Source organism: Pezoporus occidentalis, unplaced genomic scaffold (assembly GCF_034315485.1).
Source record: "Pezoporus occidentalis ecotype Australia unplaced genomic scaffold, CSIRO_AGI_Poc_V1 ctg55, whole genome shotgun sequence".
Classification (NCBI taxonomy): domain Eukaryota; kingdom Metazoa; phylum Chordata; class Aves; order Psittaciformes; family Psittacidae; genus Pezoporus; species Pezoporus occidentalis.
Genome location: NW_026915888.1, coordinates 3,728,610 through 4,006,889, shown reverse-complemented (window position 1 = coordinate 4,006,889; position 278,280 = coordinate 3,728,610). Strand labels below are relative to the sequence as shown.

Below are 278,280 nucleotides of genomic sequence, written 5' to 3'. Positions count from 1 at the left end.
TACCACATATAATACCCCAGTTCCCAGAAAATCCCACCTCTTTGTATGAGGAAGGTTACCCAGGAGCCATTTTCAGCAGTTATCTCATGAATTTGTAGTGAAGTAAATAGTGAAAACATGAATTTCCCTCTATTCTGGTTCCATAGCTTTCCCTCAAAGTTGAACTACAATTAGACTTCATGTGTTTGTGAATTAAGCCATCACAGCTACTGAAGTACCAGAGCTGGAGAATTGCCCAGCAAATAAAACCCAACCCAACCAACTGAAAATATCCCACAGAAACACAACAAAAGCAAATGATAAAAGCAAAGGAAAAAGGAGAAAAACCAGAAAACATCATTGGCAAGTGATGGGCACTAAAGCACCAAATGTGTAATCTAAGGAATATATAAATGCTTCCTGAAACAAGTATGTGCTTCTGGGTGTTGGGTATTACACAGACATCACAGTTGTATAATCAAGGCTATATGTTTATGTTTAAACCATACTTTGGCATGTGCTTACTGAGTAGCACTGGAAGTCAGGGCCCCAGGGCAGCCTGCCCTCATGAATGGGTTTTAAACATACAAGCCCCTGCTTTCTCCATCCAGACTATTCACAAACCTCCCAGAAGTCACAGTGTGATGTGCACACACATTTGGTGCAGGTGACAGCCTTTCCCTCTCATAGGATCCCAGCCTGGTTTGGGCTGGAAGGGACCTTAAGGCTCATCCAGTTCAAGCCCCCTGCCACGGGCAGGGACACCTTCCACTAGAGCAGGTTTGGGTTGGGACTGTCCCCCCCCCAACCAGCCATCAGCCCTGGCCCCTCTGCCTGCTGCTGCGGCTCCTTTGTACCCGAGGGTCTGCTGGCTGCGTGCCCGAGGAGGGGAAAAGGCCTGAATTAGCAATAAATCAGGTTAATGCATTCCAGTGCCGTGTTGAATGATGTAAGGTGCCGCAAACCGCACACGCGGCTGACGTCCCCGCTACGTTGACGTGCTTCACGCTCCATTGGGGCTCTGTTGACACACAGATCCTCAGCATTCCCTGACATGTGAGCTGCGGAGCTAAAAATAGGGCAGAGTTTTCTAGGCTGGAGCAGGAACAGTCACCCAGCAGGCACTCACTGAGGTGTAGGTAGACTAACAACACCCCGGCCCCATAGCAACGCTGCACCAAGGCTACCCCCTCTAGGGAAAGGGTGCTCATCTCATCTTCACAGATAATAAATTAAGTTCATTTAAATGTATTTTAATAACAACGCTTGTTTTTCACTTTCTATTTCAATGGGAACTGTTACAGACTTTAGGGATGCCCTATCCCTTTCGATGTATTTTTACAACAGCTGCCCTACTGAAGACTGATCTGATTTGAGGCTCAGGTTTGGGGTCCCTTCACATCAATGTCAAGTAACAGTTCAAACTGGCTGCACTATCCTCTAATGGTCTGTTTAAATGGAGGATACCAAAGGAGACGGGTACTATGCAAGCCTGGAAATCTACTACATAGAGCCAGAGTCTGCTCTTAGTTACATAAATATTGAGTATCTGCATCGATTTCACAAGAACAGACCTACATCTGTATTCGCATTAAATTATATATATTTAGACACTTATTTTTGCCAGATCTTCTATTGCCTTCACATAGTTGAAACAAATACTTTTTGTGACTCTGCCAGAAGACCCTTTTCACCACGGAAATATCGTATGTTCAGCAATTTATACTGCAGGGAAAGTGTACAGAAGAGGGAATGAGGGAACCCATCTTTGTTTGGGAAGTTGTGAACAGAACTGAACTATTCTGAGTTTCTGCTGCTTTATTTTGTGCCATATTTCTGCTTCTCACAAGCAACTCATCTGAAACACCACAACAGATGGGATCTCACCTGGAGCTCCCTACCTTGATGTGCTAAAATATGCTCTGATGAGGCTGCTCACTGAAATGCTCCCGATAGCACAGTGTGAGGAAACCATCACATCAGTGCATGGACAATGCTCTGGTGGGAAATAGGAGCTTTGCTCTTTACAGCACTTAAAAGGGACCAGCAGCAGGGTACCAGCTGCTTGCTTGGGGTTCACTGCAGCGGGTGCTCGTCTCACTTGGCTTTTCTGGTTTTGCTGTTGTGATGAAGAGAAACACTGGGAACTTTTTCATTGTAGGTTGGCTGTGTTTTAAGGAAAGCTCTGTAGGTAGAGGCAGCATCTTCCATTAGGCCAGCCAGTGTTCGGAAATGGTAGAAAAAACCCTCCTAAATATTGGCTTCAGTAAGTGCAGGTGGATTCAGAGCCAGCCGAGGCACGCAGCATCCCAGCACCGACCCAGACTTCCCGATAAACCACTTTCTGTTGTGTCCTGACATAAAGCTCAGCTGCCCTCCTCTTGGATTTCAGTCTGGAGCTGCACTACAGGTGTGGCATTGTTTCTTGGGAAGAGTTAGGCTGTTATCTGGAAATTCAAACTCCAGGTGCCCTGGCAAAGAAATCACATCAGGAAAGGCTTTAATTAGAGAAATAAAACCTGCTTTGGGGAGATCGCTGCATTTCTTACAGACATTTTATTTCACAGGGTGTGTCAAAGCTTTTCCTTTTTGTTCTGAATCAGGAAACACTGAAAACAGAACAGCACACTCCCCGGGACCTGACACTGTGTCTGTACTGCTCAGAGATACCTGAGCCAAATTTAAAAGCCAAATTTCTGTGCCCAAAAGTAGTGACAAGGAATTTCATGTGAGCTTGTTTCCTCCACAGAGAAGCAAATCAACCTGGCCAACTTTAATGTGTTACCTTAATGTACCACTGTGTGTAAACTTGGAGTTACAGAAGGTACAACTGCGTGGAAGCAAGAAATCCCAGACAGGGAATGATTTAAATCTTTTTACTGCATTCCTTATCACTGAGACTTTTTTCCCAGCCTACAGTTTCACTGGAACAAGGGTCTTCTGTGTTTCTGTCTCTCCCTTTTAGTTTGATGCTGAAAATGACAGCAGCTTTACACACAGGACGTCGGTATCCAGTGTGGTTGGTTATTTGGGTGGGGGTTGTGTTTCGGTTTGGGTTTTAACTGATTACTGTTATTTCTATGTTCAATTTGAATTGGGTTTTAATTCATCGTTTTCTCAGCACAGAGCGCACAATGTGATCAGTAACTGGAGTTACCCCGGCAGTGGGGTTTTAACCATTTTTCCATGGACTCGGTTCTTCCTAAGTCATGGAGGCAAAGCTCTGACAACGTTTTCCAGCCTCACATACAGACCCTTAACAAATAGTGTGATGCCTTCATTTCATGAGCAATGTTTGCATAGAGAAGTGCTGGGGTTGGGAGCAGAGAACGGTCTCTGAGGAGCTGAGCCAGGCACCTCAGCCTTGGGCCACTGAACCTTCAGTATTTGCCCCGTTTTCATCTCCTGTGTGTCCCCAGACTTCCTCCCTGCCCTGCCTAGAGACGGGCACACTTTGGGCAGCAATCTCCCTGCCCAGCATATTTAGAAACAGGTCAATGACGCTGCACCTTTAAATAGCACCCAGCGGGCAGAGGCAGATTTATGGGCACAGGCAGTTCATTGAGCAGCTCCCTGGACGCGTCCCCCCGCCAGCCAAGCCAGTGCCGTGCAATGACTCTGCACATTCAGCCCACAGAGTCTGGAGGTCGCATCCTGCTGCGTGATCACCAGTGCTGTGCAGAATGGCCTCGGAGTGAAAGAACAGAGATTTCAGGCTGTAGGAGCCCATGGAGTCTGAACTCACACCACCACCTTCAAACTCCGCACGGAGAAGGATTTTAAGTGGGTTGTTCTACTAAAAGATGCATCTTTAAAGCCTCTGTGTAAGGAAAAGCCCCTCCACTGCATGGTGTACACCAGCAGTCTTGCTATACTGGCCAATTTAGGCAACTGGAGTTCTGCTGCATTAGCCTTAGCAGAGTTGCACAGGGGTTGGAGGCACCAGATGTTAAGTGAAGTGCAGATATTACCATCAGGAAGTAATTTACTCCAAGATTTTAAGTGATAAATGGATCAGCAGGCAGGAATTTCATACAAAGCACAGATTATTATAAACAGCTGTGCTTGGCTATTTTGTGTTATAAGGAAAATTTCTCAGTCCATCCTAAAATAGGGAATTCTTCTGTTTGATCTTCTCCATTAAAAGTGAGATGCCAGGCATCAAAATCCAAGCATTGAGGCCAAACTCTGCTGTGTCTGTAACACCAGACACCACACAGCAGAATTCAGCTGAGGTGCCAGAGATCATTAATCACAGGTTATTGTGGAGCATCATCCAAAGCATGACAATGATCAGGTACTGCAGAAAGAGACAGATATAAAGGAAACCATGTGTATGGGAACAGCCACTAGCCTTAGATGTTACAATTACAGACTCTGGAGACAGAAGCCACCACCATATTCAACAATTAGTCACCTAGTAATTAATCCTGGTGAGTTGGCGTGTTTACGTCTAAGAGAATCTCTCTTTCTCTTATCTTCCCAGCGTGGCACCTAATTGGTGCCGTTGTACCTGGCAGATGCTGTTACCACCCCTGTTGTTACAAATACTGGGTGACTCGCAGCAGCAAGTGCTGGCTCTGGTACCTCCTGGCTGTGATCCAGTAGAGCACCACCAGGGGTGAACCACCTCTGCCACACACCGGCTAATTCATGACCTGGATACTCGCTGCCTGAAAGCATCAGATTTTTAGGTGATATATAAATACAGTTTTGTTCCCTGTGAGGGTGCTGAGGCGCTGGCACAGGGTGCCCGGAGAAGCTGTGGCTGCCCCATCCCTGGCAGTGTTCAAGGCCAGGTTGGACACAGGGGCTTGGGGCAAGCTGCTCTATGGAAGGGGTTGGAACTGGATGAGCTTTAAGGTCCCTTCAGCCCCAACCAGTCTGGGATTGTAGAAGTTTATACACCTATGAACTGCTTAAAAGATAAAACCTGTTCTCACTCCTGTTACATTCCTCTTCTTTCTCCCCACAAATTCTGTCAGACCGTGCTCCCACCTTGTGTCTTGTCTCAAGCGCGAGTGTCTCTCAGCACGGGCTGTCTTTTACCCTATTCCTACAGTTCCTCACACAGCAATGATCCAACTGGTACAGTTGGGGTCTATTGAACTTGTAATTGTGTAATTGAATAATACCAAGCCAAGAAGCGCATTCTAAAGAGCTACCTTGGTGATACTACAAGTTGGTAGCAGTTCCTCTATTTCACTAAATGTAAATGTTCGGTGGAATGCCCATTTATTGCCAATAAACTGTCTCTGTGAGAGGACAGTTCTGAATTAATGCTGGAAATGGTTGCTTATAAAGTATTCCCAGCATACTAGCAGCAGGAGTAATTGCAATTCAGTGCTAAGAAATGTTTTGCTGAGGATTTTTGACATGAAATGTAAGACCCCATTTTAAGCCTGATCCCATGAGATAACAATGAGCGCTGATAAAGCCACATTCCTCGCTTCCCTGGATCCAGGATACTGGCTACTCTGCTTGTGCCAGCTGGCAAAGCTTCCCAAGGGGCTGCCTGCCAGGTATGTGCCAGCAGAAAGCTCCAGCCGCTGCTGCTCTCCTGTGCCCAGACCTCTCCTCCCACGTCAGAGACTACAAGGAGATGATGTAGGAGCCAGAAATACTCGCTGCTGTTGGCAGAGCTGGGGGACTACAGCCTCTTGGGCTGAATGGAGCAGCAGAAAGAATCTGCCTTACGATTCCTAGATGGAGCTGAGCTGTATTTCCTTACAATCAAGCACAGAACACATCGGGCCAGCATGAGCACAGCGTATTGGTGTCCTCAGGTCCTGAGACTGTTAAATGGATGATTGAGCCACGGTTACATGGTACCAGTAGAGAATTCATCTTCTCAATTAAATTGAGATGTCTTTTTCTGTCAGTGTGAGGTACACAAAAATCTGACCTGCTAAAAAGTAACCTCAGTAAATGCCTGCAGCCTTTTAGGAGTGGAGTGCTCATGAGTTGCATTATCCTTTCCGAAATCTACCTCCTTCTATCACTGTTTTGGAGCCCTCATGTTAGACCAGAGCGCTCTCAGGCTGCCCGCAGCGCTCTTGAATTATTCGTGTGGACTCATGAAGGTGACAGGACCCCAGTGTCCCTGCAGCCCGGGCTGCTCCGTGGCTGAAGCAGCTTGGAGGTGGTGCCCTGTGGCGGGAGAGACCTGGATCCTCCTTCCCCACCCTCCCTGCACGCTACCCTTCTGCCGGCTGCCCTGAGCGCTCTGCTATCCCCTGCCATAGGCAGGTGGAGATCCCATCCTGGTTTGGGTTGAAGGGACCTTAAAGCTCCTCCAGCCCCAACCCCTGCCACGGGCAGGGACCCCTTCCATAGAGCAGCTTGCTCCAAGCCCCTGTGTCCAACCTGGCCTTGAGCACTGCCAGGGATGGGGCAGCCACAGCTTCTCTGGGCACCCTGTGCCAGCGCCTCAGCACCCTCACAGGGAAGAGCTTCTGCCTGAGAGCTCATCTCAGTCTCCCCTCGGGCAGGTTAAAGCCATTCAAAGGGCTGCTCTCCATCCGAATCTAGACACGGGTTGTCTCAGTCACAGCCCGTTCTGCTGCTGGTTTCGGCTGTTTAAGACAAATCCAGGCTAACAAAACTTAACGTTTATAAAGCGAGGGGCCGGTTGCTGCCAGCCCGTGACTGACGGGAGGGAGAAGCAGAGCAGCAGCCAGAGCCCGTGGCTGGGCGACAAGAGGCTGAGGCGGGACGGGGCCCAGCGAGGGCCGAGCGCCCTGAGGAGACACTGGTCACTGAGCCATAGCGGCCGGGAGCTGCGGGGCTGACGGAGGGGACAGCGGGGAGCCGGCTGCTGGGGAGGAGACCGCAGGGAGGCGGCAGCAGGTACCGGGGCCGGGGCCGGGGCCATGAGGGACCGCCCAGCGCGGCCCGCCGCTGCCATGGCAACGCGGGAGGAGGCGAGGCGAGACGCGCTGGAAAGCGCGGTCCCAGCGGCGCGTCCTCCCTGGCCGCAAGCAGCTCCGCTCTGTGGCAGCCGCTCCGTCCCCCCACGGGGAGGAGACGGTAACGCCATATCCTGGCATGCACCGCGGTCGCGCCTCTCTTTCCGGTGTGGCCGCTAAGATGGCGACTCCCATGCACCGCCTCATCGCGCGGAGACAGGCGTGAGTGCGGCGGGCGGGGGTCCGCGGGGAGCCGGGGCGGGGGTACCGGGCAGTGCTTGGCTTGCGGGGAGGGGGCGGCGAGTGAGAGCCCCGGAGGAGCGGGCCCGGGGGACGCCCCGGTGAGGGATCCGAGCGCTTTCGGGGACGCTCCGCACCCGCGGGCGAGTGCGGCTGGTCCGCGGGGAGCCGGAGGTGAGAGGGCGGCGGTGAAAGGAGGGCATAGGAGCGCGGTTGGGAAGAGGCTTTGCGCTCTCGGTGCTAACGGCCCTCGGCAGCGGTGCGGGAAGGGGCTGCGGGCAGCAGGGCCGCGCCGCGCTGTCAGTAGTGGGTAACGGGTTCTGGGGCGTGCGGGCGCTGGTCTTGCTCCGGCGTTCGGGAGTCAGGTGGAAACAGGAGCTGTCAGCTCGTGTTACGGTGTGTTTATAGGACTTCAGAAGATAGTGAAGGCATAGACAAGGGAGCAAGTGTCCTGTACTCAGATACGCGTATTGCACGCGAGTAATTCGCTCAGTACTAAAGGGATCTGATTGCAGAACACTGCATGAGGAAAAGCCAACGTTTTTGCTTGCTTATGTTGAGTACAGCAAACGCCTGCGTTCCGCTGCCATGTAGTGCTGGCGCTGGTCTTTCCTTTGTTCCTTTGCTGTTTGGTTTGGGTTTGGGTTTCTGTTTTCTTCTTCGGTCGTGTCTCAGTTTTCAGAGTGTGTTTGGGTGGTTTGGTCTGATCACAGGCGCTGGCTGGAGCATGGAGAGCTCCTGCATTCTCTTGCCTTTTTCAGGGTTCAGTGTAATCTCTTTCCTACTTTTTGCTATGGAAAGTGACAGGATTCAATGGCCTTGTGGAATGCTTGCTCTTTTAACTTGCTATTTTATGAGTCAAGGAATTATTTCTTCTCTGGTTATGTCTCTTCTTGTTGGGTATGTGCTGAGTTCTTAACGTGCCAGCCTTTGCCTCTAGGTCATGGTCGTGGATCCTGTTGAAAGTTTACTTCAGTCTCTGGTTTCCCTTACTGTTAGAACTTGTCAGTGCGGATGTCAGTGTTGAGTCTGTTGGGTGTTTTCCTGGTAACTATTTTGAGGCTTGATCCTTATCTTTGTAGCTTGCCCAGAGTTGTCTGCCCTGGCCCTGTGAGTGGTGCTAAAACCCTGGCAATAGTGAGCTATGTTATTGCTGCCTTAAAATTCCATTCTGTCCCTGTGGAGACCCGTCTGGGCTGGTCTGAGATGGAAAAATCAGCGCTTTTGGGGGTTTGTGTGTTGTTGAAGAGGGCTTTGTCATTCTACCGATGTGTAACTCTTGTGGCAGGGCCAGAAGTCCAAGGTAAAACAAAGCAAACCATTTAAAGACTTGGGTTTTTGTTCATTGCCAGACATCTGCTTCCTGTTCAAGTCTGAGCTCATTGTGCAGTGCGGGTTGTGAGTTTAATTAGTTTTGTAGTGCTGATTTAGGTCAGTATTCCTAAGGCAAGACTATGAAGCCAGATATTCCTTGCATTGAAAGTGATGTGTGCTCAGAACAAGATTCCCTTACAGATGCAGTAGAACTGTCATGAAAGCTGATGGTAGAGCTGAATGAGCAGTTCACACCTTGCCTTGAAAAGCAGCATTCCTGTTGAGAGGAGAATACTACTGCTCTGTAACTCGGTTCTCTCTAAATACTAAATGTGAGTCCAGGAGCCTCCTCCCAGCTAAGCCAGGGCTGTGACCTGCAGAGAGTTGAGGTGGGCTGGCCTTGGAAAGCTGGTGTTCTCTTTCTGGAAGAAATGATACAGGTGGAAATAAGCTCCAGCAGTTGCAGTGGATGCTTGTGAGGGCTGCAGGGTCCTGATGTCAGTGCTGCCTCTGGAGCTGCTTTGTGGTTCTGACCTTGGGCCGGGTCGCTTGACCCATGTGCGAGTTTCCTTGTCTGTGAAGGAGGGGGCTGGCTGTGAGAAGATGGCAAAGCAGCTTCCACAAAGCTTCAGAGTAGTGGTGTAAGAGCTGGAACATGGAAATACGAGTTTTCTGCCTTAGCTGGCTTTGAAAAATGGTCAAAGGAGTTTACTGCAGTGTGAGAGCTGAAATTTGGATGTAAAATGCTCACTAATCCTTCAGGTGTTGGGGTGGTACAGAGCAGTATGTGAAGTCTTGCTTGCTTTACATTGCACAAAGTCAGCATGAATCCGATTGGGTTTATGATAAACCTTCTGCCGGGCTTGGATCAATCCCAGTAAGTTCAAATAAGTTACAGCTAGGAGCAGCTCCGAGTCCTGGGCTCTCTGTGAGGATTTGGCAGTTTGGTACTTGGCTGTGAAGCAGTTTCATTGCCAAATCCTAGAACTTGCTTTTTGCTAGCAGGGTTCTAAAACAGAGCTTTGGTTATGTATCTGAACCACATGCAAGTACACTGCAGACAGTTTGCTGTTATCCAGTAATCCTTCCCAATAGCTGGTGTACAATTATATCCCGTAATGCTAAAAACTGCCAATTGAGTTGATCAAATAGAGGCTGCCAGTTAGCTGAGCAGCAGCTAATGTAAAGCTAAAAGTGAAGTTCCGGTGCAGTAGAGGAGTGTGTTGGCAGCTGATGTCTGTAGCTCAGCATTCACTACTTTAGCAGAAGACTTGAGCTGAAAGTTTGGAATAGAGGAAAAGTATCTCTTTGTTTGCTTTCATAAACTGTTGTATGAAAATGCTTTAATAAATGGGAATGTGTTTGCCCAAATTCTATATATATCTGGTGTTACTGTTCTTGTCCAGATTTAACCAAAAAGCTGAAGTACCATGAATGTCTGCTTTAATCGTAACTACATATGCTGGTAAGAATCTGCATGATGTTTTCTCAGTAGGCAGAACAAACTTGGAATCAGTCACTTAAGCAATTCTGCCTTTTCTAGGGAGGCAAACAAGCAGCATGTAAGATGTCAGAAATGTTTAGAGTTTGGACATTGGACATATGAATGTACAGGGAAGAGAAAATACCTGCACAGACCTTCGAGGACAGCTCAGTTGGCAAAAATCCTTAAAGAAAAAGAAAAGCAACTATTGCTGCAGCAAAGGTAAGTCCTCTCCTGAAAGGAAGACTAAGGGATGCTTAGGTTGGAGCAGTTTTTAATCCTGGTTAAGTTGGGCTGGGTTCACAGTGGTCATATAATCCTAAACTCTCTTGAACTCCTTAACTGCGCCATGAGGGAGCCACTTTCAAGGATGAGGCTTGTTCTTCACAGAAAGAACAATTTCTTAGGGCACACTTTCACTCTTTGCATAGCTTGCTTTGGAGGGTTATTTCTTGTCTGCAGAGAACTTGGGTCTGCTTCAGAGTACTCATGTCATCATCTTTAAAGATCTAATAGTGAATCATTAACCAGAAAGCAAACAGAGCCTAATAAGGTTAATATTTACTTTTTGACAAGCACATACGTGACTTTTCAGCATTAACTCATTTCAGCAGTTGTTCCAGGATCCTCCTGTTTGCCCAGTGTTGATCCCAGGATTGTGATGGATATTATGGAGGTCTCATTTCCAGTAAAGCACATTGCACACCCACCATAAAGTGGGAGTTGGGAAGGGAGGAGAGGTGAGAAAATGCTTGTTCTTCAGCGATGTTACTGCACCCAGCCCAAGGCAGGGCACCCGACTCTTGAGTACGGTTCTGGAGACAGCCACAGGGAAAGCAACCGAGTGCTGTGACTCAGGTCTGATGTGCAGGGGGCGACTGACCACACCCTTGTGTAACCCCAGAGTAGTGAACTCCCGTACTTACACAAGCGTTAAACGCTAGAGGGAGGCATTGCCCTGAGCCACGCCAGCCCGGGTTACTCATCCTGAATGAGGTCGTCTCATCAAAGGTGCTTTGCCATCTAATGCAGTGGCTCCTCTGACCTGTGAAACACCTGGTTACCTATAGTAAGGGCCTTGATCATACAAGTCTTATAGTGTTTTCATACCGTATGTGTGAAAATAAAAAATTGGGGAAAAAATCTAGTATTTTCTGGCATACAAAAGGCATTGGGTACTTTTACTGAACTACAGCAGAGTTTACACTGTTTCTTCTTTCTTCCCTTTTCTGGAGTCTTTATCAACACACTCTGCTGTCTGATCTCTAAATGAAACCTATTTGCATGTTTTACTTCTGTTCTTGTATATTTAAGGGGGCTTCTAATAATAGGTTTCAGTTGAGGAAAAAGTATCCTGGTTCACAAGAGAACATACAACTTCCTCCTCGTATGTCAGGGGCATATAAAGTTTGTTGTAAGGGTATGGTGAAGGGCTACTTGAATCCCACATGTTCCAGGTTGATTGATGTGCTGTGTATCTGCAGCGGATTGAGAGGAGCATGGGCCTGGTGGGTTTGACTGAAGGAATGTTATAAAAAAAACCTTAAAAATGCAGAAGTGACGACTGGTTTTAAACCCAAATCCCAGGTGTTTTGTTAAAAGAAACTTTCTTCTGGGCCATTTAGCACCAACGCTTGCTGTGAGTGTATGGATACTTGGGAGTCTGAGAGATGCTGAGAAGCATCAATGCAGATAGATAGTTCTGTGTCTTTTTGTACTTGAAAGTAATGAACGGGGAAAGCTACAGGCTAAGGCAGGGTTTTACCCTTTGTTTCAGTCCATTCAGTTACTGTTAAATATGGGCATACAGAACTTTTTTTGCATCCCGTCCCCAAATGGTGTCCATATAATATGAAGAGTAAAGAAAAGCACAAACTTAACATGGAAAATGAGAGGTGAATTGCTGCTTTTTGTTGTGTTTTTTCCTTCCTGAGCTGTAGCTGCTGTTGTTTTCTGGTTTGAGCAGTGACTGAACCAGCTGCCAGATGAATTTCAGGCAGTGGGGCTCTGCCAGTGAGATGCGAGTTTCCAAGAGTTTAAATTCAACTCCACTGTGCTGCTATGGATTCAATTTTCCTGCTGTATTAACAAAAACCATTGTTTTCCCCCCTTACCTAGCACTGGAGAAAGTACTGCGGAAAAGAAGGCCAAGAAGAAAAGGTATGTGGGGGCCGGGGGCAGAGGGTGCAGTGTCTGTGTGTGACCTTGCTCTGGTGTTGCAGCAGGAGCCAACAAGGGCTGTGTGGGGAAAGTCCACATTGCAAATCCAGTTTAGATTCCCTTGCTTCGGGCCTGTGGCAGAGGTTTGCACAGACATTTGCTCCTCCCTGCCCAAAAACTTTGTCCTCTGCTTCTCTTCCTACTGATTGTCCTGTCTCTACGTGATCCTGCTTTAATAGTAAAGATCTTCCCATTGCTGCCTCAGAGTTCATCACGTGTGTGCTAAATGCCTGTGTGAGAGTGGCACACTGTCTGCTAGCCTGTAATCACTCCACCTGCCCAGCTTGCTCTTCCTTTGGTGTTGCTTCCCTCCTCATAGCAGCTGTCCTGCTCTGAAGCTTTGCCCAGAGGATGAAATAAACCATCAAATACTCCATCCCTAACCCCAAACAACGCCCTCAATCCCAGAGCAACCCAAAAGCCAGGAAATAAACCTCCCCCCAGCCCCAGGTATTCATTTGAGCTGAGAACTTACTGACATTATTTCTACTTCCCTTTGCTTTAATGCTTCCTTGGGAAGTTGCTGCTGCCCTTGATAGGAGAGCTGTTTGGGGCCAGCTGAAACCTGGCTGTAATACACGTGCTGATTGTGTTAGGGGGTTACTTGTGGGGGATGCCTCTTTGCATTGAGCTGATTGTTCTGTGTCTGTAAATGTGATTTAAACCCAGTTTTTGGCAGATATTTAAAGACCAGGCCTCTTGCTTTGTGGGGCAGCCATTAAAGAAGCTGCAGCAGCTATTTTAAACACGCCTTTATTTTAGGCTCTCAGGTGGAATGTGGCTTCATTGGAATGCTTCTTGGTGAGTGCTGTGGTGCAGCTGTCAGAGGCCGTTTCACCAAAGGCTCCTTTCTCAGTAGTGTCCATTTATTGTTGGAGTTACTCAGGACTGGGGAGGTCAGAAATTAACTGATTTCTAACCAGTGTAGCTTGGACCTCTTCCTACCTCAGCCTTCTCACAGGCTGCATTGGCATAAGGATTTTCAGAGTATTGAAGCTCTAAACCAATGCAGGAATGAAAAAAGCAAAAGGATTTATGGGTGAGGGGGTGGTTTAGTCACTGTTTCCTTTAAATTTTAACACTCTTCTGTTTGCATTGTTCCCCTGATCTTATGCAAGCACCAAACCCATCAATATAAACTCCTTTCCAGAGAGTTTGCTCTTTATATATTTATGATGATACACGAAGAATTAAATATGGAAAACTCAGCAAAGGGTCACCACTGAGTGTGGAAGTTTCAGATTTAAAATGAAGAAGCAGAAGCTGGGGCTCTGGCAGCACTGGTGAGCACTAACCTTTTCCATAGTGTCTGTTTTGATATAAACAGTAATAAGTAAGCTACAGGCTTAACCAGAAAAACAGGATCTGCAAAAGAGCTCTTGTACAATCTTGTGACCTCAGGTGACGTGGAGCTGTCTCCTGCATGCCTGTTGAATCCAAGCTTTCCATACTTTTTGGTTACTAACTGGAAGCCCACTTTATGCTTGGACCGCAGAGAAATGTGCCTGTCATGCCTTAATTCATTCCTTTCTTCAGGCACCCCGCTGTGATTGTCCCCAAAATGGTGGATGTGATTTATGTTTAAAATCACAGTCTCAGAAGGCTGATAGTGTCTGTTACAAGAGGCAGCAGTTCCGCAGTTGGTGCACGGGATCATAGGAGATGTTAACATTCAGAAACTTGTTTTGAAGAGGATGAGTCCCTGTCTGCTGGACTTCTAAAGTGGTGTAATAGATGCCCAAATCTCAGATGTACCAATCTACAGCATCTGGAATGTTACATTACCTGTCTGGGACAAGGGCAAGTAGGTGAATTTTACTTGCTCCCATCTCCATCCTCTTTCTACCAACAAGCCACATATGCATCACCTGAAAACAAGTATCTGCTTGTTTCTTCCCTCATAGCTCCAGCTCCTGCTTTCCTCCATGAGAGGCAGTATTAAGTGTTAAATCCTAATGTTTCAGATTCCAACCTAAATGTTGGGGGTGTATGGGCTGCTGCTATGGATTCTGTGGAAGGTGCTCAGGAAAAGAAAGAGGATTCCCTGAATGATTCTTGCCCATATAGGCTGGTCTCCACATCTAATGGAACTCTTTGGATTGAAGCTACTGGTCCCACTTTTTTTCTTTGTTTCCTCATCTTCAGACTGTTTTCACAAACCGTAAGCCTGTATTTAACCAAATTATGGCTTTATCTTTCATAAACAGCCATGGTGTCTGCACACACAGAGATAACAGTGCGGATGTATTGTAAAGACTCCAGTGGTTCACAGCGTAACGCATGTGTCTGGATTTGTCAGCTGATGCGATGAAAACAACATTACTCTTTCTCTAACAGCCTTAGCAGAGGCATTTCCTGAGTTGTAATATTTATCTAAACCCTCTGATAAAAACTACCCCATTAATTTTCTAATGGAGATGTTGATCTTGAGAACAGCAGCCTCAGTAAGGGCTAAGCTTGGAAAAGAAATACAGAGGATACAGAAATCCTGTTGCAGTGTTCATAATTCTGTGTATCTTGGATTGTTTCCACCCCTTCTCCTCCACCTTAAACACAAGCATCCTGTAGTGGCAGGTACTTTGGGTTCTTTTGCCAGGAGTAATCTAAGAATGGTTTCTGTTGAGTACAGTTCTGACGTTTGAGAAATCGCTGACAAAACTTCCACTGACTTTCACACTGGCAAAGTCTCCTTCTGCTGTGGGGTGCTCGGAATGGATTTGTTAGCTTTTCCCTGAGGCTTCAGTAGCTGAGGACTTCCATACTTCCCCTGCAGCCTCTGCCTTCTCTAGTCAAGCCTGTAAAGACACTCCTGAGTACTATCAACAAGATCCTTGCCAGCTTTCAAACCTTGCCTTTTTGTGCAGTCCTGTTGTGGCTTAATTCATGCATGTGGTGTCATGGAGAAAGCGGAGGGGGAGGCACGGGAATTTGTCATAGATTGTCAGGCCTGGAAATTTTCAGACCACGTAATTGGTCTTTGGGTTACAACCAAGTCTAAAGAACCCTGTGTAACGATGCTGTCTCCAGCAGGCCTGTTCTCATCTGTGTTTGCTTGCTTTCAGATCTAAAAGCGTGACCAGCTCCAGCAGCAGCAGCAGCGCCAGCTCAGCTAGCGATTCCTCATCAGACAGTGAAGATTCTTCTACCTCCTCTTCTGATGATGATAGTGACAGTGACGAGAGCTCCTCTACTTCCTCATCTTCTCCATCCTCGAGTAGTTCCTCCTCCTCATCAGAGTTCGAATCGGATTCTAGTTCCTCCAGCAGTAGCAGCAGCAGCACAGACAGTAGCTCTGAAGACGAGCCACCAAAGAAAAGGAAGAAGAAATAGCGTGGTGCAGGGTGGACCTGATGGTTAGTGAGTGGGAACACTCTGCCAAGACGTCTTCAGCACACAGCTGCCAAACAGTTTAACCTGTCAACATTTCTACTGCTGAACCTTTTTAAGTGTTTTGCGTAGCTGTTCATAGGCTATGGGAGGTGTTAGATGGCACGTGAGACTTCCTGAAAGAGTATTTTTGTGGTTTATCCTTTTATGGAAGATTTTACTTTTTTAGTTGAAAAATCTATCATCAGATTTGTTTATATGAGCTAAGGTCCAGTCACCTGGATGTTTACATGCTGGAAAGCAAAAGCTTTTAACTGCACATCATGCTGTGCATAATCCACTACTACTCTGTTCATGACAGCTTCACTGACAGGTAGAAAACCCTCCAGACTATTCAGAGCAGGAGTTTCATGCTGCTGGCTGTAGAGCACTGTTGTTGTGGAAATCTGAGTGTTGCACACAGAGGGCTTTCATCTCGCTGGTAACAAACGTGTTAGACACCACTGAGCTTTTCCTGAGGCTTCCAGGTCGAGTCTTAACTGCAACATAAAACTAGTGTTCATGTGTTAATGATCAGTATGCTACTCACTGTACAGAGCTTTTAGTCTTTTCAACTCTCCTCTTTCCTTAGCTCATGTGTTTGTAGTAATTTGTGAGACCCAAAGTGTCTATTGCAGCAGGGGGTGTGTGAGGAAAGGAGCAGTGCATAGTGGGAGAGTTAGGACTGATGCTGCTTAGGAGTTTCATCTTTGTGCCTTTTTTTGTAAACTAAATGTATCCCAGTGAGAGAAGGGCTTCAGTGGGTGTTTTTCACAACTCCACTGGCTTTCTATATGGAAATAGGGTCAGTAAAACCAGAGAAACAGTAGTGGCAAACAAAAACAGGCACTATTTTCAAGGAGGTAAGAAAAAGGCTGTTTTCACTGGATGCTCAGTAAGAAGCAGTCGCCTTTAAACAGAGTTTCCCAAAGGAATGTGTTTCCCTTTTGATAGTTTTACAAAAACCTGTTGTGTGATGCAAGATGACCGGTCGTGTTGTTGGGCACGTGGTGACTGGTGTTAGTCTGCGGTGTCATCAGTCCATTATCTTCATGTGATAGTGTGCACGTGTCTGTGAAAATCTGGCGTGGGAGAAGCAAGTTAGTGCAAAACCAAACAAAAGCAAGCCCCAAACATCCTGTACTGCGGAACAAGTAGTGCTGGTTGCACAGTGGGAGCTATTTGTTCTTGTGGTGGTTTGAAGCAGTTGGCGTTCAGCGTTTGTGATGCAGTCTCCTGAATTTCTTATTGTTGCAGTGCCCTTTTTTGGGGAGGGGGCGTCACATGTGGAAGAATTCTTAAATCTCTTGTTTCGGTAAAATATAGTAACTAAAGTATTTTTTATATTTTTATGGACTAAGTAGTGTGTAGAGTTCCTTTGGAATAAAGCGTGCTTATTTAAATGTTTGATATGTATGTTGTGTTCGTCTGTAATCGTTTCTGTTTCACAGAGCACTCTGCAGACTGTAAATAAAATTAGCAGAAAATTGTTTGTTGTCTTGAGTGAATGTACCATTTAATGGGAAAAGTTAATAAATTATTAAACAGCAGTTGCTAAGTTCATGCTTACTGCAGAGCCAAAAGTGAGTGATACCATAGTAAAGTGTGTGTGTGTAAGCCCTCTGGAGCGCTGGACTGTGTATAGTGCAGGTTTAGGGCCATCTCCCAGTAAGCCATGCGTGGTGACTGACACTGGCATGGTGGCAAGCTCACTGGTGGTGACCTCTTCGTTGTATAGGGACATGGTATCAAGAGCATGGGCTGTAGTTGGGTTGACGCTGTGCTGGATGGCAGCAGCGTGGGTATGCAGGAGGACTGCAGTGAGGAACAGGCAGTGGGTTGGGGAAGGAGAGGATGAGGTCAAGGCTCCCTTGACCGCCGTGTTAAGTCCATGCTGTATTTCATTTCTTTAGTGCTGCTGCTGTTCTCATGTAGATGGTTTTGTTGGAAATGCATCACTTCACACAGTGTAGCATTTCTCCGTGTTGAGTCCTCTGCCAAGGGAAGTTAGAAGCTCCCAGGTCCTAAAGCCAGTCACTAAATTTGGAGGGTTGGGCTCTTCATGCATCTGTTTGTTTGTGTCTCCCTTGGACAAATTGGGTCCATTCACAAAGACAAAAGGAAGTGCTTGTGTGTGTTAGGTCCTGTCAGCGGGAGCCAGGCTAAGGTCACCTAATTACAGCTGAGGCTATGGAGAGCTTAATTTAACCTCTGGTCTGCTGTTGGGTCACAAATGGAGATTCAAAGACATGGCTTACTGCTTTCACTGGCTCTCCCACACCACCAACTGTGGATTGAGTCCAAGGCCATCAGTCCCGCTGTACTCGGATCTTTCAAACATTCCTTTAAAATTGCCTTTTCTGGTTGCTTTGCCTCTACATACTCTTACTTTAACAGAGTAACCCCCCCAGCCTATCAAGAGCCTTACCCCATCATCTTCCCCATGATCGCACCCTGATAGCTTGCTGGATGCTTTGATTCAGTTTTTATCTTTCAGTGGGAAAGGTATTTCTTTAATTACTGTCTTCCAGAGCTCTAGGCCAAGTACAAAAGATCATTAGTTTTGATTTAAAACCCACTTACTAGAAATTGTTATATTTACTAAGCAGTTACATGAGACCTGGATAGCTCTGAAGAGCCTCCGTTTAATCCCTCCAATTACAAGCAAAGCTGCCCTTGCTAATTGAAGGGAAGCAATTGATGGGAGTCTGGCAGAAAAACAGCCTCGGGAAAAGGCATCACATTTCAAGGAGAAACGCTGTGAACTGGAGCAAGGGAGGGAGGCAACCTGATGATCTAGTCCAGGTCTGTGTAACATCAAACATCCGTCAGTCCGAAACAGGTTTTAGGACCCTCAGTGTTACACCGTCTCTTGTGGATTGATTATTTTCTTAGGGAGGACTCTAACAAATTGGACTTTTGCTATCGAGTGGATTTGATTTATAAAGAAATGATTCCACCTATTTTAACCCCATGGGCTTAATTTGCTGTATGAAATTGTATTTGCTCGAGCTCTGTCTTTAACCAGAGCCTGAGACATCAGCTGTCAGAGGCAGATCTTCATTAACTGAGATGTGTGTGTCTGTGATACAAACCACGACCACAGATTCACAGACGGGTTTGGGTTGGAAGGGACCTTCAAGGCCATCTGGTTCCAAACCTGTCATGGGCAAGGGACACCTTCCAGTGGAGCAGGTTAAATAACAGCAGAGTACGCTTGGCTGCTGAGACGCGGTGTGCCAGAAACGTCGCTGCCAGAACATGACCTTACCGACACCGCTGAAGCCGATGGGAAGGATGCGTCGTTGCTTTCTGTTCTGTTCCGCGCAGCTGTGTTACTCCCTCAGAGGAGCTGCCTCTGCCCCCCCTGCCCCTGTGAAGCAGGGGAGCCAGAGCTGTGTTTGGTTCCCAGGTAGGCCGGGTTGATCACTCTTTGTTGTGGTGCCGGTTGTATTTCAGGATCACAACAAACGTGATTTCACCGCCAGTAAACCAGTTACGAGCCGTGTCAGACTGGCTCTGGGTTTCCACTGGTACTGTGTCATTTTACAGCGCTTTTTGCATGAAGGGTCTCCGCAGCCATAGCATCAGAGGCTGTATTTTGGTTCTGGAGTTTGTTGTGCCAAAGGAAAAGTGCCTTTTGGGTTGTTTCCCACCATTCTGTTGCACTTGCCTTATGTATTCCAAACAAATGATGAACTATTTCCAACAAATGAACTATTTCCACCGAGTAATGACCTCTTTTGAAAGCACAATCCCAATGTTCCCGTGCATTTCAAACCAGTTTATGTGGAAGAAGTAGGTTTTGTTTGGATTTTAATCGAATCGAAATGTTTATAGAGTGTAGCCGTATGTTTATTTTTAAAGGAGCCTCTCCTGGACATGACTTTAAAGCCCGTTCCTGAAGCTCGGTACCGCTGCAGGTGTACTGCGGGTGCGGGATCCCCAGTGACCCGGGTCCGCTCGCATTCAGGCACCCATCGGTTCCTCTCCCTGGGCTCGGGTGTCGGACGCTCGCTGCAGCCGCAGCGGGGATACCGGGTAACAACACGGGCTGTGACTTTCGGCCCCGAGCACCGCGGGTCCGCTCCCCTCACAGCGTTCCCGCCCCGCCCGCCCCCGCCGCCAAGTGACGCCCGCCGCGGAGGCGTGGCTTCGGCACGCCCCGCCCCTCACCGCGGGGGTCAGCGTTGGAGCCGCCGTCGCCTCCCGCCTGTGAGCCGCTCCCCCTCCCCCGAGCCTCATTCCCCGCCGGGGCCGGGCCTGCCCCTGCGCTCCCCGGGCTGTCGGTGACTCGGCGGCGGCGCCCCCGTTCCCTCGGGCCTCTGCGCTTCCATAAGCCCCCCCCCCCCCCCCCCCCCCCCCCTTCTCCCCGCCCGGCGGGCCGGTGGCGGCAGCCAGGAAATGGTCCGGGCCTAGCGGAGCGGCGAACGGAGGTGAGACGCGGCCGGGGGTGGGGACGCGCGGGGACAGGCCCGCCCGCCAAGACCGGCACCCCGCCGGCGGGGGGGATGGAGGGCGGGATCCCGGAGCGGAGCGGCCGCCGTCCGACCCCGCGCTTCCCCCCCACCCCCGGGCTCGGAGCTCTCCCAGCCGCAGCCCGGCTCCCAAAGCACCGCCCCCCCCCCCCCGCCCCGCCGGGCTGCGGCTCCGGGCGGGCGGGAGCGCCCGTTCCGCGGCGCATCTCCCCCGCTTCACATCGTGGCTTCTCCGCACGCTGCGAGTGAGACGCTGGAGGAGTTACAGACCCGGCGGGCACGGGGGGGGCCGTGCCGGTCCCGCCGCGTCCCTCCCGCTGGGGAGCAAAACCCGAGGAAAGGGACGTGCGGGGCGGTTCGTGGAGCCGGTGCGTTCCCTTCTCCCGGCCTTTGGGTTCGGTCCTTTTCCAGTAATTGACGTCAGGGCTTTGTTCCTTCCCCTTTGCTCCCTGCGTTTTAGGCCTTGAGCTACTCTGGGGAGATGGAGCGGGGCAGGATGGGTGCTGCGGTGGCCATAGGAAATGGCCCTGGGTAGGTGAAGGGAGACTCCCGGGGTTCCTGACACACCGTCATCGCATCCTCCTTGTGAGTGACGAGATGTAGTTACGTAAAGCACCGGCCCTGGTGAGGACCGTGTGGTGCTGTGTAGTCAGAGAAGCCGTCACGTAACGTTTCTGGAGCCGGGGCTGACGTGTGCTTTGGGGTTTCCAGCTTTCCAATGAACAGAACAAAGCAGGAGAGCGTCGAGAGGGGTGATGCAGGTGTTGGTGATTTCACTTGCTGTGTCTTTCATTCACCTCTTGAAATGAGAAAGTGGTTAACTTTGTTTCGGGGGGGGAGGGGGGGGGAACTGAATGCTTGTACCTGTATCTCAAATACAACCTGAAAAGGTGTGGGTCCCTCTGTTTCACAAGGTTTATTATGGTCTTGTTTGATTGTTTGCTCATGAAGACAGAGGGTTTTAACCGTTCCTGTGTTCCCACTGCTGTCAGTCTTTTGCCTCCGTGCGAGCTGAGCGGGCGCTTCCTCAGCATCCATAGTCTGAAATCAACTTGTTCTGCTCAAGTCTGTGCTGTTGTCACCTTATTGCCAGCTCCCTTCCGGCTGCTGAGCTTCCCAGGGGTGAGCTTCTGGTTCCTGGTGTTTCTTTGAAACTCGTGGGAATTTCTGTGAAGAGGCTGGAACACGGAGCTCTGGGCCCCGGGGGCAGGATTGCGACATTCAGAGCACTGGTTGTACCCTGGGTTTGACATTTTGTTATCACCTCCAAATGAGAGAAACATTATTAAATCCATAGTGCTACTGTTGTGTCCTCTGCCTCGGCGCAGCGGGATGTGTGCAGCCCTATAGGGGTGTTATACTGGAGTTAGAGAATGGTTTGTAATGGTAATAGTGCAGCTCTTGTTGAAAAGAAGGAAAGAAAGAAAATGTTACCCTTTGGCATTATTAGTATCTTGGCTTTATTAATGTGTTGCTGTTAATTGTAAAGACTTCCTAACTGCTCTGCAATGGATTTGCAGCTTTGGGCACAAGCAAGCTCTCCCCTGTTGAACACTTTTGACAGTGATGAAAGAAAACTGTACATTTCCACTCTAATCTCAAAAGCAGGTTCAGGTCCCTGCTATTTCCTTTCAACATCTCTGCAGTTCTTGTTTGCTGACTTCTCTCCTGTGTCTCAAACATAGACTGAGCCCCTGGGGTAGGTTTTGTGCAGGAAGGCACAGAACAGCCAGAAAAAAAAAGGAGCTCATATTTGAGTGTTTTACTTCCCAGTTACAATGATCTGAACTTGATAAAGCATGATAAAACCTCAGTGGAATATTACTTGGATGCTTAGGTTGTCTTTTTAGTGAGCTGGAAGATACAGATGCTTTTGTGTGCTTATGACCCAGCTATCTAATGGGAAGATGCCACGTGTTTTTATCTGCAGAAGCCATCCACTTTGTGTAGCTTGGGTTTTGTAGATAAATAGTTGCAGCAGAAATCTGTCCTGACTTCACAGTTGGTAGATAATAAGTTGGCACTAGTTCCTTCTTCCTTTTCTAGCTCATGGCTGCTGGCAAGGATGTGCTGCTGCACTTTATTTTCCACCGTGGTTGCTCCTGGATGTCGGATATGACTAAAGGCAGACATGACTTGTGCGTTACTGTCTGAGAGCATGGTTCACAGTGTCTTCTGAAGCAGACGGGACTCTGTGAACAAGTGAGGGTCTGTCCATGACCCCCCTTGTATTTTCAGTGCTTCTGGAAGTTGCTCTAACTGCTCATAACCACTTCTGACGCTTTCCTTCCTCCTCATCCTCTCATTCTGTGGGTTTTGTAACCATTGCTGCCCTTACCCTTTGCTCCAGATCAGCAGCAAGGTGTGTGTAGAGCTGGGAGGAAGGTTAGTCCTGCTTGGGGTCTACCTGGGTGAGGGTGTAAGAACAGTCTGGAGACTACTGACTGAGGTTTCTTTTCTGCTGCAGGAGCTGTTCATGGCCACATCATTTCAGATTGTTACTCGTGTGTGGTTTGTTCTACAGGCATGTTTCCTTTCTGCCATGTTACTAGAATCTCACAGTTACCTTCAGCAGAGGCTAAGAAATAACTGAACTTAAGCCCACCTCCCTTTGTCATGCAATGTTAATGTCTGTCTTGGAGTTTGTATCAAGAAAGAAGCAATGTTGGTGTCATCTTTGCTAAGCAGTGAGGAATGAGCACCTCAAATTGGGGAAGATGGAGAGGCTGGAGGATGAAGAGGGTCTCTTTGGAGATGAGTCAGGAAACTTAACAGGTTACATTTAGATGTAACTGTTGCAGAGCAGGGTTGGGTGTATGTAACATTATCTCGCTAAAATGTGTTAAAATAAGGAATCAGGTTCATAGGGTTGCAAAACGGAAGATGGAAGAACTTACCTGGCCATTATTCTTCTCTGCAGCTACTAATGACTAATGAGATGCTCTCCAGCTTGGGAAATTATAGGGTCTCTGTCCCTGCTTAGGAAGTATAACTGCACAGGCTCGTGCTCCTTCCTGTCATGAAGCTGCTCTCCTCAGGTTAGTCAGCCTGAGTGTTTAAGGTAGCTCTGCTCTCTTACTGCGTGTTTTCTCCTCTGGGAATGCAGGTTTATTCCAGAGCTCCCTGAAATGAAAGGCTGAAGCTGTCCCCGAGTCCTGCAGAGGTGCCCAGCACAGTGCTGCAGCACAGCGCTCGCCTCCTCCTCTGGGGCTGTGCCAGCTTCGGACGTGCTGTCCAGAATTCCATTTCCCTGGAGCTGTGATGTTGCTTCATGCACTTGTGTGTCTGATCTGGTGCCTGCCATCTCCCTGCGCTCCCACATCCTGACTACTTCCCAGGTTTCTTTCTCCAGCTTTGTGTTTCAAACCTCCCTTTTCCCTAATGGAATGATCTGTATTTTCTCCCCAGGTGCATTATCTTCAAGTTGTCGTGTCTCTTGGCCTTCCTTGAGTCCTTAGTTCTTGCAGGTGAATGTAAAACCTGGTTTATTAACAGGCAGCAGCACCAGGTACCAGCAGGCAGAAAAGTGTCTCCTTGTGCTCTGTCCTGTGCAAACACTGAACAAGAGAAGTTCTGCCCTCAAGTCCTGAACTAATTTTCTTCTGTTAACAGCTCATTAGCAAAAGCTTTCCTGCACTTCTCAGTTGAGCTGCCCGGTCCCAGCAATACCTCCCTGCACCTCTCATAGCCCCCTTTTACTTCTTTTACAGCTCATCTTAGCGTTTGTGTCATAGCATTTACTGATTATTTACTTGTTGTTTGCCATCTTTTGGAATGACACAAATAGAGAGTGTACTTTCAGTGTAATCCTGTCACGGCCCTGTTTTCAGGAGAGACTGTTCCATCATCCCATTCTCTCCCTGTGGATAGGTGTAGTCCCCTGCAGCCTCACCGGGCTTTCTGGCTGTTCATTTCCAGTACTCCACCGGGGCCAGAGGACTAGACAGAGAGACAACAGGCCAGAACAATGGTGAGGTTCTTGTCAGCGTGAGCCCTGTGTTTATTTGCCTGCAGAGGGCTGGTGCGTCCCCTGCTCTTGGCAGTTCCCAAGAGCAGCTTCAAGCTGTTTGGCTTTTGGACTGGACTCAAAACTTCCCTCAGGTTTTAGTGGCTTGCTCATGGAGGGGCAGAAGCAAACCCTGGGAACGTGTGTGCCCTTCTGGAGCTCTCAGGGGTGACTGCTGGGGTTGGGAAGAGCGGTGGAGAATGTGTCAAACCAATGCGGATCGCTGAGCTCACTGCTCTGAGAACCCTAACTCCCACTGCGTGTGGTGGTGAAGTGAAGGCACCAAGGGTTGGTTTGCTGTAACTTTGTTATCTCCAGGAAACCAAGCTGGGTCCTTGCTATCTCACTGTGGTGGAATCACACATGGATTTATTTACAAACACTTCCCAGCTTTACAAAAGCCGTAACAGAATGTTTAAGTTTTAGAAGCGAACATTGGGAACGTGGTGTTTCTAAGCAGCGGTTTGCTGGAAAGCACACTTCAGAGAGGAGGAATTGTTTAAACCTGTCCTTAGCTCCCATTCTGAGGTTTCTCCAAGGTAAATTGCCCCGTATTAGATAACCCCTCAACAGTTTTGGTTCCTGCTGATGTTTCACACCACCAAAGGGCCTCTCTTCTCCTTTCTCACTCAAGTGCAGCAGGTCCATGTGAACCTTTGCCTTGAGTCTGTCATCAGGCAGCAAGGTGAGAAATGGGAACGTGCTTCAGACGCAGAAACCAAGTAAATATGAGAGCAGAGCAGATGTTTTGTGGCTGTTCTGGCTGCGCACGGTGTGGAGATAGCGAGGCTGCAGGCACCTCCCCATGGATAGACACGGGCTCACAGATAAACGTGCAACCACCCCGCAGCCATAAAAGGCAATGTTAGTGTAACTGGGCCTCCAGCATCGCGGAACCTGCACACAAGTTGTGGGACTGACCCCACAGGCACTTGTGTTCAGTGCTCTTCCCCTCTTGTGCCTTAGGGCTGTGTGCAGCAGGCACCTGGACTGCACTTCCCTCACTGTGCTCCTGCTGCGAGTGTCTGCTTTTCAGTTAATATTTCATACTTATATTGGTTCTCTGCAATGTTTGGGTATAAATTAAGCTTCAAAATACTAACCGTTTACTCCTGTGTATGTCACCATCCGTGCTGGCATTACTGTGAAGGCTCAGTGGCTGAGCTGGCTTGTACACCTTTGTGACTTCACCTGCATTCTTTGGTTTCTGCATTTCGTTTCATTTCCAAAAGACATTAAAGAGGCTTCAGTGGTGGAAGTGCTTAAATGACTTTTATCAGGCTTTGATGTGCACAAGTTGTGAACGTGAGTGGGATGAGGAGGTAGGAGTCCGCGGTTATCGTCCTATGATTTGGCTGCAGGGGAGCTAATGGCAGTGGGAAGGAAATCTTAAGAAGGAATTTTTCCAGGTGCAGGAGCAGGCTGTGCCCATGTGCTGGGAGACTGGCCTGGCAAACAGAGAACTTTGGCTGGGATTCAGGGACCAAAGGAGAGTTTGTGACCTTTGGAAGAAGGTGGGTAGCAAGGTCAGTAATCCAAGGGGGAATGGTCAGTGACCTGCTGCACCACTGAGATACACACAGGTGTCTGGGGCTGGATGGGATCCACTCTGTGGTGTTGAGGAAGCTGATGGAAGCTCTCACTGAGCCTTCTTCCATCCTCATCACCACTCCTGGCTCACAGGGGAGGTCCCGGTTGCCTGGAGGTCAGCAAATGTGCCTGTGTGCAGGAAGGGTGAGGAGGAGGATCCCGAAGGAGGATCTGTCAGCCTGACGTCGGTGCTGGGAAGCTCATGGAGCAGATCATCCCGAGTGCTGTGTGTGGCACGTACAGGACAACCAGGTGATCAGGTCCAGTCAGCACGGGCTTGTGCAAGGCAGGTCCTGCTTGACTAACCTGATCTCCTTCTATACAAGGTGACCTGCTCGGTGGATAAGCTGGCAGCGTGGCCAAGAAGTCCAAGAGCATCCTGGCTTGTATGGGCACCAGTGTGGCAGCAGGGCCAGGACAGTGACCGTCGCCTGCCCTGGGCACTGGTGAGGGCGCACATCAAATCCTGTGTTCAGCTCTGGCCCCTCACTAGAGGTGCTGGAGCGGGGCCAGAGAAGGGCAATGGAGCTGGTGCAGGGCCTGGAGCCCAAGTGTGATGGGGAACGGCTGAGGACTTGGGGGGTTCAGTCTGGAGAAGGCTCAGGGGGGACTTGATCACTCCCTACAACTGCCTGACAGGAGGATGGAGCCAGGAGGGGCTGGGCTCTGCTCCCAAGGAACAAGGGATGGGACAAGAGGAAATGGCCTCAAGTTGCACCAGGGCAGGTTTAGATGGAGCTGAGGAACAATTCCTTCCCCAGAGGGTGCTCAGGCTGCCCAGGGCAGGGCTGCAGTCAGTGTCCCCAGGGGTATTTAAAAGATGTGTAGATGAGGCCCTCAGTGCCATGGGTTAGTGGTGGCCTTGGCAGTGCTGGGGTAAAGGTTGGATTCAATGATCATAAAGGTCTTTTCCAACCTGAAGGATTCTGTGATTTTATTTTTTTTTTTCCCCTATAAGAGAGAGTAAAAGCAAACCAAAAAAACCACATCAAAATGGGCATGTAGTTTGGGGGTGATGCACTGTAGTTTGTGGTGAGCTGTATCTTGGGGGTGATGCACTGTAGTTTGTGGTGAGCTGTAGTTAGGGGGTGATGTGCTGTAGTTTGTGATGTGCTGTATCTTGGGGGTGATGTACTGTAGTTTGTGATGAGCTGTAGTTTGGGTGTCATGAGCTGTCGTTTGTGATGTGCTGTATCTTGGGGGTGATGTGCTGTAGTTTGGGGGTGATTGCACTGTATTCTGTGGGCAGAGCAGTAACCAGAGTTTCTGGAGAGAAAAAGAAATCCCCAATCTGCCGGTGTAAATTTCCATTGCCATTAGCACAAGCACTTCCTTAGTGAAGGGTAATTAAAAACTGGCTTGGTCAAAGTCCAGCTCTGAAAATGGAACTTCAGGAAAACAGAACATGGAGAAATGGGTTAAAGGACTTCATGGAGCAGCATGTTATAAATGTAACTTAGTGAGTTGTGCTGTATTTGGGCATACATAAGAACAGTAACGTGATGGGAGGAGCTGTGGTTGAAAAAACACTTGATTGGATAAAGTTGTCCTGGTGTTATTTTGTTTGTGTGATTTCAAGGCCCTTAAAGCAGAAAGATTGGCCAAAAAAAGATGAAATGGACTCACGTTCTTCCTCTCTCATGTCTCTTTTTGATGTGCTGGGTGGTCCTGTATGAGAAAGAGCTTACTGATGGCTTTGTTTGTGTGTTTTGAGTAGGTTTCTGTAGATTTGGGTGGGTGGGAGCTGGTGGCTTCTGTTTGGGATTTACCATTAAAACCTTCCAGTTCTCATGTGGTTTGTGTCAGTGGCTCTGGTGTGTAGCACCTGCAAGCCAGGCTGGCTGTGGCCACTGGACCTGCTTTATACAGTGCTCTAAATCGACTGGTGAAGTTTGGGAACCCCTGTATGTAAGTTTGTCCTAATGATGCTGATAGGATAAAGAGCATCGTGTTAAAACATTGATCTGACACGGTGAAAACTCTGCTGTAGATAAAGGGTGGAAGGGTTCTCCTGGAGCAGTGATGACTTCCTCTGAGATATCTGCACCAATTATGTTTAATAAGGGGAAACATTCTGGTAAGAAGTCAGTGCTGTGACACATCCTTGGCCAGTGATGATGTTAGCTGTGTTTTTACCAGGCAAGTGCTTTAACAAGTGCTCTTTTTTTTTTTCCTTGTCATGATTTTCACTGATTTTTCTCTTTGTTTAAGGAAAAAGTTGTGTTCTTTTATGGCCACATGAAGCAAGATCCTCCTGCTGCATCCGTGCTGAGCTGATTTTTTGTTTGTTTTAGTACATTTGGGGTTTTTATTGCTAAATGCAATTCCCATTTGCTCTGCCAATGCTGAGGGAAGCACTGGTGATGACAGGGACTCGTATATTTGCTCCTCCTGCTCTCTCTTCATGGCACATGCCCACATGTGTTTATTCCAGGGATGTTAAAATCCATTCAGCCATGATTTAAAAGTCAAGTTGGCCAAAACCTGGTGTGGTTTCTATTTCAGAGTAGGCAGAACTGGGATCTCGCTGGTTGGTATAATGGGGTTTCTTGCTAGCAGGAACGTCCTCTGTATGCATGCAATTTATTTTAATCCATTATACAACTTAATATACTTTTTTACATTATTATGTATAAGTAAATAGTGAATTATATGCTAAAAAAATTAATCCCTGCTCGTACTTAGCAGAATTCAGTTAATTCAGCCAACAGCATGGAGCTGCCATCCGTGCCAGGTGCCTAAGGCAACAGAGCCCTTTCGCTGAAGCTAGCTTGTCCGCCATACCCCTGGAAGCTTCAGCAATGAGAAGCATTTCGTGTTCTCTAGCAGCTGAAAGCAGCTTTATCTGTTAACAGAGCCATTATCGGGTTTAACTTTGCAACAAACTGACACGCTGACAGCCTCCCTAGGAGCCATTGAGGGTTTTGAAATACAACTGAATCTTGACAAGGCTTTTGCAAGCTTGCTTGTGGTTTTCGTTAAGTTCATCCAGCACAAAGCTCAACGTCTTTCTCTGGTGGCAGGATTCATTGGGTCTCGCTGCCTTTAAAGTACAGACGTTGTTACGGTTCCATGTTTTGTAGTTTCATGTCTGTCAAGTCTTTTAGCTTATAGCTAAAAAGGTGTGAGGACAGCAGTTCAAAACCAGCTGGCACATCACCTTTCCTGGTTATTAAATGCAGAAGTTAAGGTTTTGGTCTGGGTAGGCACCATTTGATTCCCAGCTTCCCTGCCTGGGATACGGGATCCCTGGTAACAGGGAGCACTGTGACGCGTGTTCTGTCTGGGCTGTCTCTGGGGGCTTGGTCTTCTTGTGCTTCAGCCTGACAGACCGGTGAAGAGCACGACTTTAGTTTTAAGGCCGTATCCAGAAAAGAGGAAAAGCTGTAAGAACTTTGGGGGGAAACAAGGAAGATCTTAATGTCTTTAGGGAAAGAAAGGTAACATTCTAATGAAAGGGTTTATATAGTTCAATTAACATTTATCCCGTTTTCCTGGTATTTCACTAAATGTCTTGATAGTCGGTGGTTGCTGGAGTCGTAACGTTTTCCTCAATCTGCTTCCAGGGATTGTAAAACGCAGGTGGTGTTTGATAGGTGGGATGAAAGGTTCAAACTTCCCAGCTGTTTTAACTAGTGTTTGTTTGGAAGCAGTGCACATCAAAGCCGTGGCTTTCCTGCTGCATTTCAGCCTGCCTCTCTGGATAGTTCTGGTCCCTTCCTCTCGCTTCCAAATTCGTTTTGCTTTGTCTGCACATTTTAAATCCTCCTCTGCCCTGTGGGTTTTCCCAGAGTTTAACTCATGGGTGTCTCCTATCTTCACTGTACTTGCATTTAAAAAGAGAGTCTTACGTTATCAGGAAGTTATCCAGGTCTTGGAGCTCTCGTGTCTTTTCAGATCAATAGTGATGCATTTGGTAAAATTCCTGTATACAGGAAGGGCTGAAAACTGGGAATTGGAGTTAAATTCCTTATTCTCTTTTCTGGTACTCAGAATCGTGGATCAGGTGTTTCCCTCTGTTTCTGAACAGGGTTAAATCATCAGATGTAGTTCCTTAACTGCTGACCTGCTCTCCAGCATCCTCCTCCTCTTGTTTCATCAGTTGTAACCACATTGCTTGCTGCAGACAAAGTCTGCCTGTGATACAGCGGTGCAGAACACACAGGCTGTAATTTCGTGAGACTTTTGTGGATTTTGGGTGTTTTCTGTGTATTTGTTTGGATTTTTTTAGTGTTATTTTGCTTTAAGCAGGTCACTTATTTCTGCTCTCTGATGCTGATATGACTGGTTTGGGGACCACGGGGCATTCAGGCTCAGCTGTGCTTAAAAATAACCCTGCCCCCAAAATACCTATTTTGAACCTGCACAGATTTCCCCCATTCAGCTGACCCAGCTCCAGGAAATGCTGTGTCAGCACAACCAGGAGAGTGGTGAGGGGCAGGAGCTGCTTTGGACCAGGGACTTGGAACCACAGCTGAAATACACAGTCCAGTTTTAAAACCTGCCTTTGCTTTAAGTGCCAGGTAGAGCTGGGCACAGGATGTTTCAGAGCCCCAAAATACTTCATTACTGATGATCGCGTGGTGCAGATGCATCAAATAAAAGCTGTATTTAGCAAACAAGCTGTGCTTGAAAGAGCAAGGGGAAGAGGCAGAGATGCTATCGGTGCTTACACAGCTCTGTCATGTGGAAGAGACCTTCCTGCTGCGAGCACTTGCAAAAGACCCAAGTGGTTTATGCAGTGGCAGAATGTATCTCAGCCCCTTATGTTCATTTGAGTACATTATGCAGCAGAATGCCTGCAGCTATGGTGGGATGTCCAAGGTAAATGTCTGGTGGGGCAGTGCAGGCAGGTGATGGTTCAGTAAGGCAGGAAAGGGCAATTAAACCTGGGTAATGCATTTGATAACCTTTCTCTTCTTGCTCTTAATGTAGCTCTGTTAAGATAGAAGAAGGAGGTGAACCTTGAAATGAATGGGATTTTTCCCTTTTGCCTTTTCACTTTGAGTTTATATGGCACCTCATTAGGACAGTCTGCTGCTTTCAGTCTTACACAGAGCATATTTATCCGAGAACTTCTGTGAAGTGAATCCTTTCTTGGTCCTAATGCCACAGAGTTCATAGCACTCAAATGTCATGATGTATTTCATGACAGTAAATTAACGTGAGGAAGTCAGAACTATAATAGCCCGATTAATGTTGGGTGTCTGAATAACTATTGCTTAATAAAACTTAAACACCAATTGTCTTGGCTTCAAAGTTTAAACAGAAGAACAAGTAGGCACAGGAATTCCTTTATTAACTTTCTGCCCAATTAAACTGCAGAATATGGTTGGGCAACAGTATTGGAACCTGCTTTTGTTAGCCTGTGTGGACATGAAGAGATTGCATGTAAAGGTTTTGTGTTTGATGGTCCATCGTTGCACTATAGAAGCTATAGAATCTACCAGTGATGGAGAATGGGAAGGATGAGGAGAATCTTGAGTGTGATATAGAATTGGGCTGAGGTTTGTTGAGTTGAGATTTGAGTGAGAAACACAATTGCATCCCCAGTGGAGGGCAGGGCTCTGTTGAGCCTGTAGGGCTTTTGGTCTTGTCTTCTGAGCTGTAGGATGTCAGGACTTGAGCTTCAGATGATGTCAAAAGGAGTATCATGGCCTTGGTTTTAAGACAGCCTCGTATCCTGACAGCAGTTTTGGCGATGAAGCAAATAGAAATGTAAAAACTGGGAAGGCAATGTTGAAATCTGCTTCTCCTAACAGCACAGATGAGCTTCCCTCTGTGGGCTTGGTCATCGGTAGCAAGAGTATGTGGAGCCTCCTCTGTCTTACCTGACTCGTGGTCCTGACTTGGGGTTGTGATTGGTGCAGAAGAGGACACTTTTAGTAGACTGTGGTTTTGCTGTGTCACAGCTTTCAGTCTTAGGGATGCTTTTGTCCTTTGAGCACCAGTAGTGCCACTGCTGGGTCGTTGCTCTGGGGGATCTGTGCCACCTGCCTCTGCAGTTGCATCAGTGGCAACTGATGGAGGAATGAACCTTGTGTCGACCGAGAGGAGGAAAGAGCAGGGAGTTGTGGCTTCCTGGAGTTCCCCATTGCGCTACTGTTGCTGGAGAGACAGGACAAAAAGGAAGGACTGAAGCTGATGTTCACAGCTGTGCTCTACAAAGAAAAAGAGCTGGGAACATTTCAGTGTGAGGTTATCGGGGGCAGGGGGGAGCAGATGCTTCATTACCATGTAATACTTTTGTACAGAGTTATGACATTTTAAAGAGCGGGTGGTTTGGGGCCTTTTAAGATCTCTTTAGTAAATGACATCAAAGCAAATTCCTCCTGGATGTAAACAGTTTAAGCTATTTTAATAGTATGGTTTAGAAATGGACTTCAGACATGGTTTTAAATGAGCTGGATTGCAACTGCTGAAGTTAGACACTGCCTCCTTAATTTGGCTTCCAAGATCCTGTTGCTGGCTGTTAACATTTACCTTGGCCACAATGCAGCCCTTGCTTCTGTGTGCCCAGTCTCCTGTATGGTGAATAATCCACCCATTTCTCATCTGAACCTGTGTAATGAAACTTTATACTCGCAGAGCCTCTTGAGTTCTAAAGGCTCCCCAAGTCCTTTTTCAGCAGTCAGTGTTGAGTTACCGGTGATGGCCATAGTTCTTTTATCCATCATTGTGGTGCAGTGGCTTCTCACATAGAAGATGCTGGCTGGTATGTGATGACCCGATACAGTTCTGCGGGATGAAGGGGGAGTGTGGCAGTTAAACTGAAGGGCAGGATGTAATCAGTTGCGTCGTCACTCGATGGAGATGCTGGAATTACCAACCTGCTCTCATAGGCAGTTCTGGGGGTTCTTTCCCAGCTAACGGTGGGGAAGGATTTGTGCTCATCTCCGAGCAGCAGCGGCAAGTCCAGGCACATCGCGCTATCCTGGGGATTTCTGCGGTGGTTGGGAGCTGGGTAGGAAGGAGAAGTGCCTGCAGCGAGCTGGGAGCTCTGCCCTCCCTGGGAGAGCTCAGCACACGTTAACCTGACCTAGGCCAACTCACTGCTTTTGGTTTATTTGGTTTAAAGCTCTCCCACGCTCGCAGTCCATACAAAGGTGCTCACATCCAGCTCCTGCAGGACCTTGGGAGCGTGCAGAAGGAATCCCTGGCAGGAAGGGTGGGATAGGAACATTGATGTTTATATTCCAGAAATGAGAAACGTTTATATTAATGTGACTCACAGGCTTGTGTTTGTGTCGTATTCCCAATACAATCTTGTTTGTGTTGTTATTCCCAATAGCTCAGACCTTCTAATGAAACCTCGGAAAGAGGGATAGCTCTCTCCTGGAGATGGAGCTCTGCAAGGCTTCATCCTCATCAAAGTATCGAAACGAGATTATGGCTCAAGCTGCTTTATGTTCACGTACATAATCCTGCTGCACGAGTGTGCCCAGCAGTGAGTTGATTGAGGCTGAGGTATAATTTCAGAGCAGCACTGGTATTCCCAACCTTTTCCTTGGTGGAGCAGATGCCGTTTGCAGCTGGAGCCACCCCAAACTAAACACCCCTCCCTTGGCACACAAAACCTCTGCGGTATTAACCAGAGCTGAGAGCGAACTGCAGCCTCTGTGTCAAAAGGTACGAGGGGGAGAAATAGAACAGAAGAGCTCATCCTCTTGAGGAGTTGTTTTTTCCTGTTTCTTGACACATAGGAGTATTATTTGAATTCTCTGTAAACTCTTGTTCTTGGTTTTGTTCCTTATTTCAGTGTTCTAAAACTCCACAAAAACTACTTTAATGATCGCAGTGCTTCTGTTCCTGCAGCGCTGGGGCTGTCCTTCCGCAGCATCCTGTTTGTACTCCTTTGTGCAAAGCTCTATCACTTTAGGAGGAAATGTTTTATTTCTCTCTGCATTTTGTCTCCCATAACAGAAAGTAAGAAGTTTCCACTACACATTCACTGTTATGTGGGGAGTCTTAACTAGCTCTTGGTGACACCACAGCGTGGTCCTGGGTTGTGTGCTGGTGGCTTTTAATTTTGTTGTTGGGGGGCAGTTGTCTTTTAATTTCTGCTTTTTTAACTGCTCCTGTGTGAGTGCATTTGCAATAGAAGCTGACAGAAGAGCATTCTAGGCTTGTGTATGTGATTTTTAGTGGCAGGATTGGTAATGATGCCATGGTTGATGCACAAGTTGAGAGAGGCAAGCCATGCTCCTTAGCTATAAGGCAGAAGCTCTTCCCTGTGAGGGTGCTGAGGCGCTGGCACAGGGTGCCCAGAGAAGCTGTGGCTGCCCCATCCCTGGCAGTGCTCAAGGCCAGGTTGGACACAGAGGCTTGGAGCAAGCTGCTCTAGTGGAAGGTGTCCCTGGCTGTGGCAGGGGTTGGAGCTGGATGAGTTTTAAGGTCTTCCAACCCAAACCTGTCTGGGGTTCTGTGGTTATGATTCTGTGTTTAGATGCTCCATGATGTTCATGCTAAAAAGTAAGAAAAATACTATGAATAGATGGCAGGTATCTCTGGGAAGGAGCTGGATGCAGCATTGAGCAGTTTCTGGTACATTGAAATGCCTTCTGAAAGCACCATTCCTTGATGCAAGAGGGTTTCCAGCGGTTTTATTCCCTCCTTATAAATAAGTAAATAAATGGTGTGTGTTGCCCATGCCCCTTGCAGCGGGGTGTGCCCTGCACGGAGCTCTAGATACTGGTGTGTTCTCTCTGTGAAGGCTTTATCGTTCATGGCCAAATGCTGTCAAACAGCATTTGTGTTTCATCACAGCCAATGAACCAGCCCTGTGTAGATGATCTGTTTGGTTTCTCTTACTTATGAAACCAATTCAGATAGGAAAAAATCCCTTGAGTTAAATGAGGATGGCTTGAAGGAAGTGAAGGTGTTGCAAGCACGCTTTGAAGACCCACTAATGGCTGTTTGCAAAGTGGTGGGTTTAGGTCCCTTTTTGGTGGGTTGCAAGAGGAGGGTTCCTTGGGCAGACCTTCACCTGTGATGGTTTTGCCTTACGGTGTCTGGGAAGATGAGGGGGAGATGCTGGTGAACTTTGCAAGGAAGTTGTGGTTCAAGAGGCATGAGAAGGAGCTGTGAGTCTTGTGCCTGTACCCAGGGGTTGGCCACGTTCCCCTTTGTGTTGCCAGTAAAGCTTTGGCAATGCGGGAGCATTGGTTGGTTCGGTGTTTTAACTGGAAGCGTGGTCCAACAGACCCGTACCTGGAATGTGCCCCAGAGCCGAGGGAGCGGGAGGTGGGAAGCAGAAGGCAGCAGCAGGCAGGGCAGCGGCAGTGCTGCCATTTCATAACACACGATGCTGATTGCTGTAGGGAACGGCAGCCAAAGCCATGCCCCTTTTTGGCTTAGGGATGAACAGAAATACCAAATGGGATTTAGTGAGATGTTCAACGAGAAAGGAAAGTTGCATTTCTGGTATGGATGACTCGAATGCCGCTCGACTCGTTCATGTGCTCAGCACATCTAGAGCCACAGTTAACAGTGGTTAAGGAATATGCACAAGTGAATTTAGTGCCGGAAGTTTCTGTGAACTTCCTGGTGAAATTCCTGCTTTCTTTCGACTCTTTTGTATTGAGCTGGAGAAGAGGCATGAGGCTGGAGCAGGGTCAGTTGTGTAGTGAAGTCACGTAGTACCAGGGCTGTGCAGAGCACAGTGGGGCCAGCTCTGCACAGATCATGACTCAAACCCTGCAGAAGTACAGACTCGGGCTCTAAAAGGGGAAACGCTGCACTGGGCTTTGGGTTTCTTTCCTGATTTCTGCTAATTTTTGAACTTGTTGTTCCCCACACGTGGAAGTTCAGGTGGCTTTGGCCCTTGCTGCAGGGATGTTGGTCCTGTCTCCCTTAGCCTGGCTTTGCTCTGCAGAGGCAGTCACACTTTCACTAAGGCTTCCTGGGAAGAGGGAAAGGGAAATAACAGGATCCTCTTGATAGGAGCCGGTACAAGGCGACAAATTCATCTTCCCCTCTGAGGCCTGGTGTGCAGGGACTGAGGAGCAGAGATGCTGTTCTCCAGCCAAGAGGGTGGGGTAGGGGCGGCAGGAGCTCGCCTGCACCGAGCTGCTCCCGGCTGGTTTATCTGGTGGGAAAAGCTTCAAATCCGGGGAGTGGGTGTGGATGTGGGAGAGGGAGCAGCAGTTCTGCCTGCGTGCAGCTCCGGCTGGGTCTGCAGCGGGGCTGGGAGCAGCAACAGGGCAGAGCTTCCCATCAGTCAGCATTGAAACCGGGTGAGAGTCATAGAACCCCAGCCTGGTTTGGGTTGAAGGGTCCTTAAAGCTGCTCCAGCTCCAACCCCTGCCACAGCCAGGGACACCTTCCCCTGGAGCAGCTTGCTCCAAGCCCCTGTGTCCAACCTGGCCTTGAGCACTGCCAGGGATGGGGCAGTCACAGGGGAGCTTCCTTTTCATGCCAGTGTGATGCAGGGCTGGGGTCTGCTCTGATTTGGTCATAAAACCTGAGGAGTGGCAAATAGCCCCAGTGACCCCGCAGTCAGAGTCAGACAGTGGATGTGACAGGTTTGTTACCAGTGGTCTGAAGACTTGGTTTTGCAATTTCCTTTATGCTGAAGGTAATCGCCAGCAGTGTTGGTTCAGCAGCTCAGTCGAGTGCTTTTCAGAGTGCCTCTGCTGCTTGCTTCTGAACCCAGGCACATTTGTCCTCTGTTGGGTTTCAAGGATGTGGAAGATACAGGTTTGACCGCGAGCTTGTCTGAAGCATGGAGTAAAGGAAGCCCCAGTAGCTTCATTTATGTGCGCCTTTAGTGCTAGTGTGATTTTAGTAACTTAGTACATGTTGTAGGCACTTAAAGTAGTAATTTAAAAGTGACTTAAAGTAGTGATCTCTGAGGAGGGGTTTAGAAGATTACATACAAACCCCTCTGAGGAGGGGTTTAGAAGATTACATACAAACAAGCCTAACTTGAACACGTTCAAACTGATAAAAAGCCTGAAAGAATTATAGGAAAAATCTAAACCCAATCCCCATACAGTCAAAATGACTGCCCTTAAAGGTATTTATCATTTACTCTGTTACAAAAGAGTGGGGAGGAGTGGTAAAAAGTGATTAACTGGTAGAGCTGATGACTAATTTTACATTGACCTGGCAGGTATAGCCAGATCAGCTCTGGTTTCGCTCCAGCTCCAATCTCAAGGGGATCTTTGCTCCTTTCATGTGACAGTTTTGGCACAAGCAGTTTCTGCCTCAGTCCCAAGCGTTACAGTAAATGTTGATAGAATTTTGGAGGATGATGCTTGGTGTAAGAAACAGTGAAGGTCTTTGTTGATATTTAACCCTCTCTTTGTAAAATGTAGGTGTAAAGTTCTTGGTTCGTGTTGTAGTCTTAGTGTATAGCTGCGTGCAGTTCACAGTGTATAGCTGCTCAAAGACAGGCTACTCCTATTCCTTGCCTCGCATTTTGCCTTTCGTAGTAAAATGGATTGATTCAGGCTGTTCCACTTGGCTTTAACTGGTCAGTATCCGGAATTAAATCAGATCTTTTCTCTTTAAATCCTACACGTATGAGAAACTGGGCTGCAGTGTGAAGAATAAGCTTGTAAAGCCTCCAAGTTCTAGAACAAGCTGGCCTTTAACATCAGAGTGATCTGGGCAGTTTGCTCACCCCATTCCAGCATAGGGTCTCTCTCAGCCTTGATGTTCACTTGCAGTTACATGGGTTATTGTGAGTTTATCCTTTTTTGGCATCCTCTTAGATGCCACTTTATTCAGAGTAATAGACAAAATGAAGCCAAATGAGTAAGGAATTACAGTAAGGGGCTAAAATGTTATTAAGGTGACAAGACTAATGGTTTTGAAACCGGTTGATAGGCTGAAGTGTTGTTCAGGATGGAATAACTGGGTTTGTGCAGCTCTCCAAGGCGTGCTGGAGCAAAGAGATGGATCTTTAAGTAATCAGGCAGCTGCCTAAAACCACAGAGCGGTGCTTTTCTAAAGAGATGATATTTTCCTTGTAGACTGCAAATTCTATGGAAGAACATCTGTCTCTTTCCTGGAAGCACCTACCATAGTGCTTGCAGATCGGTAAAAGGCACACTTGTAAACCTCTCAATACAAAGTGTAGCACATGCTAAAGGAGTCAGTACCACCTGATGTAGCATCGTGTTTACTCCTCTAAGTCCCAGTGCTTTATCAAGCTCAGAGGGAATCCTTTCCAGCTTTCTATTTTTAATGTGGTGCATCCCTTTGACGTGTTTCTGTTAAGCAGCAAGACCAAACTGCAGAGCAAGATTTATAAGAGGGGAGATAAGGAGGCTTTTAATGTGCATTTTTGCAGTAGGAGAGCACTGTATGGTCTAAGGCAGAATGTGCAGTATTGCCAGAGCTGCCCTGAAATTATTGCTTTGGGTGGAAAGGTCTTTAGGGAGGAAGGGAGACCTGGAAACAACATCAAAGCTTGAGGTTAGGAGCTGTGGGTGAATGGGTGCCAATAAATGTATGTCAGCAGCAAAAATAAACTAAATCTACAGCAGAGATCAGGCACTGGATGGGTGGGGAGAGAAGGGAGTAAAATTCAGAACATCTGGGGGATGTGGAGGAGCAGAAGTGCTTTGGAGATGAATGGGAGATGTACAGCGTGGGCTGGAATAGCTAACTGATTCAAGCAGGTGAAATGGCTTCTTGCCTGAGGACTTTGTGAGGTTTTTTCACTCTTTGTATTCCTGCATGAACTTTCCCTGTCCGTTGTGAGCTGCAGGTTGTGGGCTACAGCTCCCCTAAGCGTGAAGTGCCTTAACCTGGACAGGAGTGAGGTCAGTGCGGGGTTCCTCACTGCAGTCAGTCTCTGGGCAGAGCAGGTCCCGGGGCTCACAAGTGCTCTCCCATCCCTCCCCTTCCCTTCAGTGATCAGTGATTCTCTGTTTGTCTGCAGCAACATGAACCGTGAAGACCGGAATGTGCTGCGAATGAAAGAAAGGGAAAGGCGAAATCAAGAGATTCAGCAGGGTGAAGAAGCCTTCCCACCCAACTCTCCTCTCTTTGCTGAACCCTACAAAGTTGTGAGTGTGTGCACAGCTCCTAGAGCAACCTCGTATTCTGAATTTGTTTTTACCTGTTGTCTCCTTAGATCCACAGCTCTTACATACACCAACTGTTTAAGCAGGGCTTGAAAACGAGGATGGACGGTTACTAACCAGCCCTGCTGGCAGATTTAGTATCTAATCTGCGAAGGGGTGGCTGCTTTGTAGGGAGTGAGAAAAGGAATGATAAACCCATAGATTTCTTCCCCTTTCTTCAGCTTTTGCCACAGTGATTCAGAGCAATTAAACTGTCCATTGTGTTCTACCAAATTGCCGCTTTTGGGGTGCGTTAACCTGTTGCTAAACTTTCTAACCTTCAGGCAATGTAACCCAGACCTGGGTAAGTTCAGAAAGAGAATGTTTAAATAGGAGGTTAATTTTAGATGCTGAAATGCCTGGTGTGACAGAGTTATCAGCTGTAACTATAGGCCAGGAGTTTGGATCTGATTTTCCAGTTTGTTTTGAGGGAGTTGACCCTGAGCTTGTACAGCTTTAAGCCTGTGCTGGGTTTCCTCCCAGGCCTGCTTTGCTGAACAGAGCTGGAAAAAATAACCTAAATCTGGGCTAGCTAAAAAAGAACCATTTCAGATTATATTTAGGTATTCTGTGCTTGATAACCAAATCCCACACGTATGAAGTTAACTGGAGCTGGTTGGGATGCATGGGTAGCAGTGCAGTGTACCTCATTTGGAAACCAAACTGCTTATGTAAGAAAGAACCCTTCCAACTGTTGGCAACAAGAATTATGCCAGGATAAATAGCAATTAAAAATGCAATACAGAGCTGAGGTTAAGCCGATTTTATTTTACTGTTAATTAAAAGCTTTTAGGACTGCTGCGTTCTCTGATAGAGAAATAGTCTTTAAGGCGACAGGAGGCACGTACAGCTTCTAAACCTGCATCCAGCTCACCAGTGCAGTATTTGAAGCAGTGACCAGTGCTGTTTCAGCTGCTCCTGCTGCTGAAGTACATATTTTCGTTATGTTTTAGGGAGTTAAATTACTGCTTTAAGAACTAAAATGGGGATTTAGAAAGAATGGCAGAAAAAGGCTGATATTAGCCATGTTCTTAGCCCTGACATTCAGTTTAACTGCAGTAGCTGTCAAATCAATGAACTGAACGTGAAGTTGTGACTTTTTTAAAGCATTGTTTGTTCCAATTCTTTCCGCAGACCAGCAAGGAAGACAAGTTGTCCAGTCGGATTCAGAGCATGCTTGGTAATTATGATGAAATGGATGATCTTATAGGAGACCGCTCAGTACAAAAGCTTGTTGGAATCCCCAAACCGACCGTACCATCGGCACCAGATGACAAAGCAAACCAAAGCTACTTTGGTGATCAGAGACATAATCCCAGCTCCCATCAGAGCAGTAAATGGACTCCTGTAGGACCAGCACCTAGCACTTCCTCACAATCCCAGAAGCGGTCCTCAGGTTTACAGAGTGGGCACAGTGCTCAGCGTGGCAGTGGCAATAACAGCGGCAGCAGCGGCCAGAGGCACGACCGTGACTCCTACAGTAGCAGCAGCAGCCGCAAAAAAAGCCAGCATGGGTCTGAACACTCCAAACCACGTTCTTCCAGCCCTGGAAAACCATCTGCTGTTCCCTCGTTGAGCTCCAGCCATTCGAGATCTCATGGAAGTGATCACCACAGTAAAGAACACCAACGTTCCAAGTCTCCCCGGGATCCTGATGCCAACTGGGACTCTCCCTCTCGTGTACCCTCATTTTCAAGTGGACAACACTCTAATCAGTCTTTTCCACCTTCACTAATGTCCAAGTCCAGTTCAATGTTGCAGAAACCCACAGCGTACGTAAGGCCAATGGATGGGCAGGAATCCATGGAACCAAAGTTATCTTCCGAACACTACAGTAGCCAGACTCACAGCAGCGGGGTGAATGAGCTGAAGCCTAACAGCAAAGCACATCTAACCAAGCTGAAAATCCCTTCTCAGCCTCTAGAGGTAAGTTGCTGTTGGCTTCATGGCTTCTCGAATGTGAGTCCCTTTGGGCTGGGATTTTGCAGCATCTTTAAAATCCCCATCTGCATAACAAAGATTTAGTTTTTAGTAAACTCTGGGTTTGTTGCTACATGAAGCATCTTAAACTTAGGCAGTGAAGAACTGGATTTTAACAGGGGAATGCACAAAAATAATTGCATTTTCTTTGTGCTGCTTCCATGTGGATACTGTGATTTTTATTCAGTAAAGGCTCTGAGACACTGAGAAAGGCTGACTTAGCAGAGAAGCTAATCTTCATGGAGTATTTCTATAGTCAGAAGGTAGGGAAATAGTGGGATATTTATAACTATTTTGCCAGGTTAGATACATATGTTGTTGTTTCTGGGAGCCCCGTTGCTTTAGACTGGTGATGCTGTCTGTGTCTCTCAGGTTTCCTTTTGAAGTGCGTAACAATTACTAGATGCGATCCTTAACCTTCACCTAGGGAAAATAAGCAAACCCTAAAGCACACTGAATTGACCAGGGTTCAGAACGTTTATCAGTTATGCTGGATACAAAATACTATTGGATTGGCAGCTTTTAGCAGCTTGGGAATTCTTGAGTGGTTAAGGCGCAGACTGAGTGCAGCTCACTGACAAGGAAAGTGCCTTTCTTAATAGAAGTGTCATTGCCTCTCCTGTTTAACTGCTTGAATTATGGTAGAGAATTGAGCTAGAGGAGAGCCTTCCTTGGGACTTCAGCAAATAGCCAAGTAAGACCCAGGACATGGGGAAGAGAATGGGAAAAGAAATGAATTTGTTATTTGTGAAGACTTGACATGCTAATGCCGGTGCAGTGAATGGTGTCGTTGCTTTGCTTCCTTCTGCTTGTAGCAGTCAGGGGGCAGGAGGCTTGTAGTGTCATAATTATTGCTGTTTCTAGATTCAGGCTGTGATTCAGTTTGACTTCGTAATGCAGTTCGTCATGACTGTGTGTTCGTGGTCATGCATTTGAGTTCAGATATTACCCCTGGCTTCTTCCAGGAAATGATGGAAAGCTTTGTATGGTTCCCCTTCCTCTCTCTCCACAAGTTTTTAATAGCACTGACAGGCTGTGATCTCTTTAACTGTCAAGTGAAAAGTAAGAGAATATTGTCACAGCTTTCAAGATCTCACGTATTTGATTTTCATAACTGGCTGTGACTCATACCGTGAAAATACGGATCTATCTGAGACTAAAATTAATGTTGATGAAAAGAATTAGCACGGTCTGTTTGTATCTAGGGTCCATATGAATCATGCCAAGCATTGAAGTTTATTTTTAACTGTTTCTAGCCCCTGGGATCTTTTAAGGAAGATTTGTTTTAGGAGATGTTAACCCTGACTTTTGATTTGTAGGCATCAGCATCTGGTGAGGTGAGCTGCGTGGATGAGATTCTAAAAGTAAGTCCTCTGTGCTTTTGTTCCTAACTTACTTGCTCAGAATACAAATGTTCCTAAGGAGGTGGAAAGTACTCAGCAGTTGAATAGTGCCTTTTAAATCGACCTGGCTTCAAGTCATTACAGGAGGGCTCTTCAATTACTCCTCTAACATAGGTTGGCTGGGGGAGACTGAAAGCGAAGCTGGGCTCTGGGCAATGCTGGGTGTGCACATCATCTCCTGGATATCCTCACTGCATTCCTGTTCTTGCAGGCCACCTCCCTGTTAACCAGAATTGCCCATTTCTTCCCCCAAAATAGAGTCCCTCATATCTTTCAGATTATAGTAATTCTTCTGGTACCCATGGCAGAGCTTTACCTTCTCTTCTACCCGGGTTATTTTCTCGAGTCTTCATGTTATGTGTTTACTCCATGGTCCTTGGAGACACCCTGAGAGAACACTTTCCTGCTTCAGGCATTTGATTTTCCCCTTTTCTCCTCAAACTTCATAGGTTTCCCTTTCCTAGGATTCTTCTTTCTACCCCTGCATCCTCCATGTTCTCTTCACAGTCTGAATTGATCAGACTCTGCCTTCTGCTGCAGTTTATGTTCAGGCCAATCCATTTTATTGATTATGCTTTCTGCTTGTTATTATGTCTTGACTCGCTGTTCTCATAGATAGCAATTTAAAATTTAGCTTTACGTGCAGAATCTTTGTTACCTGTTCGGCAAATAAAGCTTAGTGAAGTGTGGACAGTGAGCTGGAATGGAGAGGCAGGGTTACCAATTGAGTCAAGACTGTAACTTGAAATCTTTGCTTTAATTTTTGTTAATAGCTTTCCTTTTTTGTTCTGGTTGTAGGAGATGACCCATTCTTGGCCTCCTCCACTGACTGCTATTCATACACCATGCAAAACTGAACCGTCAAAATTTCCTTTTCCAACAAAGGTCAGTGCTGTAGCCAAACGCTGAATGCTGTTGAAAGAGTAACTCTTGTTAAAGAGCAGGGTTTTGGAACTCTCTTAAGTTCAATTCTTTATAGTTCTGGCTTTGTTTCAGTGCTTTGTATCTCTTTTATCTTGCTTCACAACATCGGTCAGCAGTAGCCTTATGAAGAATGCCATTGGTTTTCCTCTGCTTCACACACCCAGAGCAGTGAGCAGGGATGTCAGTAATAGAACTTTCATTTTACTTTTAGTTTCATAAATTCAAACCTTCTTCAGGATGCTTGTGAAGCTTGAAAATGCCATTGAGCCTTTTTCCCTGTAGGGAATCTTTGCACCATTTTGTGTCGAACCAAGCAAGCATGTTTGTCTCCATCTGGTAGAGTAAATGCTAAGAAATTTCAATGTACTTTTCCACATAAACTGAATTTTCCTCATCATTTTGAAGCCCTTTAATAGTGCTGTTAGGTCTTACATTTTCAGTTACCAAGAATATGACTAGAACAGTTTAAAAATCAGATGTTTTGCTAAAGAAATTTTCAGATGCTTCCAGAAGATCCCTCCCCAACCTCCCATGTACTGAGTAACTACCGATGTGTTTAAGCTATTAATTCTAACGAGAAATCAGTTGTTCTTTGCTGCTGTTGACAGCACAGGGCACGTTTCCAGGAGACCTGCTGGAGCTGACACCTCTGAGGAAGGAGTTCTCTTGCTGGCTGCTTGCTGCCTCCCCTGGGGCCGGGTCAGCAGCCCCAGCTCCAGGGTTTCCCAGCAGACAAGCTCTGGTAATGATTTGCCTTCAGATCCAGCTCTGCTGTCTGCAGCGCCTGGAAGCTGCTGGGTAGGCAGGGCAGATAGCTGGGGGTAGCGACTTCTGCAAGAACAGCTCAGCTTGCACTGGCTGACTCATCCAAGACTTCATGGTTTGTTTCCTGTATTTGCTGATTACCAGAGCAGGATTGAACTCAATAATAGTTTTATTCCAGACTCAACATATCTGAGATGGATTGGGGTACTCCACCCCTAACTTGGCATAACTTCAGAGTGAAGAAATTACACTGTTTGTCTTCAGAATAATTAAGACTACCCTTTTCCTGGGCAGACTGCTGCTCTAGAGCATCGCTTGCTGCTCTCAGCTTCCTCTTGGAAGCAAATTACTCCCCAAAACAGAACAGTTCACTAAGGTACTTTAGGAAGATTCTCTCATTGAGGCCTTTGATGTAATCTGTCTGAACTGATTGTTTTATGTGACTGCTTCGACACCAGCTTCTTTCAGCCAAAGGTTCCAGGTCTCCCATTGTAAGTGCACATCCACAAAACTCCCACAGGCTGGTGCTCAGTTAAACAGTTCAGGTTCCTGTGCTGGGTAATACTCCAGAGCTATGGGCAGTCCTGGAGTCATCACCATTTGCATTGCATGTTCTGTCTTCCTTGCTTCTCTCCAATGAACTGAAAATGGAGAACAAGCCATAGAGTTCTCAGCCTTCCTTTTGAAGGCATATCTAGAAATAAATCTCCTTGTCTGTTTTCTTAACAGTAGATCAATATTAATCTTGCATATATTACCTTCAGTCAGGGTTTAGTTGCTGCGTGACATAAAACTGCACCTGAAATAGTTCTTAACCTTTATTGTAAAAGAAAGAAATGCCACGTCTTTCCTCATCGACAGCGGTACTTCACTGCTTTGGATATTTATTCCTGAACCTTCAGGGAAATGCTCCCCTTCACTCTCTTTAGTCCATTTGCTAGAACTGCTTTTGTCTGCGTTTCTCTGGTATTTGCCTCAGTTTGGGAAGACAGGAGGTGTGCAGCAGTAAACGTGTCTCTGCGATGCAGAGAGAAGCCACGTAAGATTGCACGGTGTCATTAATGTTTGAACAAAAAAGGTAGGTTGTGGGGTTTTGAAGCGATCAGCCCGGGTTGTGCTGCTTCACCCCGTGTGCAAGGCATTCCATTTATGGCTGCTTGGAGTCTTCTGACTTTGCGCCAGCTTTTTCATTTTGTGGCTGCACATCTTAGCCGTGCAGCTCTGTCAGATTCTCTCTCAGCATCCAAAGCCTATAATTTCCTCTGCCTTTCCCCTCTGTCATTCTTGGCAGCAGCATCTTTGCAGGATTCCAGTGAGTTAGCGAGCCATAGGCTTGTGCAGTCTGGACCCAGAGCAGGATTCAGAAAGCAAAACAGGACAGTGGTTTGCTTTAATCAAGCAGTACTGTTCGGGGCAAGCTCATTCTCTGTGATACTGCGCTCACTTCATTGGCAAGTAATGTGCTCAAGTATTTCACAGCATTCCTCTTGTGGGCAGAACTTTGGTGTGTTTTGCCTGCACACAGAATTCAGCTCCCTTTGGTGAAGCAGTCGATTTTCTGCTAAGACTGTTGGAATAGGATCGTTTTCCCTATGTGTAGATAGTGAGTAGCTTGAAGGAACTGACTGGGGCCTCTCTGGTTACTATAAATATATCTAACAGTTGTCAGGAAGTCTTTGAATCAGGAGATAAAACTTCATGAAAATAGGTCAGGGGAGGGTTTATGCAGAAAATGGAGATTCCTGAGTCTTGATAAAAAGTGTTACCGGTGACCCAAGCCTATCATTTTGTCCTGTGCAACTTTATTAAGCCATGGGCTCACAGTGAAAACCTCCAGAGACATGGGCATGTTTGTAAGATAGGTTAAACCCAGCTGCTTGTTAAAGGGTGGAAGTTGTCTGTTTCAAAGCAATGTGAGAGGATTGGCAAGGTTTTGTCCCTGCAGACCCAAGCAGTGACTTGGAGGCATCTCTGGAGATGGGGACCCTGTCTCCAGGTTTATTCAGCGCCTGCTCCTTGTTGGAGTTACTGCAGAGGCCTCAAACTTCTGCAATACAGGAACATCTGAGAAACAGAAATGAGACCTGACCTCAGATTTCGAGCATTAAATGGAAACTGGGGCTCTGGCCAAGCTGGTAACCTGCGAATGAGAGCTCGGTACCCCACGGCCATCCTGTCCCATTGGCCAATGCTTTTCTCTCCACAGTTCTTGTGTCAGTTTTTGTTTCCTGCTTAAGCGTCTTCCCTGTCGAAGTCAAACCTCAGCAGTCTATTATACTTTGGTTAAAAGGGTTTCCTTCCTTTAAGTTGTTTTTAATGTCTTCTTTGTGAAGCAGGCCTTTAGAATGTGCAGCTATAAATAACTGGAGTTGAAAGGAGAGCTTTTGTTTTCTTAAATCTCTGCGTTTCTTAAAGAAATATTTATTCAAAGGCAAAATGGATGGCGAGAGAGTTGGAAAAAGTTGCACATCTCAACATAACACCTCGTTAAAGCTCACTTCACTGAAAGGCTGCTCTGTGCCTTAGAAATGGGAAGTTGACTCCAGCGAGCAATTAGGCAGGTGTTTGCTGCAGGGTTTGTGATACATGTACTGGTAGGAGCAGGGCCCGTTCCTCCTCCTGTGCTCACCCAGTGCAGCTGCTCCATAGATGGGGGGTTTGACCACCGTGTGCTCTTAACCTCTTTTTTGACTTGGAGCGTGTCAACTTCTCGAAGGTGACAGTGGAAAAAGGCAGTCAGGGAGTCGTGCTTGCACTCTTTGTATCTATGTAACGGGTGACAATCAGGTTTTGTTCTGAAGGAAGCGTAGCTGTTGCTTTCCATTGAAGTCCCAAGGCTTCCCTCCAAGCAGCTTCACTTTGCAGGTTGATTTTACTTTCATTGCCCCTTCCTTTCAGTTAGTAAAGATTAGAGGCGTTTGCAACCCCTTATTACAAGGAAAGTTCCCAATCAAGTTCCCTATCAACAAACTACTTGAGTGCATTATTGCAACTGCTGTCACGCTTGAAAGAAAAAGCTGGGGGAAACAAGAAATACCCAAGTGAGCTTTGCTGTGCAGAGAAAGCTTTTGTGTGTTTAAAAAGCCAGATTTTGTAAAGCGTGCCTGTAACTGCTGCATGTCACTGCCTCGGCTGGTTGGGAAAACTGGGTCACAGCTTTACCACAAATCCTGGGATTCATTGTTGAGTTGCAGTTCTGATTTGCCACTGCCAGGGCATTTAAGCAAGAAGTGTGTGTATAACATCATGAATTGAGCCAAAGATTTTCGAGTTAGATTTATGGGGCCAGCATTTGTCCTCATTTTAAAATGAGGTCAGGAAGGTCCTATTTTAAAAGGGCACTCGAGCCTAGAAGTAGGTTTTCAGTAACTCAGTAGCCTCTGCGTATTTGTTTGTTGAAACAGTATTGTAGGGTTTCAGAAAGCAGTTACACAAGTGCTAACGTTCGCAAGGCTTTATCTTCCATGGCTTGATTTACAGGTAATAGATTCATTATATACCAAAGGAAGCTGCATGTCCTTGTTTACTGGCTTCTGTACAAGTGACTTGTCCAGTCACATGAAGACGTGGCCTTTGCAGGGAGGAATGACATGGCAGCCAGCTCTGCTGGGCTGCGTTTGCCAGGACTGGCTTGGAGTTCAGGTGAAAACACGTAAAACCAGCAGCAAAGCTTGTCTGTGTATAAGAAAGATAAAGAAAAAGCCACTGAATTGCTCCTCTCCTTGCAAACATGAAGATGGGGTTTATGGATGTTATGTAGGGGTTCTGGCTTTCGGCTATCATCTAATACAACTGCATGTGGCCCTTCTTAAAGCTAAGCAAGCGGGAAAGCTGTGCTGAGGAAGAGGGGTTGGAAGTGTTCCTTCCCATGAGGGCTGGTGAGAGGTGCTGGGGCCCAGATAGCAAATCCCTCCTGTATCGCTGGGTGTTTTCTGCAGGGGTTGGGTGCCATCCTTTCAGTTGAAAGAGCAGCTTGCTTCCAGCATGGCTTCTGATGTGTTAAAATTCCCAATGAAAACCCACTTGTGATCTTTTATTCCCTTAGGAGTCTCAGCAGCCCAGTTTTGGAGCGGGGGAGCAGAGTAAGTATACGAAACTTCCTGTAATATGTTCAGTGTTTTGGTTGTGATTCACTTTTCTCAGCACCTTCTGCTCTTTAGGGAATGAGACTTCCCAGACTGGTGTCAGGATGGAGTCGAAGTTAAGAGTTTCTTTACTTTCTCAGGTTTTAACCTCTTGAACAATTGCTTGCTTCTGTGTCACGGTTCTGTTGTGATGCAGAAAGCTGTAACTGAGTTGCAAGGTTGTTATCGTCTTCTAGGGAAAAAAATAGTGGTTTTAATTTGTCATTTGTTCTAATTCTGGAGAAAATGCGTCCCTCTGTGCTTCATCGGTCTGAAAATAGCAGGGTCCTGAACCAAAACACCCTGTAAAAAAACCAGCTGCCTGCTTGGAGATACGCTGGAAACCGAGATAGGGCTCGTGCTTACATTGCAGCCTCGCTGTTTGTTTTCACTCTGTTGTTTTAAAAGCAAAAGCAAGGACTGGAGAGGAACTCACACAGTGATAGGCTCAGTAATAACATTGAATTTCATGCCCCAAAATGCACTTTCAGATTTCAGACAAAAGCAGCTTTAAGTTCTCTTTATCATTGTTTCAGATATTACTGGAGTTAATAACAGCACAGGTAACTACCAGCTAAAATTGAATTAGATTTTCACTGTTCCCTTCCAAAGGTCTTCCCACTTCCTCTGGAAGTGATTAAACAGATTAAATAGTAAAAGAGGAATGGTTTATTCTTAGATATTCCCGTGCAGCTTAATCTGAACACCTATTACCGTGGGAAATGAAGGAAATAACTCAAATCCAGAAACCTAAACCACAGGCTTTGTTAGAGGAGCAACTGATCTTTAGGGCTGTGAGTGACGAGGCATGGTTAATCAAAACCCAGCGCCAGTTTTCAACTCCCGTTTGAATTCTCTGGGAAGCTTTTGACAGCCTCAGTTCTGGTTTCTGTTCTACCCTTAGCTATTTGCCAGAACTAAAGAAAAGGGAAGGAAAAAAGCCCCAGCCCAAAAAGCAGATCGCATTCGGGTGTATTGCTGCTTTAAGAACTGCCTTCTGACTTTGATTTCTGGATGTGAAGGCTGGTCATTTACTGACAAGCTGCGTAGGGACAGGCTGATTTACATCCTGTATCCTGCATGTCAAAGGCAAGAAATTAATCTTGATAGAAACAAAACAGCTTTCACACCATCAGTAACAAATTGTGTGTTGGCTCAGGCAACAATGATTTACATCATTTTCTAGAGTTTCTTGATTCATATTTGCTGTATTTAGTATTCTGTCTCTGTATCCACTCATTTCTCTGTTCCTTTTGGTCTGTTGGAGATTGTACCTTGTGTCAGTGAGTTACTACTTTCTCCTGTCTACTCAGCTCTTCCTGGTTTCTCTCTGTCTGTATCCTCTTGGCAGCTTTGGAGTGCCTTGTTTTGCTGGCTGAGTTTTCACGTTGCCTTTCTTCTTTTTCTTCTTCTAGAACGTTACAATCCTTCATCGAAAACATCCAATGGTCACCAGTCCAAAGCGTAAGTGGCTGCTGAGAAAACCTTTCACAAACAATAGTTGGATCTTAAGGGGCTTGGACGATAGCAGTTTCTTTCACTAGGATGTGTCAGCTCTTGCACAGACACTTTCACATACTTCTGCTTGACTGGCACAAAAAGGGGATCATGGTTAAGCAGCCATTTTCTGGGACATTAGACCAAGTATTGCTCACTGGAGTGAGTAACACACATCCTGTGCTGCCTCTCCATTCCCCTGCCTTCTTGTCAGTTGTCAGGGTAAATGTGCGAGAGCATGGACCTTGGAGTCAGCTTGGGAACCGCAGTGGTGTCAGCACATAGGAACGGGCAGGATGGGACAGGACTTCCCAAACGTGTGCATTCAGAGCTGTCAGCTGGAAGCAGCTTGTGGTGACAGCACAGATAGGGTGGGAACTGGTTTGTACTGGAGGAGACAGTAAAGTGCGTTTGGGATCTGGTTGAGTTTGTCCTGCTCAATGTCTGAACTGGCAGACATTTCCATTAGTTACACACAGACCCAATGTTTTACTTTGTCAAGCATGAACTGGAATTAAAAAGGCAGGTGGAATATTCTAGATGGCTGTAGTGCACCTTTCTCACACCTGGAAATCAATACAAGCTGTTAAAAGATTGTTTCCAAACAAATACGGCAAAGAAAGTCAATGATTAGCAGCTGATTGTATGTTTAAGGAGTGTTTGTAGATTCTGAAAACTAAACTAGTACTTGTTGTGATGCAGCCACAGATGAAGTCTAGTTCTGCTTGTCTGTATGCATGTTATGGTGTTAGCAAGACTAAAAAGCCTATGAGAAGGGAATAGAAAAAAAGAACCCCCCTGAGTTACTGTAGACATACAGTCAGTTTGTTTAAGATGCTCACCTGCAACCAGTTCAATGAGTGGTGGAAATACAAGTTCACCATTTGGCTTTGCTTCTGTCACAGCAGTATAGACCAAGAAGGAGTTGTGCTATTCCCGAGCTGGGGGCTATGAGAACAAGAATTGGTCTTGGACTGGGATGTGCAGGAAGAAAGCTGAGATGTTTCCTGTGACAATCCAGTTTTAAATCAATAAACCCTCCTCAGTGGTTGTGATCTGGTCACAAGAACTTTAAAAGGGGGAGAAATGCATCTTTTGTAGAGGGATAGCAATGAAACGTTTCAGAACTAGATGCTAGAGGCTGGTGTTCCTTTTCAGATCACCAGTAGAGCAGCTGGGCTGGGAAACTCGGATGTGTTACACTTCTGATCCTTTCTCCTTTTCTTTTTCCAGATGCGAATCGAACCAGACAGAGTAAGATGTTTCATTTCTGTAATCCGGGGGGGTTTCAATAAGCACAAAAGCCCTGTAGTCTTGCTTGGCGTTTTCAGCGTGTTCACCTATTTTGTGTTGTGAAACAGTGTGTGCATGTATGACTACCATCGATAATGATGGCTTTGAATAATAGTAATTATGGCTTACAACAGTCGCAGTGTTGCCATGAGACAGGAAACAGCCCCTAGTGTTAGCTTTCTTCATTCTATTTAAAACAATATTCCTGGCCATTGTCTGTAAGTTAACTCCTCCTGCATCAGTAAATTGTGTCAAATTTCCTTTCTGAATTGACCAGAATGGACTGAGGAGTCTCAGTCCCAGAATCCTTATTCTTCTCCAAAGAATGACTAAACTCACCGTTCTTGAACGTTAAATGCTAGAATGGTGTCTTGTGGATTTCACCCACGCAGCCTGCTCTGTAGTATAAACAATAGCATGTTGAAATATAGAAGAATGCTTTGAAAGTAATTAAAGTACATGGAAAAACTTGTCTCACTTTCTTCCTTTTACTTAGTATGTTGAAAGATGACTTAAAACTTAGCAGTAGCGAAGACAGCGATGGAGAGCAGGTATGTTCCTTCAGTCAGAGCTTCCGAAGTAGAGCAGTATTCAATATTCCACCAGCAAACTGGGCGGCTTAAGAGGAGGTTTGTGATTAAAAACCAAATGGAATGTTTTTAGACAAACCTCCTAAATGTAAACTTGGGGAAAATTACCTGGTTTGTGGAAACAGTATGCTTGGATTTAGAAAATCTTGTTTTACTGACTTCAGGTGGGCTTTCTCTGAACATAAAATGACAATAGTGTGCTTTAAACATATGGGGTGGCCCACCATTTAAAGGTAGAACCTTTCATGCTCTGCCACTGCAGCTAAAGAGTACATGGTATAAACTTCTCTGCACATTAGTAGCTTGGGATAATAAGGGATGCTTTATCTGTCACCAGGAGTATATGGCAGCACCTTTATTTTGTTGAAAAGTCCCTTTTCTCCTCTTTCTCAATATTAACTTGGTGCAGCTTCTGCCAGAAATGGCATTTAGCTAAATGAAAAGTCCCTGGAGGGTCTGTGCTACCCTGCAGTGAGCCACACTCCTCTCCTGCTCTTTTGCTGCCTGTTCCCAGCTCTAGTACTTGATTTTCTTCATGCGGAAGACCCTGACATAGTACATTCAGTTGGTTAATTCTTGCTACTCTGGCATTTGGGGATATGTTGTAATACATTGAACCAGCTCATTCAAAAAGATGAAAACGTAGTGAGTGGTGGAAATAGGAGCTCTTAGAACTGCAGTCAGAATATATGGGACTCCGAGATGATAGATTTGTGGTGAAAACTTGGAGAAAATAACTCTGGTTTTCTGTATAAGGAAAATGCAGACAAATTTACCCTGCAGTAAGCGCTGAATTAAGATGCTGTGAAGGCTCTAAGTTGATGCTTTGCAACTGAAGTGTATGTACAATCCTAAATAACTTCTGGAAGTTTCATGCTCCTTTTCTTGATTGCAGGACTGTGATAAGACAGTGCCAAGGAGCACACCTGGAAGGTAGGCATTCCTGCTGCATTGCGCAGGGAGAGCAGAGTGGTGATGTTCAGCACTGTCAGCACTCCCGACTTCTGAGATTCATGTCTGGGTTTCATCTTGTGTAAAGCAAAAGGCAATGAGAATTGGATTGGTGATTAAATAGCATAGATGCTGCTAACTATGCTAACCGCTTTGGGAAGGGGAGAAACAAAGACTGGTGTTTGTTCCAGCGTGAGCTGTGCTCAGTTATGTTGAATTTTCTCGTAAATGTTGATTAAAATACTGCATTTTATTGTTTCTAATGCAAGAATTGTGGGATCTGTTTGTGCCTTGGGTGGTGTTTGTTAATTTTCCCTCATTTTTGGTTTCAGTAACTCTGAACCTTCACAGCATAATAGTGAAGGAGCAGATAATTCACGGGATGACTCGAGCAGCCATAGTGGATCTGAAAGCAGTTCAGGATCTGACTCTGAAAGTGAAAGCAGTTCCAGTGACAGTGAAGCTAATGAACCATCCCAGAGCGCATCCCCCGAGGTAGGGTTTGACATGGATTTGGGCTCTCTTCATTGGCTGGGCATTAATCCTGAGTTTTAAAAGCAGAAAAGAGTACTAAAATCATGGGATCATTTCCAAGGTGAACTGTTCTTTTGCTGAAGTACCGGTGGTTGGATATGGTAACAGTTCTCTACACAAGCACACATTTGAGGTTTGAATTCGAGGTGCTTTTTGCCACCAATTAGCTGTTGGGGAGCAGAAGTCAGATATGGTAACAGCACCCTAAGAAGCTGCAGGCCCTTAGTGTGGAAAGCCATGGCAGCAAATACTGCCTGTTGCTAGCAGCTGCTCCAGAGGAGGGGAAAAGAAGAGCTGTTATTTATACCTATATTCATCAACCTCTGTCTCATTCCTTGTTTATCTCTGTTATTCTGGTGTACCTCTTGCTTGGCCTGCAGCATCTTACAGCTGTGCCATGGGAAAGATGGGAGAAATGTGAAATACTTTATTTAACACTGGGGTTTTTGTTTGTTTTTTAGCCAGAGCCACCACCAACGAACAAGTGGCAACTGGATAACTGGTTGAACAAAGTCAATTCACACAAAGTATCACCAGCTTCTTCCGTGGACAGCAATATTCCATCTTCCCAAGGCTATAAAAAGGAGGGACGGGATCAGGGCACAGGGAGCGGATACACTGATCAAAGTGGATCCAAGGATTCTATTTCCTCTACCCCGGGGCGAGATTCCAAACCCACCCAAAAGGGCTCGGAGGGCAGTCGTGGCAGGCAGAAATCACCTGCCCAGAGTGACAGCTCAACACAGAGGAGGACTGTAGGTAAAAAGCAGCCCAAGAAAGCAGAAAAGACATCTGTTGAAGAGCCTAGAGGAGGTCTTAAAATAGAAAGTGAAACCCCAGTAGACATGGCAACAAATATCCCTTCCAACAGGCATAAGGCAGCCACAAAAGGCTCCAGAAAACCCAATATAAAGAAAGAGCCCAAATCTTCCCCTCGGCCTACAACAGAGAAAAAGAAATACAAGGCTTCAAGCAAATCTGCCCAGAAATCCAGGGAATTCATAGAAACAGATACCTCATCCTCTGATTCAGATGAAAACGAGAGCCTGCCTCCTTCCTCACAAACACCCAAATATTCTGAGAGCAATAGGACTCCTGTTAAATCTTCCATGGAGGAGGATGACAGCTTTTTTCGGCAAAGAATGTTCTCTCCTATGGAAGAGAAAGAGCTTCTTTCACCACTCAGTGATCCTGATGAAAGGTACCCACTCATTGTGAAGATTGACCTGAGCCTCTTATCAAGAATACCAGGGAAGCCTTACAAGGATGCTGACGCACCCAAAGTGGAAAAGAAACCCGTGCCAGAGAAGCACACGAGAGAATCCCAGAAGCAGCCGTCTGACAAGAGTTCTACAAAAGGCAAAAGGAAACACAAGCAGGTGATGATTTTGTGGGGAGAGATTTGCCTGTGCCTCAGCCCCTTAGGGCATCGCTGCTGGTGTCACACACACATAGCCTAGTAATGCAGTTTGTACCTCAGTGTGGTGACTGAGCAGTTTAGGAGATGGTCTTGTGTTGTGTAGAACACATGGATCATCCCTGTGGTGGTAGAGACTGTTGGGATTTTCCTTTGGAGTGAAAAGGGGAAGGGAGAAGGTTGCACTTGCAGCTGGAGCTCATGGAGGTAGCACAGCTTCTGTACCTGTGAACGCTGCTGCATCCTGCCCTCTCATGCCTCCACTTGATCTGGCACAGCCCCTGGTGCACTGCAGGCCACCTCAGGCAGCTGATCCAATGGAAAATTCACCTGGCCAAGAAAAAGGTGAAAGCTGGATCAGCTCCGTGAGCCAGTGAATCATGCAGCTGCATAGTGCCAGGACAAGAGATGGTGCAGAAATGGGCCTGGGGCATGGCTGCAGCAGAAACTGTGATCTCAGGGGTGCTGCTCTACTGGGAGCAGAGGGATCTCTCCATAATGATAGTTAATATTTTGCAAAAAAAACATTTCATCTTTTCACCTCTAAATAAATAGCAGGGATGCCTGGGGGCAGTGAATGCACGGGAATCGATGGGGAGCTGAATAGAAGTGATACTCTTGAGAGGGGGGAATGGTGAGAAGAAGTTGGCAGTGTCATCTTAAACTGCTTTTAGAAACCTCAGACAGTCTGTATAAAGAGCAGACCTGTCAGAGGGACTCAGTGATCCAATAAATGTTTATAGGTTCCTGGTTTCCATGCAGTCAGCACTGTGCAGGCCTGGCTCGGGGGGTCAGAAATGGGATTTCATCCTGAGTATTTCATTTTGGCAGGGATTTGTCAGTGGTTGTGAGACTGTTGACGTCTGGAATCAGAGGATTACGTGGTTGTGTTCTTCCCTGTGAGGGTGCTGAGGCGCTGGCACAGGGTGCCCAGAGAAGCTGTGGCTGCCCCATCCCTGGCAGTGCTCAAGGCCAGGCTGGATGCAGGGGCTTGGAGCAAGCTGCTCTAGTGGAAGGGGTCCCTGCCCGTGGCAGGGGCTGGAGCTGGAGGAGCTTTAAGGTCCCTTTCAAGCCCAAACATTTCATGGTTCCATGTTTCTGTGATACCATTCAGAGAGTTGTTTGAGTCTCCAGAGGAGATGGATAATTTCAGTTAAACCAGTTTTCCTACTGAGCAACCTAAGAAAACTTGGCCACTTACTGGGATGTGTGTTTTCAAGGAGACCTTTATTCACTGTGTTGGTACTTCCAGTAGTTCATGGTGATAACATGCCTGTATTAAAATGAACAGCTTGGCTGCTGATTCTTTTATGCAGGTTGGGAATTCAGAATCCAGGCTTTGTTTTCAGTTATGTTCCAGTATTGGGGTCTGGTCTAATATTTGATATGGAGTAGATGCTGTAGGGCATATCCTTGTCATCTGTACCTATCTTGTACACTGCAAAACACCTGCTAAATTAAGTCTCTTTATGCAACATTGCCACTGTCAATGAGGCTGTAACTGTGGACCTTTGCCTGGATCTATTTCTTGTTTGCTTTACTCAGAACGAGGATGAGAACAGAGGCAGTGAAAGCAAGAAAACAAAACTGGAAGAAAAAGCTCCATCAGGACACAAGACTTCCAGCAGCAGGGAGTGAGTATCTCGGCTGTGTTTTCACCACTGAGGGCTCGGGGTGATCAAGGAGACGGGTGCCTGTTTTGTCCCCTCTCCTCCTTGCCTCTTCCCACCATGTGTTTCCACATTCTGAAGCAGTTGGTAACATTTCATTGTTTCTTACCCTTCAGACAGAATTCAGAGTTTCTCCTAGAAGTTGTTGGAAATAAATTTCCATAACCAAAAACATTGACCATAGACAGTTGTTTGACTTACCAGAAGCAAGGTAACTGCTCACGTGAAGGGTTGGTGTCTTATGGAATCAGTGCTTCCTGGTTTTACTCTAATTTACAGCTGGAGGTTGTTTTGTTTTAGAAATCAGCTGTTTCTGCAGATTTCCACCAAAAAACAGCTTTTTGATCATGCAAAATCTGTGCTTTTAAATTACCTCACTCTGATAATTCCCCATTTGGCAAGTGTAAACTGCAAATAAATTACTTAACTGGCTTAAATGTGGTTTAACCCCAGCTGGCAGCTAAGTACCAGGCAGCTGCTGGCTCATTGCAATCTCCCAGTGGGATGGGGAGGAGAATTGAGAAGTTTATTAATTGAAATAAAGTAAAATACTAATAATTGTAATGAAAAGGGAGATAACCAAAAGGGAAGGAGACATAAAACTCAAGGAAAAACAACCAGCCAAGGGATGCACAAGAAGGAGCTCGCCACCCACTGACTGATACCCAGCTCATCCCCAAGCAGTGATTGAGGTCTCTCCGAACAATTCCCCCCGGTTTCTAGACTGGGCATGGTGTGATATGGTCTGGGATGTTCCTTTGGCCTCCTGTCCTGGCTGGATCCCCTCCTGGCCTCTTGTGCCCGCAGCCTCCTCGCTGCTGGGGCGTGAGAAGCTGCAAAGTCCTTGGCTTGGTGTAAACACTACTTAGCAGCTGCTGAAATACCCGTGTGTTATCAGTGTTATTCCCATACTAAATCCAAAGCAGCTAGGAAGAAAAGTAACTTTCCAAGCTAAAACCAGCACACTGCATTGTATGGGAAGCTGATGGCTTTGAGATTTGGATCTGTGGATTTAGCCTCACGTTTGCTTGAGAGATTAGCTGAAGAAAGTGTGAGTTACACAAAAGCAAAGTAACGCAGAATTATCGACTCAATAACGTTGATTAATCCTCCTTCAGTTGTTTGCTATGTCTGTAAATTCCCATGCTTTTTGGACTAGCTGTTAGGCTGGGTATTTCTTGGTCAGTGTTACTCCACAGGAAAAAGCAAGGGTTTTTTCCACTGCCTTTTCAAGCTGCTGTTTCAGATCAAGTGGCTGAAAACTGGTATAATTGTGTCATGGAAAATGTTTCTGTATAGTGAGTAATGGCCAAATTACAAATAATGTGAGAAGCTGCAGCACATCAGATGCTAGGAAGCTTGTTTGCCCATTCTGAATTAAACAGTGTCTTACTATTTGTTAGGAAACAGATGTAGAATAAGTGGATGCATTTCTAGCTTGATTATGCTTTTTTACCTGTTATTTCTGATACTTGTTTGACTGCCAGTGCAGTTATCTTGAAGGACATAGAACAAAATGAAACTCTATGATCTTACAAAGGTAATCGGTAGAAACAGTTATTATGGGAAGCCTGGAATAGCCAACATTAGCCCTCAGCACCCAAGTAAGAGTGTACTGAAAGGCTGCAATGAGAAAGCTTTCCAGGTGCCTGGGTTCCAGAGAACATTTATCTGGACCATCTTTTATCTGAGCTGTTAGATGATGAGTTGGGAACAGACAGCCTGGCGCTAATGCTGGCATCCATTCCTTACATCTCAAGTGTTCAGGGTGGATGTTTTATGGAGAACTCTTGGAGGGGTGTGGTTTTATGGTTAGAACTTGTCTGCTGTGTGTTCAGGTCAGAACAAATGAGATGGGGAAAGCGGGTTAGCTTTGGCTTCATAGGAACCTACTCACCGGGATGATTAGTCTCTTTCTTTCCCTCCATATCTGCTTTGCCAGGTTAAACAATACAAATCTGCTTTGTTTAAAAAAATGTATCAGTTTTAAGTAATAGATGTATTCAAAATAATAAAGAAAAGGTTTTGGGGTGGTGGGGGGGGTGTTTTCAGGGGTTGGTTGGTTTCATTTTGGGTTTTTTTTAAGGAAAGAAACCCCAAAGCTGAATTTATTCCTTTGGTCCAGGTCCTCAAAGCCAAGTGCTATTAAAGAGAAGGATTTGCTGCCGTCTCCTGCTGCCCCAGTCCTGCAGAAAGATGCCAAGCAAGAGCATGGCTCCCGGAAAAGGACGATCAGTCAGTCCTCGTCCCTGAAGTCCAGCAGCAACCTTGGCAAGGAGGGCAGTGGTGGCAGTAAGGGCAGCTCCTCTTCCAAACAGAAGAAAACAGAGGGCAAGGGTTCTAGCAGTGCTAAAGAAACCAAGGTAAAGGGCTTTCCTGTACATGCCTCTTGCTTTGCATTGCAGTTTGAGATGCTCGGTGTGACCTAAACAACAATTTGCAGTCAAGTTAAACGCAGTTGGTTTTGGGTCTGTATTGTGTCGTGTCCTCGTGCTTGAGCACTTTGGAAGTCTATAAATTAGAAGACAATTTGGGAGAGATTGTGGAATAGTAATGTGTATTCCTACCAAATGTGTTTAATCATCTTCTGATTACTGGTGCTGCTTCTGGATTGTTGAATCTGTTCGTAAGAAATATCACCAGGAAGCTGTTTACACAATGGTAAATGGAAGAACTCTTGTTTCATTGGAGCCGATATAGAGCTTGTCCTGATTTTTAAGGAGAGCAGGAGCTCGGTCCACTCTCAGTGCTAGGGTGTGAAGCTGTAGCTCTCATTTCATGGCACTGTGGGACCACAGAAAGATCATTTTAACTCCAGGTCAGGAATATGCAGCGCTGGCTGTGGTTGGAGTGGAGAAAACGTGGTTATGAATAAAGATGGTGCAGAAAGTGGTTTTAAGAGATTTAGGTTAGGGAGATATTTCAGCGTGATGGAATTAAAAAATATTATAGGGAAATTATACTTTTAAGTCACTAAATTTAATGTGCTTGTTGGTCAGTATAGAAATATGTAGAACTGGATAGAATTTAGCCTGTGAAGGCATCTGAGAGCGTATTGTTGAATACCTGTGATGCACAGTTCCCGTTGTATAACCAGTTTTGAGCACAGTGTTTAACTGGGAGGATTTCACCTTTCTGTGTGATTCCAGTGTGTGCTGCAGGTGCTGGTGTGGCTGCCTCCAAGCTCTCTGCAGCAAAGCCCCAGGGCCTCTGACGGGCTGCAGAAACTCCAGCAGCTGAAGGAGCTGCTAAACCTCAGTAGCTCAGAAGCAAAATCTAACAATGCTCAGGAAAGAGAATTGATTTGGGGAGGGGTGAAGCAGCAAATAGACATTAGTGATGGCAGAAAGCAACTTAGTCATCAGGGTGGAGCTCTTGAATATCTCAACTGGGAGATGCTGTGTTAGTGCCAGTGGCAGTGCGGTGGGATCGGAGGAGCCTGGCAGGGCTGTGCACATCAGTGGCTGCATAAGACACTTCCAGGAGCTGCAGATAGTGCCTTTACCTTACAGGCTGAGGCTTTGCCCTTTATTTGTCAGCATAGAAAATGTCCTGAAGCCAGCAGTTAATGTGCGAGATGTTTATCATTTTACTCTTCACGTATGCTTAGTCATGCCTACTTAGTCAAGTAGTAAGTATTCCTCCTGCATTGCACTGCATGTTTCATTGCTGTTTCTACATTGCAATGGCAGATAGCACATCGCTGTGTCTGTCTGGTGCCTTGTAACTCCAGGATCCTCTTGATAAGCAATAATCTGATAAGTGTAAGTTATGAAATACGTCTATATAGATGGCCTTTGGTCATGGTAAATCAAGAGAGCAGAAAACACTTATGAAGCTGGGGAGCTGTTTTGTATCGTTTAGCAAATAAAAATGGGTTCACTTCTGATTCATAACATGCTTCTAGTGTCCAGTCTTTGGCCTGAAATGTCATATTGAGCCATAATTTAGAGGAGCAAGGGCAGTGTGTTGTGAAGACAGCTACTTTTCTCCCTGATGATGATGCTTATTCTTTCAAAGTACTCTTTTTCCAAGGCAAAGACATTCAGCTGAGCGTACTGTTGTTAGGAGAAATCATAAATAATAATCATCAGCTCTTTGCTAGAGTGGAAATCCAGGACTTGGAAACAGAGACATGGGAGATTCAGGCAAGGATTTCCTGGCCTGGGTGTATCTAGAAAGCCTTGGCTGGATTCTTTCTTCTAATGGACATCCCCTGGTGTGTTAGACTGAGGAGCTTGGTTATAGCCTCTGTGCCAGCCGTAGGTGAAAGCCCCGTGGAAGCTGTGTTGCTGTGTGTGGTGAATGGCAGCTGAACCAGCTGCAAGACTGACCTTATTGCATATAATGTATGAAATCATGGGAGGCATGTATGCAACAGATGCTGTTCTTGAAGGCAAAGAAGATGTAACTGATCTTTACATTTATTCCTTGGCACCAATTTTCCTTTCAGGAAAAGATTCTGAACAATTCATCCAGCTGCCCTCCTGTGTCTGCTCAGTCTGCAGAGAGCTCCAAGTCAAGAAGAGCAAAACTTGTTTTTGATGATAGGTAAGAACAGCAGAAGGTGCCTCTCCCTCTGTGGAGTGTGGCCAGCTCCCTGTGGAGAAGAGCTGTCGTCTTGCTTCACAAAAGACCTTAGGTACACACTCCTACCCTGGGGAGCTCTGTGTTGTTCCTGCAGTGCTGTGCTTGTCTGCCTGCTCCCCGGGCCAGTGCCTTGGCAGACAGCACAGTCCTTGAGGAGGAACTGTAGCCTGCCCTGCACATTCCTGCCGAGCATTAGAGGACCATGCAATAGACTTAAATAGCTCAGGGCTCTTCTTGGTTTAAATGCTGATGTGTCCTTTTCACCTTATCAGGACACTGCTGCTACCTCTCTGCTGCTCAGTGGTTTTTTCCTCATAGCTGTTCCTTACAGAAAGTAAAAGAAAGGAGTTAAGTGACTTTGGTGATTTGAGCTGCACTGTCAGTCATTTAGGGCAAAAGAGTTTATGGGTTTTTTTTCAATTATTCCAAGACAAAACAGGGATGAGAAATTGAGAAAACATCAAACTTCTTTAAAAATGAATTCCAAATGTGAATTGAAGTGTAGGAAGAGCTAACGAGAGCATCCTCCGAGGAATGGTCATTGTGCTTTGGAATGGTGACATGGTAGAACCTTATGGTTTTGACTGAGGCATTTTAGGATTTCTTGGGCCTAGAACTATTGGCTAATTTTGTAGGTATAGAATAGGTTTAGTAGTAACTGTAGTAACTGTTGCTTTTTAATTCCCTGAGTTTCCTGTAAGTGGACTGTTAAAAACATTGATTTCAAATATCTTTAATTCTTTGACAAGTAAGATAGTGTGGATGGGAGAATTGATTTCAAACTTAAATCATCTCCTAGGTAATATGCTAATATATTGAAATGTATAATTACACTTTTATGATTGTCTTCTGCTCATCTTGGTGTGGAAGTCATTTAGCTTTGATTGCTTTGGGAGGCTAAGCGGAAGCATTTCACACCTGAGTGCAGCTATTCTGTACTACTGTCATAATTTCACAGCCTCAGTAATGCCAGTCCTGGAGGCACTGGATGCATTTGTCCTCAAGTGTTGTGTTTTTTCCTTCCCTGCCCCTGTTGTTGGTCAGGGGTTTGGTTTGCTTGAATGTCAAATGCAGTAAATTTAACTGTGTCACATTTGTTAACTTGTTTGAAATGCTGTTTTGAATTACCTGAAGCTAGAGAACTGACTTTAAGCTATATTTTACAATACTATAGCTAACTGTGCTGGTTACCTGGCTTATCAGAGTGTAGCTCCTCTAACCTGAGTTAAACACAGAAAATAGGAAACTTGACAACATTAGGAAACTTCAGTCATAAAATGGAACACGATATGGCTGGGGCTGATTCCTTGTGTCCTCTATTGCAGGACTTACTCAGCTGATCATTATTTGCAAGAAGCAAAGAAGCTAAAACATAATGCTGATGCATTGGTAAGTAAATCTCTGATACTCATCCAGGGTTTGCACGTTACACTGGGGTTTGTTTCCTGCTCTTGCCATTTTGCTGCCCTCCTGTACTGCAGCTCTCTTGTACTTCCTCTCTGGCTTTTGTCCTTAAAAGCTTTTCCCATGTGCTCAGTCTGACAGGTTTGAGAAGGCTGTCTACTACCTAGATGCTGTAGTGTCGTTCATTGAGTGTGGGAATGCATTGGAGAAAAATGCTCAGGAATCCAAGTCCCCGTTCCCTATGTATTCAGAAACTGTGGAATTAATCAAGTAAGCATTGCAAAGCAAATACGAAAGTGAAGTGGGTGGGAAAGATGTCTGGAAACCAGAGCTGCTAGATGCACTGAAGTTGTGCCAGCTTTTGAGATCTCTTTCTCCAGTATAAGTGCATCACTTCCCAGTTCGTTCCAGTTACTGAGGCTTAAAGTGTTCTCATGGTGGTTGAGATGTTTTCTGCTAAGGTTCTTGACATCACTCTACAAGGCATGACACAAGAAGCAAAACTGTTGCAGTTGCTGCCTAGTTGGCATTTTGTTTAGGGACTGATAGAAGTTTCTGAACTGGGGAAGACAAAGTAAAACTAGGAATTCATGAAAACACCAATGTTTGGTGATTGATAAATGATAACTGTCGGTTTTATGTTGCTTACTTGCTGTCTTTGTTTGCAGATACACTATGAAGCTGAAGAATTACTTGGCACCTGATGCCACGGCTGCAGATAAAAGGCTAGCAGTGCTTTGGTACGTGTCTTCTGAACTTAGTACAATGCACCGTCTGACCTTAATGCCCTGATTAATATCAAGTGTTTTCCCTACATGAAATGCTGTACGACACTGAGTTCTCAGGTGGTTTTGAACCACATATGAGTTTTCCACTTGGCTGTACACAAAGGTTACTGCTGTATAGGCTGGGGCTGAGGGGATGTTGACAGCGAAGGCCAAGTCTTTGAACTGTTAAGGAGTAACTGCAGAAAGGATGAGGGTCCTTCCTGTGTGCTCACCCAGTGATAAGTCAAACTTGGGAGTGGCTGTAAAGAGTTGGCCTCAGCAGGACCAGTTGGAGTCAAGCAGAAAAGGGAGACCATGGTGGGATGCATTGGACTCTGTATGGCCTGAAAGGAGCAAGAAATAAATGAAACCTTTGTTGGGAAGTAACTGACTGTTGTTTTCTAAGCTCAGCACTGGAAACTGATTATATCAGTAAAATCACTGAATTTTACTGTTTTCAGCTTAAGGCACAGAGCTGGGTTTATGTCCTTGGGAATTAGAAGGGGGTCATGGATTCATGGTTGAGTTGCAACTTAGAGAGCTGCCAGTCAGTTGGTTGAGAAAAATGTCAGAAACACAGCTCTTAGATTTTTGATGTTCATTGATATAGGTTTATTTGATACTCACTGGGTTGTGATAAAGTAGACTTGAACTGTGAGTGTTGTGTTCTTCTGTCTTTGGGCAGTCTGCGGTGCCAATCTCTGCTATACCTAAGGCTTTTCAAGCTGAAGAAGGAAAGTGCATTGAAATATTCTAAAACTCTGACTGAACATCTGAAGGTAATTGTGTGTTCTTAAACCCTAATCCCATTGAAGCTCTGCATCACTTAGAATTCCTGAATCCAGTTTTCAGACTGTGACAACCAAACCCAAATGGGTCTTTCAGGACTGTGGTGTTTGCAGTGGGATGTTTGGTATTTTTGTTATCCCCCCTGCCATGAATTTACCTGAACTCAGGGAAAGGAGATGAAGAGGCACATCCTCCAAGTGCTCATTTAAATCAAGATGTTGCAGATGAGGAAAACCAGTTATGATGCTTCTGTAGCTTTACTCAGTCCTTAATGTAAGGAGCTTTCCCAAAGGAGCACTTGGGGATAGGTGACTCATGTCACTGGGTTTCTCTGAAGCTCCCAGCTGAGAGGAAATGGGATTGTCTCATGCCTGACTTCTCAGATTTTTGAGACATCTTTAATTGTTCAGTGCCAGAAATAACAGATTTCTTCCCATTAATGGGCTGAAAAAAGCAAGATGTTCTCTAACGGGTTGAGCAGGGGACTGCTCCAGTCCTATGTATATTTAGTGGCCTTTGTGTTACTAAAATAATCCCTTAATTTATGCCTTAGTCATCAGTAAAAGAGGATATTTACCCAAAGGTTAATTCACTGGGACCTTAGTTAGAGTGTGGTTATTGCTTAATACAACAAAAATTAATTTGGCCAAAAATAGCCACTTAAATAAGCAGATAAAGTGTGAGTGGTGAAAGTACGGGCATGAATCAGGTGACAAATCTCTTTTTTTCCCCCCAAACAGAATTCCTATAATAATTCTCAAGCGCCGTCACCTGGTATGGGAAGGTGAGTAGGCAAAGCTGTTCCCTGTGCTTCTCAACCTAGAGCTAGTTTTCTACGTTCACTCTGTGCCTGAGGTGCTCAGGAAGTGGCTTTTCACTCTTTAAAGTGTTGGGTGATGGTTCTGAGGGTGTAGGTTTTGATTCAGTTGTTTGTGTGCAGAAAGGCTTGGAAGACTTAAGGGTCGGTGTGTCACTAACACACAAGTCACTTCTCTCAGTGAGTTTTGTTGGTTTATTTAATGCTTTTTCCCCTCCAAACAATGGTTTTGTTAATGCTGCAAGCCCAGAATGTTACAAGAGCTCTCAGTCATCTGTTCCATAGTATAGCAATTTACTTCTGTTCTTTTAAGCCTAATGCTGGATCATTGATCATTACTCTGTGAGCTGTGGGAGGGCATTTCAGATTTGCATTGTGTTATCTGAAGGTCACTATTCTATGGCTGAATAGTTACTGTGTAGTTGTAATGTTTTCATTATTATTCTTTAGGGTTCAATTTGTTTAAACAATGAATTTAAGATTTGATTGGATGAGGAGATGATGAGGTTTGGCAATTAGGTTTTGGCCATGAAGTTAACACACAGGAGTTGGAGGATCCTCAGCAATTGTTCCCAGCTTCATGCACTTCATGCGTTGGAGGGCAAATCCTGCCCTCTTGATGTGCAAGGTGGGGGAGTGCTTTAGATGTGGGAAGAGGGCTCTCGGAGGGCGTCTTACAGTGTGCTGTGCCCAAAGTACATGTGTGTGTATATGTGGTTTACAACTGAATGTTTCCTTTGGCCAAGCAGCAAGCCCGTGGGTATGCCATCTCCAGTCTCCCCAAAGCTGTCTCCAGGGAATTCAGGAAATTACTCTTCCGGGGCAGCCAACCCTTCAGGAAGCGGGTCCTCGGTGACGATCCCCCAGAGGATCCATCAGATGGCTGCCAGCTACGTCCAGGTTACATCCAACTTCCTCTATGCCACTGAAATATGGGACCAAGCCGAACAGCTGTCTAAAGAACAGAAAGGTAAGAGCTGGCAGGGGGGGTTAGGACGCCAGATGTACCAGAGTGTGCTCACAGGCTTTGAACTGGGGCATTGCAGTTAGTGGTGTGCAGGATGCTTACCCAGGTCCTCTGCAGAAGTGAGGTGGAAGGTTGTGCATTGGTCTACAGCGAAACCCCAGGCTGGCTGAGTGTCAGTTGTAAAGCCATTAAAGATGGGGTTGGATGTAATATTTCATATAAAGGTGCATGCATAGCTTTAACTTGTGTTTCTGTTCTTTTAGAGTTCTTTGCTGAACTGGATAAAGTTATGGGCCCTCTGGTTTTTAATTCGAGCATCATGACAGACCTAGTGCGTTACACCCGTCAGGGACTACACTGGTTGCGCCTGGATGCCAAGTGATATTTGGAACTAAAGGAATGGAAACTCAAACACATTTTTCTCGCTGCCTCTGATTTATCTCCACAACACTGTGTCATGTCAATAAGGAAGACTGCCATAATACATTGCTTAGTTGACACTAAGAGCAAAGAATGCTTTCACATGTCTCCCATCCTCATTTGTGTTTTGTGTTTTAACCCCAAATCATTTGGTTATTGGACTGCCTCAGTATTCCCGGTTTAAGTTATTTAAGTATTTTATAATTTGCTACATAGAAAGGAGTAGTTTTGCTGATCTGTCATGGGCAGATCACTGGAATTCCAGTCACAATACAGGAAGAGTCCATTTAAATCCTATTTATTTGAATTTTTTTAATTTTAAGTTTGAACAGCCCGGTTTTGGGGCAGTTCTTAGTTATTCCCTAAATTTATCCTTTCGAGTACTTAGCGGAAATTAAACATAGACACTTTATTTAAGTACTTTGTGAGCTTTGTTACTCTGTAATGTCTTGTGGTGGTAGAGCCTGTAAAGGAAGTAGGGTTGATAGGTTCTAACGTGTAGGGACACCATACTTTCCATGCCTAATGCCTACGAGTCAACTAATAAATGACAACTACAGATTTATTATTGCAGAATTTGTACTAAATAGAAAAGTTCCAGATATTCTTCTATGTATTAAGATACTTCATTTAAATGAATTATAAAGAAATTTATATGGAAAAGTATTTAGCTGGATCTGACTTGGATGGTTTTCCAGGCAGTTTCCAAACATGGATTAACACTATAACAATCACAAAACATTACAGTGATTTGCGTTCAATGTGAGATCGAAGAAATGGTGTAGGAATGAGCTTCAGCCCGGCAGGTGCGATGCAGACAGGAAAGGTTTCTGAAAAGGACAATCTTGTGCTTTTTTGCATCTCTTCATTTGAAATACCTTTTGTTTCCGTGCTTGTCGTTTCCTGACACCTCCGGAGTCGGTGAACTTTGTGGTGGACAAACCCAACAGCAGTTAAGTTCCTACCAGAACTGTCATTTGCATCTTTTCCATTGACTGAGAAACCAGGAAACTTTAGAAACCGAGGTCCATTTTTTCCTTTTAGGGTCTGATAGGTGATGGACACTACAGGATGACAGTGCAAGAGCCGTCGTGGGGTGGGAGCACACCTGCTATTACAGGGAGAGTGACTCTTGTGATGCAGAATGGATTTAAAACTTGTATTTACCCCGTGTTGATGAAGGTCCCGTTAATGTTTGATGGAGCATAATACTCACTTGCGAGGGAGCGACTTGGTGCAACAGAAGTGGTTGATGGAGTTGCAGTTGCCTGCTCTCAAAAAGTGAAAACCAAAGTACCTTTCCGCGTGAGGTGCTTGTCTGAGTTAATGGTTTAAACTGCTACTGCTTTCAGTATCGCTTAGTGCCCCTACCATGTCTGGTGTGCCTTATGCCTTACTTTTAGATGAAGATTTTATGAACTGTTTACAAGATGTTTTACAGCAGGACCAGGTATATACTGTATGCAGTGGTCTTCTGCAGTACTCTGGTAAAATTCCATTTCCTTTCTAAAAGTCCTAGTGTCCGTCACACAAACTGACTTCTCATTGCGGTGGTCTCCTTCTGAAGAGTCCAACTCTGAATCCTTTGGAGTGAGATTGTGGAATGCTGCTTTGTTTTCTCTCCCACTTCACCTTTTCTTCCATACCAGATATGAACGTGCATGTTCAGGAAAATGATTGCACTAAATTTTGTGTGTAGTTGTAGTTAAGTGCCAAACTCACGGCAACCTCGCGAGAAGGAATAGAATTCTACGCTCTCAGTACTGCAGTATGTCCTATGGGCTTTAAGAGTTTAGAAGTTTTGCAATTAGTAACCTACTAAAGGTAGCTGCATATTCGTAGAGCTTCCTTTGCGTTCCAGCGTGTTTTGTACTTCCAGAAAAGCTTTGCTACGTACGAATGGATGGATACATGAGCAACAGACCTGTGACTCTTCCCATGACAGCTGAATTTCCTCTTCAGGTCTGTTGGAACATCCTTTTCCTTGAATCACTGTGCAAGGTCACGTTTCTGTTAGCGTTTGCTGTTTGAGACAGAATCTGTACCCTCAGACTCCACATCTTGGCTAATGGGACACTGTCAACTCTTTTTCCTTTAATACTCTAAAGTGCCTAGCACACTTTTGACGCTATATAAAAGATACCTTCATAGAAGTTGCAGTCATCGTTTCTTTTTTGTGTAGTGCTGCACTAGCCGGCATGGCTGCGTTCTGGCTTGCTCCGTTGTGCACAGGTACCATTCCTGGTAGTGGGAATGGGCTCATCTCTGGGAATTATTTTTCTTTTCCTTAACTAGAGTCCCACAAATACCTTTTGGTGTCACGTTCAATTGGTCTCTGAAAAACATATCGCTTATCCCTAGATCAGTGGATCTTTATGGTCTTTGAACAACCACAAGACGTTATTGTAGGAATCAACCAGGTTGGAAAAGACCTTTAAGACCATCAAGTCCAACTGTCACCCCAGCACTGCCAAGGCCACCACTAAACCGTGTCACTAAGGGCCTCATCTATACGGTTTGGGAACACTTCCAGGGATGGCGAGTCCACCACTGCCCGGGGCAGCCTCTTCCAATGCCTGACCACCCTTTGGGGAAGGAATTGTTCCTAATATCCGGTCTAAACCTCCCCTGGTGCAGCTTGAGGCTGTCTCCTCGTGTTCTATCACTCGTTACTTGGGAGAAGAGACCAGCCCCTGTACATCATGTCAAAATGTGGACCTGACTGGTTGAAAGTGTCCCACCTGGACAGTGGGTTTTCAGGGTGCAATATCCCTGGAGCACTGTCCCAGGCCGCTTGCCATACAGGAGATATTGGTGGCCTCATGAATTGAAAAGAAATGCCTTATGCATCTGTGGCTAGTTCAAACGGATAAACTTCCCCATTCCAAAAGCACACCTAATTTTGGGATGTACTGTTGTTTCCGGGAGGAAAGTGATGTACTCTGTCAGATTCTGTAGCTAAGTGCTCAATAGGCTTCCATCCCTCTGTCCTAGTGCAGGCGATGCGTCTCACCCTGTTCTTCCATAGCAGTGACACACGTCACTGGGGTACCGGTACGCGCTGCACTAGTGACAAACGAGGGAATCCTGAACTCCTGCCTTCCCAGATGGATCCCCCAGACACTTGTCTGTTAAATACATATCAATGCTGTGATTTTAATTCCCTCGCTGACTGTGGTCCTAGTTGGTGAATCTTAATAATGGCTTACTCAGACTAGGCTTGCTCAGCTATCAGTGCTGTCTGAACCCGCTCTCAGACTTCAGGGTCCTGGGTGATAAGGTGCAACCATCAGTAAGTCTAAACAAATATTCAGGACACCAGAGAGAAACAGCCCTAGACTTTTCTTTTGATTTAAAACTATTAGCCATAAAGCAGAGCATCTGGATGGCTCTTCTTGGCTTTCGATGGCAGTATGCAATTTGTATTGTATGTGTCTTTTAATATATATGTATATATATATGAACTCAGTCTGTCCAAAGTATATGTTATACTTGTTTTTAGATTATGGTGCAACTGACTATATTGATATATTATTTATTGAGTGCTGAATCACCATCTTAGTGGTGATAAATATTGCATATTATACAGGAGTGCAATGTATATTCCTTTAGATTGCTGAGGCTTGATTGCTGTGATCACAAAAAGATGCCCTCAACTGTATTTATGAACGGCCCCAACACACTGAGTCAGTACTTCATAGGAATTATGTAGCACTTGCCTGGGGCAAGTAAAACTAACGCCATAGGCACATCAGGAGGTGGTTTGCCAAAGTGGCAAGCTGCTGGAGGAAGAGAGACTACCTTTGCTGTATTTAATAGTTTACCTAACAGGTATTTGCTGTCACTGCAGTGTTTATGTTAAGGGATTGAAAGGGCCTGAGCAAGTCCAGTTTGAATTACCCATTGGGGAGTCAGCAGCTTCCAAATTCTTACATTTCTGACAAATACTGTGGTCAGGGTTTCGGTTTCTCTGTCTGATGAATCAGTGTTATGGAAAACCCTGTGTTTCCAAGCAACAAAGCGAACGCTAGACATCTGTGAGAGTAGCCAAAGCTTTTGCTAGCCAACTCAGACAAATCCAGAGCTGTTCCGGGAGACAAATCCCCTAAATAGGAAAGTTAAACTCAGTCAATCGGGGAATCATGATCTATGTCCAGTTCCCTTGCTTTGCAAGGAGCTGGGCTCTGCTGCCGGGGTGCTGTTTCTTAAGAATCATAGGATAGTTGGGGCTGGAAGGGACCTTCAAGGGTCTTCTAGTCCAGGCCCCCCCTGCAATGAGCAGGGACATCTTCCACTAGATCAGGTTGCCCAGAACCACATCTGGCCTGGCCTGGAATGTCTCCAGGGATGGCTTTTGGAAGCGAGCGGTGCTGGGTGGGAGGTGAGGGCTGGTTGTGCCATCAGGATGTTGTGGTCTCGGTGGAGCAGCAGCTCTGCTCCTGGCCGGTGCTCGGAGGGGTTGTGGATGCGGTGGCACAGTGTGGAGTTTCCCACAGGATGTCTAACGTGAATGCTTCAGTCGGTTTAATTCCGTCTGGAAGCTTGAGGAAAGCATTTCCATTCCTGGTGGAACTCCACACATGCTGATGGAGCCAATACAGGCCGATTGGGACATTCCTGTCTCCAGTTTTTATATGCAAGCCCAGTGGCTGGTGCCGCGTTCCCCCTGGGCTGCGCTGGCATCCCACACCCCAGGACTCAACTCTAAGGACCAGGCATGACTTTTGCAAGCACAGTTCCTGACATTTGTATCTGGTTGTCGTGTCCCCATTCCCCCCCCCCCCCCTTTTAAAATTGTTTTAAGAAATTTTGTATATGGAGGATAAAGTGCTTATATATTTATTAAAACAAATCCTTTATCTTATTTGAAATTATTATTTGGTGAAGAAGGGTTTTTCTTTTGGGGGAGGGCTCGCGGGTGGGGGAAGGTCACTTTGAACCTGTCACTTATAAGTGAAGCCCTTATTAACCACTCGGAAAAGGTACTGTTAGTAACTAATGGGATGTCTCTGTTTTATGCTTTGTACATGACGAGTCCATGTGTTACATTTTGTTTTCTATCAGAGTATTTAGGCATCTGTCTTCAACCAAAACCTAAAAGAAGAAAACACAGACTGTGATTTTATTTGTTGCAATACATTTGAAATTTCAAAGGGTACTTCGGGGCTCAAAATTAGGATTTCTAAGTCAGTATGTGCATTTCACGTAATAAAGCTGTTAATGGTGAGCAAAGTATTATATACTAACTAGATTTTTTTCCACATCTGTATAGTATATTCTATGTATTTTGTGGTATTGAGATTATAGAAAGTTTAGTGTCTGAAACATGCGTTTAATGTGTATTTTTAAACAAATTTATGGCAATTAAAATATTTGGAGAAAAGGGTATCACATTTCAATTTGTAAAGATCTTTTTAACTACTGTGTCATTAAAATGCTTTGTACAATGCAAAACTGTAACTGGAGAAACTAAGTTTAATAAATATCAAATAGATTTTCTGTATTAAACTTCAAAACCGGTGTGCTCGTGTCTGGTGTGTGGCTCTCCTCCTGCCTGGTACTGTGCTTAAGCAAAGGTTTCTGCTCCAAAGGGAAACAGCAGTCGGTGTTTGCATCCTGCACTGGTTGATACTGGTCTTAATCAAAGGTGGTTTTGTTCCTTTCAGCCCTGCGAGTTAACGTGGGACAGATCAAAACTGGATTTTGATCCATTTATTTTAAAACAGGAGCTACTCCAGTGGCAAAAGTCAGTCTAGGACGTGTATTAAAGTAAATTTGATTAGAAGTTATTAAAGGTAAATACTTTTCCTTCCAGTTATCGCTGGATATAGTTGGGATATTAAAATGCTATCAGTATTATCAGTTTGTTTGCTCTCCCTTTCTAACAGGCCTTTATCTGAGGCGCTGATAAGAGTTCAGCTGTTGAGACGGAAAGGAGATAGAAGCGTGCTCTGCTTTGTGCACTTGCCAGCTTGAAGGAGAGGTGTCTAAAGTCCAGTTTGAGCGAAGCGCTCCCGCTCAAAACGCCAGCTGTGCACTCCCTGTACACGTTGCTCGCAGGAGACAAGGAGAACCAACGTAGTTTGCTGAACAGACGTTTTTAATTCGCACCTTAAAAAACAGCAACGAACCATTACAAAAAACCCAAACAAACAGGGGATGCACGGTCCTTTTATTGAGCTTGGCCGGTGTGCTGCAGAGCTACGGCCCCGGGTAGGGAACGCTCTCAAGCTCTTTGAAGTCCTTTGTCAGTTCCTGGGGCAGAAACGTTAACTGCACTGACTGCTGGATCCCCTGTCCTCGTTCTGAAGGGTCAATAAATACTTCACTGTTAGCGATAACAGCGACGGGTGGGCTTCGGGGGGACGGGTCACTCGGCGGCCGTTGTCAGGAAGCAGCGGTTCTTCCTGGAAAAGAAAACCTCGTCACGGCCTTTGCAGGGCTCCTGCTCGGCTCACGGGCTGCACACGTTGCATTTCCCTCTTTATCCAGTTCAGCTCCATTCATTTTATGGTCTCTGCCTTACATTACAGCTCCAACATGTGCGTTTCACAGAGCTGTATGGTCAGGCTGTGGTGTAGAAATCACCCACAGCTGAAGCCCTGTTCTACTGAGATCTTCCAGTAGCTGCTGTTACAGTTAATCAGTAGAACCAAGTATGAGTTGCACTTGGCTGTCCTCTCTTGTACACAGAGCAGAAACTGGCTCTGTTCTACCCGTCTCTAATTGCTTTCTGGTATGTGCAGAGTAGGTGCCATGCAAAATCACCTTTCAGTCACCAAGTAGTAATTGTAACTAATCAATTTAAGTAGACATAGTTGGACAATTCACTCATGTCCAGTGGCTTTTTATATTTAGTTGTCTTAAACTGTGAGCATAAGTCATCAAAGTGATTCATTTTAGGGTAAGATACTGCTTTTGGTTAATATGCTTTACAGTGAACAGAACTGCCTTTAAGAAGGATTAATTTTAAGGTCTCTGATTACCCCAAAGCTGTCTCAAATGCTGTGCTCTTCTTTCAGAAGATGGCTTATCTGGGGTGGCAGTGAAAGGACCAGAGGCACTTGGACTCTGCTCTGTTGGCATTGCTTACAAAGGAGGTCTGAATCTATTGCCCCATCCCTATTCCTGGTATCTGTTTTTAATGCACAGAATTAACTCCATACCTCATTAGGGGAGAATAAGTGGGAACTTTCTCTACCTAATACGATACTAAGTCACACTGAGCCTGATCATGAATGAGGCTGTTACCTGCAGAGCATTGTAATGCATTCACTGTTGTCCCTGCACGAGGCTCCAACGGGTCTCAGTGAGACGCCTCTCCAGAAGGGTGTCATCCTCCTCTCTCTCACCAGCTGAGGCTCTGGTTGGCTCAAGGAAGCGCAGTGTGTCTGGAAGAGAGTCAGGGTGGCTGTCAGAGCAGGCAGCAGCTGGTCATGCTGCTGCTGAGCTCAAGTCTTAAGTGAAGAACTTGAAATCTTTCTCATTTTGAGCTCATAACGTGCTCTGTTGAAGTATAATTGCTTGTATCCTACCCCCACAGAAGTAAGCATAAAAATCAACACTGGTTTTTAACTCCTTGGGAGGAAAGGCGGAACTACTGCAGGTTACATCTCAGAGGAAGGCAGTATTCACTAGGCAGGTTTTTGTGACCGGGAATGCTCCGAAGGAGCTCTGCTGTCACCTCTAACCTCCGCCGGGTATTCTTATTCATGCAAACCCTAACAGGTTTTGGTAAGTCTCTGAGCACTTGAATCAGCGCTGTAAATCCTTGTCTCTATTTACCTGACAGAGCAGCAGGGAGCAGAGCAAGGCGAGCGCCAGCGTTTTCCAACAGTGCATCTTCCCAGTGTGGGCTGTCCCTTGGACCGCGGGACCGGCCTCGCGCGGAGGAGGTAGAAGAGCCCCAAATAGAACTTCCCGAGCCTCAGCTAGATTTTTATAGACTTCATTCTCTTATCGTTGCATCAGCTGTCAGTCATTGCAGGAACAAAGTTCGATTCGGAGCAAGAGGGAATGACTAAATTAGCATCTGCTGCAGTGATCTGGTTCAAGGCCGTCTCTCTGGCTAATGATTTACCCTCCTTCCACTTGTACTTTGTCTGCTCAGCTTACCACTTGTGCCAGCTGTTCCTTCCTTTAAAACCTACCCAGCGCATTACCAGAACCCCTGGGGTGGATTTGAATGCAAAAGGGTGGCTGGCCCAAAGTGTTAGGGTAAAGATCAAAAGCCATGACCTTATTTAACTTCTGTGTGCAGCTTTGAGGTTGTCAGCTGGGGGAAGTTTTGTCTTAGTGAGCTTATTTGGAGCAGAGAATCACGGTTTTCATTCTGCTTCTCAGTCTTGGTATGTGAAAGAATGATGAGGAAGTTACTTAACCTGCCTTGCCCCCCCCAGCACTCAAAAAGCAGAAGGAACACTTGTCAGATAGGTTTTGGAATGTAAAATGTATGTCGTACATGATAAAACAGACCTCTTCTCCCTGGGAGCCTGATGTGCAGGTGAAGATGATAACCTCTAAATGGTGAATCCCAAAAGGAGAGATTGCTGCAAGGGTTTCTGGAGCAGAGTTGCTCCATGTGGCAAGACTGTGGCTTCTTTCAATGGGCTGTCACTGCCACAGTCTGCACCTTACACTGTAACTCACAATCAGTCTCCTAAAGGGTGCCTCAGCTCCCATTGATGTGGGTGAGCAGCTTGTCATTAAGAGGAATGTTAGTTTTTTCCCATTGTGAAATGAGATTGCAACAGCCCGGAGAAAAGAACACTGAAGAACAGCTGTGTGTTACCTCCTGCCTTCAACAGCCCCCTCAGCTCACGAGCACTGGGACAGGTGGGAGAAGAGTATGAGTAAGATCAGCCTGTACCTGGACCTCACTGGTTCCTGCTCCTCATCTCGGATGCTGTGCCTCTGGCTCCCGCAGCTCCCCCTGTACACCCAACCTGCCAGGGACAAGATGTTGGAGGTTGCAGGGTAGCATAAAGGGAATGCCAGCAGTTTATCTGTGTCAGGTGTGGGGGGGTTGGAGCACCCTGTGTTTTAAGCTAAGTCACGATACTGTATAAAATAGTGAAGTGTGCTTTTGCTGAATGGCAAATACACATCTGTGCCTAAGAGGCTGCCATTTTCAGTGATTGCTTAACATGGGGGCAGTAGTGCCAGCGTGGAAGGCAAGTCAGATTAAGATAATGCCATGTTGTCAGGTTCCTGTCTACACATGATTGCCCCTTAGCCCAAACTTCACTGGGATTAAATAAAAACCCTTCCCAGCTTATTGTCTACAACTGATACCGGAGAATTCGTTCTAATCCCTGCTGTTTCCACCAGGCACTAGCACAGAACAGGAAGGACAAGCGGCAGCAGCAAGAGCCTTCATCCATGGAGCACAGGATTTGAGGTGACGGCTCCTTCAGCTCTGACAGAGAGCCCCTCTGTCTGTCATCATTTCTGAGCATTTTTGGCTGGGTAAGACCAGTACGTAGTGCCAGTAGATCAAAATCCTTGTGTGTCCTTCCGGCTTACCGACAGCATCAGCATGTCCCTTTCAGGCAGCAAGCTGGGCAAGAAACTGGGCAAGAAAGGTGAAAACGGAGCCAAGTGTTTCCACACGGACAAGCGCAGGTTGTCAGCAAAAAGCCACAGGTTCTAAGAGGAAAACCCACGCGCTGGCTCCGCTGCCACTTCCAATATTTACCAAAGGGAGGTCAGAAATAAACGAGATGACAGCAGAATGTCCAGACACCTTGTTCAGCCCTGACGTCCCCCTGGCTGCTGTCCCGAATGCCACGTCTCCGGCTCCGTGCCAGGCAGGCCAGGCCCTGCGGCGAGCACGGGGACACCGGCACCGGGGCACGGCCCTGCGGGACCAGAGGACAGCGTTTGGGCAGGGTTGCGACAGGAGCAAAGGGTGAGGAGGCTCAGCCTGCAGCCTGCTCGCTGCTGACACTGCAGCTGAGGGGATGGTGCTGGGAACGTGCTGCAGTGTTTGCGCTTGTCTAGCGGCTGGTTTGGACACGGTTCAGCTCTCTGTGTACAGGGACAGAGGCCGAGCGGAGCTGCTGCCCTTCAGCAGCTGCTGAGGTGCAATGTGGTGAAAAATGAGGGTTTACGGCAGCTACCAACAGAAAAGCTCGCACCAGGGCACCCTTCCAGCCACCCGTCAACTGCTGGGGGTGGCGGATAAGCAGGATGCAGGGGCATTGGAACTAGATGGTGTTTAAGGTCCTGTCCAACCCCAACCATTCTAGGACTTGTATTACTCCTGTTTATGCCAGCATCACACTGTGCTTGGAGTAAGCACAGGAGCAGTAGGAACAGCCCTAACACTAAGCTTAGTCCCATGTGCTAAGAGCCCCAAAAGAATAAAGCATTCAGCTATAAAAACTGCGTAATCCCCATCTTCCTGCAGGAAGAGCCCGAGCATCCTTGTCCTCCAGATAGCCCAGGACTGAGCACACCAAGAAATGGACTCAGGGAAACGTCACTCCCACACTGGATAAGATAAAATTCTTGGTACCAGCTGCAGGAACAGCACAACAGGGAGATAAACGTATTGCTTTGTGTGCTGCAGGAGCCTGAGACAGTCAGCTGCAAGGGAAGAGTAGGATAAGGGAACCAGTCAGGTGTTTGGACTGCGAACAGTGGAGCTTGTTCACTTAAAGCCACAGGGTGAGTTTCTTTGTCCCATACTTCAGTCACTTTACTACAAGCAGTTGTTTTTAAGTCATCCTCAGGTATTACACAGCCTTAGTTTCTATGATTCTGTTAATACTCATCAATAGCAGAGCTACAGTTAATCAATGAATATAACCAGGTAATTTAAGCCACAGGTTGGAAAGGACCTTGAAATATTGTCTGGTGCAGTCTCCCATGGGAAGGGGCAGGGCTGAAGGCATCTGGCACCATGTCCTGTCCCATCCATAAAGCCCCCCAGCTGAGGACACCCCTGGGGAGGCTGCTCCTGTGCCTGCCTGTTCTCATGCAGGAAACATCCCTTCCCTGCATCGTGATGAAACCCCTCTCGGAGCACTGCGTACCCGCTGGGGGTGCAGCGTGTACCCGCTGTCCCTGCATGGGGCTCCTGGTGAAGAACAAGCCTCTGCACTGGGGTCGAGGTCCATGCTCAGCCTGACCACAGCCAGCTCACACAGTGCTGGGCAGTACCGAGTCATGGGCTGTTTGCCTTTCACAGATCTCAAGGCTGGAGGACGAAGCAGCAGCCAGGGATGGAAAGACAAACAGCAGGGAGGTAGGAGGTGTTATTTCAAGTCATCTCCAGCTGAAGGCAGCCCTTGCTGTGTTAGTTATACTGAGAAACGCCGTGAAGAAACAGGCTGGAAATGCTCTGAGATAAAAGCATCTGAGCATACAGAACTTTAGCCCGACTGATTATCTCCCTGGACAGAGCAAACCAGACACAGATCAGATGCTGCTCACCTTAAGCATCCCAAGACTCACAAGATTTCACGCAAAGTCACAGGGCAAAGTTTATTAGACAAGACTTATCTCCTCCTTAATACCCTTCTGGTCATGTGGAGACGCTTAACAACCCCAAAGTGATAACACAGCGAGAGAAGGACATCCGTGTTCACTGAATCACTGGTCGTTTTCATAGTCAGCAGGGTTCTTCCTCTTCAGCCTCTCAAACTCTTGGGTTCCCCAGGAATACAGGAGATAGGCTGCCGCGAAGGCTGGAAAGGAAAGCAAAGGGGCACACTCACAAGCCGCACTGCCATAAGCACAGCCCCTCTGTGACTACACCCAGCGCTACACAAGGCTGCTGCCACACAGAGCCTGCCCCGTCCCCAGAGCGCCGATGCTGAGGGGGAAAAGGATAACGGAAGGAGGGCCCCGGGGCCGCTGTACTCACGGGGCACCACCTTGAAGACCTGGGAGCTGAACCGGCGCCACACGTTGGGCACCCCGTGCGAGAAGACGTTGGGGAAGGCGCGCTGCTCGAACGGGGACAGGCTGTAGGTGATGATGTGCCGGACCCGCGCCAGGTTCCCGAAGTGAAGCCCCATGTTGCTGCCGGGTCACCTTCCCCCGCCGGCCGAGGCACCGCTCCGGGGCCGCAGAGGAAGAGGAAGCGGAGATGCTGCTTCCCTTTCCGGGGCGGGGGATGCTTCTGCGGTCGCTCCGTCGCAGCGTGGTGCGTGCGGCGTGCTGGGGTACCGCAGGGAGGGCATCCCCCGCGCGGGTAAAGGAGCCGTCATCCCAGCGTGCTCAGAGCGTGGAACGACATGGCAGCTGTGGTCCCTGCTGCACGGGAAGGGTGGGGACGGGCTGCAGAGGGTCAGAGAAGGGCCACAAGGATGATCCAAAGGCTGGGACTGTGCAGCCTGGAGAAGAGAAGGCTCCTGAAGGGGAGACCTGAGAGCAGCTCCAGTGCCTGAAGGGGCGGCAGGAAACCTGGGGAGGGGCTTGGGACAAGGGATGCAGGGTCAGGTCAAGGGGAATGGCTTTAACCTGCCCGAGGAGAGACTGAGATGAGCTCTTAGGCAGAAGCTCTTCCCTGTGAGGGTGCTGAGGCGCTGGCACAGGGTGCCCAGAGAAGCTGTGGCTGCCCCATCCCTGGCAGTGCTCAAGGCCAGGTTGGACACAGGGGCTTGGAGCAAGCTGCTCCAGTGGAAGGGGTCCCTGCCCGTGGCAGGGGTTGGAGCTGGAGGAGCTTTGAGGTCCCTTCAGCACAAACCAGGCTGTAATCATCCTTTAAATACTGGAACATAGAACCCCAAAGCAGAGGGGGACTCCCTTTTTACAAGGAATCAGGGAAAGGATGGGCACAAGTTACTCTTGCAGAGATTCTAACTGGACACAAGAGAAAACATCACAATGAGAACAACTTGCCGTTGGAATGATCTCCCCAGGGAAGTGGTGGATTCCCTAACACTGAACATTGTTAAGATCCAGCTGGACAGGGTGCCAGGACATCTAGTCTAAGTCATGTTTGCCTAGAAAGGTTGGGCCTGATGGTCCTTAGGGTTGCTTCCAGCCTGGGATTCTATGAATTCTATGACTCCCCTCAGCGGGGAGGGTTCAAATGAGAGTTCAAAGGCATTGAATGTAAGTGGTATGCAAGATCGGCGTTTATTTCTCTTTTTGAATCTATAAGAAAACAGCTTAAAATAGACATCTGGTAGTTGAAGTCTCTTCCCCATTTTAAATGCAAAATTATTCCAATAAAAAGGTATTATTTACATTTCATTGCACATTCCAGAAAGGCCGAGTGGCTACAAAAATAAGTGCTCTGGTGTAAACACCTTCTACTGACTCCATACTAAATCCTAAGGGATTCTGTAGAGCTACGAGAACTACACAAACGCTATTCGCTTCATTACAGCTGCAACTACTTTGAGAATGCCAAAACACCCAAAACCCGAGTAAAACCAACCGGGGTTCACCCACTACCGACAAGTGCACTTGGTAGCTATCATGTCTTCATACTCTTTGTAGACGATGGAGCCGTCGGGCTCTATGGTTAGGACGCTCAGCGGGCTGTACTCGGCAGGAACGCAGGAGGGCTTCGGGACGGACGGGTCCAGTTTCTCATAGATGATGTTCTGTACCATGGTGTGCACAGGAGAGCCGTAGCGGTGCCCGACCACCCTTGGGCAGTCACCTTTGCAGTACTGGGGGCTGTACCTGTGCGGTGCTATGATCCATTTGTCCCATTTGAGCTGGCTAAAGCTCAGGCGGAAGTTGTGAAGCTCGCACTCGTTCTGAGGGAACAGGAACCGTTTGAAGTACTCGCTCAGATCAGAGGGCGAAGTTGCTGGTGCGTCTTTCCCATTCCCATCTCTCCGCCGGCGAGAGGCCCTTTTGCCCTGTGGGGTCTCTTTTCCTCTGTCACCCGAAGGATCGACAAGCAGACCGTTCCTTCGCCTGGGCCGCACTGGGATTTTCCTTGTGTGCCTCAGTGAGTTCCACCTGTGGTAAGCTTGCTCACTGGTATCATTCAGGTAAAGAAGAAGAGAAGGGGGAACCAGTGCCATGTTCACAGGGTTTTCCAGGTTAGTGCTCTGTTGTGGATCACCCATCAGACAAGTGAAGTTCACAGCCATGTGAATATTCCTCCTGTTAGTAGCGATTAGGGGCTGCAGAAAAGGAGTCACATCAATCTCAACCCACTTGCGCTTTCTGACTTCAAAGTGCAGGCTAAAAGCTACTGCATGTGAGACGCTGGGACAGACTTGGCCAGCAAAATCATGCTCCTTGACAAATAAATGGCACATGCACGTAACTGAAGAGGAGATAGGAACTGAGGTGTCGAAGGAGTAGAGCAGGACAGACTTGAGCAAGTGTTCGAGACCAGTGACGCGATCCAGGTTGAAGAGTAAATCCACCAGGTGAATGTCTCCTGAGAAGGGAAATGGCAATCCTGGGGAGTTAGTGAGTCTTAATATCCACCTAGACACATACTATCATAGAATGGAGAAACAGAAATGATTCAGCAGCAGATTCTTCCCCAGCAAACATGTAAGGCAAGGAGAAAAGTCATCTTGCAAGGAGATGCTGGCACTTGGTTACAGTGCTCTGGTTTTATGGCCTTGAGTAACCCAAAACTGAGATGGGCAGCAGAAGGAGACATGGTGCCCATTATGCCTAACCATATTTCCTACTTTTCTCACTTTAATTAGAACCGATTGTAGTTTTCTGACTCAAAGCAAGAGGAGTCAGCCTGAAACATCGGTATCATCTAGAACAGAGCACCAGTGGTGTGGCATTTCCCAAACTGTCTAATGCCATTCAGCAAGAAGCAGGTTATGAAAAACTCCTGCAGTTTAAGAGCAGAGCCCCCAGACTAAAATACCAACAGCTCTAAAAATGAGACATTTTATGTTATGCTGCAAGCACAGAACACATAGAACCCCCCATTTAAACCTCATCAGCTCCTGTCCCTGCACACCTACCCTTCGTCAGGTCCCTGGGGTGCTGCTTGCATTCAGAACATGGAGTGAAAAGCCGGACAGTGTTATAGAGGTGGCTTTTGTTAGCCTTTGGGATTCCCTCCTTGGTAGCAGACATCTTATACAGCCTCTTCATGTAGCGAAGGGCTCTGGAGTCCGGCTGCAGCCTGGGGACCTCGCTTTCCCAGCCCTGGTGGTCCCGCTCCGACAGCACCTTGAGGAGGGGAGGCAGGAGGGCATAGCCCCGTCTCGCACCTCTGGGCAGCCACAGCAATGGGCTGAGCTCGCTGCTGGTGTCCTCAGAGGCTCCGCGTGCCCGGGAGTGAGGGGAGCCCTGGATGCTAAAAGAAAGCCAGTGAAGGCAGCAGTAGAAGCAAACACAAATTCTCCAGGTACCTGCCATGCTCTTTAGGGTCACAGCCAAAACAGTGCCTCCCCTAAAACGTTCAAGTTAAAAGAGAGCTCCTGAGCCTGATCCCTTATATCTGTTGCAGCTGTAGAATGGGAGGGAGGCTTCTTTCTGATTAGAAACCAAAGACAAAGATCCGCAGCTGGCTACTTAAACCCCGTATTGGCTGCGTTTAGGCTGAAGCCTTTGCCCATGAAAGCATCATTACAATCAAAACGCTTACTGGGAGAGTTAACCTTTTTTACAGGGTGAATTAAAAAGCTACAGTGAATGGCAGCCTCCAGAGGGAGCTGGGCAGACAAGTTAGCATCAGCTGGTCTAACTAAATCCGTGCTTGTTTGGGGATAAGGTATATAACGTTAATCTTACTGGGTTTAGCAGTAATAAGCTAATAGGAGCTGGGTTTCATTTTCTGTTAATGTATTTCTCACATTTCCTTCTCTATAGATCGTGATACCCACTTGAGAGAGAAGTAACTATGAGGCCAGTACCATCGCCCCAGCACTCAGCACATCTTTGCCTCCAGTCTGAGGCGAGGCATCCAGAAAGCAGAGTGCTTTTTCAGTGTCAGTATCTGTGGGGTGTGCTCCAAATGGAGCAATGCTGGTTGCATCAGAAATCCTCACAAACTCCTGTAGCTGAGCAGAACTAAAAGGATGGCTTCAGTTTTATTCCGTTAGGGATGTGTTTTCATGGCAGTTGGTTTTGATTAGAGCTCTGCTTTCAGTGATCTGGTGAAGTGGCACTCACCATCCAGCTTTCACATTCCGAGGCTTCTGAGTACAGATTGCTGGTCTGAGAGTGTTGTGGATTAGTCCCACTTTGTGTTAGTTTCAAACAAGTGTAGTTCTGCTGTTCCACCACAGTTTAAGCTGCCCTCTAACCCTGCCCTTTTCCACACGTGCATTCCTGCTCTCTCCTTCGCACTGATTCTTGATGTCGTTAGATCCCGTGGTGGGTCCAGCCAGGGAGCTGAAATGGTAGGAAAATAATCCAACAAAAAGCAAGTATTTGCTTTACCTTGCTGAAACCACTGGACAAGCTGAGAACAATTAGGCCTATCTTGAACAATTCAGGGCTCAACAGGACAGGAGTGGTACTTGTGGGTGCTAAAGGCATAGCAAATCCTGAACTAGCATTCACATTGAGTGCCAGAACAGCCTTAGATATTTCTGTATACACACTGGATTGAAGAGGCTATTGCTAAACATGTAGCTTTTGAAAACTGAGTAGACTGATAAGTTCATGAGAGGACACAATTTAACTGTAGGCTTAAACCCAGCCCTGACCAAGATATCCCTGCACAGCCTAGTGGCCTGGTCATAAAACTCATCCGCATTCATTAGCCGTCTTGTTGGAAACCTAAGCAGAGAAGTCAAAGTCCAAACACATCCAGCTTGAACCAGTCTTTAGGGCACCTTTCCCAACTGTAATGACAGGGAGAAACCAAAAACAAACTGCTTCATGCTCTGTTGGCCAGGGCTGGGAGCTGCTGTGGTGATGGCAGGGGACCACCAGCACCACTGCTCCTCATCTCATTGTCAGGCATAGTGCTGCTTAGTTTATTTTCCTTCATCCTGGTGTCTGGCTGGGTTAGATGCTGGGGAGGCTTTCAAAGGATGTTATGGGTGAGGTTTAGTTGGTTGGTCTAGACCTGTGGAAGCGGATCTGGTTGATTTGACTCTGGTGTGTGGGCTGCTCGACCCTTTAGAAAATGGGATCATTTTCAGGGCATAAAGAGGAACTGAAATGCTCTGAGAATGGCTGTAGAAATGCAGAGTTAGTAAATCTCAATGTTAGTAGAGGCTTAAAATCTTCCCATGGATGTATTTATATTCCTGAGCAGCTTCTAATAAATCAGACTTCCTTTGCTCTGCAGTAGCCTGTAACAAAGAGGGAGAAGGCTGGAGTTTATGCTGCCATTGACTGTCCTCTTCTGAAGCCCAGTTCTCCTGGACAGATTTCCTGATCCAACACAGCCACAGCAATCCCTGTGCGCAGAATTGAAGCCTTGTGACTTGCAGGGGAGCTGGGGAGGGAATGAAGGAGGAAAGGGAGAGCCCTTTAAGCCACACTCACTGCCAAAGCCAGTTTGTCACCCTAACTGTGACTTCTGAGTGGACTTCAGGTGCTTGGACACATTTGCTGAAGAGTTATAAATAGCAGCTATGTTTGAGTGGGGTTCTGGTATACCCACCCGTGCCAGAGGCATGTGCACAAGCATTTCAGATGTTAAAGACCTGTTTAGTAAAACACAATGTCCAAGGAGATTAGTAGATTCCTTTCATCAACCTCTTCAGAACCCAGACCATTAGGGGATTGTTTGATAGTCTCATGTTTTAGTTCTCTTAAATATTCACTATTAATCATCAGGCTGTTGCAGCAGAAACTGTTTCTTTCCCTGGGGAAACACTGAGTTTCAAACAAACACTGATTTTTACATTGCTCTAAAGCAGAGGTGAAGAATGTGTAGCTTTGCCCTTAGCGAGCTAATGACATCTGTTTGTTTCCACAAGGCAGCGGGAGCATTAATCACAGCTATAGCTGTTATGCCCCGATAAACACAGTGGTTTCATTTTGGCCGCTGAGCTGATTCAGTGGACTTTGAAATGCCAGAAGCATCAGGTGCTCTCTGCAGGGCCCATTAATAATGGGGCAGAAACCTCACTAGCTGCCCCTGCAGAGCACAGCTGAGCTGCGTGTCTGCTCCACACACGTGAGCTGGAGCGGTCCCTAACAGCTTAAGAAGAAGAAATACTTCTAATAGCTTCTTCCTGCCAGGAACCAGAAAGATCACACGCATATATACATATGTCGCTGTTTGACAGGACAGGATCAGAGCTAAAAACCTGCCTACCATTGGGTTTTATGACTGCAGTGTAAAACAGAGATATTTTTTATCACTGACGATAGCAGCCTGTGCTCAAGTCAGCCCGTATTTATCTCCTTGGTGATAACATCATCAATACCTTAAACTGACAGGAGACAGAAGATCAGGCTCCATTTGCACCTCTGTTCCTAACCACTGCCTTCTACCTGTGCTTACAGCAGCCTCCATGGTCTGTGCTGTCCCACTGGCAATTCCAGCTGTTTTCCACAGACCCAGTAGATGAGATTCATTCCCATTTATCACCCTTGTAGTTGTCCCAGGGAAGACTCGCTTTCCAGGCTTAAATGTCAAGAGCTTGGGAAGGAACTGAAATGGCCTAGGCACAGACGTAAGCTGGGGCACCAAGGGATGGTTTGTGAATTCCCCTTTTCCTGCAGACTGCTTCTCCTGCTACCTAGGCAGTTTTGCATGTATCACTTATTTTCCTTATGCTGTAATTTACCATCACTCTATTACCATTATTTATAGAACCTATAAATCCCCCAATGGACCATGAGCCCATTTTCCTGTGTGCTGCATAAACGCAGGCTAAACTGCCCAGAGCGTTTGTAATCGCAGTAGAGGACAAGAGAAGGGACTTGGCACACAAACAGTTATCTTTGACAGCGTGGTAGAAGAGTAGAGTTTTAGGGATTTAAAGAAGATTACAGGAGATCATTGCTGCTGTAGCATTAGGGGCAGCACGGAGATGATGGTTGAAAATGTAACAGGTTAGCAGTGGAAGCTGTGCCCATGGGAGAGGGGAGTGCATTGGTGCTTCTCCTGTTGTGAGAACAACTGATTAACTGACAGGCCCACTTGGCCATGGAAAACAAGCCTGGTTTTCCTTGCTGCCAGGCTGCTGGTGGCCATTGGGTATTGCTGTGGTATCTTCATCAGACCTCTTCAGTGTTCCTATCAGGATGGTGCTTGCTTCTGGAGTGCTTTTTAGAGCTCTCCTGTATCAAGAGTTTAATTGACAACTCATGCATGTGTCACTTCTCATCATCCATGTGAAGACTGGGGAGGAAGGCAGATATTCAGGGCTGAAGTCTGGCACTCAGTTTCACCTCCTAAGCAGATATCACATGGAAAACCAGAAGGGTTCTCCTTGTAATCAGATATTCCTGAAGAACAAATAAAGATAACAAAAAATAACCTCCACTGTGGGTGGCAGAGCAAGCCCCTTCCACAGAGCACCCCTCCATTTATGTTGGTTTAGGTGGTCCAGCATCTAGTAGGTGTATGGGAAACTCTCTGGGTTAAGGTTTCGGTAGGCACTGTCTGCAAATCTGTGCCACTGACTTACTTCATGTAGGTCTTTTAAAAGCCATTAACAGGGCAGGTTTTGTGCAGACTTCCAAATACAATTGCCCACGTGGAAGCTTGATGAAGCAGTCTTAATATAGTTAATATTTTATAGAAATAAACCCACTGAGGTTAGTGAAGAGAGCTGTCGTTTCTTTGCTGTTGCTGTTACAGGGAGGTGCTGTGCGTGTACATCTATGAACCATGGCTTTCAAGTCAAATTTGTGACTGCGTTTAATCCAGGCTGATGGGTGCTGCTGTCAGGGCTGGGCTTTGTCATTCCCTCCTTGCCTTTCGGCCTTCCTCCACGTGTGGGTGAATAGTTTTCACCTGCTCTGTGATGTGATGATCCATTCCCCAGCTGCGTGCTCTATATAAAGTGTGGGGCAGCCTGGTACATGTTCTTTGCTAAGGGGAAAGGCTGGAGGTGGTGATGTGCTGCTTTGAGAGCATCTTATGGTGTGTTTCATTTAGGTGCAAGGTGAAGTTACGCAGTCCTACAGTCAGGTATGTATTGGATGCTGCAGGTATCTAGAAAGTCTCAGTGAGAAAATGGGAGTTGGTGGAAGTTAGGTGGGCTTTTTGTGTTGGTTGGTTTATTCCCTTCACTTCATGACCATGCAGGCAGGATTGCAGTTCTCTCCCTCCTCTTTTACCCAGAAAGGCAGAAAGAAAGTATTTGGAGCAAGCTATATTAAAACCCGGAAACTGGGATCTGGTACTGGATGTCGTGCCTCTTGCTGTGGCGTGCTGCTGGGGAGTGGAGTTTGCTTAGCTGCTTGTTATCCTTTCCAGCTTCCCTGGTGCATTCTCCTGCCTGGCGAGCTCTTGTGTGCAAGCTGGAGAGCAAAGAAAGCCCTGAAGAATCATAGCGGTGAGCAACAGAGCGCCTGCTGCTGTGCCCTCAGCTCAGGTAAGGCGCTGTCTCCTGCCTGCGAGTCCTCATTTTACAGAGATATTCTTATTGCTCCTAAATGAACTACCAGTTCTGGCTGTTGTCACAGTGCCTCTGCTGTGGGGTTCCATTAGGGCTGGGAAATGGTGGCTTTTGGCTTGGGGGTCTTGTTTATTCCATGACTGTCAGCCAGGGTTAAAACGTGAGTCCTTGTGTGACCCTGAGTGAGAGAAACACAAGTACAATTGAGCTGCTTAAAATGGCAGGAAAATAAATCCCAGGGTTATATTCTTTTCCAGTCTCTCTGCTCTTATGCTTCCTATGTGGATGCACTCCTGGTATGTGGCTGTGTTGGGTTAAAGGTGATGCTCTTAAGGGTCTTTTCCAACTGAAGTGGTTCTGTCCTGGGAATAGATCCTGTGCCCTGAAGGCCGTGGCCAGCAGTGAAATCCCATCCAGTCTGTGAGGTGTGGGGAGCTGAGCTGGGATTCCTTTTCCCTGGTCCAACAAAGCCAGTGGAATGGTGGCTTATGTCTACAAGGGCATTGCCAGCAGAGATAAAGATGTCATTGTCAGGCCACAACTGAAATATGTGTGCAGTTGGTCCTTACTGCATGAAAAAGATGTGCATGGGCTGGAGTCATATGGCAGAGATGGGGGTCACGGGCACAAGTTATTCCTGGGGAGATTCCGGTTGGACATAAGAGGAAATTTCTTCCTAATGAGAACAATCAGCCCCTGGGACAATCTCCCTGGGGAACTGGTGGACTCCCCAGCTGGACACTTACGATCTGGCTGGACAGGGTGCTGGGGCATCTCCTCTAGGTCATGCTCCCAGTGGGAAAGTCGGACCAGATGGTCCCTGAGGTCCCTTCCCGTTAACGGAGGGTTCCGGGACCCTTGCGGGGCTTTGCCCCCCTCTCCCCAGCGCTGGGTTCAGCTTCATTATCCTGACCCCTCCTCCGTGCCTCCCCCTGGGCAGGGCCCTGCCCGGCCCCGGCCACCGGCGGGCTCCGTCGTGGCCACGCTCGGGGACGCGGCGGCGGCGGCAGCCGAGCCCCGGGGGATGCGCTCGGTAAGAACGGGGATGAGGGGGATGCTCGGGGCCGGGCTGAGGGAGCCGCAGCCTGGAGCGGTGGGATCGGTTCGTGCCTGGTGCTAATGACGGGAAGCGGGAGCCTGTGGGGGGGTTTGCTCTGAGGTCCCGGGCTTCCAACCGCCTGCACGGCGCGGGAGCGACCGCTGCCTGCCGGGAGCAGGGGAGTTTAAAGTGGTTTTACCAGCCCCGATGCGTGTTTCAGGGGTTCTTTCGTAGTTTACAGCCTGTGGGGCTCCACAGCCAAGCTCTGTGCTGCGGAACAATGCCCCTTATTTCGGCTGCCTTCAGCAGGAGGGGCTTTAATCTGCTCAGCTGCGTAATTATTTCCTGCTAAACATCCCGGGGCAGTAACTGCCCAGACCCCTTTCCCTGCTATGCAGAGACCTGTTAACAGGACTCTTCTCTCACAACGAAAGGTCTCCTTAGCAGCGTTTAACGTCAAGAACTGAGGCAGCGCCAGGTAGGAACCGAGTGTATTTCGATGGAGAAATGTACTCTAACGAATTCCAAACCCGAGTGCTCAGAGGTGTGCACAATATTTGTGATGTGCTTAAAACCCAGAAACATCTCCAATGGTGTGCACGTAAGTGGGGAGGTTAATGAGAAAATAGTAAGGTTACAACTGCAAGCACTCCGAGTGTGTGTTTAGAACATAGAAATCCGGGTTGAATAAAGAGGGGAGGTGACAGAAAGCCAAGTGTTTTCAAGTGTGTGTGGGAGGGAGCCACAAAAGCCTTTCCAGCTGTTTACAAATGGGGCGAGAACATGCAAATGGGTTTGGTTAGGAGTTTGCCAGGGCGGGGTTGTAGTTTTGCACCTCTGCTGCTGTCTCTCTTGCGGCTTTATGCAGCGCTGAGGTGCAGGTCGCGACATGTAAAGGGCCCGATTCGTGTGAGTGGGGCTGGGTATGGACATGGCAAACTGCATCCAGGCATCCCGAGAAAGAGTGGGCTGCCCCATCCCTGGCAGTGCTCAAGGCCAGGTTGGACACAGGGGCTTGGAGCAAGCTGCTCCAGTGGAAGGGGTCCCTGCCCGTGGGAGCAGGGGTTGGAGCTGGAGGAGCTTTAAGGTTCCTTCCAACCCAAACCGTTTCATGATTCTATGACTTATGCTCTGGGACTGGCACAGAGTCAGTCCAGGGACAATTGGGAACTCCTGAAGATTCCAGTTGAAGACAGAATCTTCAAAATCTAAGTTACTTAAAAGAAAAAAAATCAAAGCATTCTCCAGGCTCATTAATTTCCCAGACTTGGGAAGAATTTCAGAGGGAACAACAAAGAGCACATCCTGATGCAAATTCATGCAAACCAGAATGGAGTTCCCTTCTCCGAGGCGTGGGAACCAAAGTCTTTCAGTGCCAGGTCACAAGTATTGAAATGAGGCAAGGCATCAGTTGCTGCTTAGGAATACAGCATTCACTTTGCATTTTCCCCCAAATTCTGGGCAAATGAGAGTGATGCTCCTGCTGACTCAGCAGGTTTCCTGTCCTCTGGTTGTACAATGCACATCAAGCCAGAATGGGAGCCAGGCCCAACTAGTCCTGCCCATCATCACAAGTGATGCAGTTTCCAGTTTGGGCCCTGTGTGTGTGCATGGCTGCGCGCTCTACGGCTCAGAATGGATTTTGAGGCTTTTCTTGTGTGCAAATTACAGGAGGGCCTGAACTTGCAGAGCTGCATCATCCTATAAATGCAGTGGGGTTTGGGTGCTTTTTCTGGTACCTCCCAGTTTCCTTTCCTGGCTCCTATTTCAAGCCTCCTTGCTAGGACAACCTTGCCCCTCATTTCCCCTCTGGCCTATCAGCCCAGCCTCAACACACTTTTACTCTGCTATAGGCACCCAATTCTAACTCTTCACTGAATTTGGTGCTTCCTTTGCTCCACCTGACTGATCTGAGCAGCACAGCAATGAGAGCAGAGCTTGGAGGTTTCCCCAGCTGTGGGTGATGCTGAGCTTCCAAAAGGAATTCCAGGAACAGCCTTGTAAGCTATGGACTGACTGCATGGAAACTTTAATACCCCCCACCTCTACTGAACTTATGCAGGGTGATTGCTCTGGGATTTAAATTCAGCCCCAAATTCAGATTGCTTTGATTTCCCAGTGAATCAAAGCCAAGTGCTTGGTGCAGTGGCTGTTCCCTGCCAGGTTCTCAGTGTGAACTCCAAAGGACAAGCGCTACTGGTTCATAAAGGGTTGTCAGAACCTTTTTGAACTCGACAATAGGATGTGTTGCTCTGAGACTTGCCCTTAAACAGCTGGAACACTGAAAAGAGAGCCCCCAGATCCCATGAGCAGAGCTGCAGCTGGAACGGATGAGCATTTGTTGCAAGAAGTACCTAGAGCAGGAGATGTGAGCACTGCTGATACGTGTGGGGCACAAAACCTGCCTGGTGCTCATCCTGAGTATGGAATGACATCTCTCTTCTGTGGGAGCTTATTCTTGGTGCAGCATTCCATGCATGGAGCTATATGAGATTGTTTCTTGGATCATGGGCTTCCTTGCACCTGTCTCTGTTACTGCAGAGGCTTCTGGCTTCAGGAATGGGGAAGGAATATGACTGGAATCTGAGAAGAATGTCTTTTTGCTATTAATCTGTGCAGGAGTGACTGTGCCTTGGGCTGTCCTGAGCCTGCGTTTAGTGAAACCTCAGGCCTGGTTTGGAAGCTTTTAGAGCTGGAAGGGACCTTAAAGCTCCTCCAGCTCCAACCCCTGCCACGGGCAGGGACTCCTTCCACTAGAGCAGCTAGCTCCAAGCCCCTGTGTCCAACCTGGCCTTGAGCACTGCCAGGGATGGGGCAGCCACAAGGGAGCTTCCTTTTCTTTTTATGGTAATAAACATAAATCAGCAAGAGTTTTGTCTGCTTTTTCTGAGGGAAGTTACTAAAATTACAAATAAGTATTCATTTAATTTATTTAAACTTCCCACAAGTCATAAACCAAATGGTTTAGGTGGTAAGTGTGCTCTTTGAGCTGAGTTTTATGGTAACCTTAGAGCCTTTAAAACATCAAGGTTTGACCCAAGGGTCTGTTGTACTGTGACTGGTCACTGTAAAGCTAATCTAGGTTTTTACTGCTCTTTCTTTTGAGACGCTTCACAGGTTACACTCTGTTCAGTGCCTGCTGACCATGGCCACACTTTGGGGTTCTTCAGTGGCTTTGCGTGGCCCGAGTGCCTTGAAATACATTGTTTAATTCAGGGTGAAACTGGAGCAGTGTATCTGGCACAAAACAACAGCTTTTAAGGTTTTTGTAGACAAGCTGAAGGCGTGATTTTGACACGAACTGAAGCAATTCAGTTGTCAGACTGAAGGTATCTGCGATGGGGCAATGGCAGGAGGCTGCTCCTGGCACATCTCCGTGGCAAGCATCCTGTCTCTGATGCTTCTACCCATGTGAAGCTGAGTTTCCAGCCCCAACCTCATGAGAATTCCCTGCAAACCCTTGGCTGGCATAAGGGAAGGACAGGATTCCCTCTGTAAGCAGCATCTGTTCCTGGGCAAGCTGAGCTCCTGCTCCTGCCATGTGGCGTTCTCCAGCAAGGGCTGCAGAGTCCCGCGTGTCTGGCAGGTGCCAAACCATATCCGAGCTTAGAATTCCATGGGTGAGAGCGACTCTGGGATGTGTCAGTCCCTCCCTGACCTTCCCTTCCCTTCATACCAGCTGCTCTCCTTTTCCCTGTGGCAGCTCTCATGGGCTAATAGAGAGGAGATGCACGAATCCCTGTTAGGGCCCATGGTAAGTGATGCAGTTTGTAGAACTGCTTCTGTGGTGTTCCAGAGGTGGCTGGGTGGTGGTTCAGGAGGGTCAATAGAACCAGTTCTGGTGTATTTATGAGCTTGCACGTGTACTCTTGGGTGCCTTGGGATTAAGGAGCTGAGGCCATCACCTGAGCTCCCCTCTGGAAATGCACCCACAAGGCTTGGCTGATGTGTGGTTATCCAGCATGGGAAACCTGGGCTGGTCAGTGGAGCAAGGCACTGGAAAACAGATTTGTTCTCTTTCCACTTCAGCCATGAACTTACTGCATGAATGTGGCTAAATTCTCTCCATTGAATAGCTTCAGTCAGCTCTGTCTGAGAAGTGTTGAGTTCAGAGCCCCTCTCTCTATATCTATATAGATATGTAGTGCAGTTTTGCCCAGATTACATAAAATGGACTGGTAAAACAAGAAAGATTTGCCCATATTAAAGAATCCCTTTCCAGGTTTGTGGCATTTGTTAGTGAGCTGTCAGGCGTTAGAACAGGTTTTCAGGTTGTGTGTCTGAGGAAATGGCTTCTTTTACTAGTTAAAATCTAATTTAAAAGGGCAAGATAAATTGCAGCATCTTGTCCAACCACTTACAGCAATTTCCACAACAGACACCTTCTGTGCTGCCTGTTCTCTGTTAATAACGCCTTACAGCTTTAGCACATTCAAACACCTTGATGCCTGCTCCTGAGCTTTTTCCATAGTGGAAACTCTTGCGACACATCCATTGTGCACAGCTTGCAGGGTACGGTCCTTACAAGCAGGAATGGCTCATGGAAAGGAAAATGCGTACTGCTTAACACACTAATCTTAAACATAAATGGATTTATATGTTATTCTGACATCCCAATGCCTTCTGAAGTCCAGGGAGGCTCCAAGACTGAAATGATGAACTGGCATTTCCAGGCTATAGGTCAAATGAGTGCTTACCAAATGTGATGACCGAGCCAGGTTTGCTTGGAGGCCTCTGAAACTCTTTTTACTGATTGATTATCAGAATAACACTGCTTTTACTTGTGAAAGTGGGGGTTTTAGACATTTTTTAAATGTCTAAATGTGTTTAATGGGGTTTTAGACATTAGTTCAGTCCTGCTGGGTTTATGCATTTATAAGCTCCATGAGAGCAAACAAAGGCATATAAGAAAGACGTACCTGTTGCCAGTCATTATTCTGACCTGAACTGTACTTAATGCCCAGACCTTCGTGGTCTGTATCTGTTGACCCTGTGTAATTTTTCCCTTGCCCCACACACTGCAGGACCAGGCTGCTGGCAGGGTCCATGGCTTTCCTTGCTGTGCGTTGGTTTATTTGGGAGCATAATAATCCTGCTGTGGGCCTGGAATTTAATCGTGTAATGCTCCTTAGGACACCTAATGGCTGCATCATTTATTTAGCCCCCCCCAGAACAAAGAACCGGCCGTACTCAAGTGTTGTGAGGGGGAGCAGGGAGCCTTTGCCGTGTAACTGGATCGATGCACCAGCAGAAGCGCTCGCTGTGTATGTAAGCGCAGAGAGGGGAGCTCACACTGATGGCAGAGGCAGGCAGCAGCTGGCACTTTGCTCCTCAGCCTGGTCCCGGGGGAACCATCGCATCCCTCTCTTCTTACTTTACTCACATTTTACAGTGCTTAAACAAACAGATCACAGTTTCTTTGGGAGTTGTTTGTTGCCATCCTGTGCTGCTCTTTCTTAGCTACGAGCGTGATTCCTCAATTGAAGTGCAGTGACAAGTGGCATTTAAATTCTATTTTTGTAATTATTTGTGGAAGAAAGCGCAGGAGTGCCCATTCCTGACACAGAGCAACCTGTTTTGTTTTTGAATGCCTTTCATTTAGCCAATGTAGAGTTTTGCCATAGGTACCCATGGAATCAGTGCCAGACTCCAACTTGATGTGTTTGCAGGCTGAGTGATAGGTGCACCTTCATACCTTGGGCCCTAAAGCTGCTTGTGTTCCACACCCAGACTCAGTTTTACATCGCAGGGAGCTTGGCACAGCCCTGCCACTGACCTGGTTTGGGATGAGTTCCTGTGGCACAGCTCGAGCTGTGGTGCTGCTGAGACGTCGTGTCCTGCCCAGCAGCACGCTCCGCTCCCTTGGCATCGACTTGAGGTTCACCCTGTTCCTCTGTGAGCTCTTCCAGCTCAATAACCCCTGACCAGCTTCTGCCACGTTGGCAAACCGAATCAAGTCAGCGGAGTCCAACAGGTACGAGAGTCGCAGCAAGGCAAGGGTTGGGGATGGGAAAGAAGGAAGTGAGAAGGGGGGAGATGGCAATCACTCCCATCAGCAGCAACACTGACTCAGCTGCATTTCCATTTAAATGCTTTGAGCAGATTCCATCCCGAGGCCCAGGGATCACTGATAATCCATGAGAGACACGAAATGAAGTTCAGCTGGTTCAAGAAAGTGTTAAACAGTAAAACTAACCCCACTTATCCAGGCTGGTACAACCCCTTGATCCCAAAGCTAAAATGTCTCAGTATTGTGAGATATGGTATCCCCTAAAGACGCTTCTCTGGGTTTGAAGAGCTCAGACTGTGGTGATCTAGGTTGAAATGTGCTTACAGCATGGCTGCAGCCAGAACCTTGTTTGACTAAATGCTGTTTTACTTGTCTAAAAGAGGCTTTCAGGCAGTATTTGATTGTTCTCACCTATATATAAAGACCATTATATATCTTGCCAGGGACAAATCCTGTAACCTCACTCAATCAAAGCTGGCAGTGAAGCCTCTCAGGACTGACAGCACGGCCGTGCTGCCTGGCAGTGGCACCAGTCTAAGGGAGTTCTTGGCAGCTGAGCTCTCCCCAGCACACAGCACTTGCCACTGCTCCACGCTGCGGAGACAACCCTGCTCCTTGCAGCTTCTGACATGGCTGTGAATGGGAAATCCTCCTCCAGAGGAGCATGAGCAGGGGAAACGGGTGTTAAGTGCCTTTGGGTGCAGAACGTTTTGTACCAAGCAGGGACTGAAGGAACACGGGAACCTGTCTTTGACACCTGGTACCTAGGTATGACTTGGAACAATAGCAGTGGCTTTGTGTTGCCTTTCTTCTAGGAATTACTACCAAACAACTAGTATGAACTGATAAAACCCATCAAGTTTGCTGTAATATCGTGCAGAAGGATTTCCTGCTGTAGGAATCACTGGATCCTAGTGAAAAAGCAGTGAACGTGTGTCTGTGTCAGTGCTCTGCCCTGCTAGCTGGTTTGGTTACTGGGTAGGTCGGCCACACCTGTAAGCCTGGGGTTGATGAGAGGTCTCAGAGATGTTATTTTGTCTGTTAGGCTGCTGTTACTTGGTTTGGGTGGGTAAAACCCAGGGTGTTTGCTTCATATCTGTGCTACCATTGACCTAGTTTTGAAAGCCAGTAACCCCCAGCAGCCATCTGTATCCCAGCCGATGCCAAGGCACGGCAGTAACATCAAAAGGTGACAGCCCACTGGGCGATTGGAGGGTTTTATGGCCAACATTTGCTGTTTGTGTTGCTTCCCCTTTGGGATTTCATTCCCTAACCCCTTGCAGCATTCAGAAACAACAGGGGTATTGATGGTAACTCCTGGCATCTTTATCATGAGATTTTATACATCTCTGAAAGCACTGGCTGTAGAGGTTCAAGGCTTCCCTGGAAGCCTTAGCTCTCAGTTAGGGGGTCTACCGTGTATAGCAATATTTCTGGTTGTGAAGAGCTTGCCAACATGATGTAAATGCACTCAACCATTTAGGAACCCAGGGACAAATGAAATGAGCCTCGGCTCTGTTGTTTTAACAAAGCCCTTTGACTGTTTTCCCTCTTGGCCCTGTTTATTGTTGTTACCACGTGAGTTTATAGCTACCAAACCTAAGCAGCTTTGCCAGGACTTGGCCATCTCCTGAGGATACCCTGGTTATTTCCTAGCGGTGCTGCACTCGTACCTGATACGAGAGTAAGGTTCTGCCTTGGTGCAGTCACGTTCTCTGACTCCAGTGTATTGTGGTGGTTTGAATTGCCACGGGCAGCTGTAAGTTCTCTCCTTTGGGATCTCTCCATCACATCTCATTCAGTCCTTACTAGTCCTCAAGCATATTACTGTGGTTCAGCTGGGACAGGGCTGTGGTTACCCCATCTCCCAGGGGTGACGGTTGTGAGCTTGACTCTGGGGATGGAGCAAAGGGCAGTTACTCAGCCCAAATCCACAGCGCTTCATGCAAAGGGAAGGTTTAGTTGTTGATGTCTGTATAACGTGCATCTCCTGTGGTGGTCAGGACCCCCAGGGAGCTCTACCCTGGCTCCCTGTTGGCTCTGCCAGTGTCTCGCAGGCTTGTGGTCTCCCCGGTGAATGTGGCTGTGGTCCTCCCCCATGGCAGTGCTGCTGGATGCAGCCTTGGACCGATTCACCATGGTGAGGTACAGATCATTAGAGCTGCAGAGCACGTGTACTATGTGGTAACTTCTTTACAAGGCAACTGGTTTGTAGTTTAGGAGTAGCATTCATAGAATGTATACAACCATAGAACCCCAGCCTGGTTTGGGTTGGAAGGGACCTCAAAGCTCCTCCAGCCCCAACCCCTGCCACGGGCAGGGACCCCTTCCACTAGAGCAGCTTGCTCCAAGCCCCTGTGTCCAACCTGGCCTTGAGCACTGCCAGGGATGGGGCAGCCACAGCTTCTCTGGGCACCCTGTGCCAGCGCCTCAGCACCCTCCCAGGGAATGAATGCACGGAGCTCTGGCACAGAGAGGGCACAACCAGCGTTGTGTCACCGGCTCCGTCCCCATGTGGGAGCCTTGCTCATGGCCTGGCAGGAGGAGCTGCTCAGCCCTGTGTTCTTCCTCCCAAGCTGGTATCCATCACGCACTGTGAGGTGTTTTACTTCTCGTTTCTTGGGCCTCTGGGAACGGTCCCTCTGCCTCCTGCTGCAGAGCAGGGCTCCATCAGATACCAAGCTGCTGCTTGGTGAAAGCAGTATTTAATGGGGTGACTAAACACCGAGCTAGTTACTGAGTAACTTCCCAGGAGCCCTTCTCCATCCTCCGGGGGTTACTGGTCACATCATGTACTGGAAAGTAAGTTAGGCTTAGGGATGGCCTGTTTGGGACAGGATAGTGAGGAGGAGCCTGGGTGTTTGCTTGCAGAACCTCAAACATGGGCTGAATGAGTCAGTGAACTGTATTCCAGAGCCTCCCGTGTTCCCCCCACACACAGGGTGTGTGGAGTTGAGCTTTTCCAACAGAATTATCCCTATCCTCTCCTCCTTCAGTGCAGTAAACCAGGGATGGATTTGGAACTCTGATGGCTTCAGTAGTGCCTGGCTGGGGACTGTGGTGAAGCCAGGCAAGAAGCAGAAGCTGAATCCATGCCCCAGCATCCCACCATGTACAAACTGCACGTGCCACGAGTGAGCAGGTTACTTCTGCAGGAAATGTGGGCAGAGTCCCCTTGAGAGATGATGCATGAGAACAGAGCAGGAGCTGTTGCCTGCATGGCGTTATCCAGTTGGGAGCTTAGATTGAGGGGGGGAATATAGTGGCATAAAATCGGCTTACTTTTTTAATCCCAGCTGGAAGCCTGTGGGAATTCATCCCCCCACACGAGGGCCTTGCTATCAGGCTCTGTTGCATAGAGTTGGAGGCAGGACAGAATTTATTGTGGGTGTTTGAGCTGATTTAGAGCGGCACAGGAGAGGTGAAAGCCTCAATCTCTGTGCCTTCTGTGCTGTCTTACGAGCAGAACACTTGATAAAGCCCACCGTGCAGCCTGCAGCACATAAAGCCCAGCTCCAGTGTCTCCTTGGACTGTGCTGACTTTTATGGTACGCTGCTTTTGCTCTCCCTGTCTGAAAGTAGAACTTCGTTTTGTAAGAGACCCAAGCCCAGCTACTTTGTTGGAGTTAATCCACTTTTAGTTGGATTTAATTAGCAGCAGTGCTTCTTGGCTGCGTCAGAGCCAGAGCTGGGGACAGCGAAGGCCGAGGTGCGGCAGAGGGAAGGATGCTGTTGTGGCCGTGCTGTCCTGGTGGGATGCACAGCAGGGAGCGCGTTGGGCACCTCAGCAGCATCTTTGTGGAGTTTCCCTGTTGTGCCAAATGGGAGTCCTGCCCGCTGCCAACAGCCTGGGCACAAAAAGCACCGTTGTTAATAATTGACTGGTGCACCAGCGAAACGGCTGAGCCCGGGGTTTGCTTCCCTCCCTGTGCGCTGCGGCGCTGGGCACGGCACGAGGCAGTTCCCAGCAGCGAGGCAGAGGGGTGTATGTGGAAGTCACTGGTGCAGCTTGATGCTGGCGCTGTGCGTGGAGCTGCTTGGACACATCCCTGTGATGTGATGGAGCAGGTGAGAGACCGGAAAAGCCACCTCTGAATCTATGTGGGTTGCACTGAAAACACTTCAGGTTCTGGTGTTTGGAAGATCTGTTCTGCAGACGTGGCTGGAATGTGGAACCAAAGCATCAGCTTTTGTCTTCTAAAAAGAAAACTGGAGGTAGAAAACTTGCTCCAGCTCTTCTTACCATGGATATGCCTTCAGGTGTTTAGAGGTAACTAATCCAAGCATCATTTCAGAGTGTGTATGTGTGTATTTTAGATGGCTGTATCTGGTCTATATTGTCTCTGTAATTCAGTGGTTGCTATGATGCCTATCTGGATATTTGCTTTATGCAAGAAAAGAGTGCACATTCTGATTACTCAGTGTTGCTTGTATCACACTTGCTGTGTATCTGGTGGGAAGGTGATTCTGCTGGTCCATAGCCGAAGTAACTGCTCCTTCATCTCTGTGTAAGTGTTCCATTCATGTGGACAGTGGCCATGTCCCAGAGCAGCTGGAGGATCACACCAGTCCTCCCAGGGCCACAGAGGAGATGGGACCATTAGAGACGGTGCTAGAGCTCATGCTGACCCAGACATGAGCTAGTGGAGGTGACAGGAGGGAAAGCGTAATGTTGGAAAACAAAGTGTGGAAGTGTCGTGTCTTCTGTTGATCCTTTCTCCCCAGCAAGGGCTCTTGGGTTTCATTCAGAGCATCTGCTGCCAAAGTCCATCTGCTCCCATCCCGTCTGTAAAGTCAGCAGGAAAACAGATGAAGGAGCAGGATATAGCCTGGAAAATATTAAAACCACATTTGAAATGTTTAACCTGGGGTCGAAAGCAGCTTTTAGGCATGGGAGCTCTCTAGGATACAGGATAATGTGTACTGATTCTAAAAGCAGCAGTGTCATCAGGCTTTCTCTTTCTGGAGTTTTGCCTTTTGAAGCCTGTAATTCTTTAATAGTCTTGACTATTTCTGGGTCTGTTCTTGCAGCAATGTGAATGGTAAATTTACAGCATTAAAGGAACTTGATTAGGCTCTAAAAAGGGAGAGAAATTGTGCTGAAGTAAGAGGGGATGAAATGGAAATGATTGGAGAGGAACGTGTGCGCTTGGGCGGAAGCTGTGATTTGGGGCAGAGTGTGTGTTTGAGACGTGCCTTCAGAGATAGAAACCACACCAAGTGCTTGGTGCTCAGCAGATGAGGCAGTGATGACGACAGAAGCCAAGAGCAATTTCTGAGGCTGAATAAGGGAAGTCAGGGAATTCAAGGACAATGGGAAGTATGTGGAGGGTGACTGCTCTCATTAAAAGGTCAGACTCTGCTGGTGCTCAGAAAAGGCCTCTCGCAGGGCTGTGACGAATTGCCAAGCCTCATCTTCCTCATTAAACCCTTGGCCAGAGATGGGACCATGGATCTCTGGTCCAAAACCATTTTATTTGGGCCAGAGCTTTACATTGGCCAAGCTTGCGTGTTACTGAAATGCCAGTGGTCAAGTCCAGCAGTGAGACGTCATCACTGGGTGGGAAGTGACTCTGGGGAAGGTGGAGGTGGACCCGTACTGGCACTGTGGCTCAAGCAAAGCTCCTGCACTCACTAGGAATCTCCTCCTTCTGTGGACAACAAGGCATAGCTGGGTAAGGAAGTTGGGGAAGATTCGTGTCCCCATGCCACCTTCCCCACTAGGAAAAGGGGATATTGAGATGCATTATGGTTATTTTCATCCTCCTTTAAATTACTCAAGACACTTGCATTGCTCCAGAGACCCTCACGTCTGTATCTGTGGCTTTTACTGGAACAGTTTACATTCCTCAAACTGTGCTGAGATTTACTTTGGTGCACGCACGGCTTAACCCTCATCTAAATCCCATTTAGGCTCTGTTTTGAGGATGTCTGATACTGCAACTTTCCCTGGCTCCCAGTAGCAGGGTAAGCTTCCTACTGGGCCTGTATAAGCCGAACTTGAAAGCTTGTCCTTGCGTTTAGATGTTGGCTACTGCATGATAGTGCTGGAAGTAGATGGGAAATCTGGGGGTTGGAGTCCTCTGAAGTCTTTGCGAGGAAAATGCAGAGCAGCAGAATGTGTTTTCCAGTCATCTAAAGGGGATGTCATCCGATATGTTTGCCTGCCTCTTTGAAACCTGAAGCTGGAAGCCCTAGGAGGTAAAATGGTTGATTATAGGCTAGAAAAAATAATAATAAAGGGAAAAAGAGAGAAACAGGCTTTCAGTCCCTGGGCATAAGGATGACCAGCAGCCACGCTTTCCTGCATGTGGTATCCTCGCATTTCAGTCATGTGAAAGTGATGGAATTTAAAGACTTCAGACATTTGTCTGGAATTTCTGGATATTTCATAGTCTGGTCAAAAGAGCAGCTCTTATTTCCAGACATCTCACGTCTCGGAGTCACTGAGAATGCATCCATATGGACGATCAGGGGCTGGAGCACCTCCTGTATGAAGACAGGCTGAGAAAGTTGGGGCTGTTCAGCCTGGAGAAGAGAAGGCTGCGTGGAGGCCTCATAGCAGCTTCCAGTGTCTGAAGGGGGCTAGAAGGATGCTGGGGAGGGACTCTTCATTAGGGACTGCAGTGACAGGACAAGGGGTAACGGGTTCAAACTGAAACAGGGGAAGTTTAGATTGGATATAAGGAGGAAATTCTTTCCTGTGAGGGTGCTGAGGCACTGGAATGGGTTGCCCAGGGAGGTTGTGAATGCTCCATCCCTGGCAGTGTTCAAGGCCAGGTTGGACAGAGCCTTGGGTGAGATGGTTTAGTGTGAGGTGTCCCTGCCCATGGCAGGGGTTGGAACTGGATGATCTTAAGGTCCTTTCCATCCCAAACCATTCTACAATTCTACATTGTGCGTGTGCACAGCTTGATGGTCAGCAGATGACCCGCTGCAGGTGATGCCATTCCATAGGCTCTGCACTTGCTTTCCCAGGATTTCAGGCTCTCGAGGCTTCCCGAGGCTCGCCTGGCTCTCGGAGGTGATGCTTTGGTAGCAGTTACATCTGCGGGGCTGTGAAGCAGGCGGGTCGGGCACTGTGGGCTGTGCAACTGATTGGAATCCGAGGAATTCTGGCTAATATTTACATCAGGTGTTTGCTCGCTGATAACAGACGGGTCACTCGCAAGCATGTACAGGACCTAATGGGGAGGCTGGTCACGGTGCTTGCTTTGCGCTTCCCATGCCGGCCACGCTCATGGCTTGGGGAACGGTTGCACGCTGTAGTGTGATGCGCATGGATAGCTGTGGGCTTCCCCTTTAGTTCCATGGACCCACTTGTTTAAAAGTGGCAGTTGTACAGAAATAGACTAGAAATAGGCAGTGTTGGTAAGGGAAGCTTGGCCTTAGAAACAGGGAACTTGTAACTGCAGCGTGGAGGCACCGAGTTCTCTCTGTGCAGAGTTAATCTGCCAGAGACTCGAGGCTTTGACCCACTGCGTTGGTTGCGAGGAATTCAGGGTTGTGCAATACAAACCACCTTTCCCTGGAGCGGGGAGGCTGCGGTGGTGCCGGCTCTTGTAACAGCACTCTGTGAGGGGCTGGAGGCTTCAGCAGGTCAGAACATTAATGTTTTCCTCTTACAGGACCAAGTTCTCACGTAGCTCTTTAAACACATGGAGATCAACAGTCCTGCTGCCAGAGGTTAGGAAGCATCTTCTCCCAAAGAAATCTATCAGGTTTCCCCTAAGATGTGCTTCAGTACCATTTATTTGCTTCTGGAGGACAGCTGCGCAGTTGCTGACCTCCCTGTGCATCACAAGGAGATAGCTTGGCATAAAGAAGGAAGAGATGTTGGGAAGCAGGGGTGTAGGAAACCAAGAGAGTGCTTTCATTGGCACACATAAACCAAACCACAACTGTTATGTAGGTTCTATACGTAGCTGTGAAAAGTTAGAGCCAAATTCTCATTGTAAATCTCCAGTAACTCAGTGGAACTGTGCCAGCGTATCCCAGACGAAGACTTGGCTCAGTCTATTAATAGCAACAGAGCAATAGGGCTGCCTGGAGTGGTTCCACTGCGAGAAAATTCAGATTTAGAAAGTGGAGATAAGAATGATGGAGGGATCTGCCTCCTGGGGAGCGTGGCTCCCATGGGGTTTGATCCTGTGCGCTCCCAGCACCCTCAAGTACACGATGCTCCCACTCGCTGTGGTGGTCCAGGCTGTTCACTGAGGTAACGTAACAGCGGTGTGATAGCCACTGTGGTACAGCCTGATTCTGCATTTAGTGTCACTGCAGTCATTCTCTCTGCTGCTTTTCTGTCTCTGTAGCTTCAGAAAACCCAAGGTTTCCCTTTCACCTTCACCAAGGTTTTTATTGCTTTAAACTCTTCACTAAAGACCCTGATGAGGAGGATGTGGGATGTCGTCATTGGCCGGTGATGCTTCACGGTCCCTCTGCCACCCTGTTATTCAGGGATAGACAGCGAAATTTCACAGCTGCCTTTTAGATCATCTCTAAAGAGCTTCTGCAGGTGTCCTTGAGTCAGATTCTCACTGAAATGTCCAAAAAAGCCCAGCAGAAATGCCTTCTGTTTTCCTTTCCCAGAAATCAGTTAATTTATTTGCTGGGTCCCACCAGGCCAACTTCCCTTTATAGATTAACTTGTGCGCTTTGGCTCCTGTCCATCTCTTCCTTTGGCTCAACAGGAATCATACCAGGACTGTCTTTGAAACAAGGCAGGAATGTGAGCTTTCTGATTAAACAGCACCATCACCCCTCAAACCTCTCTTTCTGCCAGCTTCGAGGCCCCGCTGCAGAGGTTCGGGTTGGGAATGATGGGTTCAGGTCTGGTGAGATCAACCTTTTTGGGGGAATCAGGCACGTGCTATCCTGTTGGATTTGAATGCAGTTCCGTCTCCTCAGGAGCGTGTTACCAGGTTTGTCACTGAAGGGTTTCAAGGCTTTGCTTTCTTTTGATCACAGAATCACAGCCTTGTTTGGGTTGGGAGGGACCTTAAAGCTCATCCAGTTCCAGCTGTGTTTTGATTCTCTCCCTTGATGTTTGGCAATCGTAATGAGAGGGCATCTTCCAATTGTATGTATAGTCTTTTAGACTTAATAAAGGTCTGGAGAACTCTTGTCATTAAAGGCTTGGTTGCTCCATTAGTGATAGAAGAAATGATCATTCCAAGATCCTAATAATTACTGAAGGCAGAAATTTAACTGCTACTCCAAATGCTATTTCCAGGCTCTCATCTGGAGCACGTGTGTGTGCTGCTCTCTGATGTCCCCAGGTGCAATGAGAATCCTCCCACTCAGGTTTTCACGTGTTTCTCTTTCTTTTTAGGATCCTCTAGGTATTGTTGGAGTGTGAATACAGAGGAAAATGTGCTTTTCTGACAACTGTTGTGGATATTTAACCAGGCTTTGACTTCTGGAAATGCTACAACATGACTTCATCTGGGAATGGGATCGAAAGATGGACTCAGAGGCAGCGTGGCAGAATTGGAGAGCTGGTAGAGCCTCTGTCCTCTCATGAAAGCAGCCATGGCCTTTCACCAGTGAAGTCGGTCAGCAGTGCAGAGCATCTCCTGCAGCTCCCTGGAAGAGTGGACTCTGCTTACAGCTCTTTCTCAGGGGGATCAAATGCTCCAGAGTATCCCACCCCATCGTGCTATGGTCAAAACTGCTGTTGGCCTCCAGAGCAGGCACCTTACATGGACTCAGAATATGTAAGAGGTATTTATAATCTCAGTGCAGCAAACTCTGAGCACGGGTGCCTGCATCTCTGCAGAGCACCAGACCCGAGCAGCCGTAACTCTCACAGCACCGGTCTCACCGAGCGCTCCGGAAGCGCTCCTACCCGAGGGACTTCACATCAGGGACCTCCTCCTCCAGCAGCACCTCCACCTTCTCCTCCCATGCGACTCGACAGCTATAAAGTCACCAGACACCTGGAAAACTCAAGGGGAAGGCACAGCTCTGGAAGTCATGGTGACTGGAGTGTGCAGCCAGCTCCTTGCGTGCAGGACAGTCAGCTGGTGGATAGGGACGTACCATGGGGTCAGCACAGGGATGAAGTTACAGAGCAAGATATAGTGGCTGTTAGGGAAAGGACTCTGGAAAACAAGGGCCTTTCCTCTGATTCTGCAAATGAGCTATATATATCAAAAATTCAGGGGTTAAAGATGGAGGAAAATGGAGAGTGGAGCCCACCCCAACAGCCTGTGAGGAGAAGCAATCCACACATCTTCAGCAGACCTTCTTCAGTCATTTTTCAGGAATATTTAAAGACTGACTCTGTGGCCAATATCCCCAAAATACTTTCTGCTTACAATTCAGTTCATGCTTATGACGATCCTGAAGAGAAGAGTTCCAAGTCCTGTCACCCAGCGCATACCCACCCTAACACTGTTAATGATACACAAGAAGACAAACAGTGTCCCTGCAGTGTACGTCAGCCGGCTCTCAGAGCTGTGACAGAGCCCAGCCAAGGAAGAGGATGCTTACCCTGCCCTCAGTGCCCGCTCCATGCCAAGCTGCGTTCAGATGTGGATCAAGGTGGGTTTGAGGACAGTTGTGACTTAAAATATGTGGAGGATGCTTCCAGGAAGCTGAATGGCTGTACAGGCAAAAATCAGTGCTGTGCCTCTGAAGGAACACTTGGAAGTGATATCAGAGAGCTACTGAATGAGCCAGCCAAAATGCAGAGGTCAGCACTGTCCTGTGGTTATGGTCCTGCTGAAGCGCAGCCTCTGCGCTGTGAGGAGTGGGATCAGGGAGATGGGCACTGCCATGGTAATAATGGCCAAATGTCTTTGATCAGACCAAAGGAAGAGCCCACATCTCATCTTTCACATGATGCCAAGAAAGAAAAAGGGGTCAATAGCAGCAGTCCTGACCTGGACCGAGAGGAGCCTCCTGTTCAGAAATGCCAGCCTGGATTTCAAAAGCAGCTCCTGAGACAGCCTCGGGATGCTCTTGCTGGGGAACAAATAACCAGGCACACAACTCCCATGCTTTACTATCTGTCTGGGGGGAAACCCACCGATATCCTGAGCCACAACAAGCTCACCCAGTGTAAAGAGGACTTGAGGACCTCACTGAAGGAATCCCCAGCAAGCAGCTCCTCAGCACGGTGTCTAGAGCTACAGAGGGAAAGCAGTCAAAGGACCAACCACCACCGTCAGTGCCGGGATGACCTGCTTGAGACTGAAGATCTCATTCTCATGGATGAGAGTTTCAAGAATGACTACAGAGAGAAACTTAAAGTGGCTCAGAAGAAAGTTCTGAGAGAAACCTCCTTTAAAAGGAAAGACTTGCAGATGAGCTTGCCAGTTAGACTGAGGCATAAACCCTCTAAAAGGCCATCGATTGAACACCTCAGGTCCTTCCCGTTATCCGGTTCAAGTGAGGATGCCAAAGCTGTTCCTTGTTCCCCTTCTCATGTAGAATCCTTGGAATGTTTCAGTAGAGATGAAGAAATTAAGAAGCCACAAACAGGTCGAATGGGGGGAAGGAAAAGGGTCACCAAAGAGCAGAAGAACCTGTGTTATTCTGAACCTGAGAAACTCGATCAGCTAGCAGATAAGGAAGTGTTGTGGAGTCAAGTCAGGGATGAAATCGCTGAGCAAGGTACAGGAGCAGCAGGGAGGAAGACTCTGGAGAGCAGAGGGAGGGCACTTTCCAGTTCAAGTATCTCCAGGACAGAGCTGAAGCAGATCCAGCACACTGCACTTATCCAGTACATGGAACGGAAGATTAACCAGACACCAGGTAGTGCACAGCACCTCCCACTGCATAAGCCACCCCTGCAGAAGAGGCTGTCGCATCCCAAATGGCCTCCTAGCAAGGCTTCCAATGCCAGCGGGAGCAGGAAAATGCAAGATGATGAGGTTTTCTGCCAAGTTCTCTCTGAAGAGAAATCACCGCATGTCGTTCCTCATTTGGCTTCTGTCCCCCCGCTGAGTACGAGCAGCAGGTACAGCCCCAGCTCTGCTGGTACAGAGACCTCAAAGCTCAGCCCATCGCCCAGTGAAGCAGGCAGGGATTACCCCAGCAAATGTGCATTGACCGAGAGCCTCCTGCAGGAGGGTGATCCAGCTGGGAGAGCTCAGGAGAGGCCAAAATCCACTCCTCCTTCCACACAGGTGAGACAGATGTTAACAGGGGCATTATTGTTTGGGCATAACTTAGGACCGTCCACCTGGTTTAGGGAACTGTGGGACTACTCGCATGAAAAGCATCGTGAACAAGTGCAGAGGTGAGGGCAGGGGACATGCACCGCGTGTCCCTTGAAGGGGACAAGGTGTGCATGGGGTCTGGCACTCGACGCACATACGTGCTGTGTGCAGGGTGATGCTGGCTGTGTTTCGGCTGTCACTGTTGTGACCACAGCAACTTCATTAGAACAGTGTGCCAGGAATGGCTTTTATAGAGATTTTTATTAATGACCAACCGTTTTAGCTCCTGAATTTGAAGGACAGTAGCTGTCGGTGTTGTTGTCAAGGAGAGTAAAGAAGATAAAGGGTCAGGAAATGATCTAATGTACTACTCAAATTAGCCAGCTGAAGAGGCTGACTAACCCCAGTGCTTACCTGCTTTCTGAATTGTTATGGGAGTAGAGCATGTATTTAGTTGTCAGATGTTCTTCGGTTTTCTAGGTAGAAAAGGAGGATGCTACATGGGGAGAGCATAATAGGAATTTCATTAATAAAACCAGATAGACACAACAAAACCCCCAAAAGCCCCATACCAACAAGCACGAAACCTTGGTGAACCTACTCAGAGATCCAGTGTCGGCTTTTGTCCTGGGGATGACAGACATGGGGGTGAACTGGAACAGCTGCCCAGTGTGAAGATGCTCGTGGTCCCAGTGTGCTGTTTTTGCTTCCAGGACACTCATGGACAAGTGACAGCTTCTCGGCGCTGCCAGAGCTCTCTTGGCACCCCCAGGTAAGGCTGTGAAGACTCTGCCTGGGTAGCGCCCATGTCCAAGACACAGGAACTGCAGCAGCAGCTGTGGTTGTCTGCGGCCGTCTTGGGACCCTGCGTGGTCCAAAGGGGAATACTCGTCTGCTGCGCTGCTTGTTTCACTGGGGGACAGTCTTTGGAATCATTTCCGCTGTGCGGAGCGAGGTGGAGCAGGCAGCGAGTACCTGAGCTGCGGCTCCGTGCGGCAGCCGCTCGCCTGCACATGCCTGAGATCGCAGCTCCCTCATCCGAGCTCTGGCAGGCACAGCATCTGCAACAGCACGGTGTGCCAGGCTGGGAAACGTGGGGTCAGAGCCGGGTGTGACAGTGGGAAACGTGGGGTCACAGCCGTGTGTGACAGTGGGAAAGGTGGGATCAGAGCCGTGTGTGACAGTGGGAAACAGAGCCGTGGGAAGTGGGAAAGGTGGGATCAGAGCTGTGTGTGACAGTGGGAAAGGTGGGATCAGAGCCGTGTGTGACAGTGGGAAACGTGGGGTCAGAGCCGTGTGTGACAGTGGGAAAGGTGTGATCGGAGCCGTGTGTGACAGTGGGAAAGGTGTGATCGGAGCCGTGTGTGACAGTGGGAAACGTGGATCAGAGCTGTGTGTGACAGTGGGAAAGGTGTGATCAGAGCCGTGTGTGACAGTGGGAAAGGTGTGATCAGAGCCGTGTGTGACAGTGGGAAAGGTGGGATCAGAGCTGTGTGTGACAGTGGGAAATGTGGGGTCAGAGCCATGTGTGACAGTGGGAAGCGTGTGGGTCACAGCCGTGTGTGACAGGGGCTTGGAGGGGGGGTTCAAAGGGAAAAAATACTGTGCTGTTTGCACACAGCTGACGTGTGTGTGTGTGTGTGTGTGTGTTAACTCTTCATGTTTGTCTTGCTGCTTCGAGCATCAGGAAACAAAAACATCCGAGCTCTGTCTCAACGAGGCAGTGATGCTGACGCTTGGGTAGTGATAGGATTTCCACTGTTTCAGTCATTCAGCAAGATGCCGATGGTTTCTGGAGGCTTGATTATCTTGGGAAAACAGTTGGATTTCCAGTGAGATTTTGAGGTTTATCATCAATTTCCCAGTTTAGCCAAGAGGCCGAGCGGGTCAGCATGGATGTAACTGAAGTTCTGGACAGAACAGTAACATCAAAACCCATCTGATCATAGCTCTGTAGTACGTACTAAGTAGATTAAAAAAGAAATCCAGAATTGGTTTCATTAGTCAGTAATTTAGATTCTCCTCTTTGGGACAGAGCTGGCGCTTTTTACCGTGGGTTTATTTCAGAAAACATATATGTTGGCCATGATTAGAAAATGGGATTCAAACAATGTAGGCTGGTGCTTGCATTTTTGGCAAGAAAAATGAATAGGTGATCTGGAATCTGAATTCAAGAGGAAGCTGGAAGGATAATGGCAGTTACCCTGTAGCTGCTTAAACGGGCTGCAAAATATCTGTGGTAGAGGAAGTGTCTCAAAAGGAAGTGTCTTCCTTCTTCTAGATTCCATGATCCTGAGAAAGATGGACGTGAGAATTGTGAACGTAAAGACAATGACATAAGTGGAAGTGCGTGTTGTCAGGGCACCAAGGCCCTGACTCCTGAGGCCCCTATTCCCATACCAAGGAGCAGAAGCAAGGGAGATGCTCAAGCAGAGGAGGAATGCAGAACTGAGTCTCTAAGCAGCAATGCTTTAGCAAAGTGTCCAGAGCAGCAGCCTGCAGCTTCTCCAGAGCAAGTAACTTGCTGCCACACAGTGTTAGCTCAGCCCCACCATGGGGACAGGAATACAGCTAAAGGTTTAATTGCAAAGGAGACATCCACGTACAACAGCCAGAGTGATGCTCACCTCAAGGGAGAGGCAAAAAGGAGGCTGCAGTCTCCTGAAGACCAGCGATATGAAGAACTTGCTATGGAGATCATTGCCAAAGACAGCTCTCTGGTGGATATTCTCATGCCTCACCCTGATAGAAGAACTGCTTTAGACCTGATGGAGGGTCTGTTTCCTGTTAACATTTCCGTGCTGGATAAATCACACAGGAAAAAGGGAGATTTACAGCACGTGCAGGAGAATGAGTGAGTAGACAAATGATCTAGTATTTTAAGCTAATTTACTGTATGAATATCACATGTACTGCTAGTAAGGTGACCTGAGCATATTGCTTTATTTTGGCTTCATTAGCAAATGATTTAGGGATCAAGAAACATCTGAGGCTATGGGTGTATGACAAGAAATGTGGTTCAATGATACCTTATTACATGGGACTGTGACAAAGCCAGACAGCAAATCTTTTGCTTTAGATGTTTTCAGAACTTAGAAAGATTGATTCTGAAGTCAGGATGGATTAAACCATGAAACAGCGTTTGAGAGTTAAACTCCTAAGTGCTTGCCATGGGTGTTCATTTTCTGTTCCAATGGCAGGGATGCACCAGCAGAATGTCCTGAACCTGAACACGGCGCCAAGCAGAAGTGTGAAGATCCTACCTCTGAGGGAAGCCAAGTCCTGAACAGGAGCAGAGGCAGCACAAATGACCTGGATGACATCACGGCTAAGAAAGTATGTACATGACCATCAGAGGAACCCTGTTTATTCACCATGACAAATAAGTTGTTATTAATGTCATGTGTTTCACTGGAGGCATTTGTATTCATGGCTTTTATCCCAACAATAATGTTTCACAGATACCTTTGAATCCATTTTTGCCAGTAAATGGAGTCCTGGCAAATTGGCATATTGATCATAAATGGTGGTATCCAAGATTCAGATCTCTCCCCCACATACTTCTGAGCAGGTCACCAGGGATGGGTTGTACCTGGCACAAGCACGTAGGGTGGGTTATACCTTTCCTCGCAAGGCCAGCTCCTGAGCAGCAGCTGAATCTCAATTTAACACTCAAATCTGGCCTCAGAACCTTCAAAATTCATTGCAACTGGCAGCCTGAATAAGAAATATTTTTCTCTCTGAGAGAACTGGCGGTTCTTACTTCATAAAGCATGTATGGACTGAGATAGCACTATGGCAGCTTGGAAGGGCAATCTGTACCTTCAAAGAATGAGCTGGGTTTTATCCGTTGTGGAAACCTGGCCATGCTCCATCTCAGGTAGTGACAATCTGCCTTCCTGAAACACCTCCTGCTGTGCACGTGGTGATACTCCTCATCACCCACTGTCTAATTGCTGCTCCTGCTCACGGTGGCTTCAGATGACTTCCAAAGTAGCTGATAGGGTTCTTTGCTGTGGTCTCGGGGCCTTTTTCCATATTGATATTTCCCTATCCAACAGCCTCTTGCTTCACTACCCAGGCACTGCAGCTTGCTTGAATCACCCCAGGAACTGACTTTGTGTGTGTATTATAAATGAAATCCAGTCCTTGTAAAGCTTGGGTAATGGAGCTGTGACTTGATGCTCATGTCTTGGAGCATAACCCTGTGTAACCATGTTGTAATCCTTATTGCAGTTGACTTGTGACTGATGGGACGCTCTCTGAGCTAGGGATTATATCACCAGTTAAGATGATTACCAGTGATTTGCTTTTCAGAGTTTGACAATTAAGTACAGCTTAGAAAAATACTTTTTTTTTTCCTCCTTTCCTCGAGCTTAGAATCATTTTAAAAGTCAAAAATCTGCTGAAGACGATGGAGGAAAATCCACCCTCTCGAAATGCTCGGGATCCTCTTTGGCAATAACAGCTTTCTAGGATTACCTCTCTCCCTTTGCAGCTGGAACTCGTGGCCAGGCTCCAGTCCAAGCTGCAGACCCTGTACGGGGAAAGGGAGCTCGTCCTCTCCGAAGCGCGGGCGTGCGCCGTGCGAGGCGCAGAGCTGGAGGCGCTGGTGCAGGATGTCTGCAGGCACAATGAGTTTGAGCGCTACCTGATGTTCATCGGCGACCTGGAGAAGGTGGTGAGCCTCCTGCTCTGCCTGTCCAGCCGCCTGGCCCGAGTCCAGAATGCCATGAGGAGGATCGATGGCAACACGGATGCTGAGGAGAAGGTGAGTGACGAGTGAGCGAGGGGGGGTATTTGTTTGGGTCGCTCCTTCCCAGGTGGGGCTGATCCTGCCTCATTGTCTTATAGCTCTAAACAGGAGTTGTAAGTTACACGTGAATCCCAGCTGCTGTTATGGGATTAAATTATACATGAAAGTGAATTATACATGACACCAGCCGCTGTCCTGACAGCGTTAGTGCCACACAAGGAGATGGTCTGTGCTGGGGGTGGCCTTTGAACCCTGGGGGTAGCTCCAAGCCGGGGCTGCAGGGGGTTGTTGTTTCAATGTGGTAATTGCTGCCTTTGAATTTCTGCTTCACTTAATGGGCTTGTAGGGAGCAGGAAGATGTGGTGGTAACCTGAGATAAAATTCCCTGCAGTTTAACTCAACTAGCCAGTTTAGCTGGAAAATTAGGAATTGCCTCATGTCACCAGGAAATCCTTTCAAGTCTGAAAAGTCTCCTTTTTACTAGAGAAGATGAGCCAAGTTTATCCCAGGAATGATGCTGTCCTGCTGCTCTCATTGCTTTTAGACATGTTATCCGTACAGTTCCTGCTGTTCTCTCTCATATGGAAACTCAAAAAGCACAGAGTTGGAAAAACTGGGATTTCCTGGAGCTGGGCTGCCAAGAGGTTTATCGTAGTTGTCATGCAGAACAGCACTAAAAGGGTCCTGCCATGCAGTGTGGCATGGAGATCAGGATCTGCCCACTCCAGAATGGCACTCACATTAACAGGAATAACTTTGAGCTGTATTCCACCCTGACTTTGGCTTTGTGGTGGGCGCTTCTCTAGTGTTACGTTTATGCTCTTCATCGTAAATGTGTTAAAATATCCAAGCATTTGAGTAACATCATAAAGACTTGGTTATGTGCCAGTGTCTTCACGACCACCTCCCAGTCGCTGCCGTTGCCCCAGTGGCAGCACAACCAGCAGTCTGGACCTTTGACTCTGTCTTGAGGGTGCTGCTGGTGAGCACTGCTCTGTGCTGGACACTGTCCTGGGACTGGACATCACCCAGCGGTGCTCTCCCTGTGAGCATCATCACAGCTGGAAGAGAGTTAGCTGACATGTGAACATGTTTAAATCCTGTAGAACAGGCAAGGCTTGATTCTGGTGGGTTTGTTAAAAAGAAGCCTTTGAACAGTTACCATCTGCAACGGGTACCTTTTAATAGAAGTTTTAATAGAAGGTGTCTTTTTGATGTGACATGAGTACTGTGGCCACACACGAAATACAAAGGTATGTGTCTTAAAGAGCTTCTAATTGAATGAAGATGGATCCGGGACACTTTAAAATCCCCAGCATGTTAAATGTATTGATTTTTTACTCCTGAGGGCAGCATGGAGGAAGTGAGCCCTGATGGGCTTCACTGGGTGTCTTTACCTTACAAGCCACAAGAATGAGTAATTCTATCGAGCAAAAGCTCATGTGGAACACAAAAGCCCACAAGAGGAAGTAATTAAACTAAATTGACTGTGGCTTCCAAATGAAGATGTAGAGTCTGCCAGGAATGATGAGTTTTCATAGTGTGCTGCTTTGTTCTTTCATTCCATCAGCAATCGCTCCACGAACGGCACAAGCTCTTGTCTAGACAGCGGGAAGATGCAAAAGACCTGAAGGAGAACCTGGATCGCAGGGAGAGGGTGGTCTCTGGCATCCTTGCCAAGTACCTGAGTGCCCAGCAGCTCCAGGACTACCGGTGCTTTGTTCAGGACAAGACCTCTTTGCTCATTGAGCAGAAGGACCTTGAAGAGCAGATTAAGTTTTTTGAAGAGCAATTAGAAAGTCTTGAGAGAAGCATCCGACTGTAGCACCCACCAGCAGCCCATCCCGCTGCAGCACCCAGATTTGGGACCTATCCCTGGAATTGCACAGGCTGGGTTTGGTGGATTCTTGCAATCCTGGTAGTGCCGTGGTGTTGACAAGTGCTTAGATGCGGCAGGGATGCTCTGGGCGCGCACTGGATGTGCCTTCCCCTTGGCCAGGCCAACTGCCAGCAGCGTACAGCACATCACATTGGAAATGACTGATAGGATGTTTGCTCCTATTCACTTGGCGTGTATTTCCCCTTCTTGTTGTCTGTCCATCTGCTTCCAGATTGACATAATCTCAATAAAAGAACGGTACAAATATTTTCCTGCTGTGGGTGGGTTGAGTGTTTAAAATGAAAAATGCTGTGGGTGTAAAGATTTGGACTGGGGAAGGCACGAAGCCATAGGGAATGTTATGGACCATTTCAGCGAAACTCCTGCACTCATTTGTACTGTTTATATCTATGACATAGTGAAAATACACTGTAATGGAAGAAAATAATGATTTCCTTTCTTGGCAGCTGCCATCCGTGAGTCTTTCCCGGCTCTGTGTAACCCTGGTAGGCTGTTCAGTCTTCGGAATGGTCCTCATGGGCATCAAAAAGAGCTGCTCGGTGTTGAAGCCAGCTTAAATGAGGACTTTGGGGAGTGATAAACTCTGACCTTGGTCCTGCACAGCCATTTGCCAAGTCCTGGTTACGCTTTCAAAGTGTTTGTCTTTCAAGCAGCACCTTCAGGGTTTGGGTTTAGGTAGTTTTCCATCGTCAGCATGAACAAGAAGTGCTGAACGTGGGAAAGCTGCTGCTGTGAGGTAGGTGGGACGGGTGGAGGAGATTATTCTGTTTCAGTGAGGCTTTATATAAATCCCTTGGCAAAAGTCTTTTAAACCCATGTTGTGTGTTGAGTCAAACCAGTGATGTTGCTGCATTTAAAATCGGAGTGTGGTTTCTTGTTTGTTTCTAAGTATTCAGTGAGGGGGTTATTGTGTCTGAGCTACATACCGAGACCATGAATAAGGCAGCAGCTACTAATGGAACTCAGGTTTCTTCCACAGACAGAAGAGATGTTCATTGTTCCATGATGCTAGGCTTTACCAAGACATGTTTTGCCAGTGGCATGGGATGACCACTGAGAGAAGCTGTCCTGTTCCTGAGGCACCTTCTCCTTTGGGAGAGCTTTCAATAAACACCCGGAATAGGGAATTGATGTAAGTTTAAACGGATGGCTTGTGTTCATTTTACCTCAGATCATGTTCTTTATCTGAGCTTACCCATTGGGCAACAGGAATGGACTGGGTAAGAAATGACAACGTACAAAAAAGAGAGCCCTGTATGTGTTCTGCACAAGCGGTGTTGAAGGATAACTTGCCAATGCTCTACCTGCTGGAGGAGGGCACCAGAGAGAGCGCAGTGTGCTGCATCTGTCCATGAGCACATCCAGACATGGCCTGGGGGTTCCATGCCAGTGCAATAAAGCACAAACTGCTTGCCAGGCTCCCAGGTTGTCAGTGACTCTCTATTTGTCTTCATACTGGAGGAACAAAGGAGAGGCTCATCAGGTGCTGCCCACAATCAAACAAGGAAGCATGGTTCTAGGTCTGTATGTTTATGCAGAAGGACTTGTGTCTAGAGCCCTGCTCTCATTTCAAGAGAAACAAGAGAGTACCCTGAGTGAAGCTGCGAGGACTTGCTATCAACCGTGCTATTACGATGTGCACCAAGGGTCAGTAAACCTCTTTGCTGACAGCAGCAGCTCCCTTCCCAAAGCACCAGCAGGTCTGCATTGTCAGGTGGGTCTTGATTTTGATCCTGATCATTTGCTATCAATGTGTTACCAGGGCCAAGCCCAAGGTAATGATGGTATCTCCCACTGGACCTGTGCAGCACATCCTGGCACACAGACATGCCGAGATGTGGGCTTTTAAAATCACAGTCTGATGTGTAGATGCAAGTGAAATCATTACTTGGATTAAATCATAATTAAATCTGATTACTCAGATTAAATCTTAATTAAATCAGATTAAACCATAATCTGATGCCAGAGGTGAGGAGCAGCCCTGGGTACCTCTGGGACTGGTGAAAGGCTCTTGGGTTGCAGCTGTTATGTACAGGAGAATGAGGAAGAGATGCTGCTCTTAGAGGTGGGCTTGAGTCTGCTTTCTGATCGGGGGAGAATCATGGCATGGTTTGTGTTGAAGGGGCCTTAAAGCTCCTCCAGCTCCAACCCCTGCCACGGGCAGGGACACCTTCCACTGGAGCAGCTTGCTCCAAGCCCCTGTGTCCAACCTGGCCTTGAGCACTGCCAGGGATGGGGCAGCCACAGCTTCCCAACTGCTGCCCCGGGCCCTGAAAAGCTGTTGGCTTCCAAGGCTTTGGCATTTCACCAGTGCTGAGACCTGCTGAGCACTGCTTAAGGGAAGTCAGGTGTGTGGGCTGGGGGAATGTAAGGAATGAGGGAGCTCCTGGTACCTGACCTCTGGGAGAGCAGGCAGGAAACCCCCCTGGCACTGCCCAGCCTCAGGCAATGGAATGCTTCCTCCTGTTGCAGCCTGCAAGCCTAATGCCTTCTTATCACCCTAGGTAGAAGGTAATGTGACCCCACCACCACGAGAGGACTGCTATCAGGGACCTGCAGGAGCTGTCTGTGTGCATTAATTACAGCTGCACCCGGGAGAACGCAGAGGAGTGCGAGGAGGAGGAGGTGAAAGAGGCACAATGCAAGAGCCCGGATCTCCCCTGCGGGGTACCCGTGGGAGGCTGTTGGGACTCCAGGAACAGTCTCTAACTCCTGTGGCCATCCACGCACCAGCAGTGTGGGGGAAGATGCTGCAGGAGCTTCTGTTCTGCTAAGAAAAAGCTGGTGGGCCTGACTGCAGGATTCAAAGACCCCTTTTATTGCCTTGAGCCAGGGTGATGAGCGAGCGTTACCGGTGTGGGTCAGGGGAAGCAGGCAGCGCATCACGTCTGGCAGTGCCCTGGCAGGGATTGCGGGGATTTTGGACATGGCAGCTCATTTACCATTTACCGCCCACTGCAATGTGTGGGAGTCGCTGCTGGATCCGGAGCTGCTCTTCCAGCCTCAGGCACTAAACTGAAGGGTTTTAATCCCTTTTTGTTAAACCTCAGTCTCGTTTTGTTCGCTGGGGCGTTATCCTGTGGGACTTCTCTTGTGGAGCTAAGTAAGGCATGGAGGAGTTAATGTAAGTGTACTTTGCCAAAGCTCTATCTGGTGGCTGAGAGAGCTGCATGTAATGAGTGCGAGGATGTTCTCTGCTCTGGGGATTCATGGCAACCATCTGAATCAAGCCTTAAAAATAAACTATGAGCAGCACTGCAGAGCAGATCTGTGCCTGGGGAGCCCACGTGGGCACTGGAGAAGCATCAGGCTCTAGGAATCATGCAACCTCTGGGTTTCACAAAACGCGCTCAAGAAGCAGCACATGAATTTCACTGCTGAATGAAGAGGAATTAAAGGTTATCAGAGTGACTAAAATACCGCATGAGCCTTGGAGCTGAGTCATCTCATAGATAAATCCATGGAGAGAAAATATGGGCTGAACTGATAGTCTTGATTTAGAGAATAGGATGCACAGGGGCAGCCAGAGATCTTCCTAATGGCCTTCAGCCCATGGCACATGGACAAGAGCTTCCCCAAAGAGAAGCCTGAGCAATTCTTGCTGATGGGCAGAAGTCTGTAGGTGAGTGTGGAGCACGTAGGCAGATGGCCACTTAGGGAGGAGCAAGCTGGTCCAGCCCTGAGCCTGGAGGAGAGCTGTTGTGCTTTGCTGCAAAGGGGGAAAGCACTGCAGGGGAGTGGTGGGAGGAAATGTAACCCAAAAGCATGGTGAGAAAGTCTGTGTCCCCGGGTGGTTTGTCATTGTGACCCTATCGGTGCATCGTGCCCAGAGAAGCTGTGGCTGCCCCATCCCTGGCAGTGCTCAAGGCCAGGTTGGACACAGGGGCTTGGAGCAACCTGCTGTAGTGGAAGGGGTCCCTGCCCGTGGCAGGGGTTGGAGCTGGAGGAGCTTTAAGGTCCCTTCCAACCCAAACCATTCTATCACCTTACCAGTGTAACTCTGTACCTGAGGCAACACAGCAGAACTCCTACCTAGGAAAAGGAAGCTGAGAGCTGTCAGCATTGCTTTTGTTGTGCATATCCAGCATTTTTCCTTCACAGAAAAGGAAGAAGAGATACTGAAGCTGCACCAGTATTAACAGTAGGGGTCTGTTTTGCCTGGGCTCAGAGGCTACATCATTGTTGCAATGTAAGGTCAGAGCTTTTTTTCATCATTGAGCTGAAAAGCAGTGGTTGGTTGGGTACAGCTCCGTGTGTCCTGTGTGGTTTCAGAGCAGTCACCAAGGCTGGGGCTGGCTCAGGGGGTGTTAAGTGGCAGAGCTGCTGCAGTGCATCCTGGCCTGGGTAGATGGATTGGCTGGATCTGTTTTGCTGCTATACTTCATGCCCCTTGAGGAACAGTGCGAGTTCTGCACAAACAGTTCTCCCCTCATCTGTATGACCTGCATTGCTACCAGAAGGGTTTGTTGAGACAGATTTACCCCAAAATGCTTCGTGGTGCATTTGGATCTATCACTTTTTCAGGGCAGCCAGTAGGACCTGGCTGCTTCCGATGGGGCTGCACCGTGTGCTTGTGCAGCAGCTCTGTTCTAGAAATCCCTGCAGGTCTAATGGTGTTGATCAGTGGAATGAGTGGGGCAGAACGCTATCTCTCTCTAAATGCCTTTTTTGACCTGCTCTAGGTTATCTGGCACAGACACTCTTGCTGCAGGCAGCCACATCACCGTGAGGAAGTGTCTCCTGATGGGACTTCCCTGGCAACGCACACCAAAGGACCGGTAGGTACCCAGCCACTGGCGATGCTTCGTTCAGGGTTGCACACACGGTGTAGGGGTGAGATGGGAGCAGTTATTTGCTTTCTGCTAGAAATCAGTGAACTAAACCTTGGAACTGGGTTAGGAAATGAATGTTCCTCATTACAGTGCAGAGCTTTTGATCTGCGTTGACCTGCTGTGCCCCTGTTCTCCCCCTCCAACCACCACCCACCGCGCTGTTGATGCCTGTGCTGTGTGCCGGCCAAGTCCCTGTTAACAACCTCTGAATCTGGGGGGTCCCACATTAGTCCAAATGACTCAAAAGCTGCCACGTTGCCATTTTATTCAGATTAATATGCAAATCAGGAGGCAAATGCATCCAAGGAATGTAGGTCACAGTGGAAATGTGTGGAACAGAAGGGACAAGCAATGGGGAGTTAGGAGACTCTCGAAACGCCTCCTCTACCTTCAGCTGGTGGCTGGAACTCCCATGGCTCTGCTGGAGTCGTTCAGTGACTCTTCTGCTGTACCTTGGTTTTGTGATGAAGCCAGAACCTTGTAAAGGGCTCCATGGCAGGGCAGGAGTGGGGCTTTCACAGACCAGGGGTTTCTGTGTGGCACTCACAAGGGAATGGAGGTACCCAAGACATCTGTTTGAGCCTGTCCATCACTGCACGACCTTGTGCTGCTCCAAGCAGGCACAGCAGACAGGACAAAGTCCATCCCTTTGTGTAGAACCATGGCTTGAAGCTTGCTTGCAGCCCTCCTCTGTGCAGGTTTACGAGCTGATATCCCTCAGAACAAAGGGTGCCGAAGAATGGATGAGCTGAGTTATCTTTAGCAAGGCCTGAGCCAGGGTCAGACAAACATCAGCTTTGCTCATCTCCGATGCTGCTGAGCTACAGCCCCAGCCAGTTTTGTTTGTGTAGGCACTCCCCTGAGTGTGCAGCATTCACAGCTTGCAGGTGCTGCTGGTGCTGCCTCCAGGTCTGAAAACACTATCTTGATTTTGATGCGGAATATCCATACTGTGTGCTTTAAAGAAGTGACCAAAGTGATTGGATTTTATAGCAGGAAAACCGAGATGTGGCAAGCAGGCAGTAACCAAGTAATACCGTAGGATCATGGAATGGTTTGGGTTGGAAGGGACCTTAAAGCTCCTCTAGCTCCAACCCCTGCAACGAGCAGGGACCCCTTCCATAGAGCAGCTTGCTCCAAGCCCCTGTGTCCAACCTGGCCTTGAACACTGCCAGGGATGGGGCAGCCACAGCTTCTCTGGGCACCCTGTGCCAGCGCCTCAGCACCCTCACAGGGAAGAGCTTCTGCCTAAGAGCTCAGCTCAGTCTCCCCTCTGGCAGGTTAAAGCCATTCTCCTTTGGCCTGAAAATACAACTCCAAACTCCTGAGTCCTGGCCTGTGCCTTATCTGTAGCTTCCATCTGCAGCTCCCAGCCTTCCCCCACCACACAAGCCATGTCCACAGGGCAGGCATGGAGGATTTGGGCTTTTCCCTTTCCTGCAAGCAGCTGTGATGACACAGGAGGCAGGTTCCAGCTCTGGCCTGTGCCAGAGGTTCAGAAGGCTGCTTGCCCAGCCATGGCACTCACTGTGGCACAGCCCCTGCCCCGGGCCAGCGTGGCTGGGAGCTGCGGTTGTCAGCTCTGGTGCTGTTGAAAGCACAGCTCATTCTGTACATGAAAGTCATCCCGTGTCCAGCCAGATCTGGGCTTGAAGCAGTGAACTTAATGAGGACCCACCATTAAACCAGTGGCCGCCTTGGTCTCTGCCAGCAAAAGGCTCCCATAATCATCCTTTGGTGCCCCTCTGGAGCCCAAATGCAACAAAGGAACCCAAACCCCGCAAGCTGAGGGACCGGTTCAACCTCTAACCAAAGGTAATGTGTACTTCCTGACACTGCAGCCCTGTTCTCCGTACCTCTCAGTACGTGTTTGCCCCTGAGGTTGTACAGCACGGGGTACACTCATCACCGCCTGCCTAAGCACTCCCTTATCCTCGGTCTGCTCAACAAGGAGGAGGCAGGAGCTGAGTCACCGCACAAGCGTGTTGGCAGAGCTGGGTGCACCCCATTGCAGCACCGACCTTGCCAGCTCCACACCTCGGTGTTGCAACCTTCCTGCCAGGCCCCTGAGCACTGCCTGGGAATGCTGCAGGACAGGGCTGGTGTTGCTGGATCTCTCTATCACAGCACCTTATCTCTTCCGTGCCTCCCAGGAAGGAGTAGCAGTTTTCCCTGATGCTACCTGTTGCAATGAAGTGTTATCTTGGCTGTGATTTCTTGCTTTTCCTTTGACACAACAATACAGGAGCACCACAGCCTTCCTCCTCATTTCCTTATGGTGAAGTCACAGCCACGCTTTACAGGTTGGTTGGTTGCTTTTTAACCAGGAAAGCCTCCATCCTTGAACCTCACCTCTGACGCAAGTAGGCTTCGCTCTGAATTAGCACTGAAATCTCAGCTATTTGAAGAGGTACCAAGCTCAGAGCCACAACCAATGGGCAGACTTCCCCATGAGGCTGAGTCAAAGCGGGGAGTGTTTCCAGTCATGCAGAAACACAATGTGAACACACACACACACTGCTGTGGTTCCAGAAAACACAGGGGGAAAAGGGGTTTAATGCCAGCCTTTTTTTCCTCTGGAAGCCTGTGAGCTGACCCCATGCAGCACAAATCCAGGTTCCAAATGAGCACACTGGGCACTGGTCACAGCGACAGCTATGCAGCAAATAGGATTTTATTTCTCTTTAAACCCTACTCCAGGTATAGAAGTCAGGAGGGGCTGGAGCACCGGCATTCCCTTGGCAGCTTAAGCAGTTCACCACGGAAGCAGAGCAGTGCAGTGGAACCCAGGCTCCTACGGGAGCAGGTGGAGCAGCCCCTCTGCAGTCACGGGTAGGCTCCCAGCCACTCCAATGTCACCAACTTCAGGGAGATCACAGTAAAGTAAAAGAGGGCAGTGCTCCCCTCAGCACTGTCCTACAGCATTCCCTGCTGTAGGAGCATTCAGGAGAAGCCAATTACAGCCAATTAGAAGTAGGAGGCTTAATTCAAGGCTGAAAAAACAAACATTCCTGAAGTCACTGGCTTGGAAAGAAAGGCAAAGCATGCAACCAAGTGTTTCAGTGTGGGGACTGGAGCACCTGATGGGGCTGAAAAGCAAAGCAAGCGCAGTACCACCATCCCCTTCATCACCTCTGAAACACACAGGGGTTTCAGTTACATGGTTAGGTGATGGTTTGGCAGGCTGGCCCCAGGAGCTGGGCAGATTCTGTTCTTAGCTCTGCCCCTTTGTATTACCTTTAAGCAAACAGCAATTAAAAGAATAACCATCTCACTGCAGTGCATTAACCTGCAGTTAGCATGCTTTGGGGACCTACATGGAACTCTATAGATGGAACAATTCTGTTTCTAATATGAGTTAGTTTTAGGTCCATGATTCATGCTGCTGAGCCAAATTCTGCTTTAAGAGGTCATGCAGACATTGCATCATGAAACACCTAACGTAGCATAAAGCCCAAACTTTATAAACATTTATTGTAAGTAGGTCAAAATCAAAGGCCAAGCTTTAAATAAGAATCAGACATAGGAGCCTTTGTTTCCACTTGGCTACTCGGAAACTGCAGGATCCAATTCCCAGTTTTTCAGTTCAGTTTTTCACTATCAAGTATCAACAAGGGTTTTATTCAGAGTAAGTGACTGAATTCCAGTCAAGTTTAAGCATTCACAGTATCATCAAAGACATGTGGTTGGTACCACCCGGTCAGAAGGGCTTTCAGGAAGAGGAAAAGCCACAATTACAATGCTAACCTTGCTTCCAGGCTGAGGTAGACAGGTCATGGTGCTGATGGTGGGGTTTTAAGTTTTGTAAAGTAGTTCACGTACTAAACCACCTTAGGCAATAACTGCGATTGTTATGTTAGCATTTGTGATAGTGAGAAACTTTGCTTTGAAAAAGTACACAATTTGTTTCTAAATAGAAATATTCCTCTTCTGTTACCAAAATAGTCAGAAACATCATAGAAAACTATGCATCTTTCCTCTAAGAATTGAAGCCTGTGTAACAAGCCACATTCAAGTAGCCAGCTACCAGCTTGCTGTTCACAGTGTAAAATAAGCAATCCTTTACCTTACTTTTGCTCTCCAGCCAAGGAGCACAGATCAGGAAGGCTGTACCTTAAGCATTTTAACCTGTCTACACACACAGAGGTTTAGGTTTTCAACCATTAAGTATAAAGTTGGCAGTCTCCACCAACACATCAGCAGGACGGCACACACAGCATCTGCAGTGCTCCCGGGGTAGCTCCCTCTCCATGGGTGGCTGTGAGTTAGGTTTCAGCCAGTGGCCTCTGGGCCCCTGTCACTGCCATAGTCCAACATCCAAAAAGACAGGAGAGAAGAAATCGAGGCCCCGGTCGCATTATTAAACAATTTGGATCCCAAGAAGGCAGCGGCTAGTGGCCAAAGAACAGCTCAGAAACAGGTCTGCGCTTCACAACGACCTCCTCTTCCTCCTCCTCCATTACCTCGGAGAGGGAGGAATATGAAGGGAAGCCCCCTCTGGTCTTTGGCTTCCTCCTTGGGCCCGTAGTGGCAGCCAGGAGCTTGTTTAAAGACGAAGGCTTCCTTAAACCTTTGGTGAGATCGTAGAAAGCCATGTCGTCGGATATCACCCCCAGGAAAGTGCTCGTGGAGCTCAAGATGGAAGCTGCAAGCTTTGTGCTCTTCTTGATGGGCGCGGAGGGCTCCGTGCTGTGGGGAAGGCTGGGATCCCCCAGCAAGCGCCTGACCACAGAGGACGCCCCTTCCTTTAAGTACTGATGCGGCTTCTTCCCGCTGTAGTCCCGCAGGTCGGTCTTGGCGTGGTAGCTGTACACCAGCATGGTGATGATCTTCTCCTGGCCGTGGATGGCAGCCAGGTGAAGGGCTGTGTAGCCACCGTGCGACCTCGCATCCACGTTGACGCGGGTCCCCCCCTTCTCGGCCGCTCTGATGATGTTTGTCACCATGTCGCAGTTGCCGCTCTTGGCGGCCCAGTGCAGGGCGGTGAAGCCCGAGATGAAGTCCCTCCTGTCCGCCAAGCTGGCGTCGCCCAGCAGCAGCCCGTGGAGCTGCTGCGTCCACTGCCCGTCCGCAGCCATCACCAGCCACTGGTGCTCGGCCTGCTCCAGGGGCACCGCCGACGTCTCCTCGCTGGCCCGGTGGCTCTTGGGCGCCCGCCGCAGGTAGGGCGAGCGGGACCCGGCCTCCACCTCCGGGGGTGACAGAGGGGACCCCAGCGCCTCCGGCAGCCCCGGCGCGGCGGCGGGGGCCGGCACGCAGCGCACCGGCAGCATGCAGGGCTTGGGCAGCGGCTCCCGCCGGGCCCCCGCCGCGCCGCCGGGCAGCGGCACCGCGCCCCCGCCGCCCTGGAACAGACCCCGCAGCTCGGACACTGCCCGCGGCCCCGGCAGCTCCTCGGGGGGCGCCGGCGAGAGCCGCCCCCCGGGGACGGGCTCGGGGCCGCCGCCATCGCCCCCCGGCGCCAGCGCGGCTCCCGCTGGAGGGTCCCGGCGCAGCTCCCGCCGCAGGACCACGAACTTGGCGCCGTCGCGCTCCTTCACCACGGCCACGGCGTTCACCGCCGCCTTGAACCGCTCCCGCCGCGCCGCCGCGTCCCCGCCGGCCTCCAGCAGCGGCCGGAAGGCGCTCACCAGCTCGGTGTTGCGCACCCGCCCGCCGCGCTCCCGCAGGAAGCCCAGCACGGCCGCGGCGCTGAGGTCCGGCTCCTCCATCCCGCCGCTACAGGTGGTGGTGATGGAGTCGCCGCCGTCCAGCCCCGGAGCTGAGCCCTGAGGCCTCGGGGCTGGCCGCGATCCACAGCAGGAGGCACCTGCGGCGGCAGCGAGCGCGTCCCCCGCGGAGGTGAGGTGATGATGGGATGGGATGGGATCGGACCGGACCGCTCCGCCCCGCGCCGCCGCCTCCCCGAGGGAGCGGAGCGGCACCGGCGCCGGTCTCCACCCGCGGGGCGGTGCTGCGGGGAGGGACGCGGCCGGAGCAGGCACCTGCCCCGCGGCTCCGGGGAGCAGGGAGCGCACCCGCCTGACCCGGCCCCGCCGCGCTGATGCCTCCTCCCTCAGGGAGCCGAGCGTCGGTCAGGGCACCCGTAAGTCCGCGCTCGGAGCCTCCGCGGGCAGCGGCAGACGCTGCATTGATTCACTCCTCTGGCGGCTTCCTAAAGCGATTGTGTGTTCGTTTCAACAGCGAGTAAGTGGTAGCGAATGAGGTTTGGGTAGAAATCATTCTGCAAAGGCAGGTGTCCGTTCCCTGAGAAGCCTCTTCACAATCATAGAATCAGCCTGGTTGGGCAAGACCTTTAAGCTCATCCAGTCCAGCACTGCCGAGGCCACCACTAACCCGTGGCACTGAGGGCCTCGCCTACACGTCGTTTAAATACCCCCATGGACAGTGACTCCAGCCCTGCCCTGGGCAGCCTGTTCCAGTGCTGGAGCACCCTCTGGGGAAGGAATTGTTCCTCAGCTCCATCTAAGCCTCCCCTGGTGCAGCTTGAGGCCGTTTCCTCTTGTCCTGTCCCTTATTACTGTGTTCTGCAGGAGGTGTGATTCTATTACCTATATTTACCTCTATATTTATTACCTATTTTTTATCTACAATGTACATACGTCTATCTACATAGATGATTAACAACATCCCCGCATCTATTCATGTACATCTGGAGAAGAGAGCTTCACTGTTAAAAAGAGAGAAGCTGTGTCTGCTGCCGTATCAATTACTTCTGCTTAAGCACTCAACATGATTATTGTTCTCTCTTCTACAGGGAATAAAAAGAAATCCCAGGCAAATGCCTTTCCCCAGGCGGAGGAGTGGGGCTGAGGACCTCTCCGAGTGATGATGTTCAGCCTGCAAACTTGTGCTCTCCTACACAGAGTGTTGCAGCTGAGATCACTGCATTGATTCCTGAGTGGCTGAACAGCTTGTCTAGGAAAACAGCGAGAGAGACCGAGTGCCGAATGAGCATCAGCATGGAATGAAGGCAGATAAAAGTGGCTGTCTGTACAAGGGTGGGTAAGAATCCAGAAAATAGATGCGTTTTCAGTTTCACTGCCTTAGAACTCAATAAAATGGACTATCAGCCTGTGCTCAGTCTCTGTTTTGAAGGCAATTGGAGGCACGTCGATCCCCGCGCAGTGCATCTCCCTCCTCGCTGATGCTGACCTCCCTTCTGCCTCCTCACACCTCATACTGGTGGTGGAAGAGCCTCTTCCCACGCACTGCTCAGAGCATTCCTTTGGAGGCCCTTCCCCTTCTCTCTCCATCTTTGTGCAAAGCTCTGAAAAGCCATTTTATCTCTTGCTAACAACCTGGTGCTGAGCCAGTTCCTCAAAACCGCTTTGCTGCTGTAACGTTCTGTCGCATAATAGTGTGTAATCTTCATGCTGCGTGTAGCAATTCAGTATTTCTGTGGATTTCTACACCTCTTATTACTGCCTTTTGACACACATATGCAGCAGCCTCACCCTCTGCTCAGGCACCGGCTGGTGGCGAGTGTTCTGTGCTAGCAACGCCTTCTTTGCTCGTGGCATCACCATGGTTCTGCCTGGCCTGCTGTAGAGAGCTAATGCAGAGCATCCAGACATTAATTGCTATACTTTGGTTTCACTGTTGATTTCTTTTCCTTACTGGAATCCGTTGCAGGCGTAAGAGAATCTCAGCAGTCTGTGATTGCTGCACTGCAAACTTTTGAGTGTACCCTTGGATTATAGTTTGTGTCTGCAAATGAGGGAGAGGAGGAGGGAAACAGAAGAATAGGCTCTTATAGGAAACGGTTTCTTATGTTACAAATATTAAGGGACAAGTTGTTCCTATTGCTTGAGTTGGTTCAAGCACAGCAGGGTATGTCCTTGGGCTCACCCCTACGCTGAGGGTGTTTCTGTGGGTGCTTGTGGAGAGGTGCTGTGCTCCCTCCCTGCCTGCACGGGCATCCCGTCACCCCTCCAAGGGTTTGTGCTGGGTCAAGAACCCAAAGGAGGGGTGTTACCAACACTGTTCCCCACTGCAGGTCCTGGTGTTCCTCGTGGCCCCAGAGCAGAAGGACACAGGCCTGGAAGGCCATAGGAGAGGAGACAGGATGTCTGCACGTGCTCCTCGTGCCGTGCCAACCACAAACTGGTTGCTCTCGTTTTACTGCCTGACCAAGGTGCTCTTTTCCCACCCGCCTGTCCCACGTGCACTCACTCCATCCTTTGTGTGCAGCCCGTGCCGTGTGGTTGCGTTCCTCTGCGCAGTCTTGCTGTCAGTGGGTGCTAGGTTAGGCCTGTACTTTCTGTAATTAGTTAGAAAGCACCATTGTGGCTAATCCTCCAGCATGTCCTGTTTGCCAGCCTTTGCCTTTGTTAATCGTAGGGTCATAGAATGGTTCGGGTTGGAAAGGACCTTAAGATCATCCAGTTCCAACCCCCCTGCCATGGGTAGGGACACCATACACTAGACGATGAATGAATGGTATAATTGGTGCCTTTTGGTTGCCTACCTTTCAGCCAAGTGCCAAGCACCGAGGAACCAGACCCCAGTGAGCTCCTTTCAGTTTACTGAACATCAATCTCATTCTGATCAGGTTGTGCAGCAGAAATGAAGCTGTTTGAATGAATTTTACTAACATAGACAACAAAAGCCTGGGGCATCCTGGGTGCGGTGCTCATCCGTCCCCTGAGATTTCCAGCCTGAGAAAGCAGAAGTTTTTCTGTGTCACCAAAACCTACAAAGTATTTCTTGTCAGGCTATTTGCAGAACACTGTGGGCTGCTTCGGGGGAGATTTCAAGCCAACTGCCTCGGTATTTTTAAGCTCCTGGCTGGGGCACAAACAATGCACAGAAGCCCGTGATTGAATTCATTTACTACTACGGTTTTGAACACAAATATGGCAGGGTGCTGGCTCTGCGTCACAGGCTGCGGGGAGCTGCAGGGCCCCTATTTATAACCGTGGCACTGGGGAGAGTTGCTTTTGTGGTGAAGAAGTTCCACAAGCTTGCAGACTATCAACATCCCAGTGTAGTAAATGGCGCGGAGCCTGCAGCCTTCTCCCACCCCCTCAGGGAGGGAGGTAAAGGTTAACTGAGTAATTATGCACAGCACACCCAACCAGGAAATAAAGTGGGAGCTCAAGGAAAGCATTCAGTCAGAGCAAAGAAGTTTCTAGTGACACTTCAGGACTGAAGGAGATGGTAGCCAAGGTCCTGCTGCTTCCCGTGTGACATTCCCTGGGGAAAGTGAGGTGCCAGGATGGAAGCAACAGAGGAAGAGAAGGGAATCTGGGGGATAGTCTCGGTCAGACGGGGTGTCTCTGCTTTGCAGAAGGGTGAAGCTGAGGTGCTATTGACTACAGAGCATTTGTTCCGCAAGGAAAACTTATTTTCCTTCCAACTGAAATCAGGGTTCCCAGAATAAATAGGATGACAAAGCCCAGGATTTTCCACTTTCCTTGTTGATATTTTCATGTGAAACAAAGGGCGCGCATTGTGAAGGAAAATAGCTCTTCCTTTGTTCCATGGAGGAATGCAGTAACCTTCCATAGAGAAACAATCGAGCAAGTCTGAGAAGGGGCAGGGGCAGGGGCGGGGGGGAGGTTATTTGCAGATAAGAGGCATTTCTCATACATGAGCAAGGTTCAGCTCTGACTCAAGGACCTCAGTAAGTGGCTCAGACGACGTTCCTCAACAGCAACCACTCAGCTGCAGTTTTCCACGTGTCTCAGACTCTGTATTTATTAAATCCTGCTCATTCCACACGGATGAGGCAAGGACCCATCCCAAGCATCCCCCGGTTTTCAGTGGTGCCTGCAAGCTTGATGGGGTTCTAGCAGGACAATGCAAACCTGTCATGAGGTACAGTGCGGTGATGCTGCCCCTTAGCATTAGGAAGCAGGGAAGTTCAGAGCCTGTTTCCAGCCATCCCACTTACACTCACTGGGACGCTCAGTGTGCACAGGGAAAATGGACCCACAGCTCCTACTGACTTCCAACTCTTACGTAGAAACACCTTTTAAGTGCCATATATTGTCAGTATAACCGATGAAAGTTTAATAAGGTGTTTGGTGGGGGGGCTGCTGAAAGAGCAGCTATGAAACCATCTGATCACCATTTGATTGTGGATAATCCCCAGGAGGACACACTGCAAGAAATGAATAGTTACCAACAACCTGCTTCCTCCAGCCTGCACTGAAAACATGAAGGACTCTGTTGATCTGCACTGCCTGGTTTGAAGATCAAGGATTCTGCTCAGCCCTGAAGGATGCAGCGGCTTCACAAGGCCCTGAGCTTGATGCTGCATTCATGTGGCAGGTATGATGATCACTCAATCCCCGTGGCTGTGTGTGAAGTAAGAGGGGCTGTGAGAACGTTTATTTCTCTCTACCTTCATTGCCTGTACCCGGGGTCACAACATGAAGGGGTAAAGCTGATCTCCCCATCATCACAACTACTGCAATGCTACACAGCAAGGGGCATTTTCCTTCTTCTCCTCAGGACAAAGAGGTTCCAGGGACACATTTGTGTCTCTCCAGTCCTTTGTACTCTCTGCCCCAGCACTTTACCTGTAGAAAATTCACAGTTTATCCTACATTCACTGTGCATTTAGCAGGTAAAATATTCCACAGTGTTAAAATCCTTGCAGGAGCATCCATCACTGTAATACATGTCTATTACATTGAGCCACTAGGAATAATTTACATAACAACTGATGCCTTAGCAGTTAAAGGAGCCACCAAATCAAATTCCCTCTGCTGGAAGCAGTTGTTTCAATGCATGTGAAGCTTTTGAAAGTGGCAGGTTCCTCTTGAATTTGCATTAGCATTGTGCTTTCTGAAATAAGGAGCTGTTCGAAGATACCTGCGAGCTTCTACACACTGCGGTCCTGCCCCGTGCTGGGGGACACAGGGAAGAGAAGCTCTCAGCTGCACAGCTCAGCCCAGCCAGGGGCATCAATGCTGGCCTTTGAGCCTTTGCAATGGCTCAGAATTCCCGTTATGCCACGGATCTTTGCATCTGCTCCCAGAAGCCAGTAGCTGCCTGGGAATCAGCTCTGTGAGCCTCCTGTCGTTACATTCTGCACTTCATTGGCAGGAAAAGAGCTTTTAATGAGTAGAAGTCAATCACTTCTCCCAAAGCACCTGCCATAATGGCATTTAAATGTGTGTTAAACAAGACTTTTACATTGTCTTCAATCAGGACTCCCAAGCTTGCCTGTAAAGAAAGGAGGGAAAAAATAGTACAAAGAGCAGGGGCTGTGACAGGAAGAAGGTTGGGGGGATTTGGTCATTTCTGGTGGCCTAAGGAAATAGATGAAGAGATGGTGTTCAGCAATGGCCTGTTCGTAGAAATGCGGTATTTTTGCAACCTATCTCTGGGCTGAACTAATGCATGCATTAGCAGAATTAACCTGGTTACAGGCTGTCCACTCAATGAGGGCAGAAAAGCTCCTCTTGTGACCTGCCGTGGATCTGTCACTGCAAGAAGCACATCACTTGGGTAACACCTCAGAAAATGCCTTGGAACTGCTTAAAGGGAGGATACAACCTTCTTCCTAACCTCTGATCCACCAAAGCACTTGCATTTGCAGGGCAGGGGATGGATGTGGGCTGTAGGTTTGCTCTAGTGACTCAGCTGTGTGCCCGAGAGGAGAGCGGCTCTGGAGAGCTGTTCATTCATAGGTGCACTGCAGCAGAGGGCACCAGAAAGCAAGGGAAACTTTGCGCTAGCAGCTGGTAAAATACCAGCGTCTTTGTGGGTGCTGGTGCCGGGATTGGCTTTGCGCTTTACGTGGGAAGCGATGATGAAGAAAGACTCGACGGTCCTCTGCTGCGTGTGTTAGCTTACACAGGCAGCGTGATGGCTGCAAGCTGTTGGCATCCAGGCTCAAACCCACACCGTGGCTGCAACTTCGGTGTAACCCCCGTGGGTGACAGGCGCCGCGGGTGTCTCTCGGCCTCCCAGCCCGCCGAACGCTTGGGAACAGGGGGAGAGGGGTCCCCGCATCCCTGCGCGCATCCCCCGCGCCCCGCCGAGGATGCTCCAAACTCGCGTTCTCCCGGCCGCGGGCCGCGCTCAGCGCGATGTCCCCGTCCCCGCACCCGCCGCCCGCAGCGGACCCTGCGGCGGGCACGGAGCGGACCTCCGGGGCCTTCCCCCGCCCGGCTCCGGGGCCGGGCTCGGGCTGCCCCCGCCCCTTCCCGCCCCCGGCCGGTGCCGGTGCCCGGCCCCCGGTTCCCCCCGGTCCCGTCGGGCGGCGCCTGTGGCGGGCGGAGGGGAGTTTCCAGGAAGTGGCCATATTGGATCCATTCAGCCGCATCCACCCGCGGCGGGGACAGCCGCGCTCCCGCCGCCGGAGCCGCGCCAGCCCCGGCCATGGCCGCCACCGACCTGGAGCGCTTCTCGGTGAGCAGCGGCGGGGCCCGGCCCCGCTCGCACGGACTCGGGGGGGTTCCTCCTTTGGCGGTGGTGGGGAATAACCCGGCCGATGGCGGGGCCGGGGCAGCCGGGTGGATGCGCCGGGAGCTGGACCCGTGTGCGCGGCCGCTGCCCGCCAGCACCCGCAATCACGGACCCGGCTGCGGATGGGGGAACCCAGACCCGGCTGTGGGGCTGGGGGGGACCCGGACCCGGCTGCGGGATGTCGGGACCAGGACCCGGCTGCAGGAGGCTCTCGGGAGCGGGGCGCAGCCGGTGCCCTCGGCAGGGTGCGGGGAGGGTCCTGCGGGAAGGAAGGCTGGAGGGTACATGGGCAGGGAAGCTCCGAGGCCTCGGTGCGCGCTCTGATGCTGCAGCCGGTACCGAAAGCCTGTGGCGAGTCCGCCCTGGATGGCCAGGATGCTCGGGAGGGCTATCCGATACCCGTGTGTCTGCAAGCATGGAGCACCCCGCAAAGCGGGGAGGGAAGAAATGGGGTCAGAGCTTCCTCAATAAGAATTATTTACATCCCGCCGGTATGCAAACACTCTGGAGCAGCCAGTTAACTTAACGGGGTGTGTGTGTATGTAATACTGCAAGGGACACGGCGGTTCAGACACGGGCAAAGCAAACTCTTGAGGCGAGCTGCTCTCTGAGCCGGTGTATGAAGGAGGCTGTACAGCAAACATGGAGCATGACCCCTGCACCGCCGCCTCTGCAGCTCACATGTTGTATAACTGCTGTCGGAAGTCAATCTGCCCAAAATCTGTGTCGGCTCAAAACTATTCTTTGTCTACAGCTTGGTTGTGGTGTTGTTGTTGGAGGGGCTGTTGTAATTAAACAGCTCGGAGACGCATCCTGCAGCCTTGCGGAGCTAAAAGCGTTTCCTCACATTGAACAGCGTAGCTCTCAAAAGTCAGCAATGTCTGGTGTGATATTGCTGAACAAACTGGGCACAGCAGCGCTGGTTGTCTGGGTTATGGATGTGCCACTGGAGCACAAACAAGCCCCTGCTGCTGTTTTCTCTCTAAACTGCTTTTTGCCAAGAATCTCAAACTCTGCTTCATTTCTTTGAATCCTGGCCCAAAAGTTTCCAGCTCGAGAATGAATTTGCAAGACTGTGACTGGCATAGAGCTTGCAGAAAGGAAAATTGATTGGAGGCTCTCTATTTAGGAAAGCAAACGCTTCCCGGCTCTGGGAGAGGGGATCGAGGGGAAGCCTCCGTGGCAGGGAATAGGAGCCGCCTCACTGCAATTCTCTGCATTTGCATCATGTATAATAAATAGTTTTAGTGTTAATTTGGGGTGTGTGCAGTGCCTGTGCGGGCTTTCAGAGGTGTTGAGGAACCTAAAATACTGCCATGCCCTAGGAGAAACTTAAACCTTCTTCGGTGCGTACTTGAGCGCTTGCTGTGCTTGCGTCAATGCTCTATCACTTTAGTTACAACAGAAGGGAGGAGGGCAGCTCCTGAAGGTGCTTGGCTCTCATTTGGGCACCAGAGTGAAGTGGCCGGGCTCCAACATGACTTTAGTGCCCAACTCCGTAAGGATAAAACCTGCTTGCTTTGTGCAGGTGCTGGGTGAGTTCATAGGGACCTGCAGGGCCAGGGGATGTGGTGATCGGGTCATGGAACTTGGCATCTGGCAGAGGTGGGTGGGAGAGCAGCATCTCGATTCCATTTGATCTGGAGTCAGGATGGTCCCAGCTGCTGCCTCCTTTATCCTTGGTGTATGTCTCTGCTCTGATGCTGTTCCTCTAGCGTGGAGCCTCATGATTCAGGTGTTCCGGGTTGCTCTCTGCAGGGTTCACAGCTCTCTTGGTGCCACTTCATGTCACCGTGCCTCAGTTTCCTGTGTGGGAACAGCTCAATGCTGCCAACAAGAGGTGATAAGAAACTGATTTATTTTTACCAGCTGATTGTATCTACAGTAGGAAGCAGCGATGAAACAGCCTCTGAAGGAGGGCTCTGGTACACAATAGGTCACGCTGCTCAGATGGGTGAAGCTATTTTTAAGTGTCCAGCTGACACTGACATCCTGGATTTTGATGACCTTTGGGTTTGGATAATGTGTTTTCAGAACTCCCCAGATGCATGCTCCCCTTGTGCAGTCCTCCAGAATGCCTCTGTCTCCAGCACAAAGCAGTTCCCTTGAAGTACTGCTGTTGGAAATGACCAACAAAAGCAAATGAAAGGAAGCTCACCCATAGAAAGCTGCCTGTAAGGCAGCACAATCACACCCAAACCTTTGTTTTTGTGAATGCAGTGCTTGTGAGAGACCCTGTTCAGGGCTTGGTCTGCAAGTATTGCTTCTAGACCCCCAGGCCAGTTGTTGTCATCACAGTTAACAACCAGAGTGGAAGGAAGGCATCGGCCTTCTTCAGTTATGAAGTTACGTTATGAAGTACTTCAGTCTGTCATCAAACTTAGAGCTTCTCCGTGGCCTGGTCTGGCTGGTGCTGAGCTGGCACATGTGGCTCTGTGCTGGAGCAGACGCTGGCAGCAGTAGCTGGGTGTTGGTACGTTGAGTGGGAACCAGCCCAACCAATGCGTGCAAGAAGAAGGCAGAAAGCGCATGAAATCCATTGGGGAAATGCAGAAGTTCTGGGGGGAGCTGGGAAGCCTGAAGGAGAAGCAACCAGAGATGTGCAGGTGAATAAACGGGATGAGATGTGAGACTGAGGCTCTCCAACTGTTTTGCTTTTGAGAAGGTTTTTCAACCCCCCCAAGATCGATTCCTTTCTCTTCTTAGGTAAACCCCGTTGGCTTCCTGCTTAACTATCTGCATTAACACACTGAGGGGCTTTGCATAAGGGCCTGTAGGGACAGGCCAAGGGGAATGGCTTGAACCTGCCTGAGGGGAGACTGAGATGAGCTCTTAGGCAGAAGCTCTTCCCTGTGAGGGTGCTGAGGCGCTGGCACAGGGTGCCCAGAGAAGCTGTGGCTGCCCCATCCCTGGCAGTGCTCAAGGCCAGGTTGGACACAGGGGCTTGGAGCAAGCTGCTCCAGTGGAAGGGGTCCCTGCCCGTGGCAGGGGTTGGAGCTGGAGGAGCTTTAAGAATTAGTGCTCCTTGGAAGATCTTGCCAGAAAAGCACCACTTTGCACAGAGAAAACTAAACCCCATCTTCCTCACTGGGAACAGGCGGTGCTGTGGTTCTTTGTGAGCTGCTGAGCTGGGGGGGCCTGGCCACTTTGCAGCTTGGGGTGAGCGTTACCTGTTCTCACACCACTGCCTTCTTACGGCCTGCTCCCAGCCCTGTGAGAGCAGAGGGACCTTTGAACCCTGTTCCTGCCATAGCTGCAGGGCTCTGATAAACTCCATGCGTTTCTGCTGCTGTTTGCTGTGAGGTCGTGTGCAGCCTGAATCTGATCCTCTGCGTGAAGGGGCCGTGTTACACCTTAGTCCATGAAAGACGGGCACGAGGAGCGAGCTGAGAAGAGCTCTGTGAACCAGAGCCGTTGCAGAAGTCTCACACTTAGCATAGGCTTACATTTTCTTTTAATCAAACTCTCAAGGAAAACATTTCCATGGCTCAGTTCCAGTGGAAGCCGGGGTTTGTTTGGATCCAGCCATCCCCCTGCCCTGTTCTCTCTTTCCCAGCCAGTGGCACCGTTCGGAAGCTCCAGGGTTAAATTTCCTTGCCTGTTTTCGCCATTCAGTTATTCTCCCTTAGCCTGGAAAACCCGGCCATGCCCCATGCAGCGTGGAACAGAAGTGACAGATTTTTCCCCAAGCTGGTCGGAGGCTCAGGAAGCGAGCCCAGCGGGAGCAGCCCTTTCCCTCTGCCGCGGCCGCCTCCTGCCTGTAGCGCCTGCTTTTTGGGGAAGGAGCAATGGGGAAAACGCTCTTCCACGGGAGGAGACCAATTGGCGGTTGCCTCTCCGAGCCCTGCAGTCCCTCCCCGGGAGGCTGGCGCAGGAAGCCGGCTCTGCCTGCTCGGACCACAGCGGCAATTAGCAGAGCCGCAGCCCATCGCGGCTCCGGCTCCTCTCGCTGCTGTACGCGCCGGGAGCAGGCGCTGCCCAGGAGCAGCCGGGTCCGTCCTGGGGCTGCGCCCCTCGGTGCCGGCAGCAGGGATGCGGCGCGGTGCGGTGCGTGGGATGGGAGCTGCCGGGCGCTGCGTGCCCTCGGCAGCGGCAAAGCGGAACCGGCGCCTCCCTTCCAGGAGCCAGCCGTGGCAGCGCCCATGCCCAGCGCTCTGCGCTGTTGGTGCTCCCTGCGCTCCCTTGGCTCGCAGCTCGGGAGGGGCGGCAGCGCGATGCTGGATGAGCCCTTCCTGCGTTGTGCAATTGGGAGGAATCTGGGAGGCGGCAGGGCAGAGGGAGACGTGCAGGGTGTGGGCAACGCTGCTTCCACCCGCCCGCGTGGGGCAGGGGCACGGTTATGTGATTAACTGTGATTACTCACTACATGTCTCGGGCACATTGAGGCTGTGGATGGGAGAAGCTGCTCTGCTTGGTTCAGATTTGCTGCAAGCCTTAGAAATGTTGTCCTGTCCCGTGCTGTGCTTTAACGAGGTGGGGCCTGTGTGCTCATGCACTGCTTGTTTCTCCCCTTCTCCACATCCACATGGCTGGAGTTATATCTGAAGCTTCGCATTTGTATTCATGTCATGTAAAAGCACCAGATGGGTGGCAAGAGATCCCATCTCTGCTCCCAGAGCAGCTCAAGCGAGGAAAGAATCCTGAAGGTGTCGCTTCTCCTCAGTCCCAGCCGTGTCCTTTCTTTCCAGAACATCTTCCCTGATGTAAGCACTTGTGCTCGCCTCCAACTTGTGACATTTGGGTACAAAAGGTGGAGCCAGTTGGAATTGGCCCCATCCCCAATGGGGTGCCAGTGGGGATTTTTAGAGGGCTGGGGCAGAACAGTATCAATGAGAGCTGCGGGCTCCTCGGGTACATCCCCAGTCACGGCTCTGCTTGTGGGCTGAGCAGGGCCCGCGGGGTCAGCCCTGTGGAGGCACCGCTCTGTTTGGATGTTCAGATTCCTTTGTGAAGCCAGGAAGCGTCTGTCTCCCACACACATGGAATTCCAGAGATGTCAGAGCCGGAGAAGGTTCCCATGGAGCGCGCTGCCTCGGGGCTCTTGCCCTCTCCGGCTCCCGCAGCCTCCAACCCAGATTGTTGTGGAAGCGAGAGAGCCTGGATGGGTTTCCTGGAGGGACCTGGGGCTGCTCCCGTGCTGTGCATGAGGTGCTGCCATGAGCCCGTCACCGCTGCCTGACGTGTGCAGGGAAACATGTGGGGAATGCACCCGGAGCCCTCCACGGGCACCGCGCGTTCCAGCTGGTTCTGGCTGTGACAGCGGGGCAGGACGCATCCCTCAGCCCCCGGGGAGCAGCGCACAGGCACGTCTGCAGCTGCCGCCGGGCGGAAGCGTGTGCCCAGCGATCCTGGGGCTCACTGGGAAGTCGAACGTTCCCGCAGCAGCACCCAGGGCTGCTCCGGCCAGTCGGTGGGAGAGGAGACCCACGATGCTGCGTTAGGTATCGTGTGTGGCCCTCCTGGTGCTCAGGCTGTGTGAGGCTGTGATACCGGGGCAGGGGGGCATTGCTGGGCCTCTGGTCCAGACCCTGCTTCCAAGAGGCTGCTGCAGGCTTTGGTTCCTAATCCAATTGATCGCAGCTTTCAGCTCTGCCACAGTGGACGAGCGGCTAGCGCCAGCCTCCCCGTAACGCTCTCCTTCCCCCATCTTCTGCAGCAAAGGTGTTTCCAGCTCCTGTTTGTGAACATGGACTTAATTCTGTATTTACATACAGAATGAAGAGCCCTTTCAGTTTATCTCTTTGCTGTGTGTGTTTCTCAGATAGAGTTTTTCTTCTTGCTTTCTATTGCCTCAAGTCTTCACATTAAAGCTGTTCTGTGCTAATACGCTGTGAGGCTTTCTGGAGGCAGGTGGGTACATAGCAATCGGCTTATTAGCACGATGGCTCTGCTAAAGCTCATGGAGCTGGGTGGCTGTAATGCATAAAACTTCTCTTTCTGGTGTCTCCCAGGGAGTAGCACAGGGAGACTTGTCCAGGAGCTGGAAGAGCTCTTTGTGGGCACGCTTATGGTGTAAGGCAGACTGGGGAGAGCATCAGTGGTGACCAGAACTCTTGGGTTCCCACTATATCCCTGTTCCCTCGTCTAAAAATACCCTGACTAATAGCATGTATTGTAATCAGGCAATAAATTCTGGACACGTTTGTGGGAATTAGCCATGTTTATTTTAAGTGGTAACTAAAACAAGCAATCTCGGTGGCTGGTATCCAGCACGGCTCCTTCGGCACGGTGGGGATCCAGGCCCTTCTTCAGCGCTTCTTTCCAACTGCCCCAACCCTTTTCCATGCCAGTCCTGAGGGGCAGGCACCGAGCTTCCCTCTCGGCTTTGTCCCACAGAAGTTGCCCTTGCCAAGTGTCTCCTCCTCTTCCTCGTGGTAGCATGGGGATGGGAAGGGATCCACTGATGAGGTCAGTGGAGTGCAAGCTGGGAAGCATCTGCTGCCTTGGGTGAACTTGGGAAAGTCTCTTGCTTATCTTAAGGTGATAAGATTAATCCTGTCAGGGTTCTTGGGAAGTTCCATTAAATCAAAAGCCTCAGCACCTTCTGAAGAAGTAACTTGGCAAAGAACGGGGCTTGGGCACTCTGGTGCAATGGGGTTTGTCTGCACTTTGGGTTCTTTTGGAACAGACTGCAGGAAAAGTTGTGTTTGTGTTTTGGGCTTTGCTTTCTTGGTTTTGAAGAGCTTCTGGGGGCTGGAATTCTTGGGCTGACGAAAAGCTGAACTTTCTCATCCTTTGAGGTCAGCTTGGAGGAAATGTCTCTCATTTTTGGTTCCAGAGTTTTCTGTTTTAACCAACTTCCCTTATTCTCAAAGGCAACATTCATGTTTGCAAAACACTCTGTGCATAATGCCCGGCAAATCCTGCTTTGCTCCTTTGTGAGCTCTCCTCCAGGACTCGTGAGCGGGACAAAATGCATCCTTTCTTAACGGAGAAAGACCTCACTATTAATTAATTAGGCTCCATAAATGTTATAGGGAAATCACTAAATAACAGCTTCAGGGAAGGAAGCCTGTGGGAATTCTGCTTTCAGTGTAGAAAGAGAGGGATTTAAGCCAGAAACAGTTTGCTTGCAGAACACTAAAGCTGATGTTGCATTCACAGGTTGTGAATGTATCATCTTGGATGCATGTTGTATAGGAAGTGATGAGAGGCTTTACTCTCCCATCAGACTCGGCTCTGAACATCCCCAGAACCTCCTGTTTCAAGCCTGTGCCAGTTCACTGGGTGCTGGAGACGTGTGTAGGATGCTGTTCCACGGGTTGTTGTTTTGGTTTTAAAGGAGGGAAGGCTGAAGCAAAGCTGAAGGCAGCCCCTGAGGTTCAGCCCTTCACTCACGGAGGCTGCAGTGGGCAAGCTGGTGCACAGGGGGAATATGTCCAGTGTGTCTGGGGAGCATCCTCTGTCCGGTGCATTGCTGGGATATCAGTCCAAGGTGTGCCGCAGGAATCAAGCCCCACTTTGGCACCAGCAGCTCCGGTTCAGGGAAGCAGTTAAGGAGTTTCTCCCTTCAAAGGAGTTTCTCACTTGAATCCCTGAACACCTTCCTATGGGCAGGTGACTGCGGTGAATGTTTAGGATGTTTGCAGGTGCGCCCCAGAGCGATTGCATTGGGCATGTGGGATGCTGGCTTCTTTTCCCAGGATGGTGAGCGCTGCTCTTCTCAATGCCCTCTCTGCTCTCGGGCTTTATGAATTGCTCTGAAAGACAGGTCCAAAAGCTCTCAAGAAAGCATCACTTCAGGCAGCATAACCTTTAGTTAGCCCCAAAGGAGAGAACCTCAGCTTTGAGTCCTCTCACCTCTGCAGCGTAAAGAGACTCCATATCTGGTTTCTTCAGCGATGTTTCTGCCTGCCTGGGGTGCAGCTGGGAGCCGGAGGGATGTGAATAAAAGCTCGAGTGTCTGGGAAAATTCCTGGCATTCTTAGGAGAGCGGTTTAAAGGGGGGCTGGGAATTGTGTTGGTTCAGTGTGAGGTTTTTGTTGGGGGACGTCAGTGTGGGCTGGGAGCTTGCTGGGAGCATGCAGCAACTGGGGATGAGGGGGTGATGTGGAGGGATGGCTCCGGTGGGCTGTGCTGGAGAAGGGAAGGAGGTGAATGAAGGCCCCTGGGGCTCTGCCGTGCTGTTGTGGGGCGGGGGAAGAGCAGTGTTAGGCATCGCAGTGTCACCATTTACAGTTCTTTAGGGCTGTCACAGCAGGGAAAACACCATTGCTCTCCCTGCGTAGCAATGGCAGAGGGGCTCACCCCATCTCAGACGTGTGGGACTGGCTGCGTACCACCACAGCAGGTTGCTGTTGTAGGACAAGTGGTAAACCAGCATAAACCCCACTGCTAAGGTTTCCTCCGTGGCCTTATTTTCACTCCCTCTCTCCTTCCCCCAGCCTGTTATGAAGTGCTCCACAATGGGGATGGGGAATTTTAAGTACACACTTAAGATTATCTGAAACCTTCAGCTGAGTCCGTGCCTGCACTGGGGAATCTGTTTAGGATTAGGTGGTGCTTAGATGTGACAACTTTAGCCTGAGAGGTGCTGAGACCTCCACTGGCCAGCCCCAGCTCAGGGTGCTCCCCTTCATCTCCAGTGCCAGAGGCACCCATGAGGACAGGCTTACAACACCTAAGCTCTCTGCTAAGACTTCTTATGCTCTGCATCCCCTGGCTGTTGTCAGACAACCTCAAATCTGGTCTCGTTACCTGTCTTGGGCCACCTCTTTCTGCTGTGTAGACAGCAAAGTGCAAGCTCAGCCGCTGATGCTGTCATACACCTAATAACCCTCTTTCTGTGTGTACAAGAGAGCGTTTTGCTGTGTGCTAGTGGCTGCTTTGAACGTTGCCAGCACCACGAAGGTGCTTTGCAGACGCCAGAGGAGGTGTTGCTGTTACAGTCCCTCCGCTGCAGAGCTTGGCAAGGGGAAGGTTTCCTTCATGGAAACTTGAGTCCGTTCTTGCTGCTGGTCCCTTGCAGATGTCAAGTGCCATTTGTTGAGCCGGCGTTTGGAGCTGGGGTGGGATCTCCTGAGAGAGCCGGAGCATTCTGCATTGATCCAGAAACTGGGCCAAGCCCCAGGGAGTGCCGCCTTGGACAAAGAAGCTGGATTTGGCTTCCAACATTATTTGCCCAAAGGTCTCTAGGCAAGTACTCAACTGCTCCATGACTCAGTTTACTTGTGAATGACAGTGAAACCACCAGCGCCTCTGTAAGGAATCCTGCAGTGATGGGTGTTTGGGTGCCCTCAGCACCCATGGTTGTGGGGTTGGGGTTGGTACCCTGTGTGTGCTGTACCCCAGAGCAGCTCCCTCTGTCCATGGTCTGTGGGCAGTTTGTCTTGCCCTGTTGCCTGAACTGCCCGCTCTGAGGGGTCAGCCAATGCCTTGCATGCCAGCATGCGTGAGCCCTGACATGGGAGCAGCTTGCTCCGCTTGGGTTTAACAGCCGGATCTCATGCAGTCCTTTCTCTGCTCAGTTACAAATGAACTCCTTGCATCCAGGCTGAACAGTTCCCCGATTCCACGCGTTCCCATTCAGGAGCCAAGGGAAGAGCATCCCACAAACGCCGCTGGTGTATGTGTTAATCTCTGCGTTGCTCGCGCTGCTGTGATTGCGGAGGGCAGTCAGGAAGGTGAAGTCATTGTTTGTGAGCAGCAGCGGTCCCCAGCGGTGCCGGGAGCCGAGCTGGCCCCTGCAGAGCCCGGGCTGCTCCATCCCAGCACGGGAGCGCTGCTAACGGCACGGGGGGCCCATGGGAGCCTTCCCTGCCCTTCCTCGTGCTGCTCCCTGAGTCAGGCCGGCAGGGAGCTGCAGCCCGGCCGGGGGCGCTGGCTTCTGCCTGTGTTTGGTTTGATCGTGAGCTGGAGGGAGGGGATCTCTGCTCTGCGCTTCACAGGGAGCCCGGCGCAGCGCGCCCTGACTCCCCGCTGCCAGTGCGAAGTGATGCGCCCGTGCTGTGTCCAGGCATTGGTGGGGGGGTAACGGGCTGTTCCCAGGTTGGAATGGGATTCACACTGCAAAGCCCTGGAGGGTCTGGTGTTAAAGGTCAAGATGTCAGCCAGGACTGAGGAATTTCTATGCAGGAGTGTGCCTCACTAGTGGGAATTGAGGCACCGTGGGAGAGTGCTGTGCACAGGTTGTGTTGTTGCCTCTTGCTCTCTTACAAGCGTGTGTGTAAAACATTATGGAAAAAGGGCAGGAAGATGAAGCTGGGGTTGTCTGGAGCGCAGAGCACAAGCACACGTCAGCAGGAGCATTCCTTGTGGGGCTCAGCTGGAAGATGGCACTTCCCAATGTCTTTATTTTAACAACTGATGTCACGGTCTGTTCATGCTGCTCCTGGTGGGCGAGGGAGGACAACAGGGGCAGCTCATCTAAAAGCAGAGCGAGCCGCTCCGCTCTGCACCAGGAGCCCCAGCCAGGCCAGATCTGGAGCTGGGTATGGAGCTGGTGTCCTCGCTGCTGCCATCCCCCATGGCTTGCACAAGTGACAGAGCCACTTCTGCTGGGAGGTTGCTGAAAATGTAATGACGCAAAGTGAAACCGATGCTAATTTGGAGGTGAGGCATGAAGAGAAGCTGTGATCAGACTGCTGGCTTTTAAAGGATCGTAGGCACAATGCTCGATGCTGCAGCCTCACAGGGTTCTTCAATCCTTCTGTCTACTAGGAAGAGCCTAATGAATGTGTGAATACCGAGTTGCCCCTCTTACAGGGGTCTGGATTTGGTGTCTCTTGTGTTTCTCTGATGCCTTTTCTTGTCTCGCTTGCAATAAAGGGCCAAATAACACATAATCTTTTATGGATCTGGTTTGTGGCCAGCTGCCCGCAGTGATGCTGCCTCTGCTTCCTCCCACCGCACAGTCCCACTACACAGCACGGTCTGTGGGACCCTGCTGTGGATGAGCTTAGGAAGCTGGTGTGGGCTGGAAGTGCTGTTTTTGGTTCCCTGGGTGTCTTCATGCTGGTGTGGCCACAGGAGTGGGCCAGATGACGTTGTGCATCGCAAGAGCATCCCAGCCTCCGGCGGAGCGCGTCCCGGAGCTGGGGTGGCTGGTGCCTCGGAGCAGGTTTGCAGCACTGTGTTTGGAGGTTTCTTCTTGGTTCCGTGGCGCTCAGCTGAGCATGGCCATCTGTGCCTGCAAGGGCACGGCTGCGGCTCCGCTGCGTGCCAGGAGAAGGGGCCTGTGACGTGGCTGTCAGACAGAGCCAGAGATCGATTTCCCTCTGGGATAGCGGCTGTTCCCTTGGCCGTGCCATTTGTGTGCCTGTTGCCTTCACAGCCTCTGCTTCTCGAGCCAGAGCATCAGTGAAATGGTTAAAAGGACTGCATTTGGAGCTTAACAAATCCTGCTCTTTGGTTTCCCCACGAAATTCCAGGTTTAAAATACAAATTGTCCCCTTGTCTCTCTGCCTCAAACCCAGCTCAAGGCACAGAAGATCTTCAAAGAGCATGTACAAAGCCTCCCTGTGAAGTGATACCCTGGTAGCTGCCCATCACATTGTGATCATTAGGGACCCAAGAAGTGATGTTCAGGGCTGCAGTGGCTGTTTATGGTGGGAGCTGGCACTCGGAGCCGTCACAAGCTCGTAATTACCATGCTGTGAGATGATCAAATGGGCTTCATGGAAGCTCGGCTGCCTCGTGGCTGTTTGCAGCCCCAGGATGGGGTCTTGCCTGGGGAGAAGCAGGAGATTCCTCTCTCCAGGCTGTGAGAGACCTGAATCTCGTTGGGCATTGTGGGAGCGTGGCAGAGACCAGTGCAACTGGAAAGGGCAGGGCTGTGTTTGTGCTCTCGCCATGGCTGATCCCATCCAGCTCTGCCACGTACCTGCCTGCTCCTGTCCTGCAGGACACCAGACAGGGAAGAGTCCTGCTGAAATTCTTTGTCTAAACCAAGCCCTACACTGCTGCATTATTGCTGCCCTCGTGTATTGCAGCATCCGTGTTCTGGGTTGATTGTTCATGCTGAGCGCTGCAGCCTGGCTGCTGCTGCTGGAAGGAATTCAGTTTTGAGTGTGACCTTGACGTCTTCACTAGCACATGAACCATGTCAGGCTGTCCTGGAGCTACCCTAAAGGGTTGGTCATTGGGGGGGAGACTCAGATTGGCTGCAGTTCAGTGTAGGGATAAGTGGCACCAGGATGGTGGGGAGGTTCTGCTCCAGGAAAGCACCAAACAGCACAAGGGAGCAGAAGCATTGGTTGTATTCAGAGGGCTGCCCATTCTGTGAGCTCGATGGATTGGAGAGAAGGAATAAACCAGCAAAACCTGGGGTTTAAGGCTTCTTTTGTTGGCCTCGCTCTTTCCCAGCAGTTGTTTGTCCTAACACAGCAACAACAGCAAAACCCTTCGGAGCTGAGTGGCAGCTGAAGGCCCTGCAAGCACAGCAACTGCTTCTGTGCTTCAGTATCGGCAGCATCTTGAACTTGAACCAGGTCATTATTGCTGCTCATAGAAATAAAAGGCAACTGCATTTCAAGGTCACTGTCAAAGACTGTCCCTGGAGCTGCCCGGTTGCCTCAGCAGCTCTAAGAGCAGCGGAGCCGTTCGGAGTTCAGGGTATTCTTGTCCTGACCCAACAGCGGCCGAACGCCAGAAGAGAGGAGAAAAGCAAGCCCTGTGTGAGCACATTTGGGTTTCCTCCGGCCGAGGCATGACTGAGTTCTCAATGCAGCCCTGCCGAGCTGGAGCCTATTTTAAACTGCGGAGCAGCGATGCTGCCTGTTGCCTGGAAACCTCCTCCCAGCCTCGGGCTCTCGCAGCCTAATCATAGCCACCGGCAGCCTTGATTTATTTGCCATCCAGAATGTCATCGCGGGCTCTCCGCTTCGGGCTTTTGTTTGCTTGCTTTTGTTTGGTATTTACAGTGAAAAGACACAAAAGTGTCACTGTCAAACTCGGTGCCTTTCTGTGGGAACAGCTTGGCTGTCCCCTGCTCCGCGGTGGTGGCTTGGAGAGGGGAGAGGAGGACAAGTGGGGGCTGAGGAAGCCCCCCCAGCTCTGCAATGCCTCCTCCTACAAGGAAAAGCAAACCTGAGCAATGCTGAGCCCCCGTGTGTCCTAACTCCCCATCCCCATGCGGCTGCACCATCCTGTGCTGGATCCATGGGCCGGCATTGGGCTGCCTGGATTAGCACAGGCTCATCCTGCCCTTGGGTTCCATCCCTGCAGAGGCGTCAGTCTGAGCTTTAACAGCTCCATGTGGTGACAGATGAATGGGAGAAAGCTTAACTTTGAGGTCTCCCTGTCCTCGGGCCCCCTTTTAATTCACCTCAACTCTTGGCCACCATAAAACCTTACTTGATGCCACCTCTCCCCTAGGAAAACTTTAAGTGATCGCGATTTCCTCTTAGCGCGATCGATCCCAATGGGATGGAGCAGAATTGATTGCAGGAACCCAGCTGGGATTCGGCTGTGCCTGTGTCCAGGGAGCCCCTCGGGAGAGCGCAGGGCTGGAATCAGCTGGAAGCTGGTAACAAATGCTAACCAGGGAGGTTTGTGCATGGGGCCTCGGAGCTGCCTCAGCTGCTCACGGGTTGTCCTTGTGATTTAAGCGGTTTATTTTACAGAGCTGGCAATATTTGCTCTCCCAGCAGCAGAACTAAGGCAGGCTTTGACTGGAGACGCAGATGAAGAGAGGTTTGCGTTTTGTTGAGCTTCTTGCTGCCGGCATAGAGCGATGCACAAGGCTTAGCATGGCCTGACTTTTATTTCCCTCTCGAGTTAAAGTCTGACAGCCAGCTTAGGCTCTTGTCTCGCAGTCTGTAAGTCCACATTGTCAGGGACAAAGAGAAGAACCAAAGCCAGGCAAAGGGCAGACACTTTTGCCATCCCCATCTTCCACTGTGTGCTGGGGATTAAGAAAAAAAGGGTCATTTACCAAGGAACCTGTGCCTGTGACTGAATCGTGCTCTGAAATCCCATATCTCTGCTTCCCCATGGAAGGATGGGAGTGCTTGAGGGGCTGCACCCCCGAGGTGTTGCTTTGTTTTGCAGAGAGGTGGCAATATCTGTTGAAATCCAAACTCCCCCGTTCTTAACCACTAGAAGCAGAAGTTGCCCTTCTGTGAGCTCTCTTCTGCACTTTGCAGCTGACCCGGTCTGCTTTGCTCTGTAACGCAGGGCACAGACCTGTTATTGTCTCCTCGGATGTTTATTGCCTTGGTTTCCAAGCAAAGCTTCCTACAGGTGATGCGCTTCCTCTGGGGGAGGGAGGAGACAGAAGGAAGAATCAAGTGCATGGGGGGAGACAGGAAGAGGAACAGCAGAGGAAAGGTGGAAAGCTGCGGTCACAGATGGCAAAGCCAGAGGGTTCCTTGTCCTGCCTGTGTGAGCAGCACTCCTGAATGGCCGAGCGAACAACCTCACACTGCTCATGGCAATAGCACAGGGAAATGATCGAGCGCTTGGGGGGATGCAGTCTGTGGAGCTGTGCTCAGCGCTGGAGGTTTAACAAAACACAACTCCAAAGGAGGGGAAGAAATGAGCACTCAGACACGGGCTGGTGGGGTTTCCTTTGCTAATCTCTCCCAGCTGCACTCAGTTGGAGCTCATGCCCTCGTGTTTTCTTTCCTCTGTTGGGTCAGCTCTCCCCGCTCCCTGCTAAGATCAGTATTTCCCCTCTCTCCTCTTTGTTGGTGGCCGTCGGGGTTTGTGCTGTGCCAAGACACAAGCTCTTGCGGGCAGCACCAGGGTTTGTGCACAGGGGGTGGGCGCTTCTTGGCCTTGGTGGTCCCTCTCCCCGGTCTGATTTCCCAGCCCGGTGCACTTGGCTAACCTGGCTTCTTCTCCCTCCCAGAATGAAGAGAAGAGGAACCTCTCCCTGGGGGGCCATGTCGGCTTCGACAGTCTCCCGGACCAGCTGGTCAGCAAGTCCGTCACCCAGGGCTTCAGCTTCAACATCCTCTGCGTGGGTGAGCGCTGGCCCCTGCACACAGACACGGGCTGGGAGCAGGGTTCATTCCTTGTGCCGTGCCGCAGCCTCGGCGCTGACTTCGAGCAAAGCCAAGATGCCCAAGTCTTTAAAAATGGGGTTTAATTGCAGTGGAGTTGAGCTCTCTGGAGCTTGGTGCTTCTGAGCTGGGGCTTTCGCATGTGGCTGTTGGAGACCCATTGCCCAAAATCAGGGAGAATATGGGGGAAAGCTTAAACACATCAATTTTGTGCTTTGGTGAGGAAGAGGGGGAGGAAACGGCTGTGGGGCCATCCAGGTCTGCATTGAGCTCAGCTTCTGGTGCGGAAGCTGCAGGGTGGCAGGGAGGTCCAGTGGCTGAAACCAGAAGAGTCCCATCATCAGGGAGGTGGTGCTCATCTCCTCTGCAATAGGAAGGATTAAGAGAAACGGCAAGTGAAATGTTTGCACACTGGGGTGGCTGGCACGAGGCTTGTGCCTGGCTGGTGCTGTCCCAGGTGAGTCAAAGGGCTGGAAGTGTGACCCCCCCGTGCTTGGAAAGGGAGAGGGAGTGTTCCTGCTTTTATTGATTGTACAGTATTTGTCTGGAAGCTTGAGAGCAGTTGTGAGAAGAAATACCCTCATTATGTGCTTGGTTTTTACCTCCGGTATTGACGTGAGCAGGCGATGCTGCTGGAGCACTAGGAACCAGTTCCTTCCAGAGATGAGACGAGCATTAGTTTTACTTTGGCTGGATCTTGCGTATGAATCTGCAGTATTGTAACCTGCTAGAACAGCAGAAATGCATCCAGAGACAGCAGCTCCCTGCCTGGCCCTCAATCTGCCCAAAGAGAATATGGGTCTGGAGAATGTGGCTTGTGTCAGTAGTGAGCTCTCCGCATGACTCCTTTCAGCTCAGTCTGGAGCACCAGGCTGCTTTATTGCCCTGCACAACTCTTGCCCGCAGCGGATAGGATGCAGTGCGTGCCTCTGCCCTGTTCTGAGCACCACAAGGTGTTTATCCTGCACTGGAGAGGAGAATCCAGTGCTTGGAGAAGCAAAAAAGCCCCAACCCCTTGGCAGCAGGTACGGCACCTCCCTTGAGCAGACGCTTGCTCACCCTCCTGCTCTGCCATGTGCACCTTAGGGCTCCTCGCAGGTTCAGGGGGCAGTGGCTGCCTGTGCTGAAGGTGTAGCTCAGGAGACCGCCTGGGAATGAGCAAGGAGGAGGTTATTGCATGGGATTTTGCCTCTTTTCACTCCCTTGGCCAATAGGGCTGCGTGTAGTGAATGAGGAGTTTAAATGGAGCCCCTTGTAGGCCACTCTGGAAGACATCAGTCTCGTTTAGTTACCAGGAGCAGCTGTTCAAAGCCTTTCTGCATCACAGATGACTTTGAGCCAAATATCCGGGGGTAGAGCTTGGTTTGTGATGCATCCCAGGTGTCCTTCAGTGGCTGTTGGAACAGCGGGGCTGCGGATGGGAAACTTGTCCTGAGCATGCCCTTGCTGGTTCTCCAAGGAGCATTTTCTCCAGAGGAAGGCAGTGTTTTGCTGTGCTGCGTGATGCTCGCTGGGGAGATGGGGGCAGAGAGCTCTGTGTTAGCTTTGCATTAAGCATGGGAGGCCTTCAAGAATGCAGTGACCGGGGTGCGAATTACGTGTCCGTGCGCAGCAATTTGTAGTAACCGCTCACAGTGTAATTTACTGTGCTCTGTAATTAACGTCCTTTGAAGTACCCGTGGCAGGCTCATGCTGCAGGGAGCTGATGGTTTCTCCTTCCCAGGTGAGACCGGCATTGGGAAATCCACACTAATGAACACCCTCTTCAACACCACCTTCGAGACCGAGGAGGCCAGTCACTACGAGAGCGCGGTCCGCCTGCGGCCACGCACCTACGACCTGCAGGAGAGCAACGTGCACCTGAAGCTGACGATCGTGGATGCCGTCGGCTTCGGGGACCAGATAAATAAGGATGAAAGGCAGGTTCCGCGCCATCTGCTTGGCTTTCCCGGGCTTGCCTCTGGTGCTTAAGACACAAAGTGCCTGCAGCCCTGCGTGCCCGTGTTTCTGTTCATGGAGCAGCTCCCTGCAGCGGCTCTGGTTCTGGGGACTGAGTGAATTGGGTGAGGAGCCAAAAAGAGGGGTCATAGGAGGTTTGTCCCGCAGAGAATGGTGTCCTCCAGGAGCGGGAGCGGTTGACAGGCTGCCCTCGGTGCAGGGTTGGAATGATCTGTTCTGACAGTGACCAGTGTCGCTGGACCTGTCTCATTTAATTGCACAGACATCTTGTTCAAGCCCGAGGTGAAGGCATTCTGGGACTCCAAGGTCTCTCCTTGGTCACGCTGCATTGCTGCAGCCAGATGGCTCAGCCCTGAGACCTGGGCAGAGTTAGATCTGGGGAGGGAGTTGTGTTTCCATGCTCCAGTGTCCTTATTTTCCAGTGCAGCCTCAGGAGACTCCTTTGGATTACAGGGTCTGTGTGTAAATGCCACACTCCTCCTGTTGTGAGGCTACATCGTTTGAGTCTCGTGGTTGCTTTTACAGTGATGGAACTCCTGAAGCCTTTGCAGTGCCGGTGCCCCAGGCCTGGCTTGCTAATGGTCTGGTTTTAGTTACAGGCCGATAGTTGAGTACATTGATACGCAGTTTGAAAATTACTTACAAGAGGAGCTGAAGATCCGGCGCTCCCTCTTCAACTACCACGACACCAGGATCCACGTCTGCCTCTACTTCATCACCCCCACCGGCCACTCCCTCAAGTCCCTGGACCTGGTCACGATGAAGAAGCTCGATAGCAAGGTGAGGGGCTGGACACCATGGTCCATCTTCCTGGAAGTGTTCATTGCTTGTGTGTCAGTGCTGGACCCCTTCCTGCCTGGTAGCTGGGGCATTTATGGGACTCTGATCAAACTTCATCTGTCCTGGTGGTTGCTGAGGTCTTGGGCTTGCTTTCTCACTGCCTTGCCTGAAGAATATCAGGTGCAAAACCTGTTTCCCAGCCGTCTGGAGTGTTCCTCACTATACGAATCTTACCCACGTTAGCTCATCTTTACCAAAGCCATCAGCTGCAACTTCCTTACCTGCGCTTTACACGTGTGCAGGTAAGGATGTGTTCTGAGGGCCAGGTGGTCCTCACAGGAGATCACAGTATCTCCTGAAGATGTTCAAGCACGGTGAGAGATCCTCAAGGTCATAGAATCTGAAAAGTGGGTCGTGAGAGGGTCTGCCTGTGCACAGGCTGTTCTGCCTAAGGCAGCAGTGGGTTACTTAACTGGCTACCACTGATGCTCCTGCAGCTCAGAGGAGGTTTCTGACACACTTCTGGCTTCCAGGGAGCTGCAGGAGGCTTCAAAGGTCACAAGTGGCAGCAGCATCTCCTCTTTGCAAGCATTTCCTATCTTTCAGAACAGTGCTTTAGCAGCAAGGTGGGGGCAGATGCTGATGAGCCTGCAGAGGGGACAGGCAAGGTGCTGGGACCCTGCAGTAACAGGGGGGCCCTGGGTAGAGTCCCCCTTGCAGGGTCCCTGCTGTTTGCCCTCCCACTCAGGGCTGCTTTCCCTTGGCCCTGCTGCAGAGCAGGCACTGCCCTCCCATTGCGGTGGCTGTTGTAACCCTGGTAGCTGTTACACTGACTTCATCAGGCATCCAGAAACTTTCCCTCAATAAACCCTTGTCTCCTGGTGTGCTGCCAGCATTACACATCCCCAGAAATATGCTTGGAGGAAAGCTTTTGCACGATTCCCCTTGGTGCTGGTGGTCCCACAAAGCTCTTCCCTTCCCTTCCTTCTCCATTCCCTGCTTTTCACATCTCCCTGTGGCTGCCTTTCATGTGGTCCTTGGGTAGTACCAAAATAAATCCTTTGTACTTGTGCAGAGATGAGGACTTTGTGTGCACGCAGGCTTTTTATATTTCTAAACTTCCACTTAAATTGTCCTCCCTGGAGTCCTTTTATCCCTTTGCTCTCATTTCCCTTCTTACCACAGTGTGAGAACATCTTGGGTTTGGTGGTGTGGTGGCTTTGCGCAAGGAGGCACATGGATGTGAATAAGCGACCCGAGACCATTGATGTTTCCTGGGTGTCAGGGATTTACGTTGTGTTTCTGCATCAGTGCCATCCCAGGCCATCAAGGTGCTCTCCAGGCGCTCCAGGATTTGTGCATGACAGCGCTGAGCCCCCTTCCCAGTGCACCTGAATGGCTGTGCATGGGGCAGAGTGCAGTGGGTGTCAGCAAGCCCCAGGCAGCTTTCTGCCCGCTCCACACCGGTAACAGGGAGGTGATGTGCTCTGCCTCGGGTCTGCAGCCCTGGCAGCACACCTGAACCTGGCTTTCCCCTCGGGAAGCTGTGGGTGGTTGGTGGAGAACGGGGCCCATGGGGACAAAAGGTGCATCAGGGGCAGGGCTTTGTGGTGTGCTCTGCTGACTCAGCTTCTGGGGCTAGTTCAGCAGGGGTTTTGAGGCTCGGTTCCACCTTCGCTCCAGCGCGCCATGGCACGGCACCAGGTGCTGGGCAGGCCTCTGAATGTGGGTGATGATTTCAATAACACATCTTGCCTTCAGTGTGAAGTTTACAAAGTCCCTTCTGAGTAAAGCTGGTTCGTAAACAGAACCTTCCATTGTGCTGTGGTGCATCATCTGTTTGGCTGAGCTCATGGCCAGCTGCTCTCAGGGTATTCAGTTACAGCCGGAGGGCTAGAAGCATCTTCAGAAGTGGTTCTGGGTCGATGGAATGGCTGCTGGGTGGGAAGCACGTAGGACCTGGCAGGGGTTGGCTTTCCATTGGGTTTAATGTGGAGAAAGAAGATAGATGAAGTTGCCTCTGTATCAGATGAGGAGGTGATGTACTGATGTGAAACAGCCCTGCCCTGGGAAGTGATGCCCAGCTGTGGGCATCCCGGGGCTCCCTGTTGTTGTCCTGGATGGGTTCCAGTGCTGTTTAGGAGCTGTAGATAATTGCCTGCCCTTCGTGACTTGAGAAGGAGGTGGGGTTTATGGGTGTGCATTGAGTTCACTGTCTTGTCTGAAGCACAGATTTCCTTGGGTCATAATTCGAGGCCAAGGGGAATGGCTTTGAGCTGCCAGAGGGGAGACTGAGATGAGCTCTTAGGCAGAAGCTCTTCCCTGTGAGGGTGCTGAGGCGCTGGCACAGGGTGCCCAAAGAAGCCGTGGCTGCCCTGCTCTTAGCAGGTCAGTGAGGCACCCAGCTGTGGTCATGGCCCTTTTTACATCGGTAATGAGGACACTGACCTGCTGAGGAGCAATACACCTTGTTCTGTGTGGGTTTGTGGCCCTTGGTAAAGAGGCCAGGTCAGTGGCTGAGAAAAAGAAGGGGTTTATCCCCTCAGATGTATTTGCAATGAGCAAATTAAGACAATTTTCTTTTGGAGCGAGTAAATGCTCTTGCATTTAGTGGGTGCTAAACCAGAGGGAGGAGGGAGGAACACGAAGTATGGAAAAACCACTGAGCCACAAAGAGAGCTTGAGCTGGGAAAGCAAGGTTATTTATACGAATGGCACCCACTGGAGCCCAAAAGGCTGCTCTGAGTCTGTGCACTGTAGGACAAAAAGCCTTGGCTGTTGAGAGCTGTGAGATGGCAAATCAGGCTTTCCCCTCGTTTGTCTCAGCCCTTGCGTGTCGCTGCTGTGAATTTGGCTGCTGTTCACAGTTGTGCTGTTGTTTGTTTAAGCAGTGGTTTGCAGCGTGGCACTTGGCTTCTCCGGGCATCGCAGCAGAATCTAATAGAGGTTCCTGTGACAGATCCTGCCCTGGTGCAGCTCTCTCAAGCACGAGGCCACACGGCGAATCACATCCCTCCTGAAGCGTGGGGCATGTGGCCCTTGTTTGCTCTTGACCTTGATGGGTGCCAAGCACGGTGGGGACATCCCCACGCTGCAGCGTGTGGGTGGCTTTGAACCCTGGGCTGATGAAGCTCCATGGGGTGTTGTGCTGGTGAGTGCCATGTGAAACCAAAGCTGAGCAAGAGCAGCAGGACCCCCAGCCTCCTGTGTGCTGCACCCTGCACCTCTCCCAGGGGGTCTGTGTCATCCACACAGCGCGCCCGAGTTGTGATCCACGTGGAGTCCTCGGAAAGGTTCTGTAGCTGCTGTAAAAGCATCCGAGGAGCCTCTGCTCCTCCTGCTGAGGCATGGGAAGGGCTCCACCAGCTCACTGCAGCGTTGTCATCCTTATGCCTGTCTTCTAAACCAGCCTGTCAGCACAGCCAGAAGCGAGAGGTGATAACTGGAGATGTGACAGTTACGCAGCCTCTGCCTCCCTCAAAGTGTGTAACAACAAAACGCATAGGCACGAGCAGAGGCTTTGATCTGCTCCTCGTGTATTTATTGCAGGATGTTTGTCTTTGCTTTATCGGGAATCCGTAGCCAAATCAGGCCTGGAAAACTCTTCCCTCTAGTGTTCAGCTGGGTTCGTGCTGCAGTGCATGCAAAGCACAGCACCTCTGTGTGAAAGGCAAAGCAGCCACCGGGATAAGACCCGGGTCACCCATGGGCACCATGGAGCTGCTCACGCCAATGCTGCTCACCTGGCTTGTTTCTCCTTCCTTCCTCCCGCTGCAGGTGAACATCATCCCCATCATTGCCAAAGCGGACACCATCTCCAAGAGCGAGCTGCACAAGTTCAAGATCAAGGTGATGAGCGAGCTGGTCAGCAATGGGGTGCAGATCTACCAGTTCCCCACGGACGATGAAGCGGTCGCTGAGATCAACTCGGTGATGAACGTGAGTACTGGTTCCAGTCACACTGAGGGCACCAAAAGCTGTGACAGATTGAACTGCTGCACAAACCAGTATTTAAAAGGCAATTCCAGCGGGGTTGTCTGGGCACTGAATCTGTTTGACAGTTGAGCTGAGGATGCGAGAGGTGCCCAGGGCTGTTGTGTGCAGTTAATCACAGCGTGGCTCTGACTGAATCTGTGGGCTCTCTGGAGAAACGGCTCCAAAGTTTGTTTTACTGACTATTTGAAGAATACTTTCATTAAAATTCATTCTCTCTGCCTTTGAGGCTGCCCCTCACATGAGGAGGGGGAAACTGGGAATGAAACTCTTACAGTTAAGATGTACGTTATTCCCCACTTAAGGCCAAGCAGAGAAAAAATCCGTTTTAAACTAAAGAAGAAAAATGATTTGACTCTATTTTGTCTTTTTGGGATTCAAAGATCAACTTCAGAACAAGTGCAAAACACCTTCAGGCTTCCCATCTCCCAGACCACAGTGTAGCTACTGTAGTCAGAGCAGCTGAGATGCCTCCATGTTGATTTGTTAACTAAAAAGCAGCTTTTTCATCAGAACGAGCATCTTCCTGCATGGCTGCTTCTGATTAAATGCTTTGTCTTTTATCCCTGCCCCCCTGTTTAAATTTACTTTAAATCTCAATAGCCAATTGATTTCTGGGTCAAGTAGATGGGTGTTTTCACCAGAATAGCTCTGGTTTTGCTGAATTCATAAGAAATTGGAGGCTACAACCATCTTTCTAAAGCGATCGCAAGCTGTGTGCGCTGGGGATTGAAAGGGGAGCCGGGGCTGCTTGGTCCTTGCCCCAGTGAAAATATTCTTGGCCACTTCTCTACCACTTCCACACTTGTGGATCCCTTTCTTCCTAAACATGAAGGGTTTTGTCAGCCTCATCCAGCTGAAGCGCCGGCTCCGTGGCTCCTGCGGTGCTGAGGACAGTGCCCTGTTCCCTCGCTGTGCTCCGTGCGTTGCAGGCTTGGGGAGCAGCGAGCACATGTTGTATCCTGCTCACGTCCCTTCCAGTGCCCACACACAAACTGCTCTGCCAAGGCCTGTTTACGGATGTCTCTGCTTGTGCTTTCTGCAAGGCAGGGAGTGCCCCGCTCTTGGCGTGGGGAAAGAGCTGAGAGAACAACCTGACAAATGGATACAGGGACATCAGTGATGATCATGGTGTTCCTACAATATTTCCCCATCCAGTCCAGCCAGCAGTGCCAATAAGCTGTGCTGCAGCCTTATGCTACTCTCTGTTGCAGTATCCCATTTCACAATAGAGGCTGCTCTGGGTATTGGAGGTTAGATTCAGAGGAAGGACTTCTTGGAGCAGATCCTGGGGCAGGGGGATCCAGCGGTCAGGCTCATCTCTGGGCTCACGCACTCAATCTCTCCTTGGCCCTGTTTCAGGCTCATCTGCCCTTTGCTGTGGTCGGCAGCACGGAGGAGGTGAAGGTTGGGAACAAGCTGGTGAGAGCTCGGCAGTACCCATGGGGAGTGGTGCAAGGTAAGGTGCTGCCTGCCAGGCACCCGCCGCAGACCTGCCTTGTGCGTGCAGGGCACCCTCTCCATCCAGCTCTGCCCTCCTGCCAGCACACGTGTGTGGAGGTGCCCTGTGCTGAGCACTGCAGAAACGTCCTGTGCAGCCTTCTGTGGGTTGGCCAACCTTCCCTTTGAATTCCCATTCCATTCCTACCAGCAGGCAGTAATGGTCGATGGGAATCCCTGCGTCCAAGGGGCTGTGTCGTGCTCTGTGCGGGACAACAGCTGGAAGTCCTTGGGAGGGCAGTGCCTGGAGTCAGTCTGTGCTTGTGCTCTGCTGTGTGTGCGGTTGGCTGAGTCCTCCCTTTGCCTCCATCAGTTGAGAATGAAAGTCACTGCGACTTCGTGAAGCTGCGGGAGATGCTGATCCGGGTCAACATGGAGGATCTCCGGGAGCAGACTCACACCCGCCACTACGAGCTCTACAGGAGGTGCAAGCTGGAGGAGATGGGCTTCAAGGACACAGATCCTGACAGCCAGCCCTTCAGGTGAGCGCCCTTCATGTCTACAGCATCCATACCGAGCAGTAGCTTGTTACTGACACTCCAAGCAGGAAGGCTTGTAGGTAATATCCTCAATGCTGGGCTGGCAGGAGCTAGCACTGGGGTTGAACTTTGCATCTGACTTGAGCATTCCCTCCCCTGTTTGTCTTGAGGCAATGCAGGCAGGCGTGCATTTCCCCATCCCCAACTCACCGGTGGCCAGAGGGTCTGGATTTTGTTTGCTTTCTTCCCCAGCCTCCAAGAAACGTATGAGACCAAAAGGAAAGAGTTCTTGGGAGAGCTCCAGAGGAAAGAGGAAGAAATGAGACAAATGTTTGTTAACAAAGTCAAGGAGACGGAGGCAGAGCTGAAGGAGAAGGAGAGAGAGGTGGGTGTGCCAAAAACCCGGGAGAGGAGCCCAAAATGCAGCCAGCATAGGAGCTGGGGCTGGGCACCATGAATCCTGGAGAGCACGCACAGCTCTGGAGCACAGCAGCCAAAGCACAAACACAGGCACACACGTCCCCCCGCTCGGAGAAGGGGACACGGGGCAGTGTTTTCACAACAGCATCCCTGGTTGAAGTGCCTCAGAAACAGCAGCTCTCCCCATCCTGTGCTGGGTGTAGGAGACTCGGATGCTGCTTGGTGAGCATCTGTGTCGGATGGCTCACTGGGGAGCAGAGTAAAGGGGGGAGCTGGAATCCCCAGGTCAGTGTTGTGAGGCCATGGGCAGCCATCAGGACTGGGGAGGAGATAAATGGACCATCTTCAAAACTGGTGAGGAATAAAGAGCCCACAGGGTCCCCGGAGCAGGGAGCCTCAGTGCACATACCTGGGCTCACGCTCTCTCCTGCTTTGATGTATGTGATATATTCAGCTCGCAGCAGCCCCGAATTCATTGTGTCTTCACTGCTTTTGGTGAAGGCCAGCTCTGCTGGGGGCTGGCCCGGTGCAGGGGCACCGCTGGACCCCACCACCCAGCCGTGTCTGTGGGGTGGTGGGGATTCGTGTGCAGTGAAGCAGGGCAGGGGGTCACAGCCCCATGGCTGTGCTGGGTGCGATGCTCAGAGGGTTTGTCTCCCCGCAGCTGCATGAGAAGTTTGAGCATTTAAAGAGGATACACCAGGAGGAGAAACGGAAGGTGGAGGAGAAGAGGAGGGAGCTGGAGGAGGAGATGAACGCCTTCAACCGGCGGAAAGTAGCGGTGGAAACCTTGCAGTCCCAATCCTTGCAGGCTACCTCACAGCAGCCGCTGAAGAAGGACAAAGACAAGAAAAAGTAAGTGACTGAGCTCAAGTCTTTCTCCTCTGCTGCCTGGAAGGTCAGCGGCTCCTGGGGTGCTTCAATGTTGGTCAGTGCTTTAGGCACCAAATGGAAAAGGGGATTTTGGAATCCTAATTCCTGCTCTTCTGACTCTGCTTCAAGAGACGGGGTCCTGGGGAAGTGGTGGCTGCAGGGGAGAGGGATTTGCACTTTGGGGCCATTCTCTGAAGGCCGAGAGTCGCGAGGGTTTGCCCTTACCTCTGTGGCAGGCAGCTGCTCCGCTCCTGGGGACCAGCACAAGCTGCATCTTCTCCCCAGCGTGGGATGATCTTGGCACGGTTGTAACGTCTCTCAGATGTGGTCCCTGTCATCTGTAGGCTTGGGGCCCTCGGCAGTTGTTTTTAGGAGCAGAGTTGTAAAGGAAACAGCAGCTTAGTGAGAAAATGCATTGGGAATTCAGGAGGCCTCCGTGTGAAGCAGGGCTCCAGGACACAGCTCTGCTCAAGAGAAAGATCTTTTCCCCTGCAGGCAGAATTCTTATCTCAGCTTGCTGCAAGTTAATGCACATTGCTGAAGCCAGCAGCAGTGTGGAGAAGGGCATGTAAATAATGCTCCTTCAGGCCCCTGAAGGTGTAAAGAGAGCAGGAATGGGCAAACAGGTTTAAAGAGAAAAGGGGCATGTGTGATCCTGCTTGCATTCAAGCCAGTCTTCAAGGAACACTGGCCAGGGAGCAAAATGAGAAGCGCCATCACGCAAGCTGGGAATTCTGTTATTCCAGCATCTTTTGTTACTTCCTCTTGTGTGAAGGAGCTTGAGAGTCTGAGCTGCATCCTGTCAAACCCAGCACAGGCTGGTGGCAGTGCCCCTGAGCCTTCTAGTGATGGCAACTGAAACAAGACCATCGAGAGTAGCAACACCCGAGGTGCTCTTGGCAGCACAACGTTCAGCTTCACGTGGCTGATGAGACCTTGTGCTCTGACACTTCTCTGCTGTGAGCTGCAGCACGAGAGGAGCTCATTCTGGGCACTGGCACGCTGGTAGTTTGCCTCTTCCCATGGAAGATGAGTGTGTATTCTTTAACCTGTTTCCTTGGGAATGTGTTTTGGTGTTAAAGACACAAACCCACTCTTTTCTGCAGCCCTCTCAGCATCCTCTGGGCATGGCCCACCTCACACGTAGAACCCAAAACACTTTGTAAACTATGTTGCTGAAAACAGGGTTTAATCTGGCTGAACTCACACACGAATTAGGGGTTGAACCCTGGGCCAGGCTGGGGCCGGGCCTGCTTTGAAAGAGGCAAGCACGCTGAGCTGCACACTGGTACCTTGGGAGAGTGATGCCGGTGCTGGGATGCTCTGGGGATGCTGTGCTGTGCACTGGCCAGGCTGGAACACTGCAGCTGCCCCTCCGCTCCATCTGCCTGTGAGGGAAATGGGTTTCCTGGGCTTTTCTGGCTTTATCCCACCTGAGATGCGAGTCTGGACCCCTTCTTCTGGTGGTGAATAGGAGCCGGCCATGGCCAGGAGCAGGGCTGGGAGGAGGCACCTCAGGGGGTGTACAGAGAACCAAGGGGCACCCACAGCATGGTGGGACCCTGCTTGGTGCTGGGGCTCTCTTCCTCTCCAGAGCATGGCTGGAGGGGGTGCACCATCACCAGGAATAAAACTGGTAACTTAGGGAGATGTGGTTTTAACGGGGTTTGGGTCATTTGGGTTTTTAGCTTTATTGGTTGGGTGGTTTTTGGCTTCATCTGGGAGGTATCTAAAGGAGCAGGGGGTCCTGTGGAGCCCGTGAGGCTTCACCCGGCCGAGCGCACGGTGTGGGCTGTGCTGTGGCTTTGTGCAGTGAGTTTCTGGTGCTGTATGGATGCGATGGAGCTGGAAAAGTATCCTGGGTTTATGGGCAAGGTGTTGGGAGCTTGCAGGAGCTGGGAGTATATCGGGAGTTTGGAGAGGGGGTGGTTTTGTTTCTGTGTTCACTAGAGCTGGTCAAAGCTTTTATCATCTCCTGTTTCAACACAGTGCTTTTAGTGGCTTTAATCAGTGAGAAATGAAGATGAATTGCAGGTGTCAAGGGGAAATGCAAGTGTTTGTGCTGAGGTTCCCCCTTGTGCTTCCCTGTGCCAGGCAGGTTGTGCTCCAGTGTGGAATTTGCTGTCTCCCGTTGGTCTTCAGGTGCCTGAGCAGCCTTTGCCCTTCCCTCCCCTTGTTTTGTTTTTAACATATTTCGCTGCATTTTGCTTTTTGTTTCGTTTTCATAACTTTAATTTATGCTTTTGTTTTTTTATGCTTTGTTTCTTTCAGTTAATCACACACAGACTTTCAGGCCAAGAGTGGACTTGGTGCTTTCATGTGTTAAGTTGCTTGAGTTTCCCACCCTGTGACCCTTCTCATAACATTGTGTGAGTGGACCAAAGTGAAAGAGAAAATGAGCATCTTCGGTGCTGGCGGTGTAAGGACTCCCTGTTATCCGTGCAGAGTGTGGCAGGAGGCTTTGAGGAAGTAACCACCTACCTTTTGTTAAACAAAGGCAACTAATCCCTAAAATCAGGTGTTTTGTTCTAAACCCAGGGGTCGAGCAGCCGTGTATGCAGCGACCGTAACTGTTTGTCTGAACTCATCTTACCACCAGCTAAATCATTGCTTTCTAGCTTTGTTTTTCCTCTGTAATTCACTTGGTGACTGCTCGAGGCTCATCGGCCTCCCCCTGTACGTGCACAAACGGGAGGAGTGCTGTGAAGGATGCTCGAACCTTTGTTTTTCTAACAAAGCCCTCCATTTGAGTCAGTTCAAACACAGCGCTCAGACCTTCTGCCCTGGGAACCCTGCTCAGAGTAACCCTCATTCCAGTACTTCTGTATTTTACTCCTGAATTACTCTAAACACTTTCTACATCATTTATAAGAAATATATATATATATATATATATATGTAAGGAGAGTGGTTATAAAATCCATGGGACGTTTTGAGTTTACTGCTAAAGTAGAACATTTCTAGAGAAAGATTCTTCATAAGAGTGTGTTGTATAATGTGCAGCTGCAGGATTTGTGCAGCAGTTGTCATTTACCAATGTACTTTACTGTGTGTCAAAGCTATTTAAGCAGTCATCTTTACTTTTACTCTTTAACCTTAAACTTACTATGTGCCTAATAAGGAAACTCCCCTAATCTTGAGCTATGCACCCTGTTTATATGGATAGGCGTTATTCCTCTTGGAAGGTGCTTCCCTTAACGCTCCTCATGCCTGGAAATCACAGCCTGGTTTTCCTGGGCAGCTCAGCTCAGAGGAAAAGTTAGGATCAATGTTAATTTCTTCCACTCAAACCATTGTGTGATCAGGCAGGACAATAGCTGAACAGAGGCTTACTGGCTCTGTTGTCATGGAAAAACAGTTGGACCCAGTTCCATCCATCCAACAGGTAACGGGCTAAAAGAAAGCAAATCTTTGATATTAAGCCCCACATAGTGTCTTTAGGGTGTATGAGAGCACTTGGCTGGCTGTTAGTTGTGAGGGTGTGCGTTTTCATCTAGTTATCCATGTTACAGGGCTTTTCCAATGCTTTCTCCCTTAAAGGCTTGTCTTCAAGCTGTCAGCAGGTTCCTTCTTTGAGGTACAGAGCAGCCTCGTGCCTCAGCTGTTACAGCCTGTGTGAGGGCAGCCCTTGCTGCATTCTAAGATGAGGTTCTCTAACTTGCATATCCCAGTAGAGCAGGGGCTGTTTCTTGTTCATTTTCCTTTCTCAGTACATGCTCAGGTGTTAAACTCTTTTCATACAGCCTTTCATTTGGATGTACTGCAAATCAGTGTTACTGGAGGCTGGAGAAAGATCCTCACACAGATCTCACGGGTACCCTCCGGAACAGGCTGCTTGTCAAAGAGGCAGAGTTGTGTGTGCTCCTTAGGAGTCTGCTGAAAGCTGAGCATTGATGTTTAAGGCTGTGCCTCCAGGTGGATGTCTTAAAGAGTCAAATATAGGAGGGGTCATGTCTTGTTCTCAAGGATGGACGAGGACCCCAACCTGTTGTTACATGCAAGGAGACAACTCCGGCTCACTCTGACCACGGTCCAACCACGGAGCGAATGATGGGCAGGACGTTGGTGTTTTGCTGGTGAGAGGAGCTCTGGTGCACTGATTGCACGAGGGAGCAGCACTGTTTGGTTTACTGTTAGTTTTACTTCTCAAGGCTGCTGCTGTGCAGGCCGGGATAAAAGCACATGCGATGATCCTGGGTGTGCAAAGAGCCTTTTCCAGTCGGTCGTTCTCTCCCGATCTCATGCTGCAGCCAGCAAGATCTATGCAAATGATTTTAACTGCCCTGGCTCATCAGAGATCGATCCTTTTGTCCTAGCGTTAGGAAATTAGGTTATGTAGAGCAATGATGAAAGAGGAAAACCCTTCAAATCCATGGGCATTGTGGAGAAATTCCCAGCTTTTTCTGATGAAGACATTCAGAATGTATGTAACAATATTTTAATGACGATGATTATTATATTACATTGACTTTATGTTGTGACAGACATCCCTTTTCCTTTTAGTTAGTTGTTCTTTAGAGCGCTCAACACCATAATCTCCCCAATGGGACTCAGTCATACTTTTTCTTCTAGTACTTGGTTTTCCCTTTAGTTGAGACAATGTGGTATGTAGAGTAGTTCTGATCTTGTTTTTATTTAACAACTTACAAATACAAGGTGATGCTAATCTCAACCCAGTCCCAAGACTTACATCTTGTAGGCTAAAAGAAGTGAAAGAAAACCCCTTCAGAACTGACCGGAACTGTTCGGTTAAGCATCTTGCAGTTGGTTTATACATTTATCTGTAAAAGGTTGGTATTAATGGGAAAAAGCTATCCATTGTTTTTATCATTTAACCATTTACCATCATGTATGTTGTCTGCTTTCTAATTTAAAACGTGTTGTGTGGGGCTCTGAGCTCTGTAGGCTTCATGTCTGGCTATGGTGGATGCCCCGGGGTGGAGCTGGAGAGGTTGGCTCAGAGCCTTGGCGACCTGCAGCATCCCTGCCCTTTGCCATCCGAATGTGGGCGTTGTTGGTTGGTTTCGGGGTGGGTTTTTTTTTGACTTTCATTTCTTTCCCCTCACTTTGTACGTTGTTTTCTGTTATTAAATCTCACGTGCATTTTGAGTTCTTGTGGTGTCGTTTATTTAGTGGCGCATTTCCTGTGGGTCTCTGTTGAAAGGACAGCGTGGCGCGGTTGGAAGTGTCACCAGGCACAGGATGTCTTGTGACTCTTGGGAGCATTCCAAACTGAAATCAGCTAGCTCATTAACAATTAGTTAATCATGCAGCGTGCGGAAAGGCGCCTCATCTGGAACTGGGGGGAGATGTGATGCTATTCATTCAAATGCCATCCCTAATTGAGCAAAACGAGCCTTCCAGCTCATTGGCACGTCTCCTGTGGGATCCGGTGGCTGGGTAGATGGGAGATCTGGGTACCTTAGATGTACCAGCAGGTTGGCTGATGTGATGCTGCCCAAAGAGGTGGTTTAAGGGTGGGGTGAAAGGGGAGCGAGGTGGAGGGTGTCCCAGTGGTACTTCCAAAGCTGGATGCTTTTTCCACATGGTACACTTAGGTTAAAGCCAAAACTAAGCACAGCTTTAGGCTGGGGCTTCTTTTCAGAGTGCTGCTGCTGAAGCTTTACCCTTAGGCCTGTCCCTGGAGTCTGTTCTGTGTTATCGCTACATATAAAGTTATTCTGGGGTAATTTAGGGTCTCTCTGGGTTTTATTTGTTACTGGACTGAGATCAATGCCGCAGTCAGACCAAGCCAACAAGTGGAGCTGGCTGATGCAGTGTTTGCTGAAGGGCTGCTGCTGATGGAGTGTTTTGTGCAGCCCCAGTTCCAAGCACAAAAGCAAGTCAGTGATCTTGGCTGGATCCTGGCTGGATCCTGGCTGCTTCCAAGATCATCTTAGGAATGTGCAGGTGGACTGTGCTGTTGCTGCAGGAATTGGTTGGTGTGAGAGACCTCTGCTGCCTGCATTTAATACACAGCTTGCTTTAAAAGCATTGGGCAGTTCTGTGTGTCCTGTGTGCTGCCTGTTGGAATCCTACCTTTGTACCGGGCCAGGCTCTGGTACTGAGGTGACCAGAAGTGGTGGCTGGAGCTGGTGGGACATTGCCTGTAGCCATCACCGACTCAGTGAATCAGTTGGGGAATTAAGGTGGCAGAGATGGGTCATTTTAAAGCTGGGCCACCTGGTGATGCAGGATGATGGGCACTGGCAAGTGATCTTCCATAGGAGTAATGTTAAGGTTATTCATTAATATCCATGCAAAGCCCCTAGAGATGCTTACAACAGAGTGAGGAATGCAGAGGGTGTTAAGCTCAGCAGCGAGGTAGGTCCTGACCATGTTTTGCAGCTCCAGAGCCAAAGGCCAGTGACTGAGGCCCCAGGACAGTGCTATCCCTTCAGGAGACAGCCCAAATCCCAACCTGGTCTTCTTGTCCTTGGCTGTTCTATAGGACAAGCACAAAGCCACTGGCCCAGGCTGTGTGTGCTGGCCAGGCTGGGACAGCTCTGTCCTTCTCCCACCCCATCACAGCCCACAGCTCCTCAGATGTCCGCTCCAGCAGCCGTTCCTCATTCCAGCTTCCAGTCCATCCTCTGGTTACTGGCTCCAGACAAGGTCTTGGCAGCTATGAGAGCTCCTCTGGGTCGTGATGGTTTAAATTCAGACGCCTGCACCCAGCCCCACACGTTAGATCCGTACCTTGACCCTTCATGCTGTCTTAATGTGAGTAACTGAAGCTCAAACACTGATTCTCTTCTTGTTCTTTCTGTAGCTTTTTTAGTCTGCCCAGTGCGTGCTCCATTGCATCGGGAAGATATGTTAATTAGAAGATTTATTAAGGCCAAAACATCTCATGCAGAAGAAATTAATTGGTGCTTTCACCTCTAAGCTTGCACTGTATTGCACTGAAGAGATTTTATAGCAAGGACTAAGATGCACCGTGCCTTCTGATTGGGAACAGTTTGCTCCATCAGGTTTCTTGATAAAGTTGAAATCTAAGATAACTTGCCCAAAGATAAACCTGCTAATGGAGCCTGCTGCATGGCTTGCACTAAACCCACAGCTCCGGTCTCCGGGTGAGGGCACAGAGCACTTAACACTGACCCAGCTTCCATGGGGACGGGGGACAAAGCGGGATAGTGCGAGGGGAGCATTCGGCTTTGCTGCTGCTGCAGTGGGGGTTCTGTGTGTCCTCCCTCGCTCTGGTTTGGGGATGGACCTGGGGAACCTCCTAACATCCCTTCCCGCTGCATTCTCACGTTTCTTGGCAATAACTCTTCCGTGTAGCTTTTCTCCTTGGACTCACAGGTTTCTAACCAAACCAGCCTTTGTTGTAGGGCTGCAGAGCTGTGCCTCACACCTTAACCCTGCCCACCTCCCACCGCTGCTTCGGGATGGGTAACACCGGTGGGGTGCGGTGGGTGAGGAGGGAGCTGTTTCAAAGGACAACTAAAGGTTCTGTGTTAACGGAGGGGGAAATGGTTTAAAGCTGGAGAGCGGGTGTTCCTGGCTGCGAGCTGTGTTTGTAACAGACTGACTTCCCCTTACACACATACCTGTTTAAAAAGCCCAACAGGTTAAACCGAAGCGTGACGTCTGTGCCCCAGTCTGACTCCACACAGAGCAGGGAGAGGCCCCAGTTCCTCTTTGTCTTAAACCAAACCTTGTAAATGAATCTCAGGAACGACCTGCTTGTACCAAAGTTGGGTTTAATAAAAACAAAACTGACTTATTTAACAAATACCCGTTAAAACCATGTTTTGTGCATCAGTTACAGTCCCTGCCACGGCAGAGTGCTGTGGCTGAATTCAGCACCCTCAAAGTTACTCCAGATTCCCTCTGTTGTAACCCCCTTGCCCTGTCTATCTGCGGTTGCAGTGTGATGTCCCCTGTGCAGCCCCACACATCTGGGGCCAGCAGCCTCTTTCCCCTTCTCCAGCTGCTCTGGCCTTGGACCAGCAGAAAACCAGTCCTTGGTAGGATGCTTGAGGGCAGCTTGCACCCTGTGTGGGACAGGGGGACAGAAGCAGGATGGGGTGACTGGAGCGGGCTGCACCAGGACCCCCACAGGGTTCCCCCCTGAGCAGGCTGTGCTGTCACCACCCAGGAGCGAGTTGGGATGGAGAGGATGGTGTCGAGGCACTGGCAGCCACAGGCACTGAGCTCTTGTCCCCTGGGTGCGTTGCGCGTGGCAGTCACCGAAACCTCTGGATGCCCTTGACATAGACTAGAACTGGGAAATATATCTCAGCATCAAACAGGTACGTGGGGTGAAATAACCAAACTGGGCCCATGGGGATGTTCTGGAGACTCCCACCCCTTGCAGGCAGCAGGGACTGAACCCCGTGACGAGCACATTCACCCCACATCACTCATCCCTGCAGTGCCTGAGGAAGGCTGCAGTGGCAGCAGGACCAGGGGAGAAGCAGGCAGGGCCTGGCCGGACTGGGTCTGAGGAGCCGTGGGTTCTGAGCTGGAATTCCAAAGACGTTTTGTATTGTGTGGTAAACCTGACTGGCTCTGACAATCCCTGAGCAGCACGCGCTGGTTGGTGAGGGCCCGAGGTAACGGTGCTTGGAGCCAAGAAACGATTCCCACACCTTGTAGGCACTGGGACTGGGTCCTTAATGGCTTCACCAGGAAGGGGCACAGACTTCAGAGCCCTGCATTCCAGGGGAAGCCTGAAGGAAAAGGGGAGGTTTGATTCGCAGCCTTCTCGCTGCTGAATGAAAACCTTGCTTCCACCTGAGAACTGCTCTCAGAGCAGCACTGGGAGCTCCCCCATCCTCGAAAGCAGCTCCTGTGGCTCTCCCATGGGGCAAGTGGGATTAGCTCTAATAAGAGGACAATGCAGTGAGCTGGATGAAAGGCTCAGCCTGTCACACTTCATCACAGCTGCTTCCAAAACAGGTTCCTTTGAGTCTCTCTGGTGCAGTTCTCAGCCTTCTGCCAACTTGGTCCCTGAGGTGCAGGATCGTGACCAAGTCCTTCCCCCAGCTCTCTGAATTTACGTGATGTTAAAACCAAGAGGCAGCACACACTGCTCAGGAAGGACGTAAGAAATAGGAAGGTAATACCAATGTGTCATTAGCCTCTGAGAAACAGCAGCGCTTCCACTGTGTTGCGTTGTCTGCTCTGTTCTCTGGAACAGGTTCTGCTGTTGCTGCTTCCAAGGCAGTAACTTCCCACTGGTCCCTCTCGGGGGAGGATGTAGGGAGCTTTCTCCCAGCCCTCCGCTGAGGCACCAGCCACCCGTGTGCACCCACCCATCACTCGCTCCCACATCCTCACTGTGCAGGGGCCTGAATCCACCGCAGCATCCATCGGTCCCTGTGGTGTCATCAGCAATTTGGGCTGTAGGAGGTGTGCAAGGGGCTAAACCCAGGTGGTTTACAGCAACCCTCAGCCGTGCTTGATGGGCATTCTTCAGTCCGGAAGGGTTGTGGTACAGTGGCCTTGCCTTGGGATGGCCCTGGGTGGCTTGGCTGATGGGGTAGACAATGCAAACAGCGTTGGGTGGCTGCAGGCACATGAGCTCTTGATCCACACGCTCTCTTCAGCTGATGAACTCAGTGCTGTTAACCTGTAAGGAAAGATGCAGACCTTGTGGAAGTTCAGCTGTCTCCTGGCTGCTGCTCCTGTAACTCTGTAGTTATGGGGTTATGGGGAGGGTAGCGACAGGCTGCATTGATGCCTCATGTCAGCAACATGCATATTGGCCCTGCTGCAGACCACGTCACCAGGAGCTCCTGAAGCACTGCACAGAAGGTGGGTAAGCTCTGCCTCCTTTTAGGAGGTGCCCTTGGTCAGGAGGGCAGCAGGAGGCTGGGTTACTCCAGGCAAATGCAAGACCACAAATGGGTGGATATAAACCCAACAGCCGCGGTGTTCAGCCTTCGAGGTACAGTGCCTCAGCAGGCACGTGTCTGATGAAGCTGGAGAACAGCTTTAAAAGACCAAAGCCCAGGGTTTGCCTCTTAATGTGGGTCATCAGAAGCCAAGCTGATTGTATTGTGAAAGCCATGTAACTGTACTGAAGAGGTTTCCACAGTGCTCAGTGGGCGGCTGGGACATGATGGGCAGCTTTATAGGTGCTCTCAGACACTCCACTGCAGGAGGATGGGAGTCAGGGGCTACCTGCGGCCAAACAGTTTGGAAGCCTCCCTTCCCTACACAAGAGAGGGCTCTCTCCCATTCCCACCCCTTAACTGCGGTTTCATTCCACCTTTTGTTAGCACTGGTGAGGTCTGCAGCAACAGAACATGCACACGTGATGCTCAGGAGGCTGTTAAAGTGCAATGTTGGTTGTAAATACACCTGTGCTTTATTAATCAGTGTCCCAGCCTCAAGTTCCGTGACCAAAGGCCATTTTGATTCCTACCTGTGCTTTCTTTAGCAGAGCAGTAATAACAGGAAGCCAATCAGGAGTCTGCCTCTCCAGCTCCAAGGTGATGATCACCAAGGCCAATGTGGAGCCCTTAAACTGCAATAGCTGGTGGCACGCCATACAGTGCTGTAGCTGTCTGGTCAAGAGCGCGACGTGGAGGGAAGGATTTCTCTGAGGCAGCCCCTGTAGTAGCTGGGGCCAGTTGGACATCACCATGGCATGGAACTGGAGAGAAGAGAAAGTATATATATTACCCCTCCCCTGAGGTCAGTGGACTTTGTATGTTTTCCTATGTTATCAATCAGAAGTACAGACTAATTTCATTTCACATCAGGAAACCTAAAGGGTTCCCCCCCACACACCTTACTTTTTTTGGGTGTTTTGTGTTTGTACTTGCCAACCATTGAACTGGGTTTGTTTTTTTTTGAGCTTAAAATGAATGTACAAGGTCTGTGTTTCCTAACGATTTCTGAAGTGTCTGCGTTCTCCAGATTGCTATCCAGAAGATTAAATTCAGGCCAGCAGATATGAATAGAAGCAGATATAGGACCTATAACAGCGACTGCACTCTGAATTTACCAAGGAAACAAGCACCTAAAAAGGCAGTTTTCACAATCAGCAGCCTAAGATGGCTTAATATTTGCACATAACCTTAAGAAAAGGGATCCAGGATGTGTTTGTATCACATAATTTTTGCCTTACTTGCACATGATCGTTTCTTGAAGACAAAATTTAATTGTTTCTATCAAATGTTTAGTACCTGCAATGTGAACTAAGTGCCAGATTGGGGTAGTCTCATTGCCTGAACCAGGGCTGGATCATTAGCGGGATGAAAAGGAAAATGGTTTAAGAAAAACCTGTGTGTGAAATGTAGCAAAACTCTGACAGCTTTCTATGTACAGTATTAATAGAGGGAAATAGGTAGAAATATTTTTGCAGTGTGTATTTAAGAAAATAAAAATGGCATATAGTGGTGCATACGAGAATCTTTTTAATGTCTGTTTTAGTTGTCCTTTAAAGAAGGAAGAAGTTCTTTGTAAGGGAGAAGTTCTTCCCTGTGAGGGTGGTGAGGCACTGGAACAGGTTGCCCAAAGAAGTGGTAAATGCCCCATCCCTGGCAGTGCTCAAGGCCAGGCTGGACTTGGGCAACATGGTCTAGTGTTAAGGAGTCCCTGCCCATGGCAGGGGGTTGGAACTTGCTAATCTTAAGGTCTTTTCCAACCCAAACCGTTCTGTGATTCTATGAGGGGAGTCATTTTCTGAGTAGAATTAAAGGTTTTAAATAGTAGAAACTTTTAAATATGAATTAATAAACCTCACTGTACCATTCTTCAAAAGGCTTGCAGATAGCTAACGACAGGGAGCTTGCAGAGCACCTTGGGGTGGATGTGTGGGATGTGTATGTGTGTGCCTCTGTGTTTTCTAGTCTTCTTTGATAAGGAGCTGTTTCTTTGGAGAAAACCAATTTGCAAACCTTAGTGCTTACAATGTGTAAGAAATCCATTGGTGTTGCTGTGTAAAGGTCCCAGTGAAGCTTACCTAGTACAACTCTTCCCATTCGCAAGATCTCAGCTGGAGAGCGTTTGCAAGCACTCTGCATCGCAAGCATCTTCACCGATGGTATTACCTGTAAAAAGAAATCATTGCAAATAATAAAGAAGCCAGTGTCCTACACCTCTGTGTTTCTCTGTATCTTGACAAATTTATACACCCCCAGAGTGCTAAGCTCATGCAGCATTTCCTAGGTAACTCCTGTCCTAAATGAGGGCCACTGATGCTCGCCATGAACCATGCCCACCACCCCGCAGGTGATGGCTTACCCCATGAGCTCCCTCAACACTGCATCAGTGAGGCACGGTCCCTGCTACCAGTGTCACAGGGTTTGCTCGTCTGACAAGCCAGGAGGAGGCTTCCTGCTGGCCTGTTCCATGGGCCCTTGGTGCTTGTCTTGTTTCCTGTGGTCATTGATGCAGCTGCTTCTTAGGTGAGAGGAAGAGCAGCCTCAGCAAGACACGTGCTAAGAAAGGCTCTGAGGAGCACTTCACCTGGGCGGTGTTTGAAGACACCCATGTTTGACACTAACACCTGGGTTTGCTGTTCTTTGTCGAAACAGAATGAACAGGAAGGCAGTGTGAAATGCTTGTGGCTAGTGGTTGTAACTGAAGGAGCCTGTGTAATCTCACACTCACAGGGCTAGGTGCTGATTTTACGTGCTCACCTCGAGGCACAGACCTGAGTCATTTCCTCCCTAGGTTCAGAAACTAGTTTTGACTCCGAGCAAACTCATCTATTTCGAGCTTCCTCTGAAGAATCTCTGTTCTGTTGTGCCTGCCTTCCCCGCCAGGACCTAGAGCAACAGAATTACAGCACTCTGATGTTGTGCACACAAAGCCGTGCATCTGCATCCTGACTGCTCCCCCTAGACTAAGCCTTACTGTGAGCTGTGCATTCTGAAGAGAGGGGAGAGCTTTAAGGGCAGGAGGAGGGAAACACATCCATTATAAAAGCAAACACAAGTCCTTCATCCCTAAAGGTCACAATTCTTCCAAACAGGGATGAAACAGGCCTGAAAATGTTACGGCCAGCCCTTAAGGACTACTTGGGGTAAGCAACACTTCATTATGCCCAAGGTGTTGAAAGACCTGGAAACATGAACACGTTGAACACAAGAGATGAGGTTAGTGTGCTTAAAACTGAACATACAGACCTCATTGTCTTCACTGGTTTTTGCTGCAAGGATAAGGCAGGAAATTGCAATGCACTGAAGATACTTTAATTGGGCCTGAAGGGAGAAGAAGAAAACACTGACTAAGGAAGGTGACAGCGCTGGGGGAAGTGATTGCCATGCTACAATAGATGCGCAGGTTTCGAACCTTCATTTCAGTTACAGTTGCTTCTGACTTAGCTTAGCTGCAGAAAGCTTCATTGGAAGCCGGAGACAGAGCAAAGGAATCCAAGGTGAAACAAAACAAGTCCTCTTCTTGCTGCAAGTTTTATTCATGTATCTCACTATGCAGTGCCACAGTACTTACAATGCAGTGTTGCTCCTCAGCTGAGATACTAATTAATATACTATTAATCTTGAGTATTGATCTGAATAGAACTGGGAGCTGCAAGGCTCAGCTCAACTCCTAACTTTGCTGTTGTTTCAGTGGCAGGAAAAGTTGGCCTCATTGGTTAAAAACAGTGGTTTCCAAACTAAAACACTGAAAGCGATGATGCAAATGTTTTCTGTTGAGCAGAGGCAGCCAGAGGAGGGTTCTTTGTGCCTCGCCCAGCGTTTGGACTGCAGTTCACACAAACACTCCTACCGAGGACTGCACATCAGTGAAACCTCATTAAACACTCAGTTCATATATAAATATATATGCTTCAAAGCCTGCCCAGCAAAGCCCCTGCCTGCTCCCTAAATCTGCTGCCAAACATAGTGCCTGCTTTGTGTATAAACTGATTACGTGCTCCTTACATCCCCAGTCAGTAACCTAGTGGGGAAAAGGGGACCGGGATTCTCTGCTTTTACTGATGCCAGGAACCCGTTAAAGATGCTGGTAGCCAAGGCAAAGGTTTTGGGGTAGAAGTGGAACTGAGAGCTCATTTCTGCAATCCACAGAACTGCTCTCCTGTGCCGTGCCAGAGATATCTGTGCCCTGAGGGGAAGAAGAAGTCAGCAGGGAAACACAGTTAGGGCTTTGATGATTTTGTTAACAAATCTCCAAAGGAAGGCTCAGCTCATTCCAGGCACTCTAATTACCAGTTCGGATGTCTGCAGGCTTGGAATGGAGAAAGCTGTTGGCTGTGTCTACACAGTGAGGGCAAGGGCAAGGTTTGGAGCAGCTCAGCACACTCGGTGGTGTTGCCCACCCAGTCAGGCTCTACCTGTGCTCACGGGGGCTTGGTGCTGGGCTGTACAGGAGCACTGAATGGGGAAGCACCCAGCCCTCCCCCTGCACAGTGCATGTGAGCCCCAGACTGAGCTCTTGCAGACAAGGTGCTGAGCGTGCTTGTTGTTTCCCCCTCCAGAAGCCTCCTGGAGTCAGGAGCAGGTTTTGATTTAACAGCCCTTCAATTTCCTCCAAGCACAATTAATGACGTGCTGTATTTATGTATTTACCATTGATTTGCTGTCCTTACCTGCCCACCACATCTCCCAAACCTACTTGAGTCAAACCGAAACATAAAGCACCTGGTTTATACAGAGCATTAAAAAGACGTCCAGCAGGGCAAGCACAGACCCTTCTCCCCTCCATTCCTTAAGCTTAGGCCATGGAGGATGACTTTTGCTTTCAGGTGGATGGGATGGCAGGGCCAGCACTGCATCCCTGCGGTCCCTTAGGGACTTCCAAACGGACAGGGAGACACCTTCAGGGTGAGCGGCTCTGGCTCTCTGGAGGTGCAGGGCGCTTCACAGCAGCTCCCTGAGCCAGCTTCCCTGGTGGGAGACGCTGCCAAACCAAGAGAATGAAAAAGCAATGCCCAGTCCTCGTACTCAGAGTGACTTCCTCTCACGGTGCCCTTTCAGCGCTGGGGGCTAGGTCAGGAGCGGCCACAGACGTGTTTGCTGCGCACAGAGCGATCCTGTCCCCCGTTTCCCCCAAGGGGCAGCTCATCATGAAAGCCGTCCCATTGCTACGCGCGGTGCAGCCCAGCTTTCCCCTCCCGCTCTGTCCGAAGTCTTGCTTGAGTAACCCTGGGGCAAGCAGTGCCTGTTGCTGGTTTATCTCGTTCCGCACGCTCAGCTCTCCATTTGCAGAGCTGTTAAACTGCAATTTGTTATCCCCTCAGTGGCAGTTTCTGGCAAGCAGGGGTCTATTGTTTCTGCACAACAGCTCAGAGATGAATGTTCTTAGGAGGTTTATTAATTCCTATTAACAGTTCTCCTTAAAGCAGTTCAATCTTTCTATCAAAGGCATACAACAGCATTGGAAATGGCACTGTCCAGGCTGGGCAGGTGTTTGTATGAAATAACCATCTCCAAATAATACCCTGTAAGAGAGACCATCTCAGCCTGAAAGGGATCTTTTCAGTGCTCATGTTGTGGTGTCTCTGACAGCAGAAAGAAGACATTATAGCTATAAAATGTCTGCTGTTCTCTGTAAGCAGGGATGGATGTGGGCTCCACATCAGTGCTTTCTGGAGGCTATTATCTCCATTATCTCCATTAAAAACCCCGGCGCGGCATGAACCCTCTGGAAACGGCTCTAAAGCTGAAGCTCTGGGATGCGTGTGCTGCCTGGAAGCAGGAACCGAGCGTGACTTTGGCTTGTGCTGCCGCCGGATGTCGCAGCATCCAAACCCGACTTCCCAGGGCATTTGAGCGAAGGGAGAGCCGGAAAGGATTCATCTGCTCAGTTTGGTGCGTTGCAAAGCGCCATTGGAGCCCCGTCAGAGCCACTGGAGCCCCGTCAGAGCCATTGGAGCCCCGTCAGAGCCACTGGAGCCCCGTCAGCCCCACGGGCTCCAGCCGCGGCCGGAACCCCGCTGCCGACACCACCCGTCCCCGCCCCGAGCGCCGCCATGGCGCCGCAGTGCCTCCAGCCCCGCCCCTCGCCCTCCTCCGTTCCCATGGCGACGCCCCGCCCACCCCCGCCGCTCCGCCCCGGTCATTGGCTGCGTTCTGCCACCAATGGCCGCGAGGGGCAGGCCGGGCCCCTCCTTTCCTCGCCAGGCATTGGCTGCGCGGCCTCCGCAGCGCGCGGGGATTGGCTGCGGGCCGCGGCGGCGCGGGGCGGGCGCAGGCGCGGTGCTGTTATTGTCCCGTTGTGCCGCTCGGCGGGTGCCTGCGCCCGGTGCCGCCGCCGCTGTGGTCGCCATGCCGGTGAGCCCCGGGGCTGCGGGAGGGGAGGGGAGGGGAGGGAAGGGGAGGGGAGGGAAGGGAAGGGAAGGGAGCCGCTGTCCGGTGCCGCCCGGTCGCTGCGTTCCTCGGCCCGTGGCTGACGGGAGCCGTGCGGTTCGCAGGCCCCACCGATGCCGTGCGCCGTTCTGTCCGGCTGGGTGGGGCGAGGGGTGCGGGCGGGGCGAGCCCCCGGCTGAGGCAGCGAGGGGCGGCGGCTGGCCCGGCCCCAGCTCCCCGCGGCGGGGCGGGTGAGCCGGGTGGGGAGCGGAGGCTGCGGGGACTGAGCGGTGGCGGGCGGCCCGTCCTGACACCCCCATCCCGGGGGCTCTCCAGCGCGGAGGTGGAGCAGGGGTGCAGCAGGATCCCGCCTCCGCCAGGCTGAGGCAAAGCAGCCCCTGCTTCCAGCGCAGCAACAGAAGCGTTCCTGGCCTCTGCCAGGGCCTGGGAGGAGTCCAGGCAGATGGCAGCTGGTGGGAGAGGCGCTTGGAAACACGGTTTGTTTCCTGTGGGCACCCAAGCTGGCTGCTCTGGAAGGAGTTAGGGACTCAACCACAGCATCTATCACCAGTAGTGTCTTAGACTTTGCTAGATCAGATGGGGTTTGGGTTTATTTAATCGGGAGAATCATAGAATCATAGAATAGTTCGGGTTGGAAAGCACCTTAAGATCATCCAGTTCCAACTCCCCTGCCATGGGCAGGGACACCTCACACTAAACCATCTCACCCAAGGCCTTGCCCAACCTGGCCTTGAACACTGCCAGGGATGGAGCGTTCACAACCTCCCTGGGCAACCCATTCCAGTGCCTCACCACCCTCACAGGAAAGAATTTCCTCCCTATATCCAACCTAAACTTCCCCTGTTTCAGTTTGAACCTGTTACCCCTTGTCCTATCACTACAGTCCCTAATGAAGAGTCCCTCCCCAGCATCCCTAGAGACCCCCTTCAGATACTGGAAGGCTGCTCTGAGGTCTCCATGCAGCCTTCTCTTCAGGCTGAGCAGCCCCAACTTTCTCAGCCCGTTTTCATACGGGAGGTGCTCCAGTCCCCTGATTATGTGACACCCTTACTGTGAGGGTGCTGAGGCGCTGGCACAGGGTGCCCAGAGAAGCTGTGGCTGCCCCATCCCTGGCAGTGCTCAAGGCCCGGTTGGACACAGGGGCTTGGAGCAAGCTGCTCTAGTGGAAGGGGTCCCTGCCCGTGGCAGGGGTTGGAGCTGGAGGAGCTTTAAGGTCCCTTCAACCCAAACAATTCTTGGGTGAAATTACTCAGTGGTGCTTCAAAATTTGTAACTGCTTCATGAAAGCAAAGGTTTGTGCACAGATTCAGCAGGTACACTGAAGCTTGTCACTTAAATGAATTCCCTTCAGGCGATGCTCGCTGGTGCCTGCTCATGCCATCTGTAAGGTTTGGGACTTGTGTGCTCCAGTGAGAGAGCACAGTCAGTGTTAATGTCAGAGAATGGCATGGCTGCGCTTGACTTCCAGCAAACTGCTTGTCCATTGTTTGCAAGCATGAAATTGTTCCTTGAAGAAAATCTTAAGTTATCCTGAATGTGAAATTCTTAAGTTTTACTCAATCATTTTCCGTGTGAGGAAGCAGAAGAAGATTGCACTAAGTGTACATTGTTCTCTCAGCTTTAATTATAAACCAGTTCTGGTTTTAAGTCCCCAGGTTCATGATCCTAAGGAGATGTATGCATCTAATCAGGCACGAACGCTGCTGAATCACACAGGTATGTTAACAGCAGTGTTACAGCCTGTGTATTTCCTTTTCTCTTTTAATAATTACAGATCAACAAGCCTGAGAAGCTGGACAAGCCAGAGAGCTGCGATAATGTCAAGGTCGTGGTTCGGTGCCGGCCTCTTAATGAACGAGAGAAAGCCACAGGCTACAAAATGGCAGTGAATGTGGATGAAATGAGAGGAACTATAACTGTTCATAAAACAGACTCATCCAATGAGCCTCCCAAGACATTTACATTTGACACGGTGTTTGGACCAGAGAGTAAACAGCTGGATGTCTATAATTTAACTGCAAGACCTATAATTGACTTTGTCCTAGAAGGATATAATGGTAAGTCCCTTGTTGTCAAGGATCCTGCCTGCTGTTCTCTGCATTGTTAGAGTGTCTGCTGATCTTCTTTAATGAAGTTTCACCTCCTGAGGGCTATAGCCCTGCGTTGTTTCTGTTGTTGCCTCTAACTTAAAATAGCCTGAAGGTACTTGCTGTTCTGAGTACTCAGCCATTGTGCCTACTATGATCATTTAACAGTGGGAGTTCGATGATGACCAAGACTCAGCTGATGTCAGGTAGCTCTGTGGTTTTATTCTGTGTCTTGTTTGCAAAGGATCTGCACTTTATCTCATTACCAGAATTCTCAGCGGTTCTTCACTGTACAGTTTCAGCCCCCAGGCAGCTGCCAGGGTCCTGCAGTGACTAGGTATGCATACCAGGCTTGTGCATATAACTGCTGCCTCTTCTCCTCTGAACTTTGCTGTTTTAAACTAAGATGACTAGTAAAACACATTTGCTCTACGCACAGGTACTCTTTTGCTTCCTAGTGCTGGGAAGAATATGCGTGTGTGTCCTTATGCATGTAAATGTAGTATGTAAAGGAAAGCAAATGCTAGTTAGGAAGCAAATTACTGCTTTCCATAACAGTATGCTATAAACAACAGCACATTACAAAGTTCTTAAAGGTCTGTGAAGTGCCTAATAAGCTCTTGTGCTAACACACCTGGGTTTCAGCTGATGAAAATTCATGGCTCAAAATTTCATGGTTCAAAGCTGCACCAGGGGAGGTTTACACTAGACATCAGGAAGTATTTCTTTATGAGAGGGTGATTAAACACTGGCACCGGCTTCTTAGAGGTGGTTGATGCCCCAAACCTGTCAGTATTTAAGAGGCTTTTGGACAATGCCCTTAAAAACATGCTTTAACTTCTGGTCAGCTCTGAACTGGTCAAGCAGTTGGACTGGAGCAGTTGTAGGTCTCTTCCAACTGAACTAATCCATGCAGCTTTTCTGAGCTGCAGCATGAGTAGCTTGACAATGAAAACTGGAGTTTTCAGCAGGGCTAGGCTGAACGTAAGATCCAGTGTATTTCTGCAGAGTCTGGGATCTCGGGAAGGTTTCTGTCTGTCTCTCTAGTCCAAATTATAGTAGGTTTAGAACTGGGCTTGAGCTGTGGCCTTTGCTGTAAAAGCCTTGTGCTGTTTCTGCTGTGGCTAAGATGCTAGCAATAGTTGGGTTTGCAGTTGGTATATAATGGTTTTCCTCTAATTGACCATGTTATTAATTGGGCTTGCCTTAATTACTTGTGTGCGAGACCTAAGAGTGCTTGCACTCCATGCTTTAATAACTTTGCAGAGTTAAACCAAGCTGGCTTTTTCTTGGGTGTCTTGCAGGCTCTATAGGCCAGTGTCTCAGCCCTGTTTGTGGTGGTTGCCCAGCACTTGTTTTGTTCCTGGCCTTGTACAGCATCTACTGGAGTTGGTGGAAAACTTCAGCTCTGTAACAACAGAGGTTTTAGTGTTATCAGGCTAAGAAGGAATGGAGTAAAACTGAAGTTAGCAACTTCTTAGAGTTTGTTTGTATATCTTCTTATCCTTCAGGTACTATTTTTGCATATGGGCAGACTGGAACAGGCAAAACCTTCACCATGGAAGGGGTCCGAGCAGTTCCTGAGCTTCGAGGCATCATTCCCAATTCCTTTGCCCATATATTTGGTCACATTGCCAAGGCAGAGGGGGATACAAGGTAAGCAGCTTCTCTTCACTGCTTCAGTCCTGAGTGTCTGTCTATAGCAGGAGCCTGACCTTAACAATGGCAACTGAAATGGTACCTCTGACCCTAACTGAAAGACTGCTGCTGAGGCAGTTCTCAATGGGGAAGTAGGGTTGTGGTTTATATCACTGCATTATCTTTGCGCTCTGTGATTGTGGTTGTTGGACTTCAGCAGCTGTCTCACTAAGAAAGCTGCCCAACTCTTTGTCCTCAGGTTTTTAGTTCGTGTCTCTTACCTGGAAATTTACAATGAAGAAGTGAGGGACCTGCTAGGAAAAGACCAGACGCAGAGATTAGAGGTGAGCTGTAGTTCTGAGCGTGATGTCAGTTTTCAATCGCTGAGCACGATTAGCTTTTAAAAGCCACTGTACCATGGGAAACTGCTGTTGGGGATCTCCAAAGCAGGCTCATTCTAAACTGTTTCTCTCTTAGGTTAAAGAGAGACCTGATGTGGGAGTTTATATCAAAGACCTTTCAGCTTATGTCGTAAACAATGCAGATGATATGGACAGAATCATGACTCTGGGCCACAAGAACCGTACGTAGCCTTGCTGTGGGCAGACGTATAGCTCGGGCAGAATGAAGTCTGGTTATGAGACTACAGTAAGAGAGCCAAGTCCTAATGCTTGAAAGCTTGGTCAGCTGAGCACAGCAAAAAGGACATCTCCCCCCAGAGCTCTTTCATGCAGGGGCAGGTAAAGAAGGCTGTGCCTCTCACATTGGCCAGTGGCAGTGGCAAAGGGGAGGATGCAGCAGGGCAGTCAGTGGTGTCAGGATTGCTAGTGTGCGTCCTGCTCCTTTATCCCCTTCAGTTCTGGTCAGGATGAACTATCATTGTGCTGTCAGTGGGAGGTGGTTTATGTTTTCTGGAAGATTTCTTAATTAGGCTCAGATCCTTCTACGACCTAATTTTGACTACTGTTGCTCTTGGCATGGATTGCTGTGTTCTTATTGCTCAGGGATCAGCTGTGAGTACCTTTAGGCTACTGATCTTCGTAGCCTTAAAGAAACAGATGAGAACTACTGCTGTTCTTGGGAAGGGAGTCTGTGGTGGGTGTAGAGTTACAGCAGGCTGTAACATTTCTGCTAGTCCAGATTGGAGATGTGCCCATGTCGTGGTTTAAACCCAGTCAGGTAACTCGTTCACTCACTTCCCCCCTTTCTTGCCCTCCCCCTGCTCCCGGAGGGACGGAGAGGAGAATCGAAAAGAATGCAACTCCCACGGGTTGAGATAAGAACAGTTTAGTAACTAAGGTATAACACAGATCACTACTGCTACCACCAATGATAATAATGATAAAGGAAATAACAAGGGAAGAGAATACAACATCTCACCACCAGCCGACCGATAACTCGCCCCCCCAGCCCGACCAAGCTCTGACCGATACCTCCTCCAACCCTGCAGTCCCCCAGCCCTTCCGGCTCACTCCCTGTTACATCCTGGGCATGACGTGCTGTGGTATGGAATACCTCTTTGGTCAGTTTGGGTCAGGTGTCCTGTCTCTGCTTCCTCCTGGCTTCCCCTCCTCCCTGGCAGAGCATGAGGCTCACAAAGTCCTTGGCCAAACCAAAACATCGCTTGTTATCAGCTCTGTTCCCGAGCTGAAAGTCAAAACATTGCACTGCACCAGCTACCAAGAAGGGGAAAAATGACTGCTACTGCTGAACCCATGACATTATCCACCCCTTATTCCATACCATTCACGTCATGCTCAGATCCCAAATTTTCAATATACTCTTATCTTAGTGCATAGACCAGTCCCTATAAAGCTGCTGAGTCCATCTGGTCCATGATGTCAGGCTCCATCTCTTGTAACAGTCTTCCAGAGCAGGAGAGACTGTGTGCAGTGTTCACACTCGTGAATAACCTGGGCAATAGTGTCCATTGCTAAGTCCACCCCTCGATCATGAGTCCATCTCTGTGTTGCATCTTTGCTCTGATGGCCTGAAGTGCCATGGGCCCACCAGGCTTAAAATAATTCAGTGTCCCCTTAAGCAGTTTCTGCAGCTTGTTGCTGGGGACTCCATACAGCTGCCTTCCATCTCCGACGCTTCCAAAGCACTGGAGGGGCCCAGTGGACTACATAGTTGCCCATACTGTCCCACACGCCCTGCCACTCATGACTGTCCAGCCTTGGGGAAAATCTCTTGGTCCCCCCATATCCTCGTCTAACCCCAGACAAGACCCAAACCTGACTCTGCTTAACTTTTGAGATCAGACAAAATGGTGGTGGGTAGAACACAGTCTGTGTGTGTGCCAACATGCTGATCCCCATCACAATCAGCAGGCAGGTCCCAAGGACACCCAAAGGCCATTCAAAACCTTCAGAACTCTCACACGATGCTGCTGTACTTGACACTGGGGCTGGTGCAGCTGCTGTGCTTGCCGGCTCTCCCACCGCCAGCTTCTCTTTTCCTGAGTCCAGCTCTTCCTCCTCTGCCTTGCTGGGAAATGCTGCGTGGTCTCCTGCATCCTCCTGGGGCTCGGCGGGCGGCTTCCGGGAAACGCTCTCGGCCGTCGCGGGGCTGGGCTCGGCCGCGGGGCTCGGCTCGGCCGCGGGGCTCGGCTCCTCCGCCGCCTTCTCCCGCTGCTCGGCAGCCGCTTCCTTCCTCTCCTCGACCGCCCCGACCTCCTCCACCGGCAGCCGTCCCCTCGCGGCCTCCGGCCCCGCTCCCGCCGCCGCTTGGTCCCCGGGGCCGCTCTCCCGGGCCGGTTCGGCTGCCGCCGGCTCCCGGGGCCGCTCCCCCTCGGCTCCCCGCAGCCTCACGAAGATGGAGAGTAGGGTGAGGGCCAGGACGGTGAAGAGCAGCCGGACGGCCAGGTACAAGTCCACGGCCACGTCCGTCCCGCCCTGCTGCTGGAGCCCGCCCGTATTACAAGCCATTGCCATAAAGCACAGTGAGACAAGAACCTTAGCCCAAGCCCCATACTTGATAAACACTAACACAGCAAATACCGGCTCTACGTAAGTTACAACATTCTGAAGCTGTGAGATCAACAAGAACAACTCTGAGAGCCAATAAATCAGCATTGTGATGAGTGACTATTAATCTGGTCAGATCTGTCGTTATCTCAACCCTTCGTGCCCCACGTTGGGCGCCAAAAAGAACTGTCGTGGTTTAAACCCAGTCAGGTAACTCGTTCACTCACTTCCCCCCTTTCTTGCCCTCCCCCTGCTCCCGGAGGGACGGAGAGGAGAATCGAAAAGAATGCAACTCCCACGGGTTGAGATAAGAACAGTTTAGTAACTAAGGTATAACACAGATCACTACTGCTACCACCAATGATAATAATGATAAAGGAAATAACAAGGGAAGAGAATACAACATCTCACCACCAGCCGACCGATAACTCGCCCCCCCAGCCCGACCAAGCTCTGACCGATACCTCCTCCAACCCTGCAGTCCCCCAGCCCTTCCGGCTCACTCCCTGTTACATCCTGGGCATGACGTGCTGTGGTATGGAATACCTCTTTGGTCAGTTTGGGTCAGGTGTCCTGTCTCTGCTTCCTCCTGGCTTCCCCTCCTCCCTGGCAGAGCATGAGGCTCACAAAGTCCTTGGCCAAACCAAAACATCGCTTGTTATCAGCTCTGTTCCCGAGCTGAAAGTCAAAACATTGCACTGCACCAGCTACCAAGAAGGGGAAAAATGACTGCTACTGCTGAACCCATGACAGCCCAAGAGTATGGTTTGCTGCTGAGTCTGAGCATCCCTCTTATGAAAAACCAGGGTTGGGTAAAGAGGTGGAGATAAGTCTCCTTTGAGAGCAGGAAGTGTTCCAGGAGCATGTGACTAATTCTGAAGGCGTTGTTGCCTTTTCTCTCTGTTGAAAGGTTCTGTTGGTGCCACAAACATGAACGAGCACAGCTCTCGCTCACACGCCATCTTCACTATCACGATCGAGTGCAGCGAGAAGGGGGTCGATGGTAACATGCACGTGCGCATGGGCAAGCTGCACCTCGTGGACCTCGCCGTGAGTAGGACCGGCTGGGTCTGCCATAATGGGTGGTGGGTATGGCTGCTCGTGTGTGCCTTGCTGAAGGCACAGGAAAGCGTTCACAGCTAGAGCCCAACTTGTTTGATGCTCGACTTCCGTGAAGTATTCATTCGAGGCCTTAAATTAGAAGTGTACCAGGAAGAGTCTCTAACATAGCTAAAGCCTGTCTCAGTAAAAGGGTTCTCTTGCTTCTATAAGTGAATCATTGAATGGGTAAGCCACATTAGAAATTGCTCTGGGCAGCAGAGCTGGGGCTTTGCAAGAGTGGGGGTTTTCTTGTAAGAGGGTTGTGAGCATGCAGTTCATCACTTGTGGGTTCCCTCCCTCTGCCACTCACTTTGAACCAGTGTAATTGTGCTGGTACAATGCATCTTTAGCCCCAGCTTTATACTGGAGTATTTTTCCTTGGAGAAGATGCAGCAAGTGGAGGCTACAGGCATTCAATGTCTACATATTAACCTTATTTACATAGTGTATATTTAGGTTACTCTAGGAAACTCTCCAAAAATAATTGCAGTGTGGCTTTTCTCCCTTGATCTGCTGTTAAAGTCTGGAGGTAGTGCCTGGCAGCTCCACCTGAGGTGCCTCATAACTGCTGCCTTGCTTCTCATAATGTTTCTGTTCATGGAGACAAAATCTGCATTAATTTGAGCAACCCAGGATTTTCTGGCACTGAGGCTTCATTTAAGATCTATTTAACTTGTCTCTTTAACAATGTGTGAGGTGCTTAGCCAGGTCCTCTAATAATGGAGGAGGTGGTTAGTGACATGGCTGCTGGCAGCACTTCGGGTGTAGTTGATCCTATTTGGAGGGAAATGATCTGTTGTAACTCCTGCTTCCTGTTCCCTTTCCAGGGTTCTGAAAGACAGGCAAAAACTGGAGCCACAGGGCAGCGCCTGAAGGAAGCTACCAAGATCAACCTCTCTCTTTCCACACTGGGGAATGTTATCTCTGCACTGGTGGATGGCAAGAGCACCCACGTGCCCTACCGTAACTCCAAACTTACACGGCTCCTTCAGGATTCTCTGGGCGGCAACTCCAAAACCATGATGGTAAGCTGAGAGGTGCAAGTTGTACAGGGATAGCATAGTGACTTTGTCATGAGGACAGTGTGGCATTTACCTCTTGATTTAGAGCTGGGTTCAGCTTAGAGATCATTCTGTGCATCCTTTTCTACTTTTTGCCTCTGTACAGACGAGGTTCAAACCACAGTGCAAATGTGCATGTGTTTGTAAGATCTAATAGAAGCTGCGCTTGGGTAGCCAAAAGCAGCTTTGGTGTAGGAAAGCTTAGGGAAGAGTAGCAGTGTGAGGTTGGCAGGGTTGGGGATAGGTCCCTGAAATTACCTGTTCTGGGCTCTGCCCCTTTGCCCTCTGGTAACTTGGTCTTCCCTGTGTCACAGTGTGCAAACATTGGACCAGCTGACTACAACTATGATGAGACTATCAGCACTCTCAGGTATGCAAACCGAGCCAAGAACATCAAGAACAAAGCCAGGATCAATGAGGATCCTAAGGATGCTCTGCTTCGCCAGTTTCAGAAAGAAATTGAAGAGCTGAAGAGGAAACTGGAGGAAGGTGAGTTTCTCCTTCCTCCTGGTGTATCTCTCCATGGCAATGCTCATTCTGCTCGAGTGTGAACATTCTTTGCTGGTGTAAGATATGTCACAGGAGTTTGGTAGCTGGTGCAGGGCAGTATCCTGGTTCTGTTGGCCCTGCTGGGTTCCTGGAGAAGAAGGGTGTTGCATAGACTTAGCTAGATCAAATGGGTTTCAGGTCTGACACTACCCTCAGTGACAGATGCTGTAGCTGAGCATGTAACTAGCATTTCCAGAGCAGCTATCTTGGGTGCCCCAAAGGCAGTGTTCAGGGCCAGGTTTGATGAGGCTTGGAGCAACCTGCTCTAGTGGAAGGCATCGCTGCCTGTGGCAGGGGTTGGAACTGGATGAGCTTTAAGGTCGCTTCCAACACAAACCAGTCTGGGATTCTGTGATGTTAAATATTGGATTCTATCCAGTTTGGTTTCCAAATTCAGCCTGAAACATCTGAACGTTATGTCTGCAATGGCAACAGTGACAGGCATTTGTGAAACTAGATATTTTTCTCAATTAACAGCCACTGAACTTCATGTATACAAGTGTCTGATTAAGTTGCAGGTCTGTGTGAACTTTGTTCCCCTGGATGTTTTCCCTTCCATCTCGGGTATGGGAAGATCCTGCTAGAAAGACTTCGTAGCTTAACACTTTAGCAGTGCAAATATTATTTATTTCCTATAAAAAACACCCACTTGAGCTTTAACATACACACATTGACTGCTTATCTTGATTTTTTTCCTGAAGTTCCTGAGCTGTGGCAAGCTGTCTGTGTTCAACAGTGAATGACTTCTGCAGGTGATGTTGGACATTGCTGGGTTTGGACAGATGCTGCAGTCACACTGAAAAGCTGAATGAGGTGAAGGAAAGCACATCAAAAAGCACCTTCTTCTGTTCTAGGGGAAGAGATATCTGGTTCTGAGAGCAGTGACTCTGAAGAGGAGGATGAAGATGATGAAGGGGAGATTGGAGAGGATGGGGAGAAGCGGAAGAAACGGCGAGGTAAGGCAGTAGAGATTCCTGTCAGTGCCACCAGCCTCCTCTTGTCTAGGAGCTGGTGCCAGGAACTGTAGCTGGAGCCAGGTGGGGAAAAGTGGAGGTATAAAAGCTGCCGTACTGCCGCTGCAATTATCATGCCTCTCCTAGAAACCAAGCTGTTTGGTACTGTCTCTGTAGGTGGACAGCTCTGGACCTGTATAGAATCTGCTTCCACTTGGGTAGCTGTGCTTGTGGTAACATCTCCTTTGTGGTGGCTCCTTGGTTGCCGCAAGGTGGCTGTGTATGGCTTGTGATTGGTGGTGTGGAACTTCCCCTGCTCATGGAGGTGGGAGGAAGAAGGCACCTAACATCAGTGGTAGGCAGATGTGGTTTTTATAACCAAGGGAATGGTTGGAGGGAAATTTTGGCTGTGGTTTAGGCAAAGGATTCGTCTGTCTTATGGATGTTCAGTAACTGACTCTTCTGGTGTCCTGTTTTATGTTGATAGAGGAAAAACCTGACCTTTGGGTATCTCTGCAAGCTGAAAAGCTGAATGGGAACTGCACATCCCTTGTTTGGGAGCACTTTGGAAATCCTGTGGTGAAGTGGACTTTGTCCTGCATCAGTGCTGAACTACTGTGTAACATCTAAACCCCAGGGGATATTGCTGAACTTAGAACTGCAGGTCACTGTGTCCCATGGGATGCTGTGGCTTCCAGGGAGCTTGCTATGCCCCTAAAACCTTCACAGGGAGTAGAGAAGTCCAGTGCTACACCTCAACTTACAGCTTCTCTAGTAAACTAATTTTGACATTCAAACTGCCTTCCTGTCCTGAAGCACTTGCATCTCTTAAATGATTGCTGTTAAAGCATTCCTGCTTCAGATGCACTGTCTTCGTTTTGGTGTCTGCCCAAGTGGAGTTGTAAATGCCCTTTGCTATTTTGGTGTTAATGCTTTTGGTGATAGTTGTAACAACTTGTACTTCATTTTTCACCTTTTGGTAATTTCTAGAAACAAAAAGATGGAGCACTGTCTCCATCAAGAACCAAACCCTGCCCAAATCTCCTCCCAAGAGGAGAACGCCTTCAAAATCTTGCTTGGATTAGCAGGACAAACAACTGACTTCCAAACAAGCTGCTCTAGTTAAGCTCCCTATGTAAGGGTGCTACTTAGGAGTACACACAGTAGCTGTCCCTGTGTAAGCTGATTCTGCCTTCTAGAGGGGAACATGTACATTGCCATCTACATAAGACTGGAAAGGACTCCTGGTCACAGAATCCTCTGCTGCTGCAGATATCCACAGCCTTCTCCACTGTGATCTGGTTTTCTGTGCTGTTGTTGCCTGAGATGGAAGCTGCCTTGGCATGTTGATTCAAGCTGTAGGCTGGTTAAGATGGGTTTTAACTGAAGTGTCTTTTTGAGCATGCTATTTTGTGCTGGGAAATGGTGGCTTTGCAAGCTGAATCTGGGAGGGATCCTAGCAAATGCTTCCTAATGGGAACTTGTGCCTTTCTGAAATAGGTTGCTGGCCCTTCTGGGTTTCTTTCCTTTAGAACTAACTTCCCATCTGCATGTTTCTTCCTCTCTGGGTCTTTCTGTGGGATGCATTTCTGTTTTCCAGGCAGTAGCAGCAGCAGTAGTTCAGACTCTACATGCTCTGTCATAGAGAAACCTCTGGATAAGTCCTTCACTAGTGAGTGGGAGCTCTTAAGTCCTTTAAGCTTTGGCCTCTTCATAATCCGCACACTCCATTTCGCAATGCTGCGTGCTTCCTGCTGTGTCTGTTGGAAAGATGAACCTGAACCTTCAGCTCTGCTAAAGCATGCCTTTCCTTTGCTGCTTCCATGCTTGAAACAGTTGTTCAGTGTGCACTTTGTTAGCCAGCTATGTGAGAGAATAGGAAGCAATTGGGTGCACTGCTTGAGCAAGATTTAAAGACAATGAAGAAATAATAGGTTAAAAAAAAAACCCCAACAACCCAGTTTGCAACTTGTGTTAAATGATCCTTCTAAAATATCAGGAAAGTCTGAGCTAACTTTATGGGAGCTGCTCCAATATGAGTTCATTAAAAGGACAGCTAGGCAGGTGACATGGGTTGTGCTATGGTATATTGCACTCTGCCTGCTCAAATTTAGTTTTTGAGAAGGCAGATGGAGCTGTGAACAAACAACATAAGGTTTAGGATTATACTTGCAAAGAAAACATCTAATGCTTGGTTGATTGGCTTGGTGGTGGTTGGGGTTTAACTGCCCCATGGCATTAAGTTATTGGTCATTGTGGAACTTAGTTCAGAGGAACAAGGGTCTACATTTTGGTCTAGAAGAAGGCAAGTCGGGTCTGCTTCTGGCCAGAGAGAGGGCTCTGTGCCTTTAGAACCCTTACAGTTAGTGATGGCTGAAGAAATAAATCACGTCTTGGGACTCTGCTTTTAGAGACTTCACCCATTTTTGTGGTTATCCTGAATAGATGCAGTCCCTTCTCCCCACTGTGTGGAGAGTCTGGGAAGTATTGCTGTGTAATTCAATCACACTTACCCTAGTTACATTAGTGGAAAGCATCAGCCCAGAGAAAACATGGTAGCAGGTTAGGAAGGATCACAACCTAAGGGAGACCCTTAGTGGGTCTGCAGTGGTTGGGTTGGAATCTGCTTGCTTCAAACTTGCTCTTTCAAAGCTTGCTTGAAACCTGAGTATTTTAGTTGGGTGAGGACAGTTAATAGCAAACTGCTGCTGTGGCAGTGGATGGATGAGTCCATCTCCTGTGGATTTGGAGAGCTTTGCTGTGGAAGTTGCACTGGGCTTTTGGTGCTTAGGATAAGTGTGGCTATATGTGGTTTGGGATATTAACTGTCCTCCAGTGTGACCCCTTTGCATGTGGTGTCTTTCACTATCCCCTTCCTGTCCTGCCTTTTTTTGCTGTCCTTGCTTGAATAACCAAACCTGCCTATATACCTCTATGGAAGCATCAGTTACTGCAAATTAACCTACTAATACCCTGTGTAATTAAATGGAGAAATCTTGTGCTGAGACTCCCTATGTGCAACTGTCATGTATCTTGCAAAGAATTGGCTTGAAACCTTGGTTAAAACTGTGAAGGTGTCTGCTGAATGCTAATATTTTACAGGTAATATAACAGAATTGGCTGTCTTGAGTGGGAGGGAAAGCATTAAGTCTCTTGTTGAAGAAATCCACCCTCTAATCGTTTCTTAGGGCATGATCTTTGCGGCAGGCTCCTAATGTACACTTAGATTCTGCATTGCATTGAATGGGCAGGAGAATGCAAGAGTGAGCTGAAGATTATCCTGGATATGCAAAGCACTCTGAAGTACAGAAACTTTCTCTGCTTTAGCATAAAATCACGATGCGTTCATGTTGGCTCTAATCGAGTTCTTTAAAGTGATGATTATCCTGTGTTTTCTACTCTAGAAACATGCATAAACAAATGTTGTTTGTTCTGATGCTGATGATCTCTGTCCAAAATGATCAAAGCAGTAATATATTTTCTTTCCTCCTCTTTTTATGGTATGCTGCCTCTCCACGATTTGCTTTCTACTTCCTCTTAATGCAAGATCAAGCAGGTTGGTGTAATGGATTTCCACCTCCTCAGAATACCCTTGTAGAGCTTGGGAAAGTGCCTTACAGCTTGGTTTAGTTCACCTTTTTCTCCTATTCTGGGAACAACTTCTTGAGCATGTTCTGAGCATACATACTGTGTCATGCAAAAACACTCCCTTGACAGTCGATGGCTTCTCTTAGTTTCTAGGCATCTGGATTCTACGGGGTTTTTTTCATGTCTGGAGAAGAACAAAACCAGAAACCAAAGGATTTGCTTGTAGTGACTAAAGGGAGATGTAGGACTTCAGAGAGACCCGTGGATCTGAGGAAATGCGTGTAGGCTGGGTCTTGGTGTTACCCTGGGATTACAGTGAAAGCTGACCAAGGACTTGCAGAGTGACTTCCAAGAGCAGCCTCACACTTTGTTTCTAAATGAGGTGTTTGGGACCAGCCCTTCAGGCCGATGGGCTGGGTGAGCTGCTCTGGCCACTTCCTTTGGAACCCTCCGTGAAATGTACCTGGTTTGCTGTAGTAGTGAAGTAGCAGTAATGTTGTAAAGGCACAGTTGATAAGTCTCAGCAAACCTTCCTGCAGTGGGAATGCCAATTGAAACTTGAGTATGTAACTCTTGATAGCTTGGCTCTTGTAGCTGTAGGTCAAGGCAGCTTTTGTTTTCCTTTATTCACCCTAATGTACCTAGTCAGAACATGAGAGTTTCCAGCTTAGACTTTGGGCAGTGGTCCTTCTCCAAGTGTTCTGTGTTGTCTGTTTTGAGGTCATTATGTTTTAGTTATGCAGCATTCCTTCTCTGTAGGAACTGGTGACAACTGGTCAATGTTAAAATGGGATTTGAAAGACTGAGTTGTGCCTGGCTTGGAGCTGACATCTAATTAAATATGTTAAATGCAAGTATTGAATCTGAACCTGGAAAAATAAAATGCCATGCTATAGAAACTGTCTTATTTGTCTGTGAACTGATTTGTTTTCCCTGTCTCTTTCCAAAGGCAAAAAGAAAGTTTCCCCTGATAAGATGGTAGAGATGCAAGCAAAGATTGAAGAGGAGAGAAAAGCTCTTGAAACTAAGCTTGACATGGAAGAAGAAGAAAGAAATAAAGCCAGAGCTGAGCTGGAGAAGAGAGAAAAAGACTTGCTTAAAGCTCAGTGAGTATCCCTCTCTGAACAGTTTGGGGTTTTCATTCTTTAACTACAACTCGGTTCTGGATATCTGGAAATGCCTGGTGAGGTGCCTTTGTGTAAACTGAACAGCTGAAAAGCCACTGAGATCACAGTGGCCCATGGAAATAGGGTAGTCCTGCTGCCAGAGGCTGCTTCAGCAGCAGCCAGCATTCCTGGTTGGCATCTCAGCTGCCTTGCCTTGATCTCTGTTCATTCACTTCCATTCTGCAGCTGCCTCTGGGCACTGCTATGCGGGCAGGGCCCTTGGGGAGGGGGTGCCTTGGGCATCCAGGCAATGTCACTGTGGACTCCCAGCCCCTCACAGAGGGGCTTTAGCTAGAGAGACTTCTCTGCTGACCCAGTTTGCTTGTGGGAAAGCTGGAGCTCAGGGAACTCCCTGCATTCACTTGCACTGCCTCACTCCCACTTAAACCCTTGACAGCAAGACAAGTTTTTCCAGCCCTGCAAATGCCGTCTGGGCTGTAAAACTGAGCTGGACCTGCTGCCTTGTGAGCACTGTGGGATAGAAAGTTTTACACTTGCCTGTCTCTAGACAAGAGCACCAGTCCCTCTTGGAGAAACTGTCTGCACTGGAGAAGAAAGTGATTGTAGGAGGAGTGGACTTGCTGGCAAAAGCAGAGGAGCAAGAGAAGCTTCTAGAAGAATCAAATATGGAACTGGAAGAACGAAGGAAGAGAGCAGAACAGCTTCGCAAGGAGCTTGAGGAGAAGGAGGTGGGGTTATATGCTGTAGCTGTCTGAAAACAGCAGTGGCAGGACGCAGTGTTGTGCCTTAGCATTGCTCCTGTGCATGAAACATGGCTCTGCTCTGAAAAATGTAGCAGAAGTGAATGGCTTCAGAGGCCACACAATGCCACTGCAATCACTGTGGGGCATAGCCAGGGCTCCAGGCCCTTGGCAAATGCTTTCCTTTGTTCAAGTAGTTTCTCCTCTTGTTCATAGCATTGCAGATAGTTTCTTTGGTTATGTTAATGTATGGATGTCTGTGTTGAATCTTGCACACAGCAAGAACGCTTGGACATCGAGGAGAAGTACACCAGCCTCCAGGAAGAAGCACAGGGGAAAACCAAAAAGCTGAAGAAAGTCTGGACCATGCTTATGGCTGCAAAATCAGAGGTTAGTGTCTGAGGCTCTCAGCCTGGGATCACATGAGGGACTACAGCTGGGAGGGGGGTAAGCCATCAGCTTTGTAACACAAAGATCTAATGAAGTCTGGTGTCAGAGCTTCACAGGGGCATGTTGGAGAGCATTCCCCCAGCCCAGGCTGAAAGGAACAATGTGTGAGATGGATACACACAGAAGGAAAAACACCGGGTGTTTTGTTTGAGCTGCCAGCCAACAGCTTTCCAAATCTCCTGCTTTGCAGCAGCCCAGTGCTCCTCTGCTCTTAGCTGTCTGTCTGTTCTCCCTGTTGCCCTTGTCACCTCTTGCTCAGTCACTGGACGAAAGTGTCCTTTGGCTGGTATCTTGAGCTCCTGTTTCACAAAATTGCATTTTGTCTTAGGGATCAGAGGTTTTCCTTGAAATCTTGCCAGGGATATAACTTGGCTCACACTCTTCATCTGCTCTTAGCTGGTGCAGAGCTTGGGTTGGCAGAGAGTCAGCTTCAGTTTTATGAAGCTGAGAACTTAAAGTTGCTCTCAGCCATCTCTGAGCTGGAACTTTCCAGAGGGTTTATTCTTCAGAGATAAAATATTCTATACTTATAACCAGAGTTTGCTTTTGTTTCCTGAAATTTTCATATAGGCTGAAGACTCTTCTCTTTTAGGCTTTTACCATGTCTTAAGCTAGCTCTGATCCTCTCAAATGCTCTCATCTGGTTTATTTTCAGATGGCAGATCTCCAGCAAGAGCATCAGAGAGAGATTGAAGGATTACTAGAGAATATTCGGCAGCTGAGCAGGGAACTTCGTCTTCAGATGCTTATCATAGACAACTTCATTCCTCAGGACTACCAGGTAAAGGCAGAGAACCAAAGCCTGTGGCATAAGATTGTGCTGTGCATGCCAAGCCCTCCAGCTTTTATTCTGTCCACTGAATGGAATGAGTTGGTTCTTGTCTCTTCATGAGGTGTTCACAGTGCACTGATGGACACTTGTCTGTTAGGTTGTGGCACAGATGACTTGGTGTATGCTGCTGTGAGCTTTCCTTTGCTGTGGCTCAGCTAAGCAACTTGGTGGCATTCATGTGTTGGTGTCATTATCTGGGTTGTTAGAACCAGGTGATGCTGAAGTAAGAAAAGATGCTGCTGACAAGTGACTCTTGTAACCTGGTGGGCTTCCAAGTGAAGTTTATTACTATCCTGATGGCACTGGCTTAATGGGAAGCCCATGCTTTTGTGGGAATTCCAATTTGGGAGTGGTGTTTTTCTCTTCTGTAGGCTTTAAAGTATAAATAGGTGTGTTTGAACAGGATATGTTTGTCTTGATTAAAGGCAACTTCCAATGATCAAAACTGTTGTTAAGCAGCTTGTCCAGGCCTTTAGGGATGTATGTTCTGGAGAATGCATCTGAAGTCTAGAACAATTACTGTTCTATTTCTTCCTAGGAAATGATTGAAAACTATGTTCACTGGAATGAAGACATTGGAGAATGGCAGCTGGTAAGTTTGCTGGCTGTAGAAGCCAGTGTTAGCAGGAGTTTCTAAGGAGTTAAATTGAGCCCAGAAGTAAACTGCTAAAGCTGTAGTCACTTTTACTGTGCACAGCAGGCTCTGCTAACAGACCTTCTTTCTTTCTTTAAGAAATGTGTTGCATATACAGGGAACAACATGAGGAAACAGACTCCTGTCCTGGATAAGAAAGAAAAAGATGTGAGTGACTCTTTCTAAGCATGTGTTAAACTGTGTGTGGCCAAATTCTGCTACCTGTGCCTGTGTATTGATAGAGAAACTGCCCAATTTCTTCTCTTTGGAAGAGAGCAGTCTTCCTAGTGTTAGAAAAGCGCTGTGGATCAGGGCATAAAATGATTCTGATGTTCCTGTTTTGTGGGTGTTTTGCCTTTTTAGCCCTTTGAAGTGGACCTTTCCCATGTTTACTTAGCCTACACTGAAGAAAGCTTGAGGCAATCGCTGATGAAGCTGGAGAGGCCAAGGACTTCAAAAGGAAGATCCAGGCCCAAGACGGGTAGAAGGTGAAGAACTTTGGAGTATCTATATGGGGGATTTACCCAGGGGAAGGCTTAAGTCTGTGCATGCAAACTGACCATAGATCTTCAAACGGTTGCTTAGTGAGAAGACACAATGCTAACATTTTGCGCGGTATAAAGTTTATCTGTGCTGAGTATGACAGAACCAAGCTGAAGTCTCTTTACCACAGCAGGATCTTGTCCAGAAAGACTTGTCTGGGTGTTTTTCTGATGCCCTTTTGCTGTATTCCCCTCTTCTGGCTCCTTGCTTTATTTTACTGTGGTCTGTGGTTCAGTTCGACACCTGACTCATCGACTGATGTTACTGGAAAGTTACGTGCTGTTGGGGGAGATTTCAGCATGGGTTTCCTTGGTTATTTTTGGTTTTGACAAATACTTGGAAGAGTAACGTTGTGTAGTTTTAACTTGAGATGTGGCTGGTCCCTGTCTTTCCTAGACAGCCTCATGATGTGTGTATGGTGCTATTTTTCCCTTTCCTTTCTGCTCTCCAAACAGAAAACGTTCGGCAAAGCCAGGAGCTGTCATTGACTCTCTGCTGCAGTAGGTGTGACCTGTTCAGAATTGCCGTATAAATCAGTGAGTGTGTAAGATTGGGCCAGAATATGGAGTTCAAGAGGTGGCACAGTTTGGCTATAAAATCCATACCTTGCTGGTATGGAGCTTTATTTTAAAGAAATGTATTTTTCCTTAGTTGCCCGTATATTGTATGTTATATTAACATAACATTAAACTGGTATATATGATGGTTGTGAAATTCTATGTGTTAACGTGTTGTGCAGGGAAACTGTTGCTGGCAGTCCTTGTTGAGATGTAGAAAATAAGGGTTCTAGATGCGTGTTTAAGTGCTGTAGATGTGTTAGCTCAAAACAGTTGATGAAATCCTACAGTTAGAGGCAGGTAAATCTGATTTATGCCCTGCTTTGCACATAACTGGCAGCTTTCACTCTTGTCCTCTGTTGCACTGATCTGTGTTTGAATGTGGTTGCTGCAAACCTTTAGGAGCATCAAACCCTTTTATTTAAATGCCCCTCACTGTGGCTATTAACCTGATTGTGTTGTGTATGGAATACACAGTCCTTTTCCCTTCCTTTGCTGTCTTGCTGTACAAAGAAAAAGTAGTTGCATAGGGGAAACATGCACTACAAAAGTCTGAGGCTTCTGGGAAGGGACCATTCTCTGTTTAAGTGCAACAGAAAACAAACGTGTCTAAGTACTGCTTTTATCTTTGTCTGTATGCCCATGATCTGGCGCTGTGGGGAATGGGGGCTCTGATGCAAAGGCAAAAGAGCTCTCTTGGGTTTACTCTCCTGTTAAGGCTGTGTGGCAGCGTTGCTTTGGCTGCTTTTTGTGCTGTTGATCTGGAATTTTTTACATGTATGTGAATTGTTTTGGAATTGCAGCAGCAGAGATTATCTAAGGGGAATGCTGTGACACTAGGACTTGGCTTCAGCCATGGGACTGAGCATGATGGCTCCATTCTCCCATCCCTGGCTCCAAGGGCACTGAGCCAGTGCTCTGCACTGAGGGTGAATTTGACTCTCCTGTATTAAAACGGGCATGAATTACCCAGAACAGTATCATCCCTTGAAGTAGCTGGTGCTGTTTGTGTTCCTGTGTCATCTCTGGTTCCTGGCTATGCTCTGATGAGAGGAAGCAAATCCTGGTCTCTGATAACAACCATTTCTTTGTGGTGGCTGCTCTTTTCTTTGATATTTATGCTGCTAACAGACACGTATCACTTTAATACATTGCTTTTGTGTCACAGAAAAGGCATTCTGAGCTGCAGGCACTGGAACAGCTCCTGTGCCAGGGTGGGGGTGGTCAGCTGTGATTTCTTGTGATCTTCATGTTACCTAGAGATGTAGAGAGCTGTGATCACTAATAGGAGAAATAGAGTCCTCAAGCATGACAGAAAGCACAAGACAGCTCCTTAGGTGTCCTGAGTTCTTACATAGCCACGTTTGCAATTACCAGAGTGTTCTTGTGAAGTACTTAGAGTAGCTAAAAGTCAATAGCCCTTTCTTGTGGTCATGCTGCTTAACTGGATGTACCTTGTGGCTCTGGCAGGTCTATAACAGGATCTGTACTAGTTAAAACTGGTCCTGTAAGGGCACATTTTGCTCTAGAGATGTATTCAGTCCTATTCTAAATGAGTTGTAAGCTCTTCCCTGTTGTGTTTTAGCTGTGTGTTTCAGGACAGTGATGTAGAACTGCCCTGTTTTGGGGGGCAGTGTCACCAACGTTCATACAAGATCTGGCTTTGTTGCCTGAATTCATACAAGTTACACATACAAACCGTGGCATTTGGTTTCTCTAGCCTAACACTGAAAGAGGTAAATACTCACAGGTTTTGTGGATTTCAGCTGTATTTGGCTTTGCTCTTGAAGAGCTGACCTTACTTTGAGAGTGCTTGGATACACTTGGGCTCTCATGTAACACACTTCCCATCAAACAACATCAAACAGCTTTGGTGCTGTTTTGTCTTAGGCTTTGTGTCAGTTCTGACTCCAAGCAGACAGATGCTTGGTTTGGGCCTGTACTAGTTCACAGAACCAGGGCTAATTGTTGTATTCCCCTTGTGTTACATCTGGCTGTGCTAAGCTTTGTTAAGTGATCTGTTTATAGGGGAGTTTCTGCTGAACTGTGCTTTCTAAGGGACCATGAAGAAGTCTTTTACCTGACAGACATCAGTGGCTTAAAGATGCCACTGTGAACCATGGCACTGCAGTTAAAATACTTAGAACTTAACTATAAAGGCCTCTGCTTTACAATTTAATCAAGTTACTGTCCTGCTGCTGAGAACAATAGTATTCCACATAGTTAAGTGAGCCTTGGGCCAGCGAATACATAACTGCTTGCACACCTTTTAATTGGCAGAAACTGGCTATAATCTGTTACAGGGGCTTGGGGAACAGATTATCTGCTCTTACAAGAGGACTTTAGTGGAGCTCTATCATGGTTAGGCTCTGTCAGCTTGGCTCACCTTTAACTGGTGTGACTGTTGCAATTCTGGGCACTCTTTTGGAACCAGGGAGTCTGGTTTGCAGGGTTAGCACATGGGCCCTCTCTAGCCCTGGGCTGTGAATATCTAATGGATCCATGATGGGTTTTAATGCAGAAGGAGTTTGGTTTGTGTGGGGTTCTTTAAGAGCTTCACGCAGCCTTTCTCATCCCAAGGTCAGTACATGCTCTAGAGTATTTACCAAAACCCAGATTACCATAATATATACAGTGTGTGCTCCTCCTTGCATCTTGCTACCAGAAGAGTCCCCTCATTCCAGACCATTGACTTTAACATTGAGAGTTTTGGCGCGTTATGTTGTTTAATGTTGTGGAAATGAATTATTTTGTATTTAACTTGTTCCTGATCCTTTCTTTAAGAGGAGGGGAAGATGGTCCTTAGTGCCTTTCACTGACTACACTGTCTGCACGTGTCCAGCTTTCACCTTCTCAAGGGTTCTGCTTTGCCGGTCCTGTATATAGGATAAAACACTAGTCTGTCTGTATGATTTGTCTTCCTATTTATTGGTTTTCTAACTGTTTATTTCTGGTTATTCTTTGGTTTATGATTAAACTTCATTCATTACACTGTATATATCAGTATTGTGTCCCTGGAGCATGTCCATACCATGAAATAAAACTCTGGATTCCTAGTTGGACCTCTGTGCATGTTTCTCAAATACCTTTACACATACAGCAGCTGTCTATGTCGGAAGATGCATCAGGAAGGGTAACTACTCTGTGTGTCTCTGTGATGCACAGTACTCACTGGAGAAGTTGGGGAAGGGAGTTTGGGTGTGGGGACCCCATTGCCAAGCCCTGTAGCAGTGGACATGGAGCTCTTGTGGAAGAGATGGAAAGGGCAGGACTTAGGGGATGCTTTGCAAGACTCTGGAGATCAGTGGGATGCTCTAAGGAAATGGTGAGCCCCTGTTCAAGCCCATCCTCTCCTGAGGAAGAGGAGAGCCCAGCTGAGCCAGAGCACTGCAGGAGCAGCAGCTTGTCCCCTGGAATATGGGTGCTGCCTGTGTTCTGCCTCTTCCTGCACACCTCCATCAGCTGTACCACCTATGCCATGCAGAGATGCTTTTCACACTGTTCTGCCTCAAAGTGTCTCTGTCCTGCACCCTAAGCCTGTCGCCCTGGATTCCTGCGGATGCTCTGAATTCACCTGCAGCCACTGGAAATGTTCAGCTCGCTTCCTCTGGAAGGCTTCCAGCCTGCTCATGCACTAGGTAATAAGTTGGTTGTGCTCTGGTAATGCTGCAGCTCCCCTGACTAGTGACTTGGCCCAAAACAAACCCTGCACTGTCCTGGGGCTTTCCCAAGTGCCACAGTAGGTTACAAAGCAGTGGACTTCATGGCTTTAAACCCCCTTATTTGGGAAGTCCCAGTTCCATCTAGTGTGCTGGAGCCAGCACTGCCCCTCCTGGCCCTTGTTGCCCCTTGCCAACATCATGGATAGAAAATACCCGTTCTTTCTTCCTTGCTCTGCCATTCTTCTCTGTCCTAGCTGTAGCCTCTCCTTGTGTCCCTCAGCAATCTCTGCTGGGATTGATATCACCAGGAGCAGGGGTGGGTCTCCATGCTGTGCCTGGCACCTTCAAGCTCTCCAGCACGCTGCTGCGCTGGGCAGTTTCTAGCCAAGAAGCATCTTGCACAATGCCAGCGAGTTTAGTGCAAAAATACATTTATTTAAAGAAGTTATTATAAATAATCTCTGACAAATACAGCATTATAGTTACGGACACAAACCAAAGGGCTGTTCACTTCAAGCTCTGCCCTTTTACCAGTCGGTGGAGGGCTCTGCGCAAGTCCAGGAGGAAATCACCCAGGGAGGTAGTGCTGCCTCCTGGCACGGGGCACGGGGCCTGGGAGAGAGCAGAACGGTCATTAGGGTGTTTGCTAGGGGGGGATCTGCTTCTGCAGCGTGGTCCTGGGGGTGAAGGGGTGAAAGCAGAAGCGGTGACTGAGGGAGAGGCGGATGCCGTGAGCAGGGAGGGGAGGCCCTTGTGTACCTTGTAGACTCTGCTCTTCCTTCGGAGCAGGCTGAGCAGGTTGAGGTGGATGCCCTCCAGGTGCCTGTGGCAGCTCCGGCCCTCCCAGGTAACTGTGGTGGCTTTGCATAAGGTCTCCAGGTCGTTGTCTTGCTGGAAAGAGATGCGAGTGGTTTTTGAGACACCCTTGTGTGCAGTCATGGCTTCATCCACAGCAGGTTAAACCAGAGCAAGTAAGAACCCCAGCCTGGTTTGGGTTGAAGGGACCTTAAAGCTCATCCAGTTCCAACCCCTGCCGCAGGCAGGGACAATAACACGTTTCTGTCCCTAAGGGCAGGTACAAGGTACAGCAGGAGATGTCAGAGCCCCCCTGAAGCTCCCCAGTCTGCTGCTGTCCTGATGGTGACAAGTCCTGGCAGAGCTCGGCACAGTGGTGAGCACCCTCATGCTTAGAGCATCGTGCTCCTGTTGCGGGACATGGTGCTCAGGGAGCTGTTCCCTGTGGGTTCCATGGGAATGGAGCTGATTTGATGGGGCAGAGGCTCTATGGGAATAACAAAAGCCCCTGGGAAGAGGGGACATTGCCTCCAGCAGGTGCTTTGAGGGGGTAAAGCCCCACAGCAGAGACACATGGAAGATGAGGAGCTGGTAAATGAAACACTGGTGATAAGGAAACTATTCAGCTGTCTTCCCTGGGGGATGTCCCCAGCACAGAGTTCACTGAGCCCTGCCTGCTCAGATCTCCTCGGCTTTAAACCAAGCGACACCACCAAGTAAGTGACCACCTTGTCCCCATGAGCACAGGTCTGCACGTGCTGGGTTATCCTGAGCACCTCTCCTTGCTCCCAGGACCCTTCCCTATGGCAGGAGGGTGCAGGGACCCTGAGGGGATGCTCAGCCCCCCCCCAGGGAGGCTGCTGCAGCCCTGGGCTGGTGCCTGTTGGTGCAGCTCAGTGCGAGGGCATTGGCTTTCTGTGAAAACAGGAACTCTGGGGCTGGGGAGCTCAGCTTAGGCAGCATTTTCAGAGCAGAACTAGGCTTCACTATCTGCTATTAAATCTGCTAAGTGAGGAGCCTTCCCCAGATAAGGGCTAAAGAGGGATAGTGTGTGTAACCAGCGTGTGCGATAGGCGCGTGTGGGTGCCTCTGAGGTGGTGGCACACTGCTCCAAGGCAAGGGAAGAAGTTCCTCTCCTCCCTTCTGAAAAGCTTGAGAACCCCTGCGTGCTGCTCAGACCCGTGCTGCCCATTCCTGCCCGTCCCTCCGGCCTCCCCTGTGCCTCCGGGGTGGCCAGGAGCAGCCGCTGCTGCTCCGGATGGAGATGGAGGTGGATGAGGGCACCAGTGATGCACTGCTGGACCCCTTACTCCCATGCGGTGCTGCAGGACTCCCAGGGCTTCACACCTCCCTCCTGGCCACCCCGTGCTCTCCTCTGCCCCAGCATCCTCTCCTGGTGCCCATCGCAGCCGTATGATTGTTGTCAAACAAGGACAAGTTCCACTTTTCCTCTCTTACCTTATCGCCTGCAAAAACATTCGTCACGTTCATCTTGTCACAGGGGACCTTTATGGAGACAGAAAAGAGAGGAGTGATCAGGCCAGAGAAGGGGCTAACATGGATCCATCCTGATGCGAGCAGGCACCCGTCTGTCCATCCATCCATGCATCCATCCATCCATCCATGCCCCCAGTGCGCTGTGAACAGCTTGCTCTGAGCCTGCCTTTGCCTCAGCATCGCTCTCATCCAGCCCAATGCAACAACTCATCCCTAAAGCTGATCCATGAGGACGAGCCCTACCTTTGCTTCCAGGAGCTCATCCAGCAGCCTGATGCTCTCCTTCAGGAAGATGGAGGTGTGCAGCAGAGTGGCCGTGTGGCAGCCTGACCGCACCAGCAAGGTGAGCAGCAGGGGCACCAGGATGCTCATGGCCTGTGTGCACTGAACCCTGTGCTGCAGGTTCTGGATATTTTGGTGCTCGACACCTGGGTGTGCTTTTCTGGAAGAACCATCTCAATTTATGGCTGTGAAATTGCTGAACCTGTAGGAAAAATCTCATTTTTCTCTGACCTGCACTTTCCAAGGCTGCTCCCATCCAATTAGGACAACAGGTCTTTGGTGTAAAAGTCAAGCTTTTCTTCTGATCTTGCATTACGTTTCAACGTAGGAAATTTCCACCCTAAGATAACGCTGGTAGGAGTCAGGTCACGTACGAGACAAGTGTGTAAACTCTCGGGTTTGGGGATTCTTCATTTCTAGGTATCCCAACACTTTCTCTACGCCCCAAGGTGAAAGCAGCTGAACCGAATCTGACCACGCTCCGATAGCGGAGCTTTGCCTTTCCTTCCTCTCTATCCATCCTGTGAGCTCTTCCACCTTGTGTTTCATTTGAATATCTCCAGATCATGCAAAGCATCCTTCATCTGCGTGTGATTTTCTGACTCTGCTTATCTTACCTTGTGCTGGGGAGAAACAGAAAGCGCAGCAGAGGCTGCAGGGCCCCGGGGCACAAACATCTCCTGGGTAGGAGCAGGGCATTGCTGGGGCTGGGCGTTATAGAGGGCTGGGGGCCCTCCTGGCCAAATGGGACCCCAAAACAGCGTGACGGTATGTGGGACAATGTGGTGATGGGCAGGGAGCTGGTGCAGTGTGGTCCTGTGGCATTGATGCTGGTGCTCACGTGGGAAAATGGGGTTTGTGTCTCTGCTCCAGCACCCGGCGTCTCTGTGAGCAGCAGCATCACTCCATGGCCTGAACCTCACTCCCCATCATCCCGTCCTGCCCCGCTTGGGAGCGAGGTTCAGGCCATGGGCTCTGCTCCACCGCCAGCCAGCACCACTGCAGGAAATCACGCTGAGACACGAGCTGAGCTGGGAAACTTTGGAGTTTTGTAATAACTAATAGGTATTTTTGTAACTCAAATAGCAACTTGCCATCAGATGCTTGATAAGAGCCTGCGAGTGCTCGATTGATCCGGGAGCAGCCAGACTGAGAGTGATTGTGTTTGTCTAACTCTGAAATGCCCCTGATGGAGTTGGTGCCACTGACTCAGAAAGACCTTTGTGAGGGATTTGCCGGTGGAGGGCTGACGTTTCCTACCTGCACCATCTCGAGGGGCAGCAGATAAGCACCGGAGGTGGTGGCCTCAGTGGATGGTGGCCATGGGGCCGGGCTTGCTGCTGGGATGCTCAGAGCAGCCCCACTGCACTGGGACGGGTGGTGGTGGGAGGCTCCCTGGTGGATGCTGGAAGAGGGGATGGATGCGTGGTCCCATCCCGCAGGCACAGTGACTTCCCCAGTGATCGTGGTGTAAAGCTCAAAAACTGGAGTAAATGAACAGAAAAATGCTAAATTAACAGGAAAAAAGTAACCTTTGAGCTACTCGGGCTGAATCATGGTGGAAAACCGCATCACTGGTGATGGGAAAGCCACCAGTTGTGTTGGGTTTGTGTGGCAAGGGTTTGGTGGCAGAGGGGCTGCAGGGGTGGCTTCTGTGAGAACCTGCTTGAAGTGTCCCCATGTCTAATGGAGCTACAGCCAGCAGCTCTAAGCTGGACCCACAGCTGAGCCCATCAGTGATGGTGGCAGCACCTCTGCGGTAACAGTAAGAAAGGGGGGGAAACCCTGTGGAGCAGCAGCCAAAGGGAGGACTGAGAATATGTGAGAGCAAGAGCCCCACAGACCTCAGGGTCAGTGCAGAAGGAGGGGAGGAGGGAGGGTGGGGGGAAGATTTGGGTTTATTTCTCATTACCCTGCAGTGATTTGATGGCAACAAACTGATACCCCCGTGTCACGTTTCCCTTGGGACGGTAACTGCTGAGTGATCTCTCCCTGCCCTTATCTTGTACCCGCCAGCCTTTTGCTGTGCTTTCTCTCCCCTGCCCAGTTGAAGGGGGCAGTGATGGAGCAGCCTTCTCTTCCCGCATCCTTTCCCGAGGGTGGGATGCAGCTGACGCTGCAATGGCTCCATTGCTGGCAGGGGCGATGGCCCCAGCTCCATGTGGTCCCCGTCTCTGCCCATGTGGGATGGGAGGATGTTTCTATAGCCCTGGCTTTGCATTCCTCCCAGCAGTCCTTCATGGATGAAACTGCTGCCATTTCCCTTGCCAAAGGAAGGTACTAGTTGCAGAAATGTGCTCTCTGTTTTCCTCCTCCCCTTTGTGCTCTGTGGACTGAAGCATCTCCCATCACAGAGGATCCTGCCCGTGTCCCCGCAGCCACCAACCCTGGGCTCCACTGAAAGCTGCCACCACCAGCTCAACGTTCCGTGTCCAGAGCTGGAGCATCCCAGGGCAGGCACTGTGAGAGAGCATCACTTGTGCCCAGGTAAGTTTGGGTTGCAGGGGCAGGGATGTGCCGCTGGTTTCGTACCTTTCTCTTGCCCACCACGCCTGGTGCTGGTGCTGATAGGGCTCAGGGGCATCCAGAGCAAATCCAAAGGCTGTGATTAACACTCCATCATGTGTGTTTGTTGTGGTTTCCTGCATTTACAATGCTTTCCAGCAGTTCTTTTGCCCCCGTACCTGCTGCAGCTCATCCCCTCTCCTCCAGCCCTTCCTCTCTCCCTGTGTTTTCCTACCCCACAGAACAGTTGGGTTCATTGGTGCCTTTTGCCTTCTTGAAAACTTGTTTTCAGTGGCAAACAGGGGAGATTTGCTGTTTATCACCCCAAAACCTGGATGGGGCTTGGAGCAAGCTGCTCTAGTGGAAGGTGCCCTTCCCAATGGCAGGGGTTGGAACTGGATGAGCTTTAAGGTCCCTTCAACCCAAGCCCGCCTGCAATTCTGTGATCCTATGGAGAATGCCAGCCTTTCCCACCCCATGGCAACCGAACAAGGAGGCAGCAACCCACGGTGCTCTCCATTAACTGCTGAAGGTGAGAAGAGGGGAATGAACAGCATAAAGCAAGAGCTCGTTTGTCAGTAGTTTATTGCTTAAGCCCTGAGACATTTTAATAACATCAGTGCAAGGTTGAAATGAAGCATCCAAATACGTGCAATTTGAATATATTAACTCTGTCATAATACAAATACTTTAAATAGAGGGAAGAACAATAAATTACGAATCCCTTGTCGTGGAAAGGCAATCGGGCAGTAAGAGTTCCCTAAGGATGAGGTAGCAGTATTTCAAATACAACTCTTCCACAGACCTGCTTTTGTATAACTTAAACGACCTGAAGAGTGGCTTTCCCTTTACGTTGTGGGTCCCAAGTGAAGAACAGCTTTCACCAGCCAGGACTTTTCTGGCCTTTAATCTTCAGATTATGCAGTATAAAAATAAGTTATTTAAATAAAATATAACAATAAATAAACCCCACAAGTGTGATGCCGATAAGCACCCGGCAGGTCCAGAGCTGTCCCACAGCCTCTCCCAGCCTTTACTTGTAATAACTTAAACTCTATGATCCTAAATGCCCACCCGCGATGGAGAGGACCCATTCAAGGTTGAGTGCAGAGCCCTGGAAGCCCCCTCCCTCTGCTGATCTCTCCTGGCTCCTGCTCTCGGATGCTGCCCTTCCCCAGCTCTGCTCCCATGAGGAGCCATGCCCCTGTGTGCTGTAGCAACTTGTTAGTGACAAAACGCATCACTTCAGCCATAGATTTCGATCTCTTTAGGAAGAGATGGTGATTGCGAAGAACCTCTCTTCATTGGGAGGAACAGGAAGCAGATAACTTGGTTTTGGTTTTGGTAGCTGCTGCAGGAACGAATTAGAAGCTCAGCCTCCTCTGATGGCCCATCCAGGCATGATGCTCAGATCCCCCCCGGCTGGGCAAAGCCTTCCTGGGGGAATCTTATCACTCCCAGGGAATGGGAGCCCTCCTGAGGGGTCTCATCCCTCCGGGTGCCAGCTGGAAGAGCCGCAGGGCTGCGAAGGGAGCACCAAGGGCAGCCTTACCCAGACAAGACCTCTGGTGCAGAGCTTCAGTAAGGTCTGACACACAGGACTGGGTGGGAAGCCTGGGAGATGCCCAGCGCCTGCCAGGAAGGGAACACTTCCCACCAGAGCGGTGTGATCCCGGCTCCCTGGCGTTCCCACTGGGACCTGCTGTTAGGATTGCATTGGGTTTAGGAGGGCTGGGGCAAGAGCTGAGGAAGTGCATGCAGCGAGGAGCAAGAAAACCTCTGCAAACCCTATTTCAGAGCTGCCAGCAGCGCGGTCCCTGGGCTGGGGGCTGGCAGCGGTGCTTGGGTATCATGGTGTAGCCAGCGTGGCCAGGTGCCTGTACATCCCCTGGGTGAAGTTGCCCAGCTCCGGTAAGAAGTTGCGCAGGTAGATCTCGTTTTCATCGCTCAGGGAGCAGCTCTGGGGAGGGAAAAGAGTCACTGCAGAGCTGCCAGCAGGATGTGGCAGCTTAGCCAGGCTACCGGCCCATGCCCATGGTTGGTTGCCAGTGCCTCTGCCTCCATATGAACAACGCAACGAGTAACACAGAAGTGTAGACACAGAACCCCAGCCTGGTTTGGGTTGAAGGGACCTTAAAGCTCCTCCAGCTCCAGCCCCTGCCACGGGCAGGGACCCCTTCCACTGGAGCAGCTTGCTCCAAGCCCCTGTGTCCAACCTGGCCTTCAGCACTGCCAGGGATGGGGCAGCCACAGCTTCTCTGGGCACCCTGTGCCAGTGCCTCAGCACCCTCACAGGGAAGAGCTTCTTCTTTGTATCTAACCTAAATCTCCCGTTTCAGTTTGAACCCATCACCCCTTGTTCTATCACTACAGTCTCTGATGAAGAGCCCCCCTCCAGCATCCTTGTAGGACCCTTCAGATACTGGAAGCTGCTCTGAGATACTAGGAGGTGCTGCCCCAGGAGGTTGGGAATTTGTCCTTCACTCAGGACAGGTTCCTGGCCCCTGTGCTCAGCATTTGACCCCCATGGTCACTGGTGTGAGGATGGCCGGGGCTGGTGGGGACATTCACCCTCTTCCCATGGAGGCAAAGTACCCTGCAGCAGCACAATACCCAAGCCTGGCCCCATGATAGACAATCAGTATGGGCTTGATCAGTCCTGGGGTGCATATGGGGGGCTGGCACTGGACTGGGGCTGTGCTGGGTGAAAGGGGACACGGGCACCCGGGGCTGGGGGCTGCAGGTCCTGCTTACCGTGTCTCCGTGCAGGCTCTGCAGGTTGATGATGAGCGGCTCATAGTCCTTCCTGCACCGCGTGATGCTGCTGAGCGCCGCGGCAGCCTGGCACAGCAGCTCCTGCTCCGACACCTGTAACCCAGGGCAATCATTAGCACCGTGTAGTTCAGTTAAGTCAATGCCACTGAGTGGTGTCCACGGCTGGGGGGAGGATTCGGGGGGAGCTGGGGACAGAGGCAGGTCCCAGGGTGCAGCTGGCATCACCCCAGTGACTGCACTTGAGCAGCTCTTGCTCAGTGACTAAAACAAGCCCTCCTGCTACGTGGGCTGTGCACCACGGTGAGGATGGTGCTGGCTACGTCTGTGCTCATTACAACTGTGTTCTCCACCTCTCCAGCATCTTTTACCTTTCGGTCCGTGAAGGCGACCTGTGCCACTCGGGTGTCATTGCAGGGGACCTGGGGAGGCGACACAAGAGAAAGGCATCGTTAAGAGACTGCCATTAGGAGGCCATCATTACAAGACCATCATTACGAGATCACCGTTATGAGACCATCCCTGAGGAGCTGTGCCATGCACCAGGAAGAGGTACCATGTCCCCATCCCTCTCTGCAGGACACGGTGTGGATGCACCCTGGATGCTGCCACCACTGAGAAGCATCAAAGCAGGCTCCTGGGAAGGTGGGACCTGGGCTTGCTCAGCACTTGCAAGCCCTTAAAGGGGAAGGGGCAGGAGGGTGCCTGGGTGCTCAGTGGGTGCTGTGGACCAGAGCAGAGCAGCTCACATTGCACCAGGACACCATGTCCCTGTCACCCTGATACACTCTGTATCAGCAGCCTCTTGTACCACCAAGTCAAGGGCTGAGCACCCAATGTCCAGGCTGAAACCAGTGCCCAAAGCTGGAGGTGGGATGCAGCAGACTGAGCCAGGGGTGGGCACTGGTCCTTATGGTGGCAGTGCCTTGAGCACCAAGGACCATCACCGTTATCATGGTCAATAATGTTCCTCTGCTCTGTAAGCAAAGCAAAGCCAGGAGGTGTAGCAGCATTTACCTGTGCTCTGGAGTTGAGCAGCTGGATGCGGTGGGTGATCTCTGAGAGCGTGCGCTTGGGAGAGGTATTCATCAGTGGTCTGGAAGAAACGAGCTGGAGCAGGGAGAGGACAGCGAGAGCAGCCTTCAGCCAGGGGAGCATCCTGCTGCTGTGTGCTGGGCTGGCCGGGGCCCCTCTGCCTCGCTGCTGGGCACAGCCGAGGTTTTATAGAGCGGAGAAGGACCAGCATCTCCATGGGCTGCCAAATATAGGTGTCTTCCTGTGCTGATGGGGCGAGACGGTGGGAAGTGCCCTTGCCCCAAAGAAGGGCATTATGTAATGATGGCAAAGGCTTCTCGCCCTTCACTGGCGCGATCTGTGTCAGCGACCATGCAGATCTTAATCACCTAATTGATAGATGGAGAGATACCGGGATGACAAGTTGAGAATTGCTCTTTGATGTTTGAGGATCTATTTACTATTGAGTGTTTGTAACGTGCTGCATGAACATGCACGACTCAACCATGCACGCTGCATGGGCAAAGCCAAGCCATGAGCAGGTGAACGTCTGCAAAGCTTTCCTTTCTCCTCAATGGAAAAGACAAGCAGTTAGGCAAAAGGACTGGCCTTGGGATGTGTGGGGCTGGATGTCTGCTGGGCTCCTGCCCTGGATGTCAGTGACTTGTAGGGGATGACATGACCCCATGGTTGAGTTTGGGGCCGAGCACCAGGAGCCAGCCCACTCTTGTCATGCAGGTGGGTCTGTGTCCGGTGGCTGTAGCTCAGGGATCACGCTCAGGTTAGAAACCCAGGGGATGAAGTGACACCGAAGCAGTTACTTGCTTTCGCACTTGAATGTGCCCTGCGCTGGGGATTCCACCATCAGGGGATGTGGGTAGGAGCACCCTAGTGCTGCTTTCCAGGGCACCCCAACCACCTCCTGATCTGGGGGACCTCTCCTCCCTTGTCGCTCCTTCTCCTCCAGGACCGCAGCGCCCTGTGCAGCTCAGGTGGGAAAGGGCATCCCGGGTGCTGGCAGCACTCTGGGGCAGGAGCAGGCTGCTGCTGGAGGGCTGTGCGCTGCGCGCCCATAGGAGCAGCAGCTCCGGTCGCCAAAGTCAGACCCGAGAGAAAAGAGAAACCTCAAAACTTTTATCAAGATCCTGAACATCTGCAGAGACAAGAAAAAAAACCCTCTTGCATGTAAAGGAAGAAGCGGCTGAGGGGGTTTTCTGCCGTGTGGGTGTGTGGGTTTAGCTAGGACTTGCTCAGCTCTGTAGCACATATCCCAGCCTGTGGGGATGGCTCCTGCAGCACCCGGCTCGGCGCGGCGCCTTCCAGCCCCACGCAGGACTGTGCCCGTGGGCCATGGCGTCCCACGCTGTCCCCTTGCCATCCCATGCAGTCCCATTCAGTCCCACGCTGTCCCCTTGCCATCCCATGCAGTCCCATTCAGTCCCACGCTGTCCCCTTGCCGTCCCGTTGCCATCCCACACTGTCCCATCCTGTCCCATGCTGTCCTATGTCATCCCATCCTGTCCCATGCTGTCCCATGCCATCCCATGCTGTCCTACGTTGAACCATGAGAGGACATCAGAAAACCAGCAATAACCACCTCATCCTTGAGCGACAATTGTCACCATGGCTGAAGTGTGTTATTAGTGGGAATTCCACAGGGAAAAAGTTGACTTTCTAAAGTAGCTCATTTCTCCCCCAGTTCCTAAATGCCTTTTCCTAGCACTGCTGCGAGCAGAGGTGACACTGCTTGGGGCACCCCATGGCTCTGCTCACACCAACGCCCCGCACGGCTGCCCTGGCTCGGGTAAACCGAGCCACAGACCTCCCCCTGTACCCCGTCAGAGGCTTGTAACCAGTTGTGAACTGTTAAATTCCCTTAGAAAATGTAGGAATTTGAATGTTAGCCTTGTTTTAATCGCTATTTCTAATTCTCAGTGAAGTCAACGTGCTGCACAGCCCCAGGGAGAACCGAACTGCACGTTTCTGCACCCAAAGGCAGGGCTTTTTCCTCTTCGTTTCCTCCTTTCCCAGCAGTGAGCCAAGGTTGGTTGCCCACAAGCACCACACACAAAGGGAAGAGCAAAGGGACAGGCTGGAGCCGTGGCCACCACAGGATGGTACCAGTGGACATGGATGGAATCAATGGGAACAGGTATGGCCGATGGCTATGATCAGAGAATGGTTTGGGTTGGAAGGGACCTTGAAGATCACCCAGTTCCACCCGTGTGGCATGGGATAGATTGCCATAACTCAGACTTAGAGGGGCTGCAGCTCCGTGCGGCAGCGTCCCCTTCTCTTCCCTGGCTCTGTAGGAAAGGGGAGCAATGGTCTCTGCTTCCAGATGGGTTGAATTTGTGCCTTCCCATGCACACAGGTGACAGCTCTGCCTCAGCACCATTGCGGAGGCAGGCACGAGGAGTGGAAGGTTTCCCAGCCAGCTGCACTTGTCCACCCCTGGCACCACGTACCCCACTTCTCCTGGGTGATTCCCAGCTCACGGCTGACTTTCCTTCTCCCATGGTTCCCTAACGCACTCAGCATGCCTTGTCCTGGCAATGGGAGGCCAAGTTCACCCCTATGGCAGTCCCGGCTGCACCGAGCCATAGGTTTTGTGGAGGAGAGACTGAGATCATGACATTAAGAACCAGTGTCAGAACTCACATGGTCCAGTGGACGCTTTAATTGTGGTGATACAAACACCTCCAGGTCTCCCCCATCACTTTTGAGAGCCTAATTTTGGACAACCCTCCCGTTTCCTTCTTTCCAGTACTCTTCCAGCTTGGCCTGGTAGGAAATCCTCATGGAGAAGCCACCACACAACGTTCAGAAGATGGTGAAGTTAACACAGCATTTTCTAACATGGAAAAAAACCACCCAAATGTGGGTCACTGTGCAGTGCCTACAGCAATGTGGTATCTCTTGAATCAGTGGCTGACTTTGCAGACGCGTGTTTCAGCCCCAGGACATGGAGCCAGCGCTGCAGCGACAGCCATGGGCTTGTGTTCTGCAGAAACCAGATTACAAGAAGTAGGAGGAAGGTGATGGAGGAGAACTGGAAATTGCATCCCATTTCCCGAAGGTGTAAGCTCGCAGGAAGCAGACAGTAAGTGCTGGCTCCTGGCACTGTCTCTGGGGTAGGGGAGTAAACAAACTGTCATAGTGAAATAGATTAGAAATGATATTTAATGTGACATTTAAATGCTATCAAAGCGAAATGATGAAGCTTTTGGAGGCATCGCCTCTGTTTACTGGTTTGGTTTGTGGTGGTTATTTGCAGATAACTGCATTGGCATTGTTAGCTGTAACTTTGAGGGCATGCAAGAGCTGTGCTTGCCTAGAAGGTGGCCTGCAGGAGCAGAACGGGACCTCAGCACTGGAACCTGGACAGAGGTTGCTCCAGGGAGTAGCAAGTTACACGTTCTGTAAGTCACGCTGTTGGCTTCAAGCAGGTCAGAAAGCAGTTTTGGTTGGGAAAAGAAGGCACAAATTCATCTTCCCTGAAGCTTTAAGCACCTGAAGTGCTTTGGGCCGTGTTTGTCTTTGCAGCAGGCAGCAAGCAGGCAGCAGCGCTGTGCTGCACAAGTAATAGTGAAAGAAACATCAGCAAATCGAAGTGTTGGTTTTCCACTAACTGTAAATACACATTTAAATAGCATCAATTCCACTTAGAAACGAGACTGCTCAGACAGGGGTGTCCTGAAGCTTCTTTTTGTTCTAGTGAAAACAGCTGCCAATTTGCTAAGTGCAGATAAACCAAAAATGTGATGTTAGTGAAGAAATCAGTGCTGTGGAGGCTGTGAGAGGGAAGTCCCTCAATTGAGTGGTGCATTGGTGCATGCTGCAGCCCTCCAGATGCTGCAGATCCCTGGCTCTGAGAGTATTGGCCACAGCTGAGGCTGCATCAGCCCCCCATCCTTTGGAAGGGATTTATACCCAGCCAACCCTTCCCTGTCAACACTTGTCCATGCAGGTGGGTGCTGGGTGCCTCCCTGGCTCTGAAATCACTGTGCCAGGTTGGACTCCTGGGCCTGCTGCAATTGTACTCAGTGATGCTTCTGTGATGGCGTGGAAAGGTATTTCTAGTTGGTACTTTTGGCTCTTACATTGCGGTACATCCGAGCTGTGTCTGCCTGCAGCTGTGCCCTCCTTGTGAAGGTGTGTACCTGCGTTGTACAGAGTTGTGCCTGCCCATCCCTGGAAGTGTTCAGGGGCAGGCTGGACGGGGCTTGGAGCACCCTGCTCTAGTGGAAGGTGCCCCTGCTCATGGCAGGGGATTGGAACTGAGTGAGCTTTAAGGTCCCCTCCAACACAAACCAATCTGTCATTCTATGATGCTTTTATGTGGAGAACAGAGCCACCCCTGTGCCGGGGTTCCTCTGCTGGAAATCCAGCCAAACCACAAGGGCAAGCGCAGAGCCACTTTCTTCACCACTCTGCCACCTGCACAATGAGCTACCGCAATGAATCTGTGCCTCGCTTGCCTTAAAACACCTCTGCTTGGTTCCGCACTACAAACAGCGTTGACCTTTGTGCAGCAGCATCATGTAAGGGCAACAACGCCTTCTCCCTGCTAGCCTGCTCCTCTTGCCCCCTCACCTTCAGTCCTTTACCTACAGGACACGGCTGGAGGAGACTCAGCCGGGAGCAGAGGCAGCTGCTGCAGCAGCCGTCACTGTGCGCTGAGGCAGGAAGCGTGGTGGTGGAGCAGGGATCCCCCTGACGTGGCGCTGGGGGTGGCTGACTCTGCCCATCTGCAGCCCAGCTTCCTGTGGCTCAAACTACTTTATGGAAGGACTGCCAGCCATGGCTTTAACCTGGGGCTGGTGGGAAAAGGCACGGAATTCACAAAGGTTGAGGAGGTGCTTCTGAAGCTGATGCGATGCTCATGAGCTGGGATGTATGCGTCATGCTAAAACAAACTGGTAGGGCAGGAAAAATTGAAAATTCAAAGTCATTTTTTTTTCCTGTTGATTGTATCTGTAAGAAAATTCCCCTTCAGGAAGTAGTGCTAGAGTCAGTGAAGACTCTTAGTTAAAACTGCATCTGTAATGCACGGTGTAGCATTTTCCTCTGCCTTCTCCTCCCCCTCCTCCTGGTCTGGTGTTAATTGCTTTATCAGGGGACTGGTAAAGAACGCAATTGCTAGGAAGTCCCATTCATTTGCTTACCTGAGTGGTTTCCCAGTGACGGGGCCACCCTGGTTCTAGTGACTTGCAGTTTCAGAAAATTCAGGTGGAAATCATCCTCAGCTCAAGTGCCCAGTTTGTGTCATTACCCTTTAAGGCACCTTTGCCCAGGTCCACCTAACTCTCTGGCCACGGAGGCACTGAAAAACATCAGCTACTGAGATGCAGAATCAGACCTCTGCTGTTGTTGGGTTTTGTCTCTTTTGGTGTGGATGCCCAGACCCTTTAGGTGTTGGTGAAAGTGTGGGGCTCAGCAGAGATGGGTGCTGGGGCTGCCTCTGTCCGTGGTGCTTAATGGGTCCAGGTTACGGTGATCCTTAAAACCCAGACACAGATTTATGCAAAAGCTTAGAAATTCAATAGTTTTTTAGGTTTTAACTGAAATTGTTACAAACCCTCAGTAACACAATACGAAAGAACTGTATTTTCAGGCGCCTTCATATGACCCCTTACAGAGTCAGGCAGCCAAGCCAGTCTGTAACATGTAATTACTTAAATTCCTAATGAACGTACGAGCCCAGTGAGGTGGCGCTGCATTTTATGATCTCAGAGCACTGGTCCACGGTCTTCCTTATCCTGTAGAAAGCTTCCACGTATTCCGAACGGACCAGAAGCTCCACAAAATCCTCATCGTGAGTTATCACCAGAAGCTGAAAGTTACGCTGTTGGGAGCGGCTTTTTATTATCCTACAAAGAGACAGTGTGTAGTATTTATTTAAACCCCATTACTAGTGATTAGTTACTTAGTAATTAATGAGGTACTAGTGATTAATTACTAGTCCTAGTCTTAGAGGACTTGTATAAACAGAACAAAAGTATTTAACTATTGATAAAAACATCTGTTGATCAAAATGTTTAACTATTGATAATGAATGACATGACAAGGACCATCGAGCAACTTTTTTACCCACATAAAAATCCTTAAATTATTTAAGAAACCCTTTTTCCTTTCCAGATAAAGGAGAGGGAATCTAAACCCACTGCTTTGCATGTATATTTGCAGATACTAACAGAGATAACACCATCTTAAACTGTAATTAACTTCTGCCAACTGCTATTAACGTATAAAGAATACCCATCTTTAATGTTCTCAAGAAGGGATCACTTACTGCGTGAGGGCATGGGCAAGAGACTCGATGTTTTCTCGATCAAGGTTGGTAGTAGGCTCATCAAGTGCCAGTATGCCGCAGTTGAGGCAGAATGTTTCTGCCAGAGCAAGACGGATAATGAGAGAAGCAAGCACCTAAGGGGAAAAAAATCACCACCAAAATCTCACTCTTCAAAGTGTTTGCAGAGGATCTACATGTAACATGCTGTTCTTAATGCCACTACAAACCATGGGTAAAGTTTCCATAACGATGTGCTGATAGTTCATAAAATGGCAATAATTAGTGACTGAAAAGCTACATTAAAACTTCAAGTTTGAACTGAAAGAGCTGTTCTGCAAAATGATGTTGGGAAAAATACCAGAGCAGTCAAATACTCAAAACTGGAGGGATACTGGAAGTAAGGATTCCAACCTGAGGTAAGGATGCCACATCAACACCTTGCTCTGTTCAAGCCCCACCATAACACATCAGGGACAGTGGAAATCTGTACGGATGTCACTAGGTTTGAGTTACTGACCTGACGATGCCCTAAACCTGAACACAGGAGGATTTACCACCTTACCCGTTAGCTTTGTGTTATCATACCTAATCGCACTGCTACGAGATCTCCTGAACTAGTGAAAACTACAGAACCCTCGATGGAAACTGTGCTCTCAAAAATACTTTCCAGTGATCACAACTGCTGGCATCACACTTCACGATCAAAGAATTCTGAGAATGTAAGCTAAGAAACTGTGAACAAGTTTCACTCTCATTTACATAGGACTCTAACGTAACATCCTAGAGTACTTTAGGAGAGGACACATTTTTTGCCTATAGTGCTGTTTTAGAAGGTTCGGATTTCCCCTAGAATTTGTATGGAATTTTCAAACCCAAGTAAGTACCTACCCTCATGTGGGATTTAATTTGACAGCATTTTTCATATTCAAGCAACAATACATTATTCACCTTCTGATGAAGCATCCTTTCATGACTCTACTGCTGTATGCACTTAAAGGTATTGTGTATAATTTTGTTTCATTCCTTGATTTCATTTTCTACTACTGCCTGTACCATCTGGTTATGGAAAAGGCCTGGCTCCCAAGAAACAGACTGGGCAGAGAATGGATGGAGAGCAGACTAAGGAAGAAGACTTGGGGGTGCTGGTTGACAAGGAGCTTAACACGACCCAGCAATGGGTATGGTGTGGTATTTGGTGACATGAACTGAAAGGTTATGTTGAGCAGGAGACAGCAGCATAGCTTGGAGAAAAAAAAAGGTTTTTCCACCCTTAGAGGTAGATGCAGTTCTGAAAAGAAGACTGAGGGCAGCCCTCAGGACATCAAAAATAAGGAGCAAGTCAACAGACCTAAAGCTATGGGAACCTTAGTGGTAACTAGCAAGAGACAGACTGGGAGGATTTGAACTTGAGGAGAGAGAAGTTGAACTCTTCACTCCTGCAGGACTTAGACCAGTCCTCAACTGAAACAACCCCAAAATAGGGTTCAGAGGTTCAGGCTCATATATTGCACAGTGAGTAAAATCTAGACACATGAAGGGAAGCTGCACAGAACTGTAAGTTACAGCTGGAGCCACTTGTTCTCCAGGGTCACTCAGAACACATCCCTCTCCTGCATTCACCTGCAAGTTTTTAGTTCATTTTAAAAAGCAAATGTTGTTACCTTCTGCCCAGCACTACATCTTCCTCGCATATCCAGTGCTGTACCTCCCTTTACCATTACCACTCTGTAATTGTAATTTCTTCTTTTATCAGAGGCTGAGACATTCTCATCGGCATCAGAACGAATTTCTATGTACTCAATATCTGAAAACAGAAAGGAGACAGTTTTCACATTATTAAAAATACCACAGGTTACCAGGAGGTGAGGTCCAGTATGCAGCAACCACAAAAGCTCAATTCAGAACTCCCACCAATAGCTGTTTCTACAAAAGGAGTTTTTCCTAAACTGAAAGAATGAACTTGTGCAGTTCCTCTGCTTCAACAAAACTTTACCTTTAGAAAACATGGAAAAGGGAAAATCAACCCTACTTATCCTCTAACTTGCATATGTGTAATAAAAAGATTATTGTGGTGAACAACAGATGCAGCCTTTAGAATGAAACCAACTGGGTTTAGATCCTGGATCTTCCGTGTTTTGAAAAGTCTCTTCCTCCTGCAGGGCTCAGTATCAAAGGGACACCTATGGGCAAAGCTACCACAGTCAGAATCGCACATACCTTGTCCTCTGTAGGTGCTTCGCCAAAGTTCACGGATTATTTTGTTGATTTCTTCCATCTTCATGTTATGAAATGTCATTATTGCTCTAAAACACCAACAACAAACGCAAACTGTTAAAGGTGTGACCACGGACTGCCAGGGACTGGAGGCGCTTTAAGGAAGGCAGCAGCTCCCTTTCCAATCCCTAAATACCTGCACTAAAAATACAACAAAGACGAGTTCAATCTGAATGCAGAGGTATCTAAAGACTAACACACGACTGCATAAATAACCCTGCTCTCACAAACAGCTCAGTTTCAAGAAGCAGCAGAGTCATGAAGACAAAAAGATTTGCAAGAGATAATTTATGTGAGGTATATTTAAGACTGACACCAAGGAGACAAACATGATGTTAAGGCTGCCAAAACAGCAGTACTGTTACTCCTTGGTGCAGTCTCCCAGCAATGCAAATAACTGGGTCTCCATAGGAAAGGAGAGTGGAGAATTCTTCTTGAGACTATAACTTATAATCACCCAAAGAGACATTCTGACTAGAGCTGCCTTTCTCCTCAGCAGCAAGAGGAACATAGGATGTCACTATTTCCAATTTAATTCCCCTGCTTAACGTATCAGCATGACTTTAGTTCAATAATAGACAAACTCCTTATGAAAGCATTCAATAAAGGACAGGATTCCTAACTTAGTTTTTTAAAGCCAAAAGTATTCTGTAATGAAACAGTATGGTGGAAAGAAAATATACTTCTGAAATGGACTCCTTTTACATAGGCTTTTCCTACTTCCCCTCTTACAGGAAATACTTCTACCTCTTCTGGGGAATACTGAAGAATCAACTCTAATAGGATTTGTTAAGTCCGAAGAAAGAAGACCGTGTTTTCAACTGTTTACTTTGTCAAACCCAAGAATGCATTCCTCATCAATATTTATCATAAACCTCTAAATATTAAGTCAATAGAGATGATCAAGTGATAGCACAGAACACCCGAAAAGTCAGTTTTCCCAGCTACAGAGACAGCTTTCAATCTCTGGCCATTAGAGCTAACATTTCGTCTCACCGATCTTTGAGACGATTACCAATAAGTGATGCTTATCTATTCTTCTTGAAATTACCAGACTGGTTTCCTGTTTTGCCTTAAATAGGAACAATAGATGATGTGATACCACACAGAAAGATTCTGAATTCTAAAAGGGAAGTTCTTGGAGTGCATTTCCATTTAAGCTGAAAGGGAAGAATTATGCAAGCTCTGAACCATTTAGATCTTCACAAAATACATTATGGTTTAGCTTACATTTTAATTCTACGTTTAATTTTATCTTATCATTAAAACCGCTCAAAACAGGATTCCTCTAGACCATCTTTTCAACTTGGAAAGTTCTCCTCTGCTTAGTTTCTCTTCTTAACCATCATGCTGTATGCTCAACCACACTACTGCTCTTCCACGCTGCTTTTTCCGGACCCTATTCAATGCAGGAGACCAAAATTCCATACTCTATTCAAGACAAGGGTGTGCTGGGAATTCATACGGTGCCCAAATGCTTCTTTCTTTCTTTTTCTCTTTTTTTTGTCCCTAATATTTACTTCATCTTTCTGTCACTGAGAACCAGTTTTGTATTTCCTAAAACGTATGCACTGACTCCAAGATCCTTCCCCATCACCCACCAAGTTGCAGCACCTCACTGCAATTCCATTGTAACTGGACATTCAGGGCGGTTCTCAGGGAGCCCTATCTTTTACTTTGCATATGTTTACAACTGCTGAGATGCTATTTTCGGCCACTTAGCCCAAGACTAGAAAACCAGCTTCCAGAGGAAGCAGACACAATCACAAAGTTGACTACACTTTCCACCAAATGCAAGACCTGCTGCTTTTCATCTTGCCTTCTCTAATACAAGCACAAAACCACCCACAGTGGAAACAGGGGAAAGCCACCTCTGTATAGTAATATTCTTTCATGCAAACACAATTGTTTACCTCAGAAGATCACGGGGAACAAAAAATCTACCTGGTGTGTCTTATTTGTGTCAAGATACGACCAGAAGATGCTAAAATATACTGCTATAGAAACGGAAGAGTATGAGAGACTGTGCAAGAAAGACATGGGTTAATAATGGAGGATTTAAAGCCAGATTCCACCTTGCCTTAATTCGTACTGTGGAGCATTTTGAGATAATGTGAGACAACTTTTAAGAACACATTCTCCCCATTAGCCATCACAAATCCTGTAATACTTCACTTCCCTCACAACCAAAACCCACCAAGAGACAGGCAGAAAGGAAAACCACCACTAATTCTGAGACACACAAAAGCGTCCTAAAAATGCCTTCAAAACACTATAGAGGAATAGGGACAGAGGAGCAGCCTCCAGCTCCACTGCCTCCTCCATGTGTCCTCATATGAAAACTGAAGCTGAATGTGTTTGTTGTCTGGATACTCTCTAACCACCACTCAAATGTCAGTCCTAACACATACAGCCATAAGTCAAAACAGGTCCTACAGAGAGCTGAGAATAAATTCACCATGATCACTAGACTTATCTATGACTCTATTAAACTCCAGTTATTACCAATGCATTCCCTGTATGTACATTAGATACATTAACTTACAAATTTCCTACATCCTACCAATCCTGTGCAGTTTGTAGCATATTTTCATTAATTTGCTTTAACAGTTGTACCATGTCACGTTATGTTAATATTTAAATGCCAGATTTTATAAAGAGAAATCATTAAATATCTCCCAGACTTGTATTGATTTCCTATTTGTAAGTCACCCCTGGAAGTCTGAAACTGAAGCTGCTTTTGGATCAAGGTTATCATTAGTAACAGAGATTAAAACATTGAAGAATCGCCCTCAGATGACAGTACTTACTTATCAAGAGCCTTGTAATAAAGGTCCAGGTCTTTGTTCACTAGCTCTGTTGTTCTCATGACAATCATCATGTCCCTGTATTTTCCCTCTGCATCTTTGAATTGTGGCTCTCGAAGTTCCTTTTTAAACCGGACAATCTCCTCCTCAAATCCATGCTGCCGACCAAGGGCAACATGATGGTTTCTTTTCAGAGATTCGATTTTCTCCTCTAGATGTTTCTGTTCACTGTGAAACCATAACTGACACGTAAGTCTTTTGTATTGAGTGTTTCACAATTTATCAGTCAGGGTTCTAATTTGGAGCTGATGCAGGTGGCTCATTTTATTGTATCTACAGTTAAAATTATAGTCCTAACATCACTGAAATGAAGACATTATTGAAATAAAAGCATTTTTAACTTTGGGAAGAACATATTCAAATCACTATTGTGGGTGGGAGAAGCAAGTTACGGAGGTCGGACGCCAAAGTGCTGTATGTAGAAACATACAATTCATTTCAGAGGTGGAAGTAAATTAGGATGCTGAGCAAAATAAGATGAATTAATTGAGTAACCCCTAGAAAGCTAAATAAATGCTTCACATGTAAGCACCAGCATACGGCTAATTCCTTTTCAAAAGTGTTTATTATCAAAGCAATTAGTATTAAACTACTGAAGTAAATACAAGCTTTTCTGCTGAGACCTACATAAGCAGGCTGTAAATGACAACTAAATAATCTGATCCAGAGACACGAGTTATTTTTACATGTGCCTTTAGCAATGGAATTCATTAAAAAGATGGCTTAGATTGGAACAGGCACGGACACAAGTGCACGTGTGTATTGCTAGCCAGAAGTACTATGTAATTCACCGACTCATTTGTGTTGTCATCACAGGGACATTACACAAACGTGAATTTGAGGAGGAAGTGGTCTGCGTGAATGGGGAGAGAAGTGGACCAGGAAACCCACTAAAAACCCAGTGAATATCACATTCAGACACCCAGTGAATTCTTGTGCAGAACATGCCTTGCTGTTTTGAAGCCACTTACTTTTTCATTTCCGGGACTTTCATTTCTCCCATCTCCCTCACAAGTTGCTTTATATTGTCTTCAACATCTTTGAGCTCTTCATTCCTCTTCCTCAAAGTAAGATTATCCTGCAGCCACCTTTCCTGTATCTGTCGCCACAGAAAGCAAGAAGCTGTGTAATGCTTCAGTATATTGATTCCCAGTTACACAATATGAGCTCTGCACAACTCTAAAGCATGCTGCAAGCATAGAATAACCGGTGACAACAAAAATTATCAGAGTGAGAACTCATCTTGTGCTGGAAATAGGGTATAAGGAAACTAGCAGTATTATTTCATACTTCAATCTGAAATAACAGTATTTATTGTCACAGGTGAACAGATTTACTGTCACAGAGTTACCCTGTGTGTGACTACTATGCAGTGTTTCAAACGGGGCCGTAATTTAGTCCCCCATGTCAGTTCTGTTATGTTAGACAGCAGAGCAGGGAAAGACATCTTTCCTATAAAGAATGTAAACAGCATTTGAAACACATACACAGGAATTTAAGGTACATGACAAAACCTGGAGGAAGTAGCAGCTTGTGGTACCTGCAGTTCGGTACCTCACTTCAGAGGGCAGGTATCCTCCACATAAAGGCTTTTAAAATGCATCTGCTTTTGTATATACAAATCTCAAGCCTTTTTCCAGCCTAATGCACACAGAGCAGCTATTCTGACTAACACCTGATCAAGTAAATCAAGAGAAGACAAACTTTGCATCACCATGGACATAGGCAGACTTAAACCAAACCCAGAAATCAGTTTAAACTATGCAAAAATACGTTTACTCTAAACCAACACATCTACCTTTTGAGTGTCAATATCCTGTCGAATCGTTTCCATCTCTTTACTTATCTTTTCCTTCTGTTTCTCCCAGTCAGCTAACTGAGAATTCACTTCACTAAGTTCAGACTCCTTTTGCTAAAGAAATAGAACAGCAGACAGTTTAAACACAGAAGTATTTCTGATGTCAACCCTTCATTGACTGGGGTTTAGGTTACCTTTTTATAGTCATCTCTTCCTTTTTGAATATAGTTTTCTATTTCTTTCACGTACTTGTTGATATCTTTAACTTTCTCATTAATGCCATTCATCTGCAGGGAGAAGTTTTCAAATGAAATGCAGTCTTTTGTTCAAGAACTGATACACTGATACCCCCTGTATCAAATATTAGATACTGGATAACACTACTGTCAAAATACAGTTCCTTATCGTAATTCCCTTTAATTTACTTATAAAGCCTTCAGCTTCTGAAAGCCAGATGCTCCTTATCACCACGCAAATGTCTTCCAAAACAAATGGTAAATCACTCATTTGAGCTTATACAAGAGTCACTTCACCTAGGGAAAATGTGGTTGTCTCTTAGCCAGGACATGTTAAGAGTCACCCTTCCTATTCCTCTTAGGTCTATTAGGAAGGGCTTCTTAATATCACTGGTCACTAAATATGGGCAAATGTCCTTTTAACAAGACAGCCAAAGGTTAATTACAATTGAGTTCATCTCCTGACCGAGTTATGCTCCTTTTCTATCCCCAAAGCTCCACCAATCTAAAGCACTCACTAAAGTCACCATTTCCTAAAAGCAAACTTGTTGCCACAGCTTCCATCCATGCCTGAAAACCAACATATAACCTTATCTTCCAGCTAAGCCAAGAGCAAACAAACCTTATCCTGTGTTTCTTTATTACTTGTAGTCCTTTTATTCACTAGATCCTCCTTCTCCTGCTGCAGCTTTTCTAAAGTGGCATCCAAGGGAAATACCTGTTCTTTTGCTTCCTGCAAAGTAGGTGGAGAAAATCCTTTTTATTTTCTTATTCCATTAAAGAGCCATAATTTTTCCAAGTGGTAAAAAAGTCATGTGGTTACTGAGCTCTTTTTGTGTGTGTGGTTACTGAGCTCTTTTTGTGTGTGTGGTTACTGAGCTCTTTTTGTGTGTGTGGTTACTGAGCTCTTTTTGTGTGTGTGGTTATTGAGCTCTTTTTGTGTTTTCATAAACATGAAAATATGTATTAATAAATTCTGGACATTCCCAAAGATACGTAATAGCAACACCTTAAAAATACATCTTATTTTCTAGGATTACAATGTTAAATATAACAGGATTCCAAGTTTTCTCCCAGAACAACAACGCTAAGGGTTAAATGATGAGTATTTCCTACCTTGATCTCTCTGCATAAGGCCTGAACCTCAGTGCTTAACTCCACTGTTTGCTCCTGCAGCTGGTGACGACGCTGCATGTTGCTGGAGAGCTGAAGCTTTTCTGCTTTAAGCTCATTAACGGTGCTCTTCAGCTGCTGGATCTGATTTTGTTGGTCTTGCTTCAGTTTCTGGTTTAACTCAATTTTACCAGTGACTGCAGACGAAAACAGACACCGAGGGAAACAATCTGTTATTACAAACATCTTCCGCATCAAAAGTCAAGTCTAAATTAGGCCAAAGCAATCATTAAACTAAAATGTTAATGGCAGGAAGCTTGGAACGTTCTTGTCAATGCAAAAATAAAATACCAGTCTTGTAGGACCTACCTGTATCCCACAAGTGCTTTTTCTCTTGTTTTTCTTGGCTTACTTGCAGAACAGTCCTACTTAAATCAACCCCAAGCAGCTTAGCCTCCTGCTGAGCAATTTTACGTTCAACATCCCTAATATCAGTCTGAAAGTATGAGGAAAAGCACTATTACTATTGTAGTAGTGTTTAACAATGTCTTTTTCATCTCTGGCACACAACGTGATTGGGGCGCGAGGCACACATGACTCAATGCGTTCCCATTCATCCCTGCTGCTGGAGCAATGTCACATCATTATCAGGAAGGTTCTGTCAGCCACAGGCTGCTGGAATCTGGAATTCCTATTTGTGAGAGGAAAACAGCCAGTGTGGATGGGCAGGCTTTAGACACCCCAAGCCCACCTCAGAACAGCTACATGGGCTACTCATCCCCGTGCCAAGAGAACCATTGGAGCCTCAGGAGCTGCTGCCACTCGTGAAGTGCTCTCAGTCCTTTGCCTGGCTCCAGGCTCTCTCGTGGCTCTTGGTCAAGCCAAGATTTTGTGCTGGTAATACAGGCATGTAGACTGTCAGAATCATAACAGCGCAGGATTATCCATTCCCCTTCACCATATGGCACGGAATGAGGAAGATGTGACAAGATTTCAGAAGTACATAGAGTAAAAGCTGAGAATACACTGCACTATAACGACTGCGAGGACTGAAATACACTTTGGTGTACTTCCAGTCATGCTCCAGCTCTGGATTATGCCTTTCTTCCCAGTTACTATAGCACAGAACTGAACTCAAGGGACTCTGTGGTCCTCAGAAGAAAAAAATCATTGCATAAAGCTTGAAGCTTTATTAGCCCCAAGCTCACCTCTCCTATGCTGTCTTTGAAAGTATTTTTACTTTGCTTCAAAAGTCTTAAGACCTCCAGGTTTTGTCATATTATTGAATACCATTTGATATAGTAAAAGAAATTACCAAACATACCTGGTACCTTTCCATTAGAGTTATATCCTGCAAACGTGCCTTGGCACCTTCCTCCTCAGATAAAGCTGTCTGCAAGAGTGATTCCTGCTCTTCTATCTCACCCTTCAGGCCTGTCAAATCCCTGTTTGCATTCTGTATCTTGTTCCTCAGGTCCGGTATGTCCCTCGCTTGGAGTTCAACCACAGTTTGCCTTGAATAAAACACAAATCCATCAGATTTCCTTTGTCAAAACAGCAGCATAAGTTCAAGACATTCAAGATCACAAAGTCTGTGACAGGATCTAATAGCAGAAGACTAAATTTAGCCAATATAATTCCCTTAACCTTGCCCGTATTTGATGACGCTGACGTTATACACCCAGCTAAGGAAACGCATCCCTCGTGTTGGGTAAGTGAGGTGAAACAAGCAAACAAAATCTCTTTTGGTTTTTAACTTAACTGCAGCAAGGGCTCAAGAGAGGGATGAAATCCCCTGTGCAAGGGTGCCCTCTTGTGAAGGAAAGGATTTCTTGAGGCTCAAGCACCCTCACCTCCGGGCAGGAAACCTGCAGACTCTGCCCTTACTATGAATGCTGTTCATAAGCTAACAGAAGAGAAAACCAGGACTCCGACCAAACCTCTTTAGGCCAAGTGTTATTTGTTGATGCTTTGGAGCCTGTCAGTATTTTCACAGCTTTAAAAAGACAGACTAATTCAGCCTGGAAAGTGGGAAATACCGCAGGCACCTTTCCTGCACTTGTTAATGTTACCCACACTTTGTGTTACCCTGCGTGTTCAAAACACCCCCCCCAAAACCACCCAAACATCCAAACCCCAACATAAAAAGGTTAAGTAACTACAATAACAGAATTCACTCCAATCTATGGATTGTCTGTATCAGAGGCAGACATTCCCAAACAATGGAGCTGCAGCTGAGTGAACCTCAAGGAAACATAAATGGCATTTATGTTTTAATGGCGCTAGAGAAATCCACTACAAAATCCAGAGATGCCTTTCTAAAACAGGACAGTTCATATGAAACTGCCACTTCATATAAAACTACTGTTAAGGGAGATATGAATCAAGATAATTTTCAAGGGGGTTTAATACAGGTTCAGCTCCCATTCTGGCTCTACAAACTCCCATTTCAGCCTTGTTAAGACACATGTTTAAGGTGATGCGGTATAAAAAACATTTCAGTAATGGCAAAACCAGTCTGCCCATTTCAAATTACAAGGATAAGTAACAAGGAGGGAAACTGTGCCTCTATAGTGTAAATAATCAGCAGAAAATGAGCACGGAACTACTTTTTCTGTCTAACTCTCATGAGACGCCCCAAACGACCAGAAATACCAGGAATATAAAATAGTTTAACATTAAAGTCCAAAGGAGTGGAGAACAAATGCTAGGAAGATACGTAACAACTGAGAGTTCCTGATGAATTAACAAGCACTACAATCAATCCTCCTCGATGCCTGCATTACTTTCAACAATAAAACCCAAGGATGTGAAAGCAAACAGCCTGCACCAATCCAGGGCGCTAAGGACTTTACCTCAGTGGTTTCAGACTCATCATTTCATCGCGTTTCTTCTCTTTCCTTTTAAGCTCGGACTCTGTTGACTTCAGTTTGTCTGGAGCAAGACGCAGCTTAGACTGCAGATCACTGATGACATCTTGCAGCTCGGCCTCTGTTTCAAACCCCCTCTGGCAAACCGGACAACACGGCTGCTTCTCCTCCGTCAGCTGCGTGATGAACTGGGAATAAACAGCAGTGGCTCCCGCAAGCACGGCTGCGTTAAGAAGAAAAGACTTTATGTTGACTAAACAGGGCGTAATCAGATCCCATCTGTACTTACCATAAAAGAAGACAACATTATAACCCATAAATCACACAGGTAGGGAACTGAAATGGTTCTAAGTGACCTGGTTGGAATTCAGTGCTGCCCCTGAATCACCTCAAGTCCTTGCCAACCTGAATTCTTCTATGAGTGTTTTATTAAACCATGCTCATCCCTCTGCAATCAACAGCAGAAGTGATTTAGGAAAAAACAGTTAAGACACAGTAAAACTCTTTTCTGTGCCTACTGTTTGCCCTGCACAAGCAACAGATCATCTCAGTATCCATGGCTTACACTTAAAACAAGCTTTAGGAAAGGAAGTAGCTATATGCGGAGGTACCTCGCTGTTTTGAGCTCTTCTCAATTTCATCCTGAAGCTTGTTCAGATCACTGTCGAAGTCTTGGCTTCCACACACATCAGAGAGTTTCTCTTGATGAAGGGACAACTGCTCTTCTTTGTTTCGCAGCTCACTGCTGATGTGGGTTTTCTGATACTCTACTGACGCCAGTCGCTTGCTGGAACATCAATCAATGCACGGATGCTTTTGTCACAAAACCCCACAGATTTCAAACTGCTTAAGCCAAAACAAAGACTTGGGAAGTTGATCTGAAATTGATACTACAGAGCTGTTCACCAGCTCTTCTTTAGTGATGTTTCAGGGAATCCATAGCATCAATGTTTTATTGACTGAAGTACAGCATAAAGTGCTTCATTTTCATTCTCTTTTGGTTTATTGCTGCTTACTGATGAGAAGCTCATTTCTAGCAACAAAGCTATACAAAACTTTACAGAGCACTACAATATCAACCTTTTTGCCCCCTACAACAATTACTGCTTATGAGCTACTACTGAACCTCTTATGCAAAGAATGCTAGCACCCTTCTACGCGTGCTCCACACTTCCTAATTATGCCATATGCTCGTACTTAAAGTCTTGGGGGGTTGTTCTGTGGAGGTGCAACGTGCATCATTACACACTGTGGTGATCTTACCTATTCCTTCTAACAAACTCCTCTACATGATCAAACGAAATCAGGACAACGTAATCACACATGAACTTGTCACACAGTCACCAAGCACTGTGACTTACAAGAAGGTCAGAAGAGCAGCAGTCTCCACTATCTGCTTTTAGTGCTGCCTCTGACATGCTACACATGCTGTGATTTATTAACTAGCACAAACTGTGGCAGCCCTACATTGCACAAATTCTGCAGGATGCTTTCTTTGATGTCTGCAGATAGCTAAATAAGCAATCATAAGGTAACAAGTATATTAAGCATATTAAACTTCCCAACATTTAAAGTCATATAAATACTTACGGGTCATAATCAATTAACTAATACGTACTGAAGGCTGGCAAGATTATCCCTCGTCTGATTAATCTTCCTATTTTTACTATGAAGCCAGTCTTCAAGCTGGTTTTTATTTGGAAAGTATCCCAGCAGTGATGTCAGCTCCTCAGAATGTCTTGCTTTTACTTTTCTGATCTGCTCTTCTTTGTCTGCCTGGCGAAATGAAGCGTTTTGAGTTAGTTTTTTCGTATCTTCAAGCCCATGTCACTCAATGTGTTCATGCAGTTAATGGCTTCTCTGCAGTCAGACAGAAGCTTTATGTCTGATTGTTGATAAACACCTGAAAACCACACAAATCTCGAGGCCCTGTATTCATTTTATGTCCCTGTCCCATGAGATCATGATAGAAAAATTACCTTGTCTTTCTTCAGCATCTCCATTTGGGTAATAGTTGTGGTATGTAGATTCAATTGCTCCATCTCTTGATCCAGCTTCCTAAGAGCTTTGTCCAGGTTTATTTTCTCATTCTGCAGAGTCCTTACTTCCAGTTCCAGTTTCTCCACATTGCTGCTGCCCTCAGTCTTCTCCAGCTCCTTTTCCTAATCAAGAGCCCAGAAGACTTACACAGTCAATGAAGTCCTAACTAAAGGTAACAGAAGAGAGCTCTCAAGCTGCCTGGCAGCAGTGTCATTTGCTGTTACAGGAATGACACAAGATTTGTAAAGAATAGATGAAAAAGGACAAAGGCTGTGATGCTGGCATATTTTTCTGGCCCAATAATCTAAGACTGACTGACCTTATGATATTCCCCAGCTGTGGCTATTACCCTGCTTATACCAAGCAGCATCACTCTATCCTATGCATGCAGTATAGAAAAACAAAGCAGTGAACGGTCCCTGTCCCAGACGGCCCACCATCTAAACAGACAAAGCATAAGAGAGGGGATTAAAAGGGCAAGAACGCAGCAGATGGAGTAAACGTCAAGAGGCTTTTGTTTGTTTTAATGATACAGCCAAAAGGTTTTACTTCAGACTCCTATAAACGCTTTAGAAAGGTGAACTTACTGTCCTGGCAATCTCCTGCTCCAGCTCCAGAATTCTGTCTGAAAACCCCTCCAACTGCTGCAATTCGTGTATCACACTCTCCAGCTCAACTTGTTTCTTATCTTTAATGCCTGATTTCAGGTCAATGGTTTTTTCTAATCCAGTTTTCTGGTCTCTTTTTTCATCTATCTCCTTCTGTTTCATTGCTTCTTTTCGTGTAAATTCCCTCTGAAAGAAGTCAGCAACAATACACTCATTTTTTCACAGGGAAACAGCATTTAAACACACTTCTTCACACAAGCTTGTGAACAGTCACCACTGTAATACAAGCCATTGAAATATGCAGATAACTAGAACTTGTCAGGGATTTTCTGCTGAAAGGTCTCGATAGGAAGATGCAGATGCATCGCACTGGAGTGTTCTGTGAGAGCAGCTCCATTTGAAGATGACTTCAACAAACAGTTGCTTGTTTTTAAACCAGCTGCCCACTGTAATTCATCCTCAGGGTTTTTAGCTTCTCAGCAATCCACCTGCCTGAGAGGGCTGCCGAGAAAAACCTATCCAAAGAACTGCCATCAGGTCACTTGATGACCACACTGAGTTCCAAAACTCGTCCCCAAGGAAAGATTCACACAACCCATAACAAAGAATTCCAGAAGGAAAACCAGCTTCATTTCCCTCCCAACATTCTTCCTCCCAGCACCGTGAAGGCACCTACGGACCAATATCACACTGCTAACCAATACTAACCCCACTACTAAACCAACAAAATTCTCACCATCAAATGCTGTGCAGCTTCTGTATCTCTTCGCTGCCTCTCCTTCAACAAGGTGTGAAAACTGGTAATGTGCCATTCATTAAAAGGTTTCTGCTCAAAACCATCTAATTCCAGCTGTGCTGCCAAGGACTGAATTAATGAATCCCTCGTGGAGATGTGTTCTTGGTGACGATCTGCTTCCAGCTGAAGACGACCTTCACAAGACAACATGATATAAGCACCCAAATACCGAGGCAGAAGAGATACGCTGAGTTGTGACTCATTTTCTGGAAGTATTTGAAACTGGAGTATGTTTTAAACACCACAAAAAGGGTAGAGATGAAGTCTAAAATACCTCGTTCAATAAGGAGCTCCGATTTCTCACTGTTAAACCTCTGGCATTCTTTAGTGGCTCGATCCAATTCCCGCTTACAGTCTAATAATCTCTTCTCCTTCTCCTTCACTGTTTTCTGGTGGCTCTGGTACCTATCCCTTAGTTGTTCATCTGTTCCTTGAAACACCTGTACAACAAACACAAGAAGTTAACTTGATTCTGTATTAATTACATTTATAAGCCAATTATTGATGTTTTAGAAAACATATCATTTTTGCCATAGCACAATTCAAGAAATAAGAAATAAACACCTCCCATCCAGAAGTTCCATATGAAGACATACACTGGGAAAAGCCAAATGTGCTACAAGCAAAACTGGGAAAAGATCTGTTTTTCTCAGCCTGATAAAACAAATTCACCTAAATTCTTACCACCGAAGGATTTCTTCCCATTTACCCAAGAGGTTTTAGGATGGCCTGGCACAATCTCAACAAAAGACTGACCATTGCTTCTTATTTTAAGAGAAAGAAAGACAAAAATCTCCAGGGAAATGAGCAATATTCATGTCAGGAGACATCCCATAATGGTCAGTCTGGCTGTCATCAGCATATTGTGAGAGAGAAATACGCTGTTACCCACCATAGGGCATTGTTACCAATAATCACCACTATTTCCTGACAAGCCAGATGATGGAGGAGGGAAAAGTTACAAAAAGCCATTTAACCCAAATGACACAGACACTAATACAGCTTTACTGAGCTGTATTTGCAGCAGCTGCTAATATCAAGTGAGTTGCATGGGCTATGGAAATACTCTTCACCAACATCTGATGCAAAACAGAACATACACTTAGAGTGAGGCATCCTTGCCTATGGCAGGGGGGTTGGAACTAGATCATCTTAAGCTCCTTTCCAACCCAAACCATTCTATGATTCTACTTAGTTCACTGGGTAGCAAAAGACAAACCGATTGTACAGCAGAAGGGATGATAGCATGGAATTTAAGAGGCAACCTTCTCCATCTTCTGTTGCAAATCCTGATTATCCTTCTCCATCTGCCGCCTCCTGCTCTCCAGGGCCTTGACGTCGTTGTCTATCCTCATGACCTTGGTGAGATTCTGCTCGACTCTTGCCAGAGAACTCTGCAAAGGGAAGAATGCTGCAAGTAAAACATCTCACGGCTGATGAATCCCACAGTCTATTGCTCCACACAGCAGTCTACATGAGAAACTTTCACCTTATGAAGTATTTTACACCTGGGCCGGAGCAATCCCAGGCACAGCTCCAGGTTGGGCAGAGAAGAGATTCAGAGCAGCCCTGCGGAGAAGGACTTGGGGATGTTGGTTGATGAGAAAATGAACATGAGCCGGCTTCAGTGTGTGCTTGCAGCCCAGAAACCAACCGTATCCTGGGCTGCATCAAAAGGAGCGTGACCAGCAGGTCCAAGGAGGTGATCCTGCCCCTCTGCTCTGCTCTCGTGAGACCTCACCTGGAGCACTGTGTGCAGTTCTGGTGTCCTCAACATAAAAAGGACATGGAACTGTTGGAACAAGTCCAGAGGAGACCACGAGGATGATCAGGGACTGGAGCACCTCCTGTATGAAGACAGGCTGAGGAAGTTGGGGCTCTTCAGCCTGGAGAAGAGAAGCTGCGTGGAGACCTCAGAGCAGCCTTCCAGTATCTGAAGGGGGCCTATAGGGATGCTCAGGAGGGACTCTTCATTAGGGACTGTAGTGATAGGACAAGGGGTAATGGGTTAAAACTTAAACAGGGGAAGTTTAGATTAGATATAAGGAGGAAATTCTTTCCTGTGAGGGTGCTGAGGCACTGGAATGGGTTGCCCAGGGAGGTTGTGAATGCTCCATCCCTGGCAGTGTTCAAGGCCAGGTTGGACGAAGCCTTGGGTGAGATGGTTTAGTGTGAGGTGTCCCTGCCCATGACAGGGGGGTCAGAACTGGATGATCTTAAGGTGCTTTCCAACCCAAACTATTCTATGATTCTATTATTTTTCAGGGTAGGGGGTTTAAGTTTTACTTTAGTTTTCATTTTAGTTATAGGTTATCATGGTTCTAGTTACCAGCTAAATCTGAGAAAGAGAGGTTTTAAATTAAGCTATAAACCCCCAACGCTGCTACAGGAATTTCCCAAAGGATGCTCTTAAACCTCCATTGACTGTTTACAGACTAGACCAGCATCTGCCAGGGTTGTTGAGGTATGCTCGATTCTGCCTCAGAACAAAGGAGTAGATAACGCAATATAAAAGACTAAGATCTCAATCAAGAAATTCATCGAGCTTTCCCACTTTTCTGTGTTCTTTATACTTATGAACTGCTTTGTATCAAAGTCTTAACGTAATCATGATGCAAACTACCTTGAGAGGATCAAGCTGACTCTCAATTGCTTTTACATTCTCCTTGGAAGCAGCCAGCTGAGCCTCTCTGTTGCTCAGATGATCCTGGATTTCCTGTGCTTTCTCTTTATTCTGTTTCAGGTATTTCAGCTCTGTCTGGCACTCCTTTACTTTCAAGCCTTGTTTCTGCCGGACCTGACGGAGAGTTTCGAGTGCTTTAATATACCTGTAAACCAAACAGCATCTCAGATCCTATGGGCCATAGAGTAACAATGTACAAAACAACACCTTAGGCATCTTTGTCAACAGCTACATTATTAGGGAAGACAATTTCTTACTTAGGTGTTATTTAGTTACAGTAAAGAGAAAAACCTTGTTGCTGAGAAGATCTCATCAAACTTCTGCTTCAGGGCCTTCCCTTCACTTAGGGGCCAGTTGGATTCTTCTTGGTGGCAGAAAATGACATTGTTGATCACTGATTTGGAGACACCAAGGGCGCTGATCATCTCTCGATCGATTTCAGCACACTTGGAGCTCAGGCTGACCTTCTCCCCGTGCCTATGTAGCACAGGTAAAGAAAACCCCCAAAGCAGTTACTAGCGAGTTCTTGTAAAAGCAGTAAAGTGCATTTTAAGCAGTGTAATCTCATTGCAATGTACTGATTAAAAACCTTAACAAGCTCCCATTTTTAAGCACATAATTACCATTTTCAGCCCATGCATTTAACACTGTCGGAGTCTGTATCCAAGGCTATCATTACACATTTTATAGCTATGCAGAACCACCAGAGGGAATAAAAAAGATCTTGAATGCAGTGAACACACTTGTCAAATAGTGGAGATACAGTTAAACGTGGGCTCACAATGATCTGAAACTGAAAATGGTGCTGAAGGAAGCAATGCCTACATGTTCCACACAATGCTACCTTCAAGCTCTATCATCATTAATAATGATCATTATTAATATAATTTTCAGAGAAATGCAAGTGAGCAGGTAAGTATTTCCTAAAGCAGTGGCTATCAAATGGAGGAATTTCTTAATCAACTAATAAAGGGATATAACTACATCTAAGAGCACTGGTGGCTACTTCAATGAATACATTATTAAGTTTTCTCTTGTCTTACACACAAAAATACATAAACCCCAAGCTGATCTCCACGCCAAAGTAAGGAAGCAAACCTTGACAACTTACTTTGTTCTAGTAATGACAGATTCAAGGGTTTTAAATTCTGGTTTCTTGGCTTTCTGGGAGCAAACCATGGATCGCTGCACAGCTACGAGCTCTCCATTGACATCTCGAAACTGCAGTCGAATCTGAGCTCGAACATCTGTTTCATTGGCAACCTTCAGTAGAAACAAAATACTGAGTAAGGGGAATTCTTGTCAATGCTCACATGCAAATGGACATTCCAGCTGTGGATAATGTTCCGATGTCCCCCAGCTCCCTGTTTTTCCTGAAGCAACGCAGTCAGCTCATGTCTGCTTAGAACTTGAGCATCCCTGTTTCCATCACAAACCTGAGTGCAGTGAAGTATTTTACTTAGGAATATACACACATTCAATCTAATCACTGTGACTTTTACCTTTGGATCGTGAACAAATGAGTTCCCTTTGGTGCCAGGAGGAAAATCTCCGGTGGATATGTATTTAAGACATTCAATGATAGTCTGTGAAAACAGAAACAAGTATATAGCTATAATGGCAATTTAGAGGGAACAAGCTGGACTGCAGGCAAAACCACCCAAATAGTTACAAACGGGTTAAATATGCGAGGAGAGAGAAATATGAAACAACATTCTCTTTCCTGAGTATCACGACAATATGGTCCTTGGCAAAATTAGCTTTAACCAGGATCTGGGTCAATTCCTTATGAAAATATCAACCAGTGTCCGTAAAACCCAGGCATGAAAGCAAATCTCGAATAATGCTAAACACAGTATTTGCAGTGAACAGCAAGATTTCTGCAGCATCATTAATATCCTGCTGTAGAGATCACTATTTGCATTTTGAGGCCTTTCAGACCCATTTACAGCTCGAAGCCATACATATGCCAAGCCTTACCGTTTTCCCTGCACCATTCGGTCCCACTAAAATAGTTAACGGATTAAAAAAGCTGATAATTTGTTTGTCCTTATCCTCCACACCAAAACTCCTCACTCCGAGGATACTCATTTTCTCAATCCGTGACATTTCTACGGCGCTTCCCCTCCTCCAGGGTGAACGTTAGAAAGCCTGCAAAATAAAACCTTGTGAGAAGCGCAGAAGGCAAAAATCACAGCGCCTCACTGAAAGCGCACAAGGCATCTATGCAAGCATAAAATATTAGGGCTGCCTTTAAAATCACAGCTGAGACTCTTCAGTAATGGCTCAAGTAACACAACAGATAAGGCAAAACTCCTGTTTTTTAACCAGAGAAGCTGTGGCTGCCCCATCCCTGGCAGTGTTCAAGGCCAGGCTGGACACGGGGGCTTGGAGCAAGCTGCTCTAGCGGAAGGTGTCCCTGCCCGTGGCAGGGGTTGGAACTGGATGAGCTTTAAGCTCCAGTCCAACGCAAACCAGGCTTGGATCCTGTGATTTGTTTTAACCCGGGAAGCTACCCAACTCCAAGCTATGAGCAGCGTCACACTATTTACCACTAGACCAAGAACAGCGGCCAAAACCAAGCCTTTACTCCACATCACAAAAGCCTCACACGTGCTTTCAGAATGCCCCAAATACAACACGAGGCCCCAGGACTGATTCTCTTTAAAAATTCCAGTGTAGCACCGCAACGCTACGAGAGCTTCACTCCAGCCGCTGCTCCCCACAGGGCCGCATTCAGACTCTCACGGGACACCCCGGTTAACCCTGTCCCGACACGGCGTGGCAGGGGAAGATAAAAAGCAGGGGACAGCGCAGCCACCGCTGGACGGCCGAGCACAACCCACGGGTGGGGGGGAGCCGATGGAGCCAACTGCCCCCCCCCGGGGCCGCGCTGCCCACGCCGCACACGTGCATTCCAAGCCCGTGGACTGCGATGCGCTCCCGAAGGCCGAAGGAGCGCGGCTCGGCGCCCACGCTGCGCCCCGACGGCTCCCCCCGGCCCCGCCGCCTGCCGAGCCCCCGCCAGGCCACGGCTGCGGTGGGAGGCACCGGGCGGAAAAGGGCATTTCCTGGGCAGAGGCGGCAGCGCGGGGGGGGTTTCCCCGCCCGGAGCCCGCTGCAGAGCGAGGAGGGGGGAGATGAACGGGACGTTCCCCAGGGAGCGGCGATGGCACCGCGGCGGCGGCGGCGGGAGCGGCCCCCCCCCTCCCCGAGCCCGTTAATACCCCCTAAGCCCCCAGCCCGCTCACCTCCGCTCCCCGCCGTCCTCCCGCGCTCCCCAGCAGCCACCGCGGCCGCCGCCGCTCCGCCCCGGCTCAAGACCGCCCCTCGCTGCGGGCGCCGCGGCCGCGTTCGCGTTCGCATCTCTGCGGTGAGCGGAGAGTGAGGAAGGGTGGGGGAAGCGCGGTGCTGCCCGGCCCTTGTGCGCCTGGAACCACAGCGAGGCTCGGCTGGAAGGGAGCTTAAAGCTCCTCCAGCTCCAGCCCCTGCCACGGGCAGGGACCCCTTCCATAGAGCAGCTTGCTCCAAGCCCCTGTGTCCAGCCTGGCCTTGAACACTGCCAGGGATGGGGCAGCCACAGCTTCTCTGGGCACCCTGTGCCAGCGCCTCAGCACCCTCACAGGGAAGAGCTTCTGCCTAAGAGCTCATCTCAGTCTCCCCTCGGGCAGGTTAAAGCCATTCCCCTTGGCCTGTCCCTACATCCCTTGTCCCAAGCCCCTCTCCAGCTTTCCTGCAGCCCCTTTAGGCACTGGAGCTGCTCTCAGGTCTCCCCTTCAGGAGCCTTCTCTTCTCCAGGCTGACCCAGCCCAGCTCTCTCAGCCTGGCTCCAGAGCAGAGCTGCTCCAGCCCTCGCAGCATCTCCATGGCCTCCTCTGGCCTCGCTCCAGCAGCAAGCACTTTGATTAAAACTACAGAACAATAATAAAATTCTCATTCAAGATGAACGGGCTCTGGCAATGCCAGTGCTGTTGGCAGCGGTGTGTGCTCTAGTTTTTCCAGCAATAGGATGAGTCCTTGGGGCTGTGGGTTAGCGGTGGTTCACCATGACGCTGTTGGTAGTGTAAGTGTGATACATCCCTCTCACTGTGACAGATGAGAGTCAGGAAATGGTTTACAAACCTGAGGTGCTTTTTGATCTGGTAATTCACTTTCCTCGGTAGGAAATCTACAACCCAAACTGCAGAAATTCCACATCAGTCTCAGTGCAGGAAGAGAATGTAGTCATGTATCTGTATGATTCCTCCACTTAGGTTTAATTTGAGGGGAACTTTCCCTTTAATCCATATGAAAAATAGGGAAAGAATGACTAACCAAGTGGTATAAGGTATCCTTGAATAGCAGGACTCAAGAAGTGCTGTTAGAGTATATGAGATGTGTGAGGAGCCTCTGCCACATCCCCCTTGCAGCGGTTGTGAGGCACAAGCATTGTACTTAAGCTTCCTATTGTAGCAATTAATACGGGCCATTGTGATCACTCAGATACCATTCTGATGCATGGGGTGTTCAACCCAGACATGTGGCCTCCCATCAAGCAGAAATATTCTACCTCATGGCATATAGTATTCTTTTCCATGTTTTCCACCTGCCTACAAAGGTTGTTGGAAATGGAATATAAGCTGTTTGCAAAGAAACAGTATTGCCTTCTTTTTATTTGCTCTCTCAATGTCTCTTGTGGACTGAGAGTTGCCATGCACAGAGGGGAACGGTGTTGGACTTACACCCAGACGTGAAAATAAATCACAGCAGCTTTTCACATGAAATGCAAACAGCTTCTGTTGTTCCAGAGATGGCTCAGTGGCAGCTGACCGAAAGCCACTGCATGCTTCCAGGTGAGCGATGCCAGCAATTGCTACAGGCTGGAAAAGAAGCCAAAGAAAAACTCAGTTTCCTGGTTAAATTAGAACAAAATTAGAAAGCATTCAGAAGTGCCTCCTGTGTGCATCTGAAGGGAGACTGCTAAATAACGGAGTTGAAATTCCGTGTCTGACAGACAAGATACTTGCATTCATCTGGGAGATGAAACCTTACATATCGATCTCATTTGTCTCTGCTGCAGTTGGGCACATGGCGCTTTACTGGGAGACACTTACCCTGTGCTCCCTTCATGCATTTTTGTCCTTCTGCTCCCACGTGCCTCCCATAATGTCACAGCTCTTTCTTTATCCAGCTTCGGCCAGACTCATGGGCAGTGTCACACAAAGAACCGCCACGGCTCTGCCCATGGGTGACGGACAGAAGCCTCCCGTTATTAAAAATCAAGCACCCCTTCTTCTCTCCCAGGTCATGCCAAGTGATGTCACCGTGGGTGTGACCAGTTTGGGGCAAAATCTGTCATTAGTTCAAAACTGAGTAAGAGGGTGTTGGTGATTCATGTGCTGGTGAGAGCCCCGAGGGATTAGATTATCTGCCAATATAGCAAGAAACGGTTGCTCCTTCAGTTCTTGTTAACTAGAACAACAGATAAACTCTGTTGGACTATCATGTGATATGAATTAGATATGAGATAAACTAATGTCTATACTACTTTGTAATGAAACTGCCACTGTTTGTGAAACGTACCAAAATGCTTGCTTTATAGCCATGCTATGAAACATGGCAATGCTTGTTTGGCTATAAAACAAGCCTTTTCCATGTGGGAAAGGGAAACCTTTCAGATGACCTGCGTTTCTTCTGTCTGGTTTACCACAGGTGCTTTTTATCCCTCTCCATCCATGGTCAGGCAAAAGTCTCTCTTGCTCAGTATCCTGCCACTAGGAGTAGTCAGGCACCGATTTCTACGGATGAATGCCAGTTTGTGTTCTGTTATTCCTTGTGCTCTTCCAGTATGCAAACGTTTTCACCTGGGGGCCTCTTATGTTTCTCTGGATATGCTCTGACAATAGATGCTCTATAAGCCTGGTGTTAAAAGCTTTTTTAAGGGGCTTTTTCAGTTAGAATCAAAAGATTCTAACTAATGGTTCAATTAAAAAAAAAAAAAGGTTTTCTTAACTTGTAGGCATTCTCCTCTGGTTGACTTTTAGGACAAGAATAGGTATTTGAATAGTAAAGGAATAACTGTTTAGCACTGGTTTTAACAAGACTGATAGGGATCTGCTCATAAAATTACATCCTGAGCAATTAATTAGCTGATTGCGTAAGTTTATTTGCAACATTCCGCAACCGTTCGCACAAGGTCTGCTGTGTTTCTTGCTTCTCAAGCAGGTGGCTGTGGAAAGCAGGATGACTCTTCTCACCCTGGCGAATGATGGGTCTCATTTTGCTGGAAAATTATAACCTTTTAATGAGCAACCGTTGGCCTCTCACAAGCCTTTTCCAGGCCTCCGAAGGGAGTTTTTAACCATTTATGAGCACTTCAGTATTTCTCAGTAGATATTTTCCGCTGATGTTAAAGGACAAGCCCGGATGCCAGGACTGCTAATTTCTGCCATTAGCGCCCATCATACTTTTGCTATTTGGCTATGACTAGTTAAACCCATGTTTCCCTCAGCTTTATATTATATACTGAATTTCACAGAAGAGTGAGGCTGAAGGAGGAAGGCTAAAGGAGTCAGACTGGTTAAGTGGTGTTAGGGTCTGTGATGCCCAAGAGCTTGCTATTATTTTTTCCTATACCTAGAACCACAGTTTATGTTAGAAAATCCTTTTGAGCAAAGGATGTCCTACTACTGAGTGGAATGTAAGAACTATTTAGGTTTCCAGATCTCCATCTACCTGATTGTGTGTTGCAGAAATAAGAACAGAGCCACATAAGGATGTGTGTTATAGAAGGAATGCTCCTATTTCCTGTGATGAGCTTTTGATACCGTGTAAAAAAATGACATCTCTTATCTACAAAGGTATTTTCCCTTATTTGATGTCAGAGGGAAGGAAACCCCCAACCTGTCCCCACTGAGGCATCCACCCCACAGTGCCTGTAGTAATTCACACTGGGTTCTTGTGCCTTTTCCTATATGAGAAAACTTTCCCATTGATTTAATATTCAAGGTGTACATGGGTATATATAGGCACCTTGTGGCGTTAAGCTGGCATAAATCAAACCTAGCTTTCCTGGAAGCGAAAATGCTGTTGCTCTATGTCTTCTTATTGAGTAGCTGCTTCTCTGGCTCAATGGGAAGTGCAACAGAAGAATTTCTAGTGAACTTCAAGGATTTAGTGGATCTGGCAGACAAGAAGGTGGGTCATTGCCTTTTCTTCTTCATTGTCTACTGTGTTTTGAATGGAAGCCTAAAATCAAGCCCTGGCTAGTTTCAGCTTAGGTTGCGTGTCCTGTTTTGTTTGTTCAACTTGAGATGCTGAAGGAAGGCACTGCGTGTCAGCCTCTCCTCGGAAGCTGGTGCTGCAATTGTTTCCCCAAAGGAAGTTCAGAAATAGAAAACCTGATGGAGACGATATGTAGTTAGGTAGAGATGCTTAACAATGTGGCAGTCGCTTGGAAGAGAATTACCTTCTAACACTGTTTTCTGCTTTAAAATCTTAGAGCTTTCTTCCAGTACCTGCCAAGAAATTTCAGGTAAGACTTTTAAAGCTTCTTTATGACTTTTGTTGTTAATCCTGTGGAAAATGGTGATGCTTTGCAGAACTTGAGAGAAAGAATGAGTTAGGCTACTAAAAGAGACCGAATCTCACAACAAGGGGAGTACACGTGCTAAGAGTGTTTTCATCAGTATATTCATCATTCTGCCAAATTCAGTGAATTTCCTTGTATGCAAAAAGTCATGGAGATAAATAACCAGTTCTGAGACTTGGCCATGCTCCTGCTGAAGGCAAGCTCAGGAGCTCGTGCAGAGAGCTTAATACTGAGGCTGTTCTTGACATCACTATGAGGTGAAGAGCCTGAGTATGACCTGGTGTCATTTAGAACAGAGACAGTGAATACAGTTGGTGCTGCAAACACTGACATGTTCTTACCTCTCGGCAAACAGCCAAGTTGAGTTGTTACAGAGCATCGTGGAGTTTGAAGGGAGCAACTTGCAGGCAAGTTATCACACACAGCCCTGTTGATCAGTGGGTTTCAGCCTGTGGTCTGCAGGTTTCTCAGGCTCTGGGAAGTGAGAAAGGGTTCATGGAAAACACTGAAGAGCAAGCACTCTGTTGTTGGGAGGCTTTACCTTTGGAGGAATGTTTAGAGTCTGCAGCTTTAAAGGGGCTGAAGAACAGACTTTAGAGACAGAGTGGATGAAATCTTTTCAGGCTCCTCGGTGTGATTTTGATGAATCACTGCAACCCCAATGGATTTTAACACTCTTCTACAACTCTTTGCCCTGTTTCTCCTTTCTATTGTTGGGGGTGGTTTTTTGATGCTACATGCATTTTTCTCTCCTCAAATTCCAGAAAACACAGGAAAATCATAGAAATCATAGAATCAGCCTGGTTTGGCTTGGAAGGGGCTTAAAGCTCATCCAGTTCCACTCCCTCCCATGGACAGGGACACGTTCTGCTAGAACAGGTTGCTTCAAGTACCATTTCCCCTAATTGTGCAGAACTAGAGTAGACCCTGAGTAACTGCTGTTTCTGCTGTGCGTGCAGTTAGTTACTGAACTGAATGAAAGACAAAATCTAACTCATCTGCTTCTGCAAATCATTTTGCTTGGTATATTTGTTTTTTAGTGCAACCACGTTCCCTGTCACCTCAACAGAACCATGAAACAGCTGAAGCATTACATTAATAATGATCAAATGAGAAGATACTTTTCTCTGATGGAGAAAAACAAAGAGGCCATAATATCAGCTTTAAGTAAATCACATACAGTAAGTTCTTTGTCTGTTATTTGTAGTAATTAAATAGGTAAAAATCTGATGTTATGAATGAATGGCTTATTCATATTCAAAACGTGAAATTAAACAACTCGGCAGCCTGGTCAGCTAAAGCCAGCAGCAAAACTGTGATGCTGTTTCCAGACACTCTTCATTTTACAATGGTTTTATAGAAAACCCTTGCCTGTATAGAGTCTGGATGGAAGTTACACATTTCTAAAAGATGCATCACCCTTCAACAAATCCGAACTTGTCATTAGCCAGGAGATGAAGAAGAAAAGGCCCTAAGCCACATCTCGGTAAGCAGAGTCAGCCGGGAAGCGATATTCCCACTACTCAAAAGTCTTCTCTCTGTTCATTCATGAAGACCTCTCATTCCTTCTGATTAAATATCACCTAGCTGTGGTTGAATAATACAGCCACAGCTCCGCAGCAATATGCTCTTTTTAGTCTCTCCTTTATGGCCACTATTACCTGTTGGTATCATTATTCTTCTAGAAACCCGAGAGGGACGGTGACTGTGCGATAAGAGAGGTGACCCTGCCCATCGCCCTGCAGCACTACAAGAGGTTCTTACAGAGGTTTCATGAGCACTGCTAGAAGCCCTGCTGACGGGTGATGCCATCCCAGCAGGTCCGAGGTGCCTCTTACCCAACACTAGAGCCAGTTCTGCTGGAACCCTGCAAAGCTGCCACCGAGCCCTGACGGCCCAACGTCAACGCGAATGTTTTATGTGTGTCTCATCAGCTATTTATGTCTTATTGCAGGTGTAAATGTATTTATTTAATTTATAAAGAGCTTTTATATTTGTACCGAGCTCAGATGTTCAAACTGACCGTTAATAAAAGAACTTCAAATTATTCCAGCGTGGGTTTCGTGCACTGTAGTGATTAGAGCATATGTCAAGGCTTGGATAAAACCATGTGAGTGAAATGGAGAAGCACGGATTGGAAGGCAGGCCCCTTGCTGTGCTCTCCTGCAGATGTTTAGCAAATTGGCAGAACCTTCATTTTCTGAAGGTAGGAGAGAAAAAAAGAGAAAAAAGCTCTTTAAATACGAGCAGAATTGAGTTTGAAATCAGGGTGTTTTCCTGAAGTTCTGTGGCATAGCTGCAGCAGTACCTGCCTGAGGCGCATTATTTATTTACGGATATGATATCAAGATTAAATAGCTGAGATAAAAAGATGAAATATCTATTTAATCTATCATAATATCGTATTTATGATCGAAGATTAAATACATGTAGTTATTTAGAACTTTTTGGTTAGAACTTCCTGCTAAGAGCTCGTCTCAGTCTCCCCTCTGGCAGGTTAAAGCCATTCCTCTTGTCCTGTCCCTACAGGCCCTTGTCCAAAGCCCCTCTCCAGCTTCCTGTTAGGCACTGGAGCTGCTCTCAGGTCTCCCCTTCAGGAGCCTTCTCTTCTCCAGGCTGACCCAGCCCAGCTCTCTCAGCCTATGCAAACCACATTACAAATGTGTGCAATAATATGGTGTACCTATGGTTGGGGAGGATATTGCTCCCCCATGGCAAGCTAAGCCTCAGGAGGTGAGCAGAGACAAATGGTGCTGACTGCTGAAGAGACCACACTGGAGCTGAATTATCTAATTAAGCAGGAGAGTCTCTAATTAGAGCATATTTAAATGCAGCCTTGTGTAAGCTCAGCTCACACCTACAAGTGTATTCTTCACTATTCCTTTGCATGCCCCATCCCTGGCAGTGCTCAAGGCCAGGTTGGACACAGGGGCTTGGAGCAAACTGCTCCAGTGGAAGGTGTCCCTGCCCGTGGCAGGGGCTGGAGCTGGAGGAGCTTTAAGGTCCCTTCCAACCCAAACCATCCTGTGATTCTCTGGTTACCTGGCAGTGGGTCCATCCCTGCAGGGCAGAGCACAGGGAAATCGGTTTTCTTTCAGTTTTGCTTTTCTGGAAGCATTTTCCTTTCTGCATTAGTACAGGTTAGCAGAGTTTGGAGCACCTGAAATTCTCATTTCATGCTATCAGCTCCTCAGGGGGACTAGTGCCAGGATTGTAAGACAATTTAGAGTCCTTGTGAGCATTTGAAATCACCCTGAGTGGAAGAAATTAGTTCTTGATGTGCTGCCAATGCGGCGCATCATGTTTGCCATCTGGCCAACCTAGGGAAAAGTCATCTCAGAAGAAAAAGGAAAGGTGCTGTGTCAAATCAGAGTCATCGGGGCACGTGAATGAGGTTCTTAGGAGTGCTGGGAGGGAGGAAAAGGCTGCACACCTAAGGGCAGAGGAAGTTACGAGGCTGGCAGTGCAACCTTCTATTCGTACTGGAATAGAAACAAGGGCTGGTGGCTCCATCGAGTCACCTGCATGTCTCTGGGCACTGGGCTGGATCCAGCTCAGGAGGAAGCAAGCCCAGCAGTCCTGAGCAGCTCTGCTTTCCCAGGAGCAGAGGGAAGAGGAGGGGTTCCCACAAACCACGGTTGCAGCTTTTTATGTGGCCAAGTATGTGGCATCTGCTGCAGCTGAGATGCTGGTGCTCAGGTGGGACATTGCAGCCACTTCTGAGGTGCTCAGGAAACACTCATGGTTAAGGAGATGTAACATTTACTGCTGATGTTAATGATGACATGGAGTTTCCATGTGTGAGCTTGCTTTAGTCAAAAGCTGCCCATTTATTAAGGAGGATTAAAACCCAAGATACGGCCTCCAAAGCCGCATGATCTCCTCATACATCTACCCTGCCCTTCAGATAAGGGAGGAAAAGGACACGAACGTCACTCTGCCCTAGGGCTGAATTTACGCCCTCCCATTTACCACCAAAACACCCACACGCTGTTTCATGGGTGTCCCCTCAGCAACACCCATGGGCTGCACACCCCGATCAGACCCCCCTTTGACACATTTTGGACCCCCTCTTGGTCCCTAGACCTCAGAATAGAGAGGGAAAGGGGTTGGGACCACAGAGGGCTCCTCACCCTGCAGCACCCCTGTTACCTGCTCCCTGCAGTGTGGCTCTGGATGAGTCCTTCACGTCCCCTGGGACCTGCCCCAGCAGAGGGGCACGGGCAGCTCCGAGCTGTCTGCAGGGATACGACAGTGGGAAATGAAGCCTGTGCCCTGATAGCCAGAGCCCATTTTCTTGCTCCTGGCCGCTGGAGAGGCACGAGCATCTGCACCACATCCATGCTGCACGTCGTACTCGCACCGGTAAAGAAACCTTATCTGACCATCGGGACTTCATTCGTATCTAGATGAAGGAGCAAAACCAGCTGCTGCAAACAGTTGCAGCTTCCAGTTAATGATGCCAGCAGATACGAAGGCAGCAGCAGCAAACGATAGCTCCCTTGTTCCTGTGGGCTGCTGCAGGTCACCTCCTCTGGGCACCACAGTGCTCTGAGCTGCTGTGGTTTATGCAGGGGCTTCACGGCGCTGCGACAGCCAGGGATCAATGCTGCGCTGGGCAGGAAGCACTGAGCAGCTCCCACAGCTTCCCCGGTGCTGGCTGAGGTCCTGCAGCACTTCAAAACCAAGCTGCCCATGGAGGTCTGCAGTGATGGGGTCACACCTCAGCCTGGCTCAGCAGGTACAGCCCAGGGGCCAGCCAAAGGGGAGAGGAGGCTTTGCTGAAGTCAATACGAGTTGTAGGAGACCAAAAGACACAAGCAGTAAAACACCAAACCCACAGCGGACTGAGAAGGGAGCATAATATTTTCAGCTGCATGGCTTGGAGCAAGCTGCTCTGGTGGAAGGTGTCCCTGCCCGTGGCAGGGGTTGGCATTGGATGAGCTTTAAGGCCCCTTCCAACACAAACCATTCCATGACTCTGTGATGACTCTGACTTACAAATTCAGCCTGAGGGTGCCAGGCAGGTTCTCTACAGAGCTCCCAGCAATGCACTGGTGCAGAGTCAGTGTTCCTGCAAGGATACGATCCTTGCAGGTACCACATGATAGGAGACCTCTACAGATAAGCATGCAGTGTAAAACAAAACCCTATTCCTGTCAGGGATGACAAATGCATATGGTGAAGGAGGCAGCAATCAGCTTTCAGGTTAGCTCGAGCTAAGCCACACAACCACTACTGACTTTTGACTGCCCTAATTCAAAGTACTGAGATATTGAGGAGCTTACTCATCACTGCTGCGGCATGAGGCTGTGGGGCACGAGCCATGCGGAGTGGAGCCAGCAGGTCCGCTCCTTCCCAGGAGAAATGGAGCTGGATTCCCTGCTGCCCTCACAGGAACCCACCAGCAGAAAGCCAGGATAGCGCTTTTTGGTCAGTGACACTATTCTCCTTGAAAAGACATCAAAAAGGAGTTCCTCCAGCTTCCAGGAAGGAGGCAAACCTGAGTCACGGAGTTAGCTAATGTGGTCAGATAACATCGTAACACTTTGGATGAATTAAGATCTTAGATGTGACCCCTGTGAACCCTATGGGCTTCCCCCTTTGTAGCGTAAAATCAGCTCCCTGGCCCCTGCCGTGCCCACGGGATCCGGGCTGACACGCTCAGGGCATCCTGCATCCCACTTTCACACCCAAAAGGAGCCCCTTCACCATGCCCATCACCAGGGCCATCCTCCCACTCCAGCACATGCTCCAGGGCACTGGGTTATCCTGCTGAAAATGAATTAATTCTTATGGAATACCTGCATTTTGACCACACTTTGACACAAGTGTTGCATAAACGTCATGTTCCCTTTCTAGGCAGTGGTCCACATGTTCTCCGTGGAGTACTTACGCCACAGCCTTTTTCCTATTGCCTATCAGAACATCAGATACTGTTATCAGAGAGACTCTGAGTTCTAGAGAAGTGCCGTGGAGATGACAAGTGCTTGGTCATGCTTGGGGTCTTTCTATATATTAGTGTTTAAAAATGGAAAGGCCACATCCTTATACGTTTATTACCTACTTCTGTGGAAATGCTGACTGGGTAGGGAGCGTGCCCCAAGGTTAAACCCCAACTTTACTGGAACCTGTCTCTTCCAGAAAATCTCAACAAATGGCCTTTTCCCTATCAGCTTCAAAAATCAACCAGAACGGTTATTTCCCTGTAGAGAGACCATAAAATGGGAGAAGAGTGGTCCAGGGCCACTTCGGGGTTCTCTGAGCGCATCAGGATGAAGACCCATCTCTACTTTCTTCTGCTGGCTGCAGGCATCTCTGCTGCTCCCTACATGAGCAGCACGGCTGAATTACTGACATCATTGCAGCAAATGAGCGAGTCAGTGGCCAAGGACAGTCAGGTAGGTTCAATGGCCATGATTCTCACCTAAAACCTGACATACTGAATCCTCCTGTTCTTGACTAGCTAACCTTTTTGAGAGTCTATTTATATGACATTTTGTTTATACTCAGGTAATGAAGATGATATTTCAAAGGCTTCATTAATGTGTTCTTTTTCAGAATCTGAGGATTGAAACTCCAGATGACATAAATGTAAGGAAACCTCCTTTTTTCTTTTAAAGAAAATTAACTTTTTCCATAAATTTAGTAATTGGAAATGGAGAGAGCTTTAAAATCGCTGCCTCTGTATTATACCTAAAATACTTTGTATTTAAGAGCAATGACTTTAAATGCATATGCAGACAGCATCGTGCCATGATGCTCTCGACCAATGCACGATGCTGTCTGTGTTTCCTCCCATCTTCACTGATTAGCTTTTCATCTTTCATCACTTTGTTCTCCCATTACACCTCCTTCTGCTCCTGCCACTGATGGTTGTGTCCCCTCCTTTTTGCCTTCTTCATGAGTTTAACCGATCTCTTCCAAAGCAACCCCACGCTGTCAAGTGTGACCATCATCACTCTTTCCTTCTGTATCCCTCAAGCCCTTTTTGTCACCTTGCCCAGACCCTGAGGTCTCAGAGACAAATGCCAGCTACCACTTTAGGGAAGAAGACCAGGATTCCCAGGGCATGGTCATGCTTGGGATGGGACAAGGCAAACAGGGCTGTGACATGAGAGTGTGGCCACTGTCCCCATCTCTCCCAGCATGCAGTTGTTGCAGAGGCTGATGCCTGGAGTAGCTTCAGGTTCAGTTGTTTTCCTTCTCTCCTGTTCAGACAGCTCCAGCTCCTGGGCAGAAAGCATCTTGCATCCAAACTGGGCACGTAAACCACAATAATCTGCTGACATGAGCAGATGTGAGAAATCAGACTGGTCCTCAGATGGCTGCAGAGGAGCTAGGACAAAGTCTTCAGATAATTACATGGTTCATGTGGGGATTACCCTCACAGAACTATCATTTGCCACGTGTCTGTCTGCAGAGTAAATACATGTGCACATCAGCAAGCCTGTTTGCCCCAGTTGTTTGAAAATATGAGTCCAAAAGTCAGTAACAATTTATTTGCCACCAGGCAGCTGCATGAAACTCGTGATGATTTCCAATAGACTTACTGTGGTCGATGGTTACAAACCCTTGTATCTCAGCTTTGCTGTTTCTTCCATCTCAGGATGTGAACTGCATCAGCACCATCTTTGAAGGAGCAGAACAGCTCAAAACTGATCCAGCCATGAAGAAGTTCAGTGGCTTTTTCCAGAAGTTTGAAAGACTGAAGCAGTCGCTCACACCAAGCCTGGGAAGAGAGGTAGGAACTTGCTTCTTGTCCCCTTCCCTTGTTCTAGTCCACCTCTAAAATAAGGACTCCCATGCATGATCAGCGTATTTAAGGTTTAAAGAGAACCATATAATTTATAAAAGCATTTCAAGCTGCAAAAGCTCCAGATCATGGTTAAATACTAAATGAAATCATTTTCTTCATTAACTTCTCAGGAGAAATGTGATACGGAAAGGAAGAGTGCAACAGTGTTCATGAGGAAGCTGATGACGTTCATCCGAAAAGCAGCATTAAGAAACGCAAGAGCATAGAACTACCAGGTTTCTAGAATCGCTGCAGATTTAAACAAGCAGTCAAAAGGTTATTTGGTTTAAGAGCACTCCTCCTGCATGTCAAAATGAGGCAGAGCACGTCTTTGGTTTCAGTGGTGCTGTGCTGGTTGGTGTTTAGAGTGTAATCTCCGAAAGCATCAATGGTGAAGTGTCATTTGTATTTCTAGATGGAAATCTGAATGCTTGATAAAGCAGATTGGGCAGGGGGTATGGAAGGACCTAGGCACAAAACCGTCGGGTTTCTCATGAAGGGGTCACGTTCATCTCTGAACAGTCACAAGGGTAATGAATACAGATGATACCTTGGTGGATGCTTTGCACTCTGCCCAAAATCTTCCCCAAGCACTGAGAAGCACTGGTCCCACTCTACCCGCAGTTCTGGTGGACCAGTGGAAACCCAGCAGCTAAAGATCTTCTAAAGGTCTTCTAGAGCTAACAATAACTATAGGAGTGTTTAGATAAATATGAATTTATTTCTATGGTGTCATTTAAATTATAGATATATATTTTTGAGAAAATATTTATTCTGTATTTTTACTAATTTTAATAAAGTGATAAGTGTCTCTGCCTTTTCTTTTCGTCCCATGAATTTCTTCCAAGCTATTCCCACACTTGAACAAATCTAGTTATTGTAAAATCTCTGATGGTCAAAGGAATTAGATCCTTGAGGTGAGAAGTGTATTGCTGGAAGCTCATTCCAATGATGCACAAACCACCAGGTGCACATCCCTGTGATGGAGCTGAGCTGGGACATTAACAGAGCTGTTGGGGAGCCCCTGCTGGAACATGGGGCCATGGAGACCTAAGGGGCTGGTCATAGAAAAGCTTACTGGTTTCTCTCCCTCCTTTTCAACAGTTAAAATAGAAGAGGAGAGAACCCAAGTAGCACAGTGCTCCCAGGCACCTGACTGCCTTGGTTCAGAATGCCTGGGCATGACATGTCCTGGTAAGGACCATTCCTAGTCCCTTTTCAGGTGCATCCCAGAGACCCTCACTGAAGCATGGGTGAGAATCCCGTGCTACCAGAACACATACACAGGAGTAAGACACCTTCTTGCCACATCAGTACTGATTTCCCCAGTGTTTTCAAGAGTTATCATCTAATTTTTATGAAGGAAAACTACAGTTTTTCACAGTACAGCTCCATAAGATGAGGTGCAAAGGGAGGGAGGGGTGGAATGGGCAGATGCTGGTGAAAAAAGGGTTAATCAGCAAAATTATTTGTGCAGACCACAATAACCAAAGTTATTTGTGCAGACATTGTTCCGTAAGACTTCTGGCTCTGCCTGCACCAGCCAGAGCATCCTCCCAGAGCGGAACGGGAGGAAGGCTGACAGCAGGTGGCAATAAGAGACCGGAGATACAAGACGTAAACCCCGAAACCCTCTCTCTGGCTGCTTCTCGGAAGTCAGCCTTTTCCTTCAGACAGGCTTTGAACTCCAAACTGGGCGAGCCTTTTGCCTCCGGTGTAATTGGAGCAGGAAGGAGTCATTGAGTAGCCATTAGCGTAATGAGTATAACCGCTGGGTGCAATCACAGCGTGTCAGCTAAATACGGGCCCAGGAACACTTACTGTACAGATCCCAGCTTAGTTTTCATGGGTTCAGTGCCTGCACTTCAGAAGGGCCCACAGGTGGAGAACAGGCAACGTCTGACCAGTGCCAGTGGGACAAGGTTATGGTGAACACCACAGGGATGGCAATGAGAAATGGGCGAGGAACAGAAAGGGTTGTGCTAAACCTGCCTGTGGGTGGAGAAAGCAAACCCCTGTCCATCACCTCCATAAATCAAAGCAGGGCCAGTTCAGTGCCACCAAAAATAAAGGAACTTGTCAATGTTAATGCTGCCTGGCAGTCACTGTGCCCCTGATGCCCCCTCAGCTATGAGTCCCTCAACCCACTTGGGTTTGATGTCCTGGGACCCCCCTCCAGCAACGGCTGATGGCTTCACGGTGATTCAAATGCTGATTTCACGTTGTGAAGCAAAGACCGGAGTTCACGGCCTGGTTGGGAAGGGACCTTAAAGCTCCTGGAAGGGAAGGGACCCCTTCCACTGGAGCAGCTTGCTCCAAGCCCCTGTGTCCAACCTGGCCTTGAGCACTGCCAGGGATGGGGCAGCCACAGCTTCTCTGGGCACCCTGTGCCGCTGCCCCCCCACCCTCCCAGCCTGCTGCCGGGATCGGGTGGTTTTGGGGTGGTTTTGGGGTGGTTTTGGCTCCCCACGTGTCCCGCAGGGGATGGGGAGCTCCCCCTCGCGGCCGCGGCCGGTACTGCGGATTCCCGGAAGCGCCTCAATCCGCCCGCGCCGCCGCTTCTGCGGGAAACCGAAACCAGGCGGCGGGACGTGAGGTGTGAAGAGAGCCGGAGCGGGGCGGGGGAAGGGAGGGAGGGAAAAATGGCGGAAAAGCAGGAAAACAAAAACAAAAAAAAAGGAGGGAAAAATAAAGAAATAAATAAAAACGTGAGGAAAAAAAATAAAAAAAAGGGTGTGGGAAGAAAAAACCTGGGAAAAATGGGCAAAAAAAGGGGAAAGAAATAAAAAGAAAGGTGAAGAAAAAGGGAAAAAGATTTTCCAGGCCCCAGGCTTGGCTCTTGCTGATGTAAGTTATTATTGTTATGAAGCCAGGCTGCTTAGGGCTGTGTTTGCACAGAGGTGGCTGCAGCTACATCAAAGTTAATGGTCAATGAATAACAATAACGCCTAGGGCATAAGACCGGGCTGGTTTGGCATCTGTTGCTTGCAGCACATCGTTGGCACTATTGCTGTTGCCATCATATGAGGCACTTGGGACCCACCTGGTCCCGTCCCCCCCAGAGCCTGGAACAGCACAGCTGGAGCTCCCATCCCTTTCTTGGTTGGTTGGTGGGACACCAAACTGCCTTCCCAGCACATCCCACCTTTGCTATCCCATCCCTCTGCCTCTAATGGTGCTACCGTGACAAGCCCAACAACGCTTTGCAGCGTCTGTAAGAGCTTCCTTTTTGGCAGCCCCGTTGAACGAGGATGGGATGGAGCATTCCAAACAAAGCAGGGCTATTGATGCTCTTCCTGAGGTGAAGCAGAGGTGAAACACTCCCAGGTCCCCTTTTCCTGGAAGGCCATAGTATTCCCCCAAGGTCTCCCTGCCTCCAGGCTCCAAGTACTCTGGTGTGCTGGAGCTGCCAGCTTTGCCTGGTAGGCAAGAGCAGGGTGCAGGCAGAAACATGCAGAAGCCTCAGTGACCTCCAGCCTGGGCAAGCTGGAGCTTGCTGGAGGCTCAGCACCACGCTCCAATGAGCAGCCCCTGTTCTTCCCCTGGGAATTGCAGCACCTTTTCCTATCAGTCCAGAATCCCACCCAGCAGGGAGCCGGACACTAGGCACAACCAGCCTTCCTGCAGGCTGCGGCTCCCTTTGGTTTAATGCCTGCTCTTCAGGGGGCTGGTTGGGCAAGTGCATCCATGGAGACCTTCAGAGGGGTGCTCTAAAGGCATATAAATATATATATATATATATACCTTTTAATACACAACTCACCTTTCCTGTACTGATGTGAGCCCCAGCTGCAGTGATGGGACTTCAGTGCTGGGAAATGAATGGACTCCTCATTCAACTTCACATGGGTCAGATGCAGGGACATCATGGGTCAGCATGGCCCCACTGAGAGTTGGGGAGGAGGACTATGATATCACCACTGACTCCCATGCCCCCCACCAGCTCCTAGGGATGACTGAGTCTCTCTGACCTTTACCAGGAGGCTCAGGCTGCTGCAGGGCTGCACCCTCATCAGGCAAACTCCCCACAGCTGCCAGGTGCCTGCAGCTCCCAGGGTTTTCCTTGGCAAACACTTCAGCAAAGCTCTATGTCCTCCTGCAAGGACAAGAGAGCAGTGAGGGGCTGGGGAATTCTGGGGACAGGAGTCGAGTTCTTAGGATTTCCTTTCTCTCCCACCAAACCAAGCACAAAATCTCACTTGGGTTCAGTCTGAACCCACACCGTGCCCTCAGTGGGGACAGCTGTGTTGATCTGGGGTCCTGAGATGGGTCCTTCCAATTCCAGGAAGCTGTAAGCGGCCCATCCCAGGATATATTTATTGTAGCCTGTGGATCAGAGCGCTCACTGCTATTACATCATGCCATCTGGGCAGGCTTTCAACATTGCTGACATTATTTATTCCCCTGCATGTGCTTCATCCACGCTTCCTTTTTCTAACAGAGGCATTTATAAGAAATGGAAAGAGCTTGCAGCACGCCCTGCTGCGAGCCCCGTGCTCTCGGGGCCACTCACCCAGGAGCAGCCGGTTTGTGTTGTTTGCCAATGGAGGTTTTACAGCTGACAACTTCACCCCTGCTCCTTCAACGTCTGCTCTGCATTAACCCCTCTCGTGCTGCCTGCCCGGAGCTGACCTGGGGCATGGTACCGTGCCTGTCCCTTAGCAGGGAACCGGGGCATTCATTCTTCAGGTGATGGTGAAGGCTCTGGCATCCCTGGCGGTGTTCGGGGCCGGCTTGGACAGGGCTTTGGGCAGCATGGTCTAGTGTTAAGGAGTACCCATGGCAGGGAGTTGGAACTGCATGATCTAAAGGTCCTTTCCACCCCAAACCATGATTTTGTAAGGCTCCACACCCATTCTGTGTGCTCCAGAAGGAATTGTTTCCGAGTTTGACAGGGAAAAGGGAGGAAGGCAAGTGGGGGAGATGAGAGAGAATTTGCATCAGAGCGGGTTTCTGTTAAAACAGGTAGAAAGGAGGAACAGCCCCCGTGGAGGGGGGTTGAGAGGACAGTTGAGGGCTGGTGGGCATGAGGATGCATGCTGCCAAGCAGCAATGGGAGGAAGCAGCCAGGGCCATGAGGAAGCAGATAAGAGGCTCTCTCTTGCCATGCTCCCACTCTTCCCCTCCACGAGCCCCTCCTGCATCCTGTGTTTCTTCACTCCCCGCACCCAAATACCACCTGGGCATGCAGAGCTTGGGCTCTGTTCCCTCCTGGGGCTCGCTGTCAGTCCCCAGAGCAGCTTCCTGTGGCAATCCCTGTCCCCATCTCTCCATGTCTGCATCTTCCCATCCCCACCTCTCCCATTCTCCCAGTTGCCAGAGCAGGGATTCCCTGCTAAAGAGCTTCTCCCTTGGTTGGATTCAGAGTCCTGGGAAGGGAGACTGCCATCAACACAAGGTGAAATACTCAAGGTCTTTCTCCCCAGGGCACCTTAAGGATTTAACACCCGAGGGACATCTGCCCCATCCATACCTCATGTATAGCACTGGGAGAGCACAGGGCCAGTGCACTGGCTGCTGCATGGTACCTGCACTGAACGAGGTGCTGTCCTGCTGCACACATGAGGGCTCCTGCAGCATCACCGTCCCTGAGGAAAGGGCACCCTGCCTCTTGCTGAGCTAGGAAGGGAGCCTGGGATGGGCAGTTATCAGAAAGCTGATGGACTACACCAGTGCTCCGCTTACCTGGAGGTGAACGTGGCTCTGGAGTGTGCCCCGACTCCGGCAGCTGTGTGCGTGCTGGAGCGTGCTCATTTCCTGCCCTCATTTCACCCCCCAGCATCTAAAAAGTGTTTCTGGGTGTTCAGAGCCTGCTGGGTTTGGTTGGGGGAAAGCATGGGGGGGTCTCATCCCCACTGAAGGTAACCTCAGAAGGAGGGAAGAGTGGAGATAAGGTAGGAAAGATGCTTCTTTTGCACTGCTGGCAAACCAGCGTGCTCCGGGCAGCCCCGCACCAGGCGGGGTGCCCATGGGTGAGAAATCTGTGCCACTTATCCCTAGGGAAGAGGGAGCCAGGCTGTGCTCTGAAGATGGCAGGTTTGGGGGGCCGGTGCACAGTGCTGCTGGCTGGGACGTGGCCATTCCACAGCACACGGGGTTCAACATTAACCACTGTGCATGTAGGCCAGGAGTGAAGTCATCCTGAGCTGCTTAACCAAGCAAAGCAGGGAACAAAGAACAACCTTAGAGCCCATACACCCAATTCATCACTCTCCTTTTAGGCTACACCAGGAGCTCTGGGGTTGATGCCACATAGTTTGTGGTTTTTAGCATTACCTGAAATACAGTCATCTTGGGAGCAGCTTATTTCAGGGCACTGCTGATTGAGACAGAGAGGTACCCATTATAGAATAACAAATAGCACTTGCTGGAGTTGCATCAGTCAGGAGTTTGATTTGGTCTTAGATAAAAATATCATCAAATATTTCCTCTGCACTGGGAAAACAATCCCAGACATGGGATCTCCCTGGATTGGGTAAATGTGGTGGAACAGTCCAGCAATCTGTTTCTCTGTGTCTCAGTTTACCATTGAAACAAGAGCACTGGCAAATATGAAAAAGGGGGAATGCCAGAGGTTGTTGAGAGCCACAGGGCCAAGTGGGTGGCTGAGATAAGAATGATGTGAAGTAGAGCTGGAGTGGGGCTGCAGCTCTGCAGTGAATCAGAGATATGGCAGTGCCAGGTTAACGGCTGGACCCCGTGGTCATAAAGGTCTTTTTCAACCTAAATGATTCTGTGTTGTGCAGAAATTCTTGCTGAGTGATAAATGGGGTGGAGCAGGAGGGTTTTATGACCAATCATTTATCGACTCCTGGTGGTGCAGGTGTTACCCCTTGGTCACACTTCTGTACACATGCGTGTCAAGTCCAAGTGTGTGTTCTTGCTACGTTAAGCAAGCTGCTGAGAGGGCTGTTAGTGTAGGGGTGCACATGGGAGAAGGAGCTGGTTTTGTGAGGAGAAAGCTTTGAGATGCAGTGCAAGGACATCCTGACACACAGTAACATCAGGAGAGACAAGTTGTTATTTCCTTGTTTCAGCTGAGAGATAACAGCGCAGCAAACCAACGTAAGGCATCCCAGCTTGGGCAGGTCATGCTCCATGGAGGCTTGTCATGCAGATACAGGAGAGAGCACGGGTAGAAAGGTCAGTTCAGTTCCACTGAGTAGGATCTGTTTGGGCTTAAAGCAGGGAAAGGGGAGATTTAAGGCTGGGACCGTTAACCTTCCTTCGTGCATTCCTATTCCTGTTCTGTGTGGTGCCCGGTGCCAGCTCCTGGTGGGACAGACTGAAAAGAGCCAGTAAGGATCATAACAGCACCGAAGTCTTGTATGAGACAAGTCACTCTTCAACATCCATTCAGGTATGTGAGATACACTGGGTGTGTGCACACATTAACCTGGCAGAACAGGGAGCTCAGGATTCGGTGTTCTTAGAGCTGGCTGAAGGGTGAAGGCAAACCATGGGAGGTTGAAAGGGAGGACAGCATCAGTATTTAGGTTGTATAGTGTTGTGTATATTGTTAGGTTGTATGGTGCTGTGGCTATTTTTGTAGGTGATACCTGCACTGGAACCTCAGATACCTTCTGTCCTCTCTTTTTCAGGGCACTTTCTATTACCTGTAGATCTCCAGACGTCTTGTGCTAAGGAGTGAACCTGTGCCCTCTCACAGACCATAAACTATAAATGTCCCATTGCCACACACCTTGCCTATGCACCACTGCCCGGCTTTGATCATTTAATTTACGTAATATGTTGTATCTTCACCTATGAGGAAAGATCACTGGTGCCTCACCCAGCACAAAGACCCAGCCAAGGGTCCTATCAAGGTTAAAAAGTCAAGCAGACAAAACCAAATCCGTTTAGGGAAGCAGGACACACCTACAGGGAGTTCTTCTGCACTTAAACCCAGGTCTGGGCTTTTCCACTGGAGCAGCTTGCTCCAAGCCCCTGTGTCCAACCTGGCCTTGAGCACTGCCAGGGATGGGGCAGCCACAGCTTCTCTGGGCACCCTGTGCCAGCGCCTCAGCACCCTCACAGGGAAGAGCTTCTGCCTAAGAGCTCATCTCAGTCTCCCCTCGGGCAGGTTAAAGCCATTCCCCTTGGCCTGTCCCTACAGGCCCTTGTCACAAGTCCCTCCTGTCCAACTGTGGAGGCTTTCAAACCAATGACAGAGCAGCTTCAGGCAGGGTTCATAATACAGCTTCCCACCGGAACTGCGGTCTGCTGGGGCCAGGCAGGGAATTGTGTCATACACCGGTCCCCTGGCTTAGGTGCACCTTGATGTGAGCCAGAATGACCCTGGTGACTCCACGGACCTGTTTCATTGAGCTGTGCATTTAATGAGCGTGCAACACTAGAACGCAGCAGCGCATTCCTGTCCCTCTCCCTGCATCACTGGGCTGGCTAAAGCTGACACTGAATGGCTCATTTTGCGCTGTCTGTTACATGCCAGGAAAGCATGAATGCAGAGGAGACAGTCCGGAGCATCCCTCACAATCTTCACATATTTTCCTTTGCTATTGCCCTACCTATCTACAGCCATGACTGTTCTCATTACTCCAGGCCCTACCACAGTCGCTAACACTGACTAACAAAACCTGTACATGATTTCTGCCCTCCTGTTTCATTACTCCTGTTGTCAATAGCAAAAGCATGTCTCATGGAGCCAGTGCCAACCCAGAGTCCTGTGGCAGTGAGCGAGCAAGGAACTGATCTGCTCAGAGCCAGCACCGGGGCCAGTTCCTCAGCGCTCCACAGCAAGTTGATCGGGACGCGACTGGACCAGTTCCCACCCATCAGTGGCCTCATCCAGACCTGGCATTTCATCCATTTCCTTTCCTAATCTATGAAGGTTGCTGCGGGCTGGTGGCAAGTCTGTGTGTCTAAGCATTGGGATTTCTGTGCCATCTCCAGCTGCAGGGGATGCACATGAAGGGCAGCCGCACACGGGGAGGATGGGCTGGGGCTGGATCTGTTGGGGAGATGGGGGTTGGATCCCTTGGGAGACTGCAGCTGGATCCCTCACTGGGGATGGGTATGTCAGGGGGACCGGGGCTGGATTCCAGGGATGGGGGTTGTATATATTGGGAACACGGGGGTTGCATCCTTCAGTAGGGATAAGGACTGTACCCATCCCTTGGACAGGGGCTGGATCCCTCCACTGGATGGGGTCTGGGTCTCTTGGTGGGGACAGGGGCCCGATCCCTCCGTAGGATGGGTCTGGGTCCCCTGATGGTGACCGGGGCCGGATCCCCCTGTGGGGACGGGGCCTGGACCCCTCCACGGGACAGGGGCTGTGTCCCTCGTTGTGCACCGGGATTGGACCCCATGGGGAGCTCGACCCCCGTCGGGCCGGGGCTGTTGGGGGGGGCGGGCTCCCCCCGCGCCGCTGGTGCTACAACGGCGTGATTTCCCCGAAGTGATGCCGGGCAGCGGGAGCCAATGGGAGCCGCAGCCGCCCCGTGGGGCGCCGCTGATTGGCCGGGACTCGGCAGAGCCCGGGGCGGCGGGGAATCCCGGCCGCCGCCGCGTTATACCCGAGGGCGCGCCCCGCAAGCGGCAGAGGCGGGTCGGGCGGCGGGCGAGGACGGATCGGCTGCGCTCGGCTCGGCTCGGTTCGGTTCGGCGCAGCACGGCACGGCTCAGCTCGCCTCATCTCTTGCACAGGCTTGCACGGCTCGGCACAACGAGGTGGGTCGCGGTGCTCCCCGTCGCTTGCACAGCCCCCCCCCCCCCCGACTTTGCACGGCACCGGGGCTCAAGGCGAAGTCCGTGGGAGCGGCCCCGGGGGCACGGCTCGGCGGGTCAGCGCCGGGCTCTGCCATGCGGAAGCTGTTTCGGGCCGCTGGGCATCCCTCCGGGGAGCCGCGACTCCTTACGCAGCCCCACGGGACGCGGCGGGTTGGACGGGGCGGGATGTGTCGTGTCCCCCCCCCGCCTGCGGGGTCGGGCATGTCCGGGCGCTGCTGAGGCTTTGCGGGCTCAGCCGGAGGCTCCGCTCCGCTGTTGAGCGGGTGCCAGCGCCGCGGCCCGAGCCGTGCTCCCCGCGGGGCAGCTCCGGCAGCCTCCATCCCCGCCGGGGCCGGCGCTCTGCAGGCCCGCGTCCCTCCGGGCAGGCTGGAAGCGCGGTGTTTTGTGCTCTCTGGGAAGTTTTGCTCCGGGTGTCTTGAACAAACACCGCGAACAGGAAACTGTTTCTCTAGAGGGAGGGAGGGCCCTGCCGCCAGCGCCGCTAGAGCGCAGGGCGCAGTCCTCCGGGGGCTGTCGCCGTTACCACCGCGGAATCCCCCCTTCAGCAGGGTCCCCCCCGCCTCCCCCGGGGCGCAGCTTAACTAATAACAAGCTTTTTAAACTACGACCGTGCAGTTGGTGCCTGTCGGGGGACGCGGAGGGAGGTCCCGTCCCTGTCCGCGCACCCGCTGCCGGGGGGCTCCCTCCCAGGGCCGGGGCTCTCCCCGCCCCGGGCTCCCCTCTTGCAGCACCCACCGCTCCAACCAATCCCATTCCCGGCTTGGGGACATCGGGCGATTTTCCGGCTCTCGACGGCGGGGGCATCTCCCCGGCAGAGGGGGTGCTGGGTACCGGGTGCCGAGGAGGAGCTGAGACTCGGGAAGCAGCTTTGGTTCCATCCATGGCGGTACAGACGGTACGGGGTGTGTGTGACACTGCGGAATGTCCCAAACGGCAGGGGGACTTTGCTGACCTGTTACTCCTTCCTCAGGCAAGATGCCGGTGTCAAGAATGCGCATGAGGCCCTGGTTGGAAATGCAGATTAATTCCAATAAGATACCCGGACTGATATGGATTAACAAGGTGAGGGTGGTTTATTGCTATTATCAGTATTACTTCTGTGACATTAGCCATCCTTGTTCTCAGATGACGCTGAACAGGAGTCAAGATAATAAAGGAGAGAAAAACATGGGGAAAATTTGCATTATGTTTAAAAAACAACTACCTTTGTTTGCAGAAAACATAGCTCTGGTTGGTACCCGGGGTGGTAGCTCCATTTTTCCTGGGAAAACTCCTAGGAGGGAAAGGATAAATGACAATAAAGCAGGCTGAATATGGTGCAGAACCAAGAAAACTCCAAGATCTCTTGTAACACCTCCTGCCCCAGCTCAGGACCTTCTCTTTGACTCCCAGGCTTAAGATTTGGCCTGAAGGAAATGCTGTTTATTTTGGTCCAAAGCTACATCCCTGTACTTGTAGCACAGGGCTTATGGAGCCAGGTCTCATTCTCTAAAGTCTCCATATCCACCCCAAGGTGATCTCTAAGCTGGGACGTGTTTTCCTTAGGATTCCTGCAGGATGTTATGGGCAACTTTAAAAAGGGATTTTCTACCAAAGTATACCTAGAAAATATACTGTAGCTCATGACATACTAATAGATTAGGTGCAATATAAGTGAATTTCGGATGTATTTAAATGATTACGTGATAAATTTAACAGTATTGCTTACTTCTACTGTACCACACACAGGGTTTTCCACAGTTTTAGAAGCCATTAAAAGCCTTAAATTCCTTGAACAGCATAGATGGAAGGATGGATATTTAATTAAGATACAGAGCAGAGGGTTTATAAAATTTCTGAGCTTCTACTGGGAATTCTTGGGTTAAATCCATTGCTCCAAACTAGCACTTGACACTTTTTAATTCAAATCTCTATGGGTTTCCCTTCAGGACAAGATGATGTTTCAAATCCCATGGAAACATGCAGCTAAGCACGGCTGGGACATGGAGAAGGACGCCTGCCTCTTCCGGAGCTGGGCCATTCATACAGGTGTGTGCTGGCTTTACATGTCCCTCAGTCACATCTGTATCTCAAGACATCTTTTTGTCTTGAGTTGCACCTCAGGTAGTTATAATTTATAATTACTATTGTGTGTGTCAGAAAATAGATAAGTAATCTGGTTTTGCGGTGGGAAGAACTAGCACTGAGAAGTCCGAACGCTCCCCCCATCTCTTATTTATAGGAAGATACAAAGTAGGTGAAAAAGACCCTGATCCGAAAACCTGGAAGGCAAATTTCCGCTGCGCTATGAATTCACTGCCAGACATCGAAGAAGTGAAGGATAAAAGCATCAACAAAGGCTCCAGCGCCGTCAGGGTCTACAGGATGCTGCCACCCTTGACAAAGGATCAGAAGAAAGGTAAGTCCTCAGCAATCCAGCTGCTGTTGGTACCACTGGTGTTTGGCGCTGGTTATTGCCAATGGTAACAGGTCATAGAATCCTAGAACACCAGGTTGGAAGGGACCTCAAGGATCATCTGGTCCCACCTTTCTTGGCAAAGCCTGGCCTAGACAAGATATCCCGGCACCCTGTCCAGCTGAATCTTAACAGGGCCCAGTGTTGGGGATTCCACCACTTCCCCGAGGAGATTATTCCAGTGGCTGATTGTTCTCACTGTGAAGTTTTCCTCGTGTCCAGTTTGTACAGACATTTTATCCCAGATTCTTTGAACAAGCCTAAAGGCATCACCAGGGGGGATCAGGACTCACTGCTGACAGCAGCGGCAGAGCTTGCTAAGCAGGGCTCAAAGGTGCAAGAGCTCAGCCCTCACCCAAAATACCAGCCCTTTCTCACATTCATCTTGTTTTTACTTAACAGAAAGGAAGTCAAAGTCTTCAAGAGAAGCCAGAAACAGGAGCAAGAGAAAGGTATGTGTCTGTGGAGGCTGCTGAAGAAGCTAGAGGTTTTGGTGGTTTTCATGCTTTTTTTTGTTCATATAGGCACTTGCACGTTCTTAAGCAAGTTTTTCATGCTCTGCCCTTATTTCTGTAGTCCCATGAAGATACGAGGACGGAGGAGTCCGCAGAAAGGCTAACCAACACTGCTCCGGCAGATGACCACAGCAGCTACACCGTCCATGACTACATGGGGCAGGAAGTGGAGGTTGAGAGCACGTCCATCACCTTAGGTGAGACTCTGTTTTTAGCTCTCTGAGCACGGTGGGAAGTGCCGTTCGTGTGTAACCCATAATCTCTGCACCAAAAGACAAAGATGACTCTTGGGGCTGGGCCATCAGATGGGCAGGGAGGAAACAGAGGTGGTCGTGTCTCTGCTGAGTGCCAACTCCTCCTGGTGCATCCCGCAGACCTCTCCCCATGTGAGGCGGGCAGCTCCCTGACCGACTGGAGGTCACCGATGGAGGTCACCATGGCTGATAGCACCAATGACATCTACCAGCTCCAGGTGTCTCCCCTGGCTTCATCCTCAGAAGGTAGGTGCTTCTTTTATCCTTACCCCTGTCTTTCACTGGTCTAGTGGAGACAGATTTGGAAGCAAGGCAGCGGGATGAAGGAGTGGGCATCAGGAGAAACAAGAGTTGGGTACAGTAGTAACAGTAGAGGTAACCATGCTTCCCAATAGGGAAAACCATAATAAATATGGGTGGTTCTTCACTCAGGGTGCAAATCATCTTCCCTCCTGTCTACCAAGCAGGTTCTGCTTTGGCAAGTCTCGGGTTGTTGAAGGGCTGTGGGGATGGAGGTGCTGATGAGATACTGCACCTCAAACCCAGGAGAGCCTCTCCTCAATGTTATCCCTGGGGGGGAAGTAAAAGGTTGTGGTAATGTGTGACAAGAGAATATGAAGTGGGTTGTGTGGTGAAGAAGCAGAAGTGCAAGGGATAACATGCGAAAAGTTGACATCTCTGTTTTCTTCTCTTTTTTTATGTACTTACAAAACAGTCACAGACGAAGATGAAGAGGAAATGAATTCGGATATTTTTAAGGTAAAACCTGCCTCTCTGGTCTGTATAAAATTGGCCAAAATTGTTGTTTGCACCAAGAGAGAAAGGGAAGGAGCTGTCTGATCAGTCCTAAGAGAGCTGGACATGTAATCCAGGACCCTTGTTTAATGGGGGGGGCTGAAAAAGTAAATACAAAGAGAAGGCTGCTTTGCAGACATGGAGAGGACACATCCATGGAGCTATTTACTCTGATGTGAAAGTCAGAGGAAGCTCTGCTCGAAGTAGAGGTTGCTGTATTAGAGTCTGCAGAAGTCCTCAAGACTTTATCTTGCTCATCCCTCCACCTCTGACACACATGGAGCTTAATCTGTGTTTCCAGATGTGTCACGTTCATCCCACTGATAACATGGGGGGTTCATCACTGGTTTGCATTAGCTTTTTTTTAGGCTGGGAGTAAACCAAATTTCATATAACTTAGCACAAGGAGATACAATGGGATCTCTTTTGCTGACCTGTCTCCTACTTAAGGGAAAGAAACAGAACATTGCACCCATGGGAAGAAGTGGGTTTTACCATCTCCTTCCTCTCTTACAGCTGCTCGAACCAGCCCAAGACTGGCACACCACCAGCGTCGGGGGGAAAGGCTTCCTCACCAACGAGCTGGGCACGCAGACCTTGTGCAACACTTACAGCTACAAGGAGCAGGATGGGGAGATCGACACAACTTCAGGTACAGACTCCTCAGTTATCACCCAAGGGCAAGGCCATGGGATGATGCAGAGCACGGGTTTCATGCAGGGCACTACCTGGGAGGGAGCAATGCAGATGGAGGAGTCCACACATCCCTGTGTTGTGAGATTTCCAAGGAGCCTGTTGGAAGGCTGTAAGGAATTTGTTGGTAAAAAGAGAAACTACCTCTAGTAGGAGTATTCTACAGCTTTGTCTTAGGTTGTGTCAGCTTTCAGGAACTCCTTGCAATGTAACTGAAGTATTTCCACTTAGCTGAAATGGGACAGTTCAGTAGAGAGTGTTTGGAGTATTGCAGCAAAACATCAGCCTAGGGTATTTACTCCCATTAGAGCAACCATTCCATTTGAGATACATTTATGTATACACATACACACACTGTTTTGCTCTTGCTGCATGCGAGTCAGTACTCACCTGTGTTTGGTTTCCTCTAGGAGAGCTGGAGTTCAGGTTCTTTGACCCGAAAAACAGCTTCGAGTTGTCTCCCTGGCTGGAAACAGTGAGAGCTCCCATGCAAGTCATTCCCTGTGGCTTGTAAAGCCCTGGCTTCCTCGGACCACAAACTGCTCTTGGGTAGAAACTTGGACAAGCCTGAAGAGAATGGAAGAAATTGTTTGTTACTGACTGAAGAAAGTAGCTTTTCTATTCCGTTTTAACTTTTAGGCCTGAAAAGTTTAGCAAGGGAAACTCCATTATCGATTAGAAAGGGGAAAGGAATCCCATCACTAGCAGGACTCCTGGCTCCGAAGATGCTCAGCAGCAGTACGCACCTTGTCATTGCTTTGGAGGTGAAGCTTCTGCTGATGGATGTGACCTGGTGGGGTACCACTGAGTGTGCTGGAGGTCTGGGGAGGAAGGCACTGCCTCCCTGTGCGAGGTGCGATGGTCACTTTACCCACGGAGTGCTGAGGAGACACGCTGCAAATGAGACTCTGACCCCTTAGTTTTGGTTGCTGCTTACCTGTGCAACACTGGTGACGTTGGGCTTAACGACTGTCATACACTTAGGAGAATTGCACTAATTGGCTCTCTTCTTTGATTTACTCCATCACATAGTTCATTTTTCAGCTGCGTAAATAAGATGTGAAAACCCAGTTTAGGCTTTGCTTCCACATAATACACTTACCCAGGTCCACTCATAGGATGTTACCTGCTCGTAGACATGCCATATGTACTTCTACATAGTAGTTGAAGAGCTGCTGCATGACAACTTTTGCACTGATAGGGGCAGAGCTCTTTATTTATTCCATGTCTTCCTGGGATCCCTTCTAGCACCTGCAGCCCCTGTGCCAGCACGAGCAGGGGAGCGTGGCTGGGAGGGGTTCCAGTGTGTGTGTTATACCTAGGAATCGAATCACTAAGCTGTAATGGTCTATTTTCTTGTACATTTTATTTTTGTATATAAAGTGCTGTATATTTGTTTTAATAAAGAGGTTTTATATACGGTATGTTTACTTTTTCTCGTGGGAGAGCTCCAAGAATGAATTCCAGATTCCTTAAGAATTACCCAAACAGCCGTGCTGTTGACAGAGACAATCGGAGGGGTTTTTTCATGAGTCATGGAAGCACATGGAATTCGCTAGTTTGATCCCATTCCCCACTCCCCCTCATCCCAGTGCAGCTGATGGGTGGAATCCTGCTTGTCCTGGGTCCTGTACACATGTGGGGTGGTTGATTTTTATATCTGCCAACATCTGCAAGTCAGAGCCGGGTGATGGGTTCTGCTGTTAAGGAAACCTGCACACCGAGTCCCTGCTGTGGATGTCCTCATCAGTGACGCCATCACCCTCTATGATAAGATGAGCAGCGGAGACCTTGACTAAATAACTCATGTTTGCCTAAAAAGATAGCACATGCACAATACAAGGCAAGGGGAAAAGCAGCTGGTTTTCCCCTGCATATTTCACTCATTTGCCATACTTCCAGGCTGGAAGGGCTTGACACGATATTGCATCATTTGGGGTGAGAGGCAAGAGCCCAGTGAGGCTGAGGCAGCACATCTCCAGCTGCAGCCACCAGCATCTGATACTGCCTGGAAAACCCCTGTGCTGAGCAAAGCTGTGCTGGCCTCTGGGGAACAGCTTCATTCACTGAGCAAGAGCAACAGCGGGCTGAGGAGAACACCAGGCTGCAGGAGAGGAAGATCCAGCCCAAAGGGCTGGAACGAGCACAGGCTCTGCTGTGACTCAACCTGCAGGCGCACAGGGACAGATGTGGGGTTTACCCAGGGAAGAAGGGGGAAAGAACACATGTCATGGGAAGCAGGTGGTGGTGGGTCTCAAACCCAGCACATCGAGGTGGATGGGCAGCGCGGGCAGGGAGCGGCTGGGCAGGGTTGTGCAGCACCAGTTAGTCATTAACTGGCCTTGTCTGAGACAACCCAAAGCAGGCAGACAGCAGCTTCCTATGGCCTCATCCCAGCTCTGCAGGGCCATGGCTTGGAGGGTGATGACCTGGCTGTCCCTGCACCAGAGTGTCTGGCTCAAAGGTCCCCCTCCCTTGGATCCATCCAACCCCCTGGGTACCAGGGCTGCTGCCTTGGGTCACCCCCACCTCAAACCCTGCACCACTGCCCAGCACAGGTCTAGGGCAGGCAAAGAAGTGATCCAAGAGATCAGACGTGTGCCACAGCCAGGGAGAGCACATGGGGGCTGCTGGACCTGTGCCCCCAGGAAGGGACATCACCTGGGTGGCATCCACATAACCACAGGAAGCGGGTTTTGTCTCGAAACCACTGCAGGTTTGTTACACACGGGGTGGGGGGTGCGGGAGAGAGAAGGGAAACTTTCTATGATGCGAGCAGTGCTAAAAATAAGGTAGAGATTAATTTGCCCTTTCATGCATCGAAAGGAGCAAGATTTTCAGTTATGCTCGGATGCAGAAAACCCAGCACTTCGGTTTTCACAGGTTAAAGGTCTGACCAAGATCCGAGGACAGAAGAAAACAGTGGCCAGTGCCTCACATTGAGCCCAGAGACACGCTGCAAGGACAGAGGAGATGCTTCCCTCATGCCAAGGTACCTGTGTGACCAACAGCACGTCAGGTATTTCGCCAGTGATGGGATGGAATTTATCCATCCGGTTGCTTCACTGCCTGGGTAACTGCCAAACTCAAAGTGTTTCACCGTTGGTTTTGTTGGTTTGAACTCTCTGGGAGGGGAACAAAAAGCAAAGTCGTGTTCTGCAGCTCAGGAGGGGTAGGACATGCTCGGACTCAGAGGATTTGGTGCCATCGATGCCTGGCTGGCTCCTCCATCACCTCCAGGTGATTTGTAGAACCCACATTTCATCACCCAGTGCACACTAAGGAGACCTTTAGGCTGCTTGCGCCCAGAGGAGCATCATGAGGGCTTCAGGATAACCTCCTGCACAGGCTATGAGATGAAAACAGTTTTAAAACCTTGACATTGGATTCTCCTGAGCTTGCCTATCCTAACCACGCTCTTCATAAACCCAGCAAACCTCAGCTGGCTTTCCTGTTTTCACCTTTACTGTGCACACAGCTCCACTCAGCTGGGAAGGAATCACATACCAGGAGAGCAGGTCACTGGAGAGAGCTCTTCCCTGCCACCCAAAGCAATGAAAGGAAAGCTTTTATGGCTAGGGCTTTAAGAGCAAGCAGCTCTTTCTTGTGCTGTGAACCTTGCATGACGGTGAGAAAGATCTACAGGCAATGCAGCTGTTGTAAAAATAAAGAAAGAGAGCTCCATGCTGGAAAACCAAGAGGAGTCCTTGTATAATCAGTGGTCATTTGGGAAGTGAATGGGGCTAATGCTGCAGGCTCCAAAGGCTGCTTGAGCAGAGGCTCTCCACCACTTACACCACACTTCAACCATCACTGGTTGCAGCTTACTTGCAAACCTTTGAAGTGCTTAAAACCATCCCAAATTCTCCTTATTTTGTTTTAGAGCTTTAGGACGTCAACAGGACAAAACCTCCTGAAAATAACACAACCATCTCAGAAACAGTCCCACAGCCTGAACCTGGGATACCCCTTCAGTGGCTCAGGCACCGATTTGGCTGCTGCAGCATCCTGCATCAAACCCAGGTTGGACACAGGGCATTGGAGCAAGCTGCTCTAGTGGAAGGGGTCCCTGCCCGTGGCAGGGGTTGGAACTGGAGGAGCTTTAAGGTCCCTTCCAACACAAACCTTTCTGTGATTCTATGAAGATGGCAGAAGACCTTGGTTCCTGCCAATAGGCTTTCCAGTGCTGTAGAGGGAAGGATATCCCTCATCTGTTAACTGCAGCTTTTCCTAGTGAAAACTCTTGACCTGTAAGTAAAGAGCTGTTGCTTTCCCCCTGATCTTTGTCCAAATGGATTGTTAAAATGCCTTTCCATAACTAGAGGGGAGCACAACTTCCTACACTGTCCACTTGGCACATTGCTCATCATTTAATCACTCATTACTAGCCACCTGTGAGCACTTCCTAAAGGAGCCTTTAGCTCCTGGCTGCCTGGTGTGATGGCGCCTTGCGTGAGCTGGTCTTGCCAGCAGCAGAGCCTGCAATTATGGTTTCGCCTTTATTTGCTGAGGCGATTGAATCCTGATAACGGGACACATTTCCAGGCAGTCACAGGGCTTACGGTATCGCACCTATAAAGGGGAGCGGGCTCCAGACCAAAGGTATGAATTTATAACTGCAGAAAGTAGTGGCGCATTTGTTTGTGGTGCAAAGGCAAACTGCTGCTTAGATTGCCACTGCGTGTCTCGGGCTGCAAACACCATTTCTCTGCTGTTGCGCTGGGTCATTCCTCCTCTTCCAGTTCCCCAAGGGTCCATTTCCCCTCCCTTCATATCTGTACACACAGCACAAGGAGGACAAAGTTCTGCAGGGCAGAAACCTCTCCCTAGGGAATGCCAAGGGGAGAAATACTGTGTGTAGGAAAGTCAGGTTTAGAGCTTAGATGGGGAAAAACGCTTCCCTAGAAAGAGGCAAAGGGAGGCAACTCACATTTTAATGTACAGTTTCTAAGTTGTGTTTTCCCCTATGCCAAGTCCTTCAGACCACTTCCTGCAGTGCTGCACTTCAGAGCTCCTTTTCCTCCCACATTTTTCCATCCCCTTCAATTTTTGTCTCCTGTTAAACTCACCCCAGCCCTCCCCATCCTTCCCATGTGCAAAAGAAACAAGGCAATAATAAAAGCACGTTTGAGCAGGCAGCACAACACGTGTAGCTCAAGCTGCTAGCACACTATGTCATTCCCCTCTAACCTTTGGTCTTCCCTGTTCTGCTCGCGTCAGGATGCAGATCAGAGCGGTTCCCTGCCACATCAGGCCGTGTGTGGCCAAATCACAGACAGCATGACAGGAGTGACAAGGAGGACGGGGTACCCAGGGGGTCTATAGCCATGGGTGTAGATGACAGCAAAGAGGGCAGATCTCATCTCAGTCACCAAAAACCCAGTGGGGAGGAGAAGGCTGAGCTGGTAGCACATCCAGATGCTGGCAGCTCCTCCCTGGAAAGCAGCACCAGCCCCTGGTCCAGACCAGCAGCAGTGTGCATTGCTCACCCAACACAGGCATCCCAAACGATGACGTGACTGCCTGCATGGAGGATGCTTGGCTATCGCAGATGAACTCATCGTCTATTTTGGGATAGGAAATTTCACACTTCAAATGAGCGCCTGCCTGCTGTGCATCGCTCCCCCTGCACGGTGAGACACGCTGCGCTGCAGGCGCGTGGCCACAGCACCAACACACAGAGACACTGGGGCAAGTGGAGATGCTGCTGCAGCAACTTCTGGGGATCTTCCAGGGGAATTCAGCCTCAGCAGCTCCGCACGAGTGCCTGAGCAGAAGTGGCTGCCCCTGGCAAAGGGAAGGACTTCGGCTGCGTGCGGCAGTGGTTAAAAACACAAAAGCAAGGGAGCGGCTAAGGGGGAGGTTTCACTGGGAGGAGGATGGGGGAAAGGAGCTCTGGGCAACTGGAAAGTAGTGGAGGTCTTGTTCCTTTCAAAGCATGTGGTGGCACAGCAGTGATAGCACAGGGAATGAAGGATGGAAAACAGCATAAGGATGCTGGCCTTAATTCAGAATGAACCCAGCACAAACATTACACATTAGCTATTTGCAAGCAGGGCTATTAAATAGCGAGACCCAGACTAACCACAGGCACTGACACTGAACCTGCCCAGTTCTGATATCTGCATTACAAGAATCTGTTTCACTGAGTTTGTTCTGTCATGAGCTAAAACCAATAAACATTTCACCAACAGTCTTTAGGCAGAAGAAATCCATTGTGGAGCCAAATCCAGACAGGCAGGACTTTGTTTTCATCAGCATCATTGCTGAAGAAAGCAGAGGGAGCAGGGAGTGAAGCGTGGACTGTGCTGGCTTGATCCCAGGCTTGTGGCTGGTTTTTAGGATATTATTAAAGATCTGAAGGGAGATGGCATGGATAACCTGGGGCATCACTTAAATGCATCAAGTGAACCATGTTAGTACGTACACATTGCACACAAATAATAACTGAGTGCTATATCCAGCAGCTGCCAGTCCTGCCCAGAGCAATCCTTTGCCATCACCTTTGGAGGAGCCTCACCAGCGCTTCTCCCCTTCTGCATGCAGCACCCTCTCTGGTGCTTCTTTTGGAAGCATCTTCTGTGCATGCATGCTTCTGGAAGGCCACAACTGACTTTCTCAGGGGTGTACCAGGGTGACTGAATGATTCACACCATCATTTCCTCTGTCCCATAGCTCCACACACGCCATAGTGAGGTCTCAGCTGACCCAGTGCAGGCTGGGTCCACAGCAAAGCCGTACTTCATCTGCCTAATGTTCATGGAACAGTATCATCTGTATCATCTCAGGCTGCATGCCAAAAATCCCAGCACAAGCTGCATCACATGAAGAGATCTCACGTAGTTTATATGTACTAACATGCAGCATCCATCAAGCTCACACCAACAATCAGCAGCTGCATCTGAGCCATACCAAAAGCATCCCTGATGTCGCCTACGCAATATGATTGGAACCACAAGGGTTGCAAAAGTTCTACAAGGACCAGCTGCTGTACTTCATGCTACCCAGCTAGGCAAGGGGAATGGTCCAAACCAGCACAGCTCACTGATGCTACATGCACAGCCCATGCATGGGTGACCAGTCTCTCACTCATACCGATTTTTCTCCAGGAGCCAGAGAGATGAAAACTACCATTGAGAAGAGGAAGAGGACTTAAAAACCCCACAGGAATTACAAGTTATGTTCTTGAACCTATTTTAAATTTACATCTCGTGACTGACCGTATCACGGGTTGGGGTGTGCTTAATTTAGGCGCTGTTATTAAACTGCCCTTTCTTAGCTGATTTAGTGTTATTGTCCCTTACAGCTAGGACTCCAGACGTTTTCCCCATTGATTTAAAAAGGCTTGGACCTACCTAGGTAATACCCCTACTCAGCCATACCAGAGCTGACTGAATTCCCAGATCCTGTTTGCTGCTGGGTCCATCCCAGCACTCCAGAATCTCTGCTCTGATGTCAGCAGCAGCACATGAAAGCCATGAGCATGTGCTGGTAGCAAAGCTTGAAGGCAATTCCTGTCTTCAGGAAATTCTCCCTCCCTCAAAACAACAATTCCTCATGGAGAGGTGTGAAGAGCTTTGCTGGCAGAGCCCCCTCATCCCCATCCCTGACAAACAGCTCCGCAAGGGAATGATCCCAGCTAAGCAGTGGGTCTATATCCTTAAAGTCAACAGGACGGAGCAGGAAACCCACTGCTGCCTTCCCACCCATGGGATGGGCACAGCATCCGCTCGGCACAACCCTGCCCTCTTGGTAAGGGGCTGGAAGGGACTTTCAACACCCCTCACACACTAACAACCCAGGTGTGGCTGCAGCCACTTCAGTGGCAGCTTCACAGTGAAGTCTCTGCTTTCAGCAGACCTGAGGCGTGTTGTGATGGAGGAACAGGAACCTCGAGGTCTGCAGGATGCGAGCCCAGCCTTGCAGGAAAACCAACTCGCTACGGTGTCAAAACCCAACAGAACACTCCAGAGCCTGCACTCGGGACACGTCCTGTGCTGCACGTATCACCAGTGCCCTCTGTGCAGAGCCCTCCTGCTCCGAAACCAGCCCAGTGAATGGAGAGCAGCTATGAGAAAGGCTCATGCTCTACATGATAACAACTCGCACGTCTGCTGAGCAAACCACTGTTTCCTGAACGGAGGTGCCAGGCATGACTTATTGCACATGCTGGAGCAACCGTCACCGCCTGCAAAGCGACAAACAGAGCGAGAGCCTTTCCTGGTATTTGGTGCATAAATCAGGGTGCGTCCTGTGAGGCTGCTTGAGATTCTGCAGTTGAGAGCTCCCTGGTTTCGCTTGAGGTGCTGGCTGTAGGAGTGCCTCTCTAGGCAGGGTGGGTTTAGCCTAAACCACTTTCTATCATAGCATTTCTATAGCCTGCCTGGCTGGAGAGTACAGCCTGATGCTGCTGCAGCAGAGGGTTGCCAGAAGCCCCTGTGGGCATCAGGTAAGGCCATACCTGAAGGACTAAGCACTTGCTTCCTGGTATATTGTCCTTTCCCTGCAGCTAATATCCTTTCCTTTCACTCCACATCTCGTCCATGGGGTGGGAAGTGACTCTATCATTACTCACAGTCTGGCAGGCTGATTGCTGCATAAACGTTTGGTTTTGCTCTTATCCCTGCAGGTATTCATTAATCATCCCACCAGGTCCATCCCCAACAAGTGCCCAGCACACAGCATTGCCTGCAGGCAAGATTCTAATCTGAGGGTAACAGGGAATTAAACCCAAGAATGACTGTAGCCCTTTTAAGCCACACGCAGTTCAAACAACAATATGAAAGCTTCCTTAGATATGTTTCTAAGACATTAGACATCCCAGATCAAGACCTATTAAACCCCAGACCCTGCAGTTTACCTGCCCTTATTTCTCATCCTAGTGCCCCAGTATATTAGCTGGAGGTCTCCTCCCCAAACCCAACACATCTCCACCAGCAGGACCGCACTCCTAGTTTATGTCAAGCACCTCTATCCTTGGGTAACAAGCAATAAAAACATCAAGCAATATCAAAGTACCTGCTGCAAGGAGGAGGCGATGCGATGCCAGCTCCCAACCTGGCTCTGCTGCACATCACTTTGTGGTGTGCCACCCCAGGAGCTCTGCTTTCAGATAAACAGCCCCACTGGCTCCTTTTCTTGCTAAAAAACATCAGACACAGCCCTTACTAATAAGCAGGATATAGCCAGTGAGGCATGCCCCTGGCTAAGCTGCTCCATGGAAAACCCAGAGCATGGCAGGGAGCTGAGCTGAGGCAAAGAGCTGCAGGTGCTGGTCACAATACTTAAATGCAAATGACAACAAAACCCACTCACGAGATAAACAGCAACACATGGGAGCACACCAGAACCCATACAAAAGTGCACTGCAGCAGCTCTACTTCCTATTTCCTTTTCCTTAGAACTCTGAAAATAATAGCTGCAAAGGTCAGGGGCTTTGGGGACAGTTGAATGCAAACAGGCAGCAAAGAACACTCAGGAGCCAGGTCCCAAACCCCATTTCCAGCCTGATCCTTCCTACTGATTTCCTACCTGGAGTACCATCAGGAGCAATGCACTGCAATGCAGAAGCTGATTTATGAGAGGAGCTTTGGTGGCAGCAATACCTGGTGGTGGGATCTAGGGATGCCTAGGGCAGGAGGGACCAGCTCAGTGATGCAGCGTGGGGCTGCCAGAGCCCAAAAGGCAGCTTTGGGTCTGAACCAGCTCTTTTCTGGTGATGCCCGCTGAAGTGTCTCTTGCAAACAACCAAATTCCAACTGGTTTTTATGTTGAAGCAGCACCAAGGCTCCTGGCCAAAATCAGCATTGAACTGTGAGAGTCTGCACAGATACTGAGGTGTCCTTGGTCTAACAGCCTAGGAGAAAGGACACACAAAGCAGAACAGGAATCATCACCCAGACCCTGTGTGTTGCACCATCACCAGAACCACCTTCCTCCCCCTCCTCACCATGGCGCACTGTGACCCCCAAATGGCAGCACCATCCCTGGTGGCAAATGAGGCCCCTGGGCACTGTGGTGGGACCAGCACTAGTTAAATACCCCAAAAAGACACAAACAGCAAGGTGGGGTGAGCTGGTGGGAGCGGGACTGCAGGTATCACTTGGCCAGCTCCGGCCCTATTCACGGCAAGGATCCCAGCAACTATCTAATGGTCTGACACACACTGTACAGGGTATTTGAGATACAAGTTGGTGTCTGTTTAATGTTAAAGGTCAGGGAAGTGGCCCAAGGTTTGGTGAAAGAGAAAAGAAAGAAGGGTCTAGCTAAAAAGAGTGGGGAAAGTCAGGTGCGAAGGAGAGAGGTTATCCCCATGGCCAGGAAGCGTGGTGAAAGTATTTTACTCTAGCTTGTATTGCTTGTAGTCATCAAAATATAGAAGGGATGATAAATGCCTGTTTGAAGACAAAATGCAACAGGAATAGAATCATAGAATCATAGAATAGTTCGGGTTGGAAAGGACCTGAAGATCACCCAGTTCCAACCCCCCTGCCATGGACAGGGACACCTCACACTAAACCATGACACCCAAGGCTTTGTCCAACCTGGCCTTGAACACTGGCAGGGATGGAGCATTCACAACCTCCCTGGGCAACCCATTCCAGTGCCTCACCACCCTCACAGGAAAGAATTTCCTCCTTATATCCAATCTAAACTTCCCCTGTTTAAGTTTGAACCCATTACCCCTTGTCCTGTCACTGCAGTCCCTAATGAAGAGTCCCTCCCCAGCATCCCTATAGCAAGGACTTAATTTCAAATAGTTAAAGTATGTCTTGGTCCAAGGCTGAGAGATCCTTGGCAAGTAAGTGATGAAAAGGGCTTGAAGTCGATGAAAGAGGCAGTATCAGGAAATGGGAACTGAAGCAATATCTACTGGTGGGAAAAGAGAAGTGGCCGGGATATTTCTCAGCTGGTTTCACATCCAGGCACCTCCTTCCACACACAGTCACTCCTGCTTTATAGTGAGTGGGAAAGTGAGAGGTCTGAGCCAGGCTCTGTATCACCAAGGGTATAAGGATGCCAATGGAAACACATGAGTGGGAATGCTTCATGGAGCACTTCATATTTAAGACACCATTTTCCCTCTCATGCAAAAGCTGCAATAGGGAGAACAACCCCTCAGTTGCAAAGTCTGGCTTCCTGCTGGCACGCTTGAATTGCTTTCTACCCAGAGGAGAAAACATTAAAACCAAAAGGATCGTTACTTATGCTTGGCATTAAGGACTATTTTGGCTTAGTAAATGAATGTGTAAGTGGTAGGAGTAAGATGCAGACTAAAGAGCACGGCAAAGTGTAGAGGACACGTTGCATCTTGGTACCCAAATGTGGATGGATGGCAGGAAGAGTTACAGAAGCACTGGGGCAAATCAGCACTGAGCTCCTATCCAGCACCAAAAGTTGCTTTGGGACATGGGTTCATATTGGTCTCATACATGGGAATCACAAGACACCCCCAGAATAAAGTGACCCCCGACTCATGCCCATGGGGCCAGCACAGAAGGCTGCGAGTAGGGACACTTGTGCTTGTTCCGGCTGTAGCATCTGCATCACCTCCCTCCAGATCTGTAGTTGTGCAGGTTTATTTTAGAAGACCCAAGTAGAGGGGCAGGTTTATGTTTCTGCTTACTTATATTTACATCATAAACCACATAAATATATCCCAGCACCGCAGCAACCGACCACACGAGCCAACAGACAACAGCCTTCCTTGGCTGTACCCAGAGACTGGGCTTGGTTTAATTCCTAACATAATTCTGCCAAACAGGGACTTCCTGCTTCTTCCTATTGTAACTCAGGGTATTGTATGCTGTCTAAAAACACATTTGGAGAGGCTGTTTTATTGTGGGTGTTTCTTCAGTACCAGTTTGTAACTTATATCCTCACCTGTCAGCTGCTTCATCCCAATCTGCTTTGGAATTGGGCAGTGGAGTTTAATGAGGTTAAAGTAAAACCTCTCAAAGATTAAGGAGGAAAAAGCTGTTTGGATTTTGAAAAGAGGGGTTTAGAGAGTGGGTGCACAGATAACAGCAGTGAGAAAGGGAAGTGCTGCTCAGGATTTCTCTGTTCACAACACTTGAATGCTTGCAGCAGATGGGGGTCCTGTGCACAGTGACTGCGGCTTCCACCCCGAGCAGCTCTTTACCTTCCATCAAACACAAATCTGGTGTCTCCATCACCACTACCTAACGCAGGATTTCTAGTGCAAAGGAGGAAACCGGCGTGGCTGGAGCCACAGGTAATGCAGTCAATTCAGAGGAGAACGCAGCGGGTTTGCACCCACTGCAGGCTGCAGGGATGGAGGAGGGCAAGGAATGAGTGTGATCCGGGCACACGGGTTCTGTGTTGTGTCCCCATCTTAAAACACATAACAAGGAGGATGCAATTCACTACAGGTCTGGTTTTCACCATCTCTCAGAGTCATTTAGAAACACCAGCAGGGACCGGTGAAGCAGCAATACGATTACTGAACTTACACTCACCTCTAAGCAGCCTGGGAAACAGTAACCACAAACTTGAAGTGAATATATCCAAAGCCACAGGGATTCTGCCTCTTTTTTTTTCTCTCTCTCCCCCCCCCCCCTTTTTAGCTCATCAGCCACAATACTTTATAAATACATTTGTAATACATCAAAAAAGAAGAACTGAAAACTCCAGAGGTGCATTTTATGCAGTATGAAATGTGGTCATCTCCAGTTTCATATCTTAAATCTGGCTTTTGCTGTATTCCAGGATAAGACTCAGCTTGAAAGGAGCTGTATAATGGCCTATATGGACAAATGTTACATATACAAAGGAGAAATGCATCCTGCCAGCATCCTTGAGGAAATCTGCATCTGAAATCTGAACTAAAATGTGAATCTTCAAAGATGTTTGTTTTTTTTTTCCCAAAACCTGTTTTATTAAACTCCTCTTTAACATCCTTAATTTAATTTTCAGTGCAGATGATGCTACTTATCAAATGCTTTCTAAATAATATCTGAGTAGGTATAGCACTGTATTTTAGGATAAGAAACCTACATATAGTTGCTCAGTTAGTGAAGTCCCTGTTTCAAACCTCCTTCAAATAGTGTGACAACCCCAGAGGCTGTATTGTAGAGATACAATATACACATTCATTCCACCATGTCCCCATGTGCCTGTGGGAATATGAGCTTTACATTCCTGATACATTCACAAGCTGATTTCTAATGAACCAAGTAGTTCCAGGAAGGCGAAACGTGCTCCTGAAGAGAGGGATTGAAGTGGGATGAGTTAGTTCAGCCGAGGTTGGTCTTTCTTTTGCGCTAGGCAGGGGAAGCCCTTGCTGGGATCCCTGGTTTTGGTCATTTGGCCACTGAAATCCAGAGGGACCTGATAACGACCTTGGTAGGGTCAGAGTTTGAACGTCAGTGAAGGTAAATCCAGCAGTAACAGACACAAACAAGGTCAAAACCTCCAACAGCGACGCGATGTGAGGTGGCAACCATCCTTCATTGCCTCACACCACGGCTGCGTGCCGAGGCAGTTGGCTGCTTCCATCAGAATGAATCCGCTTCTCTGGAAGTGACCTAAAACCACACAGCTGCAATGCCAGCATTCCCAACGCCCCCACGAAGAGCAGGCACAGGCTGTGTTCTGGCTGCAGCAGGCATGAGGAACGCCAGAACTAAGATCTTAGTCTTTCCCAGTTGCAAAGCGCGTGGCTCAGAGCCTGGATGCAGGAGCAGGAGTGACTCAACCGACTTTCTTCTGCTTTTCCCTGCAGTGTCCCCTTGTCACAGCAGCCACCCAACAGCTGCTGCACGGTGAAAGCTTCCCCATGGCCACTGCCCAGGCTCCGGGTGTGCAGCCCATCAACCGCGGCTCCACGAGCATCCACATCCCTGCTTCCAACAGGGACCTTTCCCAGCTCTGGCTTCATCCCGTGCCTCTTCTGGCTATAAACCATGGATCAGGAGCTGTAAAGAAAGGGGCAATGTTAGCATATTGAATATTACTGTATTCTTAGATCAGCTGGTAAAAAGAATTCTTTCTTCGCCAAAATGTATTGATTTTTTTACATGCCGATACCCATTCTCCCTGAAAGTGTTATATTTAGATATATATTTATATATATATATTTATTATATTATGATATATTATGTTATATTATATTTTATATTATTTTTATATATTTATATTTATATTTACACACACGCACACATTTTTACCGCACTGGTACCAAACCAGCTGACAGTGTTTCCTTCAGCGGACAGCAGGGTCTGCCCTGCAGAAGGCATCACCACGGCAAGACATGAAGATGGAGAACTGCATTTTCTAATGCTCCTACCTGAGGTCACTTCCAAGACAAGGATTCTCTCCTCACGGTCCAGCTGGAAGGTGAAAAACCTAAACTGGGGATCCTAAAACTTCTGTAACCCTCCACCAAGAGCCGTGGGTGTCCTCGCAGAGCCTCTGCTTCCCCAAAGTTTACCCATTTCTGCCTCCTCAGCTCACTGTGAAAAACAATTTCACATATTCCTTACCTCCTGTGCTGTCCAAAGGTGCTTTTACTGTCTAAGATCTGCTTTCTGCATGACCCAAGATAATGCTTAAACACTTGGATGTGACAATGTCCAGCTTGTAACAAGAACGAGCTGGAGGTGTTCGGTCATGCTGGGACTTGCAGGCTTTCCATGCCTTGTCCTGTGCATCACAATGACTAATGCAGGGCTTGCTGCTGGCTAGGAATAGATCAAGGAGGTATCTGAAGCTCTGGAGTTTATGGCTACCCAAGCAATGAAACTCAAGCACATTGCATACAATGAGAAATGCGAACCAAGACAAGGAATTCTGCGCTGCTGAAGACCCAGGAGATGGCTCTGGCATGGGGATAAGCTCCAGCCTTCAGCTTTATTTCCATCGTTTTCAGCTTCTGGAAAAGGGAATGTAAATAAGTAGTAGATCAGATTGTTCTGGTGCTCTAAAACATTGTACTTGGCGTGCATTTCAGCTTATTCTCTTTCATTCATGCAAAGGCACTGCTTAATGCTTTCCTGTCAGCAGCCAGCCCTAACCTAAAACACACCCGCTGGATGATGTAAAATTCCTTGACCAATATTAATAAGCAACAACCATCAACCACTCAAAAGAAGGTTGGAAATAGCTGATGTAAACCCCAGGACAAGCCCTTTGCAGAAGGTTCCTCACTTCTCAGCCATTCCTGTTCGGGTAGGATGAACTCAGGCATCATCCTGGGAAGCAGCTGTGGCTGTATCCTGCACTTACAGGGCTTCCAACCGTGTTTCAGCTGAATTTCCCTACACAACAGCGAGGGCTGGTGGCAGTCCTACTTATTTATGGAGTCAGTGGAAAGCCACATGAGCTGGCATCACTCCCACAGCATCCGTCACCTGCGCCTTGTACACAGCCAGTGCTGGTTAGCAATAGAAAGCACATGAACATAAAGGGGTGACTCAACTACATCACGAAATGAGATGAAATCAAATACTTCAATGTGCAGAGCATTGTTTGTCTCAAACAACTAAAACAAATGTTGAAATCTGAGTTGTTTGGAGCTTGCTCATCACCGCGCTTTTGTCTCAGGAAACGTGATTTAGATCAAAAGGGAATTTCCCACCAGCATAAATCACCCCGTATAAATATAAAGCCAAAATAAAGGGCTTCAGTTGTGTTTATTATAACAAGAAACCCCACCATGAGCAGCTGTCTTGTGGAAATGAGATGAAATACTTGGGGTTTTCTCAGCCCCTGACCTGTGTCCACCTGAGCCACCATCAACCCATGAAGTTGCTAAGGAACTTTTGCACCTCCTGACCTCACTTCTGTGGTCAGAGTCCTCAGCCAACCTGCACCACTCACAGCACAATGTATTTAACCTTTAACTTAACCTTGGTGCTATCCCATGGACGTTCATGACCACAAACAAGTCTGTCCCCAGGGGATGCAGCCCTGTTTCCTGATGCATCCTGCCCTGTTTTGATACTAAGGAGCACCACAGTGGGTGACTGCCCTCAGAGAGGGGCTCACTGGAGACCCTTCCTATGCTGTATTTAGAAAGGGTGACTGAAAAACCTGACAATATGGGGTTTCAGCTTCATACCCGACAAATTCTTTTATCTCCATTAACACCCGTCAACACACTGACAAGACAAGAAGAAAACATCAAGGCCAACTTACATAATACTGCTAATATCAGTAGGTTGAGTCACAGAACTTATGTCAAAGTTTCCTGCAGAGACTGTTTCATTTGCTTATGGCTTTTCTTTTCCAAGCTCAAGCAAGCACCTTTGGAGCCCATCTAAAACCAAGCCAAGAAATGCAAGCTTGAAGTTGACCTTCAAATGTGCGAGATGATAAAGGAGGCAACTTCACCAAAACAGAGCGAGCCCTCGCCGTGAGCTGCGGCATCACCTTCCTCCTCTCACCCTGCTCCTCACGCTTCAGAAACCACAGCTCTCTGAAGCTCTGCTCAGCCTGGGTTGTGCAGCTATTTCCAGCACCGCCGCTGTACAGCGGCCAAGTTCACAGACTTATTTATGTGATTTTTCAGAACTTCCTCCAAGGGTCTCTCTCTCTTTTTTTTCCCATACTCAACGTTTTTGCTCTTCCTAGGTCAACCAAAAGGCATCTTTGCCTTGGCGTCGTGCCTATCTGCGTGCTCCAGTCGCTGCAGTTCTTATGGTGGGTGCCAGCTCCCAGGGCGGGTGGAAAAGGCTGGGCAGGGGGGACCCCACTTATTTACTAAGAGCCCATCAAAAACTATCTCTGTAGAGCAGATCCAGCCCCTTCAGAGCTGAAAGGGCAAGGATTTGGGTGCTTCCCCATGGGAAGGCAGCTCCCAGGCGGCTTCCTGCTGGGTACATGCTTTGCAGACTGAAAGCAGTGCTGGTTTTCCTCCCTTTTTATGTCCATTGTGAGGCCTGCGTTGAGTTCCCCATCCTGCTGAGGACTTCACTGAGCGCTGTTATGTGCCAGTGCTCTGAGTTATTGCCCTGCTTGAAGGCAGAAAGGAAGGCAGTGGAAATGACACTGGCGGGGTGTAAGTGCAGAAGCACCGTGAGCAGACACATGCTCCAACGGATGCTAAGGGCAGAAATTCTGTTTTCTGACAAATCCCCAACTCCAACCCTATAGTACACAAGGTCCATGCAAGACTCTTGGATGCACATCAAGCGAGTGCAGGTACGAAGCTTGCACATGCCAGTTTACAAGAGCAGAGGACTGACCTCTTTAATCCCCTGCTCTCATCTGTTAATAAAGCACAGAAAGTAGGCTCGGTGGTGCTGCATTCTGCTAAACTCAGGCTCCAAAACCAGCTCCAAGTCTCAACAGCCATGGATGAGATGTTCCTGGGGCTTTGCTCATTCACCCTCTTGGGTCCGTAAGCTCTGGGAGGGCTGCAGCTCCCCGCATGCAGAGCTCAGCGTGTAGTTATTAATACAGCACACCATGGGAGGAGGGGGTGAGCGTACTTGTGTGATGGAAGCCACCAGGCTGAAACATTCAGAGCATCAAACACAGAGGACATTCAATCCTAGAATCCCAGGGTGGAAGCAACCTCAAAGATCACCTGCTCCAACCTTCTAGGCAAAGCAAGGCCTAGACTAGATGTCCCATTCAATGTACTCAAGTGTTTTTCTTCCTTTTATCAATGGCTGCTTCGACTCTTCAACTTTTTTCCTGCTTGACATGTAAATGCTGCCTCAAGCTCTTGCTGTTCCCATGTCAGGTGAATGCAGTCAGCTTTCTCACAGCAAAATCACCCAAAAGCCTTGAAACCTGAGAGACACGGGATTGCCAAGGAGAAGAGACTCCTTATGCACCCTCAGCTCCTGCTCCAACCTGGCCCAGCCTCTGGTGCAGCAGCAGAGGTGTGCATGAGGCATGAGGATAGACCATGCCTAATTCTCAGCTGATGCTGCAACACTCAGCTCCTCCCTCATCCACGTTAATCAGGCATCACCCACCTGCGAGTGCAAGAGGCAGGGCAGGGCTGCAGTGAGGTTCAGGGCACTGCTGGCAGCTATTGCAGCCCTGAGAAACAGCCGAGTCAGCCTCACATGGGATAAACTGTTGACTCATATTTCCAGTTTCTGATGGTTCCAACCAAAATGCATCTGTTGGGAATTCACGTGATTCCGGGCTTTCCTGTGTGAGCCCCCCTCCCTTATTCCCTCATTCCCTTAAAACGTCCAGTGCAGCAGTTCTCAATGGAAAGTGCAATTCCTAAGGCTCCCAAGGGCCCAGATACCTGGTGAGGATACGGCGGCAATGAGGATGAGCTAAAGCCATCACTCACAGTTCTGGCAGACAGAGCGCCCCGCAAGCAGGGAGACCTCAGCCCTGCACTCCTGACTGCGGAGAAGAAAGCAGGAGGCAATTCAAAGGCAATTACTTGAGAACAATTAATCAGAGGTGGGAGATAGCGGAGGTAACCACAGGAGGAAGCCTTTGGAGCTACCTGCCAGCACTGCAAGCGCCGGAGGGAGAGTTGGAACATCAGTGCGTGGGCAAGGAAGAATGCTTTATCTTGGGAGCACCCAAACATCTCCTTCTATCGCCTTAATCAAGCCTTAATTCATTCTAGCAATGAAATTAAAACAAGAAAGCAAACGCAGGAGTATGGAAAACCTAAGCTGCCTGCCTAGATGAGTAACTCTGATAATTTCATTCACCTTAATCATGTGAACCAACGCTATAATGAAGGTCATGGTGGGAACTCTCTACATCAACAGGAAGCATGAAGCAACACTTGAAGCTGAAGATTAGCATCAGGAAACCTGCTGCTATTTGCTTTTCCTCTCTATTCTGTACTTTCATCATCTATAAAACAGGAATACCGACACTCTTGCTAGCCAGGTGATGCATACTAAAACAATTCATTAATGTTTATGGGGCAATCAGAGAGGTTCAGATGAAAAGGGCTGAAGATATGAAACCGCAAAAGGCTGCAAATGCTTCACATGTGCCAGTGCCCCAGGGCTGCAGATTGCTCTACAAGGACCAAAACCAGGGCAGGGCAGCGCTCTGGAAGCAAAGGAGACAAGGCTAAAAGCTATGGCTAAGGACCTTGGGAAGCATCCCAACTGAATACTCCTTTTCAAATCTATTATGTTGCAAGGCTGTCAGAGATCCATAAAGGGAAGGCTTTATTTCCCCCTCACTGCCCAAAAGTCAGACTGACTTGGGCCATTTCTTCCTGTTGCTGGACAGGAAAAGATGCTTCCCATGGCAGCTGGAAGGGTTATTTCAGGGTGAACCTAGCAAGGCTAAAATGAAACTAAATTACATACATAAGTCTAGGAAATGCTGGTTGTAACACAGCTCCAAAGTGCTAGCTGCGCTCATTAAACAGTGCTGATTAAATCAGAGACCTCCATCAGCAACTTGTGATGCTGCAGAGCAGGATTAACTTAGCAAGAGAGTTCAATTGTTTTATGAGTGCATTTTACAATACCTGGACGTGAGAGCAGTTTTCTGTGTGCAGCCCAGCAGCCAAAATTACCCTTGCTATTAGGCCGCAGCTAACTGGGTATGAAGCACACTGCCCACTTCACTGCGTAAGCCCGAGGATGAGACAAACCTGTTCAGTCAATCTGCTTGTTCTGACAAAGCACTTTGCTTGCAGCCATGTGATTTCCAAGGAAGTTCCCTCAGTGATGCTTTTCATTTCCAGTAGGTTGAAATGCTCTTGAAGCATTCCATGAGAGAAACATCATCATAGAATCCCAGACTGGTTTGTGTTGGAAGGGACCTTAAAGCTCATCCAGTTCCAACCCCTACCATGGGCAGGGACGCCTCCCACTAGAGCAGCTTGCTCCAAGCTCCATCAAAAAAGCCAAGATAGTTTTGCTTTGCCAGTTTTCTGGCAAAAGGGTACCCCGCTATGGGCTTAGCTGCTCTCTTTGTGCAGACCAACCCAAAACAGCCTCTGCCAGGCTGTGTGCTGCTCAGCTCCGCTTCGCACCGATTTACAAGAAGCAGTATTTCCCATCCTGGTGACTCAAGGTTCATGCAGTACATCATGACTTCTTATTTATGGCACAGTGACCCTTCGCCTGGCTCCAAGGATACCTGGCACTACCTACCCCGCCAGGTTTAAAGCAACCATGGACACTCCTCACCACAGCAACCCTGATCATCGTGATTGGGTTTGTTCCTTCAAACCACAGGATTTGCTCTCAGGGTGTCTAATTCCTGTTAATTCAACCCACTGTGATAGAGGCACCCACAGAATTCTTCCCTGTGAGGGTGCTGAGGCGCTGGCACAGGGTGCCCAGAGAAGCTGTGGCTGCCCCATCCCTGGCAGTGCTCAAGGCCAGGTTGGACACAGGGGCTTGGAGCAAGCTGCTCCAGTGGAAGGGGTCCCTGCCCGTGGCAGGGGTTGGAGCTGGAGGAGCAGGGTGTTCTTTCCAGCATTATACCAACGACAAAGGAAAGCTCCTGCTGACACGGCCTCAGCCATCAGGGCTGTTTCTGCACTGCCATGCACTCAGCTCTCAGAAACGGCAGTGCCAGGAGGAAACCAGACACGTACACAGAAACACATCCAAGGCAAACACGGCAACGTTGCAAGCCCGAACAAACAAAGTTCACTTGGAAGCTACAGACCTTCCTGCTCAAGGCCATAACACAGCCACGGGGCTCACCACAGCACAGTCACCTTCTTGGGTTCACCTTCCTCAGGCTCAAGATACCTCGCAAGTCCCCAGCTCACCGCAGCCAGCACCTGCCCGGCTCCTGTGGTGGGGCCATTGGCACATAAGGAAGGCAAAACTCATCCTAGGGCAAGCAGAGGGTCAGAAACGTGGCTGCATGGTCTGCAGTGAGCCAGCCTTTGAGTTAAGGGTGTTTATAAGGTGGGCTGGCAAGCCTGGCTCTGCTTCTCCAACTGTCTCTGTTTGGATGAAGACCTGGATGCTCCAGTCCAGCCCAAATGGCCTCTAATGGAAAGCAGGGTATGAGGAGAAGGGGGACAGGGCAGTGGTGCACATCTCTGCCTTGGTGTGTACCTAACCCCACAACCAGAGCATAGAGCAAGCAGCAGCTACAGACGTGACTCCCAGGGCAGCAGCTTATCCACATTCCAGCTGTATTACTTCAATAAGAAAATAGGGGCAGCCACAATGGATACGTTTTTCATTTCCCCATCGTGCTTTGGAGGCAAAAGAGCAGACGTTCTCAAACAGATTTGGTACTATAATAGTGAATATCGTATCACTGGACACACATAGAGGCTTTTTTGTCCCTTGCTCTGTGTCTGCTCTTGGTTCTAAACAAAGGACAAGATAAATTAAAGAGTAAGAAGTACTTCAACAAATAGATACACTTCCCCCCCGCCCCCCCAAACTGTCTCAGTTCTGTTTATTCTGGCTGGGAGACAGCATCCTCCATTCCTCTCAAACATACCAAACAAAACCCGAGCCAATGGCATGAGTCCTGTAATGAAGGTCACAAGTCTGGGTTTGCTGGTGTGCAGCCAAGCATTATACCCAGGGCAGGACTCACCTAAGCTTCATCTGAAATGGGCTGGGTATCAAAAAACTGCAAGAAAAAGCGCTTTGGGAATGCTTTCCTCTCCAAAGACAAGAGCAAAGTTGGAAAGCTTGAGGGTCCTCTGGAGTGCTGCATCTAAAGGAAGCTGCAGGGTGAGCTGTGATCTGCTGAGTTCAATGGCAAAGCTCCTCTCCACCTGGGGCTATACCCAGCTAGGGAGGAGGGTAGCTCAGAAAGAGGAGGGAGGGCTCACTGCTCAACCCCTGCAAATAAAGGAGTCATTTCCCAGCTGAGAAACTCACCTGGGGCATCAGTGCCTTAAAATAGCAGTGGTGACTCCACCATGGCAAACAGCAGCCGCTCCCTGCACATGAGGGATGCGCACTATGCCAAACAGAGGGTTCTCTCTAAACAAGGAAATCAGCACAAGGAGGACTTGCAGATTGGGTTGTTGACACAAGAAAACCTGCTTCAGCTCGTAAGTCTGTTGTTTGCTCGACAGAGAAGAAACCAAATTGGCTTTGAACAGAGTGCTGGCAATAAGGCTCAGCAGCTCAGCTGGGACGGCTCGGGGTGTGGATGGAGAGGAGTGGGAGTTTGCACTACAGCTGCTTGGAAACCACAGAATCATAGACTGTTGGATTGAGGGCACCTTAAGGCTCCCCCAGCTCCAACCCCTGCCACGGGCAGGGACACCTTCCACAAGAGCAGCTTGCTCCAAGCCCCATCCAATGTGGGCCAGCTGGAGAGGGATGCCCGGGGGTGGCAGGAGCTCTTAGGGAAGGCAGAGAGGAAGAGCTTTGCTGCAGGTGATTCCAGCTTAAAGTACCTGTGGGACACTCTCACACGATTACAGTGCACTGTTCTTCATCTATTGGAACCAATACAACCAGTTTTGGAGGAGGGTAATACAAGTTAAAGCTCTTTTAGAGGCAGCTCTTCCAGAGCACCTTCACGTGCTGCAGAACCTCCTGTCTTTATGCTGTTATGGGCAGGTTGTCACACACTCGACTTTTATTAACCACAATACTTGTGCAGAGGAAGGTGATGCAACGGCTACTTGGGAAGTGTTGGCTATTTCATACAATGCTGTTTATTGTGCCAGAAAAGCCTCTCAAAATGGAACGGTTGCTGCTGCGGTTCCTGACCTCCCCAAAAGGCTTTTGGCTGTGCCTTTTCCTCCTGAAAGGGAGGCAAAAATGCCAGGATGCAAAAATTAGTGCATGTTAGTGAGGAAGCAAAATGGAGCAGCAGCAGCAGCACTGCCCCTGACCCGTGATCCTCCTCCCTGCATCTGCTCTGGCTTCTCCTGGGGCTGAACTCCAAGGGTTGAATGGATAGAACAATCCTTTCTCTTTATCTAATCTCTTCTCTGCCCCATTATCTCAGCACAAACACATGTTGGTTTCTCCACTGCTCAGTTAAACCCTCTCGGGAGCAGCAGCCGTGGCACTGCCTAGGCTGCAAATGGGGCTGGTCCATCCTTGTCAAGGAAAAGAGGTGGCATTGCTCCCCCAGGAAAGGCTCCCAGAAGGGAGCCTTGATCCATGCAAATACCACACGTGGAATTTCAATGCCTGCTTGTTTTATGTCGCTTTCAGTCACCCTTGTCTCATAAGGGGCATAAAATCAGGTCAGCTTCACCAGCTCCAGCCATCTCCATCATCACTAACCTCACAAGAGCCTGCTGCATTCAGGCATGTTTCATCATCCATCAGCA

At 48.7% G+C, this 278,280-nt stretch overlaps 12 protein-coding genes and 1 long non-coding RNA gene across 23 annotated transcripts in view; 6 read left to right on the top strand and 7 right to left on the bottom strand.

The window, feature by feature from the left end:
• The first annotated feature begins 6,977 nt into the window (after positions 1-6,977).
• On the top strand, positions 6,978-17,060 carry ZCCHC10 (zinc finger CCHC-type containing 10). The gene is made up of 4 exons (XM_062638165.1): positions 6,978-7,109; positions 9,985-10,146; positions 12,043-12,084; positions 15,207-17,060. The coding sequence occupies exons 1-4, from the start codon at positions 7,027-7,029 to the stop codon at positions 15,472-15,474; spliced, it is 555 nt and encodes a 184-aa protein (XP_062494149.1). The 5' UTR covers positions 6,978-7,026; the 3' UTR covers positions 15,475-17,060.
• Positions 17,061-19,708: 2,648 nt separating this feature from the next.
• On the top strand, positions 19,709-71,078 carry AFF4 (ALF transcription elongation factor 4). Of its 5 annotated transcripts, none has more exons than XM_062638155.1 (22): positions 19,709-19,725; positions 38,477-38,603; positions 39,795-40,586; positions 41,960-42,004; positions 42,842-42,928; positions 47,778-47,814; positions 49,272-49,320; positions 50,587-50,607; positions 51,143-51,197; positions 52,132-52,169; positions 52,520-52,682; positions 53,183-54,100; positions 55,684-55,772; positions 57,934-58,171; positions 60,262-60,359; positions 61,724-61,787; positions 61,936-62,072; positions 62,471-62,542; positions 63,255-63,348; positions 64,099-64,142; positions 64,925-65,145; positions 65,406-71,078. In XM_062638155.1, the coding sequence occupies exons 2-22, from the start codon at positions 38,481-38,483 to the stop codon at positions 65,522-65,524; spliced, it is 3,504 nt and encodes a 1,167-aa protein (XP_062494139.1). In that variant the 5' UTR covers positions 19,709-19,725; positions 38,477-38,480; the 3' UTR covers positions 65,525-71,078. The 5 variants fall into 5 exon arrangements, with proteins under 5 accessions (XP_062494139.1, XP_062494136.1, XP_062494138.1 ...); XM_062638152.1 differs by lacking the exon at positions 19,709-19,725 and adding an exon at positions 19,743-19,946; XM_062638154.1 differs by lacking the exon at positions 19,709-19,725 and adding an exon at positions 20,335-20,356.
• A 563-nt stretch (positions 71,079-71,641) lies between these two features.
• Positions 71,642-73,714, bottom strand: LEAP2 (liver enriched antimicrobial peptide 2). Its single transcript, XM_062638164.1, has 3 exons — positions 73,348-73,714; positions 72,814-72,953; positions 71,642-71,969 (listed from the first exon to the last, which is right to left on the bottom strand). Exons 1-3 carry the CDS (start codon positions 73,402-73,404, stop codon positions 71,933-71,935), a joined length of 234 nt encoding a protein of 77 aa, XP_062494148.1. The 5' UTR covers positions 73,405-73,714; the 3' UTR covers positions 71,642-71,932.
• Positions 73,715-77,038: 3,324 nt separating this feature from the next.
• On the bottom strand, positions 77,039-77,651 carry LOC134173774 (cytochrome b-c1 complex subunit 8). The gene is made up of 2 exons (XM_062638162.1): positions 77,435-77,651; positions 77,039-77,255 (listed from the first exon to the last, which is right to left on the bottom strand). Exons 1-2 carry the CDS (start codon positions 77,586-77,588, stop codon positions 77,161-77,163), a joined length of 249 nt encoding a protein of 82 aa, XP_062494146.1. The 5' UTR covers positions 77,589-77,651; the 3' UTR covers positions 77,039-77,160.
• A 980-nt stretch (positions 77,652-78,631) lies between these two features.
• On the bottom strand, positions 78,632-80,986 carry GDF9 (growth differentiation factor 9). Its single transcript, XM_062638148.1, has 2 exons — positions 80,478-80,986; positions 78,632-79,924 (listed from the first exon to the last, which is right to left on the bottom strand). The coding sequence occupies exons 1-2, from the start codon at positions 80,875-80,877 to the stop codon at positions 78,972-78,974; spliced, it is 1,353 nt and encodes a 450-aa protein (XP_062494132.1). The 5' UTR covers positions 80,878-80,986; the 3' UTR covers positions 78,632-78,971.
• Positions 80,987-96,959: 15,973 nt separating this feature from the next.
• SHROOM1 (shroom family member 1) lies at positions 96,960-112,120 on the top strand. The gene is made up of 7 exons (XM_062637953.1): positions 96,960-97,316; positions 102,381-105,183; positions 105,930-105,988; positions 107,498-108,070; positions 108,369-108,552; positions 109,715-109,987; positions 111,543-112,120. Exons 2-7 carry the CDS (start codon positions 102,484-102,486, stop codon positions 111,795-111,797), a joined length of 4,044 nt encoding a protein of 1,347 aa, XP_062493937.1. The 5' UTR covers positions 96,960-97,316; positions 102,381-102,483; the 3' UTR covers positions 111,798-112,120.
• An 8,919-nt stretch (positions 112,121-121,039) lies between these two features.
• SOWAHA (sosondowah ankyrin repeat domain family member A) lies at positions 121,040-122,535 on the bottom strand. Its single transcript, XM_062638147.1, has one exon. The coding sequence runs from the start codon at positions 122,413-122,415 to the stop codon at positions 121,096-121,098; it is 1,320 nt and encodes a 439-aa protein (XP_062494131.1). The 5' UTR covers positions 122,416-122,535; the 3' UTR covers positions 121,040-121,095.
• Positions 122,536-128,906: 6,371 nt separating this feature from the next.
• Positions 128,907-166,138, top strand: SEPTIN8 (septin 8). 5 transcript variants are annotated; one of them, XM_062638158.1, is made up of 10 exons: positions 128,907-129,073; positions 143,922-144,036; positions 145,799-145,994; positions 146,634-146,814; positions 150,592-150,753; positions 152,170-152,266; positions 152,621-152,789; positions 153,039-153,171; positions 153,871-154,061; positions 164,476-166,138. In XM_062638158.1, the coding sequence occupies exons 1-10, from the start codon at positions 129,044-129,046 to the stop codon at positions 164,639-164,641; spliced, it is 1,440 nt and encodes a 479-aa protein (XP_062494142.1). In that variant the 5' UTR covers positions 128,907-129,043; the 3' UTR covers positions 164,642-166,138. The 5 variants fall into 5 exon arrangements, with proteins under 5 accessions (XP_062494142.1, XP_062494141.1, XP_062494140.1 ...); XM_062638157.1 differs by having other exon boundaries at positions 146,628-146,814; positions 164,479-166,138; XM_062638156.1 differs by having other exon boundaries at positions 146,628-146,814.
• A 4,063-nt stretch (positions 166,139-170,201) lies between these two features.
• On the top strand, positions 170,202-192,206 carry KIF3A (kinesin family member 3A). Of its 2 annotated transcripts, XM_062638145.1 has the most exons (19): positions 170,202-170,281; positions 172,092-172,374; positions 173,916-174,060; positions 174,302-174,386; positions 174,520-174,625; positions 177,922-178,061; positions 178,940-179,137; positions 179,488-179,662; positions 180,577-180,678; positions 182,276-182,347; positions 184,223-184,231; positions 185,213-185,369; positions 185,938-186,118; positions 186,410-186,520; positions 187,236-187,361; positions 187,951-188,004; positions 188,146-188,214; positions 188,410-188,534; positions 189,045-192,206. In XM_062638145.1, the coding sequence occupies exons 1-19, from the start codon at positions 170,276-170,278 to the stop codon at positions 189,091-189,093; spliced, it is 2,193 nt and encodes a 730-aa protein (XP_062494129.1). In that variant the 5' UTR covers positions 170,202-170,275; the 3' UTR covers positions 189,094-192,206. The 2 variants fall into 2 exon arrangements, with proteins under 2 accessions (XP_062494129.1, XP_062494130.1); XM_062638146.1 differs by lacking the exons at positions 182,276-182,347; positions 184,223-184,231 and having other exon boundaries at positions 170,203-170,281.
• Positions 192,207-193,315: 1,109 nt separating this feature from the next.
• On the bottom strand, positions 193,316-195,472 carry IL4 (interleukin 4). The gene is made up of 4 exons (XM_062637952.1): positions 195,344-195,472; positions 195,062-195,109; positions 193,568-193,699; positions 193,316-193,420 (listed from the first exon to the last, which is right to left on the bottom strand). The coding sequence occupies exons 1-4, from the start codon at positions 195,470-195,472 to the stop codon at positions 193,316-193,318; spliced, it is 414 nt and encodes a 137-aa protein (XP_062493936.1).
• Positions 195,473-207,106: 11,634 nt separating this feature from the next.
• On the bottom strand, positions 207,107-228,563 carry RAD50 (RAD50 double strand break repair protein). The gene is made up of 26 exons (XM_062638149.1): positions 228,505-228,563; positions 227,234-227,404; positions 226,756-226,839; positions 226,365-226,516; positions 225,545-225,730; positions 225,194-225,398; positions 223,836-223,964; positions 222,845-223,010; positions 222,511-222,704; positions 221,754-221,960; positions 221,106-221,288; positions 220,745-220,902; positions 219,738-219,913; positions 219,112-219,349; positions 217,581-217,770; positions 216,626-216,752; positions 216,260-216,453; positions 215,766-215,876; positions 215,102-215,194; positions 214,908-215,021; positions 214,081-214,208; positions 213,053-213,277; positions 210,186-210,271; positions 209,630-209,772; positions 207,969-208,102; positions 207,107-207,546 (listed from the first exon to the last, which is right to left on the bottom strand). The coding sequence occupies exons 2-26, from the start codon at positions 227,360-227,362 to the stop codon at positions 207,360-207,362; spliced, it is 3,939 nt and encodes a 1,312-aa protein (XP_062494133.1). The 5' UTR covers positions 227,363-227,404; positions 228,505-228,563; the 3' UTR covers positions 207,107-207,359.
• A 21,484-nt stretch (positions 228,564-250,047) lies between these two features.
• Positions 250,048-256,507, top strand: IRF1 (interferon regulatory factor 1). Its single transcript, XM_062638161.1, has 10 exons — positions 250,048-250,321; positions 251,342-251,433; positions 252,300-252,399; positions 252,593-252,769; positions 253,229-253,278; positions 253,403-253,538; positions 253,716-253,841; positions 254,311-254,354; positions 254,907-255,042; positions 255,494-256,507. Exons 1-10 carry the CDS (start codon positions 250,063-250,065, stop codon positions 255,595-255,597), a joined length of 1,224 nt encoding a protein of 407 aa, XP_062494145.1. The 5' UTR covers positions 250,048-250,062; the 3' UTR covers positions 255,598-256,507.
• An 11,177-nt stretch (positions 256,508-267,684) lies between these two features.
• Positions 267,685-278,280, bottom strand: part of LOC134173765 (uncharacterized) — a 15,216-nt gene continuing 4,620 nt past the window's right edge. For both annotated transcript variants that reach the window (XR_009968393.1, XR_009968392.1), the window contains exon 2: positions 267,685-269,020. This is a non-coding gene — a long non-coding RNA (uncharacterized LOC134173765). The remainder of the gene's footprint in view (positions 269,021-278,280) is intronic.

Coding starts and splice junctions, on each gene's coding strand:
- RAD50 (XM_062638149.1), bottom strand. CDS start 227,362: ATGTCACGGATTGAGAAAATGAGTATCCTCGGAGTGAGGAGTTTTGGT. Junction 217,771..219,111: donor ATGAGTCTGAAACCACTGAG/GTAAAGTCCTTA, acceptor GTTTTATTCAAG/GCAAACTGTGGTTGAACTCC. Junction 209,773..210,185: donor AAGCACCTACAGAGGACAAG/GTATGTGCGATT, acceptor TTCTGTTTTCAG/ATATTGAGTACATAGAAATT.
- SEPTIN8 (XM_062638156.1), top strand. CDS start 129,044: ATGGCCGCCACCGACCTGGAGCGCTTCTCG. Junction 145,995..146,627: donor CAGATAAATAAGGATGAAAG/GCAGGTTCCGCG, acceptor GTCTGGTTTTAG/TTACAGGCCGATAGTTGAGT. Junction 153,172..153,870: donor TGAAGGAGAAGGAGAGAGAG/GTGGGTGTGCCA, acceptor GTCTCCCCGCAG/CTGCATGAGAAGTTTGAGCA.
- AFF4 (XM_062638150.1), top strand. CDS start 20,470: ATGGAGCGGGGCAGGATGGGTGCTGCGGTGGCCATAGGAAATGGCCCT. Junction 52,170..52,519: donor CCAAGGAGCACACCTGGAAG/GTAGGCATTCCT, acceptor TTTTGGTTTCAG/TAACTCTGAACCTTCACAGC. Junction 60,360..61,723: donor AAACTTGTTTTTGATGATAG/GTAAGAACAGCA, acceptor CCTCTATTGCAG/GACTTACTCAGCTGATCATT.
- ZCCHC10 (XM_062638165.1), top strand. CDS start 7,027: ATGCACCGCGGTCGCGCCTCTCTTTCCGGTGTGGCCGCTAAGATGGCG. Junction 7,110..9,984: donor CTCATCGCGCGGAGACAGGC/GTGAGTGCGGCG, acceptor TGCCTTTTCTAG/GGAGGCAAACAAGCAGCATG. Junction 12,085..15,206: donor AAGAAGGCCAAGAAGAAAAG/GTATGTGGGGGC, acceptor GCTTGCTTTCAG/ATCTAAAAGCGTGACCAGCT.
- KIF3A (XM_062638145.1), top strand. Junction 174,626..177,921: donor GACTCTGGGCCACAAGAACC/GTACGTAGCCTT, acceptor CTCTGTTGAAAG/GTTCTGTTGGTGCCACAAAC. Junction 178,062..178,939: donor TGCACCTCGTGGACCTCGCC/GTGAGTAGGACC, acceptor TTCCCTTTCCAG/GGTTCTGAAAGACAGGCAAA.
- LOC134173774 (XM_062638162.1), bottom strand. CDS start 77,588: ATGGGGCTTCACTTCGGGAACCTGGCGCGGGTCCGGCACATCATCACC. Junction 77,256..77,434: donor GGTCTTCAAGGTGGTGCCCC/GTGAGTACAGCG, acceptor TTTCCTTTCCAG/CCTTCGCGGCAGCCTATCTC.
- SOWAHA (XM_062638147.1), bottom strand. CDS start 122,415: ATGGAGGAGCCGGACCTCAGCGCCGCGGCCGTGCTGGGCTTCCTGCGG.
- LEAP2 (XM_062638164.1), bottom strand. CDS start 73,404: ATGCACTGTTGGAAAACGCTGGCGCTCGCCTTGCTCTGCTCCCTGCTG. Junction 72,954..73,347: donor GCTCCCTGCTGCTCTGTCAG/GTAAATAGAGAC, acceptor ACTCTCTTCCAG/ACACACTGCGCTTCCTTGAG. Junction 71,970..72,813: donor TGCATTACAATGCTCTGCAG/GTAACAGCCTCA, acceptor TTTCTTTTCCAG/GAAGAACCGCTGCTTCCTGA.
- IL4 (XM_062637952.1), bottom strand. CDS start 195,472: ATGAGCATCCTGGTGCCCCTGCTGCTCACCTTGCTGGTGCGGTCAGGC. Junction 195,110..195,343: donor ATGAGCTCCTGGAAGCAAAG/GTAGGGCTCGTC, acceptor GTCTCCATAAAG/GTCCCCTGTGACAAGATGAA. Junction 193,700..195,061: donor ATGTTTTTGCAGGCGATAAG/GTAAGAGAGGAA, acceptor ATCTCTTTCCAG/CAAGACAACGACCTGGAGAC.
- IRF1 (XM_062638161.1), top strand. CDS start 250,063: ATGGGAGCCGCAGCCGCCCCGTGGGGCGCCGCTGATTGGCCGGGACTC. Junction 251,434..252,299: donor GACTGATATGGATTAACAAG/GTGAGGGTGGTT, acceptor GTTTCCCTTCAG/GACAAGATGATGTTTCAAAT. Junction 252,400..252,592: donor GAGCTGGGCCATTCATACAG/GTGTGTGCTGGC, acceptor TCTTATTTATAG/GAAGATACAAAGTAGGTGAA.
- GDF9 (XM_062638148.1), bottom strand. CDS start 80,877: ATGGCAGGTACCTGGAGAATTTGTGTTTGCTTCTACTGCTGCCTTCAC. Junction 79,925..80,477: donor CCCCAGGGACCTGACGAAGG/GTAGGTGTGCAG, acceptor TTCCCTTCTCAG/GAGACATTCACCTGGTGGAT.
- SHROOM1 (XM_062637953.1), top strand. CDS start 102,484: ATGACTTCATCTGGGAATGGGATCGAAAGATGGACTCAGAGGCAGCGT. Junction 108,071..108,368: donor CAGCACGTGCAGGAGAATGA/GTGAGTAGACAA, acceptor GTTTGAGAGTTA/AACTCCTAAGTGCTTGCCAT. Junction 108,553..109,714: donor ATGACATCACGGCTAAGAAA/GTATGTACATGA, acceptor CTCCCTTTGCAG/CTGGAACTCGTGGCCAGGCT.